General features: G+C 46.1%; 1 protein-coding gene, 1 long non-coding RNA gene and 1 pseudogene across 4 annotated transcripts; 1 reads left to right on the forward strand and 2 right to left on the reverse strand.

The window, feature by feature from the left end:
- Positions 1–35,375: 35,375 nt before the first annotated feature.
- LOC120943594 (lipopolysaccharide-induced tumor necrosis factor-alpha factor homolog) lies at positions 35,376–203,668 on the reverse strand. Of its 3 annotated transcripts, none has more exons than XM_040356969.1 (7): positions 203,595–203,668; positions 70,970–71,085; positions 69,504–69,611; positions 63,574–63,681; positions 50,510–50,578; positions 50,261–50,411; positions 35,376–35,651 (listed from the first exon to the last, which is right to left on the reverse strand). In XM_040356969.1, the coding sequence occupies exons 2-7, from the start codon at positions 71,064–71,066 to the stop codon at positions 35,543–35,545; spliced, it is 642 nt and encodes a 213-aa protein (XP_040212903.1). In that variant the 5' UTR covers positions 71,067–71,085; positions 203,595–203,668; the 3' UTR covers positions 35,376–35,542. The 3 variants fall into 3 exon arrangements, with proteins under 3 accessions (XP_040212903.1, XP_040212904.1, XP_040212905.1); XM_040356970.1 differs by lacking the exon at positions 203,595–203,668 and adding an exon at positions 182,475–182,546; XM_040356971.1 differs by lacking the exon at positions 63,574–63,681 and having other exon boundaries at positions 203,595–203,666.
- On the forward strand, positions 109,758–114,149 carry LOC120943595. Its single transcript, XR_005750313.1, has 3 exons — positions 109,758–109,849; positions 113,847–114,017; positions 114,107–114,149. It is a non-coding gene; the product is annotated as an uncharacterized LOC120943595 (long non-coding RNA).
- On the reverse strand, positions 203,295–203,404 carry LOC120944530 (annotated as a pseudogene).
- Positions 203,669–288,358: the final 84,690 nt, after the last annotated feature.

Genomic DNA, 288,358 nt, shown 5'->3' on the forward strand with positions numbered 1-288,358 from the left:
CGGCGTCTTCTCCTGTCTTCTTCTCCGTCCGTCAGCCTTCTCGTCCACATCTTTTTCTTCCCCGGACGCAGCACTTGAAATTAAATTAGCCGCCGTGTGCTGCTCCTGGGACCCGCCCCCCTCTAATGCCACAAGTAAACTCATTAGAAAGTCATGTGCGTCAGAGGGGGGCGGGGTCACAGAGCGTCACACGGCGGGGGAATTCAATTTCAAGCACGCCGTCCGGAGAAGAAGAACCTGCCGCACTATGCGGACGAGCTTCCAATTGAAGTTCCCGCCCCCCTCTGACGCACATATACCACACGCGGACTTTCATATGAGTTTACCTGTGGCGTCGGAGGGGGGCGGGTCCCAGGAGCGGCACACGGCGGGGTCTTCAATTTCAAGCGCAGCGCCCAGAAGAACAAGAAGATGTGGGACAAGAAGGCCGACGGACGGAGAAGAAGATGGAAGAAGACGTCGGGCAAGATGTGGACGAGAAGACCCAAGAAAGAAGCAGAGGAAGAAACCCGAATGAAAGAAGAAGGAACCACGGAAAGAAGATATTAATAAAAGATTTGTCAAAAACCGGCTACTGTCATTTTTCACACTTTTGTCACTTTTTTTGGTGAAATGGTAGGGGTATAATGTACCCCATTACCATTTCACACAGGGGGGGGCGGGATCTGGGGGTCCCCTTTGTTAAAGGGGTCTTCCAGATTCTGATAAGCCCCCCGCCCGCAGACCCACACCACCACCGGGCAAGGGTTGTGGGGATGAGACATCCTCCCCATGTTGAGGGCATGTGGCCTGGTGCGGATCAGGAGAGTGGGGGGGGAGCACTCTGTCCCCCCTCTTTTCTGCGGCCGGCCAGGTTAACGTGCTCGGATAAGGGTCTGGTGTGGATTTTTGGGGGGGACTCAACGCCATTTTTTTTAATTTGGGGTGGACTTCCCCTTAAAATCCACACCAGACCTATAGGGCCTGGTATGGATATTTGGGGGGACCCCACGTCATTTTTTTTTTACGGCGGGGTTCCCCTTAATATCCATTCCAGACCTGAAGGGCCTGGTAATTTAATTTGGGGGAACCCCCATACATTTTTTTTTTTTTTAGTTTTAATGAGCAATGACTATTCTTTATAGCCATGAGTACATTTAAATTACTTTTTTTTTCACTTCAGAAATGACATCTTGTACAGGGACAGTTCTAAGCACGGGAAACATGTACCCCCCCCCTGTATGAAATTTAAAGGAATATTTAACTTTTATTGTTTCACTTTAACCACTTCCATACCGCGCCTATTCTGGCACTTCTCTCCTCCATGTAAAAGTTATATTTAGTTCCTGGGAAATTACTCAGGACCCCCAAACATTATATATATAATTTTTTAGCAGACACCCTAGGGAATAAAGTGGCGGTCATTTTTTATTTGATTTCCAACGGTATTTGCGCAATCATTTTCTAACGCCTTTTTTTTTGGCCCAAAAAAAAAACGGTTCTTGAATTAAAAAATAACAAAACAGTAAAGTTAGCCCAATTTTTAGGATTAATGTGAAAGATGATGTTACACCGAGTAAATAGATACCTAACTTGTCACGCTTTAATATTGCACACACTCATGGAATGGTGCCAAACTTCGGGACTTAAAAATATCCATAGGCGATGCTTGATTTTTTTTTTACAGGTTACCAGTTCAGAGTTACAGAGGAGGTCTAGGGCTAGAATTATTGCTCTCGCTCTAACGCACGCGTCAATACCTCACATGTGTGGTTTGAATGGTGTTTACATATGTGGGCGGGACTTAAATGCATGCTTCTGAGTGCGAGCTACTAGGGACAGGGGCGTTTTTTTTACCTAATATTTTTCTTTTGGCCCTTTTTTGTCCCTTTTTTGTCCCTTTTTTTTATTTTGGATCACTTTTCTTCCTATTACAAGGAATGTAAACATCCCTTGTAATAGGACTACTGTGTGACAGGTCCTCTTTATGGAGAGAGGCGGGGTCAATAAGGCTGGAAAGCATGGTATTGGCAAAAAACAAACAAAAAAAAAGATCTCATGCTTTCAGCTGCAATCATGTTCGTTCAGCACAGTGGTGTAGTGTATAGCACTTTGACCTAGCAGCAAAAGGGTCGCTGGTTCGAATCCTGTTCGTGACACCATCTGCCTGGAGTTTGCATGTTCCCCCTGTGCGGGTTTCCTCCCACATTATAAAAACATGCTGTAAATCGGATCCTGTCTAAATAAGCCCTAATATGCAGTAGTATATTTAGATTTTGTGCTGCCCTAGGCCTGACTACATTTCTGCACCTCCTAATATAAAAATGACCCACCCCTTCCTGTCAAGGCCACACCCCATTTTTGTATGACCCGCCCAGGAATTTTCAGGGGACACACACACTAGTTCTGGAGGGGAGGGGGGGCACTGGATTCCCTTAATTTGCATAGTTTTTCTCTCACTTCCTTTTTGGCTATGGGGCAGGAAGTGAAGGCAAATCTCCCCAATTGGACACAGATAATACAAATTAAACTGACAGGGCCTATAACCCTCCCTCACTCTATCCCAAATTAAAGAAAATAGTGTTGATTATAGTTCTAGTTTAAGCACAAATTTCAGAGAGTTTTATTGAGAGGCCTAAGAAAATATAACCATGCCAATAGGCCAGGATACAGCGTTGCTAATATGTATGAATGTGTGTTAGGGCCCCCCACAAACACCACCCAATGTTAAATAAAAATTAATTCATTTGCATATAAGTATTATCTGCTAATTTTTTGGGGATGTCTGCACCCCTGATAGTGACAACATTTGTGAGGTGTCTTCACCCCTTTCTAATTCAAATTCATTCACTTCCTGTCACATAGCCAAACAGGAAGTGAGGGTAAATCCTTACTAATATATTTTCTTGGGGACACAGAGATCAATCTAAATAGTTTCCCATTATGTAAATTGCACTCTAGCATTTTGCTGTGTACACCCCAAATTATTAGGGATCTTGGACTTTGGGGTCCATTTACTAAAGGCAAATCCACTTTGCACTACAAGTGGACAAGCAAGGAAGAAAACAAAACAACTTTGCTTCTACAGGATTGGATGTTAAAACCATCAGTGCTTCCTCTCTGATTTTCAGCGACTACGCTTGTACTGCAGAGTGGCTTTGCCTTTACTAAACCCCAAACTAAATAATCATTTGGGGCAGGGATCCTCAAACTACGGCCCTCCAGCTGTTGTAGAACTACACATCCCATGAGGCCTTGTAATGCACTGACATTCACAGACATGACTAGGCATGATGGGAATTGTAGTTCCTGAACTGGAGGGCCCGTAGTTTGAAGACCCAAGATTTGGGGTGTACACAGCAGTGCTGGAGTGCAATTTGCTTAATGGGGACACTAGTTAGATTGACCTGTGTCCCCAAGAAAAGACACTGGTAGGGTTTTAACCTCACTTCCTGTTCAGCTGTGTGACAGGAAGTGAAGCCAATTTTAAGAAAAGGGACACAAAGCTCAACCCAAAAAAAACACAAGCAGGGGTTCTAACACTCACTTGGCTTCCCTCAAACACCCACAATTTGAATAGGATTGCCTTGCGCTAGATTTAAGCACAGTGCTGTAAATCAGCACTTCAAGCCTGTCTGCCAATACACCCCCCCCAACAGGCCATGTTTGCAGGTTTTCCTTCATCTTGCACATGTGCTTTAAAAGACAGTCTGGACAGCAATTCTTGATAAGATAAATCCACAAAACATGTCCTGTCGGGGGTACTTAAAGCGGTGGTTCCCCCTAAAACAAATTTCTAACAATAGATTCGTAAGACCCGTTACACTGCGGGTAGGCTGGCTTTTTTTTTTTTTTTTTTTCGTACATACCGAGATCTCCCCGTCTCGTCCCTTGGCGGTGGGCGTTCCTAGTTGATTGACGTTCCTCGGACGGGCGCATACGTGACGTCACGACTTTCCGACAGAAGCCGAACGTCATTGCGCAGGCGCCGTATAGAGTCGGCTCTATATGGCGCATGCGCAGCGACGTTCGGCTTCTTTCGGAAAGTCGTGACGTCACGTACGCGCCCGTCCGAAGAACGTCAATCAACTAGGAACGCCCACCGACAAGGGACGAGACGGGGAGATCTCGGTATGTACTAAAAAAAAAAAAAAAAAAAAAAAGCCAGCCTACCCGCAGTGTAACGGGTCTTACGAATCTATTGTTAGCAATGTGTTTTAGGGGGAACCACCCCTTTAAGGACAACTGCAGTAAAAAGGAAATACCGCTGTCTTTTTCATTTCCTGGTGAATAAACATGGCAGCAAACATTTCATGATTACACACCAGGAAAAAGAGCTTACAGACAAAAATCTGTTGTTTAGGCCCAAACTATTGCAGCTGCAGGCAGCTGACAAAATCTGTAGCATGAAAAAGTAACAAAAAACAAACAAACAAACGTCAAAATAATAAAAAAAGCAAAACAAAAAAATTAAACATAAAAACACAAACAAACAAATATAAAAAACTAAAAATATACATTTGAGACAGTAAACAGCATATGGTTTAGACAGGATTGGAACATTAGTCAAAACATCTTGAGAAAACTTTAGCAAAATAAGGCACCATAGACAAATAAATCAAAGTGAACATTATTAAAAAAACATACATTGCCAAATAAAAATTTGTTCCAAAACATATCTGTTTATCAAAGACATTCTTGCCAGCCATCCCCCACACACAACCTGCCCTCTCTCTGGGCAGCTGACAACTGCTACAAACACGCTTTATATAACGTGTGCTGATCAAGCAATTGAAAACACATGGAGAAAGTTCAGTCTCGTCATTGGGTGCATGCTCAGAGACATCCAAATTTTTTTCACCCACAAAAAGCAACTTCAAAATTTCTAAGTGTCTGAGCATGCTCAGATCAGCAGATATGCAGAAACATAAGGAAAGCTGCAATCGCGGCTGAAAGGATGAGATCTGTTTTTTTTCCCCTGAACTCATGCTTTCCAGCCTGAAGGGGAGGTCTTAGTGAATTATCACGTAAAAAAAAAATAATAATAATTAAAAGGCCCCTGTCCCTAGTAGCTCGCACTCAGAAGCAAACACGCATGTAAGTCCCGCCCACATATATAAACACCGTTCAAACCACACATGTGAGGTATTGACGCGTGCGTTTGAGCAATACTTTTAGCACTAGACCTCCTCTGTAACTCTAAACTGGTAACCTGTAAAAAAAAAAGTTTCGCCTATGGAGATTTTAAAGTCCTGAAGTTTGGCGCCATTCCATGAGTGTGTGCAATATTAAAGCGTGACAAGTTAGGTTTCTATTTACTCGGTGTAACATCATCTTTCACATTATCACAACAAATTGGGCTAACTTTACTGTTTTGTTATTTTTTAACCACTTGAGCCCCGGACCATATTGCTGGTCAATGACCGGGCCAGTTTTTGCGATTCGGCACGGTGTCGCTTTAACTGACAATTGCGCGGTCGTGCGACGTGGCTGCCAAACAAAATTGGCAACCTTTTTTTTCCCACAAAGAGAGCTTTCTTTTGGTGGTATTTGATCACCTCTGCGTTTTTAGTTTTTTGGAGCTATAACCAAAAATAGAGCGACAATTGTAAAAAATAAAAAATTATTTTGACTTTTTGCTATAATAAATATCCCCAAAAATATATATATAAAAAAATGTTTTCCCTCAGTTTAGGCCGATACGTATTCTTCTACATCTTTTTGGTTCCAAAAAATCGCAAATAGTGTTTATTGATTGGTTTGGGCAAAAGTTATAGCGTCTACAAAATAGGGGTTATTTTTATGGCATTTGTGTTAATTTTTTTTATTACTAGTAATGGCGTCGATCAGCGATTTTCATCGGTACTGCGACATTATGGCGGACACATTGGACACTTTTTTGGAACCATTGGCATTTTTAGATTAGTGCTATAAAAATGCATTGGATTACTATAAAAATGCCACTGGCAGGGAAGGGGTTAACACTAGGGGTGAGGGAGGGGTTAAATATGTTCCCTGGGTGTGTTCTAACTGAAGGGGGGTGGGACTGACATGGGTAAATGACAGATCGCTGAGCATGAAGGGGAACTCCAGACCAAACCGGTTCCAGCTCCTCCGACTTTTGTCATTCTACTTCCTGCTGGAGCAGTGAGAAGACCTGTTTCCTGAGCTCCTGTGTTCCAGAGATCCAGCCACCAGGACCAGCCTCCAGCCCCTGGCCCCGGAAGAGGGGAGGGATGGCCTCCCTCAGCCCAGGAGAGGGACCTGCCTCCGGCCTTCGGAAGAACCAGCAGCACCTGCCCTCCAGCCAGAGCACCACCACCATCAGCAGGGAGTACCGTCTCTTTCTAGGGACCCAGGAAGGACTGTCTGATTGGACCGCTCCCCAACCAGGTGAGACGGAGGCTAAATGTAGGAAGAGGCGAGATAAGATCAAATCCCTGCTGGTGAGGATATCCCAGGCCTGCGTGGAAAAAATGACAACTCTTGCAGGCCTGAGGAGCAAGAGGGACAGGTGCTCCAGTAACAAGAGGTCGGAGTACAGGGGGGCCATCAACACCTTGAGGCTAGTGGTGAAGGAGATATGGGGGTATTTGGAATTTTTTTTGAGCATGGGGCTGGAGAGGTGAGCTTCCTAGAGGAGCTCGGGAAGACCCTCCAGCAGGCAAGCAAGGAAGGAAGCCAGGCGGTGAGGAGGAGCGGGCGGTCAGGGTCCCAACCCTCCCAGAAGCTGGGGAAGCCAGAGGAGCCTGGGACTAGTGTGGAGGGGGGTATAAGCTCCGGTGGTGTGGGGCCCACTAAGACCATAAAACCTGGGGAGGGCCCCCGGGAGTCGGGCTCCCAGTCCATGGAAGGGACTGGGGGTGTGGCTAACCTCGAGGGGCCAAATGATCCAGGAGGTCGCCGGGCCGAAGCACCACTGGGTGGAACTCCCCCGGCGTTTGCAGGTCATCGTGCCCAGGCTCCCAGGTGACCATGCTGCGGTAGCCCCCCGCCATGTAGAGACCCCCATGACCCACCAACAAGCAGTCGAGCTTGCTCCTGCTACTATTAAACAACAAGGAGAGGGGTTGAAGCATGGTGGGAGTGTGCAAGTAAGACCAAAATCAGGGAAGACCATACAATGCAGCATGGTCAAGATGGCGCCAGCTGAGGGAGTGGCTGAGGCCACATTCCCCAGTAGGGACCAGCCCCTTTTCAGGGAAGGGGGATGTGGCCAGCCTCCATCCAGCACTCTGGGACCGGAAGTGAACCCCCCCCCCCCCCGCGAACCAGAAGTGAACCCCCATACCCCCCGACCCCCACCCCCCCGCGAACCGGAAGTGACCCCCCGCGAACCGGAAGTGGCCAACTTATTGTCTACCCTAAAGGGGGGTCACTCTTTCGCCCAGGTGGCGGGCTCTCGTGCCCCTCTGGACCACCTGTACAGCCGGTTTGGCGCCCAGAATTTACGCGCCCCCCCTGCTGACCAGGAGAGGACGTAGGGGTCTGCGTGGACGAGGGGTACAGGTGGTCCAGAGAGGAGTCGTAGGAATGTTGTCCAGCTTCGGTACGAGGGTCCAGACCCCTGCCCCGCCCGAGGTGAGGTGGGTGGGCCTGGTACTCTCCTTGGGTTTTGGGGTGGGTGACCTTTTTGCTGTCATCCATCCCACCAACACACGGGAGTTTGATATAAGTTTTGTCACTCCTGTGTGTATGGAACGCTTCATCACCAGCTTTGGGTTGGTGAGGGGCGTTGACCCTTGGAAGAGGTACAGGCTTATTCCCATCTCCAGGCAGGAGGAGGTTAAGAACATCACCATCCTGGTGAGGAATGAGTCGCTCCCTCCGGAGGACATTGCCACCTGCCTTGGGAGGTACGGGCAGTTGCAGACCCCCCTGAGGAAGAACCTTAATGAGCGCGGGGTCTGGACCGGGGCTTGGTTGACCAGGATCCGGCTTAAGAGGGAGGGCAACAGTGTTGCCCACCTCCCTGGCAGCGCCTTCCTAGGCGCAGAGAACGGATCCTGGCCTTCTACCCGGGACAGCCCCGTCGTTGCTTCAAGTGCGGCCCTCCCCTGTCTCTGGCCCCCCTCCTGCCTCTCCTATCCCCCCTTCTGGACCCAGGGCTATGGCCATGGAGACGGATGCTGCTCGGGCCTCACATAAGAGGGCTAATGAGGTCTCAAGCAGCGGGACCGAGGAGGGGGGTGGTGTTGTCACCTCAGAGAAATGGCAGGAGTGGGAGCAAATCAGACATAGGAGGAAGAAGGGGCAGGCTACTAAATCTGGGGGCGCGAAGCTCCGTGTGAAGGGTGGGGTTCCCCCAGGGGCACGAAGTGGGGTGTCCCTGGGGAACCCGTTCAGTGTCCTCTCCTCTTCGGATTCCGAGGAGGAGGAGGAAGTGTAAATATGTGTATAGGTTTATGTATTATGTAGTATGAAGGAGAACGTGACCCTTTCAATCATTTTGATGGCGGTACCCTCTCCAATACGGCTTGCGACCATTAATGAGTACCTTTGGCTGCTTCTGAGGAGATATGGTCTGCCTGATCAATTTGTTGATTGGCTATAGGTATTGTATAGGGGAGCTGAGAGCTTCCCTCTTGTCAACGGTTGGGTGGGTCGGGCCTTTTCTGTAGACTCTGGCGTCCGGCAGGGCTGCCCGTTGAGCCCCCTCCTGTACGTCTTTGCGGTTGACACCTTCGTAAGGAGGCTAGACTGCGAGCGTCTGGGGGGGGTTCCGGTGGGACCTGTCGGGGGACCGGTTTCGGCAGTGAGGGTCGTGGCCTACACGGATGACGTCTCGGTGGTGGTATCTGGTCGTGAGGAGGCCCATTATGTGGAATCCCAGATCGGGTGCTACTCTGAGGCGTCAGGTTCGCTGGTCAATTGGGACAAGAGAGAAGTTTTCTGGATGCAGTTCCCCCTTCCGGACGTGTTCCCCACGCCCGTACCAGAGATTCGAGGAATTGGCATTCATTTTGGCCCGGGTGATTATCCCAAGCTAAATTGGGAGCGCAGGATGGTGAGTGCCACTCGGAAGGTGAAGGCCTGGAGAGGTTGGAAACTTTCCCTGAGGGAAAGGGTATGCTTGGTCAAGACGTACTTATTGCCTGAGTTTCTCTTTGTGAGCTACGTGTGTCTTTTGCCAGCATCTCTCTATGCTCGGGTCTATGGTCTGTTCTTCCTGCTGTTGTGGGGAAACAGACTGAACCTGATCAAGAGGGAGGTCACATACCGCCAGCGAAGGCAAGGAGGGTTGGACATGGTCAACCCGGTGGTATTCTTCATCATCATTTTTGTAAAGTACAACTTGCAGTCCATCTTTGTGGACGCGCCTTCCTGGTGGGAATGTTCATGCAAGGACTGGCTCTTGCTGTTCTTGAGCGAGTGGGGGGAGGCCCGGCGATCTGAGGAGATCGCATGGGTATCTCCCGTCTTACATCCCCCTGGCATTGAAGGTACTGAGGCAGTGGCGGATAACTGCCCTTGAGGTGGGCTCTCTGGGTCGGCGTGAGCTGTACCTGAGGGTCATGGCCTCGGACATTTTGAAGCCCCTGTCTTTAAGGGACTGTCCTGAGAGGGTCCTCACGGAGGGGTTAACCCTCTTGAATTCCAACAGAATTCCAAATAAATTTTGGGATCTTGCATGGAGGTCGTTCCATGGACGACTGTACGTCCATGCAAATCTCAAGTATCTGAACCTAGGGGACAGGGGCTGTCCCCGATGGGAATGTGGAGGGACATTGGAGACCATGGACCATTTTCTGGTCCAATGTCCCTTCAACATGGAGGTTCTTACGGGGGTAGGGGGTGCCATTGGCTACCCCCGCCTTCCGGCCCTGACCTATGCTGAGCGAGTGTATGGTGACTTCGGGGTCCGCAGGGGTTTTGAGTTATCGTCACTTTATTTAGTCAGCATAGTTGTGCTTTACTACACTTGGCACGCTCTGTGTTTGGTGTCCACTAGGGACAAAATCCTGTTTGTGCATGAGGTGGTGGGCGATATCTTTCGGGAGTTGGTAAAGGTGCGGGATCTGGAACGGAGCAGGGTCGGGCCTGAGAGGTGTGCCCATTTATGGAGGGGGTTCCTCTTCCAGCCCCCTTAGGCCACGGCTCTGCCCCTCTCCACGGGTAGGAACAGCTATCCTTTTTCACCCCCTTAGATTTTGTTTATGGTATTTTTTTTTTTAAATAAGGCTACAGACATGTCTGACTATCATGTTCTCGCTCATACGTGGGTTGTAGGTATTTATGGTGGTGGGGTGTGTTGTGGGTTGGCGATGGACAGTAGTGGTTTCTATGGACTTTAATATTTCCCTACTGTACCAGTGAGCCGTTTTAAGTTGGTTTTGTTGGCAATGATCTGGACAAGCTTTTTTTGACGGACTATAAAGACTTTTTCTTGTACCAGTGAGCCTGTTGTAAATACCCGTTCTAATGTTGTTGTTTTTTTTTTTTTTTTTTTTTTTTTTTTTTTTTTTTTGCAGTTATTTTCTTGAAGGGTGGAGGTCGGTGGTATGATGATATTATGTTTGTTGTTTGTTTTATGTTACTTTGTTTATTTTGTCTATTGTTTAAATTTTTGGTTGAAGTTTAAATAAAAAAATCTCCAGACCAAAAAAAAAAAAAAAAAAGTGGGTTCCCCTCCAGGTGCATACCAGGCTCTTAGGCTTGGTCTGGAACGTAAGGGGTTAAACCCGCGCCGAAAACCAGCACGGGGTTCCCCCCCAGATCCAGACCAACCCCCCATCCCAGGCACGCAGTCTGGCCGGACAGGAATGGGGGTGGGGACGAGCGAGCGCCCCCCCCGTCCTGAGCCGTACCAGACCGCATGCCCTCAACATGGGGGAGTGTGTGCTTTGGGGGAGGGGGGCACTGCCCCCCCACCCCAAAGCACTCTTGTCTCCATGTCGATAGGGACAAGAGCCTCTTCCTGACAACCCTTGCCGTTGGTTGTCGGGGTATGCGGGCGGGGGCTTATCAGAATCTGGGAGCCCCCTCTACTAAGGGGGCCCCCAGATGCCGGCCCCCCACCCTATGTGAATGAGTATGGGGTACATCGTACCCCTACCCATTCACCTGGGGGGAAAATGTAAAGTAAAAAAAAAACACACCACACAGAATACAATAATTTATTAGTCAGCTCCGGGCCCCCCCTTTCTTCTTTTAAGCTCTTTTAGAAGGGGGTGTCTTCTCTCCCGATCTTCCGCCAGGACCCTGGGTTTCGCCGATTTCTGCCCGGGGAGGGCGCTATCCCTCGGTCCTCTCCGGTGCCTTCCGCCGGGGCCCCCCAAACCTTTTTAAGCTCTTTTACATTAGGGGGGGCATCCGGGCTTCGGCGACTTCTGCCGGGGGATGGCGCCTATCCCCCGGTCTTTCCGGTGCCTTCCGCCAGGGCTCCGGTCTTGTTCCTCGTCTTCTGCCGGGGGTGGGCCAAATCCCCGGTCTTTTCTCTGCTGTCTTGGCGTTCCCTCTTCTGCCTGGCTCCCCTGCAGAGCCAGGGCTTTCTTTCCGCTTTCTTCTCTGTTCTCTCTTCTGCCTGGCTCCCCCGCGGAGCCAGGGCTTTCTTTCCGCTTTCTTCTCTGTTCCCTCTTCTGCCTGGCTCCTCCGGGGAGCTCAGGGCTTCTCTCGTGCCTTCTTCCTTCTTCTCTTCCAGCGATGTTGACACGACGAGCTCTGCCGCTGTAATGGCGTCTGAGCGGACCGCGTCGTCTTATATAGGCATAGGGCGTGGTCACCGGGTGATGCCAACCTGCGACCTCAATCCATGTGACATCACATTCCCGGGGCATGATGGGAATGTGATGTCACAAAGGTCGCAGGTTGGCATCACCTGGTGACCACGCCCTATGCCTATGGCAGCATGACCTCCAATCTTGGCTGCAAGGAGTAGTTGACACCAATGGCAGCTACACAGTTTGGGTATGGAGGAATCCAGCCTCCTTCCCCAATGGTTAGCTGGAGCGGATGATGTGGAGTCCCCAGCAGAAGTGCTGCCAAAAGGGCAGAGTGCCGCTGGCCCCTGCCTAGCACCTACAGTGTCTCTACAGCTTCAGGAAGCTGGGGTGGTTGGCCCCTCTGCCCAGCAGCAGACCAAGCCCCGAAATGTTGAAAACCACCCAGCTGAAGCGCTGGCAGCCGGATGGAGAGTCAATGACCTCTGCCCCACACCTATTGGTGTCAACTACTCCTTGCAGCCAAGATTGGAGGTCATGCGGACAGACTATGTGAGTTCACTTTATCCGACTAACGCATGTCCAGACCAGGTGGAGGTCTGGGACCTTGTTGGTCGACTTTTGATGGGGGAGAAATGTCACAGACTCTGACCTTCTTATGTCTAAAATCATCCTATGACCACTAGGGGCATAGGATGCCTGAAGAATGATATCTTGGACTACCTGAGATGGGATTATTATGTATTTATTATCCACATTATATTCCAAGATCTGTAGGACTATTTTAAGTTGGTTGATTCTGAATTCAACGGGTTAATTGTAGATGTGACTCTTTCATACGGCTGGATGTTAATGTTAATATCCTCACCTCCAGCTATCTCTCTATTCTTTGTGCTAATTGCCTCTATTGTGTGTGTGAACGTGTGTGTGTTTACGATTAAGAGTTTGTGTATTGTACAGCAGATGAATGAAGAGCCGGGGCGTCTACTCCCCTCGTCTGGCTAAATGATTAGATAAATTGGCTCATGTTAATTATTGTTCTGGTCACCTCCTGTTTACTGTATAAGAGATTGTGTTTTTGATGCTATTAAAGATTAAATACTTAGCACACATACAATCTCGTCTCGTTGTGTGTTACAAGGCAGCTAAAATATCTGGTATCTATGTTGAGACTATGGGAAGCAGTATCTGACGGAAGCATTCGTTCTGAGTGCGGGGACCTTCCGTGACAGGTGCCATCCCCCGGCAGAAGTCGCCGAAGCCCGAATGCCCCCCTAATATAAAAGAGCTTAAAGGGGTTTGGGGGGCCCCCTGGTGGAAGGCACCGGAGAGGACCGAGGGATGGCGCCCTCCCCCGGCAGAAATCGACGAAGCCCAGGGTCCCGGCGGAAGATCGGGAGAGAAGACACCCCCCTTCTAAAAGAGCTTAAAGAAGAAAGGGGGGGGGCCCGGAGCTGACTAATAAATTATTTTATTCTGTGTGGTGTGTTTTTTTTTTTACTTTACATTTTTCCCCCAGGTGAATGGGTAGGGTGGGGGGCCTTAGTAGAGGGGGCTCCCAGATTCCGATAAGCCCCCGCCCGCATACCCCGACAACCAACGGCAAGGGTTGTCGGGAAGAGGCTCTTGTCCTTATCGACATGGGGACAAGAGTGCTTTGGGGTGGGGGGGCAGTGCCCCCCTCCCCCAAAGCACACACTCCCCCATGTTGAGGGCATGCGGTCTGGTACGGCTCAGGACGGGGGGGGGCGCTCGCTCGTCCCCACCCCCATTCCTGTCCGGCCAGACTGCGTGCCTGGGATGAGGGCTTGGTCTGGATCTGGTGGGAACCCCGCGCTGGTTTTCGGCGCGGGTTTAACCCCTTACGTTCCAGACCAAGCCTAGGAGCCTGGAATGCACCTGGAGGGGGACTCGCGCCGGTTTTTGCTTTGAAATTTGGCGCAGAGTTCCCCTTCATGGTCAGCGCAAGCTGAAAACAAGTCGGCCTTTCACGTGCGCCGACTCATGCAGCACACAGGCTGTTACGCTGCTTGGTATTTACCAAGATTTTCCCAGCGTAGTGAGTCGGCGTGCGTGAAAGGACGTATCAGCCCCGCACGCATGCGCAGTATGAGTCATGGAGCAAAGGCTTGGTAAATCAGCCCCATAGTTTCAATGTGCACACTGGTCTGTATTGCTTGACATGCTTTAAGAATTTATATAGACAGGGTGCCCTTCCGCCATGCACGCCACTCCTCCTGCTCACCGCATCATCATATAGCGGGAGCAGTGATGGGCAAGAGTGGCATCGTACAAACAGTGTGTGTCACTTCCGCCCTCACAGGGATCAGCCGCTAAGGTGGGGGCGGATGACACTGACGCGCTTACCACACCTACCGTGGGCGTGTCCGGGCTCTATATATCTGGTTGGTGCTATGTGGAGTCACGCCCTCAGAAGAAGTCTAACACAGACGAAACGTCAGGACGTTCCTCCACAGCACTGGAACCGGAAGTGACGCGTGCGCTCCAAAGAAGAGAACCAGAAGGACAATAGAAACCGGAATTAATACACGGCTGTCCTCAGGGTGAAATTTGTGAGCAAAACACCGCACTATTTTACTTTTTGCCTGATTGAAATGTATTTGGGGTACGGATATATGTATTAGTTTTTTTTTTTTATGGAATAAACCTTTTTAAAGCAATATTGCCCTATGTACATTTTCTCAATTCCCACATATGCACATGAGTTTGGGATACCACACACTGTGACAACATTGATGGGAGAGATCGGAGGAGAATTTGAATGTTTATGCTGATACACTCTCAGGCTCTGGTGAGTTTAATCCCCAAAGGGGATCAGATATCCCCCCACGTGGTGAACATCCCCTTCTGGTGAAAGGAGCACTCAGCACTACCATTTTTAATCATCTCACTAAACTGACTGTTTGATCCTCACAAACGCACTGTTTGCAGCGCTGCTGCAGGGCTTGCTATAGACTCTATTGGAGCCTGTTTCTTTTTCTGCTTTGTTTGTACATTAATATGCTTATTCAAAAATTATTATATCAGCATCCTGGTACATTTACAAGTATACTTTGATGGAAAAATGGCTATGAAGATAGCACCTCTCACACAAGATACTACATAAGCTTCTTGGTTTGAAGAAACTGCTAATACACCTGGTATTTTTAGCTTAGTGGTGCATAAGAAAGAATGAGGCAGATGGACACACGAGGGTATAGGGTAGAGATACTTTATTAACCCATTAATATTAACTTAGAAAATTGTTATTTCATATATTGAAAATTGGTATTGGTGCAACGGTTCAACATTGATAATAATAGTTTTTCACACAATAACATGAATGCATTTTTATTTGTGACTTCCCCTGGTAGTTCTAGACAACAATGCCTTACAGGTATTATTAGTTTATGTGCTACACAAAAGGAAACATTTATGGAGGTGTACCTGTTTGTGGGACTGTTCTAAAGAGAAGGGAATGGGTGTAGTGTGTTGGCTATTGTTTGAATGTTATACTTTAGCAAAACATTTCATAAAAAGCATCTGATTACAATTTTTTTTTGTTTTACTTGAAAAGGGCTATTTAAAAAAAAAATATCTATATTAGGGCTGCTGTATTATGGCTAATGTAGGGATGTAGTGATTTCATAAATTCTTTTTGCTATATATTGTGATCTGTAAAGCCCTGTACACACGATAGGTTAACCAGAGGACAACGGTCTGAAGGACCGTTGTCTTAGGTTAACCGATGAAGCTGACTGATGGTCCGTCACGCCTACACACCATCAGTTAAAAAAAACGATCGTGTCAGAACGCGGTGATGTAAAACACGACGACATGCTGAAAAAAACGAAGTTCAATGCTTCCAAGTATGCATCGACTTGATTCTGAGCATGTGTGGATTTTTAACCGATGGTCGTGCCTACTAACGACAGGTTTTGACCTATCGGTTAGGAGTCCATAGGTTAATTTTAAAGCAAGTTGGCTTTTTTTTAACATATGGTTAAACAACCTATGGGGCCCACACACGATTGGTTTTGACCGATGAAAACGGTCCATCAGACCGTTGTCCTCTGGTTAACCTATCGTGTGTACGAGGCCTTAGTGTAGTATTAGTCAGCGTAGCTGTATGCTGACTGTGCACTCTAAGTGCCGGATTCACAGACATCTGCGCACATTTATGCTGCCGTAGCGTATCTCCTTTACGCTACGCCAACGCAGCGCAGAGAGGCAAGCACTGGATTCACAAAGCCAGTGCTGCCAAAACTGCGCTGGGTTTCCTAGGCGTAAGCCGGCGTATGTGGAAGTGGGCGTGAGCCATGCAAATGAGGCGTGACCCCATGCAAATGATGGGCTGAGCACCAGACAGATACGTATAACGAACGGCACATGCGCCATCCCGTGGACGCATCCTGGTGCGCATGCTCAGAACTACTCCCTAAGATACCCCGGATCACTGCCTACGGCGTGAACGTAACTTTACGCCGGACGTATAACTTTACGCGCACTGCATCGGACGGACGTACGTTCGTGAATCGGCGTATCTCCCTCATTTGCATATTTGAATAGAAAATCAATGGGAGTGCCAAATACAGCCAGCGTAAATATGCGCTCACTCTACGCCGGCGTAGGCAAGTTACGTCGGTCGGATGAAGCTTGTTTTTAGGCGTATCTTAGTTTGTGGGCACGGCGCATAGATACGACGGCGCATATTTGCACTTACGCAGCATATCTAGAGATACGCCGACGTAAGTGCTTTGTGAATCCGGGCCTAAGTGTCCAGTGAATATTCTGAGTCACATGCTGTGTGAGTGTTCTCCAGCAGGGTGTGCTAGAGATATGACTGCACATTATAGATATTTAATACCTGGCCAATCAGCAGGCCTGGGGAGCTTGTTGTGCATGCTGGGAAAACTATTAAATATCTGAGTCACTTCCTACTCTTTCTCTTTCCCTCCAGGGATTTACCTTGAGAGGATGTCTGTGTAATCCACCTATCTAGGCCTTAGGGCCTAGAGGTATGGAGCGCTGAGGGATCTCCTGTCATGGGAGGTGTCCTTAAAGGAGTTGTAAAGCCAAAAATATTTTCCTCTTAAATTAAAGTCTGACAGTAGCTGATAAAGTAAAAAGTAATGTTTTGCATTATAACTAGTTTGATACCTGTTGAAATCGAGCTGTTTTATTCACCTCCGTCACTCCTGAATTGTTATTCTCACTGACTTCCTGGTTTGTGGTGCGCATTCATTCTTGCTACATCACGGCTTAATGGGAACTACAGTTCCCATTAGGCTTAGCCTCCATGCCTGTGAGGGATAAGAGAGCATCTTCACGCAGGGCTGTAGTCATAGGGAGGGGGTGAGCACATTCTGCTTTCCACCATGCAAAACAGCTCAGATGCTGGTGGAAAGCAAGAAGAGGAGAGACAGGAAATTGCATTTTCAAACCTGGATTACTGTATTTTGGAGGTCAAAAGGAAAAACGAGTTAAGTGATATTTAAATGCTCTAGCTTACAGCAGTCAATTGATCTAATAAAAAACGAACCTTTAGTGTTCCTTTAAGCTGCTGGATGAGATGAAGTGCTTCTGGTCGTTTGGGGAAGCAAAGCTGCATTTGTCCTACCACAGGGATGGTGAGTGACCGACTGAGCTGGAAAGCACCACATGAAATCTTCCCACTACTGTCCTGCCTTATATCCTAAGACTGAGCATACACAGGAACCTCAGTTGACAAGGTGCCACATTTATGAGATGTATTCCATCCAGCAGAGTTGTGTTACAGAAGGATTGCTATTAGTGAGAAGACTATGTATGAGATCAGAGACTGTGTATTGTGTAAACTTTGGGGGTCTTTAAGCTCCGCGAGACAAGTGCGTAAAACCGTGTCAGTAAAGCAAAGGGTCTTTATTGGTGACCAAACAAAACAAAATAAAGCTTTTCTTCAGCATCCAAAACGTCACAACAAAAGTCCTGCTTGTTTCCAGCATAAATTAGGAAAAAGTCTTTCTTCAGAAAAAACAACCAAAAGAAAGGCACATACGTTTTTACTAAGAAGTCCTCCAGACCTTCCCTGCAGACACAGCTTCACTTCCAAACTACTCAAAAGTCCTCTCTGAGCAGCTAGCAGACTTCCATCTTGTCCTCACAGGTGCACTCTCCCAACTCACTCACTCCCTCCAGCATCACTTCCTGCTTTAATGGGTGGTTGTCTGTGAGATTTTAACCCCTTGTGCGCTGGCTTCCAGGGTTTAGGAGTGGAGGCTCCATCCCACCCAAATAACACTTTGGAGCCTCCAAAATTCCAGGCCCCAAACTACTTTATTAAGATAGAGAAGACTGCGAGCCAGTCCTCTCTGAATTAGCGCCTGCCTGGAACTTTTCACCCACTTTTGGGTGACCCCCTGAACCTTCTACCTCTATTTAAATGGACCATAGTCCAAACAGTGGTGCCGTATAGCACCCGTCCAGGACCCACCCCCGGTGTCCTGTACAATTGTTAATGGAACCCCTTGGGTATCCTGTGTTCCCTCCACCCTCCTTCCCACTCTTCATGCATGTTCATTTTTAAAACATCTAAAACATATTCAAAGTCACTGGTGCCCTCAATTAATCCACCACCACCCGGAGAAAGGACTCTCACCCTGAAAAGGAATGTGCCTGGGACATTTATCACCAAGTAAGTGGGTCTGGGACATTCGCATGTACCTATTGGGCATCAGTAGAGCCAAATGTGCCAGGACTGGTTACCGATAGCGTTACACTAATATATAAAATCTGTATTAGGCTGATGGATTTGACCAGTTTAGATGGTGCTGAACACCTCCTATTGTAAAGTGTCATTCTCTGTATCACAATCAAGATTCAAGTTCCAAAGCTGTGACATCACTTTCAGTGAAGCTAAACAGGTGCAGTTTCAGTTCCCTAAATATTGATTTAGAGAATTTCATCCATCTAAAGCTGGAGTGGTCTACTTGTATATAAACATTAAAGTGGTATTAAACCCAAAACCAAAAATGTAATCTATTGCAGCTTACCCATCCTTAAATATGGTGGCACACACCTCCTGTATCAGAGTATTTTGAAAACACGGGAACTAATGCGCAAACCAAATGGGTAATCTGACAACCTAAATAAATGGCAGCCACAGCAAGGTGTTCACACACTATTAATAATATGAAAAGTAAGGGGAGATGTGGTGCTTGCTAAAAATTAATAACAACTCCTAAAAAGGTGATCAATGCTTTCAAATAATCAAGTGCAAATGGTAAATATGTAAACATCAACTGTGCAAATAACGCAATTCACAATTAACTGTGCAAAATATTAAGGGGTAGATCCACGTACATCGGCGCATATATGGACCGGCGTAGCGCATCTCATTTACGTTACGCCGGCTCAACTTAGAGAGGCAAGTGGCGTATCCTCAGAGTATTTGCGCCCGACGATGCGCCGGCGCAACGTAAATTACGAGGCGTAAGCCGGCGTAATTGAAAGTAGGAAGGAAGTGGGCGTGTTCCATTGAAATGAGCCATGATCCCATGCAAATGAAGGGCCGACCGGACGGCGCATGCGCAGTGACGCTGACTATGTTCAGCGCCTCTCTGCGCATGCTCAGAACTCGGCCCAGTGTAATCAGTGAGATACGAACTAGGCCCAGCGTAATTAGTGAGATACGCCCAGGGCATAAATGCGCCCAGACATGCGCCCGTCCAGTGCAAAAGTACATCCTCTTGTTTCCCCCCCCTGAAGTAAGGTGCTTTTGTTCTGTTGTTTGTAGGTGTGTGTTTTGGAGCAATGTCAGTAGCTGGGAAGAAGAGAAAGCTGAATTACTCCCCACAGGAGAGGGCTATCATTGTCAGGGCCATGGCCCAATATGATAGGTACCTCCATGGGCCAGAGAGTGCCAATACCACCGTGGCCAGGAGGAAGGAGATCCTGGCATTGATCGCAGATGATGTCAATGCGTTGAGGAGTGAGGCCAGGACCCCCAATGAGATCTTGAAAAAGATCAATGATCTGCGGCGCGTGGTTCGAGGTAAGCTGGCTAAGATGACCACTCATGCCAGGGGCACTGGAGGGGGACCAGCCACTACTGTGACGCTCAGTGCTGAGGAGCGGGTGGTTGCCCAGTGCCTCCACAGGCATCAAGTGGAGGGAGTTCCAGGCTTTGACTCCATTGAGGAGGTCTTGAGGACAGGTAAGTGTTTTTTTTCTATCTGGTGTGTAGCATGTGTGGGGGTTGAAGGGAACATGTGACAAGTGTGTGGATCCTCCAACCTGTGAATGTTTTGTGTCATACACATATGTGCAGGAGGGTGCTGGGCCATCTGGCCAGTCCACAGCCTCCCACGGACATCAGTCTGAGGCAGACCACCTGAGCCACGAGTCATCTGTGGAAGGGAGTGGAGGAGGTTGAGGAGGAGGAGGTGGTGATGAGTGGCAATGAGGTCCTTCTCCATTTGGAGGAGTCTTCCCCTATGGCTGGCACCAGTCAGGCCTCCATCAGGGGTAGCCCCTCCCGCTCCTCCCCCAACAGGGCTTCACCCCCAAGGGGCTCCCCTTCTCCTAGGCCCCAAGCCACATCAGGACCCAGGAAGACAAGGGGGGTGGAAGACGTTCTGCCAGAAAACCTGCGGAGGGACCAGGCCCACCAGACCCGCCATCTGGCTCAGGTTGCCATGAGTATGGAGCACATGGCAGACAGCATGGCCTCCATAAAGGAGTCTGTGCAGGATGTGGCATGCAACTCCTTAGCTGTGATCACCTGCATGTATGATCTGCAGACCACCACAGCAGGCGTGGGTCAGGAGGTGCGCGCCCTGACAGAGGCTGTCAGAGCCAACACGGCAGCCATCCAGGCGGGGGTGAGGCTGCAGGAGGACACCAATGTGGTCCTCACCCGCATCGCCCTGGCGTTGGAGGCAGGTGTGCAGAGGCCAGGGGATGCTCCTCCTCCTGATTTCCCCCCCCCCCATGAGTCGCTGTGGCTGCCGCAGGCGTGGGGCATGGCAGCGCCGGTAGTTTTTTTTTGTTGTTTTATTTTTACTCGGGTTATGAGTGTTTTATGTTTCTTTGTGATTTTACTCAGGTTATGAGTGTTTTATGTTTCTTTGTTATTTTACTCAGGTTATGAGTGTTTTATGTTATTTTGTAGCCCAAGCACACGGTTAGTAGTGCAGGCTACAGTGTGAATGATGTTTGAATGTGGGGGTGACATTCCTGCCGGAAAAGGGGTGTCACCCTCGGTTGTGGTGGAGAAGTGATCCCCAGGACCAGGGAGAAGTGATCCCCAGGTCCGTGTGAATGGTGTATGAATGTACAGCAACATAATTGGAGCCTTGGCATGGCGTTGCTGCTCACAAGTCCTGAATGGTGGACATGGGCTAATCCAATTTGATGAGGATGTGGGGTGTGTGTGTTAGGGACTACAGTGGTGTGCATGCGTGCATTCTGCTTGTGCCATGATGAATGTGTGTGTTTAATGTGCAAAGATGCCTACTGTGAGGCATCTCCTGACTGCTGTTCCCTCAGAAGATGGGGTAGCCTCGGTTAGGGGGGGATTGTGTGGTTGGGGGGTCAGGTCATCACGTATGTCAATCTCCAGGCCCATTCTCACGGCAAAGTTGTGCAGCATGCAACATGCACCGATGATCTGGCACACAAAGTTTGGGGTATAAAACAGGGTCCCCCCAGACTTATCCAGGCATCGGAAACGGGACTTCAGGAGGCCAAAGGTGCGTTCCACCACTGCACGGGTACGTGTGTGTGCATCATTGTATCTTTGCTCTCCTGGGGTTTCAGGATTCCGGAATGGAGTCATGAGATGGGGTCCAAGTGCATATGCAGAGTCACCTGGAAGGGAAAAGACAGGATGATGTTAGTCGTGCACGTGCCCCTCGTGATGTCTGCCTCATGGGTTTGGACAGTCATGCCTGACACCCATCTCACTCACCAACCAGCCAGCTGTCCCCATACACGTTCTGTTCGAATTCTGTTGGGATGGGGCTTTGATGGTATATGTAGCTGTCATGGCTGGACCCTGGGTGTTTGGCACAGACGTGCCATATGAGGCATTGGGCATCGGCTATCACCTGTACGTTGATGGAATGCCAGTGCTTCCGATTGCGGTATATGTTCTCTGTGTTACGGGGGGGGCCGTAGTGCCACATGTGTGCAATCAATGGCCCCCACGGTGTGTGGGAATCCTGCAATTCTGTAGAAATCACGCATTGCCTTCACCTGCAGGCGCTCCTGGGTGGGTCTGATGATTTGGTTGGCCATGCGTCTGAGGATTGCAGGGACAACCTGGTGCACACATCTGCTAATGGAGGATTGTGCCATCTCAGCCACAACTCCACTTGTACGCTGAAACGAGCCACTGGCAAGGAAATGGAGTGTTGCCAATACCTTGACCAGTGGCTTCACTGCATGTGAGCAGCGTGTCTGACTGGTGATGTCATCTTTCGCCGTATCTACCTCATTTGCATAGCAAAACAATGGTGCGTCCAGCGTATTTTTGCGCCCACGATGCGCCGGTGTAGAAAAATTACGTCGGTATTACGTTTGCATTCGTCAAATAAATCTTATCTGTAGTGAAAGTACGTGCAAATCACACTTAAAAAATAAAAAATGTGCAGATGCAAAAAATATATATCTGTGTTCAAATAATCCACATAAAAAATTTCCAAGTGCAAAGTGATGGATCCAATAGGAGTTCCTCAGATAATGCAAAAAACTTGACTTTTTCCCCTTTGAAAAAGTCACGTGGTCAGTGACGCAACACGTCGGTGAACAAGAGCCGTGGTGACGTCACTTCCGGCCGCGGCCGAGACCGAAAGTCTGCTTCTCATTGCTGTTTTTACCTTTTAAAGTTGGAATCTGATCAGGATCCTGAACAGACAGGGAATCACTTTATCTGGGATTGCTTGGCTATTGTGGATTTGTCACGGAAGCATGAATCAGACGTACAACAATAGATAAATGAAATAGGAAGGCTTTATTGAAAACCAAACAGCAAGGTAAAAGTCCAAACGGATGATCAAACAGTGCAGAGTCTTCCACCGGAGCCAGGGATCAGGAGCCAGAAGGATAGTCCGAACGAAGCCAGGGATCAGGAGCCAGAAGGGTAGTCCGAACGAAGCCAGGGATCAGGAGCCAGAAGGGTAGTCCGTGGAAGCCGGGTCGGTAATCAAAAGCAGCAGCACAATCTCAGGAGCATGTGAATACAAGAAGACCAAGCAGGGAACTGAAGCAACAGACCTCCTATATATATGCAAGGCATCCAGCTCCTCCCAGTGGGAAGGAGGAGCCGCAGGGTGTGGTAAGTTATAAGAAGCCCAGAAACCAACATGGCCGCCAGCACATGTCAGATGAAAGAAGCCAGCAAGAGGTAAGACCATGACAGGATTAATTTATGAGCCTGAGGTGAGAGGCTGGGGGAAACATGGGCACCCACACTGGAGGAAGTTTTTTGCACCTATTATCTGAGGAACTCCTATTGGATCCATCAATTTGCACTTGGAACTCTAATTTTTTTTTTGTTGAAAACTAAAATTTTATTGAATTTTCAACATTTTCCAGGCAAAGGAAAAACAAAAGAAAGGACAAAGAAAGAGAAAAAAAACCCCCATAAAAGGACACATAGCATTATAAAGGGGCAGCACTAGGAGGGACAAGCGAAGTTGCCGGTATAACAACTGGATCATAAGACAGATCAATGCAAGATCCAATCTAGTTAACATAGGGCCAAGTGTCTATATCATCACAGAGTCCAGCCTGCCACAATGTGTCTTAGCGATCAAAGGAATATAAAGTATAGTGAAGAAGTAAAGGACAGTCAGTGAAAGCGGAGAAAAGTATAGAAAGAGAGGTGAAGAGTGAGGGAAAAAAAGAGAGGAGAAAGGTCCACCATCCGCCCCAAACCCCCCCCAGCCCGGGACACCCAACCATGCCGCCCCCCCCCCCAAAACAAGGGTTATCACGCGTTTGGGGCCTCCAGCGCATTCCATAGTTCCCATACCTGGTTGTGGGTGTCAAGAGTGTTATTCAGGAAAGCTGTCATGTATTCCATCCTTTTAACGTCCCTGATTCTAGAGTGTAGTTCAAACAGGGAGGGAGGTTCCTTCTTTTTCCATTTCAAGGCCACTAAGCACCGTGCGGCCGTAAGGACCTGGGCCAGGAGTTTTTTAGAAAATTTAGAAAACGAGGGGGGTGGGAGGCCCAGAAGGAAAAGTTTAGGACAAAACGGCACCGATGAACCAAATATAGAGTGGATTAGGGAATGGACTGTCTGCCAATAGGGCGCAATCAAGGAGCAGGTCCAATAGGTATGATAAAGCGTCCCCACCGCGTCAAAGCAGCGCCAGCATCGGCGATCAGCTGAAGGGTAAATAGAGTGGAGCAGGTCTGGGGTTTGGTACCAATGAAACAGAATTTTATACTGGTTCTCTTTATAGAGCGTACAGATGGAGCTCTTAGAGGCCTGCGACCATATAAGCTGCCATGCCTGCATGGGTATATCCTCACCCAAGGCCCGCTCCCGGAACTCTAATTTTTTTAATGTGCATTATTTGAACACAGATATATATTTTTTGCATCTGCACATTTTTTATTTTACTTTTTAAGTGTGATTTACACGTACTTTCACTACAGAAGATTTATTTATTGACGAACACATTGTGTGTCCGTCATTCTTGGAACATTTTTTGCACTATTGCTTGCTTTCACAGTTGATGTCTATTTATTTGCCTATTTGCACATTTAATATTTTGCACAGTTGATGTTTACATATTTGCCATTTTAGGACCTTTTTAGGATGAGTTATTAATTTTTAGCAAGTGCCACATCTCCCCTTGCTTTTTATCCTGTATTAGAGTGCCCCTGCTCTGAAAGAAGGCACCTTTAGATAGCAGCTTTGTCAGTCTGGGAGAAAAAGGTTCCAAATGCCTTTAATGAAATCACTGCGATGACACCAAGGACACCAGAAAATCAGTCACGTAGACGCATTTCACACATGCATCTCATGCTTAATCATTAGCATTCTTCAAGTATCACACAAAGGCGGACCGGGGCTGGTACTCATTAGGTTTCAAATGGGTTATCCTATACACTGGGAGCAGCGGGTCCTTCTTGCTTTTGTCAGTCGGGGGGGGGGGGGGGGGGGCTATTGGAGTGTTATAGATATACTAGCAGCTTTAAACCCCATACACATGGTGGGACTTGTGTATGCTCCATCGGACAAACTTTTTCGGTTTTCATCAGACATAGGTTCGCTCTACAAACGTACAAACTTGTCGTGTCCTATCGTGTGTACAGAAATCCATCGGGCTTTTGTCCAAAGTACAAACACGCATGCCCAGAACCAATGTTAAAATCAACCAACAATAGCAGAAGTTGACCAAAGGGTAGCGGTAAAGAGCAGAAAAACCATGTGATGTTGGGAAAATTGGAAAAAAATCCTGTCATGGATATGCAATAGTCTGGCAGCTTACCTGTTTTTCCATCTGTTCATTAGAGGCCTGACCCTGTTCTGGTTCCCTTTTTTATAACTTCCTCTTCCTGTATGGCCCCACCCAGGCCATACCAGGAAGTCTATATTAACTGTTGCACTACATGTCTGCAGTGCTGTTCAACAGTGTAGTTTGCTAAGTTCCTGTCTGCAGTGTGCTACGATCATCTTCCTGTGTACCATTTTAGGCTTGTCCCTGACTTCTCCTGTTTGCCTGTGCCCCTGACCATTTGCCTGTCCCTCGGTTACCCTTGTCTGCCTGTTGCCCTGACCTCGGCCTACCCATCACCACCGTTTGTCCTGCTGGCTGCTTCCCCTCTCTCCCTGCGGAGTGTGACCTAGGGGATCCCGGTGGTCGCGATCTGGATCCAGCTGCGGCCAAGGCCATCCTCACCACTAAAGGCTCTGGTGAACACAAAGCTGGGTCTTAGACTCCGCGCCCTGGGTGATCTTGGGTTCATGCTTCCTCTCTGCTAGTTCACTACCCTGTGGTGCATCCCTGACCCCAACGGGTGCACTTGTCACCTGGCCACGGGAGACCTGACAAATCCTGCTGTGTGTATGCTATGGGTGTGCCTGGTCAACTCCCTTCAAACAAAAATCCACGGAAAAGTTTGTTTGAAGTCCGATCGTGTGTATGAGGCTTATGATGCATTAAGAAAGTGAAGCCAAACTCCAGTAAGTTTTTTTTTTTGTAATGGGATAAAGCTTTTAAATTAATAAATAAAAGCTGCCAGTGTAAAATTATTTGTCTCAATTCAAGAACTGCTACATCTGCGGTAGAGCTTGTTCTGTTAAAAAAAAACAGACTTCCTGGCTGAATCACCAGGTAAAAAATAAACAGAAGAAACTTAAAAAAAAAATGATGCATGCAGGTACAAATACGTATAGGTAAACTCTAATATAATAAAGATTTGATTCTGGGTTTAACACTGCTTTAAATACACTTTTGATTAACCTCTTGCCGCTGACTGTACACATATATGAGGCCTCACTGAAGTGGGTCTTATTCTGTAAGGCCGCATGTACGCGTACATGTCTGCATAGCATGCTCCCAGCATCTAGGCTGGGCTCTCCCTAAGAATCCCGGGACTCTGCGAACGATCAGGAACTGTGAGCCCCAATTCTTGATTACCTGATCACTGTGATGATTTTTTTTTTTTTTTTTTTTTTAATTAGTGTGTTTTAGTAGGATGAAAAAAAAAAAAGCAAAATGCACACTATTGTTGTTTTTTCTATTTTGGGTCAAAATCAGGAGAATTCAATTACTATTTACAAACCATTACAAGACCATTTTGTCCTGAAAAAAAAATATATAATCCACCTGGATACACTAAGTAGTTCTGATGCTACAGTATGTACATGCAGCACCCTCTAGTGTGCCAGAAGTTAAGTGCAGGTACATTTATTGACTCATGGTAAGTGTGAGTCTGGATTCTGGGTCAGGGTTATTGCAGGGCAGGCTGGATGACTCAGAGGCAGGTCTCTGGTTCCTCCCCCTGGTTATGGAAGTTTTGAGAAACTTCTAGAAGTTAGAGGGCAGAGGCCAGGAGGATCGATTTGCATACTTAGGGGAACTTGGCAAATCCCCGGGCAGTGGGCCTGGCAGGGTGGCTGAACCAGTCCTTAAATATGGATGAGTTATGCCAGTAGAGGAGTCGAGGTGGAAGATGTGGTGCTGAGGAGGCTGTTGGTGGCCTTGGAGTCTAAGGGAGACCCCAGATCTAGGATTGGCTCAGGGGGACCCATTCAGCAGAGCAGTTTGACATGGAATCCTGCCTGAAAAGCAGTGGGAGCAAGGAGGACAGTTTGACTACATCAGCACACCCAGGGGCATTCAAGGGGAGAGACTGCCACATGTAGCAAGCTTTCAAAAAAAACTGTGCTCAACCCTTTTTTTTACTTTGCCCTGCAAGGTCTTCAGAAGCAGCCAGGAAGGCTGGCAGTGCCTGCTAGCACTGTTACTGGGATCAATTCTACACAATGAGAAGATACACTACTTCATGCAGTTTGCCTCAAGTCTTTTTGCTATTTCCAGAGGGGCTGAAAGCTCCTAGTCTGTAATGGACTTTTGCTTCTAGGACTGTGTAAGGAAAGGAGAGTAAACAGTCTGGGATCTTTTTGTACAGAGAAAGGAAGTTGCCCCCTGTTGTTCTTGATTCACGTTGGGCATCCCATAAATCCCTTCTTACATCCAAGCTGTTAATAATAATAAAAAATAAAAACAAAGCCAGGGGACTGACGCGTTTGAATGCAAGTGGAGAATGTGTGTTGCCTGGTTGTGCAGGAGTAGGGGGGCCAGTTACCAGCAGCTCCTGAGGGGGGTAGTGTTACATACAGTTTTACTAACACATGTTAAAGTTGTAAAACTGGGTTCAGGCATTAATATTCAGTTCACACTACTGCAATGTGACTTTGATGCAATTTACAATGCGATTATGTGATGCGACTTTGCATATTCTATGGGGCCAAGTCTCACTGTAAATCACACCAAAGTAGTACAGGCACCTTTTCCAAAATTTCACCATTCTGAGTCGCATTGATTAGAACGAGCACTATTGAAAACAATGAGATTTCGGCAGTTTTATATAAAATGGGTATGCCACTTCGCCTTGTACGAATGATTCTAATGTTGTACTCGGATCCCACAGCTCGAGTTAGGGTTAATGGCCACCTGTCGAATGCCTTCCCCATAACCAATGGTACGCGTCAGGGTTGTCCCCTCTCCCCCCTTATTTTTATCCTTTCTATGGAACCCCTTCTCAGAAGGTTAAAAGAAAATTCTGCCATCAGAGGTGTCGAGGTCCGGGGAGAACAGTGCAAGATTGCCGCTTATGCGGATGACATTTTGATGTTTCTTTCTGACCCAATCACCACGATCCCCAACCTTCTTAAAGATTTTAAAATATTTAATAATCTATCTAACCTTCAAATTAATTTCGAGAAATCACTAGCATTGAACGTATCTCTCCCTTCCAAGGTGGTAGAACTATGTAAACTAAATTTTCCCTTTAAATGGGAATCTGAACATATTACATATTTGGGTATTAAAATCCCGAAAGATCTGAAAAACTTATACACCCTAAATTTCCTTCCAGCCATTCAGGCTATTAAAGCAGACCTGGCTGATTGGAACAAGGGAAGATTTTCATGGTTCGGTAGGGCAGCGATCCTCAAAATGAGTATCCTCCCACGGATTTTGTACCTCTTCCAAGCAGTGCCGATTTCCTTGCCACAATCCTTTTTCGCAACATTTAAGAAACATTGCAGGTTATTCCTCTGGGCGGGCCAAACACCTAGAATAAATTGGAACAAACTAGTCCAACCAAAATGTAAGGGAGGTTTGGGTATACCAGACATCACCCTATACCATAAAGCCTGTCACCTCACGAGGCTTGTCGATTGGCATCTCCATGGTCAGAATAAGGATTGGATTAGAATAGAAAATGCATTCCTTAGCTATCCCTTATCCCATTTACCATGGCTGGAACACCACTCGATTCCTAAGGCTTGCCTTGAACATCCTCTAATTGGCCCCACACTTAAAATATTTAAAACCGCATGCAAAACCCTCAAACTGGTCCCCTCCCCTGGACCTTTGACGCCTCTGTCCCAAAGTCCAGACTTTAAACCCGGTATCATTTTTAAACACACGACGACGGATCCCGACCTTAAAACGCTCCGAGCCCATCAATTCTTTCGGAATGGTAATCTGCTTACGTACACAGATCTGAATTCAGTGCTCCCACACATTGATCTGACGGTCTTTAGATACCTACAACTTAAACATTTTTTTGGGTCTACCCATATGCGATCACGGTGGTGTAGAGATCTTTCCCCTCTGGAAAAGATTTGTGTGACCAAAGAACCCCAAAGACACTTGATTTCCAAAATGTACTCCCTGCTGGTCCCAGATGCGGCCCTTAGCTCTAACATACGCACGGCTTGGGATACTGATCTATCTCTTGCCCTTTCTGACGGTGATTGGGACCGCATCTGGGACTACACTCACAAGGGCTCCATAAACGTCTCAGCACAGGAGAACAGATACAAACTTTGTACCAGATGGTACCGGACACCCGAAAAACTCCACAAAATTTATCCAGCGGTTTCTCCAGATTGCTGGAGATGTGACGGGAAGAAAGGCTCTTTATTACACATCTGGTGGGATTGCCCCTCGTTGGCTCAATTTTGGAAGGAGATATATGATAGTATAGTACAGATCACTACCATGCAGATCGCCTTCTCCCCAGCGCAATTCCTATTGCACCACACTCCTATACCAAAATCACAGTACCGGAATTCATTAACGCTCCATCTTGTGAATGCAGCAACCCAATGCATTCCCTTGCACTGGAAATCTAAAATCCCCCCAACGCTAGAAGAATGGCACTCACGGGTCAACAAAATAGAGGAGATGGAACGGCTGATACACCAAGCTAAGGACATACATGAGAAATATAGAATTACTTGGGACAGTTGGCTACATTACAAAGATTCCCTGAGGTCAGGCACTGCACCTACTTAGTCACCCATCTACTCTTCATTATTCTATCCCAGGCCCTGCACTTCCTTTTCCTCTCCGACCCATGCTTTACCCCCCCCCTTTTTTCACCGTTTAGGGTAAAAAGTTACTAAAGATATAAGATGAATATAGATTCCCCCGGGTTCTACAAGAGAATCCTTAGGGGGGGGGGTTAGATCATAATGGTTCAAAACTCTGGATGACTACCCTGGGCCATGTTATAGACCCGACTTATTTTCTCCCCCCATCGTCCCTCACAGAATGCTCCCTTTACGGGACGTGTGGGGTGGAGTGTACCCTTTTAGTATCCTTCCCTCCTCCCCCTTTTCCCCTTTTTTTTTTTTTTTTATATATACACACTTGAATGTTCTCTCTAAAGAGCTGTATGGATGCTCAATAAATTTAGCCTCAACTTTTTGTCTATGTTTAGACTGTTTAAGACTTGGCTGTTCATAATATAACATGGTCTATGTTGTAATTCACATAATCTTGATTTGCTTTTTCTTCATCGAAAATTTATTGTAATGTACTTGTATTACATTTCTGTATTGCTAAAATATTCAATAAAATATTTTGGAAAAAAAAAACAATGAGATTTCCTTTATCGTGATATTGTGTGGCTCAAGTTTCATCAGAAGTCACACTAGTATGAACCAGACCTAAGATTTGTTTTACCCTCCATTATGAAGGGGTAATATATAACAATGTGAATAATATTACTCCTATATGAATTTTAGAAGCCATGTTAATGTTCACTATCATTAAGTATTACAATCCCCTATTTTGCTTCTTAAGATCCTCCTGCTTACATTTTGATACACGTGCTTTTTGTATTTGGGTATAACACTGGCAAAGGCAGATCATCAGTGGAACCTCTGTGGCTCATAAGATTGAGTCTTTTTGGGAGGTGCTGCCTCTGGAGACCCTCTAGGTCAGTGATGGCACCCCATATGTTTTGGAACTACATTTCCCATGATGCTCACCTACACTGCAGAGTGCATGAGCATCATGGGAAATATAGTCCAGAGGCGGCTCTAGGCTTAGTGAGGCTTTAGGCAAAACTTAGACATGAGGCCCCACTTACTCCCATAAAGGGAATAAGAATTCAAGCAAGAAAAATGGCTGCAGAAAGATGCACGGATCCATAGCTCCTAACTGTCCCTGATTTCGAGGGACTGTCTCTGATTTGGAACAATGTCCCTCTGTCCCTCATTCCAGTGGCGTCTCCAGCTTTCATATTTAGGGGGGGCACATGGGGGGACAGGGACAAAAGTAGGGGGGCCAACTATAAAATGCAATTATATATATATATATATTATATATATCTATATCCTGGGGCCCTTTACTACGATCCCACTATGGGCCCTTTCACATGTTCTGCAGTGAGCTCCCTTCCTACTATACTGGGGCCCCCCAGGGTGGCAGAAAACAAGAGATATATGTCACCAGCACACCAAGAAAATATAAGGGTCCAAAGCAGTGGGAGAACTATCAGGGTTGCAAAGGTTGTCTTGCCACCGGGCCCTGGTGTTCTGCCACAGTGGGGATCCCCAGCTGTCCTGTCCCTGCTATTTACAGTGCTGGTCTGGCGTCTGTCTCCTTGGCAGCGGCGACAGTCTATTAGGACCTAGTGCTGGTGACATTATGGGTGCATGCAGGGGAAGGCTGGCACTATTGGTTATATAGAGCCGAGCCCCCAGCTGGTCACCTAGCAGCAGTAATGCTGTATAACCTTCTCTGTTGACATGCTGATCGGCATGTGATCCAGGTGATGCTCCCAGTCAGATCTAATAAACACAGTATTTATTAGCATCAAGAGTACAACCACATAAATATAATCACCCGTATGATCAGCAGCCATGTGGGCTCTATGCCTGTAAAGTGTGGGCTTTGATCAATAAAATTACTGATATTATTGACTAGGATTTGACTAAGAGCATCACCTGGATTGGATCCCGATCAGCATGTCAGAGAAGGGTCCAATGCTGCTAAGCAACCTGCAGGGAGCTCAACTGTCTACAACCAATAGAGATGGGCTCGGGTGTGTTTGAAATCCCACATGCCCGATCACGCCAGGAAGCCGACACTCCACAGTGCTAATCAATGTATGGGCTGCCTAAGAGCTAAGACCAGCCATAGACAGTTTAAATCTCAGCTGGTTCAGCAGAAACTGGCTGAGATTTGAACCATTAATGAGCAGATTCTCTTATAATTATCACTAGTGGTTGCTGTATAGCCACTGGTGATAATCACTGTTTGTCGGGAGAATATAATTGCTGGGCAGGAGGGATATTCCCCTGTCACCACTGTCTGTTGATGGGGGAATCATGCAAGTTTCTTTCCTGCAATCTGTGGATGCAGGAAAGAAATTTGCACTGTATATTATCTGCCTAACTGAAAGTGAAAGTAAATTGTGAATGTTTTGAAAGAACAGGAGAGGGGGAGGGATGGAGATAATGTAGTTCAGTGATTACAGTGTACTGCAGTCTGCAGTGCACACACTTAAACACGGCCCAGGCTAGAATATCTGGTTGTGTGAGCGCTCGCATTATGCAGTGTCGGCGAGCACAGGGAGGGGGATGAATCCCCCGCAGAGCTGACTGGGGACGCTCTCCCTCTCGGGGAGCAAAATACAAAAATTGCAAAAAAAAAAAAATTTTTTTTTTTGGGGGGGCACATGGTGGGGCACAGCATGATGTTGGGGGGGTCAGGGCCCCCTCTGCCCCCCCCCCCCGAGGGACGCCTCTGCCTCATTCCTCCTCATTTATCCCTCATTTTTGTCTGATCTATATAGTTGTATATAAAATACACTTTTATCTATCAAAAAGTGTTTTCCAGCCCTAAACCTTTCACCTGAATTATAAATTGCTGCATTTGTAAATTCCAAAAGCCAATATAAAGGAATAGTAGTGGTAAAAAATAAAAGCACTTGTGGGTTTAAACAAACTTTTTTTTGCACAATTCTCCTTTAAGGGGAGCGTGGCAAGGGTGTGTGTCCTATGCCTGCATACTTTTGCTGATAGTTGTCCCTCATTACCATCTCAAAAATTGGTAGGTATGCGGATCTAGCACACAGGTGATCAGCACCACTTCCAGGGCACCCTCCTCACCCATCAGACATATGCAACCAATGCCTGTCCCTGTCTGCAGCCACCCTCCTGTGCCCCCATGTCCCAGTCTGCAGTCCCTGTCTGTGGGAAGGTTTGTGTGATGCTTGGTACAGTACCTTCCATACCAGAAGGATGTTCATGACGGCCAGCAGCAGGCAGGGTCCATTCTTGTTCCGGGTGGGGACAGTGTTCTGCTCCTTCCAGAGGATTTGTTTGCTGTGAGATTGAGTGGTCCCTGGCCGCCAGCACCTTCTGCCCATCCTTGTTTTATGGGCCCCAGTCAGCCTGTCCTCCGATCCTGGGAGGTCTTCAGAGCTGTTTTGCCTCCAGGGCTATCAATCCTTGCTGCCGACGCTGCGCACCTTCCCCACCAAGCCCGGACTGGGACAAAAAAAAGGGGACCAGGCATTTTAGACTGATCAGTCCATGAGACTGGTCCCTTCCCTGCTCTCCATCCTGACAGATCCCCTGCAGCAGCCAGCGGGGGAGAAAGAAAACTGGAACCATGAAGAGCTGGGGGGGGGGGGCGCGTTAGGTGGCCAGGAAAGCACACAGGGGTGGCGGATAGCACGTGAGTGAGGCGGAGAGCACTGGGAGGGTAGAGAGCAGCCGGGCCGAGAGCACTGGGGGGTGTAGCACCCTGGGGGAGCAGAGAGCACTGGTGTGGGTGGGGGGGGGTAGAGAGCACAGGGCTGGGGAGCACGGTGGGGTGGAGAGCACTAGGGAGGGGAGCCAGGGAGCACATGGGGGCGGAGAGCACGGTGCGGCGGAAAGCACTAGGATAGAGCCACGGAGCACATGGGGGGCAGAGAGCACTGTGGGAGCTAAATGGTGTTATGGAGGGGCACTGGAGAGCACGTGGGGTGGAGAGCATAGGGGGGAGCCAGAGAGCACATGGGGGGCAGAGAGTCCTGCGGGGGGAACTGAAGAGCACATGGGGGACCGGAGAGCATGGTGTGGCGAAAAGCACTGGGGGGAGCCAGGGAGCACATGGGGGGCAGAGAGCACTGTGGGAGCTGAAGAGCACTTTTTGGGGAGCTGGAAAGCAATTTGAGGTGGAGAGTATGGAGGGCGGAGAGCAGATGGGGGGCAGAGAGCATGATGAGGTGGAGAGCACTGGGGGTAAAGAGCAGATGGGGGGCTGAGAGCATGGTGAGGTATAGAGCACCGGGGAGGGAGCCGGAGAGCACGGGGGGGGCCAGAGCAAGGGAGCACATTGGGGGACCCAAGAGCATGGTGGGGTGGAGAGCACGGGGGTGGAGGAGATCATGGGGGATGGAGCCAGGGAGCACATGGGTGGACCGAGAGCATTGTGGGGTGGAGAGCACAGGGGGGGCCTAGAGCCAGGGAACAGATAGGGGGGGCTGGAGAGCACGGTGAGGTGGAGAGCACATGGTGGGGCAGAGAGCACTGGGGGAGCTTAAGAGCACTGTTTGGGGAGCTGGAAAGCAAGGTGAGGTGGAGAGCCTGGGGGGACCTAGAGCGTGGGGTGGAGAGCACGGGGGGCCGGAGGAGATCATGGTGAGTGGAGCAAAGGAGCACATGGGGGATCGAGTGCATGGTGGGCTGGAGAGCACAGGGCTCAGGCCGGAGGAGATCATGGTGGGCAGAGCAAGGGAGCACATAGGGGGATCGAGCGCATGGTGGGGTGGAGAGCACAGGGGTCAACAAAAAACAAAAAAGCACAGGGGGCGGGCTGCATGGCCAAGCACTCACCTTCTTTCCGGATGGCCAGGCAGCATCAGAAGACCGGGTTGCATTGAAGCTCCTTCCCCTTCACAATCACTGGGCTGCACTGCTGGTTAGTTTCTGTCCCTGGCAGCGCGGGCTAAAGGAGCAGCCCAGCTACCTAAGCAGCTGTGTGCCCTATGGCTGCCCGCACGTCTTGCTGAGATTGCACCTGGAGTCGTGTGCCGTCCCGCTCCCCCCCCACACCTGCTGCCACCAGACCGGGATTCTTCATGATTGGCGCAGGGCCCTCAGGCAGTGCCTGATTGGTAAGTCCGCCCCTGGGCCACGGAGTCCCGACGGCAGGGAGGAGGCGGAGCCACCAGTGTCGACATGCACAGGCAAATTAGGCGGCCGCAAGGCACCTTTGAGTTCCAAAACATCTGGGGTGCCAAGGTTTGCCATCACTGCACTAGGTTCTTAAATAGCTGAAATTCAAAACAAACAAAAAAACGACCTGATATATTCTGTTTTGTACGATTGGTCTAAATGTGGGAAATTTTATTAGAGAAACAACAGAAGGGGTGTACAGCAAGTATGTCTTTAGCTGCCGTTGGTCAATCTTTCTGTCTAGGTTGTTATCCCCCCTATAATTAATGACAGTTGTATATCTGTTCTATTATTCTGTATTTTTGCACTAATTCCACATTGCCCATAAGGTTATACACCTGGGAAATCCTTATGACTTCCTTTCAATTTCTACATTATGAATTTTAGACAGTTAGAAATAATAGTGACATTTTAGATCATAGTGGGTTTGGTGCGTGGGTATAGTGCCCCCCGCTGTTGTTTCTCTATTTTTAAATAGCTGGATATACAGAATGTGCTCACCACTGCGAACTATCCCCATTTGGGCTCACAGATGGCACTTTGACTAAAGACCAGATTTTACTATAAAAATAATTAAGTAAACATAAACAATTAGGTCAATTTTAAATGAATCATCCATGTGCTTATTACATTAGTTTTACAAGTAAAGCCAGTGTATTTCTGTTAATGTATTTCTTCTAATCAATTGCAGAACAATGCATAATTCCTACAAACGTTTGTATTTGTGAATAAGGTGTTTGCAGTTGGGGCAGTAGTGGTTCACATCTTTGCAGCTGTTTACACAGCAAGGTATAAGGCAGCAACCTAGCAAACATCTGTAAAAAGAAAAAAAAGGAAAATAAAAAAGAAGGGAATTTGTTTTATGCAAACATTATATATCTTGTACTCATGCTAGCTTTAAGGGGTTGTCAAGGTTTGTTTATTTTCTAAATAGGTTACTTTAAGCTAGTGCATTGTTGGTTCACTTACCCTTTCCTTTGATTTCCCTTCTAAATGTTTTTTTTCTTTGTCTGAATTTCTCACTTCCTGTTTCTCCTCAGTAAGCTATTCTGGCTGACTAACCCCCAACCAGAAAGGCTCAGATGATGGGGGCAAGTTAACTGAGGAGAAACAGGAAATGAGAAATTCAGACAAAGGAAAAAAAAACATTTAGAAGGGAAATCGAAGGAAAAGGTAAGTGAACCAACAATGTACTAGCCTAAAGGAACCTATTTAGAAAATAAAAAACAAATCTTTACAACCACTTTAACAGCTCCCGTCTCAAATTGCTCCAAAACTTTCCATTCAAATAGCTAACAGGTACACCAAACACATATGAAATGGGATACTGAATTCAGTAAAATTGTAAAGAGCTGAATTAGGTCAGTTAAAGTGCATAATAGGTAAATGCTAACAATAATATTTTCTTATACGTTTCTTTTGCCTGTTAAATATATAATTGAAAGCTTTGTTATAGCTTCTTGAAAATCCCCCAAAAATGTTTTTGATCTTTCCAGACATTCATAGCTGACCTGCATGTTGCACACACTTCCTGTGTTATTGGAAAGGGGATTCTGCGCAAAACTACACGCTAACAATAATAAGTGACAGTATGAGTAATAAACTGTGCAAAAACCATACACATTAGTACATAAAGAGAGCAGAGCTCAAATGTATAAAGTGAATATAAGGTCAAAATTATTAAGGTAAAAAAGTGCACAATGTCCCATAAGCAGATAATGTGATGAGCTGCCAAATGAGAATAGTAATACAGCTGAATGTCCACAAGGCCAGGTATGAGTAGATGACTGACAAATGGGTGGTCATATCCATCAAAGGGCTCCCAGAACTCCTACCTCAATACTGAAGGTACAGGGCATCAAAGAGATCCTTAGTGTAAATCGCCTGCTTGCAGCCACAGCGTCTTCCCACCTGTCACACTCCAGTGGAATATCCCCTTGATCAATCCCTAATACCACTCAGAGCGGAGGGGGGAGAGAGAACAGACAAGGCCTTCAATAGTGTAGTATGAAAAACTCAGGGGGAAGTTTATTAAAAATAACCTGCCCTTACATTTAAAACATGAAAATCGTGCAGTACATAAAACAACCAGCAGCGTCCTCTGCGCCTGCTTACGTCACTCCAGGTGTACGCCCGTCCAATCCCTACGCGTTACGACACAGTCACGTGTCTTCATTGTCCCCATTGTGACACGTAAGGTTATTCTTAATAAACTTCCCCCTGAGTTTTTTGCATAAGAGGGATGGGTTGAGTAATTTAACAAAAGTCAAGTAGGTAGGGCTGACACCATTTGGTGCACCAAAATGTTGTGTGCTCTCAGAGCGCTACAGGAATTACACCCCTTTCACACTGGAGCGCCTGTGCTGTTCGTGCTAAAGCACCACTAGTTTTTGCGGTGCTTTTAGGCTGCTAGCGGGGCAGTTTTTACCTTAAAAACAAGGTAAAATGTCCCATTTGTGGCACTTTCAAAACGCTTTTCAGGCGTTTTGGAAGTGCTGCCCATTCATTGCAATGGGCAGGGGCATTTTGGGAGCACTATTTACATCGCTCCCAAGCCGTACCAAAGATGCTGCTTGTAAGACTTTTTGTAACGTCCCGCAATGGCACCGCCCCAGTGTGAAAAGACACTGCAGCGAATTTTCAGTGGCTATTTCTAGCGCTAAAGCACCTCAGTGTGAAAGGGGTCTAAAGGCCCACACACGATCAGACTTTTTGACAACAAATGTCTGACGGACCTGTTTGATCGGACAATCTGACCGCATCATGCGTAGGGCTTGAAGACCAGTTGCTATAGCAGTTGCAGGACAGGTATACAGGCAGTCGCTTCTGGCAGATGACACAGGCTCATCTGAGGTGCGAAGTCTAAGTACTAGCTTGTGTTCACCAGAGCTCCTGATGGTGGAGATGGATTTAGCTGCGAGTTAGTACCAGGTCGCGGTCCTCAGGTTTGCCCCACCAGGGTGTAAGCAGACCGGGGTCCAGTAGCGGATAAGCAGATAAGGATTAAACAGCAGCGTGGTCAGTAAACAAGCCAAAAGGTTAATCACGAGTGGTTGCAGGTTGGGATCAGGCAGTAGAGTAGTCAAAGAACAAGCCAAGGGTCGATCACGAGTGGTTACAAAATACAGATGGCAGCAGGGAGGTCAAGAGCAAGGCACTGGCTGAGAAGATACAATAACCTAGGAAGTTCATGGGAGGAGCAAGGAGTTCAAGGTTCAACAGCAATAAAGACACAAGGCAGGGTTGTCCAGCAGATCAGGCAGGTTTGTCCAGCAGATCAGGCAGGGAGCTGTCCAGCATCCTAGATAGCTCAGTGGGAAGAGTCAACGCCAGACACAGAAGAGGTCCCAGGTTTAAGCCCAGGTTTGCGGTGCAAACAGACATACTTTCTGGCAACAGATGTCCGATGAAAGGTAATCCGATCGTGTGTACACAAGTTCATCAGACTAAAGTACAAAGTACAAACATGCATGCTCAGAACCAATGCTAAAGATCAGACAACTGTAGCAAACCCCAGAGGGAGCTGTTTTTGTTTGTTCAGTCCACCTTTCAATCCCAATGAACTGTCCCAGCCCCTCTGGCACACCTAGCAGTGTGATTGATGGAATAACTCAACAGGAATACTGAACACAGTTACTTGAAGAAACGTAAAATTCAGGTTAACTTTAGTCAGCTAGGACCTGTGTAAGTACCCAGGACTTAGTTGAAACAGTTGTTTAAAGAAAACAGTCAGGAACACTATGCAAACAACAAAAGCAATAGGTAATAATATGTACAGATTAGACTCCCCAAAACTTTTGGTGTGTGTGGGATGCTGTGGCTAAAGTGGGACACCAGGCTGGCCTACGATACCTCCAGTACCCACCCAGTGAAATTATATCAATACCCGTGGTGTGTCCCCTTTAAGAGCAACCGCAGTAATGTCCTGGAGGCAAAGCTTTGTGTTTTATTATCTTCACCGGCAATGTAGGAGCTCTGTGGACAATACTTGGATGTGGTATTCTATGAAAAGCATTAAAGGTTTCTGGGCAAAGCCCCTTCACACAGTCAGCGGTCCTCCCCCGATCGATCTTAGATGCAGGTGTGTCGCAGTGGCATTCAGCCCTTGAGCTGTTGCAGGGTGTCCTTCTTTAGCATGGGCAGTCTGTTCCTCTGGGCTGGAGCTGCATGAACAATCTGTTCCTCTGGGCTGGAGTTGCATGAACAATCTGTTCCTCTGGGCTGGAGTTGCATGAACAATCTGTTACTCTGGGCTGGAGTTGCAGACTGTGTGTCCCTTGGTAGGCCGAGATTCCACACACACATAGAATGCAGATGCTCTCCTGATGGGGTGCAGGCAAAAAAAGAGGCTCAGGCCTAGTTCCTCTGGCTTTTTATCTCCTTCCCCACAGTCCTTTGCTGCTGTCTCATGATTGGCTCAGGCTCTTCCAATAGGGAGTTTACAGACAACCTCCAATAGGGAGTTTCCAAACAAGCAGTTCTGAGTGTCTGTGTAAAGAGAGAAAAGGGGTGGGGGGTGAAAAAGCCCAAGCTGCTGCAGCAGACAGCTGCCCCCTAATAGATTAGATCAGTTTGAAGAAGTATCTGCTACACAACAATAGCAGAAGTTGCTCACAGGGTGGTGGTAAAGAGCTGAAAGACCACATGATTTGGTGAAAGTTGGCTGAAAAAGTCCTACCGTGTGTATGCATACCAAGTTCAGGGCAGGGCTGTCTTTTCCATTGGGCACGCTGGGAAGTTGCCCGGGGGCCCCACTTGCCTGGGGGGGCCCCCATCGGCTGCCCAGAAACCCCAGTAAAAAATGGTGGAGAGCAGCGGGTCAGAACTGTATCGCGTCTACAGTCTCTGAGGAAGAGTCTGAAGAGGAGTCAAGAGTGGGAGCGCCTCCGGGATGGGGGTCACGGGAGAAGTCAGACATGAGACAGTAGGATAAAACCAGAGCAGCCAAGCTGGAGCCATCTGACTGAGTCGTGCATGTTGCACATGAGAGGAGGTCAGTAATAGCGCCGCCAGGCCAGTCTAAGGGGCAGGTGGTTGTTGATGTAAGGGGGGAGTGAATACAAAAATATTAGTGACCCCCCCTTACCTTAGTGTATTTACTCTACGGAAGGTGGTCTCTGGTCACCAGAGTGCCCCACACATCAGAGTTCCTGGTGTTCCCCTTTACATCAGAGTCTGCAGGATTCCCCCTTACAGTGCAAGGACCCTGATGTAAGTGGGAACTCTGGTGTAAAGAGAAAGCAGTGAACTCTGATATAAGGTAGTCTCCACATCAGAGTTCCCCCTTACATCATGATCTGCAGCGTTCCCCTTTACATAGGAGTTCCCTTTCACTGTAAGGGGGAATCCTGCAGACTCTAATGTAAGAGGAAACTCTGAGAAGGCTGGGTTATAGTAACCTAACCTTCATGTCAATGAAGAAATTTGTAAAACTGTAATTTTAGGTAATTTTTTTTGCAGTGCCAGTAAAATAAATGTGGTTCTGCCAGTAAATTTCATGATTTATGTCAGTAAATTATCGTGCACGATTGTGTAGACAGGGCCCCAGTGCACTGTATTGCCCGGGGGGCTATAATGCTCTTAAGATGCCACTGGTTCAGGGACAACGCCCTTCGGACCAAAATCCACAGAAAAGTCAGTTGAAAGTCCGATCGTGTGTATGAGGCTTAAGAAGTTCCGTTCAGGCTGATTAACTAGAATTTTTCTGAACGTGCAGAGTCTTTAACCATTTCGCTGTGAAACCAAAAAAGTGTAGCGCTAATCAAGTGATATAGTGCACCAATGGACAACTAAATGTCTGTATAATAGTAGGTGAAAGTTCAAAATTGATGATATTTTCAAATATAAAATTAATAAGGTGAAGGCATGATGAAGTGAAGAAAACCGCCACCAGTAGGTAGAAGGCTTACCGGAATGTTTGAACCCGAAAAAAAACATACGTTCAGTGGGTCAAACAGGTTTTGTGTGGAATTACCACTAACAACTGGATCATCGATTGCGCTCCAAACATTGACAGATACAGTGAGGAAAATAAGTATTTGAACACCCTGCTATTTTGCAAGTTCTCCCACTTGGAAATCATGGAGGGGTCTGAAATTGTCATCGTAGGTGCATGTCCACGGTGAGAGACATAATCAAAAAAAAAAATTCCAGAAATCACAATTTATGATTTTTTAACTATTTATTTGTATGATACAGCTGCAAATAAGTATTTGAACACCTGAGAAAAAAAACCTAACCTAAATAAAAGTTAATATTTGGTACAGTAGCCTTTGTTTGCAATTACAGAGGTCAAACGTTTCTTGTAGTTTTTCACCAGGTTTGCACACACTGGAGGAGGGATTTTGGCCCACTCCTCCACACAGATCTTCTCTAGATCAGTCAGGTTTCTGGGCTGTCGCTGAGAAACACGGAGTTTGAGCTCCCTCCAAAGATTCTCTATTGGGTTTAGGTCTGGAGACTGGCTAGGCCACGCCAGAACCTTGATATGCTTCTTACAGAGCCACTCCTTGGTTATCCTGGCTGTGTGCTTCGGGTCATTGTCATGTTGGAAGACCCAGCCTCGACCCATCTTCAAAGCTCTAACTGAGGGAAGGAGGTTGTTGCCCAAAATCTCGCAATACATGGCCCCGGTCATCCTCTCCTTAATACAGTGCAGTCGCCCTGTCCCATGTGCAGAAAAACACCCCCAAAGCATGATGTTACCACCCCCATGCTTCACAGTAGGGATGGTGTTCTTGGGATGATACTCATCATTCTTCTTCCTCCAAACACGGTTAGTGGAATTATGACCAAAACGTTCTATTTTGGTCTCATCTGACCACATGACTTTCTTCCATGACTCCTCTGGATCATCCAAATGGTCATTGGCAAACTTAAGACGGGCCTTGACATGTGCTGGTTTAAGCAGGGGAACCTTCCGTGCCATGCATGATTTCAAACCATGACGTCTTAGTGTATTACCAACAGTAACCTTGGAAACGGTGGTCCCAGCTCTTTTCAAGTCATTGACCAGCTCCTCCCGTGTAGTCCTGGGCTGATTTCTCACCTTTCTTAGGATCATTGAGACCCCACGAGGTGAGATTTTGCATGGAGCCCCAGTCCGAGGGAGATTGACAGTCATGTTTAGCTTCTTCCATTTTCTAATGATTGCTCCAACAGTGGACCTTTTTTCACCAAGCTGCTTGGCAATTTCCCTGTAGCCCTTTCCAGCCTTGTGGAGGTGTACAATTTTGTCTCTAGTGTCTTTGGACAGCTCTTTGGTCTTGGCCATGTTAGTAGTTGGATTCTTACTGATTGTATGGGGTGGACAGGTGTCTTTATGCAGCTAATGACCTCAAACAGGTGCATCTAATTTAGGATAATAAATGGAGTGGAGGTGGACATTTTAAAGGCAGACTAACAGGTCTTTGAGGGTCAGAATTCTAGCTGATAGACAGGTGTTCAAATACTTATTTGCAGCTGTATCATACAAATAAATAGTTAAAAATCATAAATTTTGATTTCTGGTTTTTTCTTTTTTTGATTATGTCTCTCACAGTGGACATGCACCTACGATGACAATTTCAGACCCCTCCATGATTTCCAAGTGGGAGAACTTGCAAAATAGCAGGGTGTTCAAATACTTATTTTCCTCACTGTAGATCAAACCACTGAGGGGGGGCAGGATGTGAATCAAAAGATGGAAGGAAAGAAAGGGCACATAGCATAATACTGTATAAATTAGGGTTTTATAATGTAGTAGGAACACTTACATTGTGGAAGACAAATAGTGCTTTTCAAAGTACTTGTGGCAACAGTGGAGTCCTCCCGACACGTTTCGTAGAATAGTACATCGTCTGGGGTGTCCCTCCACTGTTGCCCTCCAGAAATGGCCTTTTGTCATTTTTAGAGTAATTTTATGGACCTACATTTTCCCAACATGGTATAGACTTTTATTATTCATCCATTTGTGGCTATAGGTCTCTTGTATAACTATTAAGTTTTAGATTCATATTAAAATTTTCCCATTTCCATGGGTATTTTAGATTTGTGTGGTGTTGTTTACTTTCATTGTGGCAATGTTACTGTATATATAGACCCTTTTATGATTTCTCCCCCCACCATTCCTGTTTTTTCCTGTTAGATTGGCATGGTTTCCATGTCTGTTTGGAGCTGACCTGCGTTGTGAGGGCTCCCAATGAATTGGAACACAATTGTTCCTCTGACAGTCAGACCTGTAGCGCATTGGTATGTTGCTTGCCGTGCCACGTGAATGGCCCCATAGGAGTTGAAACGTAATCGCTCCTCTGACAGCGCGGCTTGGAGCGCACATAGTGTGTCACATGCTGTGTCATGTGTCACGTCCTGGGCGGAGCCGAGTCATGAGTGAGGTCTCGCATCCGCATATTCGTCCACATAGAGGCATGGAGCTCCAGCGGCCCTGCCCTATTCACGTTCACAATGAGGTCCAATATTGACATATACATCCAGATGGAGGCTTGGAACGCACCCAGGGCCGCCATCTTTGTTCTACAGGAAACAGGATTTTGACAATGCTAACACGCAAGGGGTTGATCTCTCATAATTGGGGTCATATTGTTTATATATTTCTGGAGGGAAACAGTGGAGGGACACCCCAGACGATGTACTATGCTACGAAACGCGTCGGGATGACTCCACTGTTGCCACAAGTACTTTGAAAAGTGCCATTTGTCTTCCACAATGTAAGTGTTCCTACTACATAAAAAAAAACTCATTTATACAGTATTACACTATGTGCCCTTTCTTTCCTTCCATTGTTTGATTCACATCCTGCCATACCATCTTGGGATCATCTGGACCACCTTTTTTTATGAGAATATTCCACAAGGATAGCCCCTCCTCAGTGGTTTGATCTATCGGTCAATGTTTGGAGCGCAATCGATGATTCAGTTCTTAGTGGTCATTCCACACAAAGCCTGTTTGACCCACTGAACGTATGTTCTTTCGGGTTCAAACATTCCAGTAAGCCTTCTACCAACTGGTGACGGTTTTCTTCACTTCATTGTGCCTTCACCTTATTAATTTTATATTTGAAAATATCATCAATTTTGAACCTTCACCTACTATTATACAGATATTTAGTTGTCCATTGGTGCACTCCTGGCTTATTTACAGACAATTATTTGTTTTTGCTCAATTTGTGCACCATTATATATACCATTATTGTTTATTCATGATCATGTGTACCACATCAGTTGATTAGCGCTACACTTTTTTGGTTTCACTTGTTTTTGCTATTTGTCTATTTGTTGTGTTAGCTGCTTACCGAAAGACGGAATTATTTCCCATACCATTCTTTAACCCTTTTGCTGCCAGAGCCATTTTTTGCACACATTTTTTAAATGAATTTTAGGCCTGGAGATTAAATAAAAACCCCAAACATATATTTTCTGAAAGCAGAGACCCTGGAGAATAAAATTGTGGTAGTTTCAATTTTTATGTCACATTCATATTTGCACAATGGGTTATCGAGCACACATTTTCAGTAAAAAAATACAATAACGTTTAGGGCACAATGGAATTTTTTGATGGTATAATATAAAAGATGAAGTTGTGATAAGTAAATATATACCCAATATGTCAAGCTATAAAATTGCACATGCCCACAAGGTGACAAAGAACTTCAATACCCTATGTTCCATAAGCGATGCTTTAAAAGCCTCATCACTTTAGATCTAAAGGGGTTGTAAAGGTAAATGTTTTTTCACCTTAATGCATCCTATGCATTAAGGTGAAAAAACATCCGACGGTACCCCCCCGCCCGAACCCCCGTTTTACTTACCTCACCCCTCGAAAAGTCTCGCGCGCGTCCTCGTGATGCTCTTCGGTTCCCAGCCTGGCCGTTGATTGGCTAGGCTGGACGGATTGATAGCAGCGCAGCCATTGGCTGGCGCTGCTGTCAATCACATCCAATGACGCGGCGCGCCGGGGGCGGGGCCGAGTGATACAGTCGGCGACTATGCCCGCCGCTGTATCACGGGAGCGCGCCCGCAAAAGCTTTCCACCATGCTCGCTCGCTCGCATGAAGGTGGAAAGCTTTTGCGAGGAGGAGCCGAGACAGCTGCCGAGGGACCCCAGAAGACAGGATTCGGGGACACTCTGTGCAAAACGAGCTGCACAGTGGAGGTAAGTAATAACATGTTTGTTATTTATTTATTTTTTTTATGTTTTTTTGCCTTTATTGTTCCTTTTAAAGGGTTACTAAAGGAAAAAAATGTTTTGCTTAAAATTAATGTCTGCAAGGTAGACAGACAGAATAGTGTAATGATTCTGTTAAAAAACGAGTAAATACCTATTAAATTCCTTCATCTATATCACCTCCGGCATTCTGGTTTCTGTTCTCTCATTCACTTCCTGGTTTGCATCGCTCGTTCATGTAAGAACTACATTTCCCAGTATGAATTCACACCTCCTTGAAGTCTCTAACACGTAGAGAGCGTCCTGCCACACAGATGTAGTTCCCAGGAGGGGGTGAGCACGTTACTGACCACCGCAGTAAAGCCTCCCTTCACGGTGGTCAGTAAAATCAAACAAGCAGGAAGTGAACAGAACAGAGAAGAAATAGAGAAACTTCTGAGCATAAAACGAACAATGAGGAAGTGAAAAGAGGAATGTCTGCAGGTAAAGGATGCTTATTATGAAAAAAAAATATTTCCTTTACAACCCCTTTAAAGTGGAGGTTCACCCTAAAAAAAATGTCTAACAATACATTGAGAAGACTGATTACACTGCAGGTATGCTGGGGTTTTTTTTTTCCGTACATACCTTGTTTCATCCCTCGGCTTCCGGGTATGATTCTTGCGGGTCTGGGCGTTCCTAGTTGATTGACGTTCCTCCGACCGACGCATACTATGCGTCACGACTTTCCGAAAGAAGCCGAACGTCGCTGCGCAGGCGCCGTATAGAGCCGACTCTATACGGCGCCTGCGCAATGACGTTCGGCTTCTGTCTGAATGTCGTGCCTCGCAGTATGCGCCGGTCGGAGGAACGTCAATCAACTAGGAATGCCCAGTCCAGCAAGAATCATACCCGGAAGCCGAGGGATGAAACGGCGATAACGAGGTATGTACGAAAAAAAAAGAAAACCCCAGCATACCCGCAGTGTAATCAGTCTTCTCAATGTATTGTTAGACATTTTTTTAGGGTGAACCTCCACTTTAAGTTATTATTAATCGCAGCGTCAATTGCTGGTACTTTCCATCTTTTGGAGAATTTTTCCTCCAGAGGATAGCGAGTTGCAAAACTCTTAAGCCCCATACACACCATCAGATTATCTGCAGATTTTTTTCTGCAGATTTACCAAAACCATCTAATAGGAGGTCAAACCTTAAGAGTTTCAATTTGTATGCAATCAGGCAGGCCCTTGTACTACATGGTTTTGGTAAATCTGAAGACAAAAATCTGCAGATAATCTGATGGTGTGTATGGGGCTTTAAGGTTCGTACACACGGTCGGACATCCAACAAAATTTCCCTTGAATTTTTGACTTAATTGATTTGTCCGATCACACCCATAGCATACACACGCTCGGACTTTTCTGCAAACTTTTCTAACACTTTCCCAACATCACGTGGTTTTACTTGCTCTTTACCGCCACCCTTTGGTTAACTTCTGCTATTGTTGGTTGAGTTTAACATTGGTTCTGAGCATGCGCATTTGTACTTTGTTCAAAAAGTCCGATGGTTTGCTGTACACACGGTCGCACTTTGCACAATCGGACTTTTCGGAACAGAAAGTTGGTCCGATCACAGACCCAACTTTTTGTCCGATTGAAGCCAAAAAAGTTGGTCCGATGGAACGTACACACGGTCGGACAAATACGAAAAGTGCCGGATTTTGAAGTTGGTTGGGCAAAAGTCCGACCGTGTGTACGGGGCTTTAGGGAGAAAGTGCTTATCCAGATGATCCCATGCTGGAAAAATAAGCTGTTCTAGCAATGCATGTGTTGAAAACGCATGCAAAGCATGGGAAGGTTTTAAAGAACCTAAGGAAGAGGCCGGGTTTTCATGAGCCTCTGTTAGAGGCAGCATGAAGGTGGAACAAACCATTTCTGTAAGAGATTGTATCAGCAATTTCTCAGTTTGGGAAGCTGACACCAACCACTGCCCCATCCCCCCACCCCCTTTCCCAAAAGCACTGTGAAAAAAATATATTTAAAAAATAAAACCCCACCCTCCCATCACTGTTTAAATAGTACAAAAATAAATTGTAAAAAAAATGTAATTGTAAAAACTTTGAAAAAATAAAAAAAATCCACTGGTCCCAAAAAAAAAACTTTGAAAAAAAAATGTAATTGTAAAATAAAAAAATAATCTGACACTGTCCACTATCCTGACACCATCCTGCACGTACTACCCACCACTGTACACTCCGCATTCCTGTGATTCGCACCACATTGCTGTTCAGATCACATGCGATGTCTGTGCGATCCGATTTCAGCCATACAAACTGTATGGCTGAAATCGCATCACATTCGGACCAAACATACACAGGACCCTTTTTTTGGTCCACACCAGAATCGCATGGGTGTTCACACCTATGCAATCCGATTTATGTCCAAACTGTTAGTTCGCAGTGCGATATGCGAGCTGAAATGGGGGTGTCGTTAACATTGTATGACACTCCCCAGCAGTTCGCATATGGCAGTGTGAACTGCCATGCGAGTTGGGTGTGATGTGGGAACCCGCAGTGGATTTGCAGGGTTTCCGAATCGCACCAGTGTGAACCGAGCCTTGGTGGGAGCAGTCAGGTGACATTTGTAGGCTGTATGCTTTGAGGCTGGGTTCACACTGGTGGGATGCGGGAACACTGCAAATCCACTGCGGGTTCCCACATCGCACCCAACTCGCACGGCAGTTCACACTGCCATATGCAAACTGCTGGGGAGTGTCATACAATGTTAATGACACCCTCATTTCAGCTCGCATATCACACTGCAATCGTATAGGTGTGAACACCCATGCCATTCTAGTTAAGGGACCAAAAAAAGGGTCCTGTGCGGGTTTGTCCAAATGCGGTGCGATATCAGCCATATCTGTATGGCTGAAATTGCACTGCACAGACATCGCATGTGATTCGCACTGCGGTGCGAATCACATGCGATCTCGCACAGCGCACTAATGTGAACCAGCCTTAAGCTCATTCAGCCTTACTTGGTGTAATTATAAAAAGTGAGAAATCCACCCCTCCCCCACATAACACATCCTGGTGATGGAAAGGAATGTTGCAACTGTGATCAGGTGACCTCACACACACACACACACACACAGCACTATAATAATAATTAGATGACTGGACTCCTCTGCCCAGCTCTGACTAGATACATCTCCCCTAATCACTTGTCTGCAGGGCTTTTTTTCAGGGGGAACTTAGTTCCCCCACCTTTGGCTCAGACCCTTTGGTGCCTGCTCACCACAATCACTTGTAAACACAGAAGTCTGGTTTCTGTGTTTACAAGTGACAGCTCTGCATTCTGTGTGTAACCCCCCCCCTGAACTCTGCATTCTGTATGTAATACAATCCTGGTATTTAATGCCCCTTTAAGACCCTTCTACTGTTTGTGAAATCTGAACGGGTCGTGGTTGAGTTCCTGCACCTATTTTCGGAGAAAAAAAGCTCTGCTTGTCTGTGTATATTCTGATGGCTGTTCACTGCAGCATACATTTCCTCGTCACGCTGAACTGTGAATAACACCCCATGATGAGAAATTTCCAGTCAAAACACAGTAAATGCAGCCAGGGCCGCCATCAGGGGGGTACAGGCAGTACACCTGTAAGGGGCCCGGAGGTCCCCAGGGGCCCAGATGGCAACCCCCCTTTTTTTTATATATATATATATATATATATATATATATATATATATATATATATATATAATATTATTATTATTAAAGGGCCCAGAGGTCCCCAGGGCCCCAGATGGCAACCCTTCTTTTTTTTTTATAAACAAATTAAATTTTTTATATTTTATTTTATTTTTTATTTTTTCTATTTTTATATAGAAAAAAAAAGAAATGAAATATAAAAAATTAAATATATATATATTTTTATTAAAGGGTCCAGAGGTCCCCAGGGTCCTGGATGGCAACCCCCCCTTTTTTTTTATTAAAGGGCCCAGAGGTTTTTTTTTATTTTTATTTTAATTGCCCAGAGATCCCGAATGGCAACCCCCTTTTTTGTAATTTATTTATATATATATATATATATATATATATATATATATATATATATATATTTATACCCACATGTGTAAGGGGGCCCCATAATTCCTGAATGCAGCCAATCCTGGGAAATCTGGAGGGGAGAGGAGGGGGATGTCAATTGTGAACTTTTTAACCACTTCCCGACCTCCTCATGTACATATACGTCGGCAGAATGGCACGGACAGGCACAATCACGTACCTGTACGTCCTCTGCTAGACGTGGGTGGGGGGTCCGATCGGGACCCCCCCCGGTACATGCGGAGGTCGGGTCCCCTATTTTGTAAACGCTATAAATTTTGCGCAAACCAACCGATAAACGATTATTGCGATTTTTTTTACCAAAAATAGGTAGAAGAATACGTATCGGCCTAAACTGAGGAAAAAAATAATTATATATGTTTTTGGGGGATATTTATTACAGCAAAAAGTAAAAAATATTGCATTTTTTTCAAAATTGTCGCTCTATTTTTGTTTATAGCTCAAAAAATAAAAACCGCAGAGGTGATCAAATACCACCAAAAGAAAGCTCTATTTGTGGGGAAAAAAAGACGCCAATTTTGTTTGGGAGCCACGTCGCACGACCGCGCAATTGTCTGTTAAAGCGACGCAGTCCCGAACTGTAAAAACCCCTTGGGTCTTTAGGCAGCATTTTGGTCCGGGGCTTAAGTGGTTAAACAGAATTGCCTGTCTCAGGCTAGAGCATGAGATGTGTAAATCACCTGTCACTGAAAGTAGGGGGGAGGATTTGACAAAAGTTTTCTCTGTTTGTCAAGATTTATCTCATTGAACAATAAAAGAGGATTGCTCAGAGATGGATTAACTCTGTGTGTCAAGACTGGGCACAGATGATAGTAAATCTTATTCTCTACATTGTGACATCCACTTTAAGATTTTATTATAATAGTAGAATAGTTTTTTTTATATGTTCTGAATATTTGGTATAGTAGGAACTGAAAGTGTTTGGAAAAGATACCACAATGATGCAAAACTGAGAAGAATACAGCAAATGAACGCAAAGTTGAATTAGCCTCCCGGAAGTGATTGCTGATGTAGTCATTAAAAAAAAATGAAAAAAATCAGATAGCAAATCATTTTCAATCTCTCTTGAAACATTTTGCATACACTTATCAGAAAATAAGTCTGCTGATTTTAGGTGTATTGCTGAAAGTCAAACCTTGCAAATATAGCTGTATAACTTACCCAAAGAAAAAAAGCAGGCAACATAAAAGCGTTGTTAAGCAACCTGACGTATATTCAGTTGTTGTGACACATGGCAGATTGCAGGATGGACATACAGTCTGGCCAGGGATATCTCTCAGTTCAGTTTTCAAAATGATATTCGGCATAAGCACTATTTAAAATGTAATAACAAAAGAATTAGTAACATATTTCAGTTGTACATATATACATACTCATTACACACAATCTGATGTTCAAAAGCAAACTTACCTGTGTGGGTCTGAAATGCAGATTCACTATAGGGCGGTGGTGGTGGTGGATAGACTGATGAATTCCAGCCTTGATTAATGAAACAGAAAGCCAATTACAAGCTATCTTTTCTATTCTATCTATCTTTGACGTACAGAGTTTAATTAAAAAACATCCTTTCCTATACATGGGATTACAGGATGAACGAAAACAAATGTGTTTTTTTTTCCAATAATTTCAATATATAAAAATAATTACCGGTAATTCTTCATATTTATATGACAATTTAGTAAACGGCCCCTTTTTTGTTTTACTGGCCTAGTACAGATGATTTACCTGCTTTGACTCATTAATTGTATCTTTGACAAAGTGAAATGTTCATGTCTCTGGAACATTGGTGATATTCATTATGTAACTGTGTGAAAGTGACATTATTGGGTAGAGTTATACATCGCTACCCCCATAGGAGCCGCTGGTTAAGGATGGCTCCTCCATTATATGCTTCAGCCTCCAAAGGAACGGTTGAGTGTACAAAGCATGTAATATCACAGAAAATCACTGAAAGTAATATCTGGTAACAAGTAACATTGTCACCAGATATAGTGGGTAAAGAGGTAAGTATGAAAATGGATAAAAAGGCAATTACACAATTTAGCATACAGAGTGATTAGTAATAAGGACTAGGCATAAGATGACGTGTAGGGGAGATTTACTAAAACTAGTGCACACAGAAACTGGTGCAGCTGTGCTTAGGAACCAGTCAGCTCCTACGTTTTCGTTTCAAATTTTTATTTAACAAGCTGAAATCAGAAGCTCCAATTCTTAAAGCGGTAGTAAATTCGGCAAAATAAAAACGATGTAACCGATATTACAATCGACATTGTGTGGCCCCCATCAGACTTTTTTCCGTGGGTGTTTAGAAATAGAACATGTTTTATTTTTTTCCGATTGATAAATGACCGATAGGAAATTCCTATTGTCTGTGTGCAACTCCGACTGAGAAAAAACCCACACATGCTCAGAATCAATCAACGCATGCTCGGAAGCATTGAACTTAAAGGGGTTGTAAAGGAAAAAATGTTTTTCATAATAAGCATCCTTTACCTGCAGACATTCCTCTTTTCACTTCCTCATTGTTAATTTTTGCTCAGAAGTTGCTCTATTTTTTCTCTGTTCTGTTCACTTCCTGCTTGTCTGATTTTAGCTTTACTGCGGTGGTCCGTAACGTGCTCACCCCCTCCTGGGAACTACATCTGTGCGACAGGACGCTCTCTACGTGTTAGATACTTCAAGGAGGTGTGAATTACTAGGCGTGCCACAAATCATACTGGGAAATGTAGTTCTTACATGAACGAGCGCCGCAAACCAGGAAGTGAATGAGAGAACAGAAACTAGAATGTCGAAGGTGATATATAAATGAAGGAATTTAATAGGTATTTACTTGTTTTTTAATAGAATTATTACACTATTCTGTCTGTCTACCTTGCAGACATTGATTTTAAGCAAAACATTTTTTTCCTTTAGTGACCCTTTAATTTTTCTCGGCTCATTGTAGTGTTTTACATCAGCTTGACGAAAAATTCCATCGGGTTTTAGGCCATCGGAAATTCCGATCGTGTGTAAGTGTAAGCCCAAAAATCGTTCTTACTGTAAAAAGACTATGTTTGAAACGCTGTTGCTCTGTCATAGCTGTGGTCTTCCGTGTCTGTATTCTGATTTACTTTCGCTTGCATTACATTTTCCTCTCTGTAATCCAGCGCATGCGCACTAATTGCAGTATCCAAGCCTCTTCTTCATTTCCGGTTACCATGGAAACGAACGTCGAGCGAATCCTGTTGCTGGCATCGTGGGATGTTGGGGGTGACGTCGACAATAGGAAATGACCCAGCCCCATCATACACACTGCTTTTTTTCTGGCAGGGTCTCTGCTTGCCAGAAAATTTGGACAAACGGTGCATGCGCGGGCTACATCATTAGCCACAATTATACAGATATCTCCCAAGGAAGGCAGGTAAGGAGACATTCTTCTAAAGCAAATGATTATAAAACTTGTAATTGTCCACATAAAGAAAAAGTCATCAGAATGGGTATACAACCGCTTTAATATGCATAGCTTCACCAGATTCTGTGTGCACCAGTTTTAGTAGATCTCCCCCTTGATGTTCAGATCAGCATAAGCAGGAACAAGGTCACCTAAAGTGCAACAGTGGGCAGTAATAAAGCTTGATTTACTGAATACAGGAGACCATACTGCCAAAGTACCTTAATGGTGACTATGCTAGGTCTAGACCGACAAAATAAAAAAAAAGGATAAAGGATCAAAAATGGCTTGCAGAATGGTTTTGCTGGAAGGGCAGTCTTTTCTATTGTTCTTCTGCCAGTTATTTTTTTTAAAGATGCAGTCAAGGCGTGGTGTACAGGTTCATTGTAGATGTGGGTCAAATGCAGTGACAATTCGGTATAACTGCAGTATAGGTTTGGTATGGGTGCACTATCGGGCTGGTGGTATATGTGCAGTATGAGTTGGATGCACTTGGTGTCCTGCTCTCAGTTGCTCAGTCTCTGCTAGCAGAGTCAATAATGGGAAGCTGTAGACACTCACTTTCCCTGAACAAAATCTGGTAATCAGCAGTCGGAAGAAAATGGTGAGTGGGCGGTGCTGCATTGCCCCTGGGTATCCTCAGTCTCAGGCTTACATCCAGGCTAGCAGGTGAATACTTGGACAGATGTGCTCTCTCTACTTGGCGCCATGAGACAGAACTTTCCTGGGCAGTTTAAATAAATCCTCTCTCCACCTCTCCTAATGCGAAATGTCTATTGGAATCTGTAGTCCAAAGATTCTATGGGTCCCATTTTATGGTTGTTGTCCCAAATGGGGAACGAGTGACAATGTCTATCTGAGAAGAAACGGACATGGGGAGGTTAACGCACTGACGTCATCACAGGTGGACGGGCGCTTGCATGCCGGCCTTCTTTCTTTTACTATATGGACGCCCTTTATATGGATGCCGTTTTTTACCTTTTTATGTGTAAGTGCACATCTTTGATATTAATAAAACTGTGCAATACTGTGTTACACTATTGAGTGTTCTTGCTTTTTGGGTATATGGTTGAAAAAAAAAACCTCTAGTGTTTTGGAGTGTATCGAGTCTTTACATCCCTCCTGACCGTTGGAGTGTGGCTGATACCTGCAACTAACCTACAGGCTGGCTTTCTAGCTTTCCTTCGGTAAGCAGGAAATTTATGTGGTGGTGGATCACGATTGTATTGTGGTGAATTTCCTCACTAGCACCCCCAAGTGTGTGACCCATTTCACTCTTGGATCACTTTATGGACTTTTAGATTTCTTTTTAAAGATTTAACATTATATGTTTGAGCATTTTTTACATATACCAATATGTTGTTAAGATCACATGTTTGTTTCACTCATACTGCAGTCTCTGCACATTTATAATAAATTTTTAGCGCAGCTTTCTTATTTTTATTTTTATTCTGGCTAATACGGGGTATCTTACGTTTTAAGCTGCAGCTGATTACTATTTTTGTTATATATTTTATTTGTTAGCGCTGTATTACATATCAGGCCCTTAAGGTCTGGTATGGATATTAAGGGGAACCCCGCGCCATTTTAAAAAAATGGCGTGGGGTTCCCCCCAAAAATCCATACCAGACCCTTATCCAAGCACACAACCTGGCAGGCCGCAGGACAAGAGGGGGGGACGAGAGAGCGCCCCCCTCATGAACCGTACCAGGCCACATGCCCTCAACATGGGGAGGATGTCCCCATGTTGATGGGGACAAGGGCCTCATTCCCACAACCCTTGCCATGGTTCTGGGGGTCTGCGGGCGGGGGGCTTATCAAAATATTTCCCTGGTGCCTCCACCAACCATATCATTGTCTTCCACGTGAACTGACCCTGGCCTGTTTCTCGACTATGCCTCTGCCTACCGTCTATTTCTGCCTTTAACCTGCACTGACCTCAGCCTGTTGACCATGTTTTTGCCTGCCCCTTGGACTGATCTTTCACAATGCTACACAGGGGTCTCACATATGTGAGGGGCTCCAGAATAGTGTTCTGAGTTGAGAAAAACAGTTTTTGGTTTTCTGTGTTCGCAGAACAGGGTCTGGTTGTCTGGAGGCTTTAAAGCTATTTGGGTGGGAGAAGCCTCTACCCCTGTCCCCATTTTTTCCTAACCGATGCCCTAAACTTGATGGTCCTGCCTCCTCCCTGGACAAATATTCTGGCTGTACTGACCATACCTCTGCCTGCTGCATGTACTAACTATGGACAGTATTCCTGCCTGCTGCATTGACAATCCTTTGATCCTTTTGCTGCTGCTGACCACATCCCTGCCTGCTATCTGGACCAATGCTTTGGCTGTGCTGACAACATCTCTACCTATACTGACTATTCCTGCCTGCTGCCTGTTTTGCTGTCCATGTTCCTGCCTGCTGCCTGGACCGATGCTCTCCTCTGTGGACCACTGCACTACTAAAACCGCAGGTAATCTTTTCTTTACCCTTTGCTCAGCAGAATGTATTTTGGTTTGTAATTGGTATGTACAGTACATGCTATGTGTTAGAAATATAAAGGGCCTTCAACAATTTGATAGGTTGGCAGGAGTTTATGTGTGTAATTTATGCTCCTAGAACACCTGACAGTGCTACTTGGATGTTGGGCCTCTGTATGTGGCCAGGCTATGTAAAAGTCTCACACATGTGGTATTGCCATACTCAGGAGGAGTAGCAGAATGTATTTTGGGGTGTCCTTTTTGCTATGTACATGCTGTGTGTTGTAAATATCTTATAAATGGACAACATTGTGTAAAAAAATGCGTTTTCATTTTTTTTCCAAATTTTTCAAAAACTTCTGGAAAAATTATTTTTTTCAAAAGACTCATTATGCCTCATAGATTACATAGGGGTTTCAAACAACTTCAATTTGACATGGAAAAACAAATTAGGCACTTTTGGGACATTGCATCATTTGAAATGTATATAGGTAAAAACCTTACACCAAGGAGACTCAGGTGGGATGTCAGTCCCAATGATGGGATTGATAATTTACAACTCATTGATAAATGGTACCAGTTTTTTAATGCCTGCGAGCAAAAACTGATGCAAATGATGATCAGAAGACGCAGAGCAAAAAATGTAATCTTGGAATCCAAGATTGCAGATTTTAAAGAAAAAATTGAACCATTCAAAACAAATAATTAATATATGGAAAAGTCTAAGCTTCTGCAAACTCATTTATTTAAGTATGACGGGGAAATAAAAAATGTAAAATTAAAGAAGTACCAAAGGGATATTAAAGGCTTTGAAGACAACAGAGTCAATAAATGGCAAGACACCCTTAGTATAGCAACATATCCTGAATCTACCATTGATGGAGGACACGCCAATCCTCCTATTGGCAACCAAGTTAAAAAAAACTCCCCAAGTATCTAGTACCCCAAAAAACTACTATCAAGCCCAGTTCCAAATCCCACACTGCCCAATCTAAACCTCCTGGATATCCTCCACCTAATGCTTACCCATATCCACCCCCTCAGCAAGTGGATATGTATAATAGGTATGCCCCAATAGACAATAGAGCATCAGATTACCAATAGTATGAACCCTATTGTCACCAGTACCCACCTAGACCCCCTAGAGGGGGGTTTAGGGGTAATTTTCAAGGAAGACCAGCTCCATATTACAATCAATACTGGGGGGGGGAGGGAGGGGATGGAAGGAGGCATATCGTATCCCTCTGAAGTCTCCCCAATACCTGAAAGAACCTTCAGAAAGAGAGGTAGACGAGGAAGAGGTGGAAAGAAAAAGAAAGAGTTAAAAGAGGGAATATATAATGTAGCAGGAGTGGAATTTTCCAACCAAGAATTAGAGGTACTACAACAAGGTTTAAATTTTGCCCCCAATAAAGATGTGGATAAGTTTGAATTATTTATCGACATTGAGAAACGCATTAGAAAATTAAATATCAAAAAATATTTTGAGGGACGTACCATTGATACAGCACTAAGTGCAACAGATCCATATGTGCATAGTGGGTTGAAAAAATCAGTCGGTGTTCAATCCTCAAAAGGGAATGAATCACCATATCAAGGTGTTTCGTAACATTGTACAAGATGAGGTACGGGAGTTGCAAATCACCCAATCTACCTCAAATATACAGTTTAGGCAAGGAATAAAATCTATTGAAAATAATAAATAGTGCTCAGACCAGCCGACAAAGGGGGGGGGGGGGACTAGTTATACTCACAAGAGAATACTTTTATAGTGAAATGCAAAAACAACTTAAAGACTCTAGTACTTACCAACATATGAGTGGTGACCCCACCACATGACTGAAAGGTGTATTAAAAAATTGGGTGAATGAAGGTTTGGATAGAAAAATTCTCAATCCTAAAGAGGCGGAATATCTAGTCCTCCATGCACCCAATGTCCCGGTACTTTACACAGTGCCCAAGATACATAAAAACAGAGAATGTCTACCTGGGCGACCCATTATCAGTGGAATTGGATCACTCTTTTCCAGACTGGGGGAATATTTAGATCAGGGATATGCAATTAGCGGACCTCCAGCTGTTGCAGAACTACAAGTCCCATGAGGCATTGCAAGACTCTGTCAGCCACAAGCATGACACCTAAAGGCAGTGGCATGATGGGACTTGTAGTTTTGCAACAGCTGGAGGTCCGCTAATTGCATATCCCTGATTTAGATGTTTTTTTTAAACCCCTAGTGTCCCAAAGCCCATCCTACCTGAAAGACAGTAGAGACCTTATAGTAGCAATACAACATTTTAAGGCTACAGAAATTACCATTATGGCAACAGTGGATATAGAATCACTCTACACTAATATACGCCATAAAGACGCATTGGAGGCACTTCGGTGGGCCCTAACAAAAGAATCTGAACTAAAAAAAAAACTAATTGGTTACCTAATTAAAGGCCTTGAAATGGCCATGGGTAATAACTATTTTTGGGCCAACAACCAATTTTACAATCAAATAGGAGGTGTAGCTATGGGGGCACGTTATGCCCCCAGTGTAGCTAATATCGTTTTGAATAAGTGGGAGCAGGAGACCATTTTTTTTAATAAGCACAAATCACTCATGTTCTACAAATGCTACATTGATGACTTGATTTTGTTTTGGGAAGGGACAGAGACTAGTCTTCAAATGTATCTGGCACAAATGAACAACAATAAATATGGTCTGAAGTTTTTGGCAGAGACAAGTATTGTCTCTGTCAATTATTTACATTTGACTATCAGGAAAAATGGGATGAGGTTTGAAACCCTTACGTTTTTTTAAAACAACTGATAGAAATGGGTTTGTGCCCACGCACAGTTGCCACCAGTCCCAGTGGATAGAGGCAGTACCTAAGGGACAATACATGCGATTGAAACGCAACTGTGCCACGGAAGAAGATTTTGTGGCACAAGCGAATCATCTCACAAATACGTTTTTGGAAAAGGGATATCCAGCGGAGACACTTGGGAAAGTGTGTTCACAGGTGTCCTTGATGGATAGGTAATCGTTATTGGTTGCCAAACCTAAAAAAGAGTTTCAAGGAGAAATAGCATTCATCTCTGGGTTTCATAGGCAATATAGGCAGATAGAAGCAATATACAAAAAATATTGGCCTATTCTTATGAAAGACAAGATCTACAAACCTCCATTTCTACCACCCCCAGGTTTATTTATAGGAGGGCCCCAGGCCTAAGAAACCAAATAGCCCCCGCAATGTACCGGATCCTCCAAAGAGATCTTTGACTTTCCTAGATGGATCAGGATTCCATCACTGCACTAGGTGCAAAGCCTGTAGGACCACTAGACAAGCTGGAGATCCTAAGAAAGTCATACAATTTAAATCTAATGTAACTGGGGAAACATTTAAAATCAAACCTCTAATAACATGTTACTCCGACCATGTCACCTATGTCTTGAAGTGCCCATGTTAACTCCAATACGTAGGTAGAACTACACGTCAACTCAAAACCAGGATCAATGAACATTTGGCCAATATTAAAAAAAGCTTCCCAAACCATAGTGTGTCCAGACACTTTATGAGTCACCATGCCAGTGATCCCAGATTATGCACGATTTATGGGATCGATAAAATTTCTAGGCATTGGAGAGGGACCCAGATGACCAGGAGTGTTTCTCAAAATGAGACTGTGGGTGCATAGATTGAGGACAATGCAGCCACTTGGCCTCAATATAGAATTAGATCTCAATTGTTTCTTAGCAAACGATTGAGAGCTACCAAATCTAGGAGGGTAAGACCCCCTTGTTTTAATAATTTTTCTTTCTACTTTAATTGGGCTTAATTAGGGTGGGTGGCATTAAGCCATCTATGGGATGAGTATGATATATTATTAATAGGATATAAGATACTTAATGGGGGTATAATATGCATGGAGGGGGTCATCTGTCCTCTCCCAAGTGAGAGGTGGTGGGAATTTGTGCATACAGGACGTATAACATCTAGATATTAATAAGCAAAAAGAGTATAGGGGGGAGAGAGCTTAGTGCTTCGTAGAGTACCTCAGACCTCTGTTAAGGAAAACTGGTAATATTTATAAGCATAAATAATGATCTAAGGGTTAATGCAGCAATATGGCTTCCATTAAGTTTAGCGCTTGTGGGAGTGTATATATTAATCAGTGCGATGTGATTTTGTGATGTTGGGATCTATTAGAGATTCTCAATTATCATGATACATAAGTCATTTTATTATTACAATATGCCGGAAATGTAATTGTACAGCCGATCGGCACTGTGGCTGCTAAATAATTGTCTTTTTCTTCCCCGTTTGAAGTCCAATGAGACTCTAAGACAGACTACAAATACCGTGATCCTCAGTGACCAGGCACGCCCCCTGAAGACATAAACTTACGAAACGTACGTCGGCCGCGGCACCTGGTCACGCGTCTGCCTACGCCATCTCCGGCGCTTGAGGAGCCAGCAGAACTTGGTGGAACGCACGCCGCCACGGGAGTGAGAGCGCAGCGGGACTCTAAGATTATTTTTAACATATCTGCAGCCCCAGTGCTGGGAGGCACATTTTAATGTAAGAGGCCATTTGGCACTTTCTTTTATATATTAATTTTAAATAAAATAGTATTATGCTATGGGCTTTTCTGTTTTTTCATTCATCTAACCTGAACTCCGGGAGTGAGGCATTAACTAATTCCAGTCAATTCAGCATGTGTGCAGGCACAATCCTGTCAACGCTATATCTGACTCTCTTTTTCAATAAAGAAGTCAGGCATTTTTGGCAAGCGCATTTTAATTCTGAGCACTTCGGGTGAAGACAAATTAGAATGTTTGGTGGAGGACAACTAACATCACCTTAAGCAAGATTACACATATAGGGCCAGATCCACGTAGCGTGGTGCATTGTTCCGTCCAGCGTAGCGTATCTCTGATACACTACGCCACCGTAACTTACAGTGTATTTTCCTTATCCTGAAAGAATTTGCGGCGTAAGTTACGGTGGCGTAGTGTAACTTTGTCGGCGTAAGGGCGTGCAATTCAAATGGATGAGATCGGGGCGTGTTTTATGTTAATACGTCTTGACCCGACGTAAATTACGTTTTTTTTTAACGGCGCATGCGCCGTCCGTGGGGGTATCCCAGTGCGCATGCTCCAAATTAACCCGCAACAAGCCAATGCTTTCGACGTGAACGTAATTCTATGCAAAGCCCTATTCGCAAACGACTTACGCAAACAACGTAAAATTTTCAAAATTCGACGCGGGAACAACGTCCATACTTAACATTAAGTACGCATCATATAGCAGGGGTAACTTTACGCCGAAAAAAGCCTTACGGAAACGACGTAAAAAAATGCGCCGGACGTACGTTTGTGGATTCGCGTATCTAGCTAATTTGCATACTCGACGCGGCCAGCGTAAATATGCACCAGTCGGATCTAAACCAGCTTCAGGCGTATCTTGTTTTGTGGATACAAAACAAAGAAATGCCGGAGCAACCTAGCAGTTACGCGGCGTATCAATAGATACGCCAGCGTTACTGCTTCGTGGATCTGGCCCATAGTTGATAAAGAAGATCTGTCATTGGATTTATCACAATTCTACTATTGGGACATTTAATTAATTAGTCACTATTGTTTATTATACACTAGTGTTTGGTGCACTACTGTCACTTGATTTGCAATAATACTTTTTGTATTTTTTATTGGTATGTATTACCTATGCTAATATGTATCACAATTATAGGTTGGTATTTGGTAGTTATACCCTATAGTTGAACGCCCTCTACCTTTACGTTTACACAACTCATAGATTATATTTTTGGGTGTTAGCTTTCCAAAATGGGGTCATTTTGTGGGCATTTCGATTGTCCTGGTGCTCCAAGGTCTTCAAAATTGTTATAGGTGGTTGAGAAATGAGATGTGTAATTTATGCTTGTAGAACACCTGACGGTGCTACTTCAATGTTGGACCTCTGTATCTGGACAGGCTGTGTAAAAGTCTCACACATGTGGTATCGCCATACTTGAGAGGAGTAGCAGAATGTATTTTGGGGTGTCATTGCAAGTATGCATGTGCTGTGTGAGAGAAATAACTTGTTATTATGACAATTTTTTGCAAAAAATTCATAATAATATTTCCAAGAATTGTGGGAAAAAATTACTAAATACCTTGGAATGTTTGCTTTCCAAAAATTGGTAATTTGGGGGGTATTTGTACTTTTCTGGCTTGTTAGGGTCTCAAGAAATGAGATAGGCCTTCAGTACATCAGGTGTGATCATTTTTCAATGATTTGCACCATAGCTTGTAGACTCTATGGGCCAGATCCACAAAGCACTTACGCCGGCGTATCTCGAGATGCGCGGCGTAAGTGTAAATATGCGCCGGCGTATCTATGCGCCGTATCCCCAAAACGAGATACGCCTGAAAACCAGATTTTTTCGACCGGCGTAAAAAGATTACACCGGCGCATCGTGGGTGCAAAAATACGCTAGACACACCATTGTTTTGCTATGCAAATGAGGGAGATACGGAGATCCACAAAAGTACGTTTGACCGGCGCATGCTACGCGCTGTGCGCATCAGCTGTACGTCCAGTCTAAAGTTACCCCTCATAAAAGCAGCTTTAACTTTGCACCAGACGTGTGCAGGTCAGCTAAAGCAACACCGTTAGGGACGAGCTGAGCAGCCACACTTGCAGGACAACAATCTGTATGCCAACATGCCAGGGGCATCCATGGTCATAGCTATACTACTGGCTTTAGATGCGCACAGAAGGAGGAGGGAACGAAGGAGGAGGAGGAGGGCATGGGAGAGGATATACCGCACACGCATAGACGTCTTTGGCATGTGTGATTCCAAGGTGTATCGCATCTTCAGATTCACCCCTACTGCCATCATGGAATTAACCACAACCCTGCAGGATGACATCACCAGCCCAACACACCGCTCATATGCAGTGCAGCCAATGGTCAAGGTACTGGCAACACTCCATTTCCTTGCCAGTGGCTCTTTTCAGCGTACAAGTGGAGTGGTGGCTGGGATGGCACAATCCTCCATTAGCAGATGTGTGCACCAGGTTATCCCTGCAATCCTCAGACTCATGTCCGGTGGAGGCTGCGGACTGGCCAGATGGCCCAGCACCCTCCTGCACATCTGTGGATGACACAAAACATACACAGGTTGGAGGATGCACACACTTGTCACATATTCCCTTCCCCCCCCACACATGCTACTCACCAGATAGAAAAAAAAATTTTACCTGTCCTCACGGCCTCCTCAATGGAGTCAAAGCCAGGCAGCCCCTCCACTTGCTGCCTGTGGAAGCACTGGGCCACCGCACGCTCCTCAGCAGTCAGCCTAATAGTGCATGGTGGTCCCCCTCCAGTGCCCCTGGCATGAGCGACCATCTTTGCCAGCTTCCCACGGACCACACGCCTGAGATCATTTATCTTTTTTTGGATCCCATTGCGGGTCCGGGTCTCACCCCCCAACGCATTGACATCGTCTGTGATGTCCTGCAGTATCTGCCTCCTCCTGGCCGGGGTGGTGTTGGCACTCTCAGGGCCATGCAGCAAACTACCAAAGCGGGTAATGGCCCTCACAATGATCTCCTTCTCCCGCAAGGAGTAGTTTAGCTTCCTCTTCCTCTCAGTCATCTTTACAAAACACATGATCCAAAACACTCTCCAAAAACCACAACGACACGACACAAACCAACAAACAGCCACAGACAAAGGAAACAAAAGCACCTTGCTTCAGGAAGGGAAACAAATGGATGTACTTTTGCAATGGAAGGGCGTATGTCTGGGCCTGTTTATGCACTGGGCGTATCTCACTAAGTACGCCGGGCCTAGTTCCTATCTCACTGATTGCGCCGGGCCGAGTTCTGAGCATGCGCAGAGAGGCTCTGACCATAGTCGCCGTCATGCGCAGTCCGGCCGGCCCTTCATTTGCATGGGGTCACAGGTCATTTCAATGGAACACGCCCACGTCCTTTCCACTTTCAATTACGCCGGCTTACGCCTCGGAATTTACGTCACGCCGCCGCAAATACTATGAGGATACGGTACTTGCGTCTCTAAGTTGAGCCGGCGTAACGTAAATGAGATGCGCTACGCCGGTCTATATATGCGCCGATGTATGTGGATCTGGCCCTATATTTTTTACAGAGACCAAATAATATACACTAATTTGGGTTATTTTTGCTAAAGATATATAGCAGTAGACATTTTGGCCCAAATTTATTTAGAACATTTTTACAATAGAAACTAAAAAAAAGTTTTTTTGTTTTTTTAAATGTCTCTCTTTTTTCAATTATATTGGAAAAAAAAATCCAGCGGTGATTACCACCAAAAGAAAGCTCTGTTTGTGAGAAAAAAATTATAAAAATGTTGTTTGGGTGCAGTGTTGTATGACTGAGTAATTGTCATTCAAAGCTTGAGAGTGCTGAAAGCTAAAAATTGGCCTGGGAAGGAAGCCCTGTATTGAAGTGGTTAAAGAAAAAAAATTCACATTTTCTCATTCATTGTAGATTAACAGTAAAACTCATTTTAACTAGTTCTTATTGAAACGTACCTGTTGCTGGCATTTGGGATGGGTCCTGTACATTGACTGGATATACTGGGGCTGAAGCAGGAATATTAAACCCTGCGGCAGGATATCCTGGGCTTATTGCCTGTTTTCCTAAGAGCCAAAAAGTAACCATCCATTAGAAATGTATAGCTAATTTGTTTAGATGTTTAGAGGATATTACAGTATGTACAGATAAGACAGTATGGCCAGGAAAGGATTGTGGAGGGCATGACAATACCAGCAACTGTTCCAGAAGGCAAAGTAACGGGTATTGCAAACACTGCTGAGGAAGAAAGTTTTTCTATACAAACAATTAAGGGCTTTATGCATTTAGTGATGAAGGTTTGGTTTTCTGTGTTCTAGACCTTGTCCAATGTAGGCAGATGCAGTCTACTTTCTGCACTGTAGGGGGTGCTCATCTGCAGCAGCATTGTAGTTAACGTCAATAGGAATATGGTTCCTCTATAGTGTCCTGGGTCACTTCGGAAGCTATCTGATTCAATGTTCCTGCCCCATGTGACTCCAGCAGTCATCTTGGGTCAAACAGAGTCTATTTAAGGCCCTGGCTTCCAGGCTTGGCACGCATTTGCATGTGGGTAGCGCAGAGACAGGTACCCCATTTCAGGGACAGTACTAGTGGCAGGGAAAGGTTCCACACGAGAAGGGAAATCATAGGGGTCTCATTCTGCCCCGCCGAAAAGGTGCTGTCATTTTGGCTGAAATCTGCTCTCTACATGCTGTTGTAATTTGTGAGTGTTCCCAGTTGGGCTGTCTTCCCACGGGGTTTATTGTGAACTGGCTTTGTCTTTTTTTAATACAAATTCTTTACACTGCACCTGGACTGTGTGTGTTATTGCCACGGCACCACGCTGCACCCACCTATACTTGGCGCCAATCAGCAGGATATCTCCCTTGCAGCGGGTGCGGATGGATTGAGCTCCAGCATGGCTCTGCTAGGATTGGCCTTAGCCTTATTACCAAAGTTTAGTGGCTCTAACATTACCCCTGGCAGAGCGGGAGGAGAGACTGGAGAGTGCTGCGCACCTGTACCAGGTTCTGGCCTGGTTGGTGGCAGAGCTGGCTATTAATGACTTAGGATGATGCCCGCCACGCGATGATGGCTCTGCCAGAAGAGGAGCATGCTATGCTAGAACCGATTGTGTCACACTTGGAAGGCCTGTTTGGGGAGAAGATACTGCTTCCGAAGCTTCTTCAAAGGTTCTTCACTTAACCTTAGGTGGACGTCATATGACGTCCTTAGGTTGAAGATATCTGAATGATGCCTGCAGCTCACATGGAAAAGCAATCATATCAGTTGTTCAGTCCTCTCCCACCGCCCTCCGGTGCTTCTCCCAGTTTGCCTGTGTGATTGGGGAGCCAGAGAAAATTGTCTGGTGGCGAGCGTTCCCGTCTCATAACTTGATTCTGACCATGCACATTTTTTCACATCGTTCAGGCACACACACGACCATTTCTTACAACGTTAAAAACGCAACGTTAAAAACAACGTGAAAAATTAGAGCATGTTCTAAATTTTTAATGCCCATTTTTTACATCTTGAAAAATGCTCTAGAGCCCACACACGATTGTTTTTAACCTCTTCCCTACCGGCGCATTGTAAAATGACGCCGGCAGGAACCCTCCCTCGATCCGGGTCATATGACGTCCTTTGTTCCAGGCGATCTAGGGCGCGCGCCCGCGGCACCGCTCAAGACCCGGCGCAGGTGCCCGGCGGCCGCGATTGCCGCCGGGCACCCGCGATTGCCGGTAAACACGGCAGGAGTGTGGATCTGTGTGTGTAAACACACAGATCCACCTCCTGTCAGAGGTGAAGAGACCAATGCTGTGTTCCCAGTACAGAGGAACACACATGGGTCTCCTCCCCTTGTGAGTCCACTCCCCCCTACAGTTAGAACACACATTAGGGAACATATTAACCCCTTCAGCGCCCCCTAGTGGTTAACCCCTTCCCTGCCAGTCACATTTACACAGTAATCAATGCATATTTACAGCACTAACCGCTGTATAAATGTGAATGGTCCCAAAAACGTGTCAAAAGTGTCCGATGTGTTCCCTGCAATGCCACGGTCACAATAAAAAATCGCAAATCGCCGCCAATACTAGTAAAAAAATGTATAAAATAAAAATGCCATAAATCTATCACCTATTTTGTAGACGCTATAACTTTTGCGCAAACCAATCAATATACGATTATTGTGATTTTTTTTTACCAAAAATATGTAGAAGAATACATATCGGCCTAAACTGAGGAAAATATATATATATTTTTTAAATTGTGATATTTATTAAATAAAAAAGTAAAAACTATTGTGTTTTTTTTTTTTAATTGTCGCTCTTTTGTTTATAGCGCAAAAAATAAAAAACCACAGAGATGATCAAATACCACCAAACAAAAACTCTATTTGTGGGGGGAAAAAACATAAAGATTTCATTTGGGTACAGTGTTGCATGACTGCACAATTGTCATTCAAAGTGCAACAGTGCTGAAAACTAAAAATTGGTCTGGGCAGGAAGGGGGTGAAAATGCCCTGTATGAAAGGGGTTAAAGACATTAAAAAACGTCATTTTTTACAACCCGAAAAACGGTCGTGTGTACACGGCATTAGACTTGAACATTGGCTGCTCGCCCGTTCCCAGAACAGCGTACAATTTGGGGTGTTCGCGGCAAATTCGAAAAGCTGCGGAACACCCATTAAAAGTCTATGGGAGAAATCTAAAGTGCTAATTTTAAAGCCGGATTCACACCTATGCGAATTGAGTGTGGCTTAAACCGCATCCAATACGCAGAACATTTCTAAATACATTGTTTTCAATGAGGCTGGTTCACATATGTGCGATGCATTCGCACAGCGCATTGCAGAAAAAACGTGTGCGTATTTTAGGCATTGCGGTGCGGCTCAGGTGCGAATTCAGGCCCATTATCTTCTATGGGTACGCAGCTGATTCGCAGATGTGTTAATTTCTCTTCAGGATTTGTCTCATTCAGCTCAATACACTTACCCCCTCCCCTCTCCCAGGTCTCCAAATTCGCAGCTAGTCTGCAGCTAAAACGCAATGGATCTGCTGAACACTTCTCTTATCTCTCTGCAGAGATAAGAGAGCTGAAATCTGTACCGCGCTAGTGTGAATCCGGCCTTAAGGTTAATATGCAAGTTATTGTCATAAAAAGTGTTTGGGGACCTGGGTCCTGCCTCAGAGGACATGTATCAATGCAAAAAAAAGTTTTAAAACCGACAGTTTTTTCGGGAGCAGTGATTTTAATAATGCTTAAAGTGAAACAATAAAAGTGAAATATTCCTTTAAATTTCGTACCTGGGGGTGTCTATAGTATGCCTGCAAAGTAGCACATGTTTCCCGTGTTTATAACAGTCTCTGCACAAAATTAATTTTCTAAAGGAAAAAAAGAGAGGGGCAACCCGGACACCTCTTCAGTTCTTCTCTCCTAGTCCTACTTCCCCCTTTCATCGGCTCCAATACAGCCCTGGCGAGGCTTCCTCCCAGGCGCGACCCTCCTCTTCCCCTCTGCTTACCAGTCAGGTGCCGGATGACTCCTCTGGGTGTGCGGGGATCACTCAGTGGAGCACTTCAGTCGGGGGGAGAAGGGGGGCTATCTGTGGCTCTGGAGCAGAGGGAATATTTATTTGTGTTGTCATTTTGCTCCAGCTGCTGTAATGAGTCGCCTCCTCTTCCCCCCTGGCAACACAGTGCTGGGCCCTGCCTTCTCCCCAAGACACAGCCACAGCCCCGTCTTCTCTCTCCACTGAGCTCAGTGCTCACAGGCAGCTCTGCTGGCCGAGTGGCCGGAGCGCAGCGCAACCGCAGCGGCATTGTTGGCAGAGGTGGCTTTGCAATTAGACAAATTAGTGTGAGGCATTAGGCCACTGCCTAATCTGCCTAATTAGAGAGCCACCTCTGCCCAGTAGAGGAGGATCAGGTAAGTATACCATGTTCAATTTTTTTTATAAATAATAAATAAAAATGGTTTAATATCACTTTAAAAGATACATTTACCTTTAAAAATAAAGAAAAATAAAATAATCTTTTTGCAGGTAAAAAAAATGTGCATATTTTTATTGGGAGCCTGGAAAGCATTGTACCCACTCTGGCCCAGGTTCACAAAGCACTTGTGCCGACGTATCTCCAGATACACCGCGTAAGTGCAAATATGCGCCGTCATATCTATGTGCCGGACTCAGAAACTAAGATACACCTGAAAATAGGCTTCATCCGACCAAAGTAACTTGCCTACGCCGACGTAGAGTGTGCACATATTTACGCTGGACGTATTTGGCGCTCTCATTGATTTTCTATTCACATAAATGTGCGCCAATGTCTGTGAATCCGGGCCTCTGTGTGTAAGCTGTCTGTCTATACACCATACGGCCAAGCACTTACACGCTAACAGGAAACATCGGTGAACTACCACAGCACTCAACAGCCATGGTAGTTTATTGAGAACTACAAGCCGACAGCTGCAAAGGCTGCCGGACCTTGTAGTTTACTTTTCACGGAACTCTGTTAATAAATTATGTGGTTGTGTAGGCGTAGCCCCGCATGGCCATGTTTGCAGACTGTGCCAGAGAGCGGGGGGAGAAGATCTTCCGCTCTGTCACAACAGGAAATTGGGAGTCGCGGGGGCCGCTGGATTTGTAACATGTTACACCCTGAATATAATAACATGTTAGAAAAGGTGAACTTATCATGTAAGATAAAAAAAAAAAAAAAAGAAAACCTTCAGCCTTTAGAACCACTTTAACTTCTGATGCAAGAATGTTTATAAGTAACTAAAGAATTTATAGACAAATTGATTCGCTCACTCTTTCTATTTATTATAGATTTACAGTAAGACTCATTTCAACTTATTTAAGTGTAGCAGGTACTTCTCCAGACTGATCTAATCTATGATGGGAGAACTGTCTGCTGCAGCAGCGAGGGCTTTTTCACCCCCTTTCTCCCTTTAACACACAGACACTCAGAACTGCTTGTTTGGAAACTCCCTATTGGAAGTTGTCTGTAAATTCCTTATTGGAAGAGCCTAAGCCAATCATCAGGCAGCAGCAAAGGACTGTGGGGGAGGAGATAAAAGGACAGATAAATTAGGTCAGAGCCTCTTTTTGCCTGCACCCCATCAGGAGAGCATCTCCTGCACTCTGTGTGTTAAATCGCGGCCTACCAAGGGGCACACAGCCTGCAACTCCAGCCCAGAGGAACAGATTGTTCATGCAGCTCCAACCCCAGAGGACACCCTGCAACAGCTCAAGGACTAAATGCCACTGCGAAACACCTGCATCTAAGATCGATCGATCGCAGAGGGGAGGGCCGCTGACTGTGTACAAGATTTGGTGAGGGGGCATTGCCCAGGAACCTTTAATGCTTTTCATAGAATACCACATCCAAATATTGTCCACAGAGCTCCTATATTGCCGGTGAAGATAATAAAATGCAAAGCTTTGCCTCAAGGACATTACCGCGGTTGCTCTTAAAGGGGACACACCACGGGTATTGATATAATTTCACTGGGTGTGTACTAGAAGCATCGTAGGCCGGCCTGGGGTTCCCCTTTAGCCACAGCATCCCCCACACACCAAAAGTTATTGGGGAGTCTATTTAATCTGTACATATTGTTACCTATTGCTTTCATTGTTTACATAGTGTTCCTGACTGTTTTCTTTAAACTGTTTCAACCAAGTCCTGGGTACTTACACAGGTCCTGACTGACTAATGTTAACCTGAATTTTACTTTTCTTCAAGTAAACTACAAGAAGAACTGTGTTGTGTATTCCTGATGAGTTATTCCATTAATAACATTGTTAGGTGTGCCAGAGGGGCTGGGACAATTCATTGGGGTTGAAAGGCAGAGTAACGGACTTAAATAAAAGCAGCTCTCTCGGGGGTTTGCTACAGAAGCTTACCTGCTGCTGGCATTTGGGATGGGTCCTGTACGTTGACTGGGTATACTGGGGCTGAAACAGGAATATTAAACCCTGCTGCAGGATATCCTGAGCTTATTGCCTGATTTCCTAAGAGACAAAAAGTAACCATCCATTAGAAATGTACAGCAATTTTTTTAGTGTGGAAGGCATGTCAGCAGGCAGATTGTTCATAAGAGAAATGCAAAACATATGACAGTGAACAGTTTGTGCAATAGAGATGTTTGGAGGATATTACAGTATGTACAGATAAGACAGTATTGCCAGGAAAGGATTGTGGAGGACATGACAATAGCAACAACTTTTCCAGAAGGCAAAGTAAGGGGTATTGAAAACACTGTTGAAGAAGAAATATTTTCTATACAAACAAGGCGTTTAGGGCTTTATGCATTCATTGATAAAAGTCTGGTCTTCTGTGTTTTAGATCTTTGTCCCATCTAGGCAGGTTCAGTCTACTTTCTCCACTGTAGATGGTGCTCATCTGCAACGGCATTGCAGTTGGATAGGAAGTCAAGAGGAACATGGTTCCTCCATGGTGTCCTGGGTCATTAGGGAAGCTATCCGATTTGATACTGCTGCCCCATGTGATTCTAGCAGCCATCTTGGGTCAGGCAGAGCCTTTTTGGGCCCTGGCTCCCAGGCTTTTATCACATTTGTGAGTGGATAGTGAAGGGACAGTACTAGTGGCAGGGAAAGGTTCCACACAAGGAAGGAAAGTGTTGGGTTTACAACTCTCTGGACATCTGGGCACTGGACAGCCAAACCGCATTATGTTCCTGCTAAATGGCACTGACAGTTTGGTTGAAGCCTGCATCTCTACATGCTGTTTGAATTTGTGAGTGTTTCACAGTACTTCAATACCAGTTCTTTATATTTCACCTGGACTGATCGTGTTATTGCTCCCTCCAGCCCCAGCTTGACATAGACTTGTTCAGGCTGCAGGCTATCCCTCCTGGGTGCATTAAAACATTAAAATGGCCAGAACAAATGCAAACCCCCAGGTGACTGATGATCTCATCTCACTGTGACTGTTCTCTCTCCTTCTATCAGCATGTTCTCCTAAAACTCAATTTGATGATGAAGTCATGAATACAGAGCTTAAAGTGACATTAAAGGTTATTTTATTAATAATAAACTTGTCATACTTACCTACTCTGTGCAGTGGTTTTGCACTTGATCAAAGGGGAGTTTAGGTGAGTATTGGGGGGGGGGGGGGCAGCACAGTAGTTTTTTTTTTACCTTCATGCATATAATGAAGGACTGTAATACTTTCAGTGTCACTGAATTGCATCCAGCCAACATTCACAAACATGCAATTTCCAAATTAAACTTTTTAGAGGAAGATGACATTTTGGTATTTGAGGTATAATGACAGATCCCCTGTAATGTTTTGATTTTCTGTATGGAAAATATATGTACTATTTAATGAAAAACAAGTTTAAAATTACCTTGAAATTCACCATTCATGCTGACCATGTATGGGGGAGGTTCAAGAGATATATTTGTGGCAGGATATTCTGGGGTTGTGTGTTGCTGTGAAGTCATAGTTACAGGGCTGTAGATTCTGTTAAAAATAATTGATAATTAGTCAATTAGAGCATGTTACACAACATTGGAACAAAACAGCTTAAGTCCTTGTTCACACTGAGCATGGCTTTGAAATTGTGTAAGTTCATTTGAACCCTCACGATTTCAAAGCCGCATTTCAGTCCAACTTTCGGGGGGTGACTTGAAAGAAATCTGTGCAGATTCATGCACAGGTGTCTATTGAAACCGCCCCTGAAGTTGCCAAAAGTAGTGCAGGAGTAGTCCACTACTTGAAAATCGGTGCGGTGTCGCAGCGATTGGTACCCTCCTATTGCTGGCAAAAGGCCCTGATATGACATTTGACCTGATCCAGAGGAAGACAAAAAAAATACGTAAAAAGCATGCTCCATTTAGCCCCAACAGGAGCAATCAGATATTCTCTATGTGATATTTAGTGGGGTTTGCTTGAGATACAGTATATATATATATATATATATATATATATATATATATATATATAGATATATATCTATATATATATAGATATCTCTCTCTCTCTCTCTATATATATATATATATATATATATATATATATATATTAGTGCTGTCAGTTAAACGCGCTATTAACAGCGTTAACACAAACCCATGTTAACGCCGTCAATTTTTTTATCGCGCGATTAACGAGGCGGCATTCGGGGGTTATACCGGGATGATGCCTGCAGCCGCAGGCATCATCCCGGTACCGTTGTTTAGAGCGGGCGATCGGCTATCCAAACATAACAACCGATGCGGCTAAAAGCCGCTCGGTTGTTATGCCGGAGGAGCGGGAGGGGACATCCCCCCCCTCCCGCCGCCTTTCGCCGCTCTGACCGGGCCTCCCGTCCCACCGGGAGACCCGATCCTAGATCCGCCGCCTTCTGTGTCCAGGTTGGAGACTGACACTAAGCCGTAAGCGGCTTTGATTCAGTCTCCGCATTGAAACCACGGAAGCGGCGTCATGACGTCACTTCCGGGTTTCTCGGCTGCCAATGGCGCCGGATTTAAAAAAGTACACAGTATTCAGAATCGCCGTTTTCGGCGATCTGAATACTTTGAAGTGCAAAGGAGGGCTCGGAGGTCTTTTAGACCCCCGATCCCTCCATAAAGAGTACCTGTCACCACCTATTGCTGTCACAAGGGATGTTTACATTCCTTGTGACAGCAATAAAAGTGATCAAAATGTAAAAAAATTAAAAAACACAATTTAATATTATAAAAATAAATAAAAATAAATAAGAAAACAAAAAAAAAATGTTTTAAAGGGTGAACCTCCTTAATCGCGCGATTAATCGTGAGTTAACTATAACATTAATGCGATTAATCGCGATTAGAAATTTTAATCGCTTGACAGCACTAATATATATATATATATATATATATATATATATATATATATATATATACTGTATGTATGTCTGTAGTGTGCAGGGGACACTGTGATGGGGGGTGTGATTGCCCTGTAGAAAGGGACTGCACTGTAATCTTTGCTGTTCCCCAAAAGAGAAAAATGAACACGCTTTGCACATTACCTTTGCAACATTTTAATCAATAAAATATGTGTAAAAAATGCATACTCACAAACGAGTTACATATTCAAATAAAGATAAACTAAAGCGCTGGCTAACAGTGAATTAAATGACTGGTGTAAAAACAAATTGCTGCTCAAATCTAGTATGTGCTAACAACAAAACAAAGATATGAAAAATAAAGTGATGAGCGCAAATTGAAACACTAAAAGTAAACAGTAGGACAGTAAATACTGATGAAATTACAATCTATAAAGTGAAATCATATAAGTTATAAAAATTGTTCACAACACCAAAATACTAAACTGTGAAATGTGTAAATGTTCTTTAAGTAAGATGAAACAAAAATAAAATCCAAGGTAAAGTGGGTGCATAAACTGATTCAAAAGCTCCTGCCCATGGATGACAATGAAACAATCTGGATGGATCTTCACAGGAATTGAGCTCACAGAGCGCTTACCTCCCAATAGCAGTAAATGCGCCTGGACAAATCCTCAAACCACTGGTGTGGAAACTGGGGCGTCCTCTGTATTTAGAAGCGGTCCAGGTCCAGAAACGGTAGGCCCAGCTCACCACGACAACCATGAGTATTAACATGAATAGAGTAAAGAAATGCAAACTCCCATCGTGAAATATGTAAAAACGCAAACGGTTTAATGATGCTAAAAACTTGCTTACAAGCAAAAACAAGTAAAAACGCCAAACACAGACACTTCCCGGACGGACGGGGTAGCACGTCACTTCCGGTCACGTCTAGAACTTTACGCGTTGCGTCACGTGACTTCATCAGAGGACCTCTGATGAAGTCACGTGACGCAACGCGTAAGGTTCTAGATGTGACCGGAAGTGACCTGCTACCCCGTCCGTCCGACCGGAAGTGTCTGTGTTTGGCGTTTTTACTTGTAAGCAAGTTTTTAGCTTCATTAAACCATTTGAGTTTTTACATATTTCACGATGGGAGTTTCCATTTCTTTACTATTCATGTTAATACTCATGGTTGTCGTGGTGAGCTGAGTCTACCGTTTCTGGACCTGGACCGCTTCTACATACAGAGGACGCCCCAGTTTCCACACCAGTGGTTTGAGGATTTGTCCAGGCGCATTTACTGCTATTGGGAGGTAAGCGCTCTGTGAGCTCAATTCCTATGAAGATCCATCCAGATTGTTTCATTGTCATCCATGGGCAGGAGCTTTTGAATCAGTTTATGCACCCACTTTACCTTCGATTTTATTTTTGTTTCATCCTACTTAAAGAACATTTACACGTTTCACAGTTTAGTGTTTTGGTGTTCTGTGAACAATTTTTATAACTTATATGATTTCACTTTATAGATTGTAATTTCATCAGTATTTACAGTCCTACTGTTTACTTTTAGTGTTTCAATTTGCGCTCATCACTTTAATTTTCGAGTTACATATTCAGACATATATAGTCCATAGGATGCACCATCCAGCAAGGTCAGCTGGTAAGCAACAGTAGTGGGATGTGGAGCCCAAAAAAACAGCTGATGCTTTTCGATGGTGTCCACTCTTCCTCAGAGTTAGATTTGGTATGCAGGTTAATGGTCTTTATAGAAGAGTCTGGGATCAGGGGAATAGCCCATGTGATTGAAGGCCCTTCCTCTTGTGGGAAGGTTAATATGACAGATTATTCAAATACAAACATCATTCATAGTTAGGAACAGATCACCAGCTGCAGAATACGTATTCTTACATTTATGTATACACTATTAAATAAACTGACACTTGCTACTCAATTCTATTGTACCAAGCACTATGCATTTGATTTATGACTAAGCAATACGTATATGTACAAGTGTACAATGTATAAGTGCCCCTGGAAGAAGTACGTTTTTTACAAAACGGACGTAGGGCGAGCGGCGCGCTGTTGTCACCCAAGAAGCTCCTAACGTTCCCCCAGTGGACGGGTGCCTGAGAGTTTTGTGTACCGGCTGGCACATTAGATTCAAGGCAAATTTTAAACTGCATAACTGTAAGTGCAATTTTAACTTTTTAAATACATTTCTACACATTTAACCACTTAAGGACCACCTCCTGCACATATACGTCAGCAGAATGGCACAGCTGGGCACATGTACGTACAGGTATGTCCTGTACTAGTACCCAGCCGAAGCTCCGTGACCGCGGGACCCGCGATCGTTCCCGGAGCTGAAGAACGGGGAGAGCCGTGTGTAAACAAGGCTTCCCCGTTCTTCACTGTGGCGGCAGCATCGATCGTGTCATCCCTTTTATAGGGGGACACAATCAATGACGTCACACCTACAGCCACACCCCCTTACAGTTGTAAACACACGTCAGGGAACACATAAACCCATCAGCGCCCCCTAGTGGTTAACTCCCAAACTGCAATTGTCATTTTCACAATAAACAATGCATTTTAAATGCATTTTTTACTGTGAAAAGGACAATGGTCCCAAAAATGTGTCAAAATTGTCCGAAGTGTCCGCCATAATGTCGCAGTCATGAAAAAAATCGCTGATCGTCGCCATTAGTAGTAAAAAAAAAGAATTAATAAAAATGCAATAAAACTATCTCCTATTTTGTAAACGCTATAAATTTTGCGCAAACCAACCGATAAACGCTTAATGTGTTTTTTTTTTTACCAAAAATAGGTAGAAGAATACGTATCGGCCTAAACTGAGGAAAACATATTAAATATTGCATTTTTTCAAAATTGTCGCTTTATTTTTGTTTATAGCGCAAAAAATTAAAACCGCAGAGGTTATTAAATACCACCAAAAGAAAGCTCTATATGTGGGAAAAAAAGGACGCCAATTTTGTTTGGGAGCCATGTCGCACGACCGCGCAATTGTCAGTTAAAGCAACGCAGTGCTGAATCGCAAAAAGGGGCAAGGTCCTTTAGCTGCATTTTGGTCCGGGTCTTAAGTGGTTAATGCACTATGTGGAGCTGTCACTGTTTCTTACATGGTTGGCATTGATACTGCTGAAATTTCTTGGGAAACAAGATGCATCAGGACTGCATATCTGAAACTGCGAGATTAGGACTTATTATATGCTGTTTCTGATCCCCTGTCATAAGGGATCGTGGGAATTCGGTAAGAAGCCAATCTATAAGTCTGGTGGAGGACATGTCACTCTTTTCTTTTGGACAAGTTTACAACCAATCTGTAATGTGGCACAGATGCACGGGTGTTTGACATCTTACCTGCTATTTAATGGACTCTCTACTGTCAACATTTTGGACTGTTTATTAACCTATTCAGAGACAAAATTCATATTTAGTTGATGGTTTATGATCCAAGTGTCTTTTGTTTTTGTTTTTTGTTTGTTTTTCTTTTAAATCACCATGACCAGTGTAATTCGGATAGCCCAATTACCCCCCAACACCAACCTCATTTGTTACCATTACCTTACCCCCCTTCTATATTAACGAGAGACACAAGTTGTTGGAGTAAAAATGGCCACGACAGCCAATTTTTATTTTTACCATAAATAATTTTTAAATAAAATAATTAAATCACACCAAACTTTTCCTTTAACAATTTAATAACCACTTTTAATAATAACCCAGCTTATTGGTCTTTGACGGTACCCGGCTTAAACTTCCTTTATTTAACCTTACACTGCGGAACCATTAACCATAACCGGCCCCCAGCCGACCCAGCTCGGAGACGAATCTTTTTCCACCGCAGTGCAACCATACCCGTATTCCAGCGGACACCGTTCCAGTGGAATAATCCCCCATAAGGGTCCCATCCCACCGATGAGCCCACCACCATTTCCATCACATCTGTAACTGCCACCATCAAAGACCAACGAACACCGCCGACTACTCTGCCACCGCTGTCATGACGAACATATCCCTCAGACCTGAAATAGAGAAAACACACAAGCGACACCAAACACAACACAAATAGGGAGGGTGGGTGGGAAAAACCTGCCTCCTCTGGTCATTCCTTCCCGCACTTTCCTCCTGAGTCCACGCCTCCCCCTTTTATAATACTCCTCCCCTCTCTGCAAACCATTACATTTTCCTTCCACCAACCAGCTTCCTTCTTTCCTTAACCCTTCCTTGTCCTACCTCCCCACAGTCATTCCCGGCCCTACGTTATTTGCTTTTCTGGCTTTTCACTTCGGGCCTCACTTGACCAGTGTAATTCGGATAGCCCAATTACCCCCCCAACACAACCTCATTTGTTACCATTACCTTACCCCCCTTCTATATTAATGAGAGACACAAGTTGTTGGAGTAAAAATGGCCACGACAGCCAATTTTTATTTTTACCATAAATAATTTTTAAATAAAATAATTAAATCACACCAAACTTTTCCTTTAACAATTTAATAACCACTTTTAATAATAACCCAGCTTATTGGTCTTTGACGGTACCCGGCTTAAACTTTCTTTATTTAACCTTACACTGCGGAACCATTAACCATAACCGGCCCCCAGCCGACCCAGCTCGGAGACGAACCTTTTTTCACCGCAGTGCATCCATACCCGTATTCCAGCGGACACCGTTCCACTGGAATAATCCCCCATAAGGGTCCCATCCCACCGATGAGCCCACCACCATTTCCATCACATCTGTAACTGCCACCATCAAAGACCAACGAACACCGCCACAGCCCGAAAGGGTAACACCTTGCCCTTACGGGCCCCTCCACACCCGCAGGGCCCCCTGTATCCCCTCCTGTAAATGTAAAAACCACAGCTCCATACCCACATCGGATAAGTGAATACCATCTCTACTGAGGTATAGGCCGACGTTCTCCTCCAACTCCAAGTGTCTTACCACTAGCCCACCATGTTTCGCCACAAACCTCCCAATCACCTTGTTAACCTTGATCCGCCCCTTGTTCAGCCTCACTACCGATCTTGCCATGCGCCAAGTGGTCCGAGCGATTATGTCGGACCAAACCAGTAGCATTCCAGGATAAGCCGCGCGAAAGGTCAATAGATCCGCCTTAACGGCCGTGATCAAGTCCCCGATAGGCCTAATTCCTAGATCATTCCCCCCTACATGGAGGACTAACACATCAGGAGGACGGTCCAGTCTGGCATAATGCTGCACCTCTGGCAGCACCCTGCCCCACCCCATTCCCCTAATACCCAACCACCGTATCCTGGCCACTCCCCTAGGGAAACCCAGCTGCCTGCCCTCCAGCCTAGCTTCCGCCCTTCTGGCCCCCAAGTACACATATGAGTGCCCCAAAATCCAAACGAGCCGCTCCTGACCACCATCTGAAAAACAAATAACAAAATTGAGTGACCAGTAACATGCACCACATTCCACATGAACCACCTTCCACCTTCCTTGACATTTTACTCCATCAACATATGTGGTCTAACGTATGACCTGAACCTCTTGGATTCCCACCTGCCAATACGTTTTACTGCCGCCTCATCCAACCCTCACAGAGCCGCCTCAGTAGCCGCCCCGATGCGGAAGGAGTGTGAAGCAAATTGCTTTCCATCGAACCCCGCCGCCCGTAAGCATTTCCTAAACACTGCCGTGAACTGAAACTTGGATACGAACACACCATCCGCATGCATTAGCAGGGGCCCTTCCAACCCCGGGCGTATGGCCAAAAACTCCCCCACCACCTTCACCGGGCAAACTCCCGACCCTTGTAGCACATATAAAAACACGTCAACCCCTTTTCCGACCTGATCTGTTTTGGACCTGTGCAACCTAAACACCACTCTACCTTCCCCCACGCGCACGTCTGTGACTAACAACCCCCCCCAACCGTTTTTGAGGGGCTAACCAATTCTCCCACCTGGAACACCCGGAACACCCCAAAAAACGCGATAGTAAAAACCACCCTAAACAAAATAACTTCATACTCACCAGAGCATACCTCCGTCAGCACCCCACAGATCGCCTGCAAGATTCCAAAGGACACCCTGCTCATATTCCCCTTCCTGTACCTCTTCACCGCTTGTTTCACCCAAAATGATTTTGTAAAATCCATCCTGCCCTGAAGCTTAAATAAAAAGGCCAGTGCCGCCAACTTTTTGTCCAGCGCAGAAACAGACCCCCCCCCTCCATATGTCTAGCCGCAAAGTACAGTACCAACCAACCCACCTCAGCATCACCTGGCTTGTCCTCCATGACACGCATGAAACTGGCCCACTCCTTCCAGACCTTGACATATGCCGCCCATGTAGGCCCACTCACCGAGCGCCTGATCCATGTTGCAGCGATTCCGAAACAATCCCCCACATCCACCCCGGGCAGGGCACCCCTTCTCTGTCCGCGTGCGGGGCCAACTCTCTGAACTTGTCCCACTGAAAGCGAGACAGCGCATCAGCCAGCCTGTTGTCCACCCCCGGAATATGCACCGCATACATAAATATGTTCCACTGCAGGCATCTCAACACCAGATGGCGCAGCAACCTAACCACCGGCAAAGAAGAAGCGGTGATCCGATTGATGACTTGGACCACCCCCATGTTGTCACAGTTCAGCCTGATCTTCATATTCCTGCAAGACTCCCCCCACAACTCCATCGCCACCACCACAGGGAACAATTCCAGCAATACCAGGTTCTTCACCAACCCCGCCGTGACCCACTCCACCGGCCACCCTTCCGCACTCCATTTCCCTTTAAAGAAAGACCCGTAACCCGTAGATCCAGCCGCGTCCTTGACCAGATCCAAATCAAAGTTACTCACCGGGCCTTCCATCCACAAGGACCGACCATTGTAGTCCTCTAGAAACGAATGCCACACCCGCAAGTCCGCATGTAGCTCTTTTGTCAATCGTACAAAGTGTGTCGGTACTTTAACCCCTGCCGTAGCCACCGACAGCCGTCGGCTAAACACCCGTCCCATAGGGATGATGCGGCAGGCAAAATTCAATTTGCCCAGCAGGGATTGCAGGGCCCTCAACTGCACTTTTTGCCGCCCCAACATACCTTTTATCTCCAGCCGGAGATTGTCCACCTTCTCCATAGGTAACCTACACTCCATGGCCACCGAGTCTATCACGATCCCCAGAAAACTCAATTCTGTAGTCGGGCCCTCCGTCTTATCTGCCGCCAACGGCACTCCAAACCTTTCCGCCACATGCTGCAATGTTGCCAGCAATGTCGCGCAAACCCTGGAAGACGGGGGGCCCACGCACAGAAAATCATCAAGGTAGTGGATGACAGAATTTACTCCTGCCACGTCCCTAACTACCCATTCCAGAAAAGAACTGAACTTCTCAAATAAGGCGCACTAGATGGAGCACCCCATGGGCAAACACTGGTCCACATAATACTTCCCCTGCCACCGGCAACCCAACAGCCAAAAACTGTCCGGGTGTACCGGCAGCAAACTAAATGCAGCCTCGATGTCTGACTTTGCCATGAGCGCCCCCTGCCCATACCGCCTGACCCACTGCACCGCCGCGTCGAACGATGTGTACGACACCGTACAAGCCTCCGGGTCAATCACGTCATTCACCGATCCCCCCTTTGGGAAGGACAAGTGGTGAATGAGGCGGAACTTGTTCGGCTCTTTTTTGGGCACCACTCCCAGGGGCGACACCACCAGCCTGGGCACCTCCTCAAACGGCCCCCCCCATCCTACCCAATTCCACCTCCTTGGCCAACTTGTCTGACACTACCCCCGGGTTCTCAAGAGCCGACCGCAAGTTCTTTGCCAAAGGTGGCACCTCTGACAAAGCACACGGAATGGTAAAACCCACCGAGAAACCGGAGGCGAGCAGAGCAGCCGCCGCCTTATCCGGATACCTATTTAGGAAAGGACGCATCCTTTCCCCCTTCACCGGAGTCATCCCTCTTGTTCCCAGCCTCCCCTGTTCGCTTCCCTTTTTTAAAACATCGCGACAATGGATGACTGCCCCCACACCCTGAACATTTGTGACGGAAACGACAGGTTCCTCCATATGTGCAGGAACCCTCGTTAAACTTCCAGCATACCCCCACTTTTTTCCGGCCGGCGGTCCCGAGGTGGATGTACCTCCGGCCCCCACCCCGAAAAAAACTGGTTCGGCGTCCGTAGCGCCGACATCATGCGCATCCACAGGCTGATGTCCTTATGGTCCCATCTAAGAGAGGGGCGAACCGCCCTGCGCTGACGAAATTGCTCGTCATAACGCAACCAACCTGTCCCCCCATACACCCGATGGGCCTCCCCAATCGCGTCCATATAGCAGAACAACCCGGAGCAATGCTCCGGATTCTTCTCCCCTATAACGCTGGCCATAATGGCAAAGGCCTGTAACCAGTTCACTAAAGTGCGCGGGATAAGCCTGTACCTCCTCTTCTCCTCATCCTCCTTTTTGGAGTCATCCGGCTTCACTCTATCCAGATTGAACTTTTTCAAAGGGAGGAGGGAGAAGATTTCTACATACTCACCTTTGACTATCTTGTCCCTCACCTCCTGTTTCAGATGAACCCCTAGCGGACCCTCATAACAAACGTAAACTTCGCCTTTTGCAGCGTCAGCTATGCGCACCACATCAGATCTGACCACCGCTGGCTTGTCCCCCCCGATTTGTCACCCGATGTGCTGCTATCCGGGACTGGACCTGACCCCCCGGTGAGGGGGACGTCCACCACCCCGCAGGGGGTGCCGCAACTGCAGCCCCCGCCCCTCCCCCCACCCACGGCGCCACCTGTGGATGTGGTTGTAACCCCCCAGAAATCCTCTGTACCAGGTCCCGTAACCCCCTAAAAAATTCCCCCAGGCCCGCCGGTGTCCCCGGAGCAGCCGGCGGGATGCCCGCCACCCCCCCGGGCCAGCAGCGGGGGGGGGAACCTTGGGCACGCGCCCCCCCCCCCACAGAAACATCAGGTGCCCCCCCCCCACAGAAACATCAGGTGCCCCCCCCCCCACCCCCAACCCCCAACAATCTACACAAAACAGCAGCTACATCCCCCTCCATAGTTAGTGTGCTTACCGTGTCGGCTGGATGCGTCTCCCACAGCCCTTGCAGGCCCGTCCACCGCCGGCGACACCACCGCGGGCTCCTCTCCGTCCGACTCTGAGACTTCCCCCTCCGACCTGTCTTCCGAAGCCGGCGTCCGTGAAGATGTCAACCCCCCAGGCGGACCATGCCTGGAGGTCGCAGACCCTGGCCTAGACGCCGGGCGACCTCTGGAGTGCGACCCGGCTGTCGTCGGGGCGAACCGCCCATCTGCTCTCCCTGGGCCCCGACTAGGCCCCGGCGCTCCATCTACCTGGTTGAGGGAATCTGACCCCCCTCCCCTCCTGGAACCGGCGGCCGCATCAGAATCCAACCCACCGGTCGAATCCCGGCTTCTCCCTCGGCGAGTCCCCCCCTCGCGATCCCCGGACTAGAGGGGAAGACCGAACGATCCCTGTGTCCCCGACGGGCAGGCGAGGTACAGGCGCCATTGTGACCCGTAGCCCCGCCCACCGAGCTCCGCCGACGGCGAGGATTCCGGTCCGCCTCACCCCCCGCAGAAGCATTGGCGCGCTTAGCCGGGGGGGGGGGGCGCCGGGTCCACGTGGGCAGGGCCGTTTGAAGGAATTTGGGGGCCCCAAGCAAAATGGACATAGAGGCCCCCCCCTGCACGCAAATCGATGAGAAGCACTGCAGCCCTGGACAACGGGTGGGACTTTTAACGTTAAAAGTGAGTGATTGATTGCTGGGACCGCCCCGCTGCATAGCAACCAATCACCCACTTCTTAACTTAAACAGTCCGGTGCTTTGTCCAGAGCGGCCGGGGCTCTCATCTTGTGTGAATAAGACAGGCAGGGGGGATGAGCCAGGTGGATGGATAAGTCAGGTGGATGAATGAGCCAGGTGGATGAATGAGCCAGGTGGATGAATGAGCCAGGTGGATGGATGAGTCAGGTGGATGGATGAGCAAGATGGGGGGATGAGTCAGGTGGATGGATGAGCAAGATGGGGGGATGAGTCAGGTGGGGGGAATGAGCCAGGTGGGGGGGTGAGTCAGGTGGGGGGGGTGAGCCAGGTGGGGGATGAGCCAGGTGGTGGGGGATGAGCCAGGTGGGGTGGGAGGATAAGTCAGGTGGTGGGGGATGAGCCAGGTGGTGGGGGGATAAGCCAGGTGGGGTGGGGGGATGAGCCAAGTGGGGGGGTGAGCCAGGTGGGGGGGATGAGCCAGGTGGTGGGGGGATGAGCCAGGTGGTGGGGGGATGAGCCAGGTGGATGAATGAGTCAGATGGATGGATGAGCCAGGTGGATGGATGAGCCAGGTGGATGAATGAGTCAGGTGGATGGATGAGCCAGGTGGGGGGGATGAGCCAGGTGAGGGGGGTGAGCCAGGTGGGGGGGTGAGCCAGGTGGGGGGGGTGAGCCAGGTGGGAGGATAAGTCAGGTGGTGGGGGATGATCCAGGTGGTGGGGGATGAGCCAGGTGGGAGGATAAGTCAGGTGGTGGGGGATGAGCCAGGTGGGGGGGATGAGCGTAGTGGGGGATGAGCCAGGTGGGAGGATAAGTCAGGTGGTGGGGGATGAGCCAGGTGGGGGGATGAGCCAGGTGGGAGGATAAGTCAGGTGGGAGGATAAGTCAGGTGGTGGGGGATAAGTCAGGTGGGGAGGATGAGCCAGGTGGGGGGGATGAGCCAGGTGGGAGGATAAGTCAGGTGGTGGGGGATGAGCCAGGTGGGATGATAAGTCAGGTGGTGGGGGATAAGCCAGGTAGGGGGGGTGAGTCAGGTGGTGGGGGATGAGCCAGGTGGGGGGGGGGGTGAGCCAGGTGGGAGGATAAATCAGGTGGATGGATGAGCCAGGTGGGGGGGCAGCCAAGTGGAGGGGGTCACACACCAGTAAAAAGGTCTGACTGGAAGCCCCCCCCTGACAAGTTCTTACCTTGTGGCACTTTTTTCCAGCTCCCTCCACATGTCAGGCAGTGGGCGTCAGTCGTTGTCACCAGTCCCAGGATAACGAGAGACTTCTTCCAGCTCCTCCCCTGTTCAGATCAGCTGATCATTCGGTTCCACCCCCGGGCTTCGGCTGCTGGCCGCGGAGATGGCTTGTTTTAACGGGGGTGGGCTGCAGCAGCATCTTTACTTGACTCATCCAGCTTCAGAAGTGCCAGGCTGGGTGGATCCCTCCCGCTCTGTTCACAATGCCGCCCGCCCTGCTCCTCCAATGGCTGCACATCACCAAGGGAGGGGGGCGGGCAGAGAGCTGACACCCATAGCTGCTGCTGGACATCGGCATGGTCGCCCCTGGCTCTGGAGAAGGGGGGGATCTGACTGCACATTCTCCCCGCCCAGCGACTCTGCAGCTAGCCATCTGAAGCTGCCTCCCGCTACACAGCACTCGCGGCTGCCTAGTACATATAGTGGGAGCACCGGCCCTGCCTGTAATGAACATAGCAGCAGGCAGACAGACAAGCTAGCTTGGGGGCCCCTTTCTAGCTCGGGGCCCCAAGCAATTGCTTGGTTTGCCTGTCCTGTTGCGACGGGCCTGCACGTGGGGGCTCCTAACTGAGCACTGAGCTCTAACCGCTGGGCTGGGCGAGTAACGCTCCGGGGCCCTGGACCTCCGAGCACGAGGCAACCACGCTTCTGTCTCTTGGGACCCCCCTGCTTCTTCCCTCAGCAGACCACCGACCTGTTCTTCCAGCCATCCGGGGTCCCGAGACGCGGCCGCCGCCGCCCTTAGCCTGGCAAATATGAGATCTATGTCCATTTTTGCTACTAAAAGACCAGGAGCAGAGAAAAACCTGCCTCCTCTGGTCGTTCCTTCCCGCACTTTCCTCCTGAGTCCACGCCTCCCCCTTTTATAATACTCCTCCCCTCTCTGCAAACCATTACATTTTCCTTCCACCAACCAGCTTCCTTCTTTCCTTAACCCTTCCTTGTCCTACCTCCCCACAGTCATGCCCGGCCCTACGTTATTTGCTTTTCTGGCTTTTCACTCCGGGCCTCACTTCACTATGACTGCTGAGGGATTTTGAGGTGGCTGCATGTTGCACCCTAGTGGCCATTATAGGTCACTTTTTGATATAGCAGCCAGCCTTTCACATATATCACTATAGATCACTCACTTGCATACGTTTGTGTTTGTCAAGAAGGGTGGTTGAGGTAGCGCGATTTATATTTTTCTTCTGTATACTCACTCTCCTTGGGTGGCAGTGGGAGGGGGAGATCTGAGAGTGGAATAGTGTCACATAGCTGGATGATATTTGTGATGACCCGATGTAACGGAGATGACTCAAAAAGAGAGGAGCCCTGGCATGTGGACATCTTGCTGTCGCTACCCAGAGAAATTGTCACACTGTATGCGTCATAGACCAACATGTGGCCTGCAAACTTTGCCACCGACGTCGCGCTTTGACGTCACTTCCGGTAGTCACAAGTTAGTAGTTACAAGCTTAAACATGCTCTTGAAAAAGAGATGATCCAATGGTGGGATATGCTGCTATTACAAACAGATTTAAGTATACAGAGGATCCCCAGAGGCCTTAGGATCACTAAACTATGTAATTTCTTAGATGAAGACCTTAATACGGAATGGGTTGATGAATTGAGAAAATGCAATCAGATATGGTTGAATCTCGTCATCAAGCAAAGAGATAGAAATCTCGAGCAAATCAGACGATTTCTAACATACAGGATGAGCTTAGTTTCTTCACTGACATTAGCAGGCCCGGACTGGCCATAGGGCTGGGGCCGCCCGTTCCTGTTGATGTCCAGGCAGCCGTGACCGCAGCCTGGACAGGGTTAACATGGGCCGCGGCTGCCGCTCACCTACCGCTATGCGGCCGTGCCTGTGTCACTGTCTTCTCCGGCACATGGGAGAGCCGACAGGAACAGTTCCACTCTCTGCTCTCGGATGGACTGCTCATCCTCTTCCCGCCCCTCTTCTGTGTCTGCCACGCCCACACTCTCGGGGGAGATGTGAAGGAAGCAGACAGCCTGTGCCTGAGCCTCCATTCCTGGGGTGAGTAAGATCACCCTCTCTCTCCTGCCTCCCAGTGTGTAAAACAGATTTAAGGAGTGCTCTGTGGACTCTGATGCAAGAGGGGGGCTTTGATGACCAGAGACCCCCTTACATAAGAGTTCCCCTTTGCACACATTCCCCCTATAGGCCTGGTTCACACTTGTGCGATGTGGGAACCCTGCGAATCCACTGCGGGTTCCCGCATCGCACCTGACTTGCACGGCAGCTCACACTGCCATATGCGAACTGCTGGGGAGTGTCATACAATTTTAACGACAGCCCCATTTCAGCTTGCATATCGCACTGCGAATTGACGGTTCGGACATGAATCGAATCGCATGGGTGTGAACACCCATGCGATCTGATTCTGGTGTGGACCAAAAAAAGGGTCCTGTGTGCGTTTGGTTCGAATGCGATGCAATATCAGCCATACTATCTGTATGGCTGAAATCGAATTGCACGGACATCACATGTGATTTGCAGTGCAGTGTGAATCACATGCGATATCGCACAGCGCACTAGTGTGAACCTGGCCTAAATCAGGGTTCTCAGAACACCACTTTACAGGTTCACACTAGTGCTCTGCACTGCAAATCACATGTGATGTCCGTGAAATGCGATTTCAGCCATATAGATAGTATGGCTGATATTGCATCGCATTCAGACCAAACAGCACAGGACCCTTTTTTTGGTCCACACCGGAATCGGATGATGGCTTGGGTGTTCACACCCATGCCATCCGATTCATGTCCGAACTGTCAGTTTGCAGTGCGATATGCGAGCTGGATTAACAGGGTTCCCACATCGCACAAGTTTTAACCCAGCCTAAATAAGGGTTCCCATTTACATTAGTCCACAGAGCTCCCCCTTACAGTAAGTGGAAATTCTACAGACTCTAAGGGGGGTCTGTGCAGACTTCTGATGTAAGGGTGGGTCTGTGTGGACGCTAAAGTAAGGGGGCTCTGATGTAAGGGGGGTCTGTGTGGACTCTGATGTAAGAGGACTCTGATGTAAAGGGGGCCTGTGTGGACTCTGATGTAAGGGGGGGTCTGTGCAGAATCTGATGTAGGGGGGGTCTGTGCGGACTCTCATGTAAGGGGGCTCTGATGTAAGGGGGGTCTGTGCAGACTCTGAGATAAGGGGGTCTGTGTGGACTCTGATGTAAGGGGGGGTCTGTGCGGACTCTGATGTAAGGGTCAGGAGGAGCTGGAGAACTGCACAGTGAGCAGAGAGTAAAAGGGGCACTGTGATTACAGAGAAAAGGGGGGATAATTGCAGGGGCACTGTAATATAAAAGGGGCCTACCTGTAAAGGGGCACTGTAATCATTATAGTGCCACTTTACAGTGCTGTCCCCATTATATCACAGTGTCCCCGCACATTACAGTGTGGAGGACACCGACATCAGCCACCCCCGCGAATACCTACCGAAACCAACACCCCCCTCAGTCTTAAATGCCTGGGCCTATTTTTTGCCACCAGTCCTGGCCTGGACATTAGGAATTTTGATGATATTGTGGGACAATGTCAATGAACAAATTATATCATTTGAAGCAGATTTAATCGAAAATAAGTCAGACAAATTTGAAAGAGAAAGACTAAATTATCTACAGGAAAGGGAATTTAACTGGGGAAAAATGGCACAGAACCATAAGCATGCCAACATACACCATCCTCATAGGGAATCTGGTAGGGGCAAGGCCCCATGTGCATCCACTATTGATGGGATACAACAACAATGAAAGTTGGCCCAGACGGTTTTACCACGCACTACTACAAAGCCTTCACATCACTTTTGATAACACACCTCCTGAAAGCCCTGAACTACCTTAAAGATCCCAGAGATATTCCAGAAGACTTCCTGAGAACTCATGTCACGGTGTTACCCAAGCCAAATAAAGACCCACATGCTCCAACTATAGACAAATCTTGCTTCTTAACATAGATTTAAAACTCTTTACAAAGGTCCTAGCGAATCGCCAACGACCATTATTACACCTACAGATCGCTCCCTACTAGGCTTCATGCCTGGTAGGGAGGCTAGAGATAATGTGACAGAAGCCTTAAATCTAATTCTCAGGGCACACTCCGACGGCTTTGAAGGCATACTTCTCTCCACTGATGCGGAAAAAGCCTTCGACCACGTATCGTGGGACTATCTGCATGCGATATGTGACCATATTGGTCTGAAACCTCACATGTTGTCATGGATTTCGACTCTATATCACAACCCAATGGCGAGAATTAAGATCAATGGTACGTTATCGGATACTGTGTTAATTAAACACAGAACACGACAAGGGTGTCCTCTGTCCCCTCTATTTTTCATCCTTACCCTTGAACCATTAATTTGATCGGTAAATAATTCACTGTCAATACATGGCTTTCAAGTAGGAACTGAATTATATAAATCTGCAGTATAAGTCGATGATCTACTGTTTTTTATCACTCAACCACATATCTCATTACCTAACTTCGCACATTACAACTATCTCTCTAACTTCAAAGTCAAAAATCGGAAGCATTGAACTTAACACTATCAGGAAATAACTACTACATGGGACAACTGCCCCTTTAAATGGGAAGACAAAGCCATTAAATACATTGGCGCTTGTGATGCATTTGCCTATAAGTCTCAGTTTAATGCTCCCTGCTAGCCATGTGTGTAGAGGTAGAAAGGAATTTCATGTGTGATTCATTCCTCTAACAGGTTATTGAAGTGCTAATGTCCCCTCACTATTCTAAACGTTAATTGGTCTATTGTGTTGTGTGAAGAAGATCTGTGTTTACCCTTAAAAGATGTGTATTGTATCATCAGGCTAAATGATTAGAGAAGTGGTATGTTAATTATTCTGATTGCTTCAGTGTAGTAATTAACTCCACTGATGTCTTTATCTAAAGAAATGTGTCTGCATGGTCGGCTCCGACTTGTCTCCTATAATCTGTATGGGAAACCCCACTGTGTGAGGGGGGGGCGGAGATTTCATTGTTCCTAACAGGTTGTAACCACATATAAGCTGAGTTTTTGTGTCATTAAAGTATGTTGTTCCAGCATTAAGCCTTGGCATGTGTGGCGTATTATGGCGATTCCAGGAGGGGATGTTCTTGTATGGGGAGAAGGGAATGCTTGACGGGGATATCATTCTAATACCGTCACAATTGGTTGGCAGCAGCGGGATTTTCCCTTCTACTCTCCTTTACACCCGGATTCCAAGCAGACACTGGAAGAACTACTGGAAGTTTGTGGAAGGATTGCTAGCAACAAAACCAAGCGGGTCATCATAGCGGAATTAATGGAGCGAGACCAGGAGAACTTGGTTGCAGCAATGCCAGCAGTACAAGAGATGGAGACACCAGTGATTCAGGAAGAGGAATCGCCAGCCAACAAGCTAATGAGAGAGAAGCTAACATGGTTCGGCCCGAACCCAACGGCGGATGTGGTGCTGAAAGTGATGGACCTGTTAGCGGAGGAGGCTAAACACATAAGAGACGCAGAACTACAGAAGGATAAACAAATAAGAGACACAGAACTACAGTTAAAACTGGCAGCAGTCCAACAAGCAGCTGCACATTCTCCGAACAGTGAGTACAGCACAGCAGACACAAGGAAGATTCCGTTTAGCGCTTTTAAAGCTTTTGATGAAAAGGACTGTGAAATTGATAACTACCTGGCAGATTTTGAGCGACAATGTAACCTGCACCGAATAGCTAGAGGAGAGTGGGTTGCAATATTGTCAGGCAAACTGTCAGGCAAAGCTTCTGATGCTTTCCGGACCGTGCCAGATCAGGATATCCATAGCTACGCCCGGGTTAAAAAAGTGCTCCTGGCTCGTTATGCAGTAACCCCAGAGTCCCACCGACAGAAGTTCAGGGACTCACACAAAACCACGGAAGACTCTTACGCGGAATGGGCATGCCAGTTATCCCTGTCGGCCTCTAACTGGGTTAACAGCAGCCAGGCCACCACCGCAGAGGACATTTTGCAACTAATGCTCCTGGAGCAATTTTACAATCACATCCAGACGGATGTCAAAGACTGGGTGAGAGATCGCAGGCCCATGACTCTACCAGAGGCCGCTAAGTTGGCGGATGAATATGCGGAAACTCGCAAGACGAACCAGGTCACACCACAGGTACAACCTCCACGACCAACGGTGCCCTCACACCCACCAGCCGCTAGATACCAACCTCCTAACAGACCGGTGACATCTAGCCCTCGCTATCCACGCCAGGAGGACAACGAACAACGCTGCTTCCGGTGCAAACAGCTGGGTCACTTCAAGCAGAATTGCCCCATGAATGACAACACCAGGTCAAATTGGTCTCAACCTGGGTACCGCCCACCAGCAGCAGCCCATTGTGTAGACTCGGCTTGGGATCTCCAGGAGCTGGGTCAGGAAGAACCATTGGACACCATTTACGAAGTCCTCACGGTACAATCTGTTATTACGGACAACAGGGAACACCATTGTCAGCCGGTCATGGGCGACAGCCATGAGCCGGAGGGGCCTTGGAGGGAGCTGGGCAGAAAGAGGCACCGCCGGCTACCCCCCAAGAAGAAGAGGTCCTGGAAGCCGTATAACAAGCTGACCTGGGAGGAGAAGAAGCAACTGGAGGAGAGGGAGTCGCAGCGGGCGTCCCAGATGCGGGCCGAGATGTTCGCCAAGGGCCCACCGGTGGCCCCTTACACCACCGCCCAGTTCCTGATGATGAAGGACCACGTGGAGAGCCTGCAGGACATGAGCAAGCAGGACATGAGCAAGTGAGTACATAGAGCTGGAGGAGTGCATAAGCCGCATGGAGGAGGAGAACAACCACCTGAGGTCACAGCGGGCTGACCCCCCTAGGCTCCATGAACTGGAGTTGGAGCTGGAGAAGCTCAAAGAGGAGAACCGGCGGCTGCGGAGGGAGCAGAGGGTGGCTGACCCTATGGGGCACTGATCCCCCCCCCCCGGACTCTGAGCACCAGTGCTACAGCATTTCAAAAAATATAACTTTTTCTTTTTATGAATCTCCTGTGATTGTCACTTCAGAGCCATAACCTGCCCCCTCCCATAGCGGGACACCTAGATGGCGGCGCACAGACCCATTCGCCGTCTTCTTCACACTGACTTCTGGTGACTCTGCAGATCGCACAAAGTCTTGGGGACTGACCGGCGTGTGATCTGATGACCCGGTGGCATACCTGAGTCTGAAGCAGTTGCCAAGGGAGGTCAGTCACGCCAAACAGAGTTAACCTCGGACTAAAAGCTCTGAACCCGTCAACCCTACTGGACCAGGAAAGGTCCAACCGGGTTTGCCGGAGCAGGGAGAAAAAGGGGGGGCATTGTGATGCATTTGCCTATATGTCTCAGTTTAATGCTCCCTGCTAGCCATGTGTGTAGAGGTAGAAAGGAATTTCATGTGTGATTCATTCCTCTAACAGGTTATTGAAGTGCTAATGTCCCCTCACTATTCTAAACGTTAATTGGTCTATTGTGTTGTGTGAAGAAGATCTGTGTTTACCCTTAAAATATGTGTATTGTATCATCAGGCTAAATGATTAGAGAAGTGGTATGTTAATTATTCTGATTGCTTCAGTGTAGTAATTAACTCCACTGATGTCTTTATCTAAAGAAATGTGTCTGCATGGTCGGCTCCGACTTGTCTCCTATAATCTGTATGGGAAACCCCACTGTGTGAGGGGGGGCGGAGATTTCATTGTTCCTAACAGGTTGTAACCACATATAAGCTGAGTTTTTGTCATTAAAGTATCTTGTTCCAGCATTAAGCCTTGGCATGTGTGGCGTATTATGGCGATTCCAGGAGGGGATGTTCTTGTATGGGGAGAAGGGAATTCTTTGACGGGGATATCATTCTAATACCGTCACAACGCTTGGCTCACCTCGAAAATTGAATCAATATACACGACAAATTTTAAGCCACTTCTACAAAACATTAATAAGGATTTGGAGAAATGGTCCCTAAAATATTTTTTCTGGTTTGGCAGGGCAGCCATAATAAAAATGACAATTCTGCCTAGAATTCTGTACTTCTTCCAGACTCTACCGGTCCTGCTACCAGCAAGCTTTTTTCATGCATTGAACTCCATGACTAGGAGGTTCCTTTGGGTGACCAAAAACCCACGTATCAACCTCATGCTACTCACCAAAGCAAAACACATGGATGATATTTGTGATGACCCGATGTAACGGAGATGACTCAAAAAGAAAGGAGCCCTGCCATGTGGACATCTTGCTGTCGCTACCCAGAGAAATCGTCACACTGTACGCGTCATAGACCAACATGTGGCCTGCAAACATCGCCACCGACGTCGCGCTTTGACGTCACTTCCGGTAGTCACAAGTTAGTAGTTACAAGCTTAAATATGCTCTTAAAAAAGAGATGATCCAATGGTGGGATATCCTGCTATTACAAACAGATTTAAGTATACAGAGGATCCCCAGAGGCCTTAGGATCACTGAATTCTGTACTTCTTCCAGACTCTACCGGTCCTGCTACCAGCAAGCTTTTTTCATGCATTGAACTCCATGACTAGGAGGTTCCTTTGGGCGACCAAAAACCCACGTATCAACCTCATGCTACTCACCAAAGCAAAACACATTGGAGCCAAATTTTAGAAATTATCTAGCCTCACATGTGAATTGCATAATCGATTGGAACTGTCATGCTGACAATAAGGACTGGGTGAGTCTGGAGGATGGCACAGGGCCTATCCCGATCAAATATACGCCCCGGATCACGTGGAATGCATGCCCTAAACAAATTAAAAATCACCCAACGGTAGGAGCCACACTAAAAATTGTGCAGAAAAATATTAAAAATACAGGCCTGATCTCATCACCGGGCCCATTGACTTCAAAAAGTAATAACCCTGAATTCCCATCAGGTCTAAAAACACGAACAGAGAAGTTAGGAGGCGAGACAAAACCTTTGCTAACAATACACTGTTTTGAGAAAGACAGAGTGAAAACATTAAAATAATTTAACCAGGCAGCCGGACAAGAAACATTATCTCATTGGGAATATCGCCAAATTTATAGCTTTATCTCAAACCCCAACAAACGCAAACATTGTATTAGGCCCTTATCACCACATGAAGAGGTATGTTTTAAGGCTGAAAAAAATATTTCTTTGGCATATACATGGCTACAATCATCAGGATCCACAGAAATAAACAGACACAAAAGGCTATGGGAAGAGGCACTAAAAACGACTTTTCAATGGCAATGACGATCAAAGGCTTCATGCATGTGTGTTTGCACACACATGCTCAATTAGCACACAACGCCAAGAAACTTCCAATAAACTTTTGACAAATTGGTACAATACACCATCTAAAATTCATAAGAGAATTGCAAAGGGAGATGCAAAGGGGCAAAAGGAACTGCATACCACATATGGTGGGAATGCAATCTGAGGCCCCGTACACACGACAGAGTTTCTCGGCAGAATTCACCGAGAAACTCGGTCAAAACCCGGATTCTGCCGAGAAACTCTGTCGTCTGTACAGTTTTGGCTCGATGGAGCCGCCGAGGAGCTCGACGAGAAAATAGAGAACATGTTCTCTATTTTCTCGTTGTTCTATGGGAGAAGGCGGCCCGCCGAGCTCCTCGGCGGCTTCATCCCAGAACTCGACGAGGAACTCGACGTGCTTGGCACGTCGAGTTCCTCGGCCGTGTGTACGGGGCCTGATACGTCCATTTTGGCAAAAGGTTTGTGACATAATTAAATGCATTACAGAAACTTAAATTTCACTAATGGCAGCTTGCTGCCTATTAAATATTTCTAAAGGCCCAATGAAAAGATATAAACAATCTTTAACAAGATTTCTACTTACAGCTGCAAAAGCCCTAATTCCCATATATTGTCAAACCACAAAAACACCCACTATTAAAGAATGGCTCTTTAACGTACATTATATGTATGGCATGGGGGAAACAAGGGCCATAGCCCACAAAAATACAGAAATGTAACACTATATGGAGAGTTTGGGTGGTGTACAAATATTCTGAAGCGTTTAAGGCCCTTATGAATACATGAAATGTAGACAAACACCTAGTAATCTCATGGTATATCTAAACTATCTCTTTCTCTTTTCACTTACCTTCTCTTTCATCTTACATATATTATATCTATTTTACATCTATTCTAGTAACCCTACATGGTTAAAACATAAAAAATAGTTATAACAAGATGGCACCAGACAGCAGCTGAACGCTGAATGCTCCAACGCTCCAGACCCATCCCCGAGTGGGTGAGTGAAACCATGCCCCAGATCTAAGAGCCTGATGATAAGCCTGTGATAAACCTGTGAATGACCGCGAGTAAACCTGAGGACAGCATCTCTCTGGCCGGTATTCCTGTTATACCCGATGTCAGTCTAAACTTGTAACCAGCGGCTTTGATCTCCCTATCGCATCTCCTTTATAGCAGTAAGCTGTATTCAGAGGCGTTGCTAGGGGGTGCGGGGGGTGCGGTCCGCACCCAGGTAACACCCGCTAGAGGAGTGACACCATCCTGACATTGAGGATTTAAAAAAAATAGTTTTTTTTTATTTTTTTAAGCTGACACGCCCATCACCGCCACGTGTGTGTTTGTCTATCCGACTGGACTCCTTCTTCCTCCGCTTCCCTACTGTGCCAGCCACCAGCGAGCACCGAGGTGAGCGGCTGCCTCAGCAGAGCTCAGCCTGTGCCTGCCTGTCACACTGCACTGTGATGATGTGACGTCAGTCACGTCACACACAGTACTTTCAGTTTCTTCGCCCGGGTGGCGTGGTGGCTGCTCAACGGCTGCACCTGCTGTGACCTGCTGTGATGATTGCTGCCCACACCAGTCCTCTGTCTCCAGACTTCGGCTGGTACTGGCTGCGGCATAATAGGTACACAGGTGCAGGGGGGGGGTGTTCAGAGTCCACTGCCGGCCGCGTCATAATAGGAACACAGGTGCGGGGGGGTGTTCACCGAGTCCACTGCCGGCCACGGTGGCAGAAGGCATAATAGGAACAGGTCGGGGGGGTTGTGTCCACAGAGTCCACCGCCGGCCGCGGCAGGCATAATAGGAACAGGTGCGGGGGGGGTGTTGTGTACACAGAGTCCACCCCCGGCCGCGGCAGGCATAATAGGAACAGGCGGGGGGGGGTGTTGTGTACACAGAGTCCACCCCCGACCGCGGCAGGCATAATAGGAACAGGTGGGGGGTGTCCACAGAGTCCACCGCCGGCCGCGGCAGGCATAGTAGGAACAGGTGGGGGGGTGTTCACAGAGTCCACCGCCAGCCGGTTTGATCCAAAAATATGAAATTAATGTATTACTTAATGAACAAGGTACCAAACAAAGCCAATGTGTTTCAGGGCAAATGCCTCCTCCTACTTCCTCCATGTTAAAATCATGGGTATAAATGGACTCCCGATGAGGTACAAATAGGAAACTTATTTCCTAATAATTAATTGCTTGTTTAAAACTGTCAAATCTGGAGATATTGCAAGCTGTCAAGCATTTTACAGGGCACAGTGACAACATTTTACAGGGCACAGTGGTGACAATTGCTGGGCACAGTGGCTGCGTTTGGCATGGCACAGTGGTGACAATTGATGGGCACAGTGGTGACAATTCATGGCACAGTGGCTGCATTTGATGGCATGGCATAGTGGTGGCAATTGCTGGGCACAGTGGTAACAATTGATGACACAGTGGCTGCATTTGATGGCATGGCATAGTGGTGGAAATTGCTGGGCACAGTGGTAAGAATTGATGGCACAGTGGCTGCGTTTGATGGCACAGTGGCTGCGTTCGATGGCACAGTGGCTGGGTTTGGCATGGCACAGTGGTGACAATTGATGGGCACAGTGGCGACAATTGATGGCACAGTGGCTGATGGCATAGTGGTGACAATTGATGGCACAGTGGTAACAATTGATGGCACAGTGGCTGCATTTCATGGCACAGTGGCTGCTTTTAATGGCATAGTGGCTGCATTTGAGGGTACAGTGGTTGCGTTTGAAGGGCACAGTGGCTGCTTTTGAAGGGCACAGTGGCTGCTTTTGAAGGGCACAGTGGCTGCGTTTGAAGGGCACAGTGGCTGCATTTAATGGCACAGTGGCAGTGTTTCATGGGCACAGTGGCTGCGTTTGATGGCACAGTGGCTGCGTTTGATGGCACAGTGGCTGCTTTTAATGGCATAGATAGTGGCAGTGTTTCATGGGCACAGTGGCTGCATTTAATGGCACAGTGGCAGCGTTTCATGGACACAGTGACTGCGTTTGATGGCACAGTGACTGCGTTTGATGGCACAGTGGCTGCGTTTGATGGCACAGTGGCTGCGTTTGATGGCACAGTAGCTGCGTTTGATGGCACAGTGGCTGTGTTTGATGGGCACAGTGGCTGCGTTTGATGGGCACAGTGACTGCGTTTGATGGGCACAGTATGGCCCAGATTCACGTAGATGGGCGCAAAAATGTGCGGGCATAACGTATCTCATTTACGTTACGCCGCCGCAAGTTTTTCAGGCAAGTGCTTTATTCACAAAGCACTTGCCTGTAAAGTTGCGGTGGCGTAGCGTAAATCACCTGGCGGAATTCAAATTCGGCGGGTATGGGATGTGTTTCATTTAAAATTTTCGACGCGGGAACGACGGCATTACTTAACATTGGCTGCGCCTTATAGACCCAGGGGCAACTTTACGCCGGGAAAAGCCTAACATAAACATCGTAACTTTACTGCGTCGGCCACGCGTACGTTCGGGAATTTGCGTATCTAGCTAATTTGCATACTCGACGGGGAAATCTACGGAAGCGCCACCTAGCAGGCAAAAAAAATTACAGTTAAGATCCGACGGCGTAAGAGACTTACGCCTGTCTGATCTAATGAATATTGCGTAACTGATTCTAAGATTCAGTCGCAGATACGACAGCGCTAGGCAGAGATACAACGGCGTATCTGGAGATGCGCCATCGTATCTCTTTTGAGAATCTGGGCCTAAGGCTGCAATTGATGTGTTTTTATTTATTTTTTGCCTGCCACCAAAAATTTTGAGCACCAGCCACCCGCCACTGAGCAGGACAAAACACTAGTGTGTGTGTGTGTGGGGGGGAGCGGGGTGACACCAATTTTTTCCGCACCAGGTGACTTCAACCCTAGTGACGCCACTGGCTGTATTGCTGTATCTGAATTGCACACAGCCCACTCTCTGCCCGATACCTGCAGACGACTGGGATTAGGTGCGCTTCAGCGGCGGTGGTCCGGGACAAGGAGCGGTACGGAGTGGAGATGTGGAGTGGCGGGATCCGAAGGGATCTGGTCGAGCTGTGCGGGAGGTCTGGAGGCTTGGGCTCCTGGGCTCATATCTTCTGTGAGCGACCCGTGTTGAGTCTGAGTCTGAGTCGATGGCGGTGTCTCAGGATACGCACCGCACAGAAGCACAAGGCAGCATAAGACCATCTAGCTGAAAACGCAGGAGCCTGGGGATACTATCAGACACGATCAGCCCGTTCGGGGAAGTGTTTTCTTTTTTGAAATTGGCGCCTAGTGAAAGCAGCAGAGAGGCAGCCGCATTGGGTGGGCCGGTGTAGGAGAAGGAGGAAGATTCATAGAGGGGGAAGGTTGGTAATACCCCTATTTTCCATCTGGAACCGCATATCCTCATATACCCTCCAGCACCGAACAGCCCCTTATCCTCCATCTGGGGGGACCCAGGAATCCTCGGAGGGGGACGCGCAGGAGACTGTAAGGAGAAAGCAGACCCTCACCTGCCCGAAACACACCACGGTGCATGACCAAGGATCTGGTAGGAATAACTGTGCAGAACTGTAAACCTGTGAAATCGATGAAAAGTGTTTTTTTTTTCCTACTCCCTAGCCTCTTTAAAACCTAAGAATTTAACATCTACCCGTTTGCTTTGGAGGCACCTGCTGTATATATATTATACACCTGACTGTTGAATTGAAGAAATACATTTTTTTTTTGTAGGGGGTCAAATCTTTACTTGAGTATATATTGTGTAGCTACTCATATATGGTGACTGTAATAATCAAATCAGGTTTTTTTTGATAAGGTGACATCTGGAAAACAAAAAGTACTGGCATTTAATACCTGAACAGCAATAGAGGCAGCATAGGCATTGGAGAGATCTGGGATATATAAAAATAGCTAAAAATAAAAATAGCTATTGGGACACATAGCGGCTTGATACTGTCTGAGATATCCCATGCCTCCCACAAAGTCTTAACTGGACATATAAGTTGAAATTGACCCCCACACCCTTGCTTTTCTTCTGTGTCTTCTTTTTCCTGACCCCCCCCCCCCCCCCCTTTTTTTTTAGTTTTTTTTTTTTTTTTTGATAACCACTTTTTTTTTTGATAACCACTTATATATTGGTATTTGTATAGTTTTTATTTATTTTTTTACGGAATTATTGGTATTTGATTTAGCCACATAAAGAAAGATTTAAGATACAAGTGGAGTAATATAAAATGGATTATTAGGGTAAAAGATAGCGGAAGGTTAAGGGGTTATTATTATTCTACTAATTAGAAGGCACTAAGGTAATGCACTAATTAAAAACTGATATATTTATAAATACCCCCTGGATGAATACTTAAGAGGGACTGCTCATATACTCAGCCAGACACTGATAAAGGGATTTGTGTACGTATTTTTTGATTTATAAATTAAGATTACTTTGAATATAAGCAGGATTAATATAGATTAATATAGAGGTGAAGGAAGGGGAGGGGGTGGGGCGGAGGGGGGAGGGAAGAGGAGGAGTGGGGAGGGAGGAGGAACATCAGTAAAGGACAGAGTGAGAAACATCTATATACACCTAATAAAATAAGCAGGATTAAAAGATAAAGAGGAGGGAAAGAGAGAGAGAGAGAGAGAGAGAGAGAGAGGAAGGGAAGGAAGGTGAAAGGGAAGAGAAAAGGAAGGGCAGAGAAGATAAATAGAGGTAGAGGTTGAGGAATAGAGAAATTGAGAATATTTAAACATTAAACTACGGAAGAAAACAATGGTGAGGAAAGGACTGAAAGTCACAGAAAGTGGGAAAGGAAACTCCATAAAAACGTACATGGTGCAGGATAAAGTAGAACAAGGGGTAGAACAGGAGGTTGAAAGGACGGAAGAATTGGAACTCTCTTCAGAGAAATCAGCAACTGTAAATTCTACTATGGAGACAAGAACCACAGGAGAATCAAAGAGAATCAAGAAGAACAGCAAAAAAAGGACAAGGATACACGGAAAGAAATAGATAATTCCCAATTACCGTCTACTAAACAGGACATGGCAGAGCTGATGACATATCTAGAAAGTACAATTAAAGGCAAATTGAATGCAACTAGAGCAGATATTAAAAATGTATTAATGAGAGTTGAAGAATTGGAAGCACAACTAGATGAACATAAAAAAGCTATCATGGAACTACGTGAAAGGGCGGACAGGGACTGGATAGAAATGAGGAACCTCCGATACAAACTTGAGGACCAAGAAAACAAACAGACAAAACAACTTAAGGGTTCAAGGATTGTCAGAGTCGGTGGAAAATAAAGATCTAGAAAATGTGATTTGTGAAATATTTAATAAAATAAGGAAAAAAGAACCGCAGACCCTGCTAGCCTTTGATAGAGTACACAGAGTGCAGAAAATGGTGAAAGCTGCACCTGAGATGGCAAGAGATGTAATAGTGAGATTCTCCCAATATAAAGAAAAACAACAAGTTCAACTGGGTATGAGAAACTCCGAAGCTATTGAATGTGAAGGGTCCACGGTGCTTCTCTTTACTGACCTGTCGCAGGAAACACTCTCACGTAGAAGAGCTTTGAAACCCCTGATTAATCAACTACAGGAAAAAAAGATCTTTTATAGATGGGGATTTCCAGCCTGTTTGATAGCTAAAAACCAAGAAATATCAGCTACTTTACGATTCCCAGAAGATCTAGAGGAATTCTGCAGTAAACTAGATTTGCCAAGTATTAATCTAGAGAACTGGGAAAAGAAACCCCCAGAATGGAAACAATTAAAAAATCAGTTATGGAATAGGGTATAGCGATCTTAAAGTAGTAAATAAGCAGCAGGCTAATAGAAAGGGAAAGGTAAGGGTAATGGGGTGCAATTTTGCTTGAGGGTGGGAGGAGGCGGGGAGGATGCGGCGGTGCCCGCCCACGCCCACGGGACCACCCCTGAACAGGGGGTGAGGCCCGTGGGCGTGGGCGGGCATTTACAGCCCCTTTAGGAAGGTTCGGCCAGGTCTGGAATCTAGCAATAGGCCCCAGCCAGGCTGATCATAACATTGATATTCAATGAGGGGAGGGGGAGGGGGGAGGAGGGAGGGGATTTTATGTCATGTTTATGTTATATTTGTTATTGTTTGGGTACATTGAACGGTCCACCCTTAAGAAAATATGCTATACAATATGGGCAGATGCTCTGTGATATGTATACATAGCCCTCTGGAAAATTATGCCTCTAAAGATAGTTACATATAACGTTAGAGGGTTAAATAGTCCTAATAAGAGACATCAAATACTACAGGAACTGAAAAACTGGTCATCAAATATTGTTTTCTTACAGGAACCTCATTTTAAGTGGTCATCTAGGGTCAGGTTGAATTCTAAATATTTCCCACTATGATTTCATGGATATTCCCCTAATAAGAGATCCAAAGGTATAGCAATAGGATTTGATAGGAATACCCCTTTTGTTTAAAAAAAAAGGGGTCGGATTTTGAAGGGAGATATTTATTTATCAAAGGCTCCCTGTTCAATAAAACTTATACACTGGTTAACATTTACTGCCCTAACACCCACTCCTGTTCTTTCTTTGGGAAAATATTGAATAAATAAGAAAAGTTTAGAGAAGGGGGGGTGATTGTGGCAGGGGATCTTAACTTTGTATTTGACCCAGCTCTAGATACCCAACCCATATCTCTACACTCAGAAGGAAAGCATTTCAAAGCAATAAAATAAAAACTTTTTCAGCAACAACTAGTGGAGGTCTGGAGGATTTTTCACCCTAAGGGAAGGGATTTTACATACTACTCCCAGACACACTCCACCTATTCGAGAATTGATTATATCTTCCTAGACCACCAGCTTATGGAGGGTCTAGTGAAGGTAGAGGTGAAATCAATAACTCTCTCGGATCATGCCCCGGTCATGGCCAGTTTGGATCTGGGGGACATACCAGAGAGGCAGAGAACCTGGAGCATAGATTAATCCCTTGTATATGATCATAATGTTTTTGGTGCTTTAGAAAGGGAATTAAATGTTTTTTTTGAAGAAAATAATGTAGAAAATATAGCACCATCTACATTATGGGAAACTCATAAAGTATTTATGAGATCGAGATTAATAGCAGAGGGGGCAAAGAGAAGGAAAATATGGGCAGCACAAAAATAACTGATTGTACAGGAAATTCAGGAGCTGGAGCAGCTACACAAAGCGTCAATCAACGGTAAAATAATGGAAGAATTAACAGGAAAGCGGGAAGCACTGAGGAATTTACTGGAAAAAGATACAAAAGGGGTATTTCTAAAATCAGCCAAAAGACAATCTGAATATGGTAATAAACCTGGGAGACTGTTGGCAGGGGCAATCAAACCTAGACGAAACCGGAATTATATCGCAAAAATAAAGGATAAAAGGGGACTGCTGAAACACTCAACTAGAGATATCAGTAAACAAAATTAGAATACTATCAATCATTATATAAAGTAAGTGACAGTCAAGATAGTGATGAGAAACAAAATAAGAAAAATAAAATTGAACAGTACCTCCGGAAGATAGAGTTGGCAGCTATATCAAAAGAAGATTCAAGTAAAATGGAGTGTGAGATTACGAAAGATGAGATCCAGCAGGCAATTAAAAATAGTAAGAGCGGGAAAAGTCCGGGGCCAGAAGGGTACACATCTCTATATTATAAAAAAATTCTAGGAATACTGACGCCTTATTTCCATCTCTATATGAAGTCTATCGGGGGAGGAATGAAGATACGCAAGGAAGCCCTAGGGGCTTATATAACAATATTGCCAAAGGAAGGGAAGGACCCAACACTATGCTCCAGCTTTAGGCCAATTTCCTTACTTAACGAAGATATAAAAATCTACGCAAGGATCCTGGCCAAAAGATTGAGGCTACATATGCCAGACTACCAATCAAATTTTTAAGTGTCAGGCTCCTTAATACAGTGGACTCATGGAAAAGAGCCTCCAATAGGATTTATGAGGTCCCCTAGTTAATGAAATCTGTGAAAAATTACCCACTGGCGGGTTTTACAAGTGGTGTGAAAGTGCTTAACCAGTGGTAACCTGGAGGTATGTGTGCGGCGTAATTCAACCCGCTAGACGTTCCTCCTGCACCTTCACTGAGGTGTAAGGTGGGTTTGAATAAATGATATAAACAATATTAAAAAATGATGATGGAAACATAAGCAAATATTATATAAGTGAGTAAATACTAAGTGGTGTGAAAGGTCCTTCCTTTTAATCAAAATTGTAGCAATAATATGAAATGATTTAAAGCAAAGTCCATGGGTGGTAGACCACCGTGGTGATCCGTACTTATCTAATAAAGTGCAGTGAGCAACAAGATGAACAATATATAGTGCACTAAATAAAAATGCATGTGACTGGTTGGCTGGTCACAAAGGATCCCCCTGGGCTCCCCAATAGCACTACTAATCACAGTCCAATATATTTTTTCATTTATAGGTTTTTATTGTCAAGTTTCACATTAGACAAAGCAAAGTATACATTTAACAGCATTTGGAATTTTTCATATAGTAAGCATCATTAACTACCCTTCAGTTGTCACCATAAACGGGTAAAACCTTAGGGTGGGCGCAAAATTGCCTATTACTGCGTAACCATTGGAGGGTGTAGGAGGGACGGAACCACCCGAGCACCCCCTAGGGGTGCAAGACTGTGCTCGGGTAGGCCACCCCGCCGGACCACTCTGTCGGGGGACCCCAGGCAAGTCACTAAACATAGTGAAAGAAAACAAAGTTATCAACATCAGAGATTAAACATTTTGACAAAGGAGGGGGATGCCGTCCATGTCTTCCAGTGGATCCACAACTGCGATTGTGTCAGGGTGTTCCCCTGTTTCAGAGCTAGGGTTGATTCATATGTGAAATGTTCGTGTGTGGTGCGTACTACATCCATAACTGTGGGGGGGTCAGGGTCTTTCCATTTCCTTGTGATATTGAGGCAAGCTGCCAGGAGTATATGTACTATGGTATGTCGAATCGGGTTGGGGAACCGATCAATGTCTAGAGACAGAAGAGCTAAAGATGGGCATTCTTCAAGTGGAGTGTCAGTTACCGCATTTATCAGGTTAAAGACAGAGCTCCAGTATTGTTTGAGCTTGGGGCATTTCCAAAGTGTGTGGAGTAGGTCGCCACTATGCCCGCAATTCCTCCAGCAGGCGGTGGATAAGGCAGTGCTAAATTTGGACATCTTAGTGGGGGTCATATACCACCGGTGGGTTATTTTAAATGCCAGTTCCCACAGGGAGGAGCAACATGTGGCTTTGTATGTGGATAGGCAAGCCTTCTCCCATTTGATGTGCGAGAAGGTCTGTCCTAGGTCTGTTTCCCAGCGGGCAAGGGCTGTTGAGTTGGAAAAGGTCTTTTTTTGGTGTAGAATGTTATAAAATAGGGATATACCCTTTTGCTTATTTGTGGGGGAGGTAATGAAGATCCAGGCCAACTGAGGTATTTTCCATGAGAAGGACTTAAGTGTAGCAAGGCAATGTTGGGTGCGGACATGCAAGAATCTATCCGTTTGTGGGATGAAATATTCTTTTTGGAGGACGGGGAATGATTTCATTTTTCCCTTTTCTATAAGATCTGAGATGTATGTAATACCCTTACGTTGCCATCCTACATATGAGGAGAAGTCAATGAGATGCCGTAAGCTGCCAATGGGGATGGGTAGGGTAGCTTGGTTGGAATAGGTGCTTGTAAGTTTAGAGAATTTGGACCAAGTTTTGATGGTCGCCACCATGGGGGGTGGGAGTTGGGCAGAACTAACCTTGCCTAATAACGACGCGAACAACCAGGTCTGTAGGTTGTTCCCAGGTATGAGGGATGCTTCTATCTGTCCCCAGATTGATGTCGGGGGGGAGGGTGTAAACCAGTCCTTTGATTGCACTAGGATAGATGCCATATAGTAGTCCTGGAAATCGACGTACCCCAACCCTCCAGCTAGGCGATGTTTAATTAACTGGGAGTGTCTGCATCTAGCTTTTTTGCCCTGCCAAACATATTTGGACAGAATCGTTTGTAGGGACCTGAAGTAGCTAAGTGGTAGAGGGATGGGGATAGTTCTAAAGAGATATAATATTTGGGGCAGGTGGAACATTTTGAATGCCGCTAGTCGGCCCATCCAGGAGAATTCAAAGGACGCCAGCCTGGCAAGGTCAGTCTGCATTTTCGATCTGACCGGTAGGTAGTTAGCAGCGAACATCGATTTGGTAGATTTAGTCAGCTGGATACCCAGGTAGGACAAGCTTTGATCCGCCCAGATATACGGGAAAAGGAGTTTGAGTCGTTGACTGGTGGATGGATCCAAGCCTAGATCTAGAATGTAAGATTTGGTTTCATTGACCTTGTAATACGAAACGTCACCGAACCAGGCTAACGTCCTCTGGATCTTGGGGATGGAGCGGACGGGGTCGGTGACCATAAGGATCACGTCATCCGCGAATAAGCTTATTTTGTGTTCCTGTCCTGCTAGGGGTATACCTGAAATGGAAGAGTTCGATCTTATGCTTTCTGCAAGGGGTTCCATGACTAGATTAAAAATGATAGGCGAAAGTGGGCAACCTTGTCTGGTCCCATTCGAGATTTGTAGGGGTGCGGAGAGTGCATCCGCAGAGTATACCTGCGCGGTGGGGTTGGAGTATAGGGCCATTATAGCATCGCGTATTGTTCCTGTGATACCAAATTTTGACAGGACCGCTGATATGTAGTCCCAGTGGACCCTGTCAAAAGCCTTTTCGGCGTCTAGAGATAGTAGTAGTGCTGGGGTTTTAGTATGTTCTACCTGGTGTATAATATCAATCATCCTCCTTGTGGCGTCAGAGGCTTGACGACCTTTGGTAAACCCTGATTGATTTGGGGAAATAAGGGTTGGGAGTAAGTTAACTAACCTATTGGCTATGAGTTTCGCGAAGATTTTTACGTCAAGATTGAGTAGCGAAATGGGACGAAAGTTTTTTGGGGTGTTGGGTTCCTTACCCGGTTTGGGCAAAGTCACCACTAAAGCCTTAAGCATTTCGGGTGGAAATGACGAGGAGGCGGCCGCTGAGTTGAAGACTTGGCACAGTGTGGGTGCCAGTACTTCTTTAAATTTCTTGTAATATTCCCCAGTGAATCCGTCGGGTCCCGGGGATTTGGCGTTGGGTAGTGCATCTATCGTTGATATGATTTCATTAACTGTGAAGGGGGAATTTAGGTCTGCTAGCTGTTGGGGAGTTAAAGAAGGTAGTGTTAGAGGGTCTAAGAAGGCATGGATCTTCTCAGATGTGGGTTGGGCTGTGTTCGTGTCCATATGTAGATTGTACAGATCTGCATAATATGTGCCAAAGGCGTTCGCTATCTCCTGGGGTTTGAGGAGTTTGTCGTTTGTGTGAGGATTATATATGAAGGGGATTTTTGTTTTAGCTCTATGGCCTTTGACTCTTTGGGCCATTGCTTTGCCTGCCTTATTGCCCGTTGAATATAAGGTAGATTTAAATATTTTATATGCGGTATTCTGTTTGTCAAGCAGGAGGGCTCTCAGTTCGTGACGGAGGGAAAATATTTTAGATTGCAAAAGTGGGGAGGGTGTCAGTTTGTTTAGGGATTCAAATGCGGTTATGTCTTTAGTTATCTTGTCTAGTTGTTGTGTTTTCTTTCTCTTTGCCCTGGCCCCCACTTGGAGAAATGTACCTCGTATGACTGCCTTGTGTGCATTCCATACCACCAGCGGGTCGGACACCGAGCCCTGATTGAGTGAAAAGTATTCTTCTACGTGTTGCTTAATGGAGGTGTAGTAATCTGGTGAGTTAAGGAGATGCGCGTTAAGTCTTCACATATAGGAGTTAGGTTGGCAAGCGTCGTCAGTAATAGTAATGCTAATAGGAGCGTGGTCCGACCAGGTGGTGGCATGTATAGAGGAGTCTAGAATTTTGTGCAGCAGCCGCTTATCGGCTAAAAACAGATCAATGCGCGAGTAGGTGTTGTGACGCGGTGAGAGGAACGTGTAATCCCTCTCAGACGCATGACAACACCTCCATACATCATACAATTCATTGGCATTAATGAAGGTATCTAGAGATGAAGAACAGCGTTTGTTTCCAGCAGTGGAGTCCATGGTTGTGTTCGGAACCATATTAAAGTCGCCACAGAGCAGTAAAAGTCCTTGTTGAATTTTGCGAGCTGCCCGCAAGGTTCTCCTGATAAAGGGCATTTGGCCGTGGTTCGGGGCGTAGACTGAGACTAGGGTGTAGGTGACGTTATTTATAACACATACTAGAATAATGTATCGCCCGTCCGGGTCGGTAACAGATGTCAGCAGCTGGAAGGCTACGGTGTCCCTGACGGCTATCAAAACCCCTCGCTGTTTTTTAGAGAAAGATGACTTAAAAACATGGGGGAATTGTTTATGTTGGCAATTGGGAGATGCTTTCGAGGCAAAGTGCGTCTCCTGGACGCAGAGTACATCACATTTGTAGTCTATTGCGGATTTCCAAAGGGAGGAACGCTTCACCGGGTGATTTAGTCCTTTAGCATTAAGGGAGAGAATGGTGAACCCCATTGTGGAGGGTGATGGTGTGGTGTGGATGTAGTTACTCACAGTTGTAGGCCGTTGGTGCAATGTTCCAGAAGGCAGATAGTGGTAGTGGATGCACTGGAGGCAGTAGAACGAGGAGAGAGTCTGGGATGCAAGCTGCTAGGAAACAAATATGTTAACACAGAGCCTCAATGAGATCACTAAGCAAAGTAAATAGGAAAAACGAACATGCAAAAAGGCCCTATAGCTGTTCAAGGCAGTGTGCTGCGCCAATGAGACGTGGTCTCGTGTGCCCCCGAGGGAGCAAAAAGAGTATTAAAGAATAAAACAAAACAAGAAATAAAAATAAAGAACAAGTACAGGTGTGTCAGCGTAAACCGCTTCTGAAAGCAGCTGACTAGTAACGGGGAAAGTTCAGCAAGCAGGTGTAAAGCGCACATCCAGACCGGACCGGGTCTAACGCTGTATTCCGTAGCAGTGCAGGGTCATCAGATCAGCGGCGGGAGGCCTTCTTCCCCCCCCGAGCAGCCCCAAATGTGAATGGGTTGGGGGGAACATTAGGGTCCGGGCGGTTGGGAGGAGGGTCAGGTAGCATGCCCCAGGAATGCAACAGCTTCAGTCCTCCTTCCAGGGTGGAGATAGTGTGGGGGACTCCATTGTGAGTGACCAGGATTGTTGCTGGGTGGCGCCATTTGTAGACAATTTTGTGGTTATACATGGCTTTGGTTATGGTTTTCAGTTGTCTTCTCATTTGCAGCGTGTATTGTGATAGATCAGCATACAGCTGGATGTCAGAGTATGGAGCTGGGAGCGGAGATACTTCTCTGGCTTTCATAAGGATCTGGTCTTTTGCCTGGTAGAAGTGCACGCGCAGCAGCACATTGCGGGGTATGTCCGCCTCAAGATGGCGCGGTTTGGGGAGCCTATGAATGCGGTCGATCGTAAGTTCGATCGGGGAGAGCTCCGGCAGCATAGTAGCAAAAAGTGTAGTAGCGAAGCCGTGCAGGTCTTTGGGCTGGACAGATTCAGGGACCCCACGCATTTTAAGGTTATTGCGCCTGGACCTGTCTTCTAAATCTGCGAGTTTTGCCTTGATCCATAGGGAGTCCTCCCTCTGATCATTGCAGGCATCTACCAGGTCATTGACAGTCTCTGTGCACTCCTCCATTTTGTGTTCCATGAACTGCATTCTATTGTCCATGTGTTTCATTTCCAATGAGAAACTGTTAATCAGTGAGGATAGATTTGACATAAGTGAGGATTGCAGTGACATGAGCATGTCCTTCATAGTGGTGTCTAGCACCGGTTGGCCTGATGTTGGAAATTGAGCTATGGATGACTGCAGTGAGGAGATAGCAGAGGGATTATGTAGGCCCATACTCACAGTGTCTGAGGCCTGGTCTGAGGGATCCAGCCGGATCTTCGATTTTGCCGGGCTTTGTGTCATCGGGGTGGTAGGTGAGTCATCCTGGGACATGAGAGGGTGGATTCCCGAAATCATGTGTTGTGGATGGGTCCCCAGGGAATCGCTGTATGCGAGTTCTTGTCTGCTCGCCGCTCCGTCGGCGCCATCTTGGCCACGGCGGCGCGGCTGGAAGGAGAAGGCCTCCAGCCGCCTCAAGCCTCTTTCCTGGGCTCTTTTGCGGGACATCGATGCGGCAGAGTAGCGGGGGGATGTTCGGGCAGATGATGGTAGTAGGTGTAGCGATTTTCGCCCTGTATCGTTGCTTAGGTCCGGTCCTTCAAGCGGAGCTCACAGCTCAGGCGTCCATCTCTGTCCGCGCGCAAGCCACGCCCCCACAGTCCAATATATTAACAACAAGTTGTACAGTGCATAATGATGTGAGAAATGGATGAGCAATTGATGGCAGCCTTAAATCCTAAGTTTGGATCATCAAGCGAACTTCCGTAATCCCCCCTTTTGGGTCCCCACCCACCGAATAGTAGTCCCCTCGAGGGGGTGTTGAGCCTTATGGGACCACTGAGGTGTGTTAATCGCTTACCAGCTGATACCGGATGAGCTCCTTGCCGAGCCACGGGAACCTTGTGCAAATGATAATGATAGTAGTGGACGTGAAAGAAAAAATGAAAATGTCCACATAGAGTAGTAGGTCAAGGTACTCTGGGTGTATTTATTGATATAAAACTTCAGCGTTTTCCAGTGAACAGAATTGTTTGATATTTAAAAAATGAAAAAATAAAATAAAAATAAAAATAATAATAAAAAATCACATGCAGGGTCAAGTTTGTTCGCAAGCAAGAAGTGACCGAGATCTAGAAAACGTTTGTAAAAACAATGTGGCAGGCCGCAATCACGTCACACGTCTGACGTCAGAGCTAGTTCCGGGTAAGAGCTACATCGCGGTGGAACGCAAACATACTCCACGCTACAAGCTCCCCATTATAGCTTGGTCTCAGTACTACCCAGGAACTACCTGACGCCCTGCCACATTGTTTTTACAAACGTTTTCTGGATCTCGGTCACTTATTGCTTGCGAGCAAACTTGACCCTGCATGTGATTTTTTATTATTATTTTTATTTTATTTTTTCATTTTTTAAATATCAAATAATTCTGTTCGCTGGAAAACGCTGAAGTTTTATATCAATAAATACACCCAGAGTACCTGGACCTACTACTCTATGTGGACTTTTCCATTTTGTCTTTCACGCCCACTACTATCATCATCATTTGCACAAGGTTCCCGTGGCTCGGCAAGGAGCTCATCCGGTATCAGCTGGTAAAGCGATCAACACACCTCAGTGGTCCCGTAAGGCTCAACACCCAATCGAAGGGACTACTATTCGGTGAGTGGGGACCCAAAAGGGGGGATTAGCGCATCGAGGCCTGCTGGTAATGACTGCGCTCTCAATAAGCATTTTAAATAAATAAATAAATTACGGAAGTTCGCAAACATCCAAACTTAGGATTTAAGGCTGCCATCATTTGCTCATCCATTTCTCACATCATTATGCACTGTACAACTTGTTGTTAATATATTGGACTGTGATTAGTAGTGCTATTGGGGAGCCCAAGGGGATTCTTTGTGACCAGCCAACCAGTCACATCCATTTTTATTTAGTGCACTATATATTGTTCATCTTGTTGCTCACTGCACTTTATTAGATAAGTACGGATCACCATGGTGGTCTACCACCCATGGACTTTGCTTTATATCATTTCATATTATTGCCACGTTTTTGATTAGAAGGAAGGACCTTTCACACCGACTTAGTATTTACTCACTTATATAATTTTTGCTTATGTTTCCATCATCATTTTTTAATATTGTTTATATCATTTATTCACACCCACCTTACACCTCAGTGAAGGTGCAGGAGGAACATCTAGTGGGTTGCATTACCCCGCACACATACCTCCAGGTTACCACTGGTTAAGCACTTTCACACCACTTGTAAAACCCGTCAGTGGGTAACAGCACGGGGCTGTGGTTGATGAGGGGGAGGGAAAGGACGACACCTGGCACTAATTGGCTTAGACCCTATTTAATGTGCCTTATTTTCCTGGGTTTGGTAATGATCCCAGAAGAGCTCCCTCCACACACTGACAGGATGTGAGCCCATGTGAGTACTTGATCCAGCATACTACATATATTCATATTATTTTTGCACACTATACTACACTTTGTAGTTATTTAGCAATATCATTACTGCCTTAAAATGCATACATCTACACTTATTTACAACTACCAGCACTGGGACATACTATCACACTCAGGGCCGGCCTTAGGCCTTTAGGCGCCCTGTGCGAGAAAGATTTACAGCGCCCCCTAGTGACCACGCCCCTTAGTAACCACACCCCTCCATAACCACGCCCCTCCATAACCACGCCCTTTCAGTGTCCACACCTTTCTCCATTTAAAGCCTTCCATTCCCAAAAAACAGATTACAAGCTATGATAAAAATACAACTTTTTTTCACATAATAACGCCACCTATACTGTATATCACACGCTATAATAACACTGCCTATACTATAAATCACACGCTATAATAACGCCACATATAAAATAAATCACATGGTATAATAACACTACCTGTAAATTTACTATCAAATATCAAACATAATTACAATAAAGTATTTTTTAACTTTTGTATTTACTGTTCCTTTAAGAAACACCCTATTTAAATAGGAAAATACAAAAACAGACAATAAGCAGTACACTGCATTTATAAAAAAAGAATTTACTTACAGAAAAAAGTTTTTACATCTGCCACCTGCTTCTGTGGATTCTTGCGCTCCTTTGTCTTCTCAGTGCGCATGGCACATGAGCTCCTCATTCCTGCTCCTCATAGCAAGGCAAGGACAGCCGCCCACGCCTGTGGCCTGCCAGTACTTTGTCCGGTTTTAAAGATGGCCGCCGCACTGTTGCCGAGCGGCGGCAATCTTAATGAGTAACCCACAGACTGCCAGTGACAGTGATCTCCGACTCCTAACAAGGCAGGGACAGCCGCCCACGCTTTCATTCCTGCAGAATCCGCCTGTGGCCTGGCTGTACCTAGAGCATTTGGCACCCGGGACGGATCCTATATCTGCCCCCCCCCACGGTAAAATTTAAAATCCCACTGTGCCCCCTGCATCCTTCAATATCTCTGTCACTACTGTGTACCCCCTCTCCACAACTGCACCTCTGGACCCCTTTACATTATACAACACCCTGCATCACTTTACACCACACAATACAGACCCCCCACAATGCAGAACCCCCCCCACACAATACAGACCCCCCCACAATGCAGAACCCCCCCCCCCCACACACACACAATACAGACCCCCCCACAATGCAGAACCCCCCACACACACAATACAGACCCCCCCACAATGCAGAACCACCCCCACACACAATACAGACCCCCCCCCCACACAATACAGACCCCCCCACAATGCAGAACCCCCCCCACACAATACAGACCCCCCCACAATGCAGAACCCCCCCACACAATACAGACCCCCCCACAATGCAGAACCCCCCCCACACACACAATACAGACCCCCCCACAATGCAGAACCCCCCCACACACAATACAGACCCCCCCACAATGCAGAACCACACACAATACAGACCCCCCCACAATGCAGAACCCCCCCCCCCACACACACACAATACAGACCCCCCACAATGCAGAACCACACGCAATACAGACCCCCCCACAATGCAGAACCCCCCCACACAATACAGACCCCCACAATGCAGAACCCCCCCACACAATACAGACCCCCCCACAATGCAGAACCCCCCCCCCCACACACACAATACAGACCCCCCACAATGCAGAACCCCCCACACACACAATACAGACCCCCCCCCACACAATACAGACCCCCCACAATGCAGAACCCCCCCCACACAATACAGACCCCCCACAATGCAGAACCCCCCCATACAATACAGACCCCCCCACAATGCAGAACCCCCCCCCCCCCACACACACAATACAGACCCCCCCACAATGCAGAACCCCCCCACACACAATACAGACCCCCCCCACACAATACAGACCCCCCCACAATGCAGAACCCCCCCCACACAATACAGACCCCCCCCACAATGCAGAACCCCCCCCACACACACAATACAGACCCCCCCACAATGCAGAACCCCCCCCCCCCACACACACAATACAGACCCCCCACAATGCAGAACCCCCCCCCCACACACAATACAGACCCCCCCCACACACACAATACAGACCCCCCCACAAGGCAGAACCACACACAATACAGACCCCCCCACAATGCAGAACCCCCCCACACACACAATACAGACCCCCCACAATGCAGAACCCCCCCCCACACACACACAATACAGAACCCCCCCCCCACACACACACACAATACAGACCCCCCACAATGCAGAACCCCCCCCACAATACAGACCCCCCCACAATGCAGAACCCCCCCCCCCCCACACACACACAATACAGACCCCCCCACAATGCAGAACCCCCCACACACACAATACAGACCCCCCCACACACAATACAGACCCCCCACAATGCAGAACCCCCCCCACACAATACAGACCCCCCACAATGCAGAACCCCCCCATACAATACAGACCCCCCCACAATGCAGAACCCCCCCCCCCCACACACACAATACAGACCCCCCCACAATGCAGAACCCCCCCCACACACAATACAGACCCCCCCCCACACAATACAGACCCCCCCACAATGCAGAACCCCCCCCACACAATACAGACCCCCCCCACAATGCAGAACCCCCCCCCACACACACAATACAGACCCCCCCACAATGCAGAACCCCCCCCCCCACACACACACAATACAGACCCCCCACAATGCAGAACCCCCCCCCCACACACAATACAGACCCCCCCCACACACACAATACAGACCCCCCCACAAGGCAGAACCACACACAATACAGACCCCCCCACAATGCAGAACCCCCCCACACACACAATACAGACCCCCCACAATGCAGAACCCCCCCCCACACACACACAATACAGAACCCCCCCCCCCACACACACACACAATACAGACCCCCCACAATGCAGAACCCCCCCCACAATACAGACCCCCCCACACACAATACAGACCCCCCCACACACAATACAGACCCCCCCCACAATCGCACACAATACAGATCATTTGAGCCACGTGCTACACACACACAGCACAGGAAAAGGGGGAGGCGGCTGCACTCAGTGCACTGTGCTGGGCTGCCTGTGACTGAGACAGACAGTCACAGGCAGCTGAGACTCATCAGACCCGCGGCGCTGCAAAGGGGGGGATTATTGCTGACGGCTCGCTCGGGTGCGACTTGCACCCTCCATGCCTGCTGTGTGTCTGCCGCTGCCTCCCGGCTGTCACCAAGCATGCCACCCGGCGCCCGCTAACGGCGCTAAGTCTTATTCAGTCACGCAGGGGGGGGGGGCGCCGCGCTGCGCCGCCGAATCTGACTGTGACCATCGGAATCTGTGCAGGTCGCCAGGCGCCCATGTTGCTATGGCGCCCTGAGCGACCGCACAATCCGCACACCGCAAAGGCCGGCCCTGATCACACTGACCTTCACCATTCACACATACTTTCTTTTACTTCCTACATTTTTTACTTTCTGCTCATGTCACCTGATTCGCTAGATTTTTCTTGTTTTTTCAATTTTCACTACACATATTGCCGCTTTTTTTATTTAAATTTTTTTATCTTTTTTTTTTTTTTTTTCTTTGCACATCATTGCACACACTAGTATTTCCAAACCCATACACAGTGCATTAACATGCACTCTGTACCTATACACCCTACACACACACATACACATTACTTTTGCACCACACATTTTTCTGTCATTTTTTCAATCACTTCATCCACCAGCAGCATGTTCACTCTGCATTCACTTGTATATTATACCTACCATGTCAATGGTTCTGGTATATTTAATAATAATAACATGATATTCTGATTTGAGTATCAACAATACCTTCATATTCTTTTATACATATTTATGCCAAGATCTTGTTAGTACACAATGACTTTATACTCTTATTACAAATACATATTGAATCATTATGGGTGTCGTCTGTTTTTCCTAGCCCCCCTCCCCCCCTTCTCGCAGGTTCACACCCGAGACTCCCTGCAAGCCTGTGTTTGGTTGACTCCCGCCTGGAGTGATGGGGGACGTTCATCATGGGGATATTGGGATCCTTTGTCTGCACCACGGCCATCATCTCTGGTTACATGTCACCTTCTATATGCTTCGAGCGGTAAATATATCCTCACTATCTGTACTATGGGTGCCAGCATTTTACTTGAATGTTAGTATCCCAACATACTTTTTTTGACATCTTTCCAGAATACAAATCCCCCTGAAGAAGACCAAATTGTGGTCGAAACGCGTCGGGGTATTCTTATGGAAGCTACTTTATCAATGGCACTATATATTATTCCATTGTATCATTTAACATTTAATTGTTGTTGAGATAGGTCTCCAACTGTCTGTAACCTGAATGTATTTTATATTACAACTATCTGCATCTTCATTACTCGTGATACAGAAACCTAGTAAAGAATTTTTTTATATATTTCCATGTCTTTGAATTTAATATACCTTACACAATATGTCGCTTAAAAGCCCCCGGGGGGAATTTCTCCATTTTTGTCTCTACAAAATTTTGGGGTGTGCGGCCCTTGGACTCTCAATATATGCGTTTTTCCTTGTCTCAGTCAGTGGGTAATTTTTCACAAATTTCATTAACTAGGGGACCTCATAAATCCTATTGGAGGCTCTTTTCCATGAGTCCACCATATTAAGGTGCCCGACACTTCAAAATTTGATTGGTACACTGAAGACAAGGACACATATACCACCACACTTTAGCAGCGCCACCACCCTAAATTCTATTTTACATTTCTACTTTCACTCTCCCTCTGGGGGATCAAATAGGGGGCAGCAGCTCATCCACCCAATCCTTAGCGCAGAATTTCAGCCCTTCTTACATATGCCAGACTGTATAGAGAAGGACAAAGCAGGTTTTGTCCCTGGAAGGGAAACAAGAGACAATATATTAAGAACAATCTTATTAATACACAAAGTAAAAAAGAGGAGGAAACCTATCAGTAGATGCCGAAAAGGCCTTTGATAGAGTTGATTGGGAATATATGATGCAGATATTACACAAATTTGGCCTGGGAACACGAATATTGAGGTGGATAGAGGCTCTTTACTCTCACCCTACTGCCCAAATACAGGTTAATGGAACACTATCGGAGGCATTTAAGCTCTACAATGGGACACGGCAGGGAAGTCCACTTTCTCCCCTACTGTTTGTGATATCTTTAGAACCCCTCTTAGCTTCTATAAGAATGAATCAAGAAATAGGGGGAATTGAAGTTGCCGGGCAAGAACATAAGATATCTGCATATGCAGATGATATTATGTTATTTATATCAAACCCTAGGCAATCACTCCCCAAGATCATGGAAGAAATGGAGGAATACGGAGGGGTCTCGAATTTTCAATATGGGAAAAACAGAGATACTAAATATTAATACCCCTTTAAAGGAGAAAAGATAACTCAGAGCCCTCTTTCCCTCTGTATGGAGAGAGAGGGGACTGAAGTACTTAGGAGTAGTCCTTTCATCGACACTTACAGATCTATATCAGGACAACTATATACCTCTTTTGAATAAAATTAAACAGGATCTGAAAAGATATCAAATACATAGACTGTCATGGCTAGGAAAGATAAATGTTATTAAAATGATGACCCTCCCAAAAGCCTTGTATATCTTCCAGAGCCTCCCAATCTGTATTCCAGGGGCGTATTTTAGAACCATAAGAACTTTAAAGCGGGGGTTCACCCAAAAATAAACATTCTGACATTAGCTATATGCCTCCAGCATACTGCTAACATCTGCAGTATGCTGTTTCTTTTTTTTTGTACTTATCGTTATACGAGCCCTTGTTATCCGGCTCCGAGCGGGGGATTACTTCCAGGTATAGGCGTTCCTAAGCAAAGAGGAGTTGATTGACAGGCCCATTATCCGCAGGATTTCCCGCTCGGAGCCGGTAAACAAGGGCTCATATAAGGATAATTACAAAAAAAAAAAACGGCATACTGCAGATGTTAGCAGTATGCTGGAGCTAATGTGAAAAAGTGGATTTTTGGGTGAACCTCCGCTTTAATAGAGAAGGAATGGGAAAGGAAGCCGCGTCTCGTATAAAGTATTGAGTAGATCCAGAGATAATGGAGGGGTGTTTCTTCCTGATTTCCAGAAATATCACGAAGCGGTAGTTATAAAGAGTTATAGACTGGGACCATAGTGCAACACATAAGAAATGGATATCATTAGAAGACAGTTTGAGTAAAACTAATCTAGGTCAGACTATCTGGATACCAAAAAAATACAGAGATCTTCCAGGGGCTCTAGCACCAATTACATTAGAAACATTGAGGATATGGGATCAAAAGTACGACAGGACAATATAATAGCCCATTGATGTCCCTGACTGGGAATACCTATTTCCCCCCAGGGAAAGATAATAAAATGTACCTAAAATGGACTAATACGGACAGATTGAGACTAAAAGATGTTCTAAAAAAGAACACGTTATGCTCATTAGGAGAAATTAGAAAAATACGGAGTAACACCATGGGACAGGTGGAGATACGGGCAGCTTCAACATTTTGTTGAGTCCCTTCCAAAACCCCTTCATTCAGCTGAAGGGCTAAACTCATGAGAAAGGTTAGTAGACCAGGGGGGAGTAAATGGAAAAGGGACTATATCCAAGATATGTGGACAAAAGAGTGCAGCGCTCTGATACAATCAAAATAAATGTTACAATGAAGTCAGGAAAATTATTGTTGCATAAACAAAATAAATGAAAATGCACATGGAAAGGAAAAAAATCACCCTGGAAAGAAACTGCTGTGCGGTCCAAACCTCTCTATGGACGCCGTTATGCGTTCCACAGGGGCTAACAGGTGCACATGACTACACTGTAGTGTGAGTGTCAGAGGAGGTGGGGGCGGTCTGGAAAGAAACTGCTGTGCGGTCCAAACCTCTCTATGGACGCCGTTATGCGCTCCACAGGGGCTAACTGCAGAATAAGGATCTGCTACAGTGAAAAAAACAGCTTAATAGACCATAACAGATAATAAGGCTGTATAGATAACGCCCACTAAGACCCCATTCATTCTGGTAAGCCTGCATCTATACCGGTGGTGGGATTTCTTTCTCTATTTGGAATTCTAACTCCATTCACATTTGCTTCTTCACTGAAAGTTATCGTATTAAACCACTCAATTCCGGTTTGAGTTGGTTGTTCTTTGGACTTTATAATATTCACTTATCACTTGGCACCATTTGGACTTTATATGTATATTGTTTGACATATTTTTTTCCTTTCCATGTGCATTTTCATTTATTTTGTTTATGCAACAATAATTTTCCTGACTTCATTGTAACATTTATTTTGATTGTATCAGAGTACTGCGTCGCTTTAACTGACTTTTGTCCACATTGTTTGTTTGCTTCTCACTTTTCAGTTGCCGTGTCCAGCAGCTTGATACTTATATGCTTTAGCAGCGCAGTAATTCATACCACACTATATATCCAAGATATATAGGCTGCTGATAACCTCCATGGATGATGGGTTAACAAATCCCCTGCAAAGATGGGAGATAGAACTGAATCAAGAAGTGCCAGAGATGGTGAGGAAGAAGGCCATGAATTATGTGTATTCTACCTCAAGGGACACAAGGATAAAAGAAAATGAATTATAAATTATTAACTAAGTGGTACTATGTCCCTAGTAAATTGCATAAAATTAACCATGACACCTCACCTATGTGTTGGAGAGAATGTGGGGAGGTAGGGACCCATGCCCACATCTGGTGGCAATGCAGGGTGATACAAAAGTTCTGGGTGAAAATACTGGACCTAATTAAGCAGATAGAAGGGAAGGAGATAGAATTAGACACATGAAAATGTTTGTTTCATGCAGTGGGAGGATCTAGGAAGAAGTATAGAATGTCACTCACCCCATTCTTGTTAAACACAGCAAAAGCACTAATACCAAAACACTGGAAAGGGAAGGAGGCGCCAAGGATAATAGAATGGTTCAAGGAGATAGATAGAACGAGGGTAATGGAGGAGTTAATAAGCTTCCAAGAGGATGCAGAAATAAGATTTCAGAGCACATGGCAATCCCTGGTTTACTTAGAAATTATGGGGAATGAGGAGAGTATATAGATGCCCTGTGGGGTTTTCTTGTATGATACTCCTGTCTTGGTGGGCGCAGGAACGGGCCCTGCTGTGAAATATTAGATCAAGAATTGTAATTACATGCCCCTGTTGAACAGGGGCAGAAATATTGGGCCTTAGGCACTGATGCCACAACACTGCAACCCCTCACAGATACTCTAGTTGGAGCACAGGAATGAGCCCTGCTGCAAAATATTTCAGCAAAAATTGTAATTACACACTTCTGTTAAACAGGAGCAGAAAAATTGGACCTTAGGCACTGGTGCTGGTGTCACAACACTGCAACCCCTCACAGATACTCTGGTTGAAGCACAGGAATGAGCCCCGCTGCAAAGTATTACAGCAAAAATTGTAATTACACGCCCCTGTTAAACAGGGGCAGAAAAATTTGGCCTTAGCCACTGGTGGCGGTGTCCAGAACCAAAAATGTTCTTACAAGATTTCAATATGAACATTGAGGAGGAAAGGGATAGTCACTCAGCATAACAGGAAAGGCACTCGGCATCAGCATAGGCAATCTTGAAGGGATCTCACATTCATAAAAAAATGATTTGGTTACATCAGCATCAGGTGCTTGGTAGCTGGTGATCCAAGACTGATTCATTTTTATGAGGGTCAGCCAATCGAACGATCGACCCTGTGATCAGTTGCAAAGCCTCCAGCAGCACTGAATGTGTGTTCCGAAAGAACGCTGGATGCAGGACAGGCCAGTAGCTCAATTGCATACTGTGCAAGCTCTGGCCAGAGATCCATCCTCAACCCAGTAACCCAGAGGATTTTTGGTGGAAAAGGTGTCCAAGTCTGATCTTGCCCCTAGGTATTCCTGCACCATGCAATTCAAATGCTGGCGATGTTGCTGGAACCAATCATACCTTGGGGCTGCGGACTAAAACATTGTCTGAACACATCGGTTAGACGGACACCTTCTCCACTGCTCCTTCTGTGACTGATTGAAGCCTCAACAACACGTTGTCCAGGATCAGGAATTTGTAACCTCCCAGGCTCTGGGAACGCGTTGCACAAACCTTTCTGCAAGGCCTCCCAAAGATGTTTCATCCTCTGCTCCCTCTGCGACAACTGGATAAGGTCTGCAACCTTAACCTTTTAACGTGGATCAAGGAGGGTTGCCAGCCGGTAATGATCCCTCTCCTTGATACCACAAATCTGAGGATCCTTTCGCAGGCTTTGCAGGATCAGGGAGTCCATGCAGCGTAGGTTTGCTGAGGCATTCGGTCCAGAGTCCTCTGGGTCACTAAGGACTACATGATCCGTAGCCACCTACTCCCAGCCACGTACAAGTCCATGGGTTTCTGGGGACTGTAAATGATCCCTTGAAGACTGCTGCTGATGCTGAGTGCTAGGCTCCACCTCCATGCTGACACAATCCTACTCCTCCTCCTCGTCCTTTTCCTGTGTGATTGGCGGGCCCACAGGAACACTGTCTGGATAAAGGGGGCCCTCAGATGTAAGGTAGTCCTCCTCTTTCTCCCTCTGTCCTGCCTCAAGTGCCCTGTCCATTATTCCATGCAGTGAGTGCTCCAACAGGTGGACAAGAGGGACAGTGTCACTGATGCATGCACTGTCACTGCTCACTATCCTTGTGGCCTCCTCAAATGGTGACAGGACAGTGCATGCATCCCTCATCATGACAACTGGCGTGGCGAAAACAAAAACAAGCTCCCCTGACCCTGTCCTGGTGCCATAGTCACACAGGTACTCATTGATGGCACTCTGCTGCGTGTGCAGCCACTGCAGCATGGCCAACATTTAGTTCCATCTGGTGGGCATGTCACAGATTAGGCGGTTCTTGGGCAGGTTAAATTCCTTTTGGAGGTCAGCCAGCCGAGCACTGGCATTATATGACCGGCGGAAATGCCTCAGGAGATCCTGTAAGCCCAGGTACCTGCCCAAGAACCACTGCACCACCAAGTTAAGGACATGAGCCAAACAGGGCACATGGGTCAGGTGTCCCTGTTGGAGGGCGCAGAGGAGGTTGGTGCCATTGTCGCAAACCCCCATTCCTGGCTAAAGCTGGCGTGGCGTCAACCACATCTGAACCTGCCCCTGCAGAGCTCACAGAATCTCTGCCCCAGTGTGGCTCCTGTCTCCCAAGCCTACCAGCTCAAGCACTGCATGGCATCTCTTTGCCTGCATGCTTGAGTAGCCCCTTGAACGCCTATGGAGCACTGCTGGTTCTGAGGACAAATCAGCAGAGGAAGAGGACATAGAGGAAGAAGAAGAGGAGGGGGTGTGGCAGAATAACCACTAGTAGCATTTTGGAGGCGTGGTGGCGGAACAACCTCCAACAATACTGCACCCTGTCCTGCATCCTTCCCATCTGCCAGCAGAGTCACCCAGTGCCCGGTGAAAGATAGGTAACATCCCTGTCCATGCCTGCTGGACCATGAGACAGTGGTAATTTGCACCTTACTCCTTTCCAGCGAGGCCAAGACATTACCTTCCACATGCCGGTAGAGAGCCGGAATCGCCTTCTGTGAAAAAAAGTGGCGTTTGGGAACCTGCCACTGAGGTACTGCACATTCCACAAATTAACGGAAGGGGGCAGAGTCTACCAACTGAAAAAGCAGCAGTTGATGTGCTAGCAATTTAGCCAAGCTAGCATTCAACCGCTGGGCATGTGGATGGCTGGGAGTGAATTTCTTTTGCTGGTGTAGCAACTGGGGCAGGGAAATTTGCCTTCTACAATCGAACGTTGGCGTATCGATAGCAGATTGCCCTCAAGTACTTGTCAGTGGCACACCTAATTCTACAATTTCATTCCTCTCAGTGCAGGTTCCTGAGAGGACTGAAGGTATAGTGGGGTTGGAGATCCCAGCTGATGAGGAGCAAGGAGAGGTCCGCCTTTTTCTTTGGTGTGGGTCTTTTGAGTACGCTTGCCAATGGACTGCATGGAACTTCGACACATGTCTGGTCAAGCATATGGTACCCAAGCGGCTGGTATTTTGGCCACGCTTGATACGCTTCAGAAATATGTTGCAAATAGCAACAGTGCGATCTGCTGCACACGTATCATAAAAAGTCCCACACCAAAAATTAGTCAGTAGCGACCTGCACATGCGGAGCTCTGCGGCGTGATGCAGTCGGTTGGCTGCCCTTAAGCTGGCCCCTGGAGGGAATCCTGCCTCATTGGGGATGTGCCTCCTCCTCCTCCTCTCTCCTATCAGGCACCCACGTAGAGTCAGTGACCTCATCATCCCCTCCCTTCTCGTCACTGGAGCAAACCTGGCAGTATGCTGCAGCTGGGGGAACATGACTGCCAGTTTGTTGTCCTTCTTGGCTCACGTTACTGCCTTCCTCAAGCTGGGTACCATCATCAGAGCCTTCAAAACGCTGCGCATCCTCCTGCTGCATGTACCTGACACTGTGGTCGAACAGTTAGGGGGACTCCTCCGTGCATGATGGTGGGGCTAGGGAAGGAGTAACTGATGATGACCTCAAGCCGATGGAATAGGCCGCTTTGTCACCTGCATTGGTAGCCAAGGTAGCCTGGGTGACAGAGGATGAGGAGGGTGAGGACGGCTTGGTCATCCACTCTACCAACTCTTCTGCATGTTGTGGCTCAACACGGCCAGCTGCCGGAAAAAATGACAAATGTGCCCCGCGGCCACATGATGATGAGGATGCCCATGACCAGCACTGTTGCCCCTAGACACAGAGCCTGCTTGCCCTCTTTTATTGGCCTGTGAGTGTCTGCCTCTCCTTGTTGGCCCACCAGACATACTGTATTTGATGTATTGGAATAGGTACACAAGGAATGGCCTGCAGTGAGATGTAGCTGCACAAAGCTGGGATGTATATATATATATACTGAAGCTAACTGAATCAACTGCCTGCCTGTAGTATATTAGGAAGAGAACAACAGGAATTGTCTGCAGTGAGGTATAGCTGCACACTGTGCCCAGTATACAGTACACTGACTTAATATACTGCAGCTACCTGAATCAACTGCCTGCCTATAGTATTATTAGGAAGAGAATAACAGAAATTGTCTGCAGTGAGGTTTAGCTGCACACTGTGCCCAGGACACAGTACACTGACTGAATATACTGCAGCTACCTGAATCAACTACCTGCCTGTAGAATTTTTAGGAAAAGAAAAACAGGAACGCTCTGCAGTGAGTTTTAGCTGCTTACTGTGCCCAGTATACAGTACACTGACTTAATATACTGCAGCTACCTGAATCAACTACCTGCATGCAGTATAATTAGGACAAGAACAACAGGAATTCTTGGCAGTGAGGTTTAGCTGCACACTGTGCCCAGGATACAGTAACCTGACTGAATATACTACAGCTACCTGAATCAACTGCCTGCCTGTAGTATTATTAGGAAGAGAACAACATGAATTTTCTGCAGTGAGGTTTAGCTGCACACTGTGCTCAGGATACAGTACACTGACTGAATATACTGCAGCTACCTGAATCAACTGCCTGCCTGTAGTATTATTAGGAAGAGAATAACAGGAATTGTCTGAAGTGAGGTTTAGCTTCACACTGTACCTAGGATACAGTACACTGACTTAATATACTGCAGCTACCTGAATCAACTACCTGCCTGTAGTATTATTAGGAAAAGAAAAACAGGAACGCTCTGCAGTGAGTTTTAGCTGCTTACTGTGCCCAGTATACAGTACACTGACTTAATATACTGCAACTACCTGCCTGCAGTATTATTAGGACAAGAACAACAGGAATTGTCTGCAGTGAGGTTTAGCTGCACACTGTGCCCAGGATACAGTACCCTGACTGAATATACTACAGCTACCTGAATCAACTGCCTGCCTGTAGTATTATTAGGAAGAGAACAACATGAATTTTCTGCAGTGAGGTTTAGCTGCACACTGTGCTCAGGATACAGTACACTGACTGAATATACTGCAGCTACCTGAATCAACTGCCTGCCTGTAGTATTATTAGGAAGAGAATAACAGGAATTGTCTGAAGTGAGGTTTAGCTGCACACTGTGCTCAGGATACAGTACACTGACTGAATATACTGCAGCTACCTGAATCAACTGCCTTCCTGTAGTATTAGGAAGAGAATAACAGGAATTGTCTGAAGTGAGGTTTAGCTTCACACTGTGCCTAGGATACAGTACACTGACTGAATATACTGCAGCTACCTGAATCAATTGCATGCCTGTAGTATTATTAGTAAGAGGATAACAGGAATTGTCTGCAGTGAGATTTAGCTGCACACTGTGCACACTGTGTCCAGGATACAGTACACAGACTGAATATACTGCAGCTACCTGAATCAACTGTCTGTCTGCCTGTAGTATTATTAGTAAGAGAATAACAGGAATTGTCTGCAGTGAGTTTTAGCTGCACACTGTGCCCAGTATACAGTACACTGACTTAAAATTCTGCAGATACCTGAAACAACTGCCTGCCTTTAGTATTAGTATAACGAAGAACAACCAAATATAAAGAAATATATGTTTATTTCTTTTTTTCTCGGATCATTTTATTTATCATGTTTTACTTTTCATTTTTTGTTTAGGGTCATTGAGCCAGCACTGTCTCCGCACGGACATATCATTCCATATAGATCACACAATATTAATACATTGCATACATTTGGGCTCTGGTATGTGCGTTTGTACATTGGCAGTCTCAATGAGTAAAAATAAGTGTAATTAAGTCTTTTTTTTTCTGTTTTTCTTTTCTTTTTCAATTATAGTTTTCACATTCTCCATAATGGAACAGAAAAGACTAGCCACATTGGATATTATATACATATGTCGGGATATTTATATCATATAGCCAGATCATTGAGCATCTTGACTTGTATCCATACGACTATGAGGCTATTACACTAAACACAATATGTTGTTTCTCTATGCACTTTTATCCATATGTGCAGCAATATGCATTATGCTATAAACATTGAGATAATGAATATATATTTATTTTTATGTATTTTCTTTCAACTGATGGGATTGATGTGTATATACTATTGATATATATGTGTATATATTATTGATATTTGGCTAATATCGTTTGGTGGATATTTGGCTCCCGGTGGGTGCGCTATGCGAGGTAAGCCTGCGCTTAGTACGCCCACCCCCCTCCCACAAAAACCACCACACTTACACGCACTCGAAATTGGGTTAACATGCACGCACTTTGACCACGCGGTCTCTAAAAAGAGAGGCGAAGGACTAACAGGGCTGGTTGAGCGGGCAAATCCTCTCACTCCCTTATAGGGAGTCCCTCTGTCCTGTTGGGCTTCAAAGCGGAGCAGGTAGGGTGGGCTGTGTGAAAGGACCCCCTCACACACCTGCCATTGCCACCCGGGGCATGGAGAAAGGTGGCAGATTGCCTCTGGGGGAGGCCTGCCTACTCCCAACTCCTGCAGTCCGGCTCCTCTCTCGAGTACACGCACAAAATACACTTAAAAAAAAAAACAGACACTTTGAAATTTTGATTGGAGAACTTTACTTCCATCGGAGAACTGCCAGCTCCTACTGACACACTAAAACATTGCACTAATCTATACAACCTGAATATCACAGATAAAGAATTGCCTGCAGAAGAGTCGTATATATTGGATACACACCGAAAAAATTGATTAAGGGGTGCTTTACACCAGGAAGGACGGGTGTGTGGACTGTGTGGTTTGCCTTCTCCTTTTGGTATCTATGAGGGGTGAACTTGCCTCACATTAGTTGCTTGTTCTATTGAGAAGACAGCCTTGGGGAGGATTAGACCTTCAGGAAATTCCCTTTATTGGGGTTTCCTTTCTGGTCTAAATATAGGGGATCAAGGGTTTTGTGTTTATAACTTTTTTTGTATATTGCTTTTATGCAATACAATGCTATTGTAGTTAACTCTTTAGGGTGTGTACAAATCTTCCTATTTTTTTTTTTTTTAATGTTGGTCCAGTATATTATTGATTATACCCCCCGACATTCAGTCGGTGAGTACTACACATATATGGACTAGGCGGGATTCCAATGTTTTTTCAATTTTTGTACTTACACACTATGTCAACCATTCAGATGATAGACCCTACCAGTAAGAAACATAAAAATAAAAATAAAAACACTACACATAAAGTATTACATCAGCAATACAATCCCAAATCAGGTAAAGGCTGAAAGTATCCCTATAGTAATCCTAGTCTACCTAGACCCACTCCTCCTACCAGAAGACCTGGCAGTGCTCCCTAAAATATGTCACATAAGCCTGAGTTGAATACTGGCAACACAGCTCAACAAGTAAGAAATGGCCCTCCATCACAGGGCAATACGTTGGCCCTTCCAGTCTTAATACGATATCATCTAGTGTAATATTCACATCTACTAGCCATAACGAGAAAGCCACTATTTTTTTTATTCCAGGAGGCTGTGGATGCCGATACACCCACAGCCTCACACAAAGTTGTCAAGGGCTCAAATAACAACATTGTCCCCAAAAAAAGAGAAAGCACATGAGACGAGGAAGGAGAGGAGGAACAAAGAAATACAAAAATAGGGAGAATATAACACCTGCTCTTAATACTATTAAAATGTACAACTAGGGATGAGCTTTATGTTCGAGTCAAACATGAGTTTGAGTCGAACCAAGTCGCTGGATAGCGAACAATTTGGGGTGTTTGCGGAAAATTTGAAAGCCGTGGAACACCCTTTAAAAGTCTACGGGAGAAATCAAAAGTGCTTATTTTAAAGGTTAATATGCAAGGTATTGTCATAAAAAGTGTTTGGGGACCAAATTCAGTACATTGGCCATACTAAACGACCAATGTGGAAAAGAATCCGAGAACGCGTACAAAATATTATCAATGGGTATCCTAAACATGATGGGCCAGATTCAGAAAGAATGGCTTAAGTTTAGAAGGGCGTAGCGTATCTCATATACGCTACGCCGCCGTAACTTAGAGAGGCGAGTACCGTATTCACAAAGAACTTGCGCCCTAAGTTACGGTGGCGTAGCGTAAATGGGCCGGCGAAAGCCCGCGTAATTCAAAGTAGGCTGGTAGGGGGCGTGTTGTATGGAAATGAATCCTGACGTGAACGGCGCATGCGCGCGCATGCTCAGTATCACGTTGAATTTTCTCCCTAAGTTATGCCGGCTCAATGCTTAGTCGACGTGAATGTAACCTACGCCCATCCCCATTCACGTACGACTTAGGCAAACGACGTAAAATACGACGCTGTTCCGACGTTTCCAACGTTTATACCTTAACATGACTTACCCCTGCTTTATGAGGGGTAAAGTTACGCCAGTCGTATGCCTTATGGAAACCGCATATTTTAATAGGCCGGGCGCAAGTACGTTCGTGAATCGGCGTATCTAGCTCATTTGCATATTCAACGTGGAAATATACGGAAGCGCCCCTAGCGGCCAGCGTAAATATGCACCTAAGATACGACGGCGTAAGAGACTTACGTCAGTCGTATCTTAGACAAATTCTGCCTCATCTGATTCTTTGAATATGGATCTGGAGATACGCCGTTGTAAATCCTTTCTGAATCTGGCCCAGTATTTCTAAACATTACGCCACACACCATAACAAAGACCCCTCCTCTCTTTTGTTTTGGGGATAGAAAAATACCATCCCCAATGGAGGGACACCAATAAGGTTAATATTTTGAGCCAGCGTGAATCCTTCTGGATATATGAAATGCAAATTTTACACCCGTCAGGACATAATATTGAGTTTGACATTAATAGTTTCATAAATGATTTTTAACTTCTTTAACGTCATACTTCTTACTGTTTCATTCCCTTATCTTAATACTCCTACTATTAGATTATATTCTAAATACCATGTCATTCCCTCATCATATCTAATTAATTATTACGATTATTTTCTTAGTTGAGCTATATGGCACTCAATAAATATTTATAATGGGTGACTCTTTAATTAACTCACTTAGTCATAGTGAAATCATCTTACGTTTTCTATTTAAACTTTATTTTATTGCTTTATATCCTTGATGTAAATCACTTATAGATGTGTTTTATTTATGTAGCGCCTGTGTACTTTATTGTACCGGTGCTAGTAAAATTTAAGGATAGATCAGAGTATAGTTAGACTCTGATCCAGATTGTTAAGTGCAAAACAGGGTCTCTGTCTCAGCTTGGCTGTGCTGTGGGCTTATTCTGTTGTACTGGGGTGTTCTTCCAGCCCGGTGCTGCAGATGACAGCAGTGGAGTCAAGGTTTGGGTGCTCTTTCCCAGCAGCCAATCAGGAGGGTTTGACCTCGCTGTGCATGCTGGGGAGGGATATTTATGAGGCAGATGCCATTAGTTCTGGGGTCTTCTTCGTCCAGTGTGGCACCCACCTTTAGTGTGGCCACATCACAGTGCCCCGGCGCTATGGCCTACCTGGCCAGGGCGTGCATGCCATGCAGTGTTCCTGGTCCGGGGCCATGCTGACCCGGAGCATCTGAACAGCGACGGGGACCCAGTGAGTGACTGGGTTCCCACATTTGAGGATCCCAAGCTGTACTGCTGTTCGTGGGGAGTCAGTCTAAGGAGCCATATGGACAGGCTGGCGGTCCAAAAGGGCCTGGACAAACCCCCGGGGATCAAGGTAGCCGGACACTGAGGGATTGATCACCTGTCAGTCGGTACCTGGGCGACAAGTTGAAGGAGATCCAGGCGTAACTCATCTAAGGAGAGATATCTCCAAGAATTCAATCCAGAGAGGGCCTGTGGCAGAGGTATCTTTCTGAGGCTCACCGAGGGGGTCTGTGGCAGAGACTTTATCCTACAATTGTCTGAGTGATACTCCAGCTGCCAGGTCAGTGAGAGAGGCCTGTTCGGGTACACTAAACACACTCCGGCGGGAGTGGCGCAGAGAAGTGTTACGCTTGGGAGCAGGACTGTTTCCCTATCATCACGCCTGAATCTGCTATTCTCCTTTCTTCTTCAACTTTACTTTCCTCACCACAAGTTTACTGTTTTTACCCGCCTGGGTAATAAAGAGCACAGCAAAGAGCACCTGTCGTGGACATTCCTTTACTTCTACTATATGCAATACGCATCACTCACCCCTAGGAATTCGGAGGAGCCATGAGGTAATGTGCCGCCCAAAAATTCAGCAGCTCCTTTGGGGTTAATGCTACATTTAATATTGATAATTCTTAGTGATTTTTTCCAGTATTTATATGCTGTATACTAGATATCTGGCAAGATTTTGCTTCCACTTTGGGTTTTCCTCTGCATTATGATAATATGTCTCTGTTTTTTGGCCATTTTATTGAAGCCCTCTGTTTACTTAGGCCTTGACGGGAAGTTATCATAAAACATCGACTTCCGGTTTTATCCCAAAAGTCTGTCATCATAGCGCGCCATTTGTACACAGTGTCTTGTTGATACGATGCATTGCAACTGCGCATTCGTCCCGGGAATGCCGCAGCTGAACATACACATGGTAACAAATGTTTTCATTATGTATACTATAAATTGACCACGCCAAAGCTGCTTGGCTCATTCCTCCAGATGAAGCCATGTGTGAGGTGGTGAAACTAGTAAAGGTGGAGCCTGGTGGTGGAACCTTGTCGCAATTGAGTGAGACCTTTCTGATTTATTATTAATGCTTTTAAAACTTTTTATTAAATGTGAGTTGTATAATAGCTGGGGTGGAGAGGTTCATTTTTAATCCCTCAGATACTGCACTATTGGCGGCACTTTCTGTTTTTTTCATGTATTTTTGAAACTACCGGCATCTAATGTGGATTATACTGGATTCAAGTCTAAAGTAGCACAGTGGAAGGAACCCTTATTAGTAGGGATGAGCTTCGAGTTCAAGTCGAACCTATGTTCGACTCGAACATCGTATGTTTGATTGTTCGTCGAATTTCGAACGTTATGGGCCGTTCGCGCCAAATTCGAGTGGCGCGCCACGGCCCATAATTCACTGCAGCATCGCAGTGCATTGCTGGCTGATGATTGGCCAATCACAGTGCGGAAAAAAAACGGAGAGCCATAATTGGCCAAAGCCAGGGTGGCTTTGGCCAATTATGCCTCAGGGTATTTAGTACACGCCCCACACTATATAAGACCGCCTGTAAATTGGCCTTGTGTAGTGTGTTTCAGCATGCTGAGAGATAGAGAGAGAGAGAGATAGTGTCATTTCATTTGAGTTAGATAGAATAGGCAGGCAGGCGAGTCAGTTAGCTGCAGTTATAGTGTGTAGAGGATATATATGCATCCCAGGTGTTGTATATATATTTAAACACTGTATTCAGTTTAGCTAGAACCGTTCCTTTTATTCTCTTCATAATATACTGACAGGCAGGCAGGTGATTGTGCTAGCTGCAGTATTTTCACTTAGTGTACTGTGTCCTTTGCACAGTGTGCACCTAAAGCTACCTGAATACAATTGCTGGTGTTCTCATACTAATATCACAGGCAGGAATCTGCAAGTATTTTCACTTAGTGTACTGTTTCCTTTGCACAGTGTGCACCTAAAGCTACCTGACTACAATTGCTAGTGTTCTCATACTAATACCACAGGCAGGGATCTGCAAGTATTGTCAGTGTACTGTGTCTTTGCACAGTGTGCACCTAAAGCTACAAGAAAACAATTGCTGATGTTCTCATACTAATACCACAGGCAGGGATCTGCAAGTATTTTCACTTGGTGTACTGTGTTCTCTGCACAGTGTGCACCTAAAGCTACCTGACTACAATTGCTAGTGTTCTCATACTAATACCACAGGCAGGGATCTGCAAGTATTGTCAGTTAGTGTACTGTGTCCTTTGCACAGTGTGCAACTAAAGCTAACTATAGACAATTGCTGGTGTTCTCTTACTAATAATACTACAGGCAGGCAGTTGATTCTGCTATCTGCAGTATAATCAGTATATTTATATACATCCCAGCTTTGTGCAGCTACATCTCTCTGCAAGCCATTAATATGCCTGGAAGGACAACAAGGAGAAGCAGACAGTCACGAGCCGATAAAAGAGGGCAAGCAGGCTCTGCGTCTAGAGGCAACAGTGCTGGTCGTGGACACGGTGCATCCTCATCAGCACGTGGCCGTGTGACACACTTGTCCTTTTTTTCGTCAGCTGGCTGTGTTGAGCGGCAATATTCCGAAGACTTGGTAGAGTGGATGACCAACTGTCCTCATCCTCCTCATTCTCTCTCAACCAGGCTCAGGGTACTTTGTCTGGAAAAGCAGTCAGAGCCTAATTTGCAGGAGGAGGCCTCTCTTGGAGCCCTGGCTCAGGAGCCAGTGCCACTGGAATGGGGACAGCGAGCTCGGGAGCACAGTAAGGTAGGAGTGCCTGGGTGATGGCAGCAGTCAGGCACAGGACAGTGATCCTTCAGGGATGGCTGGCACGAGAGACGGCTGTTGCAGAAGTGGAGGGTCAGCGATTCTGGAGCTGGCAGGTACTGGAACAGCGGCAGCAGGAGCTGGGTGAGGCAAGCTGGGTTAGATACAGAGCAATCAGACAGTAGCGGAGTCAGACAGGCCGGGTCAAGCAGGTAATCAGACAGAAGATCTTGAAGGCTATAAGCATGGTCAAAGTTCAGGCAAGGGGTATGGCAACGGTTAGGCAGAAGAGCAGAGCAGGGTCAGAACAAGCCAAGGGTCGGATTGGAGAAGTTCAGGTGGTCAGTTGGAGCCGGGTCGGTACTGGTAGCAGGTACAACAGGGGTACAGATTACTGGTGCAATGCTGGTGATCAGACAGCAAAGTGCCACTGCAGCTGCTGACTTTTAAAGGCAAAATGGCGCCAGTCCCTTATTAGCGCGCACGGCGCACAGACGGCTGCTGCTGTTCATCTTGCGCAGCAATGCGCGAACGCCTGAATCTATTAGCAGGTCCCTGACAGCACCACATGCTTGACCAGACATATGTCGACCTGCAATGCAGTTCGTTGACGAGCGTACCTCAAAGACCCACACCAAAGAACAGAGCGGACCTCTCCTTGCTCCTCATCAGCTGGGATCTCCAACCCCGCTATACCTTCAGTCCTCTCTGCAGCCTGCACTGATAGGACTGAAGGTGTAGAATTAGGTGTGTCATAGCCAAGTACTTTTGGGCAATCTACTATCGAAACACTGACATCAGATTGTACATGGCAAATTTCCCTTCCCCAGCTGCTGCAGCGCCAAAAGAATTTCTCTTCCAGCCATCCACATGCCCAGCGGTTGAATGCTAGCTTAGCTATATTGAAGTAAAAAAAGTGGGTAACTAAAGCGCTAGCCAACAGTGAAAATGATAAGTGACCAAAAACTCAAAATGCTGCTCAAATCTAAAATGTGCTAACAACAAATATAGGGTATAAAGTGGAAGTGATGAGCGCAAACAGAGTGAATATAAAGACAGTCAAAAGACTGATAGCATCTATAGATCAACAAAAATTGACAAAACATAAACCATAAATAAAGTCCAAAACTTGGAACCAAAAAACTATTAATGTGTCAAACGTATGAATAAAGTCCAGTGTATATAAATCAATTGAATCAACTAGTAAAAAGCTTCTGCCCTTGGACATCAATGTGGACAATCTGTATGGAACTTCACAATGATTGAGCTCACAGAGCGCTTACCTCCAATTAGAGGATAATGCGTGTCAACGAAATCCTCGAGATATTGGGATGGTTTCCCAGGGGAATCCCCTCCAGTCAAAGGATGATGCCTGTCCCCGAAATCCTCCTATTGCTGGGTTAAACTCCAGGAGCGTTCTCTGTGTACACTGTTGGTGTAGGTCTCGATGAGGTGGAATCAGCTCACAGGTGGCCACAAGTATTAGCGGGAGCAAAATGAAGATAAAAAAACTCTCATCGTGAAGTAAGCATTTAAAGAAATTTTATGTAGATAAAATGTGCTTACATCAAAGAAAACGAATAAAACGCCAAAGACAGCGGCACTTCCGGTGGACGGTCAGGGTATCGCGTCACTTCCGGTCACGTCTACCTTACGCATTGCGTCACGTCACGTGACTTCATCAGAGGTTACTGAATGGCTGCTGGATACTGCCTTATAAAGATACAAAGCGGAAATGGGTCCGCGGCCATTTTGTATTCAAAAACGGCATTCAAACTAAACTACCTTGCGGCCATTTTACAAAAGGGCAAAGAAGAGGGAAATAACATAAACCAGTAACCATAATTCTATATGCGGACTGGAATATGTAACGTGAAAGAACAGATAATTAAGTATAGTTGCTCACTTTACAGATAAAATTCTCAAAAATGCATTCTAGACTAAACTGGAGTGAGTGATACCCCTTGCGTTTACATATTAAATCTGTCATAAATCTACATCACATAATTAAAAATTACTCAAAAAACAATTTAGGTCGAACTCTACATTTAACCCATTGGGAACTAAAGTATTTAAGGAATGAATCCACTGAGATTCCTTCTGACTAATTATTTATGACAAATTTAATATGTAAACGCAAGGGGTATCACTCACTCCAGTTTAGTCTAGAATGTTTGTCATTTTATCCATCATTGAACTTTTCATGTTCTGATTTTATTAAATTTTAAATTTAATCTTGAAAGGTTATTATATACAGCCAACATAATCTTTAAGCACACTTATGACATCATTCTGATAAATGTATTAATTTGTCGTAGATGCTGTTGGCTTTTTATCTTGTCATCTTTATTTTTGACAAGTTTTTTATTATTTTATCCCTTTTTTAGGGCATTTTTGAGAATTTTATCTGTAAAGTGAGCAACTATACTTAATTATCTGTTCTTTCACGTTACATATTCCAGTCCGCATATAGAATTATGGTTACTGGTTTATGTTATTTCCCTCTTCTTTGCCCTTTTGTAAAATGGCCGCAAGGTAGTTTAGTTTGAATGCCGTTTTTGAATACAAAATGGCCGCGGACCCATTTCCGCTTTGTATCTTTATAAGGCAGTATCCAGCAGCCATTCAGTAACCTCTGATGAAGTCACGTGACGTGACCGGAAGTGACGCGATACCCTGACCGTCCACCGGAAGTGCCGCTGTTTTTGGCGTTTTATTCGTTTTCTTTGATGTAAGCACATTTTATCTACATTAAATTTCTTTAAGTGCTTACTTACTTCACGATGAGAGTTTTTTTATCTTCATTTTGCTCCCGCTAATACTTGTGGCCACCTGTGAGCTGATTCCACCTCATCGAGACCTACACCAACAGTGTACACAGAGAACGCTCCTGGAGTTCAACCCAGCAATAGGAGGATTTCGGGGACAGGCATCATCCTTTGACTGGAGGGGATTCCCCTGGGAAACCATCCCAATATCTCGAGGATTTCGTTGACACGCATTATCCTCTTATTGGAGGTAAGCGCTCTGTGAGCTCAATCATTGTGAAGTTCCATACAGATTGTCCACATTGATGTCCAAGGGCAGAAGCTTTTTACTAGTTGATTCAATTGATTTATATACACTGGACTTTATTCATACGTTTGACACATTAATCGTTTTTTGGTTCCAAGTTTTGGACTTTATTTATGGTTTATGTTTTGTCAATTTTTGTTGATCTATAGATGCTATCAGTCTTTTGACTGTCTTTATATTCACTCTGTTTGCGCTCATCACTTCCACTTTATACCCTATATTTGTTGTTAGCACATTTTTGATTTGAGCAGCATTTTGAGTTTTTGGTCACTTATCATTTTCACTGTTGGCTAGCGCTTTAGTTACCCACTTTTTTTTACTTCACTATACACTAACATCACTAAAGCTTGCTGCCATGGAAGTGTTCTCTTATATGGAACATCGCAATGTGAATCTTGATGAAGTGTTTAATGATACCCATATCACTAGGAAAACTGACCTCAATAGCCAATTTAGAGTTTTGGCACACACTATGGAGAGGAAGGTCAATCTGTGGTGGGATATTCATACATTTGACCGATATATAAAAGAAAAAAATGTTCCGAGAAGACTTAGGTGGGATATTTCCCCCAATGATGGCCTTCTGGACAAACAATCTATAGATGAATGGTTCCACTTTTATAATGATAAAAGTTTGGAGGCCATCCATTTTCTTCTCAAACGAAAACAAAAGAAAATGCGGGCCATGGACAACATAATAGAAGAAACCAAACGTCTTTTGGAACCATATAAAGACTCAAATGATTTAAAAAAATTATCCACCCAATTAAACAAAACATTAGCCACTAAGGACCGTGAAGTCCAGCAAAGAAAAACGAAGAAATGCCAACGAGATACATCAGATTACAAAGCAGACCAGGTGTTCAAATGGCAGGCTAAACATACGCCTCCATTACCTACTTCAACATATTCAACACCTGAGAAAGAAGAGTACATTGAAGATGTAGGGACAAGTAGACCTGACAAGCATCTAGGATGGCAGGATCAAGTCCCTCCACCTCCGAGAGGAGGTCAAGAACAGAATAATGGTGAAGGACAACGTCACCAAACACCTCAAAATATACGCCCAAAAAAACCTTTTAAGAAACCTTTCAAGAAACCGTATTGGAATCGTCGAAACTCTGAGAGGGATTATAGGGACAATAGGGGTTCTATGTATCATCAACCACCCCCTAACCCTCACTATCCCCAATATTATAATTACCCGCAACGGAGCCCTATATCTACATATAACCGATTTGAACCTTTACGCCAATATCAAGACCACCACCCTTACCATGCACCCTATTATGGGTACAATTCTCATGGGTCTTTTTTAGACAGGGACCGGAGAGATTACTCTCCGAGACGATACCCACAAGATCCCTATCCATCCCCAAGGAGGCAAACATGGGAGGATCAATCTCCAATAAGATCAAGGGAACATCAAAGATCCCCAAGAAGACCTCACAACGAAAAGGAAACCCGAATTCAAAAAGAAAACGGGGTTGCAGAGGAGGAAAGAGATCCAAAAAGGAAAAGAGTGGAAAACGGGAGGGAGTCTTCAACCTAAGTGGCAAAGTTCTCACTCAAGAAGAATTAATGGTATTAGAAGGTGGACTTAAGCATGCACCTGTGAAGAACTTAAATAAATTTGAAACCTTTATTGGCATACAAAAATACATCAGGAAGATGAATATCAAAAAGTACTTTCTAGGTAATCCTATCAAACATGGATTTTCCACATCGTTATCCACAGATCCCATTCAACATAGTACACTCCGCAATAATTCTGTGTTTAATCCACAGGTCAGCAATAATCCAAATATTGAAGTTTTTAAAAAACTAGTTTTGCAGGACCTGGATGGGTTAAAATTGAAAAAAGCGAGTGATCCCATACATCTAAAAAAGGGGATTTATTCCCTGAAAAAACGTAAAGACATTGTAATCAGACCTGCCGATAAGGGAGGAGGTGTTGTGGTTCAATCTAAAGAACAATACAATACGGAACTCCTGAGACAACTGGAAGACCTATACTAAATTAGCAGGAAATCCTACTTCCAAATATAAAGAACAACTGAAACAACTCATTCATTTGGGAGTTAAAAGGGATATCTTAAATAAAAAGGAATCTGTTTTTCTATTACCTGAAGTGTGTAGAATACTGGTTATATACACCATTCCGAAAATACACAAGGACAAAGACAACCCACCAGGTAGACCCATAGTCAATGGTATTGACTCGCTCACAGCGAGGATGGGCCAATACCTTGACCATTTTTTGCAACCAGCCATTCAACAAACCAAGGCATATTTAAGAGACACAAAACATGTTTTGCAGCTATTAGAAGAGGTACCTGTTGTGGAAGGACAGACTTGGATCGCCACGGCAGATGTATCCTCTCTATATACAATAGTTCAACATCATCAAGCTTGCAGTGCCACTAAGTGGCTTTTAAGAAACTATACTATGCTCATTTGTAAGCAGCGTAAGTTTCTTATTAAATGTTTGGAATTCTGTTTAAAATCAAATTATTTCTGGTACAATCAAATATACTATAACCAGAGTACCGGCATTGCCATGGGTGCAAAATTTGCGCCCTCCGTTGCTAATGCCTTTATGGCACAGTGGGAAGAGAGTGTTATTTACTCAGACACCCCCACCCAATTAGTATTCTACAAAAGATACATCGACGATGTACTCATGGTTTGGAAAGGTACCAAGGAAACATTTGAGAATTTCTGTACAGAATTGAACACTAATGACCAAAATATAAAATTAGTGTTTAATATTAGTGACAAATCGGTCAATTTCCTTGACCTTGATATCACTATATCACTCAACAAGCTTATTACCAAAACACACTTTAAAAGTGTGGATACAAATAGCTATTTGTCATTAAATAGCTGTCATCATAAATCATGGTTGTTAAATATACCTAAGGGTCAGTTAGTTCGCATTAAACGAAATTGTACGAATAACACAGATTTTCTGACTCAGGCAGAGTTTATAGGTGAAAGATTCAAAACTAAAGGATACCCAGATGATTTTATTCATGAACAAATCCAATCAGTTGCAGGTCTAGATAGAAATATAATGTTACGGGGAAACTTGAAGAAACAGCGGGATATGAAGGCTCCGGCTATCATTTTGGACTACAATATTCAGCACAAAGACGTGGAAAAATTAATTAAAAGACATTGGCATGTTTTGAAAGGAGATAGGCATCTGAAATCTATATTACCTGAAAAACCCAATATTGTGTATAAAAGAGCACCCACCATAAGAGATATTTTGGTGAAAAGTGTTGTTGACCCTCCACCCAAGAGTGGTTATACATTTTTTAACACAAAGGGTTTCGTTCCCTGTAAGTATTGTTATGCCTGTAAACACTCTAAAGGTCCACAAAAGAAGAGGACTGATTTTGTTTCAACACATACAAATGAACGACATACCATTAAGGATTTTAACAGTTGCCATACTGAAGGGGTGGTCAATGTGTTACAATGCTCCTGCAATCTACAATATGTAGGAAGAACAAAGAGAGCATTAATGGTTAGAATCGAGGAACACATTGTTAATATAGAAAATGGCTTCCCCAAGCATAACGTTAGTAGGCATTTTGCGGAGAAACACAATCAGGATCCCAAACAGCTATCCTTTTGGGGGATAGATAAATTCAATAAGCCATGGAGAGGAGCCCATTTGGTCAGGACTATTAGTCAGAAGGAATCTCAGTGGATTCATTCCTTAAATACTTTAGTTCCCAATGGGTTAAATGTAGAGTTCGACCTAAATAGTTTTTTGAGTAATTTTTAATTATGTGATGTAGATTTATGACAGATTTAATATGTAAACGCAAGGGGTATCACTCACTCCAGTTTAGTCTAGAATGTTTGTCATTTTATCCATCATTGAACTTTTCATGTTCTGATTTTATTAAATTTTAAATTTAATCTTGAAAGGTTATTATATACAGCCAACATAATCTTTAAGCACACTTTTGACATCATTCTGATAAATTTATTAATTTGTCGTAGATGCTGTTGGCTTTTTATCTTGTCATCTTTATTTTTGACAAGTTTTTTATTATTTTATCCCTTTTTTAAGGCATTTTTGAGAATTTTATCTGTAAAGTGAGCAACTATACAGGGAGTGCAGATGTCATGGACTTGGTAGACCACTAGGTGGCGCTAATCGCGCACCGGCGCGCAATAGCGCATTAGCACGCACGGGAGAGCGCGTTCGCGGCACGTCGGCGCGCACGGGTGCGCGCAATAGCGGCGCGCGCGGGCACGCGCAATAGCGGCGCGCGCGGGCACGTGCTGACGCCATTTTGGCGCCACTTAGGCTATTTAATGGGGCTCTCCCCATAGCCCCCTGCTGCTCAGTCAACAGCGTTCCTGTTTACCCTACCTGATACCTGTTACCTGATTGGCTCCTGTTTCCTGTGACCTTGGCTTACCATTGACCCTGCTGTTCTCCGCCTGCCCTGACCCTTGGCTTGTCTGACTTCGCTTCTGCCTCCTCCTTCCAAACGGTCTGCTGCCCGCCTGTTACTGATCCGGCTTGAACTACGACTCTGCTTTGGCTTCCCCCTGTACCTGATCCGCCCGCCTGTGTTTGACCCGGCCTGCCTGACTCTGCCAGCATCTGTACTACAGCACACCTCCCACCTGCTGCCTGTTCCAGCCATCTGCACCAAGCTCCTGTTGTCTGCTGTCTTACCTCCAGCATCTCTGCAGTTCCTGCACAGCATCTGTGGAGTCTTCAGGAGACCACCGCAGACCTGCACGGCACCTTCCTGGCGCTTGTGCGACTCTGAACTCTAGCGCTCCCTGTCTGCTCTACCAGGGGTTCCGGAGTCAGAGGAGCAAGAGTTGCCATTCCCTGCACGCCAGGCTCTGCTCTGTACCAGGTACGTGACAGTACTGAGCAGCCATGTCTGAGCCTGCGCAGGGAATGGACCCTATGACGGAACTTTGTCGCCATCTGGATGGCCTTACCCAAGCAGTCAGGGCCCTGCAGGAATGGCCTCCTCTTCGGATACAAATTTGCAACTCAGAGATGGCTTGTTGTGGCATGAGGACAGGATTTTTGTGCCGGAAGACTTACGGGTCAGTGTCCTGAGTCTCTGTCATGACCATGAGCTGGCTGGCCATTTTGGGGTACAGAAGACCTCGGAACTCTTGCAGCGCACGTTTTGGTGGCCCCAGCTTATGAAAGACTGTAAGGCCGGGTACACACGGACAAACATGTATGGTGAAAGCGGTCCGTCGGACCGTTTTCACCATACATGTCTGCCAGAGGGCTTCTGTACGATGGTTGTACACACCATCGTACAGAAGTCCGCGCGTAAACAATACGCGGGGCGTGTCCGCGGTGTCGCCGCGTCGATGACGCGGTGTCGCCGCGACAATGACGCGGCGACGTGGGCGGCCCGCCTTTAAAATGCTTCCACGCATGCGTCGAAGTCATTCGACGCATGCGAGGGACGGCGGGCGCCTGGACATGTACGGTAGGTCTGTACTGACGACCGTACATGTCCGAGCGGGCTGAATTCCAGCGGACTGTTTTAAAACAAGTCCAGGAATATTTGTCTGCTGGGAAAAGGCCCGGCGGGCAAATGTTTGCTGGAATTCAGCCCGCTCGCGCCCACACACGACCAAACATGTCTGCTGAAACTGGCCTGCGGGCCAGTTTCAGCAGACATGTTTGGTCGTGAGTATGGGGCCTAAGAGTTATGTGGAGTCGTGCACCACGTGCATCCGAAGTAAAGGGAGCAAATCCAGAGCCTGGGGACTGTTGAAGCCTTTGCCCGTACCAGAGAGACCATGGAGAATGATCTCCATGGATTTTATTGTTGAGCTCCCTCCTTCTGAGGGTTTCACCACCATTTTTGTGACAGTGGACAGACTATCCAAGATGGCACACTTTCTGCCCATGAGGGGTACACCTTCTGCTCCCGAAACTGCTAAAATCTTCATTAAGGAAATTGTGCGGTTACACGGCATCCCCGCAAATATCGTGTCAGATCGTGGAGTACAGTTTACTTCCAGGTTCTGGAGAGCGCTCTGCGAGTCCCTCAAGATTGAGCTGTCGTTCTCATCTGCTTATCACCCACAATCAAATGGCCAAACTGAGAGGACAAACCAAACTTTAGAACAATACCTACGTTGTTTCTCTTCGTTCTCCCAGGAAGATTGGGTCTCTCTACTTCCACTGGCTGAATTCGCATATAATAATTCAATTCACTCTGCTACCAAACAATCCCCTTTCTTTGCGAATTACGGCTACCACCCGCTATTTTTGTCTAATCGTGTCCTGGAATGTACGGTGCCCACCGTCCAAGAGACATTAGACTTCTTCAGCGCTAACAACAGGCTTCTCCAGGAAACTATGGCAAAGACTCAGGAGCATAATAAGGAGGTATTTGATAAAAGGCGAAGAGGAGAACTCAACCTGGAACCTGGGGATCTGGTATGGTTGTCTACTGTGAACTTGAGACTTGCCTGTCCGTCTAAGAAACTGGGGCCTAAGTTTATGGGGCCATTTCCAATCAGAAGGAAGATCAACAGTGTAGCCTATGAACTCGAATTACCAGAGTCCTTCCGCATCCATCCGGTCTTTCATGTCACCCTCCTGAAGCCTGACGTCACCAACCCCTTTCCTGGGCGAAGCACTGATCCACCCGAACCGGTCTTGGTTAACGGTGAGGAGGAATTCGAGATTGAGTCTATCCTTGACTGCAGAAAAAGGCGCAATCAGGTTCAGTTCCTGGTGAAATGGAAGGGCTATGGCCCTGAGGAAAACTCCTGGGAACCTGAACGTAACATCCACGCTAAGAGCTTGATTCGGTCCTTCAAGAACGCTCATCCACTCAAGATGTCTCAGTTGGGCATCCGGAGGCTGCCCATTGGAGGGGGGCAATGTCATGGACTTGGTAGACCACTAGGTGGCGCTAATCGCGCACCGGCGCGCAATAGCGGCAATAGCGCATTAGCACGCACGGGAGCGCGCGTTCGCGGCACGTCGGCGCGCACGGGTGCGCGCAATAGTGGCGCGCGCGGGCACGCACAATAGCGGCGCGCGCGGGCACGTGCTGACGCCATTTTGGCGCCACTTAGGCTATTTAATGGGGCTCTCCCCATAGCCCCCTGCTGCTCAGTCAACAGCGTTCCTGTTTACCCTACCTGATACCTGTTACCTGATTGGCTCCTGTTTCCTGTGACCTTGGCTTACCATTGACCCTGCTGTTCTCCGCCTGCCCTGACCCTTGGCTTGTCTGACTTCGCTTCTGCCTCCTCCTTCCAAACAGTCTGCTGCCCGCCTGTTACTGATCCGGCTTGAACTACGACTCTGCTTTGGCTTCCCCCTGTACCTGATCCGCCCGCCTGTGTTTGACCCGGCCTGCCTGACTCTGCCAGCATCTGTACTACAGCACACCTCCCACCTGCTGCCTGTTCCAGCCATCTGCACCAAGCTCCTGTTGTCTGCTGTCTTACCTCCAGCATCTCTGCAGTTCCTGCACAGCATCTGTGGAGTCTTCAGGAGACCACCGCAGACCTGCACGGCACCTTCCTGGCGCTTGTGCGACTCTGAACTCTAGCGCTCCCTGTCTGCTCTACCAGGGGTTCCGGAGTCAGAGGAGCAAGAGTTGCCATTCCCTGCACGCCAGGCTCTGCTCTGTACCAGGTACGTGACAGCAGAATTATTAGGCAAATGAGTATTTTGACCACATCATCCTCTTTATGCATGTTGTCTTACTCCAAGCTGTATAGGCTCGAAAGCCTACTACCAATTAAGCATATTAGGTGATGTGCATCTCTGTAATGAGAAGGGGTGTGGTCTAATGACATCAACACCCTATATCAGGTGTGCATAATTATTAGGCAACTTCCTTTCCTTTGGCAAAATGGGTCAAAAAAAGGACTTGACAGGCTCAGAAAAGTCAAAAATAGTGAGATATCTTGCAGAGGGATGCAGCACTCTTAAAATTGCAAAGCTTCTGAAGCGTGATCATCGAACAATCAAGCGTTTCATTCAAAATAGTCAACAGGGTCGCAAGAAGCGTGTGGGAAAACCAAGGCGCAAAATAACTGCCCATGAACTGAGAAAAGTCAAGTGTGCAGCTGCCAAGATGCCACTTGTCACCAGTTTGGCCATATTTCAGAGCTGCAACATCACTGGAGTGCCCAAAAGCACAAGGTGTGCAATACTCAGAGACATGGCCAAGGTAAGAAAGGCTGAAAGACGACCACCACTGAACAAGACACACAAGCTGAAACGTCAAGACTGGGCCAAGAAATATCTCAAGACTGATTTTTCTAAGGTTTTATGGACTGATGAAATGAGAGTGAGTCTTGATGGGCCAGATGGATGGGCCCGTGGCTGGATTGGTAAAGGGCAGAGAGCTCCAGTCCGACTCAGACGCCAGCAAGGTGGAGGTGGAGTACTGGTTTGGGCTGGTATCATCAAAGATGAGCTTGTGGGGCCTTTTCGGGTTGAGGATGGAGTCAAGCTCAACTCCCAGTCCTACTGCCAGTTTCTGGAAGACACCTTCTTCAAGCAGTGGTACAGGAAGAAGTCTGCATCCTTCAAGAAAAACATGATTTTCATGCAGGACAATGCTCCATCACACGCGTCCAAGTACTCCACAGCGTGGCTGGCAAGAAAGGGTATAAAAGAAGAAAAACTAATGACATGGCCTCCTTGTTCACCTGATCTGAACCCCATTGAGAACCTGTGGTCCATCATCAAATGTGAGATTTACAAGGAGGGAAAACAGTACACCTCTCTGAACAGTGTCTGGGAGGCTGTGGTTGCTGCTGCACGCAATGTTGATGGTGAACAGATCAAAACACTGACAGAATCCATGGATGGCAGGCTTTTGAGTGTCCTTGCAAAGAAAGGTGGCTATATTGGTCACTGATTTGTTTTTGTTTTGTTTTTGAATGTCAGAAATGTATATTTGTGAATGTTGAGATGTTATATTGGTTTCACTGGTAAAAATAAATAATTTAAATGGGTATATATTTATTTTTTGTTAAGTTGCCTAATAATTATGCACAGTAATAGTCACCTGCACACACAGATATCCCCCTAAAATAGCTAAAACTAAAAACAAACTAAAAACTACTTCCAAAAATATTCAGCTTTGATATTAATGAGTTTTTTTGGGTTCATTGAGAACATGGTTGTTCAATAATAAAATTAATCCTCAAAAATACAACTTGCCTAATAATTCTGCACTGCCTGTACTTAATTATCTGTTCTTTCACGTTACATTTTCCAGTCCGCATATAGAATTATGGTTACTGGTTTATGTTATTTCCCTCTTCTTTGCCCTTTTGTAAAATGGCCGCAAGGTAGTTTAGTTTGAATGCCGTTTTTGAATACAAAATGGCCGCGGACCCATTTCCGCTTTGTATCTTTATAAGGCAGTATCCAGCAGCCATTCAGTAACCTCTGATGAAGTCACGTGACGTGACGCAACGCGTAAGGTAGACGTGACCGGAAGTGACGCGATACCCTGACCGTCCACCGGAAGTGCCGCTGTTTTTGGCGTTTTATTCGTTTTCTTTGATGTAAGCACATTTTATCTACATAAAATTTCTTTAAATGCTTACTTCACGATGAGAGTTTTTTTATCTTCATTTTGCTCCCGCTAATACTTGTGGCCACCTGTGAGCTGATTCCACCTCATCGAGACCTACACCAACAGTGTACACAGAGAACGCTCCTGGAGTTTAACCCAGCAATAGGAGGATTTCGGGGACAGGCATCATCCTTTGACTGGAGGGGATTCCCCTGGGAAACCATCCCAATATCTCGAGGATTTCGTTGACACGCATTATCCTCTAATTGGAGGTAAGCGCTCTGTGAGCTCAATCATTGTGAAGTTCCATACAGATTGTCCACATTGATGTCCAAGGGCAGAAGCTTTTTACTAGTTGATTCAATTGATTTATATACACTGGACTTTATTCATACGTTTGACACATTAATAGTTTTTTGGTTCCAAGTTTTGGACTTTATTTATGGTTTATGTTTTGTCAATTTTTGTTGATCTATAGATGCTATCAGTCTTTTGACTGTCTTTATATTCACTCTGTTTGCGCTCATCACTTCCACTTTATAGCTTAGCTATATTGCTAGCACTTCAACTGCTGCCTTTTCAATTGGTAGACTCTGCCCCCTTCCGTGAGTTTGTGGAATGTGCAGTACCTCAGTGGCAGGTTCCCAAACTCAACTTTTTCTCACGGAAGGCGATTCCGGGTCTCTTCCGGCATGTGGAAGTACAGTAGTGTTGGAGGTTGTTCCGCCACCATGCCTCCAAAATGCTACTACTGGTCATTGTGACACACCTCCCCCTCCACCCCTCCTCTTCTTCCTCTGTGGCCTCTTCCTGTGCTGATTTGTCCTGTGGCGTTCAAGGGGCTAAGCAGGTACGCAGGCAAAAAGATGCCATACGGTGCTTGAGCTGGTGTGGTTGGGGGACAGGAGCCACACTGGGGCAGAGGTTCTGTCAGCTCTGCAGGGGCAGGCTCAGAGGTGGTTGACGCCATGCCAGCTTAAGCCAGAAATGGTGGTTTGCGAAAATGACACCAAGCTCCTCTCCACCCTCCGACAGGGACAACTGACCCATGTGCCCTGTTTTTCTCATGTCCTTAACTTGGTGGTGCAGCGGTTCTTGGGCAGGTACCCGGGCTTACAGGATGTCCTGAAGCAGGCCAGGAAACTCTGTGTGCATTTCCGATGGTCATATAATGCCAGTGCTTGGTCGGCTGACCTCCAAAAGCAATACAACCTGCCCAAGAACCGCCTAATCTGTGACATGTCCAACAGGTGGAACTCTACGTTGGCCATGCTGCAGCAGCTGCACACGCAGCAGAGGGCCATCAATGAGTATCTGTTCCAATATGGCACCAGGACAGGGTCAGGGGAGCTTGTTTTTTTTCTCCACGTCAGTGGGCCATGATCAGGGATGCATGCACTGTCCTGTCACCATTTGAGGAGGCCACGAGGATGCTGAGCAGTGACAGTGCATGCATCAGTGACACTGTCCCTCTTATCCACCTGTTGGAGCACACACCGTGTGGAATAATGGACAGGGCACTTGAGGCAGAACAGAGGGAGGAAGAGGAGGACTTCCTTACCTCTCAAGGCCCCCTTTATCCAGACAGTGTTCCTGCTTGCCCGCCTATCACACAGGAAGAGGACGAGGAGGAGAAGGATTGTGTCAGCATAAAGGTGGAGCCTAGCACCCAGCAGCAGTCTTCAAGGGATCAATTACAGTCCCAAGAAACCCATGGACTTGTACGTGGCTGGGACGAGGTGGCTGCAGATCATGTTGTCCTCAGTGACCCAGAGGACTCCGCACCAAATTCCTCAGCAAACCTAGGCTGTATGGCCTCCCTGATCCTGCAAAGCCTGTGGAAGGTTTCTCGTATTCGTGGTATCAAGGAGAGGGATCATTACTGGCTGGAAACCCTCCTTGATCCACGTTACAAGGGTAAGGTTGCGGACCTTTATCTTGCCGGCGCAGAGGAAGCAGAAGATGAAAAATCTTCAGGAGGCCTTGCAGAAAGGTCTGTGCAACGCATTCCCAGAGACTGGGAGGTTACAAAATCCTGGTCCTGGACAACGTGTTGCTGAGGCTTCGGTCAGTCAAAGAAAGAGCAGTGGAGAAGGTGGCTGTCTGGCCGATGTGTTCAGACAATTTTTTTGGTCCGCAGCCCCAGCAACCATCGCCAGCGTCTGTTTTACATGGTGCGGGAATACCTAGGGGCAAGATCAGACTTGGACACCTTTTCCACCGAAAATCCTCTGGGTTACTGGGTCTTGAGGATGGATCACTGGCCAGAGCTTGCACAGTATGCAATTGAGCTACTGGCCTGTCCTGCATCCAGCGTTCTTTCAGAATGCACATTCAGTGCTGCTGGAGGCTTTGTAACCGATCACAGTGTGCGCCTCTCCACCGACATGGTCGATCGACTGACCTTCATAAAAACGAATCAGGCTTGGATCACCACCAGCTACCAAACACCTGATGGTAATGTAACTGAATAATTTTTTTTAAATGTCAGATCCCTTCAAGACTGCCTATGCTGATGCTGAGTGACTATCCTGTCATGCTGAGTGACTATCCTGTCATGCTGAGTGACTATCCTGTCATGCTGAGTGACTATCCTGTTATGCTGAGTGACTATCCTTTTCCTCCTCAATGATCATGCTGATAGCTTGTAAGATCATTTTTGGTTCTGGACACCGCCACCAGTGGCTAAGGCCCAATTTTTCTGCCCCTTTTCGGCGTGTAATTACAATTTTTGATGAAATACTTTGCAGCAGGGCTCATTCCTGCGCTCCAACTATTAGTATCTGTGAAGGGTTGCAGTGTTGTGGCACCAACTCCAGTGCCTAAGGCCTAATTTTTCTACCCCTGTTTACCAGGGGCATGTAATTACAATTTTTGATGCAATACTTTGCAGCAGGGCTCATTCCTGCGCTCCAACTAGAGTATCTGTGAGGGGTTGCAGTGTTGTGGCACCAGCACCAGTGCCTAAGGCCCAATTTTTCTGCCCCTGCTTAACAGGGGCATGTAATTACAATTCTTGATCTATTATTTCACAGCAGGGCCCATTCGTGTGTTCACCAAGAGTAACTGTGAGGACTTAGTGTTTTAGCACCAGCACCACCACCACCACCACCAACAAATGCCCAATTTTTCTGCCCCTGTTCAACAGGGGCATGTAATTACAATTCTTGATCTAATATTTAACAGCAGGGACAATTCCGGCGCCCACCAAGAGTAACTGTGAGGACTTTCAGTGTTGTGGCACCAGCGCCAGCACCAAAGGCCCAATTTTTCTACCACTGTTCAACAATGGCATGTAATTACAATTCTTGATATAATAGTTCACAGCAGGCGTTCCAGCGACCACCAAGACTAACTGTGAGGGCTTACAGTGTTGTGGCAACACCAACACCTAGGGCCCAAATTTCTGCAGAGTATATACGGCAGGCCCCTACTTTCAAACATCCAACTTACAAATGACTCCTACTTGCAAACGGAAGGAGACAACAGGAAGTGAAAGGAAATCTACCCCTAGGAAGGGAAATTCTCTCCTGTAAGAGTTAATATGGGGAAAAGGTGTCTCCTCTCCACTGATGCTTTATCACCAATCCTTGTTTCACAAAAAAAAAAAAAAACTTTCAAAAAAAACATTTGTCATTGGGACAGAAAGTGAGGTTAAATCTTCTGAACAGATGCGCATACACAGCAAAACAAATGTTACAGGGATGATAACCCTTTTCTATGTTTTCCAAAAAGCTTAAAAATAGATTTTTTGGGCTGGAGCTACACTTTAAAAATGTAACAGTTCAAAATTACAGATTCTACTTAACAACAAACCTACAGTCCCTGGCCCGGATTCAGATACATTGGCGCATATTTATTCCGGCGTAACGTATCTTTTTTACACTACCCCGGAGCAGCGCGGAGAGGCATGTACTGTATTCAGAAAGCTATTACTCACCAAGATGCGCCAGCATAACGTATTTTCGACAACGTAGGGCAGCGTAAGTGTAAGTGGGCGTCACCCCATGCAAATGATGGTCCGACTGTGTCGCAGTGGTTTACGTCGGGCGTATCTTAAACGGTGCATGCGCTGTGACGTGGACGAATTGACTGCACCCATCTACGCATGCTCACAACTACGCCCGGCGTAACCCCTAAGATACGCCGGCCCACCGCCTACGCCCAGTGCATTAATACGCCCAGACATGTGCCCGTCAAGTGCAAAAGTACACAAGCATTTTTTTTGTGCTAGTACTTTTGTTTCTTGAGGCATGTCTGTGCCAGTGGTGACTGCTAAGGGTCGTAGGAAGCAAATTTTCACCTCTGAGGAGAAGGCACTTATTATCGAGGGCCTCAATAAGTATGGCGAGTGCCTCTATGGGGCACTGAGTGGCACTACCAGCAAGGTGCAGAAAGATCAGATCCTGCTGGAGTTAATGACGCAGGTGAATGCCCTTGGCGTGGAGGCTAGGACCCCCAGGGATATAATGAAAAAGATCAATGATCTGCGGCGTCTTGTGAACGAAAAGCTGGCAAAGATCCGGAGAAATGCCAGTGGCACAGGAGGTGGACCAGCCACCAACATCACCCTCACTTCTGAGGAGCAGGTGATTGCCCGATGCCTGGAGAGGGAGCAGGTTGAGGGCCTGGAGGGATATGATTCGGTTGATCAGCCCTTGAGGACAGGTAAGTGTGTTTTATCTTCTCTCCGGTGTGTAGCATGTGAGGGGGTGCAAAGGAACATGTGTGTGGGTCCACCAACGTGTGAATGTTTTGTGTCATCCACAAATGTGATGGAGGGAGCTGGGCCGTCGTCGGCTGCTGGGTGACCGACGCCATCCCTGGAGGAGAGTGCCCCCACCTCACCTGTAGAGGAAATAGAGGAGGAGCAGGTCACTATGGAGGAAGGTTTCTTCATAGTGGAGGAGACCCCCATACCAGTACCTCCCAAACCTCCTCCCCATCAGGGATAGCCCCTCAAGGGCCACCCCATCCAGCCAGCCACAAGCCTCTCCTGCCCCAAGGAAGGCTACATGCAAAACAAGGGGCAATGGAGGAGAATTTGGCGAGGGACTAGGCCCGGCAAACCAGCCATATGGGTGCCTTAGTGGGGGACCTGCACCGTGTGGTAGAGAGCCTGGCCTCCTCGGCCCAGACCCAGGCTGCCTGTACCCTAGCTGTGCAGCAGGCCCTCACCCAGCAGGCGGATCAGAATTTCGCCATCAATGACAGCCTGCAGGATGTGGTTGGAAACGGCACAGCAATTGTGACCTGTCTGGGGGAACTGCAGGCCACCACATCTAGCATTGTGACGGAGGTCCGAAGCCTGGCAGAGGCAGTCCAGGCCAATACGGCTGCCATGCAGGTGGAGGGGAGGAGCCTGGCAGCTGCCGTAAAAGAGGATGGGATGCAGACAAGGCGCCACCTGCGCAACACCACCACCCGCCAGCTGCGGATGCAGGCGGTGACAAATAATTTCCTCCAACGCATAGCCCTGGCATTGGAGGGAAGGCAGGCAGCCAGCCAGGGAGAGACCGAGGGATGTCCCTCCACCAGACAACCCCCCCTACCTGAGGCTCCCCCCAGGCAACTGCGGCCCAGGAGCCTAGGCACCAGGCGCAGCCCACAACAGGGCAGATGATTTATTTTTTGGTTTTCTTTTATGCTCAAGTGATGAGTTTTTTGTTTTATTTGTATACTCAGGTGATGAGTGTTTATTTTTATTTAAACTCAGGTTAGGAGTTGTCTTTTTTTTTCTAATTCCTGCACACCGGGAGTAGTGCAGGCTACAGTGTGACTGGTGTGTGAATGTGGGGGTGGCATTCCTGCCGGCAAAGGGGTGTCACCCTGGGTCATTGGGGTGAAGTGATCCCCACGACCAGGCCCGGACTGGGACAAAAAATAGGCCCGGGCATTTTAGACTGAGCAGCCCGGGGGGGGGGGGGTGCGGCGGGGGTTAATGATGGTTAATAACTGGTCCTGTGGGCAGCAAGGGGAGGGTAGAAATCGCCCTGCTCATCTCTATCTGGCGCTGTGTTGGTGGCGGGGGGTAGGGGATCTCTGCTATCAGGTGTTTACTAGTTTGGGCGTCCCCTCTTGGTACAAGGCCATCTTAATAGCTTCATGGGCCCCTGGGCAAAGTAATGCGCTGGGGCCCCTACAAACCTTCCCCAATTTGGTTATCCACCTCAAAAAATATATAAGTAACCGCCCGACTGACTCCCGAAGCAGGCAGCCCCAGCGCTCCACTGCAGAGACCAGACCACACTGCTGTGCTCTGTCTTTTCAGCTCTGCTGCATCCTGCAGGGTTGTGACAGAACCGGCCCTAATCGGGCCCTAGGACCACTTGGGGCCCCTGGGCTGTGCCCACCAGTGCTGGGACAAGGTCATTTGGTGCCCAGGGCGAAGATGGCAAACTGTGCCCCCCCTACAAAACTTGTAGTTTCTACATTCAAACATATCACCCCACACAGTATTGCCCCTTCACATATCACCTCACACAGTATTTTCCCCTTTACATACAGTGGTGTCTCCAGCTTTCAAATTTAGGGGAGCTCAACTGTCTACAACTATAAGAGACGTGCTCGGGTGTGTTTGAAACCCCACATGCCCGATCCCACCAGGAAGCTGGCACTTCACACGGCTAATCACATGCAGGGAGACATTTCCTGATCTGTGCAGCTGCGGACTGGGAAATGTCTCCCTGCTTGTGATTAGCGCTGTGCAATGTGGGCTTCCTGGTGGGATCAGCCAAGTGGGATTTCAAACACGCCTGAGCCCATCTCTAACAAACAATTGTACTGGCCCTCCTGTGCATGAGCCCATCAGTCCCATAAAGTAATCAGCACTGGGTCATAATGTCCTGCTGCCATGGAGACAGAGACCAGCGCTGTCAATAGCTGGGACAGGAGTCACAGGACAGCAACCCTGATAGTTCTGCTGCAGGTCCACAGTGGGAGGATTCCCCCATCCACCTGGAATGTGTAGATGGGGGAATTGGAACATTTCTTTTTTTTATTCAACGTAATAGTTGAATGAAAAAAGTGATCACTGTATGGTCTGCCCAAGAGCTAAGACCAGTCATAGACAGTTTATATCTCAGCTGGTTCAGCAGGAACTGGCTGAGATTTAAACCATTAATGGCAGGCTGAATGTACCAAGTTGATCGATCACGTTGTGTACAACCAGCCTGCCGGATTATCTTATGATTATCGCTAGCGGTTGCTATAGCTGCTAGTGATAATCATTGTTTGTTGGGAGAATACAATTGCTCAGTGGAAGGGATTCCCCTGTCACCACTGACTGTACTGACAGGGGAATCATGCAAGTTTCTTCCCTGCAATCTGTGTTTGCTGGAAAGAAATGTGTACCATCTATTAACAGCCTAACTGAAAGTGAAAGTGAACGTCTTGAAAGAACATGGGGGGAGGGAGACAGGTGGGTGAGAGAAGGCAGAGGGATAGAGATAAGGACAATGATCACAGTGTACTGCAGTGTGAGTGTACACTCACCCACATTTCCAGGCTAAAAGATCAGGTCATCTTTGGCACACAGAGGAATCTGCTGTTTTCATATTTCCCGCCCACAAACACATCTTCTTCTCTCCACATACAGCTGCACACACGCAGGGGATAGTGTGGGCGGGGCTGGAAGTCACTGGAGGAGCAGAGGTGGGAGGAGCTGTATTCCTCTCTGATCTCTCTCCTCAGTGAAGGGGAGGGGGGGGCTGATGTTTCGCTGGGCTGTGCAAGTGTCACAGTCACTCAGAGCTGCAGCCAGTCTGATTCTCCTGTCCTACGGACGGACGGGAGGAATCAGTCTGTTTGTTCATGGTTACTGAGAGCAAATCCCCCCCCCCGCTGTTGGAGTCCTTTCTAAAGTGCTCTCCTCCCTGCCAATGAGGATGCAGGGGGAGGGAGCAGATTGGGCAGCCGTGACTATGCGAACGGCTATGTATGGTATTATGCTCAGTAAGTAAGCAGATGGAGGGAGAGAAATCTGCCCCCTCTCACACTCAGCCCTGGGCTCCCGCCCACCCCTTGTACCAGCCCTGGTGCCCACCCAATAAGACAGCCCTGCCTTGGTACACCCCTTGGAAGATGTAACATGCGGCCCGCCGAGGGCCATTCGCGGGCCGCAACCGGCCCGCGGGCCGTCGAGGGCCGCGACCGGCCCGCGGGCCGCCGTGGCCCACCGGGCATATGCCCGGTATGCCCTATGGCCAGTCCGGGCCTGCCCACGACCGTGTGAATGTGGTATGAATGGACAGCGACATAATTGGGGCCTTGGCGTGGCATTGCTGCTCCCAAGTCCTGCATGGTGGACTTGGGCTAATCAAATGTGATGTGGATGTGGTCTATGTGAGCTAGGGACCACAGTGGTGTGCATGCGTGCATTCTCCTTGTGCCATGATGAATGTGTGTGTTTAACGTGCAAAGAAGCCTACCACGAGGCATCTCCTGACTGCTCTTCCCTCAGCAGATGGGGTAGCCTCGGTTAGGGGGGGACTGTGTGGCTCGGGGGTCAGGTCATCACGTATGTCAATCTCCAGGCCCTTTCTCATGGCGTAGTTGTGCAGCACGCAACATGCAGCGATGATCTGGCACACAAAGTTTGGGGAATACAACAGGGTCCCCCCGGACTTATCCAGGCATCAGAAAAGGGACTTCAGGATGCCAAATGTGCGTTCCACTACTGCATGGGTATGTATGTGTGCAGCATTGTAGTTTCTCTCTCCTCTGATTTGGGGATTCCGGAATGGAGTCATGAGATGGGGTCCAAGTGCATATGCAGAGTCACCTGGAAGGGAAAAGACAGGAGGATGTTAGTCGTGCATGTGCCCCTCCTGATGTCTGCATCATGGGGTCGAACAGTCATGCCTGACTCCCATGTCACTCACCAACCAGCCAGCTGTTCCCGTACACGTTCTGTTCGAATTCTGTTGGGATGTTGCTTTGACGGTATATGTAGCTGTCGTGGCTGGCCCCTGGGTGTTTGGCACGGACGTGCCATATGAGGCATTGGGCATCGGCTATCACCTGTACGTTAATGGAATGCCAATGCTTCCGATTGTGGTATATGTGCTCTGTGGCTTGGGGGGGGCCGTAGTGCAAAATGTGTGCAATCAATGGCCCCCACGGTGCGTGGAAATCCGGCAATTCTGAAGAAATCCTCCATTGCCTTCTGCCGCAGATGCTCATGGGTGGGTTTGATGAAGTGGTGGGACATGCGTCTGAGGATTGCGGGGACAACCTGGTGCAAGCATCTGCTCATGGTGGATTGTGACATCCCAGACACTACTCCACTTGTACGCTGAAAAGATCCACTAGCAAGGAAATGCAGTGTTGCCAGTACCTTGACCAGTGGCTGCACTGCATGTACGTGTTGTGTCTTGCTGGTGATGTCATCATGCAGGGTTGTGGCTATTTCCAGGATGGCATCAGGGCTGAATCTGAAGATGCGATCCACCTCCTAATCACCCATGCCAAAGACGTCTATGCGCGTGCGGTATATCCTCTCCCGTGCCCTCCTACGTGCCCGTAGACGCAGTAGTGCTATGACCACGGCTGCCCCTGGCATGTTGGCATACAGATGTGTTGTCCTGCAAGTGTGGTTGCTCAGCTCGTCCGTAACGGTGCTGCTGTAGCTGCTCTCCAGCTGACCTGTGCAACTCTGGTGCAAAGTTACCCCTGCTTTATGAGGGGCAACTTTACGCCGGACGATGCACTTACGCGCACCGCGTGTAGCCTGCGCCGGCCAAACGTACGTTTCTGAATCGCCGTATTTCACTCATTTGCATATTTAGATAGGAAATCAATGGGAGCGCCAGATGCGTCCAGTGTAAATATGCGCCTACGATACGCCGGCGTAGGAAATTTACGTTGGTCGGAAGAAGCCTGTTTTCAGGCGTATCTTGTGTTCTGGGTACGGGGCACAGATACGACGGTGCTAATTTACACTTACGCGGCGCATATCGAGATACGTCGGCGTAAGTGCTTTCTGAATCCGGGCCCCTGTCTTTTTTGCACCGCCTGTATACTGCTGTTTAGAGTATATAGGGCCTGGGGACCCAACGCCTTCCCTTTTTTTAAGGGGTTCCCTTTAATATCCATACAAGACCCAAAGGGGCTGGTAATGGCCTGGGGGGGGGGGACCCATGATATTTTTCTCAATGATTTTCATCCATATTGCCGGGACCAGACATTACATTAAAGCCGCAAGCAGTTTTAAGCGACTTTTTTCCTATAGAAATGTCATTTCGTGCAGGGACAGTTCTAAACACGGAAAACACGTGCCACTTCACAGGCATACTTTAGACACACAGCAGGCATGGTATTTAAAGGAATATTTCACTTTTTTCACTTTAAGCATCATTAAAATTAGGGTTGTCCTGATACCGATACTAGTATTGGTATCGGGACCGATACTAGTATCGGTATCAGGACCGATACTGAGCATTTGCGCGAGTACTTGTTTCACCCGATACTTTTTTGGGGAGTGACGAGCGGGCTGCGAGTGGGGCGGAGAGCGGGCTGAGAGGGGGCGGAGAGCCTTTATGACTCTGTTAGGCAAAGCATTTAAATACTGTATGTAGATCTGTTTTGGCAAACGTCAGATGACTTCTGGTGAACCGCTATTCATGTCAGAGCTAAACAGCATTCCTGACTTTCGAGACATCTGTGGGCACTTTTCAAGGCATTCTTTGAGAGGGGACGTAGAGTGGGCTGAGAGTGGGCGGAGAGTGGGCCGAGAGGGATGGAGAGTGGGCGGAGAGGGGCAGGGAGCGGGCGGAAAGCAGGACAGCTTTCATTTCAATAGCTGTGTGTTCCCCACCGTGCATCGTCATATAGAGCCCCTTGTCCGGGCACTTTGATAGACAGATCACCCGTCCCAGGATTGGATGGGTGATCTGTCTATCACAGTGCCTGGATAAGGGGAAGGGGCTATATATGACGACTCGCGGCGGGGAACACACAGCTATTGAAATGAAAGCTGTTATTTTCCCTGCGTGCTGATCAACTAGACGGCGGTGGCAGTGGCACTCTCTCTTTGCCTACACAGGTAGGCCACTGGGGACCTACACATGGCTGCATTTGGGGACACAAGGCTGCAATTGGGGACAAAAGGCTCCATTGGGAACACAAGGCTGCTATTGAGGACACATGGCTGCATTGGGGACACAAGGCTGCTATTGGGGACACAAGGCTGCTATTGAGGACACATGGCTGCATTGGAGACACAAGACTGCAATTGGGGACACAAGGCTGCATTTGGGGACACAAGGCTGCATTGGGGACACAAGGCTACACATGGCTGCATTTGGGGACACAAGGCTGAATTGGGGATACAAGGCTGCATTGGGGACACAAGGCTACACAAGGCTGCATTTGGAGATACATGGCTGCATTTGGGAAAACAGGGCTGCATTTGGGGACACATGGACACATTTTTTAAAAAAAGTATCTGTAATCGGTATTGGCGAGTCCTTGAAAAAAGAATCGGTACTTGTACTCGGTCCTAAAAAAGTGGTATTGGGACAACCCTAATTAAAATCACTGCTCCCGAAAAAATGGCCGTTTTTAAAACATTTTTTACATTGATACGTGTTCCCTGGGGCAGGACCTGGGTCCCCAAACCCTTTTTAGGACAATAACTTGCATATTAGCCTTTAAAATTAGCACTTTTGATTTCAAACGTTCAAACCCCATAGACTTTAACGGGGTTCTAAAGTTCGCGCAAACTTTCGGTACGTTCGAAGGTTCTGATGCGAACCGAACCGGGGGGTGTTCGGGTCATCCATACTTATTAGACAAGATCATTACCTTTTTCTTAAGAGTTCAACAGCGGTTACCAAGGACCAGTAAGGATTTCCTGAAGTGAGAGTTGCAAGGCGTGTTTGACCCCTAGCAGTTTTGATTTGATTTTAATTTTTTTGTGTTTTTATACCTATGCAGCGCTGTCTCATTTACATTTTATTTACTGTTTTCTGTGGGAGCACAAAAGTGACAGCAGAAGCAATCTTAGGTTTAATTATTCTCTCTACATAATAGCGTGCAACTATCCTACTTCTAATGCTCCAATTGTGATATCTGAAAGGTTTTGCTAACTTTGTTTTTTTTTACAGGTAAGTAACAAGTAAGTGATGCAGTATTTCAGTAGTTAAAAGCAGTATTTTAACGCCGCCACCTACTGGCATCCTTAAAGCGGTTGTAAACCCCAAAATTTTTTATAAAAAACCCTGCAAGGCAAGGGCATAATGAGCTAGTATGACTAGCATACTAGCTCATTATGAATTCCTTACCTTAGATCGAAGCCCCCAAAGCTGTCCTCGTCTCCCCCTCCGGCTGCAGACATCTCTCCGGAAGGTTACTTCCGGGTATCACCGCTTCGGTGCTGTGATTGGCTGGAGCAGCGAAGCCAGCATTAGCCACTGAGAAAATCGGCATTCTCAGTGCGCCTGCGCCGTAGACAACGGTGTATTCCTTTTGGCAAATATCTCCTAAACCGTGTAGGTTTAGGAGATATTGCAAACACCTACAGGTAAGCCTTAATCTAGGCTTACCTGTAGGTGTAACTTACCACAGAGGGTTTACAACCACTTTAACAACCAGGGAATAGCTGGTTGTTAAGGAGCTGACACCCGCCATATACTTAACAACTATGACTCATCTGGTCTCAGTGGGACATCTGGCAGTAGAATGTAAACAACATTTTTTTCCCAATCCATACCAGGCCCTTCAGGTTTGGTATCGATTTTTGGGGGGACTCCACACCAAAATTACAGAATAAATGGTGTGTGGGGGGTCCCCCCTAAAATTCATACCAGACTCTTATCTGAGCTTGCAGCCCAGCAGGCCAGGTAAGGGGGGGGGGGAAAATGGTCCCCCCCTTCAACCAAACGAAGCCAAATGTCCTCAACACGGAAAGTGGATGCTTTGGGGGGAGTACTCCAAAAACACCTTGTGTTATGTCTCCAGTATACCTTTCAGGTTCAAAAAGGACAATTCACTGTGTGTACAATGTATTATTGCATTAGTAAGCCAGAATTGTGGTTTGTCTCAGGTTAGCTGTTACGCTTGCGCCATCCACTGGCCAAACATTAATATAGTCGTAAATATTCTTATCTAGCTTCTATAGGACGTGACATCAAAATAGTCATATCCTCTTTAGCCAGGAAGTGAAGGTCTTTTAGTATCTCCATGTTTTAAGATCAAGGCAGCAAGGCCTGCATGCAATCTGTCCCCATCCATGGCATCGGAAGTAAGCAATCTCCTTCTTCTTCCTCCACAGGCTTTTAGGGAGGTAGTTGGCCATCTCTGATAATGTTTATATGATGTGTTTATTATCGTATAGTAATGTTATACCATTCTTGTTATTTCTAGTTTTACCGCATATCACGTGTGTCATCCACATGTATATTGAAATCTGCAACGTGCCAATAAAGACACAAGATAAGAAACAGCAGTCTATTATTGTGTGCGCAGAGAAAGGTCATCTGCCTAGATAGCTAGGTGAGAAAGCCGCCGCTCCAGGTGAGCACCTCCAGGTAATCACTGTCTGCTCAGGAACCAAATAGGTGCTGGCAATGCACAGGACATGCGGATAGAGAAATAGATGGACAGCCGCACTCCAAAAAGTCTTAAAAAAGACGTGCTCTTTATTAATGGGAAAAATGCACAGCATACAATCAGCATACAGTGGGGAAAATAGCTGACGCATTTCGCATTGACTTTCAATGCTTAATCATAGCTCAAAAGTCAATGCATTGAAAGTCAATGCGAAACGCGTCAGCTATTTTCCCCACTGTATGCTGATTGTATGCTGTACATTTTTCCCATTAATAAAGAGCACGTCTTTTTTAAGACTTTTTGGAGTGCGGCTGTCCATCTATTTCTCTATCCGCATGCCTAGATAGCTACCCATAGACTCCGGGAGTACGGGAAGCGAGTCCAGGACAGTAAAACTCCGAGCCAGTAAAACTCCGTCCAGTAACACTACAGATAGTGCAGAGGGGAAGAGGTTTAGCCGCACGGAAGAGCTACAGTCTGCAACCGACTATACAGCCACTTCCATACAGCCAAGCAGCATACAGAGACTGCAGCCTTATACGCTTACTGCTCCCACAGGCCGCTACTCAGTCAAACGGCCATGTCAAGCAGTAGCTCATCCTCGCTCAAAGCCCTGGAAGCAGCCGTGAGCCTCAGTGGTGAACGCATCAATGTGCTTGGCTCAGAACAAGGAGAGCTGAATCCCTCGCAACGCACGTCAGAGTACTTGCACCAACACTTCAAATCAACCTATGATACCTCTCCTCTACAGGGAATAGACAGTGTCCTAGAAGAAACAAACCAAACACAGCAGGTAACAGAGCATGAGAGCAACCAAACTCATCAGAGCTGCAAGCAGCAGAACCCTGGTCAGCACGCTACAGATCAACCTCCAAACCAACATCAGGATAACCCCTTTACTACACAACGGTACGAGACAAGAAGGACAAAGTCGGAGACCCTAGCAAGCAATGCCCTCTACACAGGAAACCGCACCCTCTACTAAAATGCAGGACCTTCGGGGAGAAGTCTCTGGAAGATCGCAAAGCTTTCCTAAGAGAGGACCGCATAAACATTTTTTTTTTAAAGCGCCCCGTCCCGAAGACCTCGCGCACAGAAGCGAACGCATACGCGAGTAGCGCCCGCATATTAAAACTGTGTCCACACAAGTGAGGTATCACCGCGATCATTATAGCGAGAGCAATAATTCTAGACCTCCTCTGTAACTCAAAAAATGCAACCTGTAGAATTTTTTAAACGTCGCCTATCGAGATTTTTAAGGGTAAAAGTTTGACGCCATGCCACGAGCGGGCGCAATTTTTAAGCGTGACATGTTGGGTATCATTTTACTCGGCGTAACATTATCGTTCACAATATTGGGCACAATTTACTGTTGTCTTATTTTTTAATTAAAAAAAGTATTTTTTTCCAAAAAAAGTGCGCTTGTAAGACCGCTGCGCAAATACCGCGTGACAAAAAGTATTGCAATGACTGCCATTTTATTCCCTAGGATGTCTGCTAAAAAAATATATATAATGTTTGGGGGTTCTGATAAATTTTCTAGCAAAAAAATTTTGATTTTTACATGAAGGAGAGAAGTGCCAGAATAGGCCCGGTGGGCAAGTGGTTAAAGATAACAACCCTTCTAAAGAAATCGTAGAGTATCGCATGAAGGTCCACATATTTGGGAACAGCCCTTCCCCCACAGTTGCCATTTACGGGCTTAGACGCTCGGCTCGTGAAGGTGATTCATCTACGGGCCTGATGTGAAACACTTGGTAGAAAAGGACTTTTATGTAGACGATTGCTTAAAATCCCTACCCACCGCTGAAGTAGCTATCAGTCTCCTCAAGGGGGCGCAGGAGATGCTAGCCTGTTCTAACTTGAAGCTCCACAAGATCGCCTCTAACAGCGCAGAACTGATGAAGGCCTTCCCCTCTCAAGACCACTCTGGTGAGTTCAGAGACTAAGGCCCCATACTCACGAGCAAACATGTCTGCTGAAACTGGCCCGCAGGCCAGTTTCAGCAGACATGTTTGGTCGTGTGTGGGCGCGAGCGGGCCGAATTCCAGCAAACATTTGCCCGCCGGGCCTTTTCCCAGCAGACAAATATTCCTGGACTTGTTTTAAAACAGTCCGCTGGAATTCTGCCCGCTCGGACATGTACGGTCGTCAGTACAGACCTACCGTACATGTCCAGGCGCCCGCCGTCCCTCGCATGCGTCGAATGACTTCGACGCATGCGTGGAAGCATTTTAAAGGCGGGCCGCCCACGTCGCCGCGTCATTGTCGCAGCGACACCGCGTCATCGACGCGGCTACACCGCGGACACGCCCCGCGTATTGTTTACGCGCGGACTTCTGTACGATGGTGTGTACAACCATCGTACAGAAGCCCTCTGGCAGACATGTATGGTGGAAACGGTCCGACGGACCGCTTTCACCATACATGTTTGGTCGTGAGTACCCGGCCTTAGACTTAGGTTCTGACTCTCTGCCAACGCAACATAGCCTTGCACTACTTTGGGACTTAAGGTCAGACACTAGAGAGATGAACCTAGAAATCAAAGACACTGAGTTCTACACTGACAGTAAAGTAGTCCAGACAACCCCCCCTACCTGAGGCTCCCCCCAGGCAACTGCGGCCCAGGAGCCTAGGCACCAGGCGCAGCCCACAACAGGGCAGATGATTTATTTTTTGGTTTTCTTTTATGCTCAAGTGATGAGTTTTTTGTTTTATTTGTATACTCAGGTGATGAGTGTTTATTTTTATTTAAACTCAGGTTAGGAGTTGTCTTTTTTTTTTCTAATTCCTGCACACCGGGAGTAGTGCAGGCTACAGTGTGACTGGTGTGTGAATGTGGGGGTGGCATTCCTGCCGGCAAAGGGGTGTCACCCTGGGTCATTGGGGTGAAGTGATCCCCACGACCGTGTGAATGTGGTATGAATGGACAGCGACATAATTGGGGCCTTGGCGTGGCGTTGCTGCTCCCAAGTCCTGCATGGTGGACTTGGGCTAATCAAATGTGATGTGGATGTGGTCTATGTGAGCTAGGGACCACAGTGGTGTGCATGCGTGCATTCTCCTTGTGCCATGATGAATGTGTGTGTTTAACGTGCAAAGAAGCCTACCACGAGGCATCTCCTGACTGCTCTTCCCTCAGCAGATGGGGTAGCCTCGGTTAGGGGGGGACTGTGTGGCTCGGGGGTCAGGTCATCACGTATGTCAATCTCCAGGCCCTTTCTCATGGCGTAGTTGTGCAGCACGCAACATGCAGCGATGATCTGGCACACAAAGTTTGGGGAATACAACAGGGTCCCCCCGGACTTATCCAGGCATCAGAAAAGGGACTTCAGGATGCCAAATGTGCGTTCCACTACTGCATGGGTATGTATGTGTGCAGCATTGTAGTTTCTCTCTCCTCTGATTTGGGGATTCCGGAATGGAGTCATGAGATGGGGTCCAAGTGCATATGCAGAGTCACCTGGAAGGGAAAAGACAGGAGGATGTTAGTCGTGCATGTGCCCCTCCTGATGTCTGCATCATGGGGTCGAACAGTCATGCCTGACTCCCATGTCACTCACCAACCAGCCAGCTGTTCCCGTACACGTTCTGTTCGAATTCTGTTGGGATGTTGCTTTGACGGTATATGTAGCTGTCGTGGCTGGCCCCTGGGTGTTTGGCACGGACGTGCCATATGAGGCATTGGGCATCGGCTATCACCTGTACGTTAATGGAATGCCAATGCTTCCGATTGTGGTATATGTGCTCTGTGGCTTGGGGGGGGCCGTAGTGCAAAATGTGTGCAATCAATGGCCCCCACGGTGCGTGGAAATCCGGCAATTCTGAAGAAATCCTCCATTGCCTTCTGCCGCAGATGCTCATGGGTGGGTTTGATGAAGTGGTGGGACATGCGTCTGAGGATTGCGGGGACAACCTGGTGCAAGCATCTGCTCATGGTGGATTGTGACATCCCAGACACTACTCCACTTGTACACTGAAAAGATCCACTAGCAAGGAAATGCAGTGTTGCCAGTACCTTGACCAGTGGCTGCACTGCATGTACGCGTTGTGTCTTGCTGGTGATGTCATCATGCAGGGTTGTGGCTATTTCCAGGATGGCATCAGGGCTGAATCTGAAGATGCGATCCACCTCCTAATCACCCATGCCAAAGACGTCTATGCGCGTGCGGTATATCCTCTCCCGTGCCCTCCTACGTGCCCGTAGACGCAGTAGTGCTATGACCACGGCTGCCCCTGGCATGTTGGCATACAGATGTGTTGTCCTGCAAGTGTGGTTGCTCAGCTCGTCCGTAACGGTGCTGCTGTAGCTGCTCTCCAGCTGACCTGTGCAACTCTGGTGCAAAGTTACCCCTGCTTTATGAGGGGTAACTTTACGCCGGACGATGCACTTACGCGCACCGCGTGTAGCCTGCGCCGGCCAAACGTACGTTTCTGAATCGCCGTATTTCACTCATTTGCATATTTAGATAGGAAATCAATGGGAGCGCCAGATGCGTCCAGTGTAAATATGCGCCTACGATACGCCGGCGTAGGAAATTTACGTTGGTCGGAAGAAGCCTGTTTTCAGGCGTATCTTGTGTTCTGGGTACGGGGCACAGATACGACGGTGCTAATTTACACTTACGCGGCGCATATCGAGATACGTCGGCGTAAGTGCTTTCTGAATCCGGGCCCCTGTCTTTTTTGCACCGCCTGTATACTGCTGTTTAGAGTATATAGGGCCTGGGGACCCAACGCCTTCCCTTTTTTTAAGGGGTTCCCTTTAATATCCATACAAGACCCAAAGGGGCTGGTAATGGCCTGGGGGGGGGGGACCCATGATATTTTTCTCAATGATTTTCATCCATATTGCCGGGACCAGACATTACATTAAAGCCGCAAGCAGTTTTAAGCGACTTTTTTCCTATAGAAATGTCATTTCGTGCAGGGACAGTTCTAAACACGGAAAACACGTGCCACTTCACAGGCATACTTTAGACACACAGCAGGCATGGTATTTAAAGGAATATTTCACTTTTTTCACTTTAAGCATCATTAAAATTAGGGTTGTCCTGATACCGATACTAGTATTGGTATCGGGACCGATACTAGTATCGGTATCAGGACCGATACTGAGCATTTGCGCGAGTACTTGTTTCACCCGATACTTTTTTGGGGAGTGACGAGCGGGCTGCGAGTGGGGCGGAGAGCGGGCTGAAAGGGGGCGGAGAGCCTTTATGACTCTGTTAGGCAAAGCATTTAAATACTGTATGTAGATCTGTTTTGGCAAACGTCAGATGACTTCTGGTGAACCGCTATTCATGTCAGAGCTAAACAGCATTCCTGACTTTCGAGACATCTGTGGGCACTTTTCAAGGCATTCTTTGAGAGGGGACGTAGAGTGGGCTGAGAGTGGGCGGAGAGTGGGCCGAGAGGGATGGAGAGTGGGCGGAGAGGGGCAGGGAGCGGGCGGAAAGCAGGACAGCTTTCATTTCAATAGCTGTGTGTTCCCCACCGTGCATCGTCATATAGAGCCCCTTGTCCGGGCACTTTGATAGACAGATCACCCGTCCCAGGATTGGATGGGTGATCTGTCTATCACAGTGCCTGGATAAGGGGAAGGGGCTATATATGACGACTCGCGGCGGGGAACACACAGCTATTGAAATGAAAGCTGTTATTTTCCCTGCGTGCTGATCAACTAGACGGCGGTGGCAGTGGCACTCTCTCTTTGCCTACACAGGTAGGCCACTGGGGACCTACACATGGCTGCATTTGGGGACACAAGGCTGCAATTGGGGACAAAAGGCTCCATTGGGAACACAAGGCTGCTATTGAGGACACATGGCTGCATTGGGGACACAAGGCTGCTATTGGGGACACAAGGCTGCTATTGAGGACACATGGCTGCATTGGAGACACAAGACTGCAATTGGGGACACAAGGCTGCATTTGGGGACACAAGGCTGCATTGGGGACACAAGGCTACACATGGCTGCATTTGGGGACACAAGGCTGAATTGGGGATACAAGGCTGCATTGGGGACACAAGGCTACACAAGGCTGCATTTGGAGATACATGGCTGCATTTGGGAAAACAGGGCTGCATTTGGGGACACATGGACACATTTTTTAAAAAAAGTATCTGTAATCGGTATTGGCGAGTCCTTGAAAAAAGAATCGGTACTTGTACTCGGTCCTAAAAAAGTGGTATTGGGACAACCCTAATTAAAATCACTGCTCCCGAAAAAATGGCCGTTTTTAAAACATTTTTTACATTGATACGTGTTCCCTGGGGCAGGACCTGGGTCCCCAAACCCTTTTTAGGACAATAACTTGCATATTAGCCTTTAAAATTAGCACTTTTGATTTCAAACGTTCAAACCCCATAGACTTTAACGGGGGTTCTAAAGTTCGCGCAAACTTTCGGTACGTTCGAAGGTTCTGATGCGAACCGAACCGGGGGGTGTTCGGGTCATCCATACTTATTAGACAAGATCATTACCTTTTTCTTAAGAGTTCAACAGCGGTTACCAAGGACCAGTAAGGATTTCCTGAAGTGAGAGTTGCAAGGCGTGTTTGACCCCTAGCAGTTTTGATTTGATTTTAATTTTTTTGTGTTTTTATACCTATGCAGCGCTGTCTCATTTACATTTTATTTACTGTTTTCTGTGGGAGCACAAAAGTGACAGCAGAAGCAATCTTAGGTTTAATTATTCTCTCTACATAATAGCGTGCAACTATCCTACTTCTAATGCTCCAATTGTGATATCTGAAAGGTTTTGCTAACTTTGTTTTTTTTTACAGGTAAGTAACAAGTAAGTGATGCAGTATTTCAGTAGTTAAAAGCAGTATTTTAACGCCGCCACCTACTGGCATCCTTAAAGCGGTTGTAAACCCCAAATTTTTTTATAAAAAACCCTGCAAGGCAAGGGCATAATGAGCTAGTATGACTAGCATACTAGCTCATTATGAATTCCTTACCTTAGATCGAAGCCCCCAAAGCTGTCCTCGTCTCCCCCTCCGGCTGCAGACATCTCTCCGGAAGGTTACTTCCGGGTATCACCGCTTCGGTGCTGTGATTGGCTGGAGCAGCGAAGCCAGCATTAGCCATTGAGAAAATCGGCATTCTCAGTGCGCCTGCGCCGTAGACAACGGTGTATTCCTTTTGGCAAATATCTCCTAAACCGTGTAGGTTTAGGAGATATTGCAAACACCTACAGGTAAGCCTTAATCTAGGCTTACCTGTAGGTGTAACTTACCACAGAGGGTTTACAACCACTTTAACAACCAGGGAATAGCTGGTTGTTAAGGAGCTGACACCCGCCATATACTTAACAACTATGACTCATCTGGTCTCAGTGGGACATCTGGCAGTAGAATGTAAACAACATTTTTTTCCCAATCCATACCAGGCCCTTCAGGTTTGGTATCGATTTTTGGGGGGACTCCACACCAAAATTACAGAATAAATGGTGTGTGGGGGGTCCCCCCTAAAATTCATACCAGACTCTTATCTGAGCTTGCAGCCCAGCAGGCCAGGTAAGGGGGGGGGGCAAATGGTCCCCCCCTTCAACCAAACGAAGCCAAATGTCCTCAACACGGAAAGTGGATGCTTTGGGGGGAGTACTCCAAAAACACCTTGTGTTATGTCTCCAGTATACCTTTCAGGTTCAAAAAGGACAATTCACTGTGTGTACAATGTATTATTGCATTAGTAAGCCAGAATTGTGGTTTGTCTCAGGTTAGCTGTTACGCTTGCGCCATCCACTGGCCAAACATTAATATAGTCGTAAATATTCTTATCTAGCTTCTATAGGACGTGACATCAAAATAGTCATATCCTCTTTAGCCAGGAAGTGAAGGTCTTTTAGTATCTCCATGTTTTAAGATCAAGGCAGCAAGGCCTGCATGCAATCTGTCCCCATCCATGGCATCGGAAGTAAGCAATCTCCTTCTTCTTCCTCCACAGGCTTTTAGGGAGGTAGTTGGCCATCTCTGATAATGTTTATATGATGTGTTTATTATCGTATAGTAATGTTATACCATTCTTGTTATTTCTAGTTTTACCGCATATCACGTGTGTCATCCACATATATATTGTATATTGAAATCTGCAACGTGCCAATAAAGACACAAGATAAGAAACAGCAGTCTATTATTGTGTGCGCAGAGAAAGGTCATCTGCCTAGATAGCTAGGTGAGAAAGCCGCCGCTCCAGGTGAGCACCTCCAGGTAATCACTGTCTGCTCAGGAACCAAATAGGTGCTGGCAATGCACAGGACATGCGGATAGAGAAATAGATGGACAGCCGCACTCCAAAAAGTCTTAAAAAAGACGTGCTCTTTATTAATGGGAAAAATGCACAGCATACAATCAGCATACAGTGGGGAAAATAGCTGACGCATTTCGCATTGACTTTCAATGCTTAATCATAGCTCAAAAGTCAATGCATTGAAAGTCAATGCGAAACGCGTCAGCTATTTTCCCCACTGTATGCTGATTGTATGCTGTACATTTTTCCCATTAATAAAGAGCACGTCTTTTTTAAGACTTTTTGGAGTGCGGCTGTCCATCTATTTCTCTATCCGCATGCCTAGATAGCTACCCATAGACTCCGGGAGTACGGGAAGCGAGTCCAGGACAGTAAAACTCCGAGCCAGTAAAACTCCGTCCAGTAACACTACAGATAGTGCAGAGGGGAAGAGGTTTAGCCGCACGGAAGAGCTACAGTCTGCAACCGACTATACAGCCACTTCCATACAGCCAAGCAGCATACAGAGACTGCAGCCTTATACGCTTACTGCTCCCACAGGCCGCTACTCAGTCAAACGGCCATGTCAAGCAGTAGCTCATCCTCGCTCAAAGCCCTGGAAGCAGCCGTGAGCCTCAGTGGTGAACGCATCAATGTGCTTGGCTCAGAACAAGGAGAGCTGAATCCCTCGCAACGCACGTCAGAGTACTTGCACCAACACTTCAAATCAACCTATGATACCTCTCCTCTACAGGGAATAGACAGTGTCCTAGAAGAAACAAACCAAACACAGCAGGTAACAGAGCATGAGAGCAACCAAACTCATCAGAGCTGCAAGCAGCAGAACCCTGGTCAGCACGCTACAGATCAACCTCCAAACCAACATCAGGATAACCCCTTTACTACACAACGGTACGAGACAAGAAGGCCCAAAGCAGAAGCTTCTGACAGGTATGGTTGCACACCACACTCCCACTACAGTAGTACATCCCCAACATGCTCTGAAACCAACCAAGTTATAACAGACTTTGCCAAGTTCCTCGCCAGCCGCGATCTAATCATAAAGGGACTTGTAAAGTTCAACGATCAGCCAGAAAATTACAGAGCCTGGCGGTCATCCTTTCAAAACACCATAAAAGGTCTAAACCTGTCTCATGACAATGAAATAAACCTCCTAGTCCAATGGCTTGGGAAAGACTCTGCCAAACATGCCAGTAGAATCAGGAACATTAACATAAAACAACCAGAGATTGGTCTCAAAAAGATTTGGAGCACATTAGAAGAGTGCTATGGTTCAACAGAGGCTATAGAGCATGCACGTTTTAAAAGGATTGAGGACTTTCCCAGAATACCTAGCAAAGGTTATCACAAACTACGAGAATTAGCCGACTTGCTAGAAGAACTACTTCTTGCTAAAGAAGAGGGAGACCTGCTGGGTCTCGCCTCCCTGGATGCAGCCAGAGGGATTAAACCTTTGATTCTGAAGCTTCCTTACGACCTACAACAAAGGTGGGTCACATATGGTTCTAAACACAAGGAAAGGTTCCAGGTACCATTTTCACCATTCAACGTTTTTGTAGACTTTGTTTCAAAGCAAGCCAAGTTCTTGAATGATCCCAGCTTTGACTTTATACTGCCATCAGCCACGCCCCCTAGCTTCAAACAGCATAGGATGCCAGTGACAGTGAACAAGTCTCATGTTTCCTCTACAGATTTCTCCTATAGGTCTTCCAACATCGTTCACCCAGAGGACAAAGTCGGAGACCCTAGCAAGCAATGCCCTCTACACAGGAAACCGCACCCTCTACTAAAATGCAGGACCTTCGGGGAGAAGTCTCTGGAAGATCGCAAAGCTTTCCTAAGAGAGGACCGCATAAACATTTTTTTTTAAAGCGCCCCGTCCCGAAGACCTCGCGCACAGAAGCGAACGCATACGCGAGTAGCGCCCGCATATTAAAACTGTGTCCACACAAGTGAGGTATCACCGCGATCGTTATAGCGAGAGCAATAATTCTAGACCTCCTCTGTAACTCAAAAAATGCAACCTGTAGAATTTTTTAAACGTCGCCTATCGAGATTTTTAAGGGTAAAAGTTTGACGCCATGCCACGAGCGGGCGCAATTTTTAAGCGTGACATGTTGGGTATCATTTTACTCGGCGTAACATTATCGTTCACAATATTGGGCACAATTTACTGTTGTCTTATTTTTTAATTAAAAAAAGTATTTTTTTCCAAAAAAAGTGCGCTTGTAAGACCGCTGCGCAAATACCGCGTGACAAAAAGTATTGCAATGACTGCCATTTTATTCCCTAGGATGTCTGCTAAAAAAATATATATAATGTTTGGGGGTTCTGATAAATTTTCTAGCAAAAAAATTTTGATTTTTACATGAAGGAGAGAAGTGCCAGAATAGGCCCGGTGGGCAAGTGGTTAAAGATAACAACCCTTCTAAAGAAATCGTAGAGTATCGCATGAAGGTCCACATATTTGGGAACAGCCCTTCCCCCACAGTTGCCATTTACGGGCTTAGACGCTCGGCTCGTGAAGGTGATTCATCTACGGGCCTGATGTGAAACACTTGGTAGAAAAGGACTTTTATGTAGACGATTGCTTAAAATCCCTACCCACCGCTGAAGTAGCTATCAGTCTCCTCAAGGGGGCGCAGGAGATGCTAGCCTGTTCTAACTTGAAGCTCCACAAGATCGCCTCTAACAGCGCAGAACTGATGAAGGCCTTCCCCTCTCAAGACCACTCTGGTGAGTTCAGAGACTAAGGCCCCATACTCACGAGCAAACATGTCTGCTGAAACTGGCCCGCAGGCCAGTTTCAGCAGACATGTTTGGTCGTGTGTGGGCGCGAGCGGGCCGAATTCCAGCAAACATTTGCCCGCCGGGCCTTTTCCCAGCAGACAAATATTCCTGGACTTGTTTTAAAACAGTCCGCTGGAATTCTGCCCGCTCGGACATGTACGGTCGTCAGTACAGACCTACCGTACATGTCCAGGCGCCCGCCGTCCCTCGCATGCGTCGAATGACTTCGACGCATGCGTGGAAGCATTTTAAAGGCGGGCCGCCCACGTCGCCGCGTCATTGTCGCAGCGACACCGCGTCATCGACGCGGCGACACCGCGGACACGCCCCGCGTATTGTTTACGCGCGGACTTCTGTACGATGGTGTGTACAACCATCGTACAGAAGCCCTCTGGCAGACATGTATGGTGGAAACGGTCCGACGGACCGCTTTCACCATACATGTTTGGTCGTGAGTACCCGGCCTTAGACTTAGGTTCTGACTCTCTGCCAACGCAACATAGCCTTGCACTACTTTGGGACTTAAGGTCAGACACTAGAGAGATGAACCTAGAAATCAAAGACACTGAGTTCTACACTGACAGTAAAGTAGTCCTGGGCAACATCTACAACGAAACCAGATGCTTCTACGTCTATGTCAGTAATCAAGTGTTGAGGATTAGGAGATCCACACACCCAAAACAGTGGCACTTCGTTCCAACTAAACACAATCCCACAGACCTAGCGACCAGAGCTGTCCCAGCCAACTGTCTTCTTATGGACACAACATGGTTTACAGGCCCTGCATTCCTGTACAATTCAGAACAGAGCACTTCTGAATCAGAGACTTTCAGCTTGATAGACGCAGTCAAGGATGCTGAAGTTCGTCCACAAGTGTCTGCATGGTGGCTACACAAAACCGACTCAAATCTCTTCGGTTCTCCAGGTTTTTCACATGGAAATCACTCATTAGAGCTATTACTACCTTATCCCACATAGCCCGTTCCTTTGGGAAAAAGACTAATTGCAAAGGCTGGCACCACTGTGAAAATACCTACTCAGTGACTGACCTAGAGCAATCAAAACATCTGATCATCTATACTGTGCAACAAGAGACCTTTGCTAGAGAAATTGACTGTATTTGCAACAAAGAAACAATCCCTAAAGACAGTGTCCTAAGGAAACTCTATCCATTCCTCGACAGCAGTGACCTGTTGAGAATAGGAGGTCGCCTTAAAGAAGCTACATTGGAGCACCACGAGAAGAATCCTCTCATTCTCCCAGCTCAGCACCATGTCACTGCCCTGCTTGTACAGCACTATCACAGTCAAGTCAAACACCAAGGCCGGCTATTCACTGAAGGAGATTTGAGGACTGCTGGACTGCATAATAGGAGCAAAAAGATGTGTGAGCAAGTGTACCTTCAATTGTGTCACCTGTCACAAACTCCGGGGACTCTTACAATCCCAAAAGATGGCTGACCTTCCATCTGACAGACTCAACTCGGACCCTCCCTTCACAAGTGTGGGCCTTGATGTATTCGGTCCTTGGTCCGTTACTACTCGCCAAACCAGAGGAGGTCACGCCAGCAGCAAACGCTGGGCAGTTATATTTACTTGTATGACTGTTTGAGCTGTTCACATAGAGTTGATTGAATCAATGGACACTTCCAGCTTTATCAACGCTCTCAGGCGCTTCATTGTCATTAGAGGTCCTGTTAAGCACATCCGCTCTGATAGGGGCACCAACTTTGTTGTAGCGGTCAAGGAACTTCAAATCCTTTCCAATCTAGACAACAACAATGTAGAAAGGTATCTCAACCAACAGGGATGTACCTGAACATTTAACCCTTCTCACTCTTCTCATATGGGTGGTGTGTGGGAAAGAATGATAGGCGTAGCCCGCAAGATCTTGGACTCCATTTTCCTTCAAATGGGGAATGCCAGACTCACGCATGAGTGCCTGTCCACCTTTATGGCTGAAGTCTCAGCCATCATAAATGCTAGACCTCTGGTCCCACTTACCAACGATCCAGAGGAACCCATGCTGCTGACACCTGCAACTCTACTCACTCAAAAAAACAATACGGTCAGTGCTCCGAGTGGAGAGTTTACAGATAAAGACCTTTTCAGATGCCAAACCCTACAACCCAGGAATAAGTGGCAAGTTAACAAACCAGACCTGAAGTCAGGAGATGTGGTGCTCGTTAAAGATTGTCAAGCACACAGGAATGACTGGCCTTTGGGTCTTATCACACAGACATTTCCAAGCAAAGATGGACATGTCAGAAAGGTCGAAGTTAAGACTTCCAAACAGGGTAAAGTAAAGTCATTTTTCAGACCCATATCGGATTTGATTTTACTTGTGTCTAATGACGCTGGTAGTGGCGTTGGTTTACGCCAGAAGGTGGAGTGTTATGTCTCCAGGATTCCTTTCAGGTTCAAAAAGGACAATTCACTGTGTGTACAATGTATTATTGCATTAGTAAGCCAGAATTGTGGTTTGTCTCAGGTTAGCTGTTACGCTTGAGCCATCTACTGGCCAAACATTAATATAGTCGTAAATATTCTTATCTAGCTTCTATAGGACGTGACATCAAAATCGTCATATCCTCTTTTATCCAGGAAGTGAAGGTCTTTTAGTATCTCCATGTTTAAGATCAAGGCAGCAAGGCCTGCATGCAATCTGTCCCCATCCATAGCATCGGAGGTAAGCAATCTCCTTCTTCTTCCTCCACAGGCTTTTAGGGAGGTAGTTAGCCATCTCTGATAATGTTTATATGATGTGTTTATTATCGTATATTAATGTTATACCATTCTTGTTATTTCTAGTTTTACCGCATATCACGTGTGTCATCCACATGTATATTGAAATCTGCAACGTGCCAATAACGACACAAGATAAGAAACAGCAGTCTATTATTGTGTGCGCAGAGAAAGGTCATCTGCCTAGATAGCTACCCATAGACTCCGGGAGTACGGGAAGCAAGTCCAGGACACCTTGTCCAAATATTGATGAGGACAAGGGTCTCTTCCCCACAACCCTGGCCCTGTGATTGTGGGGTGCAGGGGGTGACTTATTGGAAACTGGAAGCCCCTAAATAGGGGGGCCCTAGATCACAGCCCCCTCATGTGAACATAGTACCCGTACTCATTCACGGAAAAGCGAGACCATTCTTGACCTATCCTTTATTAAAAATGCCTTCCAAAAAAATAATGTCCCCTGAAGTACAGTTAATTCAGTGTCAATCATGATGAACGCTGGCTGCCGACCTACATAAAGAAAAAAAAGCCGAACCGCACCCAAAGCTCGGCTTCCGCCGAATGACAGCTCCGCTGCCTACCCGCCTCTAAATAAACTCCCGTGACCCCATCCCTTACATAATTACATAGTAGGCGAGGTTGAAAAAATACACAAATCCATCAAGTCCAACGTGTGTGTGATTTTATGTCAGTATTACATTGTATATCCCTGTATGTTGTGGTCTTCAGGTGCCTATCTAATGTTTTTTTTTAAATGATCGATTCTCCCCACTGAAACCACTGCCTATGGAAGAGAATCCTCTACACAGTTTGGGCCAGATTCACAAAGAGTTATGCCGGCGTATCAGTAGATACACCGACGTAACTCGCAATCTAAGCCCGTCGCATGTTTAAGTGTATGCTCAAACTGAGATACACTTAAACCTGCCTAAGATACGACGGCCTGCGCCGTCGTATCTTAGTGTGCAATATTTCCGCTGGCCGCTAGGTGGCGCTTCCATTGAGTTCGGCGTAGAATATGCAAATTAGTAGATACGCCGATTCTACGAGCGTACGCTTGCCCGTCGCAGTAAAGATATGCCGTTTCCGTAAGAGGTATGCCGGCATAAAGATAAAGCTGCCCCCTAGGTGGCGTATCCAATGTTCAGTATGGCCGTCGTTCCCGCGTCGCAATTTGAAAATTTTACTTTGTTTGCGTAACTCGTCCGTGAATGGGGCTGGACATCAATTACGTTCACGTCGAAACCAATGACGTCCTTGCAACGTCATTTGGAGCAATGCACCCTGGGATATTTTACGGACGGCGCATGCGCAGTTCGTTCGGCGTGGGGACGCGCATCATTTAAATGATACACGCCCCCAACCTGCCGAATTTGAATTCCGCCGGGTGATTTACGCTACGCCGCTGCAACTTTACAGGCAAGTGCTTTGTGAATAAAGCACTTGCATGAAATACTTGCAGCGGCGTAACTTAAATGAGATACATTACGCCAGCAGAAAGACCCGCTGATCTTTCTGAATCTGGCCCTTTAAGTTTAAACCGCTTTTCTTCCCTTAGTTTATTTGGTGGCGGTTTGGGAAAAATGTGTCACATGACCCAAATACCGCATGCAATATGCTTTAGTGGATTGGAGGAGCCCACCGTTATTTTCCTTATCCCATCTTTTGTTATTGTGGGATAATTTGCTGCATTTTTTTTTTGTTATGGCCCATGAGGACAGGGCCTATTTTTTAAGTCGCCGGTGTAAATGTAGCACATTCCTAGTTAGGCTGCTAGGAAAAAAAAATTTGGGCTGATGCTGTAACAAGAGGAGCAGTGATTGTATGGTCAGGTATGTTCAGGGCATCACAGACTGGGAGTTTGATTTCTTCCCTTTCCCCTAGAAGACATTTCTAGAGCTTAGGGAGGGAGATTTAAATTGACAAGCCTGAAAATTGAGAAAGGGCTAGCCAACCCCTGGAGGTTGTGCCCAGTTGGTGACTGTAAGAAGGAGGAGATGGTCTCCTTTTCTCTGCTCAAGGATATGGATCAGTGAGATGAGGGGAGGGGGGGTTGCTTGCCCCCTTTAGACTGGATGCTGGCTTTCATTACAAGAGGCTGCACCTATGAACTGAGATTGTTACAGAATTCTGGGCCTAGAGCCCTCTGTCTGTGCTGCACCTTAATGCTACTTCATGGTCCCCAGCCGTGTGCCAATCTAGCTGTACCTGTACTAAAGCTACTTCACTCCCCAGCCATGAATCTATCTAGCTTTTTCTGTGCCAAAACAACTTCATGGTCACTGTAGACCAGGGGTGGGCAATTATTTTTTCGATGGGGCCACATGAGAAACTAAAAATATTTTGGAGGGCCGGGCCAAAAGGCTAAACTCAATACTGCATAAAATCAATTGTATTTCTTTATAAAAAGCAGTAAATATCATTGTTGGAAAACTGGTACGAGTACTTGTTATAGACATGGCACAGGAGGGGGACAGAGGCTGGGGACATGGCACAGGAGGGGGACAGAGGCTGGGGACATGGCACAGGAGGGGGGACAGAGGCTGGGGACTTGACACAGGAGGGGGACAGAGGCTGGGGACATGACACAGGAGGGGGACAGAGGCTGGGGACATGGCACAGGAGGGGGACAGAGGCTGGGGACATGACACAGGAGGGGGACAGAGGCTGGGGACATGACACAGGAGGGGGACAGAGTCTGGGGACATGACACAAGAGGGGGACAGAGGCTGGGGACATGACACAAGAGGGGGACAGAGGCTGGGGACATGGCACAGGAGGGGGACAGAGGCTGGGGAAATGACACAGGAGGGGGACAGAGGCTGGGGACATGGCACAGGAGGGGGACAGAGGCTGGGGACATGACACAGGAGGGGGACAGAGGCTGGGGACATGACACAAGAGGGGGACAGAGGCTGGGGACATGACAAAAGAGGGGGACAGAGGCTGGGGACATGTCACAGGAGGGGGACAGAGGCTGGGGACATGACACAGGAGGGGGACAGACGCTGGGGACATGACACAGGAGGGGGACAGAGGCTGGGGACAGGCAGCCACTGTTTAATCAATAACAATTGATTAAACAGTGGCTGCATGTGATGGCACAGTGGCTGCGTGTGATGGCACAGTGGTTGCGTTTGATGGGCACAGTGGCGACAATTGATGGCACAGTGGCTGCGTGTGATGGGCACAGTGGCAACAATTGATGGCACAGTGACTGCGTGTGTTGGCACAGTGGCTGCGTGTGTTGGCACAGTGGCTGCATGTGATGGCACAGTGGCTGCGTTTGATGGGCACAGTGGCTGCGTGTGATTGGCACAGTGGCTGCGTTTGATGGGCAGAGTGGCTGCGTGTTATTGGCACAGTGGCTGCGTGTGATGGGCACAGTGGCTGCATGTGATGGGCACAGTGGCTGCGTGTGATTGGCACAGTGGCTGCGTGTGATTGGCACAGTGGCTGCATGTGATTGGCACAGTGGCAACAATTGATTGCACAGTGGCTGCGTGTGATTGGCACAGTGGCTGTGTTTGATGGGAACAGTGGCTGCGTGTGATTGGCACAGTGGCTGCGTGTGATTGGCACAGTGGCTGCGTGTGATTGGCACAGTGGCTGCGTGTGATTGGCACAGTGGCTGCATGTGATTGGCACAGTGGCTGTGTGTGATGGGCAGAGTGGCTGCGTTTGGGCAGAGTGGCTGCGTGTTATTGGCACAGTGGCTGCGTTTGATGGGCACAGTGGCTGCATGTGATTGGCACAGTGGCTGCGTGTGATTGGCACAGTGGCTGCGTGTGATTGGCACAGTGGCTGTGTTTGGGAACAGTGGCTGCGTGTGATTGGCACAGTGGCTGTGTTTGGGAACAGTGGCTGCGTGTGATTGGCACAGTGGCGACAATTTATGGTGGCACAGTGGCTGCGTGTGTTGGCACAAGTGGCTGTATGTGTTGGCACAAGTGGCTGCATGTGTTGGCACAAGTGGCTGCGTGTGTTGGCACAAGTGGCTGCGTGTGACCCCTCCCGGCCCTGCCTACTGTTATCACCGCGGCGGGGAACATTAGACAGCGTTCGTTTGAACAGCTGTTTTCCCCGCTGCGCATAGACACTCCCCCTTGGACGGATCTGTCCAATCGCGAGCAAGGGGGAGTGTCTATGTGACTCCCCCTTGCTCGCGATTGGACAGATCCGTCCAAGGGGGAGTGTCTATGCGCGGCGGGGAAAACAGCTGTTCAAACGAACGCTGTCTAATGTTCCCCGCCGCGGTGATTAACGTGGCAGCGGCGGCGGTTTCGGCGGCGGGGGTGGGCCGGATTAAAAGGTCCGCCGGGCCGTAGTTTGCCCAGGTCTGCTGTAGACTATCCCAGTCTAGCTGTACCTGTTCTGCAAACTATCTCATGGTTCCCAGCTCTGAGTGAAATATTGTACTACTGCTGTTTAGAGAGAAAGAAACAGAGTTGTCCTCTGCAGAATTGTGCTCAAGCATTTTGAAGTATTCCACAGCACCCCAAATCCCCTCCCAAGTTTTTACAAGCAATAAAATGCAAATGGACAAACCCCCTATGTAGGCAGGTGCAGTCTGTATCTCCCACAGTAGGCGGTGCCCGACCAAATTGGTAATGCAGAAGGGGAAGGAAGTTGTGTGTAACTTTCTGCGGTCACAGAGAGACAGCTATCCGACTGGACGCTGGCACCACTCGTGACCTTGGTGGCCATCTTGGGTGAGGCAGTGTCTCTTTAAAGCATTTATTACCCAACACTTCATATTCCTGAAATGTGCCTGCTGTACCATGTACTTTTATGAGAAAGAATCCTGTTCTCTTTGTGTTGCTCCTTTTATGCAAACATTCTCGTGTGCCTGCCAGTCCCCTTGCTTTCCTATTAAAAACTGACCATACTAAGCAGGAGAGCACAATGGGCTAGATTCACAGAACACTTACGCTGGCATATCTACAGATACGCAACGTAAGTGAACAAATGCGCCGTCGTATCTATGCGCCCTATTCTCTTAACTAGATACGCCTGAATTTGGCCTCCATCCGACCAGCGTAAGTCTCCTACGCCGTCGGATCTTGGGTGCATATTTACGCTGGCCGCTAGGGGCGCTTCCGTTGTTTTACGTGCCGAATATGTATATTACCTACATACGCCTATTCACGAACGTACTTGCGCCCGTCGCTGTAATCTACGCCGTTTACGTAAGGCGTACGTCCGTCGTAAATTTATCCCTGCTATAGGTGGTGCAACCCATGCTAAGATATGGACGTCGGAACAGCCGTCGAATTTTACGTTGTTTACGTAAGTCGTACGTGAATGGGGATGGGCGTAGGTGACGTTCACGTCGAAAGCATTGAGCCGACGTATCATAGGGAGTATATGCAACGTGATTCTGAGCATGCGCGCGCATGCGCCGTTCGATCGGCCCTTCATTTACATGGGGTCACGGTTAATTTAAATGTAGCACACCCACTACCTGCCTACTTTGAATTAGGCGGGCTTACGCCGACCATATTACGCTACGCCGCCGCAACGTACGGGGCGAGTGCTTTGTGGATACTGGTCTGGGCTTTCTGCACGCCGTCGCGTATATTTGATACGCTACGCCGACAAAACTATGCGCTGAGCTACCTGAATCTAGCTCAATGTGGTCAGCTCTCTAGCTGTGCTGGGAACTCAGTATGCTCTCCTCCAATGATCAGACTTGTCCTGACATGCTACTGCTTTACAGCCATTCACTGTGAAGTACTGATTCTCCACCCCCCAGCTCTTTTGCAGACGAGAACAGAGAGAATGTGATCACTTATAAAAAAGGGAAAAAAAAGGATTTATCGTGTTTTTTTTTTTTAGTATATCTATACAACACTGTTTTACCTTTCATTTCTATTTTAAACTGAATTGGTTGTTTTACAAGGTGATCATTTACACTAATTTTAAGCCTCCGCCTCCTGTGTTTGGCGCACTTTGAGTGGTTAGTGTAGGGACAGGTTATAGTGCTTTGTCATAGGGAAAGTGCAGGGACTACACCATCTCCTTGTAGGAAGCCTCCTGCTTGGTTGTGGACTAGCTAGGCTCCTCCCTGCAGCTGTCGATATCATTCTAGGATCTTGATCCTTGCTGCTGTTTGTATGTGGCTCTGGTCAGTTGTGTCTTCCCGCCTGGCCTGTTTGTACATTGTTGGAACTTTCACAATATACTGTTTTCATCCTCCTCGTCCTCTGAGGCCTTGTACTCACGGCAGGACATGTCCGATGAAAACGGTCTGCAGACCGTTTCCATCGGACATGTCTGGCCGGGGACTGCCCGGGGACTTCTGTTCGATGGCTATACACACCATCGAACAGAAGCCCGCGCGTAAACATTACGCGGGGCGTGTCCGCGGTGTCGCCGCGTCGATGACGCGGTGTCGCCGCGACAATGACGCGGCGACGTGGGCGGGCCGCCTTAAAAATGCTTCCACGCATGCGTCGAAGTCATTCGACGCATGCGAGGGATGCGGGCGGCAGGACATGTACGGTAGGTCTGTACAGACGACCGTACATGTCCGGGCGGACAGGTTTCCAGCGGACTGTTTTAAAACAAGTCCGGGAAACAGTTGTCCGCTGGAAACCTGTCCGATCCGTCCCAAAATGGTCCGCTCGGGCCAACACACGGCCAAACATGTCTGCTGAAACTGGTCTGCGGACCAGTTTCAGCAGACATGTTTGGTCGTGAGTACGGGGCCTGAGTGTTTTTTCTTTGCAGCTGGCATCATGGTTCACCCTACCCAAACATAGAGGGCCAGATTCATGAAGACTTACGACGGGCGTATCAGTAGATACGCCGTCGTAAGTCCGAATCCCCGCCGTCGTATATTTAAGCGTATTCTCAAACTGATATACGCTTAAATGTTGCTAAGGTACGACCGGCGTAAGTCTCCTACGCCGTCGTATCTTAGCTGCATATTTACGCTGGCCGCTAGGGGCGTGTACGCTGATTTACGCCTAGAATATGTAAATGAACTAGATACGCCTATTCACGAACGTATGCCCGGCCGTCGCAGTAAAGATACGCCTTTTATGTAAGGTGTTTTCAGGCGTAAAGATAAACCACCAAAAAGATGGCGCAGCCAATGTTAAGTATGGACGTCGGAACCGCGTCAAATTTTTCACGTTTTACGTCGTTTGCATAAGTCGTCCGTGAATGGGGCTGGGTGTAAGTTACGTTCACGTCAAAACCAATGAGTATACAGTTCCACACACACGGCTCATGTGTAAGGTAAAGTCTACAGGAATGGAAATATCAGTTTGTAAATGGATAGAAAACTGGCTAAAAGACAGAATTCAGAGAGTAGTGGTTAATGACTCTTACTATGAATGGTCGAAGGTTATCAGTGGTGTACCCCAAGGTTCAGGGTTGGGACCCTTACTTTTTAATATCTTTATAAATGATATTGGGTCTGAGATCAAAAGTAACATTTCTGTCTTTGCAGATGATACCAAGCTATGCAGTGGATAACGTCTTTACAGGATGTCGCCAATTTACAAGCCGACCTCAATGCTCTGTCTAATTGGGCGACTACGTGGCAGATGAGGCTTAATGTTGATAAATGTAAAGTTATGCATTTCAGGGCTAAGAATATGCATGCATCATACATACTAGGGGGAGTACAACTGGAGGGATCCGTAGTGGAGAAGGATCTGGGGGTTTTGGTAGATCATAAGCTCAATAATGGCATGCAATGCCAAGCTGTGGTTTCCAAAGCGAGCAAAGTCCTTTCTTGTATTAAGAGAGGTATGGACTCCAGAGAGGGAGATATCATTTTGCCCCTGTACAAATCATTAGCAAGACCTCATCTGGAATATGCAGTTCAGTTTTGGGCTCCAGTTCTCAAGAAGGATATTGGGGAACTGGAGAAAGTGCAGAGAAGGGCAACCAAACTGATCAAAGGCCTGGAGAATCAAGCTCAGCTATGAGGAAAGATTAGAGGAACTGAATTTATTCACTCTTGAGAAGAGAAGATTAAGGGGAGATATAATCAACATGTACAAATATATAAGGGGTCCATATAGTGAACTTGGTGTTGAGTTATTCACTTTACGGTCAACAGCGAGGACAGGGGGGCACTCTTTACATCTAGAGGAAAAGAGATTTCACCTCCAAATACGAAAAGGTTTCTTCACAGTAAGAGATGTGGAATAGACTCCCTGCAGAGGTAGTTCTGGCCAACTCCATAAAGTGCTTTAAGAAAGGCCTGGATACTTTCCTAAATGTACATAATATAACTGGGTACTAACATTTATAGGTAAAGTTGATCCGGGGAATATCCGATTGCCTCATGGGGGATCAGGAAGGAATTTTTTCCCCTGCTGTAGCAAATTGAATCATGCTTTGCTGTTTTTTTTTGCCTTTCTCTCGATCAACTGTGGGTATAGAATTGGGTATATGTGATTGTATGATATTGTATGGTGTCCAGAGCTTCTCTTGTCTCCCAGGCTACTCCACTCTGCAATTGCTGCACCTTCTGAGCTGAGCTGTTGAGCTGAGCTGAGTCAGACTTTTTTTGACATATTATAAGAATGTCTAATCTGTAATTTGATGCCTTTTGGAGATTTTTCCATCTTACGTTGACTTTGTTATGCACATTAATACACATTTTTACCTGGGGTGCCCAAACTTTCCATCCCCACTGTAGTGTTACATGACCACGCTATTGTGTTACAAGTGTTACAGCATTAAAGGCTGAAAATGGGCCTGGGAAGGAAGTTGGTAATAGTGTTCGATATTGAAGTGGTTAAATCATAGCTCCCAACTGTCCCTGTTTTCGAGAACGGTCCCTGATTTGGAACAAAGTCCCTCTGTCCCTTTTTCCTCCTCATTTGTCCCTCATTTGGGTCTGATCTATATACACTGCTCCAAAAAATTAAAGGAACACCTTTTAATCAGAACTCCTGGGATTAACAACAGGTGCACTAGATGGGCAACAATGAGACAACCTCCAAAACAGGAATGTTTTTTCAGGTGGATGTGTCTGACATTTTTATTCCCTACTCATCTTTTCTGACCGTTTTTCACTAGTTTTGCATTTGGCTAGGGTCAGTGTCACTACTGGTAGCACGAGGCGATACTTGGACCCTATAAAGGTTGCACAGGCAGTCCAACTTCTCCAGGATGGCGTATCAATACGTGTCATTGCCAGAAGGTTTGCCGTGTATTCCAGCACAGTCTCAATAGCATGGAGGAGATTCAAGGAGACAGGCAGTTACTCTAGGAGAGATGGACAGAGCCGCAAAAGGTCCTTAAACCATCAGCAGGACTGGTATCTGCTCCTTTGTGCAAGGAGGAACAGGATGAGCACTGCCAGAGCCCTACAAAATTACCTGCAGCAGGCCACTGGTGTGAATGTCTCTAACCAAACAATCAGAAACAGACTTCATGGTTGTGGCCTGAGGGTCCGACGTCCTTTAGTGTGCTCTGTGCTCACTTCCGGACACTGTGGAGCTCGATTGGCATTTTCCATTGAACACCAGAATTGGCAGGTCCGCCACTGATGCCCCATGCTTTTCACAGATGAGAGCAGGTTTACCCTGAGCATATGTGACAGATGTGAGAGGGTCTGGAGAAGCTGCGGAGAACTTTATGCTGCCTGTAACATCGTTCAGCATGACCGGTTTGGTGGTGGGTCAGTGATGGTCTGGGGAGGCATATCCATGAAGACCTCTACAGGCTACACAATGGCACCCTGACTGCCATTAGGTATCAGGATGAAATCCTTGGACCCATTGTCAGACCCTACGCTGGTGCAGTGGATCCTGGGTTCCTCCTGGTGCACGACAATGCACGGCCTCATGTGGCAAGAACATGCAGCCAGTTACTGGGGGGTGAAGAAATTGATACCATTGAATGGCCCCCATGCTCACCTGACCTAAATCCAATAGAACACCTCTGGGACATTATGTTTCAATCCATCCGGTGCCGCCAGGTTGCACCTCAGTCTGTTCTGGAGCTCAGTGATGCCCTGGTCCAGATCTGGGAGGAAATACCCCAGGACCCCATCCGTCGTCTCATTTCGAGCATGCCCTGATGTTGTCAGGCATGCATACAAGCACTTGGGGGCCATACAAACTACTGAGGTCCATTTTGAGTTGTTGCAATGAAATTTCAGCAAAATGGACTAGCTTGCTGCATAAGTTTTTCACTTTGATTTTTGGGGTGTCTTTGAATTCAGCCCTCTGTAGGTGGATAATTTTCATTTCCATCAAATGATGTGCCGTCCTTTCATTCCTAACACATTACCCAGTCCACATCAGTATAGATATCCAGCATGAGATTTTTGCCTGTTGACATCTGATATGTTTTCAAAGTGTTCCTTTAATTTTTTTGAGCAGTGTAGTTGTAAATAAAATGCACTATTTATCTTTCAAAAAGTGTTCCCAGTGCTAAACCTTCCATCCAATTTCTAAATTGCTGCATTTTTAAATTTCAAAACCCAGTATAAAGGAATAGTAGTGGTATAAAAAAAGCACTAACTACATTTTTTTAACCACTTGAGACCCACGCTGTAGACGAAAGACGTCCACAGCGTGGCTCTCAACTGCCGGGTGGACGTCCCTGGACTTCCTTTTATTTGCATTCCCCCGTGCGCGCCGCTGGGGGTGCGCGGCGGGAGAAAAACTGCTGAGATGCTGATGCACGTGTGTGGCGGCCGCGATGTCCGCCAGATACCTGCGATCGGCAGTGACAGAGTAGGGACGTGGAGCTCTGTGTGTAAACACAGAGCTCCACGTCCTGTCAGGGAGAGAGGAGACCGATGCTGTGACCCTTGTACTTAGGGACACAGATCGGTCACCTCCCCCAGTCACCCCTCTCCCCCCACAGTAAGAATCACTCCCAGTGAATACATTTAACCCCTTTCTCGCCCCCTAGTGTTAACCCCTTCCCTGCCAGTCACATTTATACAATAATCAGTGCTTTACTATAGCACTGTTCGCTGTGTAAATGTGAATGGTTCCAAAATAGTGTCAAAAGTGTCCAATGTGTCCGCCGCAATATCACAGGCCTGACAAAAATCGCAGATCACCGCCATTACTAGTAAAAAATAAAAATAAAAACATAAATTTATCCCCTATTTTGTAGGCGCTATAACTTTTGCGCAAACCAATCAATAAACGCTTATTGCTTTTTTTTTTTTACCAAAAATATGTAGAAGAATACGTGTCGGCCTAAACTGATTAAAACATATTTTTTTTTTTTAAATTGGGATATTATAACAAAAAGTTAAAAATATTGTGTTTTTTTATAAAATTTTCTGCGTTTTTTGTTTATAGCGCAAAAAATAAAAACCTAAGAAGTGACCAAATACCACCAAAAGAAATCTCTATTTGTGGGGAAAAATAATAAAAATATAATTTGGGTACAGTGTTGTATGACCGCGCAATTGTCATTCAAAATGCGTCAGCGCTGAAAGCTGAAAATTGGTCTGGCCAGGAAGGGGTTTTAAGTGCCCAGTAATGAAGTGGTTAATATAATTCCCCTTTAGGGGGCTTGGTGTCCTATTCCTACATACATTTGCTAAAAGGTGACCTCATGCCCATTTCAAAAAGTTAAGAGGTTTGGTTAAATAATTGTTCTATAGTGACCATCACTAGTAACAAACCAGTCTGAGAACTAACGTTTGGAAATGACTTGTTGTTACAGTGAGCACAGAATATTTATTTTGTTGTAAACAAAGAAGTTCATTAAATAAACTGCTGCATAGAAAACTACCCCTACTTGTTCACAGCCATGCATTATCTCTATCTGACATACACTCCCACATTCCACAAATGGGCCCCATCGGGAATACATTATTATTGAACATCCATAGCAATGTCCACTCCCAACCACAGCCGCCTATGTTAGTTACCTCCACCTTCACTTAGTTAGATGAGCCAAAACCAGACAGTCACTGTCCCCGTCGTCTTCAACTGAACTGGTGGTTGTGTTCCAATCTAAGCAGACATTGCATAGAAAATTATTCTGATAGCTGGAGGAAGGCCATACAGCTAATCCAGGGCAGACATAATTATTTTGCAGCATAGGGAGAGCCTTCTGTCTCTGAGAAAAGAGGATGGCTTGATGCACTTCACCCCAACAAATTTAGACCATTTAATTTACATATATTAAAAAAATAGGCAGTAAAGGTTGGACCGTCTTTGCAAATTTTTTCATATTAGAAAAGGAAAATAACATTTCTGACCTGATCAAGAATCAGATTTCCGCAGGTTTATTAAACTTCCACAGGCAGCTGGTTTATGAGTGATCAGCAAAGCTGAAACACATTGCACCATAAAGAAAGGGTGAGGCCGGTTCAAAGTTTAACCAACTAATCAAATGCCCTTCATGACATTAGAAAGGAAACAATGACAAACATTTCTAATAATTGTTCCTCCAGGAAGGTAAAAAGATTTTTTTGTGAACTTTGCATTTGGTATTTTATGTAGCCTTCTGCTACCGGAAGAGAATTTGGTCCAGTACAGTCATGTACACTGGGGCGAATTTCCTGGATATACATGTTCAGTGTGTTTAGTATTCCCAGCCATACTGTTGTCTTTTATTGCTCAAATACCATGGATGAACTTTATTGTTTAAATTACATAATTGATCCTGAAGTGATATACTGCACTAATTAAATATACTCTTGTGTTGCTACAAGGGACTTTGTTCAAAGTTATTATCTTCTTGAAAACATATACACAATGATAACTTCATCTGATGATGTGTTCATTCTTATTGTTTATGGTAATATAGGTTGATAAATGTAGTCTTGATTCAGCTATAGCGGTCATAGGAAGCCCTGGCCAGTGTTAATGTTTTGTTTTTTGAATATTTTTACGTGTGTGTGTGAGTGTGTGTGTGTGTGTGTGTGTGTGGTTAATAAATTATTTTCTAGAGTTCAGTCACTTAATAAAGTAATTTTTCTGATATATTTAAGTCGTGTTAAAATTCATTTTTTTTGTGTACTACCAAAGTTATCATTTAAGAAATGTATTGTTCTTTAGAAAGGGTTTGGCTCTAGTGGCCATTAAAACGTTATCAGGATATTTCCTTCTTGTTAAGAAAAACAGTTATGCATTGTGGGATATTTAGGGCAATGAGGAAGTACTCATGTTGTTAAAGCGGTTGTAAAGCGCATATATAATTTTTTTTTTTTTAAACCTGCAAGGCAAAAGGCATAATCAGCTAGTATGCACCGCATAATAGCTGATTATGAAATACTTACCTCGGAACGAGGTGAAAAACACTTATCTGGTTCACGCCGAGCGAGATGTCATCTTGCTCCGGCGTGTCTTCCGGGTATCGCCGCTCCAGCGCTGTGATTGGCTGGAGCGGCGATGACGTCACTCCCGCGCGTGCGCGCAGGAGATTTAAAATCGGCAAGGTCCGGCGGCTGCCGGATCTTTCGCCGTGGATTCCCCCTGCGCATGCGCCGCTGCAATCAGCGATGCATTGCGAGGGGAATATCTCCTAAACCGTACAGGTTTAGAGATATTCTTTATACCTACAGGTAAGCCTTATTATAGGCTTACCTGTAGGTAAAAGTGAAAAATAAGGGTTTACAACCGCTTTAAATCAGGCTGGGAACTACAAACCCACAGTGCCAAGCTACAAACCCACAATGCCAAGTCACAGCACAGCCTGCTGGGTAAGCAGATAAAAGGACAGGCATGGCCTGCTTTCTCTCTCTCTGGACGCCATTCAACATTCAGCAAGAGGCCTGTGTATGTGCTCAGGGCTGAAAGAGCCTGTGACCTATAGCAGAGAGCAGATCGCCTGCCCCAAAAGGATCCTTGTGAGCACCCCTGCTGATCGAACAGGAGAACAAGCCAGCGCTTCAGAGTTTTTGAAGCCACCTGCCTTCCAGCACACCGGGAGGAGCAGCACGGCGCAGAGGTGCCATCTACACAGATGCAGTCCACAGCCAGCTGGGATCCAGAGTGGTGAGAAGGCATTTGCCTATCCATGTAGTGACTGTACTATTGCTAAGTGATTGCCTGCTATACAGACCGCCGCTGTGGATCTATTGCACCTGAGTATTCTATAGCTGGATCCTTGGGTTTTCTGTTTCCTTTTCCCCCATGCTGCAAGGTCAGTACTGTACTGTTCACTCACAGAAGGAATTACAAGTGGGGATAGTTTGCTGCTAAGTAAGATGATAATAATTTAAGACGATAATAACTTTGCCAGGGACAGTGCCAAACGGAGAGGAAGAATTTTAAGTATGGATGGAGCAGTCTATGCAGGCCATAGACGAGTGGGATCTGCCAGATGCCCAAAAGAAGCAACGCATCAGTGAGAGTTTGCGAGGAGCTGCTGCTGAGGCTATCAGGAACTTGAGATTTAGTAACACAACATGTTACAGGAGGAGTTCGGGCGGACAGAGAAAGCAGCTGACCTGATCTATCAGTTTGAACATACCCTTCGACGTCAAGGTGAATGCTTGTCTGAATACATCAGAGGGCTGAATAAGATGCTATACCAGATTGTGCTAAAAAAAGGGATGATGCCCTCCGCCATACACCAGGCCAGAATACAGAAAATTCTAAACGGGGCTCTATGCTCTGACCCAGTCTGAAGACCTCTGTGGGTGTTATGACCCTGAAATACCCTGACCTCATCAGAGTTGTGAGAGATGAAGAAGCCATGTTCGATGACAAGCAAGTAGCTGTTCGTCCAGCCTCCACATCCTTTTTTTTTTCTCAAAAAAGGATGTTTATTGAATAATATGGCAATAAAAATACATGGTTACATACATTTTGTTTTTGTCATTATTCATCCATCCTTACACATTCTCATAAAACAAAAAAGGAAATAACAGAAAATCCACACAAAACTTCTGGAATGCTACCTCTTCCTCCTATAAAAGTCACCACAGTTTGTAGTACCACAAAATACGGGTTCTGGCAGGACCTCACACCCCGTAACCCGCACCAGTATGTGTCAGGATTCCATCCCCTGGACCATTCCGCCTCCCCTCTCTACTGTGTGTCATTGGCCCCATAGTGAGTCCTCACCTCCATCCTCTTATATGAGCAGCCTGTCCAGTACCAACTCAAGTGGGGCCAGCCCTGGGGAATTTAACCAGGGAGCCCACAGCAACTCAAACCTTCCCCCCCTTTTCCTGTGCTGATATATATATTTCTCTGCTCGGAGAGTACAACCCATCTGAGCTATCCACTACCCCAATCTTGGGGGTTCTACATCCTTCCAATGTCTGAGGATAAGTTTGCGAGCCTGGAAAAGGGCCCTACCAATGGCCTTCTTCGGGTTGTCCTCTAGTGGGAGATCTTCTATAATACCCAAGATGCACACCTTGGGGGTCTGTGGTATTTGAATCAGAAATACCTTGTTTAAAGTTTTGAGAACCCCCGCCCAATATAGATGTAATTTGGGGCACCTCCACATCAGGTGGATGAGGTCTCCATGATCTCTAGCGCATCTAGGACAGCTGTTATCAGCAACCAGGCCCATCCTGTGCAATCTGGCTGGAGTATAATGTACCCAGAGAACAATGTACAATTGTGACAGGCGTTGTGCTACGTTAAGTGAGGCTCCCTGTATAGCTAGCAATGACTCCTCCCACTGCTCCTCCTCGAAAACGCCCACATCACTTTCCCAGGAGGTCACCACCCTGGAGGGGATGCCGACAGCAGCATGGCGTATGAGCTCGAGATGAAACCCCTGAAGCTAGTTGTCCCAGTCATAAAGTGGAAGATCGGGGCAGGGGATAATATCCAAGGGTTGCTCCCAGCCTGGGCCCTAACGGCATGACTCAATTGTAAATAATAAAAATGCATTGCCTGAGGAAGGTCAAACTTCTCCTGGAGCTCCGCAAAGGAAAGCAGACGGCCCCCGGAGAAGATATGTACCAAGTGAGTTACCCCATACCTCCTCCAGCGCTCCCCACATGTCAGCGTCATCAACTCCTCGTAATAGCGATTGTTCCAGATTGGGCTGTGCCCTGTAAAGCCCTCTATGTTCTGCAATTGGCGGGTTTTATTCCAAATCTTCTGCATTAATACATATGTGGGAAATAGTTTGTTCGATTTAGCGTATTGCAAAGATTCGAGACCCGTTACCAAATTATCCATGCCCGCCGTGCGATTTACTATATCTACCACCGGGTCACCCCGTCCCTTACTCATGGCTCGAGCAATGTGTTGTAATTGGGCAGCTAAGTAGTATACCCAGGGATTTGGGAGAGCAAGCCCTCCCGTCTCCTTCGGTTTTTGTAATTGTTCCAGTTTAATCCTGGGGGTCTTATTAAGCCAGAGAAATGCACGGAATAGGGAATTAATAATTCTAAAGATCCTGAGTGGGACAACCATGGGAGTGTTATGCAACATATACAATAACTGAGGCATAAACACCATTTTTGTGAGATTAACTCTACCGACTAGGGACATTTTTAATTTCGACCACACTTTAATTTTGTCTCTGATCCTGCCTATTAAGGGGGTGAGATTAAGTGAAACATAATCAAGCAGTTGAGGGGTCACCCACACCCCCAGATATTTAAATTTAGTCGCCACCGGAATTTCCATCAGCGTACAATCCTGCGAGTTCAACGAATCCAGGAACATAAGCGCGGATTTAGACCAGTTAATCAATAGCCCCGAAAAGGACCCGAACGTCTGAACCACCGACATCGCCTCCCGAAGCGAGCCCGACGTATCACCCAGTAGAAGCATAGTATCGTCCGCATAGAGCATAATTTTTTCGTGTGCCAATCCGTACTGAAATCCTGTAATTGAGGGGTTGGAACGCACCAGAGCCGCTAACGGTTCTATGGCAACCGCAAACAGCAAGGGTGAGAGGGGGCACCCCTGTCGGGTCCCCCTATGGAGCGGGAAGGGAGAAGACACACTGCCCTCCTCCCTAATAACCGCCACGGGGGAGTCGTACAGGAGCCGCACCCATGACTGGAACACAGGCCCAAATCCAAATCTGGTCAAAGTAGCCCACAAGTACTGCCATTCAATGCTGTCGAAAGCCTTGTGGGCATCTAAAGACAACAGAGCTCTATCTCCCACATTGTCCGCCGTTGACTGCATATTTACAAACAATCTCCTAAGATTAATGGCAGTGGATCTTTCCGGTATAAAACCCGATTGATCAGTATGTATAATTTCCGTGATTACCTTATTTAGCCGCATTGCCAAGACCTTTGCTAATATTTTTATATCACTTTGAAGGAGCGATATCGGCCTATAAGTGCCAGGATCCAATGGGTCCTTTCCAGGTTTAAGCAGTAGGACTATGCTAGCCTGTCGCATGGATTCCGGGAGCCGTCGCGACTACCTAGCTGCATTCAGCGTTCGAAGCAGCTTCGGGAGCACTACCCCTCCATACTGTTTATAGACCTCCATCGGAATGCCATCATCACCCGGTGCCTTAGTATTGGGGAAAGAGTTGGTCGCCTCCGTCATCTCTTCAATGGTGATGGGAGTCTCAAGGGACTCCGCTTGGGACTCCGTTAAACACGGTAGCTCTATCCCTTGCAGAAAGTCCAGAGTCTCCTCTCCAGTATGTGTTTGTTTTGATTCGTATAGGCTAGAATAAAACCTGACCAGCTCCTTCATTACCATATCAGGGGTGTTCACCAATCTACCTCCTTCTGTCCTTAGAGCTCCAATGGACGGGGATGTCTGTTGTGACTGTACTATTTTAGCTAAGAGTTTGCCTGTCTGCTCCCCCTCCTCATAGAACGCCATCTTCGAAAAAAAATGTTTTCTGTCAGCCCTAGAGGTGTCAAGTCTAGTCAGTGCGTCCTGTGCCGCTATCCACACCTCCCGGGGACCCTCCCCCGAATTAGCTATATATTCTGCCTCTAAGCGTTTTACCATCAGTGCTATCTGTCCCCTCTGTTCGGTCGTGTTGTGTTTTATGGCATTCACCTCTGCAATAAAAACTCCTCTCAAGAAGGCCTTAAAAGCATCCCATGCCATGTCTGTTCCAGGATAATCTGCATGCCTCTGCCAGTAGGCCACTATGTCCCTCTCAATGTTTTCATGAGAGGGGAAGAAGTTAAGCCAAAAGGCATTAAGCTTCCACGGTGCTCTGGGAAGAGTGGGAAGAGGCCTCACCCTCAGAGATAGCAGAACGGGGGAATGATCCGAGACACACCGGGGAAGGTATTGTATATCCTCGATATTACGGTGTAGCCGAGGCTGAGCACAGGCACAAGTCTATCCTAGACAAAGACATATGCGTCTTGGAGAAGCAGGAGAATTGCTTCTCAAGGGGATTTTTCAGTCTCCAGGGATCCACCCAACCCACCTCTTCCATAAACTTAGCCATGGCTGACCTTGTGGACCCCGGGGGTCCCCCCGGGGCTGGGTGTCTATCCAGGTATGGGTTCACAATCCCATTAAAGTCCCCTACTGCCACTAGTGGGGTTCCCGGATTTGATAGCTGAAAGGCTAGAAGGGACCGCAATACCTGTGGACTGAACGGGGGAGGTACATACACTGCAGCCAGAATGAATGTCAATTGGTATACTTTGCACAGCAGAAACACATATCTCCCTTCCTGGTCAATCTTAGAGTCTATACACTGAAAATCTAGGGATCTGTGTATCAATACACTCACACCCCTCGAATACGAGGTGTGAGTGGAGTGATAAGTCCAACCTGCCCATGCAAATCCCAGCCACGACCTAGTATCCGGGGTCAAATGGGTCTCCTGCAAAACGCAGATGGCTGGAAAGTGCTTTCTAAGGGAGGTGGATACCATAGTCCGCTTAAGCGGATCTCCCAAGCCCCTGACATTCCATGAAATTACAGCAATTCCCGCCATCATTCCTCAATTACAGTATCATCATATGACATATTAAACCTCCTCCCGTCCGCAATATCGCTATGTCTCCCCATCTTAACTAACAGCAGCATATCATATAGCATTGTCAAGCAATTGTCAAATTTGGCCCTGCGCCTTTGTACTTCCGCAGAGAAGTCGGGATAAAATGACACCCTCACCCCATTAAATTGAACATTGCGACGTTCTCTGGCTAGTCTCAGAATGATTTCCTTGTCCTTAAAGTTAAGCAGTTTGGCCAGGATGGTGCGCGGCGGGTTGCCAGGAGGGAGAGGCCTAGGCGGTACTCTATGCGCCCTCTCCACCGAATAGAAGGGTGTGAAGGCCTCCTTGCCAAAAACCTCTTGCAGCCAGGTCTCTATAAATGCAGTGGGGTCACGGCCCTCCGTTTTTTCCGGTAGGCCCACAATGCGAACATTGCTCCTCCTCAATCGGTTCTCGATATCCTCATTACGGTTCTCATTAGCTGTCGCGGTTCTGGCCGTGACCTGCAGTTCCCTAATAAGGGGGCCATCCTGTCTTCCACCTCGCTCACGCAGCTCTCCACCGCCGTGGTGCGCTCTCTAATTTTCTGAAAGTCCTGTCGGATCAATCCCACCTCCTCCTTCAGCCCCCCAAAGTGTTGTTGCAGTGTCTGCACCGTGGCTGTGCACTTATTTACTGCCTGCAGTATCTGGGCCAGTGTGGGTTGTTCAGCTCCCTCGTCCTCCTCCTCCTCCCCTATATTCTCTGCGTGCGTGTCTTGTACTGAGGCCTGTGAGGTCCGGGCAGAGCAGGGCCCCGGCGCCAATGCATTAAAGATGTCAGGTGTAGCATCCAGCTCCTCATCCGAGGGACGGTCTGCTAGGCCATTCAGCTTCTGCACATAATATACCATGTCTTTAGGGGCCTCTTTTCCCAGGGCTTTAGGTGTCTTAGGGGGGTGCTTACCGGGTTCACGTTTGTCTCCTCGTGTCTTCCAGGCCGCTGCGGCGCCATTTTGTATGTCAGGGAGCTCATCTCCTTTGAGCTGTTTGCGGGTCATCATGCCGGTAATCGGGCAGGAGGGCGGATCGCTGTGTGCACCGAGTGCTGATGTACCTCTGGGTGGTGTTCGTTACCGAGAACGAGCGGTATTTCAGCCGGGAGAAGGATCGCTGCAATGTGCTGGTCGGGAGCTCTGTGAGACACGTCCGCTCACATGCCGCTCTTGGCCACGCCCCCCCACATCCTTAGCTGAAGTCGGGTCCCTAGGAACAGTGGAGTGAGATGCTGAAATAGCCACCCCGAAGTCTCAAATGGCACAGATGATGGAGATGATGACCTTGTTGATAGCGAAAGTCACCAAGACAACTAATTAAGGTAACACCATGACAAGAGTGCCTCAGACATCATCTACTACCTTCGGCCAGAGGCCAATGAGTAACAAAGTTTGCTTCATCTGCGGAGAAACTGGACATTATCGATGAGTGCAAGCCCAGGAAAACCTGAGGCACAGCGCCAAAAGCCGGCAGGAAACAAGGAGTCAACCGGGTGCCCTGTTTCATCAGCTAGCTTGGCGCAAAGAGACCGCAGCGGAAGTCAAAACCCTCACAGAGGGTTCCTGTTGTTGCCTCTGATCGACTCATTGTCCCACTCCCTTTGACCCGGGCTTCCCCGGGGGCGGGGAGTCAGTGCACACCAGATGCCCAGTGCTCAACAGAGACTAAGCCGAATCAGAATTTCCACAAGAAAGGGGTGCAGATACAGGCCACCGAACAGGCCCAACCTGCCACCTCTCACGAATTCCCTCCCACGTTAGTGGGACCTTCCCCCGTTGTCTCCATCCAAGTGGAAGGAATATACACCAAAGCCCTCCTGGATACTGAAGCGCAACTGACTCTCCTCTATAGAGACTTTTATGACAAGCACCTCAAACACCTGCCCCTACAGAAGCTAGAAGAGCTAGAGATATGGTGTATTGGGACTCGGAATTACCCTTATGATGACTATCTACCAGTCAAACTGACCTTTGACCCCTCTGTACCTGGGAAGGCTGAGACTTTTGATACTTTGGCAGTGGTCTGTCCTCGTCCTCCAGAGGCTAATAAAAGCTCCCTCATCATCGGAACTAATACTGACCTTGTCAGAAGACTGTTAACACCTCTTGTCCAAGAGCACGGCACTTCAACTACAAGTGTGTACCCCATGTTGAGACAAGCCTATCAGCGCCTTGTGCAAGAACAGAAGGCTTCAGCTGAAGGAGTGGGGAAGATCTGCCGCTTGGACCGGAGTGAGAAGGTGTTACAGCCCGGAGTGGTAGCTTGTTTGAGAGCAACCGTCAAGCTGAATCGGAAGCAACCAGGCCCTTTCATTGCCCTTGAAGCGGACGGTCAGAAAGAAGACATAGGTGTGGAGATAATCCCTGAAGTGGTCCCAACAAAGGCGTTACAGAGAATTCACGGAAGGACACAGTTAGTGTTCGCAACATAAGAACCTTGCCTGTGAAGATGCCGGCTCGGACATTGTTAGGACAAGTTAATGCAGTAAGTCTCACCATCTGATTTCGTGGGAGACACAAAAATGAAATCCCTGTAGAGGAGTTCTATCTGAAGAATACTCCTCTCTCACCTGCCTGGAGGGAGCGATTTTCATGTCGGATGTGCAAAAAGTGCCCAACACCGGATCCACCTCCAAAGGATAAGCCATTCCAAGAAAGAGTCAGACGGATTCCTTTAGGGGACTTGGAAGACCTGCGCAAACAGCTGTTGAAGAGAGCAGGAGTCATCGGAGAGTCTCGGAGTCCATATGCTTCCCCAATAGTGGTGGTACGGAAGAAGAATGGGTTGCTGCGGTTGTGTATCGACTACAGGATGCTAAACCGAAGGACCATTCCTGACCAATATACCACCGGAGGATAGAAGACGCCTTACAGAGCCTGTCAGAGGCGAAGTGGTTTAGCATGCTAGATATGAAGAGCGGGTACTACCAAATCCCCATGCACCCAGACGACCGGGAAAAGACCGCTTTCATTACCCCAGTGGCATTCTTCAAATTTCACTGCATGCCTCAAGGCCTGTCCGGCACCCCGGCCACTTTCCAGAGTCTGATGGAGAAGACTGTGGGTGACATGAACAAACTGTGATATCAAAAATGAATGTGTAACCAGAAAAGACACGCCAGATGTACAATCTTCCTCAGATAATTCCACTGGACAGATGACAAGCAGTTAGGGATATATAAAGTGGCCGCTTACCAGATAAGTTGGATCTCTATCACAGAGATCAAAACAAGCTCAGCATACAAGAATCACTCCAACAGCGGCAGCTGGGCTCACTCCTCCACTAACAATACACAGGCTGCATCAGGGATCTCCCTCCAAATCTTTCAGATGAATGGGATCACTCACAGGGCATAATGTAGAGAAATAAAGGAAGGATACTTCATGGTGCAGTATAGCTTTAAAAGCAAATCCCTTTATTCACAGATAGCTGGGACACTGACATCATAAAAGTATATTGAAAGCAGGGAAAGTTATTCACACGAGGCTGCAATGAAGCCAGCTGCGGCTTGAGCCAGCCAGCTGGAGCGTGGTGACGTCAAATTCTATCGCTCCACCCGACGCTGCGTTTCTCCGTATGAGGCATCTACAGGGTAAGGAGTCTAGAACCGGACGTCACACACCACGCTTAAATAACAGCAGGAGAGAGACACCGGAAACCTAATTGGACTAGAATGCCACCAGGTCACTCAGTGTACAGCACTGCAACCCTGTCGGCAAACCCTGCAGCAATAAAATTACATGCAAGGATGCCCAAAGGGAAATATCCTATTAACAATACTAAGAACACCGTGCTGATGGCAAGAAAACTTATGAATGATGATTGCTACATACACATTATGATCAAAGCTTAGAACACATTAAAATATTAAAAACAATACAGTCCTGTATACTAATGTCATAGCAATACATCATATATTTATACCATAAAAATCCTGCATAGCCCTGTGTGTCAGTAAATAAAAATGGGCACCATAGGGGCATCTTGAAAAACAAAATATATACATATGTCACTGTAAAAAGATTATACAAAATACATATATAACCATAAAAAGAAATAGTGATATTATCCCTAACAGGTCCACCTATAACATTGGCAGCCTGGTCAATGGCCTGCAGGACATGATACACTATGAATATAATTTCTTACTGGTAAAAATTAAAATTATTTCATAAAAATTCAAATTATAAAAATTATTAAGATATGTGAAAAAATATATATCGAACACTCCTATGACTTGGAAAATGAAGAAGGAACAGAAAGGAAGAGAAAATCTGCTGGATAACACCTCCAATAATCATAACAAACACCCCAAACTACCAACAATCCAGAGGGGAGGGGGTGAAGTGCTAATACCCCTAGAGGGGAAAGGGAGAAGGGGCGAAGGGCAGAGGAGGCAAACGAAACAACTCCGAAAAAAAGAAGGAGGTAATATGTTAAGGAGTTTTTAACCTGAGTGGAGAGGAACTGAATCAAAGGCTTAAAGGGTCACTAAAGGATTTTTTTTTTTAGCTAAATAGCTTCCTCTACCTTACTGCAGTCCTGGTTTCCTGTCCTCATTGTTCGTTTTTGCTCTGATGTTGCTGTATTTCTGCTCTGTTCTGGACACTTCCTGGTTGTCTGTTTCCTTTGGACCACAGTACTGGGAGCATCTAGTTTCGTTTTCCAAACCCTCACTTCTCTATGGCTCTATACAGCACAGAGGCAGGATAACATGCAAAAACGAAACTGAAACTAAAGTTACATTATATGATTGTTTTTTATCTATTTTTAATCGTTTTGTTTTCCTATTATGGCCCGGATTCACAAAGCACTTACGCCGATGTATCTCAAGATACGCCGACGTAAGTGCTAATGTGCGCCGTCATATCTGTGCGCCGAACCCACAAACTAAGATACGCCTACAAAAAGGCTTCAGCCTTCCGACGTAACTTGCTCACGCCGGCGTAGGGTGGTCGTACATTTACGCTGGGCGCATATTTACGCTCCCATTGATTAGCCATTCAAATATGCAAATGAGGAAAATACGCCGATTTACGAACGTAAGTGCGTCCGACGCAGTGCGCGTAAGTTATACGTCCGGCGTAAAGTTATGCCCCATAAAGGAGGTGTAACTCAGCAGCATCCATGCAAAGGACTGCACCAGGGAACCCAAGTCTATGTAGTTCACGTTGGACGTTTGTCTGGCTGGGCGTAGGTTACGTTCACGCCGTAGGCAGTGATCCAACGTATCTTAGGCAGTTGTTCCGACGTGATTCTGAGCATGTGCATGAGGATGCGTCCATGGGACGGCGCATGCGCCGTTCTTTATAAGTATCTGTCTGGCGCTCGGCCCATCATTTGCATGGGGTCACGCCTCATTTGCATGGCTCACGCCCACTTCCACCTACGCCGGCTTACGCCTTAGAAACCCAGCGCAGTTTAGGGAGCAATTGCTTTGTGAATTCCATGCTTGCCTCTCTGCGCTGCGTTGGCATAGCGTATCTTATTTGCGATACGGCAGCGTAATGTGCGCCTGCTCTCTGTAAAACCGGCCCTTTTGTCTCTATACCCTGTAAACAGTCAATTGAGTAAAAAAATGTTTTCCTTTACAACTCCTTTAAATACGCCCCTAGGAAGCCCCTCAATAAATTCCAAATGTTTTTAGATGTGCAGAAATATGCCAGGAAACTGAGTATAAAACTTCATTTTTTGTCCAATTCCATTATCAAGAATAGTATTCCAGTGGGAGGAGATGTAAGAGGGGGACTGGACTTAGGAATGCATCGTGGTTTAATCCTCCGAGCATAACAGTGTTTAAGGAACTAGTTTTACAGGATCTATTACAAGTTAAATCTAAAAAGGAAAGACAGAAGAGTACAGAGGAAGGAATAGAGAGAAAGGATCTTATCCAGGGGCGTCGTTAGGCCCGGGCTTAGGGGGCTGGAGCCCCGAATGGGTCCCCGTAAAGCCCCGAGTCCCGGGCATTTAGCATGCCATTGTTAGCCCCGATCCCTGCCGAGTGCCGCTGAGTCCTGCCAAGTGCGATAGCAGGCTGGTCCCGCCTTCTGGAGCCCAATGCCTATGATGGACGTCCCACTGATCCAATGCCGAGACCGCAGGACCTGTGACGTCCATCATAGGCGCCGCAAGCTTAGAAGGTGGGAATTACAATGCCGCCCAGTGCGCCATGCGACATGCCCGCTCCCTGCTTGGTTTGGCGGCTCTCCACGTCGGCACGGCTCCTGAGCCTCCTATGGCTGATGGCACACTGGGCGCTCCCGCGCCACACACCATGGCTGCCTGCCGCATCCCCACTCCCTGCTCGGCAGCTCTCCTCCTCGGGTCCTAAGCCTCCCTGGCTGCACTATGACGGGCACACCACGGCTGAGGTAGGTCAGTGATTGTGTATGCCTACCAGCTAGATCAGGTCAGTGTTAGTTGGTCAGGTCAGTGCTAGTGTATGTTGGTCAGGACAGGTCAGTGTATGTTGGTCAGGACAGATCAGTGTATGTTGGTCAGGTCAGTGTATGTTGGACAGGACAGGTCAGTGTATGTTGGTCAGGTCAGTGTATGTTGGTCAGGACAGATCAGTGTATGTTTGTCAGGTCAGTGTATGTTGGTCAGGACAGATCAGTGAATGTTGGTCAGGTCAGTGTATGTTGGACAGGACAGGTCATTGTATGTTGGACAGGACAGGTCAGTGTATGTAGGACAGGACAGGTCAGTGTATGTAGGACAGGTCAGTGTATGTAGGACAGGACAGGTCAGTGTATGTTGGACAGGTCGGTGTATGTAGGACAGGACAGGTCAGTGTATGTTGGACAGGTCAGTGTATGTTGGACAGGTCAGTGTATGTAGGACAGGACAGGTCAGTGTATGTTGGACAGGTCGGTGTATGTAGGACAGGACAGGTCAGTGTATGTTGGACAGGTCAGTGTATGTTGGACAGGTCAGTGTATGTTGGACAGGTCAGTGTATGTATGTTGGACAGGTCAGTGTATGTTGGACAGGTCAGTGTATGTTGGACAGGTCAGTGTATGTTGGACAGGTCAGTGTATGTTGGACAGGTCAGTGTATGTTGGACAGGACAGGTCAGTGTATGTAGGACAGGTCAGTGTATGTAAGACAGGACAGGTCAGTGTATGTAGGACAGGACAGGACAGGTCAGTGTATGTAGGACAGGACAGGTCCAATTCGCATAGCAGGAAATTGTGACCGGCTCTCTATGGAGCCTTTTCACACATCTCTGCATTTTGGTCTTTTTCAGGTCCAAATTCAGCAAAAAAATTGGGCTGAAGTCAGACCTGAAACGGAGAATAGAGACGCAATGGACTCCTGCTGGTAGTAGGAGCATGCTGCAGTGTGAACTAGACATGTGCACTTGGGAAATTAGAAAAATTTGTTTTTATTTCATTCTTTTTTTTTTGTAAATTCGGGAAATTCGAAAAATTTGTTTTATTCGTTTGCTTTTTTTGTAAATTCGGGAAATTCGGAAATTCGAAAATTCGGAACTCCAGATTTCCGAATTCCGAATTTTCAGAATTTCCTTAAAAAGACGAATGAAACAAAAAAAAAGGAATTTTTGGAAATTCGGAAATTTACCATTTTCTAATTTTAGAATTTTAGATGTTCGATTTTTTAAAATTTTCGAATTTTTCAATTTTTGAAATTCCGAATTTTAGAATTTTTCTATTTTCGAAATTTCGAATTATTCGAAAATTAAAAAAATGTAAAAATTAAAAAATTCGAAAATTAAAAAATCGTTTTCAATTTTTAAATTTTCGAATTTTCGAATTTTCGAAATTTCAAATTTTCGAATTTCGAAATTCCGAATTTTCGAATTTCGAAATTTCGAATTATTTAATTTTCGAGTTTTGCAATTTCGAAACTCCGAATTTTTTAATTATCAAATGAAATTTTTTTAAAGAGCAAAAAACGATTAAAACGGAAAAAATAATTTTCCGAATTTTTGGAAAAAATATATAAAAAAAAAATAATAAAACGAAAACGAACTTTCGAATTTTAGATTTTCGAACTATAGATTTTCGAATTCGAAAATTAAGAAATTCGAAAATTCCACAATTTCGAAAATTCAGATTTTCGATTTTTTTAATTTTCGAATTTTCGAATTTTTCAATTTTCGGAAATACAAAATGTTTTCGAATTTTAGATTTTAGAATTTTGCAATTTTGAAATTTTGAATTTTTTAATTTTCGAATTTTTGAAATTCCGAATGTTCATTTTCGTATTTCCGAATTATTAAAAAATTCGAAAATTCGAATTTCCGAAATTCGGAAATACGAATTGTGGGGGTCACAGACAGGAATACAAATTGGACAGGGGTTTGTGCATCTGTCTTTGTGTTGGAGACCTGAAGACATATCTGCTGTGATGAGGAAACCCACCAACTAATTTTTAAATTTCGGAATTTAAAAATGTCAAAACTCAAAAATTAAATAAATAAGAATTTCGAATTTCGAAAATTCGAAAATTAAATAATTCGAATTTAATTTTCAAATTTTCGAAATTCGAAATTCCTAATTATTTAATTTTCGAGTTTTGAAATTTCGAAATTCCAAATTTTTTAATTTTCGAATGAAAATTTTTTAAAGAGCAGAAAACGAATAAAACGGAAAAAAATAATTTTCCGAATTTTTGAAAAAAAAACAATAAAAAAAACGAATAAAATGAAAACGAACTTTCGAAATTTAGAAAATTCCACAATTTCGAAAATTCGAAAAATAAAAAAATCGAAAATTCCACACTTTCGAAAATTCGGAATTCTCAAAATTCGAAAATTCAGATTTTAGTTTTTTTTCAAAATTTTCGGAAATACAAAATGTTTTTCGAATTTTCGATTTTAGAATTTTCGATTTTAGAATTTTGCAATTTTGAAATTCTGAATTTTTTAATTTTTTAATTTTTGAAATTCCGAATTTTAGAATTTCAGAATGTTTTCATTTTCATATTTCCGAATTATTAAAAAATTCGAAAATTCGAATTTCCGAAATTCAGAAATACGAAATGTGGGGGGTCACAGACAGGAATACAAATTGGACAGGGGTTTGTGCATCTGTCTTTGTGTTGGAGATCTGAAGACAAATCTGCTGTGATGAGGAAACCCACCAACTAATTTTTAAATTTTCAAAATTTCGAATTATTTAATTTTCGAATTTTCGAAATTCCAAATTTTCGAATTATTTAATTTTCGCATTTTCAAAATTCCGAATTCTCCTTAATGGGTGAATAGTGCAGAGGAGTCACAAACTTTTCTCACTACGTTTCCTTCCAGTGGTGTTGCAGATTCTGCAATGAGTATTTTTATGCGCTGTCATGTTAGTGTTTCTAGAAATCACATGTATTGGGTGATGTGATTACAAGCGTGGTTTTATGTTTTTTTTGTGTGCATGTTTTTTAAACTCCTGTGTGAACACATTTAACCACTTCCTTACTGGGCACTTAAACCCCCTTCCTGCCCAGAGGACTTTTTGCGATTCGGCACTGCGTCAATTTAACTGACAATTGCGCGGTTGTGCGACTTTGCTCCCAAACAAAATTGACGTCCTTTTTCCCCCACAAATAGAGCTTTCTTTTGGTGGTATTTAATCACCTCTGCGGTTTTTATTTTTTGCGCTATAAACAAAAATAGAGCGACAATTTTGAAAAAAAAAAAACATTTTTTACTTGTTATAATAAATAGCTCAATTTTTTTTTTATCCTCAGTCTAGGCCGATACGTATTCTACATATTTTTAGTAAAAAAAAATAAAAAATCGCAATAAGCGACTGGTTTGCGCAAAAGTTATAGCGCCTACAAAATAAGGGACAGAAATATTATTATTATTATTTTTTAAAACATATGAGATCATCTCTCATTGGCCGCACAGATCGCCTAGCAAACGTCCACTCCGATTGGCCGTTCACGGCGATCTGTGATTGGCTGTGTCCAAGGGACACGGCCAGCACAGAAGTTCCCCGCTGTGCGCTCAGGAGCGCGCGCGGGGAACGCGGAAAGGGGCGGACGTCAATTGACGGCGCCTCAGAGAAGTAGAACCACCCTGCGGCCGTCAATAGTCGTACGGCCGTCGGGAAGTGGTTAAAGTGATTGTAAGGACTAAAAAAACAACAAAAAACAGGTTCACACTTACCGACTTTGGTGCAACAGAATTGCACAGAGTGGTACCGATCCTCCACTTCTGGGTGTGCCACTATAGGAAGCTACTTTACCTGCAGGCTCGCTCCCCAGCCAGGCTGCCTGTGTCTATTGACACAAAATGTGGCCCCACCCCCTGCTCCCTCATCACAGGATTTGAATGACTTCTGCGGAACCAAGAGGGAGCCACTACAGATGGACACAGCTCTGGATTCGCTTGAATTTTGAAAATTCGACACAAAATCCAAATCCGAATTTTCGAAATTCCAAATTTTCGAAATTCATAATTTTCTAAATTCATAATTTTCTAAATTCATAATTTTCGAAATTCATAATTTTCGAATTTTAAAATTTTCTGAATTTCAAAAATCGAAAATTCGGAATTTCAAAAATCGAAAATTCGGAATTTCAAAAATCGAAAATTCGGAATTTCAAAAATCGAAAATTCGGAATTTCAAAAATCGAAAATTTGGAATTTCAAAAATCGAAAATTCGGAATTTCAAAAATCGAAAATTCGGAATTTCAAAAAGTCTAAATTTCGAAAATTTGATTTCGAAACGGCAAAATTCGAAAATTCAAATTTCCGAAAATCCGAATTTCTGAAATTCGGAAATTAAAAAATTCGGAATTACGACAATTCGGAAATTCGAAATCTCGGAAATCCGAAAATTCGCAAATTAGAAATCTCGGAAATACGAAAATTCGGAAATTAAAAAATTCGGAAATAACGAATTTCTCAAAATTCGTTAAAAACGAATTCGAAACTAAACATATTGCACATGTCTAGTGTGAACCCAGCCTCAAGAAAGGAAAGAGGCCCATCAGTCCATTAGGATTGATTTTCAGATCAATATACCATAGTTTGTGGACTTTACTACAGACTAAATAATATACACAGATTTGGGGGTATTTTCACCAAAGAAATGTAGCAGAATACATTTTGGTCCAAATTTATGAAGAAAGATTATTTATTTGCAAAATTTTATAACCGAAACAAAAAGAAACACATTTTTAAAAAAAATCTTATTTTTTCGTTTATTTACCAAAAAATAAAAACCCAATGGTGAATAAATACCACCAAAAGAAAGCTCTTTTTGTGTGAAAAACTGATAAAAATCTCATATGGGTATAGTGTTACATGACCACGCTATTGTGTTACAGCATTAAAAGCTGAAAATTGGCCTGGGAAGGAAGTTGGTAATAGTGTTCGATATTGAAGTGGTTAAATCATAGCTCCCAACTGTCCCTGTTTTCTAGAACTCTCCCTGATTTGGAACAAAGTCCCTCTGTCCCTTTTTCCTCCTCATTTGTCCCTTATTTTGGTCTGATCTATATACACTGCTCCAAAAAATTAAAGGAACACTTTTGAATCAGAACTCCTGGGATATTGATCTGGTCAGTTAAGTAGCAGAGGGGGAGGGGTGTATACAGAGGGGGTTGTTAATCAGTTTCAGCTGCTTTGCTGTTAATTGAAATTAACAACAGGTGCACTAGATGGGCAACAATGAGACGACCTCCAAAACAGGAATGTTATTTCAGGTGGAGGTGTCTGACATTTTTATTCCCTACTCATCTTTTCTGACTGTTTTTCACTAGTTTTGCATTTGGCTAGGGTCAGTGTCACTACTGGTAGCACGAGGCGATACTTGGACCCTATAAAGGTTGCACAGGCAGTCCAACTCCTCCAGGATGGCGTATCAATATGTGTCATTGCCAGAAGGTTTGCTGTGTCTCCCAGCACAGTCTCAAGAGCATGGAGGAGATTCCAGGAGACAGGCAGTTACTCTAGGAGAGCTGGACAGAACCGTAGAAGGTCCTTAACCCATCAGCAGGACCAGTATCTGCTCCTTTGTGCAAGGAAGAACAGGATGAGCACTGCCAGAGCCCTACAAAATGACCTCCAGCAGGCCACTGGTGTGAATGTCTCTGACCAAACAATCAGAAACAGATTTCATGGGGGTGACCTGAGGGCCCGACGTCCTCTAGTGTGCTCTGTGCTCACTGCCAGACACTGTGGAGCTCGATTGGCATTTTAGATTGAACAGCAGAATTGGCAGATCTGCCACTGGTGCCCCATGCTTTTCACAGATGAGATCAGGTTCACCCTTAGCATATATGACAGAAGTGAAAGGGTCTGGAGAAGCCGCGGAGAACTTTATGCTGCCTGTAACAGTTCAGCATGACCGGTTTGGTGGTGGGTCAGTGATGGGCTGGGGAGGCATATCCATGGAGGGATGCACAGACCTCTACAGGCTACACAATAGAAATCCTTGTACCCATTGTCAGACCCTACGCTGGTGCAGCAGTGGGTCCTGGGTTCCTCCTGGTGCACGACAATGCCCGGCCTCATGTAGTGAGAGCATGCAGCCAGTTCCTGGAGGATGAAGAATTTGATACCATTGAATGGCCCCCACACTCACCTGACCTAAATCCAATAGAACACCTCTGGGTCCATACAGTGCCGCCAGGTTGCACCTCAGTCTGTTCAGGAGCTCAGTGATGCTCTGGTCCAGATCTGGGAGGAAATACCCCAGGAAATCATTCGTCGTCTCATTAGGAGCATGTCCTGATGTTGTCAGACATGCATACAAACACTTGGGGGCCATACAAACTGGGGACCATTTTGAGTTGTTGCAATGAAATTTCAGCAAAATGGACTAGCTTGCTGCATAATTTTTTCACTTTGATTTTCGGGGTGTCTTTGAATTCAGCCCTCTGTAGGTGGATAATTTTAATTTCCATCAAAAGGTGTGCCATCCTTTCATTCCTAACACATTACCCAGTCCATATCAGTATAGATATCCAGCATGAGATTTTTGCCTGTTGAGATCTGATATGTTTTCAAAGTGTACCTTTAATGTTTTTGAGCAGTGTAGTTGTATATAAAATGCACTATTTCCTGGATATACATGCTCAGTGTGTTTAGTATTCTCAGCCATACTGTTGTCTTTTATTGCACACATTTTTTTTAAAAAAGCCTATGGCGTGTGAATACACCCAGAAAAAAATGTGCACACACATAAAGAGTGTTCACAAAACATACAGACGGGTGGAACGTCAAGTGGTCCTCCTGTAAAAAGGACCCAAACCCTGATCCCTAGGGGCATTAGGCTCCAGACGGGGACTGAGGTACTGTGGTCCGAGCAACCGAAGGCGACACGGACCCAACTTCCTTGGAGGGACTGCCGAAACAGAACCCTCCCAGTACTAGGTGGGGCTCCCCCGAAGGGAGACCCCATGAGAGCAAGTGAACTAAGCCAGAAGGCCATGTCCACCCACTCCCAAGACGTTCAGGGCTGGCCTGAGGACCCCCACCCTACTAGTCACACAGTGAACAAAAAACGTGCACAAATAAAAAAAAGACAAAAACGTGACAAACATAGGCTATGAATAAAATAAAGTGAGGGAAAGGGATAGTGGAGAGGAGAGTGAAAGCGTGGTCATTGTGTTCTACAATGACCAGGCCCTCCGGCCAGGAATAAAAAATTCCTCCGGTCCTAGCCAAAAGGCCCGGCCCAGGAGGCAGGTGCTAAAAAAAGCGTGTTGCTGGTGCAGTGACTGTGGTATCACTCACAGTGATTACTCACAGTGATTCTCAGATACTCCTGGACTGCCACTCCAAAGGCACATGCACCATAGGCTTTTCCGTTCCAAATCCAACCCCCCGACCGGCTATGGCAGCCCTCCACCACTGCCAACTAGAGAGCCCTTCAAGGTTTTCTTAGGGAGAACTGCCGCTCCAGTTAGCAGCCTCCACCAATACTAGCCCTTCCAGACCCCCCCGTCAACCCGGTGGATTTGCATGGTCCTACCCCGTTGCATACCTGGGCATTACCAGCTCCTCCAACCGTATCGATGACAGAGATAGCACTTACACCAGCCAGCCAGAAGGCCGGACTAGAACTTGGCAAAAAGACAAGACCAAGTGCAGCCACCCATCCTCACCAGGAGAACCCTTCCAGATGGCTCAGACGCAACCATAGGCTGGCCCCCAGTATCTGTCGGGCAGCTCGGCATAGTCCCTGCTGAAACCATCCTTCCAGGTGCAATGACGTCATTGGATTGCACCCACCCCATTAGGAGATGCTTCTGCGCTCCTCTGACAACTGATAAGAACAGAAACTACACTTGATCTTAGCCAAAAGGCTGAGAAGCTAATCCAGGGCAGGCATAATTATTTTGCAGCATAGGGAGAGCTTTCTGTCTCTGAGAAAAGAGGATGGCTTGATGCACTTCACCCCAACAAATTTAGACCATTTAATTTACACATGTTAAAAAAATAGGTAGTAAAGGTTGGACCGTCTTTGCACATTTTTTCATATTAGAAAAGGAAAATAAAATTTCTGACCTGATCAAGAATCGGATTTCCGCAGGTTTATTAAACTTCCACAGGCAGCTGGTTTATGAGTGATCAGCAAAGCTGAAACACATTGTACCATAAAGAAAGGGTGAGGCCGGTTCAAAGTTTAACCAACTAATCAAATGCCCTTCATGACATTAGAATGGAAACAATGACAAACATTTCTAATAATTGTTTCTCCAGGAAGGTAAAAAGATTTTTTTGTGAACTTTGCATTTGGTATTTTATGTAGCCTTCTGCTACCGGAAGAGAATTTGGTCCACTACAGTCATGTACATTGGGGCGAATTTCCTGGATATACATGTTCAGTGTGTTTAGTATTCTCAGCCATACTGTTGTCTTTTATTGCACAAATACCATGGATGGACTTTATAGTTTAAATTACATAATTGATCCTGAAGTGATATACTGCACTAATTAAATATACTCTTGCGTTGCTACAAGGGACTTTGTTCAAAGTTATTATCTTCTTAAAAACATATACACAATGATAACTTCATCTGATGATGTGTTCATTCTTATTGTTTATGGTAATATACAGTAGGTTGACAAAAGTAGTCTTGATTCAGCAATTGCGGTCATAGGAAGCCCTGGCCAGTGTTAATGTTTTTGTTTTTTGAATATTTTTACATGTGGGGGGGGGGGGGGGTTCGGGGGTTAATAAATCATTTTCAAGGGTTCAGTCAGTTAATAAAGTAATTTTTCTGATATATTTAAGTCGGTTTGAAATTCAATTTTTTTTGTGTAGCAGAGGTCTACTACCAAAGTTATCATTTAAGAAATGTATTGTTCTTTAGAAAGGGTTTGGCTCCCTCTAGTGGCCATTGAAACTTTATCAGGATATTTCCTTCTGGTTAAGAAAAACAGTTATGCATTATGGGATATTTAGGACAATGAGGAAGTACTCATGTTGTTAAATCAGGCTGGGAACTACAAACCTACAATGCCAAGCTACAAACCCACAATGCCAAGTCACAGCACAGCCTGCTGGGTAAGCAGATAAAAGGACAGGCGTGGCATGCTTTCTCTCTCTCTGGACGCCATTCAACAACCAGCAAGAGGCCTGTGTGTGTGCCCAGGGCTGGGAGAGCCTGTGATCTATAGCAGAGAGCAGATCGCCTGCCCCAGAAGGATCCTTGTAAGCAGCCATGCTGATCGATCAGGAGAACAAGCCAGCGTTTCAGAGTTTTTGAAGCCAATTGCCTTCCAGCACACCGGGAGGAGCAGCACGACGCGGAGGTGCCATCTACACAGATGCAGTCCACATCCAGCTGGGATCTAGAGTGGTGAGAAGGCATTTGCCTATCCATGTAGTGACTGTACTATTGCTAAGTGATTGCCTGCTATACAGACTGCCGCTGAGACCTGTAGTTCCACGGCGGTGGATCTATTGCACCTGAGTATTCTATAGCTGGATCCTGGGGTTTTCTGTTTCATTTTACCCCATGCTGCAAGGTCAGTACTGTACAGTGCCAAATGGAGAGGAAGAATTTGAAGTATGGATGGAGCAGGCTATGCAGGCCATAGAAGAGTGGGATCTGCCAGATGCCCAAAGAAGCAACGCATCAGTGAGAGTTTGCGAGGAGCTGCTGCTGAGGCTATCAGGAACTTGAGATTTAGTAACACAACATGTTATAGGAGGAAAGAAGAAGTGTATTGTGGGCCTATAATACACCTCCCGGCGCCGCAAATGGACAGAGACTGCACAATAATCAATAACAAATAGCTTTCAATAACATGAACATCTGTGTATCACAGTATACAATTAAATTAAAAAAAGCAGCCGTTTAAATAAATACAAACATATAAAAAGAGATTTAAATACTATAAAAACAAGTAATTGTAAAAATAGAGAAAATCAGCGCTGTTTGTGATTTTCTCTATTTTTACAATTACTTGTTTTTATAGTATTTAAATCTCTTTTTATATGTTATAGGAGGAGTTCGGACAGACAGAGAAAGCAGCTGACCTGACCTCATCAGGGTTGTGAGAGATGAAGAAGCCATGTTCGATGACAAGCAAGCAGCTGTTCGTCCAGCCTCCACATCTTTAGCTGAAGTCGGGTCCCTAGGAACAGTGGAGTGAGATGCTGAAATAGCCACCCTGAAGTCTCAAATGGCACAGATGATGGAGATGATGACCTTGTTGATAGCAAAAGTCACCAAGACAACTAATGAAGGTAACACCATGACAAGAGTGCCTCAGACATCATCTACTACATTCAGCCAGAGGCTAATGAGTAACAAAGTTTGCTTCAACTGCGGAGGAACTGGACATTATCGATGAGTGTACCCAAGCCCAGGAAAACCTGAGGCACAGCGCCAAAAGCCTGCAGGAAACTCCAGAGGGCCCCGGTGAAGGAGTCAACCGGGTGCCCTGTTTCATCAGCTAGCTCGACGCAAAGAGACCGCAGCGGAAGTCCAAACCCTCACAGAGGGTTCCCGTTGTTGTCTCTGAGCGACCCATTGTCCTGCTCCCTTTGACCCGGGCTTCCCCAGGGACGGGGAGTCGGTGCACACCAGATGCCCAGAGCTCAACAGAGACTAAGCCATATCAGAATTTCCACAAGAAAGGGGTGCAGATACAGGCCACTGAACAGGCCCAACCTGCCACCTCTCACAAATTCCCTCCCACGTTAGTGGGACCTTCCCCCATTGTCTCCATCCAAGTGGAAGGAATATACACCAAGGACCTCCTGGATACTGGAGGGCAAGTGACCCTCCTCTATAGAGACTTTTATGACAAGCACCTCAAACACCTGCCCCTACAGAAGCTAGAAGAGCTAGAAATATGGTGTATTGGGACTCATGCCACGTACACACGATTATTTTTCGGCATGTAAAAAACAAAGTTTAAAAAAAATGCAATTTAAAACGAACGTGTGTGGGCTTCACATCATTTTTCGGGTTCTGAAAAACAAAAACAAGAAATCAAACATGCTGCATTTTTTAACAACGTTTTCAACAAAGTTGTTTTTCGGGTTGTAAAAAATTATCGTGTGTGAGCTTAAACGACGTGAAATAAACCCTGGTCACTTGACCGCTTATTAAACACATCGGTGTCCCTAACTAACGCCTGGGTACAGCCTAGTGCTGCCCCAGTCCCTAACTCCCTGCTGGTAAGAGTTTTGGTAATAGTAGCCACACAGGCTTTGTCTCACCGCACAATGATCACTCCCCAGACTATTCACACAGGTCTGGTTCCAGGTTGGAGCATATCTCTTTGCATGCTGGGTGTTTTTGTAGAGGACCTAACGAGCCCACCTGATACAGCTGGGCTCATCAAGTCCTGCCAGCAGGACTCCCAGCACTCCCCCTAGAGGTACAAACTGGCATAAAGCCTGAACCTAGGAGAAATACATACAGCATCTTGGATGCAACCAGGGGATTTAACCTGCCTACTGTCACAATATTAAAAACAATACAGTCCTGTTTACTAATGTCATGGCAATACATCATATAACATTATACCATAAAAATCCTGCATACTCTGTGTATCAGTAAATAAAAATGGGCACCATAGGGGCATCTTTAAAAACAAAATATACATATGTCACCATAAAAAGATTATACAAAATACATATATAACCATAAAAATAAATAGTGGCATTATCCCTATGACATTGCCAACCTGTTCAGTGGCCGGCATTACATGATACACTATGAATATAATTTCTTACTGGTAAAAATTAAAATTATTTCATAAAAATTCATAATTATAAAAATTATTAAGATATGTGAAAAAGGGAATTTTTTTAATATAAAAATCGAACACTCCTATGACTTGGAAAATGAAGAAGGAACAGAAAGGAAGGGAAAATCTGCTGGATAACACCTCCAATAATCATAACAAACACCCCAAACTACCAACAATCCAGAGGGGAGGGGGTGAAGTGCTAATACCCCTAGAGGGGAAAGGGAGAAGGGGCGAAGGGCAGAGGAGGCAAACGGAGCAACTCCGAAAAAAATGAAGGAGGTAATATGTCAAGGAGTTTTTAACCTGAGTGGAGAGGAACTAACTAGAGCTGAAAAGTTAACCCTGAATCAAAGGCTTAAATACGCCCCTAGGAAGCCCCTCAATAAATTCCAAATGTTTTTAGATGTGCAGAAATATGCCAGGAAGTATAAAACGTAATTTTTTGTCCAATTCCATTATCAGGAATAGTATTCCAGCGGGAGGAGATGTAAGAGGGGGGACTGGACTTATGAATGCATCGTGGTTTAATCCTCCGGGAAAACCAGCCCCGAGCATAACAGTGTTTAAGGAACTAGTTTTACAGGATCTATCACAAGTTACATTTAAAAAGGAAAGACAGAAGAGTACAGAGGAAGGAATAGCATCCCTGTGTGAGAGAAAGGACCTACACTGTGCTTAATAAGGACCCGATTGATAAATATAAAAAATCTCTCAATAGCATTGTCCGAGATGGTCATAGGAAAGGGGTTATTAATAGGGTTGAGCGAACCCGAACTGTAAAGTTCGGGTTCGGTACGGACTTTGTTTTTTTTTTGCTCCCGAACCCGAATAATTGGAAAAAGTTCGGGTTCGGAGTTTGGCTATTTTATGGTGCGCTGCACGGCAGCCAATCGCCATTTGTTTTACTTGTGTGACTAGGAAGCCATCACAGCCATGCCTACTAATGGCATGGCTGTGATTGGCCAGTGCAGCATGTGACCCAGCATGTTACCAGCCTCTATATCAGATAGAGGCACACAGCACAGTCGTCACTCTGCTTTAGCTAGGGTAGGGAGAGGCTGCTGCTGATTGAGGGACAGTGTCAGAGAGGTGTATTCTGCTTCAGAAATCTACACAAGCACTGTTTATTTCTGTGAGATCTGCATCTTATCGTTTTACTGCTCGTCACTCTGCTTTAGCTAGGGTAGGGACAGGCTGCTGTTGATTGAGGGACAGTGTCAGAGAGGAGTATTCTGCTTCAGAAATCTACACAAGCACTGTTTATTTCTGTGAGATCTGCATCTTATAGTTTGGAGTTTGGGAGAGGTTCCAGCTATTCGCTATAGGGACAGCAATATATAGGTGACTCTCTGTATATTTCACCAGCACTGCACCTGTCACCTGTGATATAATGGGGATGATTTACTATTGTCAGTGCGCTGCGCTGGTTCATGCCTTAATTAGTGCGCCGGGTGAAGCCTTAATTAAGCGCATGAACCAGCGTAGCAGCCGCCGCATTGCAAGTAATATGTAAAGCCGTGCCAAACTCCCTATAGAAGTCTATGGGAGAAATCAAAGGTGTTCATTTTAAAGGCTAATCTGCAAGTTTTGTCCTAAAAAGTGTTTGGGGACCTCAGTCCTGCCCCAGGGGACATGTATCAATGCTTTTTTTATTTTTTAAAACGGCCGTTTTTTCGGGAGCAGTGAAATTAATAATGCTTAAAGTGAAACAATAAAAGTGAAATATTCCTTTAAATTTTGTACCTAGGGGGGGTGTAATGTCAGCATGTGAAATAGCGCATTTTTCCCGCACTAATGCCGCGTACACACCATCACTTTATGTGATGAAAAAAAACGACACTTTCTGTGAAGTAAAAAATTACGTTTTTGAAACTTCAATTTTCAAAGACGAAGTTGCCTACACACCATCGTTTTCTCACAATGATCTTGCAAAGTGAGGTTACGTTCCACCACGTTTTACCATTGAAGCTCGCTTCATAAGTAGCTTCTGGGCATGCGTGGATGAAAAAACGTCTTAGAAAACGACGTTTTTTGCTACACACGGTCAATTTCTGTGAAGTAAAACGTGCACTTTTGAAAAACGACACATAAAATTGAAATATGCTTCAATTTTTTTTGGTCGTTTTTTACAAGACATAAAACGACGTTTTCCCCCACACACAGTCAATTAAAGTGACGTTTTTAAAAACGTCATTTTTTTTCATCACATAAAGTGATGGTGTGTACGCGGCATTAGAACTGTCTCTGCAAAAAATGACATTCTGAAGGAAAAAAGCCATTTAAAATTCACACGCGGCAATAATGAATTGTCGGCTCCCGGCAATTCTAAAGGGATTCATTCATAAAGGAAAAAAAATGTATGGGGGTCCCCCCAAATTAAAGTACCAGGCCCTTCAGGTCTGGAATGGATATTAAGGGGAACCCCGCCGTAAAAAATAAAAAAAAAATGGCGTGGGTTCCCCGCAAATATCCATACCAGGCCCTTCAGGTCTGGTGTGGATTTTAAGGGGAACTCCACCCCAAATTAAAAAAAAAATGGCGTGGAGTCCTCCTAAAAATCCACACCAGACCCTTATCCAAGCACGTTGACCTGGCCGGCCGCAGAAAAGAGGGGGGGACAGAGTGCGGCCCCCCTCTCCTGAACCGCACCAGGCCACATGCCCTCAACATGGGGAGGATGTCCCCATGTTGATGGGGACAAGGGCCTCATCCCCACAACCCTTGCCCGGTGGTTGTGGGGGTCTGCGGGCGGGGGGCTTATCAGAATCTGGAAGACCCCTTTAACAAAGGGGACCCCCAGATCCTGCCCCTCCCCTATGTGAAATGGTAATGGGGTACACTGTACCTCTACCATTTCACCCCCAAAAAATTCAAAAGTGTTAAAAATGACAGTAGCCGGTTTTTGACAAATCTTTTAATAAAATCTTCTTTTCTTCTTTCATTCGGGTTTCTTCCACTGCTTCTTTCTTGGGTCTTCTTGTCCACATCTTGCCCGACGTGTTCTTCTATCTACTCCGTCCGTCCTTCAGCCTTCTCGTCCACATCTTGCCCGGTGTCTTCTCCTGTCTTCTCTGTCCTTCAGCCCCCTCGTCCGCATCTTGCCCGGTGTCTTCTCCTGTCATCTTCTCCGTCCGCCAGCCTTCTCGTCCACCTCTTTTTCTTCCCCGGACGCAGCGCTTGAAATTTAATTAGCCGCTCCTGGGACCGCTCCTGGGACCCGCCCCCCTCTGACGCCACAAGTAAACTCCTTAGAAAGTCATGTGCGTCAGAGGGGGGTGGGGTCACAGAGCGTCATACGGCGGGGGAATTCAATTTCAAGCGCGCCGTCCGGAGAAGAAGAAGCCGCCGCAGCTTCCAATTGAAGTTCCCGCCGTGTCACACTCATGTGACCCCGCCCCCCTCTGACGCACATATGCCACACGCGGACTTTCATATGAGTTAACCTGTGGCGTCAGAGGGGGGCGGGAACACGGCAGGATCTTCAATTTCAAGCGCAGCACCCAGAAGATCAAGAAGATGCGGGACGAGAAGGTCGACGGACAGAGAAGAAGATGGGAGAAGACGGCAAGACGTGGACGAGAAGACCCAAGAAAGAAGCAGAGGAAGAAACCCGAATGAAAGAAGAAGGAACCGCAGAAAGAAGATTTTATTAAAGGAATTGTCAAAAAACGGCTACTGTCATTTTTCACACTTTTGTCACTTTTTTTTGGTAAAATGGTAGGGGTACAATGTACCCCATTACCATTTCACACATGGGGGGGCTGGGATCTGGGGGTCCCCTTTGTTAAAGGGGTCTTCCAGATTCTGATAAGCCCCCCGCCCGCAGACCCCCACAACCACCGGGCAAGGGTTGTGGGGATGAGGCCCTTGTCCTCATCAACATGGGGACATCCTCCCCATGTTGAGGGCATGTGGCCTGGTGCGGTTCAGGAGAGGGGGGGGCCCGCACTCTGTCCCCCCCTCTTTTCTGCGGCCGGCCAGGTTAACGTGCTCGGATAAGGGTCTGGTGTGGATTTTTAGGGGGACTCCACGCCATTTTTTTTTTATTCGGGGTGGAGTTCCCCTTAAAATCCACACCAGACCTGAAGGGCCTGGTATGGATATTTGGGGGGACCCCACGCCATTTTTTTTTGTTTTTTACGGCGGGGTTCCCCTTAATATCCATTCCAGACCTGAAGGGCCTGGTAATTTAATTTGGGGGGACCCCCATACATTTTTTTAATTTTTTTTAGTTTTAATGAGCAATGACTATTCTTTATAGCCATGAGTACTTTAAACTTTCTTTTTTTCACTTCAGAAATGACATCTTGTACAGGGACAGTTCTAAGCATGGGAAACATGCGTGTAAACCCCCTCCCCCTTGTATGAAATTTAAAGGAATATTTCACTTTTATTATTTCACTTTTACCACTTCCATACCGCGCCTATTCTGGCACTTCTCTCCTTCATGTAAAAATTATATTTTGTTCCTGGGAAATTACTCAGGACCCCCAAACATTATATATAATTTTTTAGCAGACACCCTAGGGAATAAAGTGGCGGTAATTTTTTATGTGATTTCCAACGGTATTTGCGCAATCATTTTTGGCCCAAAAAAAACACGGTCCATGAATTAAAAAATAACAGAACAGTAAAGTTAGCCCAATTTTTATGGATAATGTGAAAGATGATGTTACACCGAGTAAATAGATACCAACTTGTCACGCTTTAATATTGCACACACTCATGGAATGGCGCCAAACTTCGGGACATAAAGATATCCATAGGCGATGCTTGATTTTTTTTTACAGGTGACCAGTTCAGAGTTACAGAGGAGGTCTAGGGCTAGAATTATTTCTCTCGCTCTAACGCACGTGTCAATACCTCACATGTGTGGTTTGAATGGTGTTACATGCATATTCGCTTCTGAGTGCGAGCTTCTAGGGACATGGGCGTTTTTTTGTTTTTTTTTATATATTTTTTTACCTCATATTTTTCTTCTTGCACTTTTTTGTCACTTTTTTTTATTTTGGATCACTTTTCTTCCTATTACAAGGAATGTAAACATCCCTTGTAATAGGACTAGTGTGTGACAGGTCCTCTTTATGGAGAGAGGCGGGGTCAATAAGGCTGGAAAGCATGGTATTGAAAAAAAAAAAAAAGATCTCATGCTTTCAGCTGCAATCATGTTCGTTCAGCACAGTGGCGTAGTGTATAGCACTTTGACCTAGCAGCAAAAGGGTCGCTGGTTCGAATCCCGCCCGTGACACCATCTGCATGGAGTTTGCATGTTCTCCCTGTGCCTGCGTGGGTTTCCTCCCACAATATAAAAACATGCTGTAAATCGGATCCGGTCTAAATAAGCCCTAATATGCAGTAGTATATTTAGGTTTTGTGCTGCCCTAGGCCTGACTACATTTCTGCACCTCCTAATAGAAAAATGACCCACCCCTTCCTGTTAAAGCCACACCCTGTTTTTGTATGACCCGCCCAGGAATTTTCAGGGCACACACACACTAGCTCTGGGGGGGGGTTACTGGACTCCCTTAATTCGCATAGTTTTTCTCTCACTTCCTGTTTGGCTATGGGGCAGGAAGTGAAGGCAAATCTCCCCAATTGGACACAGATAATACTAAATAAACTGACAGGGCCTATAACCCTCCCTCACTCTATCCAAAATTAAAGAAAAAAAAGTGTTGATTATAGTTCTAGTTTAAGCACAAATTTCAGAGAGTTTTATTGAGAGGCCTAAGAAAATATAACCATGCCAATAGGCCAGGATACAGCGTTGCTAATATGTAGGAATGTGTGTGTTAGGGCCACCCACAAACACCACCCAATGTTAACTAAAAAATTAGTAATTTGCAAATAAGTAGTATCTGCTCATTTTTTGGGGATGTCTGCACCCCTGATAGTGACAACATTTGTGAGGTGTCTTCACCCTTTCTAATTCAAATTCATTCACTTCCTGTCACATAGCCAAACAGGAAGTGAGGGTAAAATCTAAATAGTTTCCCATTATGTAAATTGCACTCTAGCATGTTGCTGTGTACACCCCAAATTATTAGGGATCTTGGACTTTGGGGTCCATTTACTAAAGGCAAATCCACTTTGCACTACAAGTGGACAAGCAAGGAAGAAAACAAAACAACTTTGCTTCTACAGGATTGGATGTTAAAACCGTGAGTGCTTCCTCTCTGATTTTCAGCAACTACGCTTGTACTGCAGAGTGGCTTTGCCTTTACTAAACCCCAAACTAAATAATCATTTAGGGCAGGGATTCTAAAAATACGGCCCTCCAGCTGTTGTAGAACTACACATCCCATGAGGCCTTGTAATGCACTGACATTCACAGACATGACTAGGCATGATGGGAATTGTAGTTCCTGAACAACTGGAGGGCCGTAGTTTGAAGACCCATGATTTGGGGTGTACACAGCACTGCTGGAGTGCAATTTGCTTAATGGGGACACTAGTTAGATTGACCTGTGTCCCCAAGAAAAGACACTGGTAGGGTTTTAACCTCACTTCCTGTTCAGCTGTGTGACAGGAAGTGAAGCCAATTTTAAGAAAAGGGACACAAAGCTCAACCCAAAAAAAACAAGCAGGGGTTCTAACACTCACTTGGCTTCCCTCAAACACCCACAATTAGAATAGGATTGCCTTGCGCTAGATTTAAGCACAGTGCTGTAAATCAGCACTTCAAGCCTGTCCACCAATAGCCCCCCCCCCCCCCCCACAGGCCATGTTTGCAGGTGTTCCTTCATCTTGCACATGTGCTTTAAAAGACAGTCTGGACAGCAATTCTTAATAAGAGAAATCCACAAAACATGTCCTGTTGGGGGTACTTGAGGGCTGAGGACCACTGCAGTAAAAAGAAAATACTTACCACTTTGTCTTTAAAGTCATGGAGAATAAACATGGCAAACATTTCATGATTACACACCAGGAAAGAAGCTTAGACAAAAATCACACATAATTTGTTAGGCCCAAACCTATTTCAGCTGCAGCTGTCAAAATATGTAGCATGAAAAAGTAACAAAAAACAAAACTTCAACATTTTAAAGTAATTTTTATTGGTCAACAAAACAAGGAAAGCAAAAAAAGACAAAAAAACAAACAAACACACAAACAAAAATACATTTCAAAAATCAAAATAAACATAGGTTTAACGTCGCAACATCTTCACAAATTTTTCATAAAATAAGGCAGCAGAGACAAATACATCAAAGTGAACATCATTTAAAAATAAACAAAAACCATTGGCAAAATAAAAAACCATGCAACAAACCACATTTCTGTTTAGCAACAGCATTCCTGCCTGCCTGCCCCTATGAGGGCAGCTGAGGACTGATCGATCCACGCTTTTTATAACATGTGCTAGTAATGAAGCAATTGAAATCACATGAACAAATTTCAGTCTCTAGTTTGGGTGAGCTTGTAAGTGCTTACACCTGGTATTAACCCAACCAAGCTTCTATGAGCATCCAAGTGATTTTCACCTTTTAAAAAGAAAGGATAATTTTTTCTAAGTGTCTGAGCAGACTCAGTTCATCACACATGTAGGAACAAAGCTGCAATGGCATGAGAGCTTTTTTTTTTTTCCCCCGAACTCATGCTTTCCAGCCTTAGGTCTTAGTGAATTATTACGTAACAAAACTAAATAATAATAATTAAAATGCCCCTGTCCTTACAGTCAGAAGTGAACACGCACATTTAATAATCTATTTGTGGGAATAAAAAGGACGACAATTTTGATTGGGAACCAGTTAAAACGACGCAGTGCCGAATCACAAAAACTGGCCTGGTCATTGACCAGTAATATGGTCTGGGGCTCAAGTGGTTAAAAATTAACAAAACACTAAGTCCCGCCCACATATGTAAACACCGTTCAAACCACACATGTGAGGTATTGACGCGTGCGTTAGAGCGAGAGTAATACTTTTAGCACTAGACTTTCTCTGTAGCTATAAACTGGTAACCTGAAAAATAAAAAAAAAGGTCGCCTATGGGGAGTTTAAAGTACTGAATTTTGGCCCCATTCCATGAGTGTTTGCAATAGTAAAGCGTGACATGTAAGGTATCTATTTACTCGGTGTAACATCATCTTTCACATTATCACCAAAAATTGGGCTAACTTTAGTGTTTTATTAATTTTTAACCACTTGAGCCCCAGACCATATTACTGGTCAATGACCGGGCCAGTTTTTGTGATTCGGCACTGCGTCGTTTTAACTGACAATTGCGCGGTCGTGCGACGTGGTTCCCAATCAAAATTGTCGTCCTTTTTTTCCCCACAAATAGATTTTTTTTTTGGTGGTATTTGATCACCTCTGCCTTTTTTATTTTTTTTTGCTATAAACCAAAATAGAGCGACATTTTTTTTAACCCAAAAAAATAATTTTTACTGTTTGCTATAATAAATATCCCCAAAATTATCTAAAAATAATCTTTTTTTTCCCTCAGTTTAGGCCGATACATATTCTTCGACATATTTTTGGTTCCAAAAAATCACAATAAGCGTTTGATTGGTTTGCGCAAAAGTTATAGCGTCTACAAAATAGTGTTTAGTTTTATGGCTTTTTTATTATATTTTTTTTACTAGTAATGGCGGCGATCAGCGATTTTTATCGGTACTGCGACATTATGGCGAACACATTTTTGGGACCATTGGCATTTTTCTAGCGACCAATGTTCTAAAAATGCATTTCTTACTATGAAAATGTCACTGGCAAGGAAAGGGGTTAACACTAGGGGCGAGGGAGGGGTTAATTATGTTCCCTGGGTGTGTTCTAACTGTAAGGGGGTGGGACTGACTAGGGGAAATGACAGATCGCTGTTCATACATTGTATGAACAGACGATCAGGCATTTCCCCCCCTGACAGGACCGGGATAAAGGGGAACTCCGCGCCAAATTTCAAATAAGAAACCGGCGTGGGTCCCCCTCCAGGGGTACATTAGGCTCTTCGGCTTGGTCCGGAACGTGAGGGGTTAAACCCACGCCAAAAACCAGTGTGGGGTCCCCCCCCAGATCCAGACCAAGCCCTCATCCCAGGCAAGCAGTCTGGCCCGGACAGGAATGGGGGTGGGGACGAGCGAGCGCCCCCCCTCCTGAGCCGTACCAGACCGCATGCCCTCAACATGGGGGAGTGTGTGCTGTGGGGGAGGGGGCACTGCCCCCCCACCCAAAAAGCACTCTTGTCCCCATGTCGATAGGGACAAGGGCCTCTTCCCGACAACCCTGGCCGTTGGTTGTCGGGGTATGCGGGCGGGGGGCTTATCAGAATCTGAGAGCCCCCTTTAACCACTTCCCGACCCCCGCATGTACATATACGTCCACAATATGGCACGTACAGGCACATGGGCGTACACGTACGTCCTCGCCTATTAGCGGGTGGGGGGTCCGATCGGGACCCCCCCGCTACATGCGGAGGTCGGGTCCGCTCGGGGAGCGATCCGGGACCACGGCGCGGCTATTTGTTTATAGCCGCTCCGTCGCGATCGCTCCCCGGAGCTGAAGAACGAGGAGAGCCGTGTGTAAACACGGCTTCCCCGTCCTTCACTATGGCGGCGCATCGATCGCGTCATTCCCTTTATAGGGAAGACACGATCGATGACGTCATTCCTACAGCCACACCCCCAAACAGTTGTAAACACATACTAGGTGCACCCTAACTCCTACAGCGCCACCTGTGGTTAACTCCCAAACTGCAACTGTCATTTTCACAATAAAGAATGCAATTTAAATGCATTTTTTGCTGTGAAAATGACAATGGTCCCAAAAATGTGTCAAAATTGTCCGAAGTGTCCGCCATAATGGCGCAGTCACGAAAAAAATTGCTGATCGCCGCCATTAGTAGTAAAAAAAAAATAAAAAATAAAAATGCAATAAAACTATCCCCTATTTTGTAAACACTATAAATTTTGCGCAAACCAATCAATAAACGCTTATTGCGATTTTTTTTACTAAAAATAGGTAGAAGAATACGTATCGGCCTAAACTGAGGAAAAAAAATGTTTTTATATATGTTTTTGGGGGATATTTATTACAGCAAAAAGTAAAAAATATTGCTTTTTTTTCAAAATTGTCGCTCTATTTTTGTTTATAGCGCAAAAACTAAAAACCGCAGATGTGATCAAATACCACCAAAAGAAAGCTCTATTTGTGGGGAAAAAAGGACGCCAATTTTGTTTGGGAGCCACGTCGCACGACCGCGCAATTGTCTGTTAAAGCGACGCAGTCCCGAACTGTAAAAACACCTTGGGTCTTTAGGCTGCATATTGGTCCGGGGCTTAAGTGGTTAATAAGGGGGCCCCCAGATTCCGGTCCCCCACCCTATGTGAATGAGTATGGGGTACATTGTACCCCTACCCATTCACCTGGGGAAAAAAATGTAAAAAAATAATACACAACACACATTTAAAAATTTATTTATTAGTCAGCTGGGGGTCTTCTGCCGGGGCCCCCCACCACCACCACCCCATTAGGCCCCGGGCTTCGCCGTCTTTTGCCAGGACCCCCTTCACCATGAAGCTCCTTGCTTATGGGGGAGGGTCCCGGGCTTCGTCGTTTTCTGCCGGGGGGGTGCTGCTGTAGCCCCCCCCGGGCTGTTTTCTGCCGGAGCCCCCTTCGCCATGAGGCTCCTTGCCTATGTGGGAGGGCTCCGGGCTTCGTCGTTTTCTGCTGGGGGGGTGCTGCTCTAGCCCCCCCCCGGGCTGTTTTCTGCCGGAGCCCCCTTTGCCATGAGGCTCCTTGCCTATGTGGGAGGGCTCCGGGCTTCGACGTTTTCTGCCGGGGGGGGTGCTGCTGTAGCCCCCCCGGGCTGTTTTCTGCCGGAGCCCCCTTCGCCATGAGGCTCCTTGCCTATGTGGGAGGGCTCCGGGCTTCATCGTTTTCCGCCGGAGGGCGCCACTCTCCGGGCTTCTGCGGTGCCTTCTGCTTCTGCCTGGCTCCTCCGGGAGCTCAGGGCGTGTCTCCGCTGTCTTCTCCCTTCTCTTCCATTCGATGTTGACACGACGAGGTCCGGCGCTGGAATGCCGTGTGAGCGGTGGGCATTGACTTATATAGGGCAATGCCACCATGTGACCTGAACCCATGTGACACCATCATGCCCAGGGAATGTGATGTCACATGGGTTGAGGTCACATGGTGGCATTGCCCTATATAAGTTGATGCCCGCCGCTCACACGGCATGTCAGCGCGGAACCTCGTTGTGTCAACAGCGAATGGAAGAGAAGGGAGAAGACAGCGGAGACAAGCCCTGAGCTCCCGGAGGAGCCAGGCAGAAGAGGGAACAGAGAAGAAAGAAGCGGAAAGAAAGCCCTGGCTCCGCGGGGGAGCCAGGCAGAAGAGGGAACAGAGAAGAAAGCAGAGAAAAGACCGGGGAGTTGGCGCACCCCCGGCAGAAGACGAGGAAGACCGCAGCCCTGGCGGAAGGCCCCCGGAGAGGACCGAGGGATGGCGCCCTCCCCCGGCAGAAATCGGCGAAGCCCAGGGCTCCCGGCGGAAGATCTGGAGAGAAGAAACCCCCCCTTGTGAAAGAGCTAAAGAAGAAAGGGGGGGCCCGGAGCTGACTAATAAATTATTTTATTCTGTGTGGTGTGTTTTTTTACTTTACATTTTCCCCCAGGTGAATGGGTAGAGGTACGATGTACCCCATACTCATTCACATAGGGTGGGGGCCGGCATCTGGGGGCCCCCTTATTAAAGGGGGCTCGCAGATTCCGATTAGCCCCCGCCCGCATACCCCGACAACCAATGGCCAGGGTTGTCGGGAAGAGGCTCTTGTCCCTATCGACATGGGGACAAGAGTGCTGTGGGGTGGGGGGGCAGTGCCCCCCTCCCCCACAGCACACACTCCCCCATGTTGAGGGCATGCGGTCTGGTACGGCTCAGGGGGGGGGGGCGCTCGCTCGTCCCCACCCCCATTCCTGTCCGGGCCAGACTGCGTGCTTGGGATGAGGGCTTGGTTTGGATCTGGGGGGGAACCCCGCGCCCATTTTTGGTGCGGGTTTAACCCCTCACGTTCCAGACCAAGCCTAAGAGCCTAATGTAACCCTGGAGGGGGACCCGCGCCGATTTCAAGTTTGAAATTTGGCGCGGAGTTCCCCTTCATGGTCAGCGCAGGCTGAAAACCGCTCGGAGATTCCCGTGCGCCGCGTCACGCAGCACAATCACGGGTACGCCGCTTGGTATTTACCAAGATTTTCTCGGCGTACTGACAAGGCGCACGGGAATCCCTGAAATTTCCCTGTACGCATGCCCAGTATGAAAATTAACCTCCCGAGGTTCAGGTGCACTGTGCAAGCGTACGGGGATCGGTTTCCAAAAAACACTTTCACTTTCAATTCGGCCCGCCAAACACATATCACTTCATTTCCCCTGCATCACCCCACCTCCCCCCTAATAAACTCCCGCCCGAATCCCCGCAATTTACATTTCAATGTGCCGTGCGCCAAGCCTATCAGGCGCACCATGCGCCCTCTCCTGGGCGCACTGAGCACTTTAGTAACTACTGAAATACACTGCACTAGCAGCGTATTTCAATAGTAAATGTCAAAACGGCTGCTACTCCTGCTTTTACTCCATGAGTCATGGAGTAAAGTTTTGGTAAATCAGCCCCACTGTGTGTGTCCAGTACATAGTTTAGGGAGAGGTTCCAGCTATTTCCTATAGGGACAGCCATATATAGGTGACTCTCTGTATATTTCACCAGCACTGCACCTGTCACTTGTGATATACTGTGTGTGTCCAGTACATTGTTTAGGGAGAGGTTCCAGCTATTTACTATAGGGACAGAAATTTATAGGTGACTCTCTGTATATTTCACCAGCGCTGCACCTGTCACCTGTGATATACTGTGTGTGTCCAGTACATAGTTTAGGGAGAGGTTCCAGCTTTTTTCTATAGGGACAGAAATATATAGGTGACTCTCTGTATATTTCACCAGCACTGCACCTGTCACCTGTGATATACTGTGTGTGTCCAGTACATAGTTTAGGGAGAGGTTCCAGCTATTTCCTATAGGGACAGCAATATATAGGTGACTCTCTGTATATTTCACCAGCTATTTCCTATAGGAACAGAAATATATAGGTGACTCTGTATATTTCACCAGCACTGCACCTGTCACCTGTGATATACTGTGTGTGTCCAGTACATAGTTTAGGGAGAGGTTCCAGCTTTTTTCTATAGGGACAGAAATATATAGGTGACTCTCTGTATATTTCACCAGCACTGCACCTGTCACCTGTGATATACTGTGTGTGTCCAGTACATAGTTTAGGGAGAGGTTCCAGCTATTTCCTATAGGGACAGCAATATAAAGGTGACTCTCTGTATATTTCACCAGCTATTTCCTATAGGAACAGAAATATATAGGTAACTCTCTGTATATTTCACCAGCACTGCACCTGTCACCTGTGATACACTGTGTGTTTCCAGTACATAGTTTAGGGAGAGGTTCCAGCTATTTCCTATAGGGACAGAAATATATAGGTGACTCTCTGTATATTTCACCAGCACTACACCTGTCACCTGTGATATAGTTACATAGTTAGTCAGGTTGAAAAAAGACACAAGTCCATCCAGTTCAACCACAAAAAATAAACAAACAAAATAAAAAACACAGTACAATCCCATACACCCAACTCCATACCCACAGTTGATCCAGAGGAAGGCAAAAAACCCCAGCAGAGCATGATCCAATTTGCTACAGCAGGGGAAAAAATTCCTTCCTGATCCCCGAGAGGCAATCGGATTTACCCTGGATCAACTTTACCTACAAATCTTAGTACTCAATTATTTTATGTACATTTAGGAAAGTATCCAGGCCTTTCTTAAAGCAATCTACTGAGCTGTGTGTGTCCAGTACATAGTTTAGGGAGAGGTTCCAGCTATTTGCTATAGGGACAGAAATATATAGGTGACTCTCCGCATATTTCACCAGCACTCCACCTGTCCCCTGTGATATACTGTCTGTGCAGTACATTGTTTAGGGCTAGGTTCCTGCTTCTTGCTATAGGGAAAGAATTATATAGGTGAATCTCTGCATATTTCACCAGCACTCCACCTGTCCCCTGTGATATACTGTCTGTCCAGTACATTGTTTAGGGCTAGGTTCCTGCTTCTTGCTATAGGTAGAGAAATATATAGGTGACTCTCCGCATATTTCACCAGCACTCCACCTGTCCCCTGTGATATACTGTCTGTGCAGTACATTGTTTAGGGCTAGGTTCCTACTTCTTGCTATAGGGAGAGAAATATATAGGTGAATCTCTGCCTATTTCACCAGCACTCCACCTGTCCCATGTAATATACTGTCTGTGCAGTACATTGTTTAGGGCTAGGTTCCTGCTTCTTGCTATAGGGAGAGAAATATATAGGTGAATCTCTGCCTATTTCACCAGCACTCCACCTGTCCCCTGTGATATACTGTCTGTGCAGTACATTGTTTAGGGCTAGGTTCCTGCTTCTTGCTATAGGGAGAGAAATATATAGGTGAATCTCTGCCTATTTCACCAGCACTCTACCTGTCCCCTGTGATAAACTGTCTGTGCAGTACATTGTTTAGGGCTAGGTTCCTGCTTCTTGCTATAGGGAGAGAAATATATAGGTGAATCTCTGCCTATTTCACCAGCACTCTACCTGTCCCCTGTGATAAACTGTCTGTGCAGTACATTGTTTAGGGCTAGGTTCCTGCTTCTTGCTATAGGGAGAGAAATATATAGGTGAATCTCTGCCTATTTCACCAGCACTCCACCTGTCCCCTGTGATATACTGTCTCTGCAGTACATTGTTAAGGGCTAGGTTCCTGCTTCTTGCTATAAGGAAAGCATTATATAGGTGAATCTCTGCATATTACACCATATTACACTATTGTTGTATTTAAAAAAAAAACATTTAGGGCAAGATCCTACATTTGAGAAATATGAGGAAAATGTCAAATAAGGGACGTGGCCGTGGTCGTGGTGCTGCTGGTGGAGCTCCTGTTACAGGGAGAGGACATGGTTGATCTGTGCCAGCTACACGCACAAGTGAAACACCTTTCTCAGGTGCGAGTAGGCGACAGAGCCTGCAGCGGTATTTGGTCAGGCCTAATCCAGTTGAGGCCAGGAGCAGAACAGGCGGTAGTAGATTGGGTTGCTGACAGTGCCTCCAGTTCCTTCACATTGTTTTCCAACCAGTCTTGTGCTGAAAGTTCAGAGTTGGCGCCTGCAGCCGATGTCCACCATTAGTCTTTCACCTCAACCCCTTGCAAATCAGCCAAGCAGTCTGAGCCCCAAATCATGCAGCAGTCTCTTCTTCTTTTTGATGAGTCTGTTAGCATGTGTTCCCAGGGCCATCCACCTAGCCCAGCCCCATAAGTGGAAGAGATTGAGTGCACCGATGCCCAACCACTTATATTTCAAGATGAGTACATGGGGGGACCATCACAGCACGTCTTGGATGATGATGAAACACAGTTGCCAACTGCTGGTGCTTTTGCAATTGTGCAGACCGACAAGGAGGGCAGTGGTGAAGACTGGGTGGAAGATGATGTGGGGGACGATGAGGTCCTCGACCCGACATGGAATCAACCTCATGCAGGTGACCCATGTAGTTCGGAGGAAGAGGCGGTGGTCGCACAGAGCCACAGCAGAAGAGGGAGCAGGGTGTCAAAGCAGAGCGTCCGACCCCTAGACAGTACGCCTGCTACTGCCCAACGCAGCAAGGGACCGAGCACACCAAAGCCAGGTCCAAGGAGTTCCCTAGCGTGGCAGTTCTTCACACAATGTGCTGATGACAAGACACTTGTGGTTTGCACGTTGTGCAATCAGAGCCTGAAGCGAGGCATAAACGTTCTCAACCTGCATGACCAGGCATCTAAGTGCAAAGCACGAGCTGCAGTGGAGTAGACACCTCAAAAACCAAGAAAGGTCTCTGGCTCCTCCTGCTTCCTCTTCTGCATCAGCATCAGATATACCAGCAGGTTACACAGATCGAATCATCTACTGCTCCAAAACTTCAGATATAATGAGGATGCGCTCATACATTCAAAGAAAAAGAACAAGAAATAGCTCCATGGTGAAGTACTGTATGTAAGGATTTATTAATGAGGAAAAAATAACAACAAGGTACGCTTAGGCCTAAGCGTACCTTGTCATCGCTCACACGGAGAGAGCTATACACACTGAGCACAGCCACCAGGATTCGATTGTCAGCACGCGCTGCATGCGCTGGGATCCATGACAGGCCTTTTTTTATCAACTGAATTGTAAGTGCAATTTTTTCCTCATTAATAAATCCTTACATACAGTACTTCACCATGGAGCTATTTCTTGTTCTTTTTCTTTGAATGTATGAGCGCATCCTCATTATATCTGAAGTTTTGGAGCAGTAGATGATTTGATCTGTGTAACCTGCTGGTATATAGTCCACTTGAGAGGACTTTAAAACATCTCTGGGCTCTATCTGACCGCACAAACGGTCAGTGAATCTGGTAAGCAGATTGGAATACCATCACACGGGTGTTTTCTCTTGGTGGAAGACTAGGAATCTCGTTTGTTTTACCATTGGACTTTTTTCACTGACTTATATCATTATTGCTATTTATCACCTACATTCAATCATTAATTGGTGGAGGATCAGCATATTAACTTTCTCACTTTTGGACATTATAAGGAATTTTTCACCAATACAATTAATTTGTTTTGTTTATTAAGTCACAGATTATTTTTTAATTCACAATTTATCTGGTTCATTCACAATTTATTTCATTTACATTAGCGCTGTACCTTCTTTTGTATTTTCCTTTTTTTTTGCTTTGGGTATTATGAGCAATAGGTACTAGCTGCTTTTGTCACTTATCATCATTTTTTATTATCACCTATTAGCGCAGTGTTTTCCTTTGGTTTTTTCCTTAGGAATTTTTACAATTAAAAACCAAAACCTGCTGTGTTGGCTACCTCCTCCTCCACCGCCGCTTCCACCTACACCGCCACATCCACCTCAACCTCCTACTACATATGGACTTCGTCCTCCTAGGTCAAAATGATTTTATTTTTTATTTTTATTTTTTGTATGTTATTTTAAGTTATTTCCCTATCCACATTTATTTTCAGAGTACTTGCCATGTTCTTCCCGGCATTTTGCTGCCATTTGCAGCCCTCCAGCCCTTTCCCTTAGTTTTTTAGAGACATTTTAGTTGTCAAAAGTCTGGGTCCCCATTGACTTCAATGGGGTTCGGGTCAAAGTTCGGGTCGAACCCGAACTTTTTTTTCAAAGTCCGGGTTCGGGTCCGAACCCGAACATCCAGGTGTCCGCTCAACTGTAGTTATTGATGACAAGGAGTTGGATTTTATTGTACCCCTGGCCCCACATACCCCTATTATTTACTATATCCCCAAAGTCCACAAAAATCCCCTGCAACCCCCGGTCGCCCCATAGTAAGCAGCATCGATTCGCTTACATAACGGGTGGGTAAATTTGTGGACTGTTTCCTACTGCCGGTAGTGGTAAAAACACCAGCCTTCCTGAAGGATTCTATGCAAATCATTAGGGAAGTGTCTGAAATTACGGTAGAGGAAGACATCTTACTGGTAACAGCTGACGTTGCCTCCCTATATACTATCATACCCCACCATCTAGGATATAAGGCAGCTGAATTATTTCTTCGGAAGGAACTCTCACTGAAATCTTTCATGTTGGATTTTGTTATGAAATTACTTTGCTTCGCAATGGAGCACAACTACTTTTATTATGGTGGTCAATTTTATTTACAAAGCACAGTAGTAGCGATAGGGGCCAAATTTGCGGGAAAACGATAAACTCTTATCCCTGGAAGAGCCCCGCCTCTTACTATGGCGTTGTTACATTGATGACGCCTTCTTCTTATGAAAGGGTGATGAGGGGTCCTTGTGTGCTTTTATGAACAATTGGGGGATAAAGTTCACATATGAATATAGTGCTACTTCTGTCAATTTTCTTGATTTAGTGATTTTTAAGGAACAGGGTGCCCTATTGACTAAAACCTTTTTTAAAAGTACGGATCGAAATGGGTATATCCAAACTGATAGTGGACATCATCCTAATTGGCTCAAGGCTATCCCTAGGGGCCAGTTTCAGCGTATTAGATGCAATTGCTCACGGCCAGAGGATCTGTTTTTTGGAAAAGGGGTATAAACCACTTACCTTGGACAAGGATTTACAAGATGTGGCACTATTGGATAGACAAAGCCTTTTAGTTTCTAAAAGTAAAGATAAAGATGGTACTCGGAGTGACCTACAATGGTCGTTCTTGACCATCTTTACGTCCCACTTTAGGTGGGTTAACAAAATTATATGTAAACACTGGCAGGTTCTGAGATATGACAAGGTTTTGGGACTTAATCTCCCTGACAAACCGAAGGTCTTATACAGGAGAAATCAGAACCTCAAAGACCTTGTGGCACCTAGTGCTGTAGATCCCCCTCCTAGAATTCAATTATTTGGTAATCTAAAGGCTTTCTTCTCTTGTAAGAGATGTAAAGTATGTGCATCATCCCAAACTCTCAAAACCTCTATTTTCTTCACATACCACCTCAAGAACATACTCCATACCTGATTTCATTACATATGGTACCATAGGGGTGATTTACCTGTTTTGTTGTCCTTGTGGTTACCAACACGTGGGAGGACCACCCGTGTGCTAAAGATCAGGGTAGGAGAGCATCTCTCCAATATACACAGGGGGTTTGTGGATCACAGCGTTTCACAGCATTTTCGCCAATACCATAATCGAGATCCATCACTTGGAGGTTATAGGTATAGAGAGATATATCCCTCATTGGAGAGGGAGTGATTTTGCACATCAAATATCACTTAGGGAAACGAGATGGATATTTGATTTACAGTGTTTTAGCCCATAGGGGCTCAACATTAAGTGGGACATAAACTGTTATATAAATAATAGCTAAGGATTTGTACCATCAGTGATATCTATCCTTTGCATATCCTTCCTTTCCCCTCTAGGGGTATTAGCACTTCACCCCTCCCCTACCCTCTGGATTGTTGGGAGTTTGGGGTGTCTGTTATGATTATTGGGGGTGTTATCCAGCAGTTTTTCCCTTCCTTTCTGTTCCTTCTTCATTTTCCAAGTCATAGCAGTGTTGGATATATATTTTTTATATAAAAAATAATTCCCTTTTTCACATATCTTAATCATTTTTATAATTATGAATTTCTATGAAATAATTGTAATTTTTACCAGTAAGAAATTATATTCATAGTGTATAATGTCATGCAGGCCACTGACCAGGCTGCCAATGTCATAGGTGGACCTTGTAGTGATAATTCCACTATTTATTTTTATGGTTATATATGTATTTTGTATAATCTTTTTATGGTGACATATGTATATTTTGTTTTTTCAAGATGCCCCTATGGTGCCCATTTTTATTTACTGACACACAGGGGTATGCAGGATTGTTATGGTATAAATATATGATGTATTGCCATGACATAAGTATACAGGACTGTATTGTTTTTAATATTTTAATGTGTTCTAAGCTTTGATCATGTGTATGCAGCAATCACCATTCATAAGTTTTCTTGCCATCAGTACGGTTTTCTTAGTATTGTTAATAGGATATTTCCCTTTGGGCATCCTTGCATGTAATTTTATTGCTGCAGGGTTTGCCGACAGGGTTGTAGTGCCGTACACTGAGTGACCTGGTAGCATTCTAGTCCAATTAGGTTTCTGGTGTCTCTCTCCTGCTGTTATTTAAGCGTGGCGTGTGACGTCCGGTTCTAGACTCCTTTCCCTGTCGACGCTTCATACGGAGAAATGCAGCGTCGGGTGGAGCGATAGAATTTGACATCACCACGCTCCAGCTGGCTGGCTCAAGCCGCTGCTGGTTTCATTGCAGCTTTGTGTGAATAACTTTCCCTGCTCGCAATATACTTTTACGAAGTCAGTGTCCCAGCCATCTGTGAATAAAGGGATTTGCTTTTTAGAGAAATAAAGGAAGGGTGGTGCAGTATGCACCACCCTTCCTTTATTTCTCTACATTATGCCCTGTGAGTGATCCCATTCATCTGAAAGATTTGGAGGGAGATTCCCTGGTGCAGCCTGTGGATTGTTAGTGGAGGAGTGAGCCCAGCTGCCGCTGTTGGAGTGATTCTTGTATACTGAGCTAGTTTTGAGCTCCGTGATAGAGATCCAACTTATCCTGTAAGCGGCCACTTTATATATACCTAACTGCTTGTCATCTGTCCAGTGGAAGTATCTGAGGAAGATTGTACATCTGGCATGTCTTTTCTGGTTACAGTGAAATGTTTACTTTTTCATGGACACCTGTGCAATATGGACATTTTTGTAGCTTTGTTGTATCGCATTCATTTTTGATATCACAGTTTGTTCACTTTACAGCTGATTTTTATTTATTTTTATTACATTTTTATTTGCACTTTGTTCTTGCATTTATATTTGGATGCGCACTATTTTTTACTTGTAGCACTTTGCACTTTGGGGGAAGCGCGGATTGTCCAAGCTATACAGGACTTTGGAGGAGCATGAAGAGCATCTGGAGAAGGTCCTGAAGAGATTCCATGATGAAGGCTTGAAGCTCTCCATAGAGAAGTGCCAGTTTTACCAGCCTTCGGGTCAACTACCTTGGCCACATCGTGTCTGCTGATGGAGTGGCCACAGACCCTAAGAAGCTGGAAGCCGTCAGCCGTGACCGAGCTTTGGTAATTTCTGGGATTCTGCTCATATTATTGGAGATTCGTTGAGGGATTTGCTAAAATAGCTTGCCCACTCAATGAGCTACTGAAAAGTGAAGAGGAAGACGATGATCCAGATTCAGTAGGTCTGTAAGACCAGTTGGAGGACCCAGGAAGCCCAAAGAGTCCATTTAAGAACAGTGGACCACCCAGTCTGAAGAAGCTTTTAAAAAGTTGAAGCAGGGCCTTACAACTGCTCCAGTCTTGGCAGACCCAGCTAAGCCATACAAACTACATGTGAATGCCAGCAGAGAAGGGCTGGGCAGAGTGCTGTATCAAGAACATGATGGGCTCCTACGGCCTGTCGCATACGTGAGTCAAAGTTTGGCACCTGCCGAGAAGAACTACCCCACACACGTAGTGGCCATATTTAAAAAGGGAACAAAGTCGTTACCAAGTTTAACTTCTTTTTTTTTTACCACTTCAGACTTCACCAAAAGGAGGAACACGAGACTTGCTCACATTTTGCTTGCTTATAGCGTCTCTACTATGGTTTTGCATCATTTGTGGTTCACATTTATTTCCCTTTAGCTTTCCTTTTTTGTTTTGTTTTCTTTATTTTATATATATATATATATATATATATATATATATATATATATATATATATATATATATATATATATATATATTAAGCTTTCTCCTTTTTTTCTCGCTCTTATTTTTTATTTTCCTTACTTCTCTTCTTCCAGTTGAAAATTTTCCAGTACGAGGGAGTCAAAATTATATCCATTTACAGACATTTAAAAAAAGACAAAGAAAAAATCCCAGAAGGCTACTCTCTATTTTATCCTCCAACCCCGCCCCCTCCCCCTGCTACCTCACCGTTGCATCTCTTATGACCGTATTATATTTTCCCTTCCTACATTGGCCCCAATCAGATCTTCACCCTTAAATTTTTCGCATAGCTCCATGATTTCTTGAATTCCTTCCAATGGTCCCATTTCTCTTTTTGAGTCAATCCACTCCCATATAGATGGGCTTTCCACCTCCTGCCATTTTTTAGGTATCAGCCTTTTGGCTGCATTTAGATGTGGTACTAGAGATTCCTTATAAGGTTTTACCGCTTCCTCCCCTCCATGGAAAAGTAAAGTCCAAGGGTCATTATTTATTTCCTTCCTGGTGATATCTTTAATAAAACCTAAAAAAAAATCCCAATATTTTTTAATTTTTGGATAATTCCACCATAGGTGGGCCATTATACCCGGGGACTTACAGCCCCACCAGCAGTCAGCTGACTGGCCCTCTTTAAATTTACTCAATTTGTCTGGCGTTATATACCAGCCCGTTATACACTTATAGTTCATTTCTGCGGTCCTATTATCTATGGCCGAGGAGTGGGCCAGTTTCAACATTTTTCCTATTGTGATCTTATCCTTCTGTGTTCCTAACTCCCGTTTCCATTTTTTGATGAATGGAGGCATCTCCAGTTCATCCACTGATAGTAGTATCTTGTAAAGCCTAGGTATAATTCCTTTAGGTTTTCCTGTAATATATACTCTTTCCAATGCTGTAAGCTGTTCCCCAGACCTTAATGATTGGGGTAGCTTTTGAACAAAGTGGCTTAGCTGTCGGTATCTCCATTCATCTATTACCATTAAATCTTCATTGTGTTTTAGTTCCTGTAGTGTTATTAATTTCCCTTTTTTAATTATATCCCTTAACTGTGCTTTATCTTTTTTGATCCTATTCCCACCTACTATGTTTTTTCCTGGTGCAAAATATAAATTTTCCTTTAAATGAGAGGTGAATTATTTTCCTTATCAATTTGTTTATGTAATGTGTCCCAAATTTTTTGTGTGTTCCGTGTTACCCCGTGAGTGTTCTCGTCTAGTGCTCGAAACTGAGGGGGGTTCCAAATAATACTTTCTTAGTTTAACCTTAGACATTGCATTTTCTAACTTTACCCATCTTTTTTCCTGGTTGTCTCTGGCCCACTCCACGACCCTAGACAGCACCGCTGCTTCATAGTATTTTCTGATGTCCGGGACCGCAAGTCCCCCATATTTTTTTCTTGTTTTAAAACCAGGAAGGACATTCTATGTTTTTTATTCTTCCAAATATAATTCATAATCAAGTTTTTAAGTATTGTAAAGTAGGGTTTCGGCAAAGCGATTGGTATCATCTGAAATTTATAAAGGATTTTTGGGAGGAGGACCATTTTCAGGATATAAATTCGACCTATCCAAGAAATTGGTCTGTTCAATACCCTTTTTATTTCTGTTTTAATTTTCATCCAGTAGGGGAATAAAGTTTATTTCATAAACTTTCTTGATTGGACTGGTTGGGGGTGTGACCGGAAGATGGTGGAGTAGGAACAGACAGGCTCCGCTCCACGCGCCACGCTCATCCACCCGACTGTGAGCGTATGAGTGAATGAATTTTCTCATGTAAAATCCCCGGATAGGACCTGCAGTGAAGCGGTACTTTTGGCCTGCCTGGCTGGGAAGAGTAGCAGTAACAGTATAGTACTGCGGGAGAGATCGCAACAGACATTTGGATTGAGGTGGAAGGATCCGGGGTATGAGGAAGGAAAAAGTAGACGAAAAAAAAGTTATTAACCCACCTGTAAAGGAGCCGCGGAAGGAGCCATTGCAGGCACGGCTGTCCGGGCCGTCAGGACCACCTAGGACGTCCAAAAAGGCCAAACAGACTTACCCATCTCAGCCGGAGATTCAGCGGTACTTTCCTTTGATGAGATCGGTTGCAAGTAAACACCGCAAGACCGGGTCACATGGTAGTGTGACGTGCGGGGAGACGCCGGCAATCGCTCTCTCTCCCTTCTCAACTGTGTCAGCAGGGACGGACACGCTGAGTACAGGAGGAAGGGAAGTTGGAGAGAGGGGAGGTCAGGAAAGTCAGATGGAGCAGAAGGGAAAAGAAATGTCTCAGACACAGCTCCCACAGCTCCCGCAGGAGACCGAATTGAGTGTATTAAAAGCCATGGTACAAGCTCTCCCTACCAAAGCAGATATGGAGGCATTGGTGAATCGCATGGAGGAATCCCACCGCAAGGACGTGGAGGCTGAACAAAGAGAAGTCCAGCAGATAGCAGATAAGTTGGAAAGAGATGATCTATTGTTGACAAATTTGGATGCACGGGTCACTGCAATAGAGCAGACATATAGTGTTAAAATATCCCAAGTAGACTATATCCAGCTTAGGCTGGAAGAAATGGAGGACCGTAGCAGACGCAGGAACTTAAGGTTCAGGGGGGTCCCCGAAACGGTGGAAAAAGAGAACCTGCAGGCAACTATAAATGAGATATGTAGTCAATTGGTGGGCTCACCACCCCCCCAGGGGTTTGAATTTGAAAGGTTACATAGAGCATTGGGCCCCCGTTCAACGAACATGGACAGACCGAGGGATATAATTGGGTGCTTCCATAGGTATGCCCATAAAGAGATGGTCAGTAGAGCTGCATGGGAGGCGGGGGAGGTGGTGCTTGAAGGGGGCACAAATAAAAATCCTCCCGGACTTATCGAGGGCTACGCTACAAAGAAGGGCAATGTTGCGCCCACTGCTGGACAAAGTAAAGGGGGCGGGGGGGAATTATAGATGGGGGTATCCAATATCTGTGACAGTAAGAAGGGGAGCGGAGTCTTTTCTCCTGCAGCAGTATGAGGACCTTCCCGGTTTGTTTGAAATGATGGGAATAGAGCCAATAGAAGTCCCAGATTGGCTACAGCAGTTATCGAAGTTAAGAAGATAAGGCCAAGTAGAAGCAGAGGAGAGGCTGAAGAGGGAAGGACCCTGAAGAGGACTAGGGTGTTTAGGGGGGGTTCCCTGCGCTTTGCCCTGCTGTGATTTGGCTCCCTCCCCCTCTCCCTCCTGCCCCCCTACTTTTGGGAGGAGTGGAAGGTTTTTGTTTTTCCTCTCTCCCGACTTTCCACCCGACCCCTTCACTGAATTATAATTGCACATATTCACAAAAGGATATAGGCGATAAGAAGAGAAACTTAAGAAATCTAAGGAAACTGAGACACAAGACACAAATCACACAGGATTAGGAGGATGGAGGATTATTTTTCATTTTTTTTTCATTTTTTTTGGGGGGGGGAGGGTATTTGGGGGTGAGTGGAGGGGGATTTTTCCCCCCTTGTTTGAATATATATACATTTAATTTTTTATATGGAGCTCCAGAAATATGGAGTATAGGGGAAAAAATTTTTTTTTTTTTTTTTTTTTTTTTTTTGTGTATTATGTCACAGATTCACAGCCTCACAGATTCACATAATTCACAGATAACACCGGACTGTATCTGCTAAAGTTAAAAAGTAGATAAAATAGTCAGGGAAAAAGAGAAATAATGAGAGATGATGTTTGGAAATAATGTAGGCTCATTTATGCAAATATGCAGATACCCTAAAATTTTTTTTTTTTTTTTTAAGTCACAGACTCACAGATTTATAGAATTCACAGATATTACTGGACTGTATCTGGACTGTACCTGCTAAAGTTAAGAAATAATGTAGATAAGATAGACAAGATAGTTATAAAAAAAAAAGAAATAATGAGATGTGATGTGTAGAAATGTGTAGTAGGTTCATTTATGCAGATACGTATACACTTTTTTTTTATATTTAGCACAATAAGGGGTATGGGGGGTAAGGGGTATGTGGAGGGTTGGGGGTGGAGGAAGGGGAGGGGGAACCCCACGGAAGAATTAGGGGTCTTATCTCCTTTTCAGGCCTCCTGTGTTATATAAGGCTCGGAAAGGGGGAGGTCAAAATAAACGGTTTAGCCCCCCTATTATTATTTTTTTCTTCTTTTTTCTCCCCCTTTTTTTTTATGTTTTTTTTCTCCCTTTGTTAGAGATGAGGTTATTTCTACAAAGATAGAGGTTTTTTGAGTGTGAGCTCAACCTGTTTTCCGGCTCTCTCCCCCCGTATATTGAGTTTTATCTAGTTCACCTATTAAATTAAAGAAGGTGGGGAAACTAAATACAATAAATGAATAGATAGGGGAGCTAGAGGGGAGGAGGGGGGGGTTGAGATAAGGAGGAGGAGGGAGGGAAGGAGTAGAAAAGGAAGGGAAGAAATAATAAGGAAGGGAAACATAAAGTAATAAAAAAGGGGAATAGGAGAGGGAAGGGGAAAAGGGGGGGGGAGACGCAAGAGAGTAAGAGACAGGGGGGGTTGAAAGGAGGGAAAAAAGGGAAATGGGAAGGGGATGGAAGAGAATAAAGAAAGAAGGTCGGGGGAGGAGTGGAGTGGAGCTGGATGGAGCTACTCGACCGCTCCGTTATTCCCCCCAGAGTAGGTACACACCCACGGTGATTACTGGAGAAGGATCCAGTCTTGGGTGTTTTTTTTCCTTAGGGCTATAGAAGAGGGATTGGGGTTGATTTAAGGGAGGGAGGGGGGTAGGTTAGGGGTCTTTTTTTTTTTCCTCTCTCTCTCCTCTCTCTGATTTTCGAGATGGGGACAATAAAAGTAACTTCATTGAATGCTAGAGGACTGAATATTCCAGAAAAACGAAAAATGCTTTTGAAAGATTTAAGGAACTGGGGGACAGATGTGGCCTTTGTCCAGGAGACTCATTTCAGGGGAGGGAGCCTGCCATTTCTCCAGAATAGATTTTAAGTCACAGACTCACAGATTTATAGAATTCACAGATATTACTGGACTGTATCTGGACTGTACCTGCTAAAGTTAAGAAATAATGTAGATAAGATAGACAAGATAGTTATAAAAAAAAAAGAAATAATGAGATGTGATGTGTAGAAATGTGTAGTAGGTTCATTTATGCAGATACGTATACACTTTTTTTTTATATTTAGCACAATAAGGGGTATGGGGGGTAAGGGGTATGTGGAGGGTTGGGGGTGGAGGGGGGGTGGAGGAAGGGGAGGGGGAACCCCACGGAAGAATTAGGGGTCTTATCTCCTTTTCAGGCCTCCTGTGTTATATAAGGCTCGGAAAGGGGGAGGTCAAAATAAACGGTTTAGCCCCCCTATTATTATTTTTTTCTTCTTTTTTCTCCCCCTTTTTTTTTTATGTTTTTTTTCTCCCTTTGTTAGAGATGAGGTTATTTCTACAAAGATAGAGGTTTTTCGAGTGTGAGCTCAACCTGTTTTCCGGCTCTCTCCCCCCGTATATTGAGTTTTATCTAGTTCACCTATTAAATTAAAGAAGGTGGGGAAACTAAATACAATAAATGAATAGATAGGGGAGCTAGAGGGGAGGAGGGGGGGTTGAGATAAGGAGGAGGAGGGAGGGAAGGAGTAGAAAAGGAAGGGAAGAAATAATAAGGAAGGGAAACATAAAAACATTTCAGGGGAGGGAGCCTGCCATTTCTCCAGAATAGATTTTTTCCATGTGTGTATCACGCAATTAACCAGGAGGCGAAAACAAAGGGAGTATCAATCTTGATTTCAAATCGAGTGGCTTGGACCTTACAAGATAAACGCCTGGACTCTAGTGACAGGTTCCTTTTCCTGAAAGGTAATATAGGAGGGGTTAAGGTGACCTTGGCTTCGCTGTATGCACCAAATACTAAACAAGACATATTTATAAAAAAAGCTCTTACAGAATTGGATGAATTTTCAGAGGGTAAATTAATTTTGGGAGGGGATTTCAATATTACGCTGGACCCAAGAATGGATGCATCTTCAGGGACCTCGTCGATATCAGGGAGTATCAGAAGGGAGATAATAAAGAAACTACACAAGGTACAACTAGTGGATGTGTGGAGGATTTTACATGTAGATGAAAAGGACTACACTTTTTTTTCTAATCCACATCAAGTATATACTTGTGTAGATATGTTTCTTATCCCTCATTATCTGATTACCTCGGTAACGGAGACAACAATCGGGAATATAACATGGTCAGATCATGCGCCGATTAGCTTAGGCCTCTCCCTCTCCGACAATGTATTTGCCCAAGATAGAACCTGGCGTTTAAACGAGAGTCTGTTGCAAAATTCAGAAGTAAGAGACGATGTCGCTAGGGAGATTGTGGCATACTTTCAGGTCAATGATACGCCAGGGAGCAATCCTAGTATGGTGTGGGAAGCCCATAAAACAGTAATCAGGGGAATTCTGATAAAACACGGATCGTATTTAAAAAAAAAAACGGGAAAAACAGATTAGGGAGATATTAGATAACTCCAACACAAAAAAAACAGACACCCGAGGTGGGGAGAGAGCTAGGACAACTAAGGAGGCAGATTTCAGAGATTATGCGGTTTAAAGCCAAAGCGATCATACAGAGAGGAAGGAAGGTTAACTACGAGTTGGGTGATAAATGCAGTAAACTATTGTCAGGGAAACTCAAGGAAAAGAGCAGGTCGATATATGTTCCGCAGATTAAAGGGAAAGAGGGACAGCTTATAAAAAAACCTAGAGAGATAGCCCAAACATTTGGGGAATATTACTCGGTGTTATATAATCTACCATCAGAAGTAGATACAAAGTTGGAGATGGAGGAGTATCTATTTGCTGCAGGATTATCTAGATTGCCATCACCTGTTCGGAAGAAATTAGAGAGTCCTATAACTATTGAAGAGGTAGGGGAAACCCTAAAGAAAGTGAAGTTAGGGAAATCTCCAGGTCCTGATGGATTTTCGGTAAGTTACTACAGGGAATTCTCCAGAATATTAAATGAGCAGATGACAAAAAATTTTAATGCAGTGGGGGGTACGGCGGCTTTTCTCCGGAGGCACTGTTGGCCCATATTACTGTTATTCCTAAAGAGGGGAAGGATCCGGCGGAGTGTGGTAGCTATAGGCCTATATCACTGTTAAACGCAGATCTTAAACTTTTCTCCAAAATAATAGCGTCTAGATTGCAACCATTGATAGCACAGCTAGTGGACATGGACCAGGTGGGATTTCTGCCAGGGAGGGAAGCAAAAGACAATACGATTAAAATCCTTAACCTGGTGCATTATGTTGGAGAGAAAAAAATTCCCTGTGTATTTTTGAACACTGACGCAGAAAAAGCGTTTGACAGGGTGAGTTGGCGTTTTTTAGAGGAAGTGCTGAGACAAGTGGGCCTGGGTGAACGGATGGTCAGATGGATCATGAGCATGTACACAAGCCCACGTGCCTCAGTAAGGGTTAATGGAGTAATATCACCCCCTTTTAAAATTACGAACGGAACAAGACAGGGATGCCCTCTATCGCCCCTGTTGTTTGCTCTTACATTAGAGCCCCTGTTAAATAGAATTCGACAAAATGTGGATATCCAGGGAATTCAGATGGGAGATCAGGTACATAAAGTAGCTGCATATGCGGACGACCTGCTCTTTTCAGTGAATAACCCTCATGTATCACTCCCTAACCTGGTAAGAGAAATAGAGAAATATGGGAGAATATCTAACCTGAAAATAAATAATACAAAATCTGAGGCAATGAAGGTGGCGATCCCAGAACCTATGGGCGACATAATAAAACAGAATTTTAAGTTTAAATGGGGGAGGGTATTAAAATACTTAGGCACATATATATCATCAGAGATCAAAAATATATATGCATTGAATTTTCCCCCACTGTACAATGCAATACGAATTTTGCTAGATAAATGGAGAAACGGAATGCATTCTTGGTTTGGGAGAGGAAGTATAGTTAAAATGTGCATTTTGCCAAAGGTTCTGTATTTATTTCAGGCACTGCCAATCTCTATACCAATAACCTTTCTTCGACAGGTGAATACCTTGTTTATGAAATTTATTTGGGCAGGGAAAAAAGCCAGAATTAAAAGAGATTTGTTGAGAATGCCTAAAAGTGCAGGAGGGATGGCAGTCCCAAATATAATAAAATACTACAGAGCAACACACTTGACCAGGTTGGTAGATTGGTGCAGACAGGGGGAGTTTAAACGTTGGGTAAATATAGAGCAGTACATAAGTCAGATACCTTTAGGTAGAGCACCTTGGTGCTATGCGGCTCTCCCTAGACATCTTAAGAGACACCCTATAATAGGCCCCACACTGTTAATTTCAGCAAAAGTATGTGGCGATAAGAAATATACACCAAGTAAATCACCACTGTTACCCATAATTGGTAATCCTAATTTTATCCCAGGGATGGAGAAGCACATAGTTGAAAAGTTTAAAGAAAAGAACCACCGACAGGTCTCGGATTTTTTAAAGCCAAATGCTTGGCCATCAATCGGAGACCTGACGGAGGTAGGAGGTTTATTTGAACTCTCAATGTGGCAGGCGCTTCAGGTAAGCCATTTTTTAAGATCTCTGGGCTCGGTAACAGAATTTCAAAGGCAGCTGACAATAATGGAGAAATGTTGTAATGGGGTGGAACCAGTATCAAGAGTATTATCTAAAATGTATGAGTTTTTGAACATGCCAGCTGTGATGCCGGGTATGCGGAAATGGGAGAAGGACTTGGGGAGAAATTTCACCCCAAGTCAGCATAAACAAATAATATACCTGGCATTCAACTCTTCGGTATGTTCAAAGATACAAGAAGCTAATTACAAACTCCTTATACAATGGTATTACACCCCAGAAAGATTACATCAATTTGATAAAGAAGCAGATGAAAGGTGCTGGAGGTGTGGCAGAGAGCAAGGAACTTTGATCCATATCTTTTGGTCCTGACAAAAAATTAGACACTATTGGGAGGAGGTGAGAAGAATTTCACAAAAATTTGAGGAAGAGTTGATCCCGGATGATCCTGCCTTTTGTCTGTTACATAGCTCACAGATACCGGTGCAGAAGTACAGGAGGTCGGTAGTGCCCCATATGGTTAATGCAGCAAGGGCAGGAATAACGTTGAGGTGGAGGGACTTGTGCCCCCCCTCTATTGCAGGTTGGCTTAAAAGGATTCAAGAGGTTGGTGCAATGGAAGATTTGGTGCATTCAGCGCAGAATAGGAGGACACAGTATGAAGAAACATGGTCAGGATTGAATGTATTTATTAGATCGGAGGAAGGGAAGAAGTTATTAGAGGAGAATTAAGAATTCTAGGGAGATGGAGTAAAGGCATAGGTGAAGAGAAGGAATTTAAGAGTATTAGTCCTATGTCTTGTAAGAGGAGAGAGGGGGGGGAGGGGGGGGTTTCTATAGGAATTTTTTTTTTTTTTTGGGGGGGGGGGGGGAGGTTGGTTGTTTGGGGGTATTAAATAAACATGGTAATAGGAATGATGATTGTTAAGGGAAAAAGTACTGATGGAGAATGTATTGAACTTGTATTTACATTTTGTCAGTTGTAGTATTTTCGGTTATTTGTTGGAAAAAACATAAATAAAAGATAAGTAAAAAAAAAACTTTCTTGATTGATTTAGCTAGTTCAATTCCCAAATATTTAAGTTCCTTCAGCCAGGGAAACCTAAACTCCATCCTCAGGAGCCGTTCTTCTGACTTACTGATATTTACATTTAGGATCTTAGTTTTAGTAACGTTAATTTTAAAATTAGAAATATCCCTGTACTGTTTAAGGATTTTTAATAGATTCAGGATTGAAGTTCTGGGGTTGACAACATAGAACAATACGTCATCCGCAAACGCGGATAGCTTATGCTCTTCTTCATCTACTTTGATCCCTTTCACGTCGGGGCTATTACGAATACTGGCCAAGAGGGGCTCTAAGGACAACACAAATAAAATCGGCGAAAGAGGGCATCCCTGTCTCGTGCCGTTTTTCATCAAAAATGTTTGGGATAGTCCACCGTTTATTTTTATCCTTGCCATTGGAAGGTGGTACAGTGTCTTAATCCAATTTAACATCCTGGGTCCTAGGCCCATAGTTTACAATGTTTGGGTCAGGAGTCCCCAGTCTACCCTGTCGAACGCCTTTTCCGCGTCAATCGACAGGAATAGCCCTGGAACTCATTCTCTTTCATCTTTTTAAGGAGTAACAATGCTCTCACCCCATTGTCCCTCCCATCTCTTCCTGGGATAAATCCCACCTGGTCCGGATGGACCAGTGTGGTCATCAGCCGTTTCAGGCGTTCTGCTAACACCTTTGCAAACAGCTTGGTATCGGCATTAAGCAACAAAATCAGCCTATACCCGGAGCAAAGCTTTTCGTCTTTCCCTTCCTTCAGGATTACTATGATTGTGGCGGCGAGGGCTTCCCTACTTATTTCATATTCCTTCCCTAGACCGTTAAAGTATTGACACATTCTTGGAATCAGTATCTCCTTGCACTTTTTAAAGTAGAGTGTTGTAAACCCATCTGGGCCAGGGCATTTGCCCGAGTCTGAGTCCGCCAATGCTCCTCTAATGTCTTCCTCCGTTATTGGTTTATCCAGGGTTTCTCCTTCACTCTGTCCAATGTTAGGCAGTTTTCCCTCTTCTTTTGTTTTAATCTTTTTTTCCCCTATCCGCCAGTTCTTCTGCTCTACTGAGTACAGCCGCTCTTAGAAATTTTTGAAGGTTTCTGCTATGTCCTTTGTTGAATGTACCACCTCTCCCTTTTTATTTTTAATTTTTTCTATGTAGTTTCTCGCCCTTCTTTTTCTGCACCATTCTTGCTAGATGTTTACTGGATGTATTACCCCACATATACCTTTCTTTTGCAATGATATTTAATTTCCTTCTAGTGTCTTGTTCCATGAGTTCTTTAAGTTCGTCTCTTTTTCTAACTAATTTGTGGTAGAGCTCCCTTACTTCCCCTGTTTTTTATGTTCTTGTTCAATTTTATATATTTCGGCAATCAGGTTATTAATTTTTCTACTCCTTTCTTTTTTCTTCCTAGCCCCCTCTGAAATCAGAATCCCTCTAATAAAAGCTTTATGGGCTTCCCGCAGAGTTGCTTTTGAAACTCCTTCGTTATCGTTTGTCTTAAAATAATAATCCAACTCACTTTTCATCTAGGCTAGGCTAACTTCATCCAGAATGAGTTCTTCATTCAATCTCCAGGTATGAGATGACCTTTGGTGGTCAGGAATGGTCATTGTCATACTCAGGGGGGCATGGTCTGACAGTGAAGCGATTTCTATACTCGAGTCCACTATCATTTCCAACATACTATGTTGATGTTCTACTATGTGTACAGGACGCCGTGGCTGGGTCCTGGAAGGACGTTATATTTCCCCTCTGTTTGTACTGTGGTCCCTTTAAGGGAACAGAAAGGGTTAACACACCTGTCTAAGGAAGTGGTTTAAAGTAGACAGGAAGTTGTAGGTGAGAGTGGAGGAGTGTAGTAGAGTCTATGCATGGTGAATGGTGGACAAGGAAAAGCTGTAAATGCTATGAAAAGCTGTGAAAGGACTTGGCAGTGTCCTGCCTGGAAGCCTGCTACCTGAGAACTTACCTGCAAGGACTGTTTAACTGCGATAGCAGTTCTGAGCTCTACAAGTCGGTGAGACTGTTATTTCTTTTGTTTTGCTGCTGTGAAGCTATGTCAGTTTAATAAACCTTGATTTAAAAGCCTGTGTCCTGCGATGTAGCTGGTTCCCCAAACTTTGCACTGGTGCTCGAATGTGGGCAGGACAGAATAACAGGCATAAGAAGATAAAAAAAAAAGTTTTGTTTTTTTCCATTGGACTTTATATTGAACTGACATTTAAAGGGACAGTGCATTGAATTTATGTCCTGGGTTAAAGCTGCACAAACATTGAAAGCTGAAGCAATGGAGGAGCTAATTAAACAGCTGACCCTGGCTAACATGCAAGCGCAGACTCGCCATGAGGAAGCTAATCAGCACTTAGCAACCCAGCTGGAGGCACAACAAACTTACCACAAAGAGGCTCTGGCTCTGCAGCAAGAAAATACTCGCCTGTTGGCAGCCCAGCAAGTGACGCAGCAAGGGGTTATGCAGGCTCATAAGGAAGGAAGGAAGCAGTACAGCAGCTGTCTCAGGTTCGGGAACAAGCGGCTGCTGCCCCTGGCAACCAGGTGACTGTGAGGGCAAGCCATTTTCTGCAGAAATTGTCCCCGAGCGATGATGTAGAGGCATGTCTTGCTACATTTGAGAGGACAGCAGAGAGAGAAGGGTGGCCTCAGGACCAGTGGGCCGGCCTCATTGCTCCTTTTCTCACCGGAGATCCTCAAAAAGTCTACTTTGACCTGCCACCAGATGATGCAAAAGATTATCAAAAGCTAAAGGCAGAAATTCTGGCTCGTCTACGGCCGTTCGGGCCCAGCTTGTACACCAATGGAAATATTGTCCAGATCGGCCACCCCGGTCTCAAATGCATGACCTGGTGCAACTAGTAAAAAAATGGCTGCAGCCTGAGGTGTTGTCTGGCCCCCAAATCGTGAAGCGGGTCGTGCTGGACCGATACCTTAGGGTCCCTGCCAGATGACCTTCAACGGTGGGTCAGCCATGGAGACCCCAAAACAGCAAACCTCCTTTTCGAGATGGTGGAACGATATACAGTGGTGGAGGACCTGCTCTGACCCATAGGGCCCAGTCTGCCACGGCCATGTTCGTCCAACTGCTTTGAAAGGATGTTTCAAGAAGCCCTGGAACAAACACCCCGGAAGGCCAAGAGTCACTCCCGGTACCTCCTCAGCATTCTGTTCCTGTTCGGAGAGGAGGGGGTGTACAATGTTGGCGATGTCATTCCTGGGGTCATACCCCGGGACACTGCCCACTGCAAGAGGAGCCAATGGAATGCAGGGTTCTTCGGAGGGGGTCTTTTTATGCCCATAATGTGTGCACCACACACCTCGACCTGGGTGAGGAAAAGTTTGAGTGTGAAGTCCAAGTGAACCACCTCCCTGCCCGGGCTTTGTTGGACTCTGGAGGCATGGTAACCCTTGTTCATCCTAGAGTGATTGGGAAGATCGGTCCGGTAAGAAAAACTTTACGGGTGGTGTGCATTCAAGGGGACACTAGAGAGTACCCTCTCATCACGGTGTCTGTCTCCTCAGCATGTGGCACTGGTACTCAAGAGGTGGGGGTGGTAAAGAACTTGGTGCATGATGTTATAATAGGACGAGACTGTCCATTGTTTACAAAACTGTGGGAACAAGGATAACGGTTCAGAGACTGGGGAGAAACTAGCCCCCCCTGTTCCTGCTGCTAAGAGGGAAAACCCTGAACTGCCAAATGTTCTTAATGTGGATCCAGATGAGGAAAATGCTAATGATTGGGTTAATGGTGATGAAAGTAATGTTGATACTATTGAGGATGTCAAGATATGTGGTCCACCGACCTACCAAAACACTAAGGGGGAGGAGCCTTCCCCACTTCAGGTAATGCTGGGGGAAGAGGATGAGGAAGTGGCCTCTACCCCTGCCAGATTTAGGTGTTCCCCAGGGGGCATTTGGTACTGCTCAGATGCAGGACCCCACTTTGGCACGGGAACAAGTTGTGGTAGTAAATGGGGTTCCCCAAGAGCCAGGTGCAAATGAGAGATGGCCACACTTTGCAATATATAATGAATTACTGTATCGGGTTACCAAGGAGAGAGAAAATGTGGTAGAGCAATTGTTGGTACCCCAACACAATATAGACAAAAGGTTCTGGACCTGGCCCATGACGATGTGTTAGGGGGACACCTGGGAGTTGAGAAGACGGAGGCACGGATCACTAACCTGTTTTACTGGCCAGGTCTGAAAGCAGAGGTAAAGAGATACTTTACCTCTTGTCCCTCCTGTCAGTTGACCGCTCCGGTGACTCATTTTCGGAGCCCTTTGGTCCCTCTGCCCATAATTGAGGTCCCGTTCGAGAGGATAGCCATGGATATAGTGGGTCCCTTGGTAAAGTCAGCTCGAGGTCACTCCTACATATTGGTGATTCTTGACTATGCCACCCTATATCCTGAGGCGCTAACCCTGCGGAATACCTCCTCAAAGGCCATTGCCCGGGAATTATTCCAGTTGTTTACACGGACTGGTTTCCCCAAGGAAATACTCACAGACCAGGGCACCCCGTTTATGTCGAGGGTTATGGCCGATGTGTGCAAGCTGTTCCGGATTAAACAGCTGTGCACATCGGTCTACCATCCCCAAACGGACGGGTTGGTGGAACGCTTTAATAAGACCCTTAAGTCTATGCTCAAGAAAGTGGTACAAAGGGATGGGAAAGATTGGGACTGCCTGTTACCAGCTCTCCTGTTTGCTATCCGGGAAGTGCCCCAGGCCTCCACGGGGTTTTCGCCCTTTGAGTTGGTATATGGGTGGAGACCTCGCAGACTTCTTGACTTGGTTAAAGAGGAATGGGAAAATGAACCGGTTCAGCATAAGAGTGTCCTGGAATATGTCTCCCAAATGCAGGATAGGATCCAAACCGTGATGCCACTAGTCAAAGAGCATTTGCAAAAGGCCCAGGAGGCCCAGCGACGCTGCTAAAATAAGGCACTTCCAAGTGGGGGATCGAGTATCGGTGCTAATTCCCACTGTGGAAAGTAAATTCTTAGCCAGATGGTGAGGTCTCTTTGATGTTGTGGAAAAAGTGGGAGAGGTAAATTATAGAGTCCACCAGCCAGGCAAGAGGAAACTATATCAGATATATCATGTCAACTTGTTAAAGCCTTGGACAGACAGGGAACTGGTGACCTCCCTGGCTAGTGCAAGACTTGAGCCTCAAGTCTTGCACTAGAGTGTTCAAGTAGCAAATACCCTATCTAAAGTCCAAAGTCAGCAGGCAAAGGAGTCCTTGCAGAGAAATAAAGAAAAGTTTTCAGACTTGCCAGGGCTAACTAGTGTCATAGAGCATGATATTATCACAGAACCTGGAGTCAAAGTTTTTGTCCGGCCCTACCGCATCCCAGAGGCTCAAAGGAAGGCCGTTTCAGAGGAAGTAAAGAAGATGCTAGACCTGGAGATCATTGAGGAATCGCAGAGTGAGTGGTCGAGCCCGATTGTGTTGGTACCAAAGCCCAACGGGACTCTGCGATTCTGCAATGATTTCTGGAAACTTAATGAGGTTTCACGGTTTGATGCCTACCCCATGCCCCGGGTAGATGAACTTATTGAGAGGCTAGGTCCAGCCAGGTATATCACAACATTGGACCTTACCAAGGGGTATTGGCAAATCCCATTAACTAAGGCTGCTAGAGAGAAAACTGCTTTTTCTACCCCAGAGGGGAGTTTTCAGTACAAACGAATGCCTTTTGGACTGCAAACTGCTCCAGCCACATTCCAGCGAGCAATGGATAGGATTTTACGACCTCATCGGGAGTATGCCTCAGTGTACTTGGACGACATAGTCATTTTTAGCAGAGACTGGGAATCACACTTGCCCAAAGTCCAGGCAGTACTGGACTCTCTCTGGAAGGAGGGCTTTACAATAAACCCTGAAAAATGTGCTTTGGGAATGGAGGAGGTGAAATACCTGGGCTATATCGTGGGTAGAGGGGTGGTGAAACCTCAGGTCAGCAAGGTAGAGGCTATAAAGAATTGGCCCCGCCCCCTCACAAAAAAGTAGGTACGTGCTGTAACGGCTACCCATGTAGTGAGAGGGTATCAGCCGTTGGAGAAGTCCTTTTCCCTGGCAAGCTGCGATATGCAGGTACCGCCGGTATATCCCATCGAACGCCCTTTCAAGAAACGAGACGGGCTACGTTTGCAGGACTGATTTTTAATGGTTCACTCTGAGATTTTATACAGTATTCAAGGCACATGAACAATCAAACTGTCCTCACCCACACATCACACCGTGGGGAAGCTTCAATCACCTTCTTTGAGCTAATTATAAACATTTCTTCATTACCAGAACTCAAACACAATGATCTCCTTGAATCAATCAGTCTCTAGACGTTCCGGCACCGAAATCTACTTAACATGACCTGGCCGGGCACATTCCTTTCTCAATAGAATTCAATTAACCTTTAGAACAATACACACTCACACATCATCACGTTAGCATACACCTGGCAAGAGGCTGTTAACTGGTAATACACAACAGAGCGTCAATTAGCATTTAGCAGTGAAAAAGTCCCTCTACAATTAACCCTTTGAGCTCAGTAACCAGTCATGCAGTCCTCTGTAGGCAGAATAGTTCATAGGTCCGTTACACTACTCCCCTTTTGTGGAACACTCCGGCAGACCCGGATTGATCCTTTTCGGGTCAACTTGGGGATGTCCGGTCTGCTGTTAAGGTAAAAGTTCCGTTTGCCTGGACAGTCCGTCGGCATTCCCATTGGCTTACCAGGTCGGTAGCTGGTGGTGAAGGTGAATAATGGAATTCAGTTCTGGAACAGTCACTTGCTTTGCTCTCTCAATGGCTCCCAAAACCTGTTGCTGATGCTCTTGGGACAGATACGGCACCACCTGGATGCAAATCCCATTTAATCTTTTGACAAGTTCCGCCTGTTTGTGCATTTCAATGTTCAAGCCACGGGACATCTCATAATACATGACATAGTGTCGTTGCATCTCTGATTTCTCACTGGCCAACTTGTCACATTCCCATTTTAGACTGTGATATTGTTCCGGATCTACAGTACATGTCGGGGAAGGTGGTCTTACCCGGGTCTCAGCAGCAAGCGAGTTGATTCCAGCAACGCGGGTGGTCACGGGACAAGCAGCAGCAGGTGTAGGTAAATAAGCCGAAGTCAGAGGGCCAATGTCGTTGCCCAGCACCACCTCGGCAGGTAGGTTGTCCATGATACCAACTGTGGTCTTTCCTGACCCGGCTCCCCAGTCTAAGTGCACCCGGGCCGTGGGTACGCGAAATACAGCACCCCCTGCAACCCGGACGGCAACTGTGCGAGTGGACACGTTCTCTGGCTTTACCAGATGTTTTTGAATCAGAGTGATAGTAGTCCCGGAATCTCTTAGGCCTTGTGCTACTTGTCCATTCACCCGTACCTCCTGACGGTGATGCTGACGGTTATCCGGAGAGGCCGCTTGTATTGGGTCTGCCTCATACCAAATTCCCAGACATTCCTCAGGGCCCCCCTCGGTCTCCAGGCAGTGGGCCGCAGAGGGACGTGATGGAGTGACCTCTGTGTTGGGTGTTGTGCGTCTCCAGTTGTTATTTGTAGCTCTCAAAGGGCAATAACAAGCAATATGTCCCGTGTCGCTGCAGTGATGGCACGTCACCCTAGGCGAATCCCGGGGGTAGTTGCTAGGCCCCTGAGGACGTGGTGGGGCTGGAGCCCGAAACTCTGGGCGTGGGGTGACGGTTGGAGTACGCGGTTCTACCTTCTGAGCCAGCCGCATAGTACCCTGGCTTACTTTCCTTGTCCCTGCGTACTCATCTGCTAGCCGAGCCGCCTCGTTTAAGTTAGCGGGACGGCGATCTCGTACCCAGTCTTGTATGTCTGCGGCCAGGTCTTGGAGAAAATTTTCCATTAGGAACAGCTGCAATACTTCCTCCCCGGTGTTGGCCTTGCACCCTTGGACCCAAAGGGATGCCACCCTTTGTAACTGGTTGGCCCATTCCATGTGGGAGTCCACAGCCTTCTTCTTGGACTCCCGGAAGCGCCGGCGGTAGGCTTCTGGCGTTACGGCATATCGGGTTAGCAGCGCCTTTTTAACTTGCTGATATTGTAAAATATCCTTCATTGGCTTTGCCCGACAATTTCCCCGACAAAATAGTGACCCATTGGTCTGGTGGTACCTGGTGTAGTGAGCACTGCCTCTCAAAGTCCGCCAAATATCCATCGATTTCCTCCTCACTTTCTACAAAAGCTTTAAATGCAGTGAACGGTATTTTCTTTCCTGTAGCCACGGGTGGGGGAGTAGTAACTGCATGTGTAATGGGCTGTCTCGCTCTTACCAGTTCCAGTTCTTGTCCCCTCTTCGTTTGTATCTCCTCCCTTGCTTCCCGGAACAGCTGGTTGATTAGTTCCACGGACGTTTCTGGATACAAGGATAATCTCCGCTGTACAATCCCAGTAATTACATCTTCCTCGCTGACCGGTGCAAGGGGCTCAGTTCCTTCAATAGATCCATCCATTTCGTCCAGCTCCAGCAGGTCAGCTATCAGCTCCCTCCGTGGTCTGTTGCTGGCGCTCCTACCACGACTCTCTAATAAATCTTTTAGTGTGGATCTTTTCAGCCTGGCGTACTGCGACTCCATACTGCGACTCCATTCAGCACTTGCTCTTTGGATAAAAGGACCATCCCACTGCTGCCAACCAATGTAATGGCTACCCATGTAGTGAGAGGGTATCAGCCGTTGGAGAAGTGCTTTTCCCTGGCAAGCTGCGATATGCAGGTACCGCCGGTATATCCCATCGAACGCCCTTTCAAGAAACGAGACGGGCTACGTTTGCAGAGTCAAGCAGGACTGATTTTTAATGGTTCACTCTGAGATTTTATACAGTATTCAAGGCACATGAACAATCAAACTGTCCCCACCCACACATCACACCGTGGGGAAGCTTCAATCACCTTCTTTGAGCTAATTATAAACATTTCTTCATTACCAGAACTCAAACACAATGATCTCCTTGAATCAATCAGTCTCTAGACGTTCCGGCACCGAGATCTACTTAACATGACCTGGCCGGGCACATTCCTTTCTTAATAGAATTCAATTAACCTTTAGAACAATACACACTCACACATCATCACGTTAGTATACACCTGGCAAGAGGCTGTTAACTGGTAATACACAACAGAGCGTCAATTAGCATTTAGCAGTGAAAAAGTCCCTCTACAATTAACCCTTTGAGCTCAGTAACCAGTCATGCAGTCCTCTGTAGGCAGAATAGTTCATAGGTCCGTTACACGTGCATTCCTGGGCATGGTGGGATATTATAGGAGATTCGTACCCAACTTTGCCACATTGGCGGCTCCATTGACCGATCTGACTAAGGGTTGGAAATCGGTCATGGTGGAGTGGAATGCAGACGCTGAGAAGTCAGCACTCTGCCAACACCCTGATCCTGATAGCACCCAATTTTTCAAGAGAGTTTATTGTCCAAACTGATGCTTCCGATGTAGGATTGGCAGCTGTGTTGTCACAGGTTGTTCATGGTGAGGAGCACCCAGTAGTCTTTCTCAGTAGGAAGTTGACACCAGCGGAGAAAAACTACGCTATAATTGAAAGAGAGTGTCTGGCCATTAAGTGGGCTCTGGAGTCCCTCAGATATTACCTCTTGGGGAGGAAGTTTAGGTTGATTTCTGATCATGCCCCTTAAACGTGGATGAGGCAAGGTAAAGGGACTAATGCCAGGATTACCCATTGGTTCCTCACGCTCCAGGAATTTAAGTTTGTAGTGGAGCATAGGCCCTGGAGACTGCATCAAAACGCAGATGCCCTCTCCCAAGTCCATTGTCTGAGCTCCACAGTTGCCTCCACTTCCTTGGCGTTGGGACACGGGGGGGGGGGATATGTATAGGACGCCGTGGCTGGGTCCTGGAAGGACGTTATATTTCCCCTGTGTTTGGACTGTGGTCCCTTTAAGGGAACAGAAAGGGTTAACACACCTGTCTAAGGAAGTGGTTTAAAGTAGACAGGAAGTTGTAGGTGAGAGTGGAGGAGTGTAGTAGAGTCTATGCATGGTGAATGGTGGACAAGGAAAAGCTGTGAAAGCTATGAAAAGCTGTGAAAGGACTTGGCAGTGTCCTGCCTGGAAGCCTGCTACCTGAGAACTTACCTGCAAGGACTGTTTAACTGCGATAGCAGTTCTGAGCTCTACAAGTCGGTGAGACTGTTATTTCTTTTGTTTTGCTGCTGTGAAGCTATTTCAGTTTAATAAACCTCAGTGTCCTGCGATGTAGCTGGTTCCCTGAACTTTACACATGATATAGTCTATTCGGGAGTACGTTCCGTGTACAGGGGAGTAGAACGTATAGTCCCCCTGCTTTGCGTGTAATATTCTCCAGATATCTATCATCTGGCTTCTATGCATTATATTTTTTATGTTTTTGAGCTGAGCGGTGTTTGTCCCCTGTACCCGGGACGTACTGTCTGGCTCCATACAGAAGTTCAAGTCCCCCATCAAGATTACCTTTCCTGCCTTGAAATCCTTCAGCTTCCCTAATATTTCGCTGAAATATTTAGTTGGGTTCGCATTGGGGGCGTATACATTCGCCATTGTACACTCCATCTCCCCTAGCTTCCCTTTTAAGAACATAAAACTTCCCTCTGCATCCATCATCCTGTCCTCCAGTGTAAAATGCACCCCTTTTGCAAATCCTATTGCCACCCCCCTTGCTCGTTTTGAAAATGGTATCCCCATAGTACCATGTCGGGAAGTCTGGAGAATATAATTTAACGTTCGATTCCAGGGTCAGGTGTGTTTCCTGCAGGAATACTACGTCCGGGCTATACCTTTTAAGCTCTCTTAATATTGTTGTGGAAATTTAAAGATGTATTTATTATGTATTGTCATAGTGTCACCCATGGTTGCTTCTCCCTCAGCCCGCTCTAGAAAGCTGACTGGGGCAGACAGACTGGTCGAGATACACTTCCTGATTTGGAGAAGGGTGTTTGTGGAGGGGGGTATCGGCCGGCGAAAGGGCCCCTGTGTGATGCACAGATATTCGCCTTCTTGGTGCGTCCGCTCTGCAAGCGCATTGTCAATTTAGCTGGTGTGCGCTCCTGTCATCTCTCAGTACCTGATCAATACTGTTTTGAGATGTGAGCTTACACCTGCAGATATGCTCCTCTCATCAGGAACTGTATCCTATTATTATATTGCTGTATTATTATTGATTATTACTGTATTGTGGTGTTGTTGTATTATTTTGTTATTGTTATATTACTGTATTGAATCCCTGTTGGAAGGGCTTCCGTATGTGGGCATCTGCTGGGTGAAGCTGACACCCTGTGAGCTCACTTCCTATGGAGGTGGTCACATGTTGTGAGCTCACTTCCTACTGGACTTTTAATTAAACTGCCTGCAGCCGTTTGACTAAGCATTGTTCCAATCACATGTCTGTGATTGGTTCTTTTGAAAGCATACAACATGTCTGATTGGCTGTTTTGTGAAGCCACATCTTTTGTTACTGATGTTGATGCTATATAATAAAGGGGACAAGCTGCAGGAGGCGAGTGATGGCTGGAGCGAGGATGATATGAGAACAAGCTGGTGCTGGTGTCTTTTTGTATGGATGGTGAGTGAATCTATTTAGCTTAAATATGGATTATTTCATTAAGACTGGGTTCTGTGCTTGATAGCACAGGGCAAAATGGCGCTGTGCTCTGCGTACGGCCTATTTTGCTACAACAGGTGGCGAGCCAGGTAGGAGTAGACTGGGCCCCTTTGGGTATCGGTTATGTTCCGATGCGTGTGGGGGCTCTGCTCTGCGAAAGATCAAATTTCTTGTCTTTTTGAAATAATGCTTGTGTGTCCGATTGTGTGTGTGTCCGATTGTGTGTGTGTGTCCGATTGTGTGTGTGTGTGTGCGCGATTGTGTGTGTCCGATTGTGTGTGTGTGTGTCTGATTGTGTGTGTGTTCGCGATTGGATATGTGTGTGTACGCCTGAATGCTGTATGATTGAACAGATTAAAGTTGTGTGCCCATAGTTTACAGTAAAGCTGTTTGGAAAAGCTATTGTGTAAGATGGCAGCATTTGGACCATGCGGCTTGGGGGAGGGGCGGACAGTGTTCCGATTCTGTGTTTCTTGACTTTGCAACTTGCAGAACAAACTTAGATATAACATTTTTATGATGCATATGGAAACTGTATATTGTGGATGATTTGTCTGTATAGAAGTGGCATTATTCAGCCTGCAATGTGTGCGGCTGAGACTTTGTTTGAACCTGAATGTCTTGTTCCTGTGTATGGAATGTTCATGTGAATGAGAAATGGAGACTGTGTGTATTTACATCATTTTATGTTGGACGGGTTGCCTTTGTATAGTTCAGCCAGGCAAGGCATGTTCCATGGTGTAAGATGGCTTCTCTGGCCATGTGGCTTGGGGGAGGGGCGACTAGTGTTGGATCTCTGTGTTTCTTGAGTGTACAATTTTTAGAGCAAAGTCATGTGTAATATGTTCATGATCTATGTGAGGAATAGAAATTAATAAATTGTGATTTTTACCTTTGTATGGGACCAAAAGACATGTCCCCGTGAGTGTGTGCTTTAGTGGGGGGATGGGCAACCAGCATGGCTGTCCCATCGTTTTGCAGAGTTGGTAACCCTCTGTGGACAATAGCATACAGGCATTTTATGTTGGAAGGTTTTAAATGATGTGACCTCACTGTGTATATTTCTTAAATGGCTTGTTATAAAGGGTTTGTACTTTGAGAAAAAGTGTTTTTGTTTTAATGTTGCGCATGTAACTAACATTTTTTGAATGTGCCGCGTTGGCAAAAGGTCCGATTTGAAGGAGCCTAAAGTGTGTGCCTTGTTGGTTGGTTGTTTTTAGAAAATGTTTTTGGTGTTCGTTTTTGATGTTCCATGTTTTGTTTTTGTGGAGAAAGATTCTAGGCAGGTTTTTGAAAACTGCATCTGGCGGCCATTTTGGCGGGAACAATTTGTTTGGTCTGTGGGTCGTCCTATAGGAGAAGGTGCAGCCACCTTTCTTTGGGGTGTCATACCATGTGACCGCAGTGGAATTTCGCAGCCTTTGGGGCAGATTTCGATGTTTAGTGCGAATTGAGTAGCGCGGTCTTTTCTGTGTTGGGATCTGGTGGACAACATTTTTGTTTTTCTTTGTGTAGTACGGTCTGTCCTGGTAAAAAAAAAAAAAAGGTGATTTTGAGGCGCAGTTAAATTGTTTTTTGCAAGCGTAAATGGCGCCATTGTTTGCTTGGCTTGTTGGCCATTTTGAGATGCAGTTTAAGCGCTATCTTTTGAATAGTGCTTGCGTGCTAGGGCTAATTTATATACAGGATCTGACTAACCTACCGGCTGACTTTGCAGTGTAAGAGTGGAGGCTTTTGTGCAGAATTTTGTTTTTGGGTGAAAAGACTCTGCTTTGCATGCACTGAATTTTGATGGATTGTGGAACTGGTTTGAATGCATTTTTGTGCACAGCGATGTGCGTTGCTTTTGGATTTGAATATTTGGGAATTTCCCTGCAGATGGGAGGAGATTGTTTTACCTTTCCTGAACCAAAAGAATTTTGTTTTAAAAGGAGAGAGACAGAGGAGATAACGTTTTGGCTTTGTTTACTACTGGATAATACTCCCAGGGGATATATGTGGTCCATGGAGTTTTTTGATGTGTTGTGACGAGGCAATGAAGATAGAATTCCCCCTCCCCTCCCTCTTCCTGTCATTATGTAAATAAACCAGATTTGGGGTTTACGAGCTGAGCATACAACAGGAAGTCTTTTTTCAGCATTTATATATAAGCAGGAAGTCAGTGGGAGGAGTTTTTGAAGTCTTCTGAAAGATTAGCAATGAGATTTGTGTCCTGAAAGGACAACGGAAAATATTTTGGCGTTTTTAAAGGTTTTTGTGAAGTGTTATACTGTAAATACAGTTTTGGGTATTTTAGAGCAACAAGGGGGGCTTCACCATTATTGTATTATCTAGACGCAGGTAGAAAGAAGCCATAATATTGTTTTGAAAAGTGGAGGATTTCATGGTGCGTTGTAGTTTGCCTGGCGAACACATTTTTGGAGGAAATGTGAGGAGTAGTACGCTAATTGCCCTGCTAAGGCCGTGTAGAATAATCGGAATGCAGGGATCGGTTATGATTATAAAGGCGCAAGCCATAACCGCTCCGAAAATAAGCGCAGGCTGTTCTGGACGCAGAGCTCGCCGAAAAAAGCGATTTGAATCGTCATGGGATGTGCCGCCCATGCAGTGCACCAGTCAGACAGCTGCACGCAAATGAAGTCTGGGTTCGGGGCTCCGGACATGAGACCCCTTAAAGAATGACATAGGTGGTCAGAGGGTACAGTAAGGTGTACTCCTTTGGAAGGTACTCTGGCTGGAGGTACAAGACCTCAGAATAAAGATACCTTGGATGTAGTTCAGATGTGGCTTCAGAAATCTGTAATGATGAGTGTGGATGGAGGCGTGGTACACGCTTTGGTGACCCTCAAAGGAGAACATTGTATAGCTGGACTATGCAAGGCTCTCACGCTATTCTCATATTTTCCCATTGTATTTTCTTCTATTGCTGAAAGTGAAGGCAGATTTCCAGCTGGTTTTTGTTTTTTCATTTTTGTTTTGGATACTATGAATATCTCCCCCACATATGTATATGAATGTTTGTATGTAGTAACGTGAATATGTTCGAATTTCCTGCGGCGATCCGCCGATGCGTCACGGCTGTAGTATTTTTGTAGGAACGGTAAAAGTAAGGCCCCATACTCACGAGCAAACATGTCTGCTGAAACTGGCCCGCAGGCCAGTTTCAGCAGACATGTTTGGTCGTGTGTGGGCGCGAGCGGGCCGAATTCCAGCAAACATTTGCCCGCCGGGCCTTTTCCCAGCAGACAAATATTCCTGGACTTGTTTTAAAACAGTCCGCTGGAATTCTGCCCGCTCGGACATGTACGGTCGTCAGTACAGACCTACCGTACATGTCCAGGCGCCCGCCGTCCCTCGCATGCGTCGAATGACTTCGACGCATGCGTGGAAGCATTTTAAAGGCGGGCCGCCCACGTCGCCGCGTCATTGTCGCGGCGACACCGCGTCATCGACGCGGCGACACCGCGGACACGCCCCGCGTATTGTTTACGCGCGGACTTCTGTACGATGGTGTGTACAACCATCGTACAGAAGCCCTCTGGCAGACATGTATGGTGGAAACGGTCCGACGGACCGCTTTCACCATACATGTTTGGTCGTGAGTACCCGGCCTAAGAGTTACACAGAGTTTCGTTTGAATCGGTTTTGAAGGAATGTCATTGAAAATTTACAGGAATGTCATTTTTGTTTGCCATTCTCTGCAGGATAAATATGAGGGATGAAGTAATGATTTCTGCTTATAAGTATTTTTCAGGTCCAAGAAGCTTCTGGAAGTTTCTGTACATAGAGAGCAGGTGTATGTAGACAGCTGTACGCATGGATAAATACGAGTCTAAGGAGGTTAAAGTATCATAGGCTATTTCATTATTTTCTTCTTCCTCCAGTCTGTAATGAAGAAGAAAAGGGGGGATAAATAAATGTAAAAGTGACAGTTTTTCGAACTAATAACACTAATCTTTCTAATTCTAAATCAAGTTTGTGCCAAGACTGTCTTTCTTTGATAGAATTTGAATCGGCAAGCAGCAGTCTGGTGAAGTAGGTTCCCATTTTAGATGCTAAGAACCTCACAATGGTTCCAGGTATTACAGGAGATGGTAAGCGATTACAGGCGACGGGGAGGCATGCACAGATTGTGCAGTGAACAGTCCCGAGGTCGGGGTTATTGTCATAAGATTTGTTTGGAGGTCAACCGAAACCAGGGTCGTACTCCCCTCATCAGCTGTCACGTCTATTTTCAGGTGGTGGGGTGGGTGCGATCACTGTAACATGAACTTCAAAAGGGTTCAGGAGTCTCTCCTGGACCCTGACACGGTAATTGGTTTTCATTTTTCCCAACCAGGTGACTGGGTCGTTTGTAAAGAAGCTTGATGGATGAGACCACGCCAGCCACTGCAAGAAGCGGCTCCTCCACATCAAAGAAATTAGTAGTATCTTCGTTTATTTTGTATTTGTTTGTTTAGTAAATTTTAGCAGAGGTAACGACGAAAAGCATCCCAAGTTATTATTTAAAGTCTATTTTATGACTAATATGAGATGTCTTTAGAGGGTAGAATTGGTTTTCGTTTTTATGGCTCTGCGTCTTGGGTATCTACAGCTTATAAGGTAATTCAAGAGGTTCATGCGTGGTGGTGAAGCTGTCCCAGCATCCTATATCGCGGCCGATCGCAAGGATCTGATGGCACAAGAGAAATTAGGAATGTCAGGGACAGCTAGAGGGGAATTGTTCACCAACCCCGACCAGGTCTGGGCATGGTTTCCTGCATGTACAAGGTGGGGGGTTTGAGCTTATGATACGATTGAACAATTCACACCTATTGAGGATGGAATGTTTCATGTGACTGTTGAAGCTACAAGGAAGTTCTCACGGTCCAAGGGCGATTTCTGGGAATTTACAAGTAAAGATTGTTATACCTGGATCGGGGATACTGGGAATTGGAGTTCAGGCCCCTATGGATAAGGTTTGGGTCCCTGCAAGGCAGAGCCAGAGCTGTAGCTAAGTGAAGGTGTGAAGGATGCTTCAGTTTAATTCTCCCTGCTCGTTATGCTGTGTGTGTGTTAGAGGATTTCATGTGTGACTCATCTCTCGGTTAATATGTTAAATAAGGCTAGCTTTTGAAAGGCCTTTAATTGTGTGATAACACTGTCTAAAACCTATTGATGCTCAGAGGTGTGAAGAGGTGTCAAGCGGCATGCGGAGACGAAACGTCTGCCTAGGAAACTCAGTGTGTGAAGGTGGTTTGTTTGATGCCATTAATTAAGGAATGTGCAGTGATTAGACATGATAATTATAGGCCGGTGCCGACCTGTCTAGAATGTTGTAGTAATTAGCCTTAGTGTGTGATTAGGGAGGTGGAGATCTAATGGTTGCTTTAATGCCTGGTACTGTATATAAAGCTGAGAAGAAACCATTAAAGTCTCTCTTGTTCCAGCATTAAGCCTTGGCTCATGTGTGGATGATTCTGTGATTTTCTTTTATGGGAGGAAGGGACGGCTTGACAGGGATATCATTCTACTACCGTCACAAACTGGTTGGCAGCAGCAGGATTTTCCCTTCTACTCTCCTTTACACCAGGATTCCAAGCAGACACTGGGAACAGTGAATGGAAGGCTGGTACACCCTGCTTAAAAGAAATACACTGAAAGAACTACTGGAAGTTCGTGGAAGGATTGCTAGCAACAAAACCAAGCGAGTCATCATAGCAGAATTAATGGAGCTAGACCAGGAGAACTTGGTTGCAGCAACGCCAGCAGTACAAGACATGGAGACACCAGTGATTCAGGAAGAGGAATCACCAGCCAACAAGCTAATGAGAGAGAAGCTAGCATGGTTCGGTCCGAACCCAACGGCGGATGTGGTGCTGAAAGTGATGGACCTGTTAGTAAACGCAGAGCTACAGAAGGCTAAACAAATAAGAGACACAGAACTACAGAAGGATAAACAAATAAGAGGGGGGGCGCGCTTTCTTCTTTAGCTCTTTTACAGCGGCCCCTCTCCCGGGCTTCTTCAATGTCTTCAGCGGGCGGTTCCCGGGCTTCTGTCGCCTTCTGCCTTCTTCTTCGATGTTGACACGTCGCTTCCTCCCGCTGTAATGCCGTGTGCGCGGCTCGCACCAATTTATATAGGCCTCTTATGACGTCAACGTTTCAGCATGCTCTGGGTGGTACCGGAGCATTCTGGGACTGTGACGTCATAAGAGGCCTGACTAATAAATTACTTTAAAAACCCTGTGTAGTGTTTTTTTTTTACATTTTTTTTCCGCCAGGTGAATGGCTAGGGGTACGATGTACCCTATATTCATTCACCTAGGGTGGGGGGCCGGCATCTTGGGGCCCCCATCTTAAAGGAGGCTCCCGGATTTCGATAAGCTCCCCTCCCGCAGACCCCGACAACCAACGGCAAGGGTTGTCGGGAAGAGGCCCTGTCCTCATCAACATGGGGACAGGTGCTTTGGGGTGAGGGGGCCACAGGGCGCCCCCCTGCCCCAAAGCACCTACCCCCCATGTTGAGGGCATGCAGCCTGGCGCGGTTAAGGGGGGGGGGGCGGTCGCTCGCTCGTCCCCACCCCCTTCCTGACCGGCCGGACTGCTGCTCGGACACGGGTCTGGTATGAATTTTGGGGGCAACCCCATGCCGTTTTTTCGGCGTACGGGGTGTCTCCTTAAAATCCATAGCAGATCCAAGGCCCTGGTATACTCCTGTAGGGGGAACTCATGCCGTTTTTTTATTTGAAATTTGGCATGGAGTTCCCCCTTAAGATTCATACCAAACGCAGTGCTTGGTATTGGCAGGGATCCAAGTCGTATCCCTTTTTAATATCGTGCCATGGCTAAACGCAACCGCAGCTAAAAGTACTGTACAAATGAGCTGTCATTTTTTTCCACGCAGGCCTGGGCTATCCTAACCAGCAGGGACTTGATCTTATCACACCTCTTTCTGGCTTTGGCCTCAGTCTCACCTGGTAGTGTGGTGGTCCAGTCTAAGAGACCCTCCTGGGTGCCCAGGAAGAGGCGGTCATCCCTGCTGATCATCGTTTGGCTGGAGGAGGGCAGGTGCTGCTGGTTCCTCCGGAGGCCGGATGCTGGTCCTTCACCTGGGCTGAGGGAGGCCATCCCTCCCCTCTTCCGGGGCCAGGGGCTGGGGGCTGGGGCTAGAGGCTGGTCTTGGGTGGCTGGATCCTCTGGAACTCAGGAGCTCTGGAAGACAGGTCTTCTTACTGCTCCAGCAGGAAGCAGAATGATCTCAAAGTGGGAGGAGCTGGAACCGGTTTGGTCTGGAGATTTTTTATTAAAACTTCAACCAAAAATTTAAACAATAGACAAAATAAACAAAGTAACATAAAACAAACAACAAACATAATACCATCATACCACCGACCTCCACCCTCCAAGAAAATAACTGCAAAAAAAAAATAAAAAATCACACAACATCATTAGAAGGGGTATTTACAACAGGCTCACTGGTACAAGAAAAAGTCTTTATAGTCCATCAAAAAAAATAAAAACTTGTCCAGTTCATTGCCAATAAAAAGAACAAACCAACTTAAAACGGCTCACTGGTACAGTAGGGAAATATTAAAGTCCATAGAAACCACTACTGTCCAGATCATCGCCAACCCACAACACACCCCACCACCATAACAACAAATACCTACAACTCACGTATGAGCGAGAACATGATAATCAGGTATGTCTGTAGCCTTATTTCAAAAATAAGCTATAAAAAAAATCTAAGGGGGGTCAGAAAGGAAAGTTGCCCCTACCCATGGAGAGGGGCAGGGTCATGGCCTAAGGGGGCTGGAAGAGGAACCCCCTCCATAAATGGGCGCTCCTCTCAGGCCCGACCCTACCCCTCTCCAGATCCCGCACCTTCACCAATTCCCGAAAGATGTCACCCACCACCTCATGCACAGACAGGATTTAGTCCCTAGTGGACACCAAACACCGAGCGTGCCAAGTGTAGTAAAGCACAACTACGCTGACTAAATAAAGTGACGATAACTCAAAACCCCTGCGGACCCCGAAGTCACCATACACTCGCTCAGCATAGGTCAGGGCCGGAAGACGGGGGTAGCCAATGGCACCCCCTACCCCCGTAAGAACCTCCATGTTGAAGGGACATTGGACCAGAAAATGGTCCATGGTGTCCAATGTCCCTCCACATTCCCGTCGGGGACAGCCCCTGTCCCCTAGGTTCAGATACTTGAGATTTGCACGGACGTACAGTCGTCAATGGAACGACCTCCATGCAAGATCCCAAAATTTATTCGGAATTCTGGAAGAATTCAAGAGGGCTAACCCCTCCGTGAGGACCCTCTCAGGACAGTCCCTTAAAGACAGGGGCTTCAAAATGTCTGAGGCCATGACCCTCAGGTACAGCTCACGCCGACCCAGAGAGCCCACCTCAAGGGCAGTTATCCGCCACTGCCTCAGTACCTTCAATGCCAGGGGGACGTAAGACGGGAGATACCCATGCGATCTCCTCAGATCGCCGGGGCCTCCCCCCCTCCCCCCACTCCCTCAAGAACAGCAAGAGCCAGTCCTTGCATGAACATTCCCACCAGGAAGGCGCGTCCACAAAGATGGACTGCAAGTTGTACTTTACAAAAATGATGATGAAGAACACCACCGGGTTGACCATGTCCAACCCTCCTTGCCTTCGCTGGCGGTATGTGACCTCCCTCTTGATCAGGTTCAGTCTGTTTCCCCACAACAGCAGGAACAACAGACCATAGATTCGAGCATAGAGAGATGCTGGCAAAAGACACACGTAGCTCACAAAGAGAAACTCAGGCAATAAGTATGTCTTGACCAAGCATACCCTTTCCCTCAGGGAAAGTTTCCAACCTCTCCAGGCCTTCACCTTCCGAGTGGCACTCACCAGCCTGCGCTACCAATTTAGCTTGGGATAATCACCCGGGCCGAAATTAATGCCAAGTACTCGAATCTCTGGTACGGGCGTGGGGAACACGTCCGGAAGGGGGAACTGCTCCCCCTCCTTCCCCATCCAGAAAACTTCACTCTTGTCCCAATTGACCAGCGAACCTGACGCCTCAGAGTAGCACCCGATCTGGGATTCCACATAATGGGCCTCCTCACGACCAGATACCACCACCGAGACGTCATCCGCGTAGGCCACGACCCTCACTGCCGAAATCGGACCCCCGACAGGTCCCACCGGAACCCCCCCAGACATTCGCAGTCTAGCCTCCTTACGAAGGGGTCAACCGCAAAGACGTACAGGAGGAGGCTCAACGGGCAGCCCTGCCGGACGCCAGAGTCTACAGCAAAGGCCCGACCCACCCAACCGTTGACAAGAGGGAAGCTCTCAGCTCCCCTATACAATACCTGTAGCCAATCAACAAATTGATCAGGCAGACCGTATCTCCTCAGAAGCAGCCAAAGGTACTCATTGTTCTCCCGATCAAACGCCTTAGCCTGATCCAGTGCAAGCAGATACCGCTCGCTGCCATCAGCCCTGCACCTTTCCACAGCCTCCCGGACGTTCAGGACGGCACCAAAAGTGCCCCGGCCAGGAATTGTGCAGTGCTGAGAGGGAGACAGCATCCTGCCTGCCAAAGCAGACAGACGTGTAAACAAGATCTTTGCCAGTATCTTCCTATCTGTGGTAAGAAGGGCGATCGGACACCAATTCTCCACCACAGACGGGTCTTTCCCCTTTGACAGAAGGATCAGACCTGACCTTCTCATTGAGGGAGGCAGCAGGCCATAGGCCAAACATCCACTAAACACGTCCCTCAGATGAGGAGCCAAGAGGCTCTTAAAGGTTTTGTAGAACTCGGCCGTGAGCCCATCGGGCCCAGGCGACTTTTTAGAAGCTAGAGAGCTGATAGCCTGCTCGACTTCAGCTACCGAGATCTCATCTGTCAGAGAGTCAGGAAGGTCAGATCCCACTTCCAGCGGGGTCTCATCAAGGAACACCCTGACTTTCTCCATGTCTAGAGGCCGCTTCTTCAGGAGGTCCGAAAAGTGGTCTCTGACGACACCCAGGATCCCCGATCTGGACCGGACCAGAGATCCCAAGGCATCCTTCAGGCCGTGTACGACCTTCGAACTCGCCGCCTCACCACAGCTCCTGTAGGGATCAGGAGAGATAAACTTCCCATAATCCCTCTCAAAAACCAGGGAGGCGAGACGGTCATACTGACACTCCTTCATCTGCGCCTTCAGACCGGATATCTGTTCCCGAGAGCCCCCAGAGGATACCAGGCGGTCAAGCTGCCTGCGTAGTCTCTGGTAGGCCCTGTACCCAGAGATTTCCCGGAAAAAGTTGCCAGACCTATTTTTAACTACTTCCCACCACTCAAGGCGGGAGCAGTTGCCCTCAAGGAGCGAGGTCTGGTCCAGGAAGAAAACCTCATAGTCTTCCCTAACCTCAGGATCCTCCAGTAGCGACCCATTCAGGCGCCACAAACCCCTCCCTTTCTGAGGAGTGTCGGCGACATTCAGTGCCACAGATACCATACAGTGATCGGAGAACTCCACCGACTGCAGCTCGGGAGCCGAGCAGGCAGAGTCCTCCTTTAAAAAAAAACGATCTAATCTACTCTTAGAACTACCTCGGGCAAATGTGAAACCAGTGAGGTTGGGGAGGTGACGAACGTGCACATCCACCAACCTGGCCTCCCTCACTACACTATTCAAAAAAGTACTATCATATCCCAGAGGGTTGGCGGCACCTGCCCGGTCTTTGGGCCTAGTGATCATATTGAAGTCACCACCAAAGATCACCTGCTGGGATGTAAAAAGATAAGGCTTAACCGCCGTAAGGAGGCTCTTCCTCTCCCTCTTATTTTGAGGCCCGTAAAAATTAATGAGCCGGAGGAATTGCCCCCTCACGACAGCGTCCACCACCTTAAAAAGGATTGCAACACCACTGCAGGGCTCGGCCGCAAGAGACCAGAGGGAGGGCCCACATCTCCACTCCCTCTTTGCTAGATGCATCTCTGCCACAGATGCCAGCCAGGTCTCCTGCAAAAACAAAATGTCAGCTTCAACACGGCTGAGAAAATCAAAGGCCATAAAACGAGCTCCTGCAGAACGAATACTTGCGACATTAATGGTCGCAAGCCGTATTGGAGAGGGTACCGCCATCAAAATGATTGAAAGGGTCACGTTCTCCTTCATACTACATAATACATAAACCTATACACATATTTACTAGTGTTGCTCACGAATATTCGCAATATAGCGCGATTATTTTCTTCGCCCCTATCTTCCGCATCAGAGCGATTTTTACAGTTTCATTTTTAAAACAGATTACATCCTAGTGATCTCCATAGACGTCTAAAAGCATTGCTGGTATGATTAGAGACCTTGGGCCGAGTAGCTGAAGCGATCATTTTATATTGCCGAATATTCGCAATGCGAATATTCGGCAATAGGAATATTGCGCGATTATTTTCTCCGCCCTTCTTTTGCATCAGAGCCAATCAGAGTTCTCCTACCACAGTTGTCATAGGTTTGCAACCAATAGGAACCTGCCTGCACGGACATTATATAAGGTCACTCCCAGCACCATTTCATTGCAGATTCAGAAGGTGGCTAGAGAGTGTGGAGACTGTTTCTGTGTTCCTGTGTCTGTGTTCCTGATTGATTGATCTAGCATCATCAGCATTGTGCTGCATTGCTACTTAGTGATTCCAGTGCATATTTTCAAAGCAATAGACCCAAGAGCTTTTTTCAAAGCTAAGTTTTGTGCTGTGTTGTTCATCTTGTGTTACTGTTTGATCCTGCAGCTCCCCTTTTTCAGTGATATTTGCTAGTGATTTCAGTGCACATTTTGCTGAGCTTTCTAAAAGAGCTTTTCTAAAAGCTAAGTTTTGTGCTGTGTTGTTCATCTTGTGTTACTGTTTGATCTTGCAGCTTCGCTTTTCAGTGATATTTTCTAGTGATTTCAGTGCACATTTTGCTTAGCTTTTCTTAAAGAGCTTTTCTAAAAGCTAAGTTTTGTGTTGTTCAGGTTAGTTAGATTTCTGTGTAGTAAGTGTACATACTGTTAGTGTACATTTATTTCAGCTAGCTTAGCTTAGTGTGTGTTTAGTGTCTGTGTTTTGTGTTAAAAAAAAAAAAAAAAAAAACTTATTAGTTAGTGTTTGTTTAGTGAATTTTTTTTTTTGTAGTCCTTGTCTTTGGTGTACTAGTTTTATTATAGTTTAGTAGCTGTCTGTGTACGTCTTTGTCTGCGTGCCTTTCTTGTAAAAAAACACACAAAAAATCATTTTCCTCACATTTCCCCCCCCCCCCAATAAAGTTTACCCCCCCACACACATCAGCAATCATGAGCGGCATCCGTGGCCGTGGCAGCAGGGGTAGGGGAGTTACTCCCAGTGCTGGGTCGCTGCCAGCACGGGGTACCTCTCGTGCCCCTACTAGTGGTAGAGGATCGGGTGCAAGGGGAGTCCGCCTGATCCGGGAGTTCTTTCCATCGGGCAGCCGCCCGATATTGCCATCTCAGGCTCAAGTAGTGGTGGACTACATGGGGTACAGCAGTGCCACTGAGTCGTCGGTCCCGACTCCCAGTAGTACCACCATTACACCGGTGCCTGTAGTACCCCCCCCCCCCAGCCCCCAAGAGTCCAGCATCTTACTGTTCGACAGCGACAGTGAGAGGGATCTCTTGGGGGAGGCCATGCATCAGGCAGACCTCCAGCTCTGTCCTGATGGTCAGGACCTTTTTGAAGGGATGGATGAGGAGGATGGGATACCTGCTGGCAGTATCCCAGAGACATCCCTTCAAACTGGTGCTGCTGTTTTGGTGCAGGAAACAGCAGCACCTAGTCAGACCCAGGCGTGGGTGAGGGGACAGCGGAGCCAGGCTAGAGGCTCCATGTCAGTTGGTTCCCTCAGACCAACACATCTCAGCCCTTGGTCTGACATCTCTGGGGGCGAAGAGGGTGACCCATCATGGTTGCCATCTGACGCGTCGGCTCACTGCGTCAGTGACGACGGGGAAGGTAGGCACCCTGGGGAAACGGTGCGCCAGGTCACCACCAGGGAGACCATCGTCAGGGTCTCCACTGGTGATGGCAGCAGGAGGTGTCAGGAGCAGCAGCAGCAGCAGCAGCAGGCAGCTCCACCTGTGCGCACCGAGTCCCAGCAGGTGCAAGTCAGTGTCACCCCATCTGACAGGAGGGCGGCGCTGAAGTCACCTGTCTGGAACTACTTCACCCTGGTGGCAGACAACCCTACCGTGACCGTCTGCCGGATCTGTAAAGTGAGGGTGAAGAGAGGGAAGTGTTTGGCTCGGGTGGGTACCACAGCCCTGAACCAGCACCTGAGGATAAACCACTGGGGGGTGTTTGACGAGATGAAGCGTGGTGGTGGTAGGAGCGCCACCACCACAAGTGAGCAGGGTACAGCAGCCCCTGCCACAGCTTCATCTCTTTCCAGCAGGTCATGCCCCCCCGCTCCCTCTAGTAGAGGTACTGGTACCGGCAGCCAGACCTCTACTTTGACAGCACCCTCCGCGTCTGTGTCCCGCACTGCCGTCCGGCGCCAGGCGTCGATTTCAGACGCCTTTGACCGCACCACTCCCTTCCCCCCTGGAGACCGACGTGTGCGTTCCCTCAATGGGCTCCTGGCAAGGGTTATTGCCCAACATCTGCTGCCCTTCAACATAGTTGACAGCAACCCCTTCAGGCAGATGTTGGAGCAGGCCCAACCCCAATGGCGTGTCCCCAGCCGCCATTTCTTTGCCAGGACTGGTGTCCCTGTCCTACACCAGCACATTGTGCAGAATGTAACCCTGTCGCTGGATCATGCTGTCAGCGACAGGATTCATCTGACAATGGATGGCTGGACCAGCAGGCATGGGCAGGGGCGCTACATCAGCTTCACGGCCCATTGGGTTTCCCTCCGAGGCGTCGGTGAGGGATCGGCGGCAACCGATCTTGTGGTGCCGCCCCGGGGTGTCCAGGGGAGAACTGCTGGTCTCCCTCAAGCCACTGTCTCCGCAGCTGCTGAGCCTCCCAGCAAGCGCCCCCGTAGCTACTCAAGTGTGGGGCACGTGCGCTGTCAGGCCGTGCTCCAGCTTGTTAGTTTAGGGGACCGGAGACACACTGGACAAGAAGTGCTGAAAGCACTTCAGGCTCAGGTCCAGAAGTGGCTGACACCCCGAAGGCTCCAGGCAGGTATGGTTGTCTGCGATAACGGCAGCAACCTACTCGCCGCCCTCAGTGCTGGCAGTCTGACCCACGTGCCCTGTCTGGCACATGTCCTCAACCTGGTGGTGCAGAAGTTCCTGCGCACTTATCCCGGGTTGAGTGACATTGTGCCAAAGGCGCGTAGGATTGCCAGCCACTTCAGGTGCTCCCCAACCGCTACCGCGTCCCTGTCCGAGTTGCAGCGGATCAACAGGCTGCCCCTTCACAGGCTGATTGTGGACAGTGTGACGCGGTGGAACTCCACCCTCCACATGCTGAAGAGGTTGTGGGAGCAGCGAAGGGCGGTGAAGGAGTACCTGATGGACCTAGGCACTGAGAGGGCTTCACTACAACTCTCTTTCATCGCCTGTGCGGAGTGGGGGCAGATACAGCAGGTCTGCTAAGTGTTGTCCTCCTTCGAGCAGGCGACCAAGATGGTCAGCAGTGAGCATGTCGGCCTCAATAACGTGCTGCCAATAGTGTTCATGCTGGAGAGGACACTAGATCGCCTGCTCGAAGCTGGGGAGAGTGCCTTGGTGGAGCAGGAGGAGTCAGCAATGCTCCACCGAGACCAGGGCCAGGACGAGGAGGAGGATGATGATGATGAGGAGGTGGTTGCTGGTGTCGTCCCGGAGTCAGGGCCTGGTCAGGAGGGAGAGCCGGTGTTGGGGGCACCGATAGTCCGGGGGTTGGGCATCTCTGAGCGTGACCAGGAGCGCCTCAGGGATGAAGAGTCGGACCTCATTGACCTGGGCAGCAGTGAGGAGTCACAGCGGGCTGTGCTCTTCCCCATGGCTGCCCACATGCTGAGATGCCTCAGGAGGGACCCCCGGGTTAAGACCATCAAGGCGAGGGATGATTTCTGGATGGCCACCCTTTTGGATCCCAGGTGCAAGGGGAAACTGGAGCAGTTCATCCCAGCCAGCCGGAGGCAGCACCGGATGGAGGAACTGCAGGCAGGCATTGTCAGCCGGTTGGAGCAGGCAACTCCCCGGCCTCCAGTTGTCCCCCCTCATCTCACCCAGCAGGTGTATAAAGTGACAGTGCTTTTGCGCTAATATAGACCCTCAATAAATAAACCCTAAACAAAATGTATCAATAAGTTGCTGCAAAACCTAGAGTGTTTACAATACACACAAATATATAAATGAAAAGGGTAAGGGGTTCCGCGCATCCTAGCACGCAGACATGGTGAAAGTAATAAGTATAAATAAATAAATAAATTAATATAAATACTAATCAGTGATATCACAGAAAAGAGCAAATACCAGCTCAATCAAATCCAGTGAGAGAGTGAGAATATCCAAACATCAAAATATAAATAATATATAAAAAATATATATAAAATTATATAATATAATGTATAGTAATAATATACAGTAGATGTATAATTAATATAGTGGAGTCTATAACCGTGAAAAAGTGTCCATTAATAGGATGAGAAATAAATAAATGAATAAATAAATCTGGTGGTCCAGTGCTAGTAGTGATTCTTCAAATAAGCATAGGCTGCCAAAGGAATGTAGCTGATGTGATCACAGAGCAATCCAGTAAAAAGTGTTGACAGACGGGTGCAATAATCCCTCCCTGAGCTCCCGGGACTCTTACCTCCGCGCAGATAATACAGTGCATCCACTATAGGTATCTCAACCAGACCTCCGTATGTATGTTCCACTAATCCTCCTTAGATATCCATGACTGGGTCCTCTTATCCGTCCAGACAGTCAGTGTGCCCAAGAGAAGAAGCAGGGGAAACACAAAAACAAAGGAGGGGACTCCAATCGTGAAGTAGTAAGCACAAGCCGATATTTATTAAAAGAGGAAAAAGCTGCGCTTACATGTGATCTAAAAAATATACAGCAAGGAACTATTTCAAATGAGCGGCGTTTCAAGCGCCTGTATACGTCACTCCAGGTGTACGTCCTCCCGTCCAATCCATACGCGTTACGACACGTGTCACGTGTCTTCATCTGGGGAATCTAATTGGCGGTTGTGGTGTTGTTTAAGTATCCAAGCGACAGGAAGTAATGGCGCGGCCATTTTGTTGGAGTCCAACACATAACACATAGACTGCCCGTTCATTGCAATGCATAGCAGAAGGTGTCACTCAGTATGACGCCGCGGCTTGGAAATAGCTACAATGTAGGATCTCGTCTACTAATAATAGTTAGGTAATGGGTCATATTCTTCCCAAAGGGAGGAAGTAGAAAGAACATACATATAAATATAAAAAATAGGTATGGTGTAAGGAAATAGCATTGTTATTATCGGTCAAGAGGTTGAAAGCCATAATAACCTCAGGCTAGGACGAGCAGAGCGTCGTCCTGCTGGTCATACCGTGGTAACGCTTTTCATTAATGTATCAAAAATAACACCAATATTACGAATAGCATCTTGAATATATGTATATCCAAGAACATACATATACTATACAATAAAATAGTTTAATAAAATATAAAATATATATACAGAGGCCGGGAACAAGTGGAGAATAAACAACCTTATAAACGCCTCTAAATTGTTAAAATAGATATATATATATACAACACAGTATCATATATATATATACATAAAAATATTATCTTAAGATAATATATAAAAATATATAGTTAAAAGACTATATATAAAAAATGTGATAAAAGTATATTATAATATAAGGAGGTCGCACACCTAGTTTGTCGCATGATTGTCAACATCTATGCATCTTATAACATCAATATGAATAGTCATCATGGTAAATATGAATAAAAATATAAAAGTTAAATACTTCAGAATACAGTAAAATATATGGAGTCAAAAGTTACTTAAGAAGCAGTTGCATAGATGTTGACAATCATGCGACATACTAGGTGTGCGACCTCCTTATATTATAATATACTTTTATCACATTTTTTATATATAGTCTTTTAACTATATATTTTTATATATTATCTTAAGATAATATTTTTATGTATATATATATATGATACTGTGTTGTATATATATATATCTATTTTAACAATTTAGAGGCGTTTATAAGGTTGTTTATTCTCCACTTGTTCCCGGCCTCTGTATATATATTTTATATTTTATTAAACTATTTTATTGTATAGTATATGTATGTTCTTGGATATACATATATTCAAGATGCTATTCGTAATATTGGTGTTATTTTTGATACATTAATGAAAAGCGTTACCACGGTATGACCAGCAGGACGACGCTCTGCTCGTCCTAGCCTGAGGTTATTATGGCTTTCAACCTCTTGACCGATAATAACAATGCTATTTCCTTACACCATACCTATTTTTTATATTTATATGTATGTTCTTTCTACTTCCTCCCTTTGGGAAGAATATGACCCATTACCTAACTATTATTAGTAGACGAGATCCTACATTGTAGCTATTTCCAAGCCGCGGCGTCATACTGAGTGACACCTTCTGCTATGCATTGCAATGAACGGGCAGTCTATGTGTTATGTGTTGGACTCCAACAAAATGGCCGCGCCATTACTTCCTGTCGCTTGGATACTTAAACAACACCACAACCGCCAATTAGATTCCCCAGATGAAGACACGTGACACGTGTCGTAACGCGTAGGGATTGGACGGGAGGACGTACACCTGGAGTGACGTATACAGGCGCTTGAAACGCCGCTCGTTTTGAAATAGTTCCTTGCTGTATATTTTTTAGATCACATGTAAGCGCAGCTTTTTCCTCTTTTAATAAATATCGGCTTGTGCTTACTACTTCACGATTGGAGTCCCCTCCTTTGTTTTTGTGTTTCCCCTGCTTCTGCTCTTGGGCACACTGACTGTCTGGACGGATAAGAGGACCCAGTCATGGATATCTAAGGAGGATTAGTGGAACATACATACGGAGGTCTGGTTGAGATACCTATAGTGGATGCACTGTATTATCTGCGCGGAGGTAAGAGTCCCGGGAGCTCAGGGAGGGATTATTGCACCCGTCTGTCAACACTTTTTACTGGATTGCTTTGTGATCACATCAGCTACATTCCTTTGGCAGCCTATGCTTATTTGAAGAATCACTACTAGCACTGGACCACCAGATTTATTTATTCATTTATTTATTTCTCATCCTATTAATGGACACTTTTTCACGGTTATAGACTCCACTATATTAATTATACATCTACTGTATATTATTACTATACATTATATTATATAATTTTATATATATTTTTTATATATTATTTATATTTTGATGTTTGGATATTCTCACTCTCTCACTGGATTTGATTGAGCTGGTATTTGCTCTTTTCTGTGATATCACTGATTAGTATTTATATTTATTTATTTATTTATTTATTTATACTTACATTATTTATTTATACTTACTTATACTAGGATGCGCGGAACCCCTTACCCTTTTCACCCAGCAGGTGGCTGCATCCAGCAGCAGCCGAGCAGGGGACCTAATGGATGAGATGAGGATGTTCTTCCAAACCGAGCGACCCAGTACCAGCACCAGCAGCAGCAGTCACCACCAGCGGCTGGCCCACATGGTGGCAGACTACATGGCGTCCGTCGGTGCTTCTGACAGTATGAGCACCGACGACCCCATGGAGTACTGGGTTGCCAGATTGGACACCTGCCGCGAGCTCGCTCAGTATGCGCTGGAGTTATTGTCTTGCCCCCCTCCAGCGTACTATCTGAGCGGACATTCAGCGTGGCAGGTGGGGTGGTCACGGACAAGAGGACCCGTCTGTCCACAGACTCCGTGGACAGACTCACATTCATAAAGATGAATGAGTCCTGGATCGGCGGTGACTTTCTGGCACCCGTCGTCGGTTCAGGGCGCTGAAGGGTCCCTTGTCATGCATTCCCTGATGGAGCCCCGGACCTGATGTATTTACAGTGCTGAATATAACTATTTTAACACCTGAGAAAATCAATTAATATTTGGTACAGTAGGCTTTCTTTGCAATTACAGCAGTCAAACCTTTCTTGTAGTTTTACACCAGCTTTGCACACACTGGAGGAGGGATTTTGGCCCACTCCTCCACACAGATCTTCTCTACATCAGTCAGGTTTCTGGGCTCTCGCTGAGAAACACGGAGTTTGAGCTCCCTCCAAAGATTCTCTATTGGGTTTAGGTCTGGAGACTGGCTAGGCCACGCCAGAACCTTGATATGATCCTTACAGAGCCACCCCTTGGTTATCCTGGCTGTGTGCTTTGGGTCATTGTCATGTTGGAAGACCCAGCCTCGACCCATCTTCAAAGCTCTAACTCAGGGAAGGAGGTTGTTGCCCAAAATCTCGCAATACATGGCCCCGGTCATCCTCTCCTTAATACAGTGCAGTCACCCTGTCCCATGTGCAGAAAAACACCCCCAAAGCATGATGCTACCACCCCCATGCTTCACAGTAGGGATGGCATTCTTGGCATGGTACTCATCATTATTCTTCCTCCGAACACGGTTAGTGAAATTATGACCAAAAAGTTATATTATGGTCTCATCTGACCACATGACTTTCTCCCATGACTCCTCTGGATCAGTCAAGACACCTATGTCAAAAGTTATTACCCACTCTATATACTTCTATTACCACTGCTGTTCATCATGGCACCTCCTGCCCAAGTGATATGACTCTGTATCTACTACTACTACTAATACTACTACTGCTGCTGCTGCTGCTGCTGCTCAGTCAAGACACCTATGTCAGAAGTTATTTCCCACTCTATATACTCCTATTACCACTGCTGTTCATCATGGCACCTCCTGCCCAAGTGATATGACTCTGTATCTACTACTAATCCTGCTGCTGCTGCTGCTCAGTCAAGACAACTATGTCAAAAGTAATTTCCCACTCTATATACTCCTATTACCACTGCTGTTCATCATGGCACCTCCTGCCCAAGTGATATGACTCTGTATCTACTACTACTACTAATACTGCTACTGCTGCTGCTGCTGCTGCTGCTCAGTCAAGACACCTATGTCAGAAGTTATTTCCCACTCTATATACTCCTATTACCACTGCTGTTCATCATGGCACCTCCTGCCCAAGTGATATGACTCTGTATCTACTACTACTACTGCTGCTGCTGCTGCTCAGTCAAGACAACTATGTCAGAAGTTATTTCCCACTCTATATACTCCTATTACCACTGCTGTTCATCATGGCACCTCCTGCCCAAGTGATATGACTCTGTATCTACTACTACTACTACTGCTGCTGCTGCTCAGTCAAGACACCTATGTAAAAAGTTATTTCCCACTCTATATACTCCTATTACCACTACTGTTCACTGATACCACTGATAGTTAATTTATCCCTTAACTACCCCCATTTGTGAGGGTCGGGGTTTTTCTTTAAAGTCCCATGCAAATCAATGGGAAATGTATGTTCCCACATAACTTCTGTACGCCTAGAGATATTTCAATAATACCTGCTATACATATTACTTATATGCCAAATAAAAATATATAACAGTTAAATTAACCCTTACCAACACCCTTATATAAAAGATGGGTATATTTATATTACTATGATTTTCCTCCCCAAAAGGTTAAGATAGGAAGACCGGGCAACGCCGGGTATTCAGCTAGTAATAGTATAAAATGTTTTCGGTTATTATTAAGCTAGATGTGTTGATGTTGATGTTGATGTTGATGTGTTAGATGTGAAGTTAGATGTGTTTAAAAAACTAACAATCTCAATAAGAAATTAAACCTTTGCAAAATATAACATTTTTTATTAAAAAAAAATAAAATAAAAATTAAGACATGAACTTCTGAAGCTCTGCCACCTCATCTATGGTTTTCGCCATTTGTTGCGCCAGCTGCTGATTTTGGCGCGTAAAAAAAAGAATCTGCTGCTCATTTGACAGTATTCTCTGCGTCATATTTTTCAGGGCAGATTGTTTCCTCTTGAGCTTTTTTATAACTGTTAGGATATAAGAAAAAAACATTTGGATTTCAAAGACCGTTACGAAAGATTATTTTCAGCCCTAAAAATAATAAAGTCGGACTTAAGAGACTCTATGAAAGAGGATCTGGCAGAGGCAATTCTCTTCCTTAGAACTCTACATTGCATTTGCTAAGCCTAGAACTACATTTCAAGATTAATATAAACCATTTCTAGGTTTTTCAGATTTTGTTTTTGGTTCATTATAGATAAGCTTTGTTTTTGTTCTAAAACAGCCAAATAATGTGGTCTGTATTTTTGAACTGGTAAAGATCCTGTTCCTGATGTTTATGCCTGCTGCTACTATCCAGTCACTTGATTGTTTTCATTGTGTTTGTCTTTTGCTTAAACTGTGCAATACAGTAGACTGTTGGCTTCCCAGCCAGTAGTCCTGTGGTAGGTTGCGTTTCTTTCCCTCAAGGAATCTATAAAATACATTTGCATATTAATACAGAGGAGGGGGAGTCGGGGAGTCGGAGTCTGAAGTACATAAAACTGAGGAGTCGGAACATTTATCTACCGACTCCACAGCCCTGCTTTAAATGCTGTCCATTTTTAGAGCTACATTTTATTGTTGAAATTTTATTAATCCCTCTGTCCCTCTGCCCCGTTGGGCTTCGAAGCGGAGCAGGTAGGACGGTCTGTGTGGGAGGACCCCCTCACACCCGCCATTGCCACCCGGGGCATGGAGAAAGGTGGCAGATTACCTCTGGGGGAGGCCTGCCTACTCCAAACTCCTGCAGTCCGGCTCCTCTCTCGAGTACACGCACAAAATACACTTTAGAAAAAAAAAACATAACTGTGACCAATAACTTACCTGGATGATATTGCTCCCGGATACGCCTGACCCGGTTCATCTGGCGCCTCTTCAGGTCGGACCATTTCTTGTGGATCGCCATGCGACTTGGTGCTTCGCCGTTTTGGGCGCGTAGTTCCTCAATTAGGGAGCTGACAACAGCCTGTTTTTCTTGCTGCCTCCGCAGCTCATCATACCCTGTTTCCAGGAACTTCTGCAAGATGAAGAAAAAAGTATATTGTAATACTTTTGTTTAAAGCCTTATGGATATATGACGTAAATGTATGGTATTCAACAATTGGAAGCATTCTCGCCTTATTAATCAATGACAGGGGTAACATGACAGATTTTATATCCTGCCATTTCGGTCGCCACCTTTTTTGCATAAATATAGCAGCCATTATCATTTGCATAATAATGTATATATGATTAACAACACAGGATACACGTATAGGGGAGATATGCGTTGCTATTCATCTGACCGCTATAATTTTTTTTGGACACTGATAATGGGCCTGTACAATAGATTATTTTTTTTCATCCCTATCTTTATATAGGAACAATAATATGTTTGTTTCTTTTGACTTTTTGATGAATTAATTTTGAATAAATAATGGAGTTGATGTTATTTAACAACTACAACTACCAGCATGCTCTGATACACCATGTAGCTCATCCGTCACCAGCTGTACAACAATTATACTTTAACTCCCAGCATGCCTGGACAGTTAATGGCTGTCCGGTAATAACGGGGAGGCATGGGGTTCACAGTAGTTTCCCACTGAGGGTTTGAGCTGCAGCGCCGAATTTGCTTCAGCTAGAAGCACACTGTAAGCCACAGCCCATGTGAATTTACCCTGTACATTCACATTGGGGGAGGGGGGGGGGGGTAATTGCAGCCAGTTGCATGCAGGGAGTTGTAGTTTTGCAACAGCTGGAGGCAGAATTATTTCACATTGGTCACTTTCCTCACTCTCCCATCTTCCTTTTCCCCACTTTCTTTTATTATTTTTCCCCGTGTTCTGTTTTGTTTGTCACTCTTTTTGTTTTGGTGCTTGCACTTTATGTGTGGCGAGTAGGGTGCTGGTCCTCGGGCCGGTCTCTGAAAGTCTTGGGAGTTGGTAGACTCGGCCTTCTGGTTAGGTTCACCGGCTCTCATGGGGTCTCCCTTCGGGGGAGCCTCACCGAGGAGGGTTCTGTTTCGGCAGTCCCTCCGAGGATGTTGGGTCTTTGTGGCTTCGGCTGCTTGGACCGAGATGGGTCCATATGGCTTCGGCTGTATGGACCACAGTAACTCTTTTCCCTGTCAGGAGCCTAACGCCCCGGGGGATCAGAGACGGGACCTTTTCGGAGGACCACTGACGTATGCACCCGTCGCAGTTTTTTGTGATGTCACTCTTTAGGTGTGTGCACATTTTTCCCTGCACCGGGTGGAGTTTTTGGGTTGTGTTTTGCACGCCACAGGCTTTTCAACAGAAAAAAAACAGCTGGAGGCAGAATGGTTGCAAAACACTACGGTTTGTTACCTAACTCAGGGTTTCAAGACCAGTCCACCTCCAGCTGTTGCAAAACTACTACTCCCATCAGCCACGGTCTGTCAGTGCATGCTAAGAATTTTACTTTTGCTGCATCTAGGGTGCCACAGTTTAGAGACCCGTGCATAAAGGCCTGAAAAATGTGGGCCTGCAGAACTTACAATACTAGAAGTGCCAGCATTCCCAGGCATGCTGGAAGTTGTAGTTCTGCAACATCTAAAGGGCAATATGTATTCGAACGTCCTTGGGCCTTGAGGACCCTGAAGTCAGGACGTTCGCATACGTCCTATGTCCAAATTTTTTTTTAATTCATTATGCTAAATAACAAGGAAAAGTGCCTAAATACACATTTACCAACCAGGGTGTCTGCAGCTGTCCAGGCATGCTGGGAGTTGTAGTTTTGTAAAAGCAGGAGACACATTGTTTGTGAAATACTAATATCTGATCATATATACTAACTTTTAAACTAGACTAAAATGCAGTTAAAGATAATGAAATAACAGTGGTCAAAATACTTACACAAATCAGCATCTTTTCCTCAGATAGAGTGAAATTACTTCCAACCATTCTGCTCTGCGATGCGATCATAAAGTTGGAAACTGGCAAGGGTCCAGGAAATGGTCGCGTGTTGTTCGCGCGATTGCGCATGCGCGATCGAAAAATCGCAATCGCAATATTTTTTTGCTAAAATATCACAAATATTCGATTTCAGAGTGCTCCTACAGCAGTTTTCGAAATATCTGCAAACAATTTCGCATTCGCATTTTATGAAATTGCGCTAAAATATCTCGAATATTCGATTTCAGAATGAGCCAATCAGAGCGCTCCTACAGCATTTGGGGAAATTCCGCAATAAGCATCGCATTCGCAATATTGCGAAATTTCGATAAAATATAACGAATATTCTGAGCCAATCAGAGTGCTCCTACAGCATTTGTCGAAATTGCGCAATAAATATCGCATTCGCATTTTGCGAAATTTCGATAAAATATCACAAATATTCTGAGCCAATCAGAGCGCTCCTACAGCATTTGTCGAAATTGCGCAATAAATATCGCATTCGCATTTTGCGAAATTTCGAAAAAATATCAAGAATATTCTGAGCCAATCAGAGTGCTCCTTCCGCATTTGCCGAATATTCACAATTATTTTGTATTGTAAAATATCACGAATATTCTGAGCAATCATTTAATTTCGATAAAATATCACGAATATTCGAATTTAGCGAATATATCTCGAATATTCGAATATATATTCGTGATATATCGCGAAATCGAATATGGCATATTCTGCTCAACACTAATATTTACACTTCCTCCTCCTCCTCGGAATCCGAGGAGGAGAGGACACTGAACAGGTTCCCCAGGGACACCCCACTTCGTGCCCCTGGGGGAACCCCACCCTTCACAGGGAGCTTCCTGCCCCCAGATTTATTAGCCTGCCCCTTCTTCCTCCTATGTCTGACTTGCTCCCACTCCTGCCATTTCTCAGAGGTGACAACACCACCTCCCTCCTCAGACCCGCTGCTCGAGACCTCCTTAGCCCTCTTATGTGAGGCCCGAGAAGCATCCGTCTCCATGGCCATGGGTCCAGAGGGGGGGGTAGGAGAGGCAGGAGGGGGGCCAGAGACAGGGGAGGGGACGGGGGGAACCAGAACTTACTGTATGGGAGGAAGAAGGGGGAGGGGGGGACGGGACTTGGGAGGGGGGGGCGAGGGGGGGTATGAGGAGGGGGGGTACGAGGAGGGGAAGATAAGGGGGAGGGTTAGGAGGTGGGGGGGAAGGGGGATGGGGATCAGCCCTGCAACAAAAGGAGGGGAAAGCCGGGGCCCCGGATCTTCAGACCCAGGACCTCCAGGCCCTCCTGACTCCTCCCCACCGGCTCTGCCTTCCGGAGGATCGGGAGCCTCCTGGCCAACTGAGCCCGTGTCTCCCGAGGGGGAGCCCCTCGCCCACGCCTGCTCCGCCTTCTTTGAGGCTGTGGGCCTGTTGGTCCCTTCAAAGGGGCATTAGGGGCTCCAGGATCCCCACCCCCCCCCGGCCATCAATCACCAGGGAAGCTTCGACCGCTCCCGGCCCGGGAGGTCCCCTCCCTGAGAAAGAACCCTGATATGCTTTGGGGCACCTACTGAATGGGTGCCCCATCTCACCGCAAAGATTACAACAGATCTTCCCACATGAGTCGGACTGGTGGCCAAACTCAAGGCACCGGCCACATCTGACCACCGTACAGTCCGAACTCATGTGGGTCGGGCTGCCACATTTAAAGCAGCGGTGGGACTGGCCCGGGTAGAAGGCCAGGATCCGGTCTCTGCCAAGGAAGGCGCTGCCAGGGAGGTGGGCAACACTGTTGCCCTCCCTCATGAGCCGGATCCTGGTCAACCAAGCCCCGGTCCAAACCCCGCGCTCATCGAGGTTCTTTCTCAGGGGGGTTTGCAATTGCCCGTACCTCCCGAGCCAAGTGGCAATGTCCTCCGGAGGGAGCGACTCATTCCTCACCAGCATGGTGATGTTCTTTACCTCCTCCTGCCTGGAGATGGGAATGAGCCGGTACTTCTTCCAAGGGTCAACGCCCCTCACCAGCCCAAAGCTGGTGATGAAGCGTTCCATAAACACGGGAGTGACAAAACTGATGTCAAACTCCCGCGCGTTGGTGGGGTGGATGACCGCAAAGAGGTCACCCACCCCAAAACCCAAGGAGAGCACCAGGCCCACAACCTCACCTCGGGCGGGGCAGGGGTCCGGACCCTCGTACCTGAGCTGGATAACATTCCTACGCCTCCTCTCTGGGCCACCTGTACCCCTCGTCCACGCCGACCCCTGCGTCCTTTCCTGGTCAGCAGGGGGGGCGCGCAAATTCTGGGCGCCAAACCGGCTGTACAGGTGGTCCAGAGGGGCACGAGAGCCCGCCACCTGGGCGAAAGAGCGACCCCCCTTTAGGGCAGACAATAGGTTGGCCTCCGGAGACCCCCAAAAGATGTTCTCCGGAAGTGGGGCACCCCCCCCCAGCACCCCCAGAAGTGGGGGGGGGGGCGGCCCCCATCCCTGCCGGCAGTGTTGCACCCACCCCCGCTGACCTACCCTGACCACCCACCACCTTTGGCCTGACTACAGGCTCCTCCCCCCAGGGCCACAGCAGAGGGGGGTACCTCCCCCACCAAACTCCCCCACCCAGACCCCTCTGCGACCTCACCAGCCCCTTGGGACTCAACCTGTACTGGGGGGGAGCCCCCCTGGGACCCCTCCAACTGCCGGATAAAATCATAGGCTGCACAGTCCACCGGGAGGGGTCCCACCTGACATTCCCCCCACCCCGCCTGTGCTGCAGGGAGCCCCTCGGGGCTTGTGGTAGTGTCCATGGGGACCTGGGGGGTAGGCAGCTTACCGTCCATGTTACCGTCCATATTACCGTCCTTGCTGTCCATTACTTGCCGGGGGTGCCTGGAGGTGCTTGCTACAGCATCCGGAACTGGGCACCCCTGCACCCCCGGCCTCTCATCCCCCAGGTCCTCCAAGCCGGTGACACCAGCCGCAAATTCGCGGGAGGGGCACTTACGGTCGCGCGCGGGGGGGGGGGGTTAGGTTCACTTCCGGTTCGCGGGTGGTCACTTCCGGGTCCCGAGCACTGGATGGGAGCTGGCCACATCCCCCTTCCCTGAAAAGGGGTTGGTTCTCACTGGGGAATGTGGCCTCAGCTGCTCCTCCCCCAGCAGCCGGCGCCATCTTGGCCACACTACACACATGCACCTGCCCCTCTCCCGGTGACATAACAGCCGCAAGAGCAGTCCCTGGCGCTTTCACTGCCAGATCCTCCCGCTCCTCTGCAAGCTGAGGGGTCATGGGGGCTGGCACATGGTGGGCCTCAGCTGTGGCAGCGTGGCCTCCCTGTGAGAGCCTGGGTATGCTGACCTTGAGACACTGGGGGTGTACCTCCGGCGGCGCTTGGGCCCTGCGACCTCCTGGATCACTGGGCTCCCCTGTCCTAGCCAACCCCCCAGCCCCCTTTTTCACGGACCGAGGGATCGGCTCCCGGGAGCCCTCCCCAGGTTTTATGGCCTTACTGGGCCCTGCACCACCAGAGCTTCCACCCCCCCACTACACCCAGGCTCTCCTGACTTCCCCGGCTGCTTGGAGGTTTGGGACCCCGACCGCCCGCTGCTCCTCCTTGCCGTCTGACTTCCTTCCTGGTTGGCCTGCTGGAGGGTCTTCCGGAGCTCCTCAAGAAAGCTCACCTCTCCAGCCCCACGTTCAAAAAAGCCTCCCAGGTAACTCCAGATTTCATTTACTTCCAGCCTGAGGGTATTGATGGCCCCCCTAAACTCCGACTTCTTACTGCTAGAGCACCTGTCCCTCTTGTCCCTCAGGCCTGCGAGAGCTGTCATTTTTTCCACGCAGCCTGGGCTATCCTAACCAGCAGGGACTTGATCTTATCACACCTCTTCCTGGCTTTGGCCTCAGTCTCACCTGGTAGAATGGTGGTCCAGTCCGAGAGACCCTCCTGGTGCCCAGGAAGAGGCGGTCATCCCTGCTGATCTTTGTCTGGCTGGAGGAGGGCAGGTGCTGCTGGTTACTCCGGAGGCCGGATGCTGGTCCTTCACCTGGGCTGAGGAAGGCCATCTCTCCCCTCTTCCGGGGCCAGGGGCTGGGGCTGGAGGCTGGTACAGATGTCTGGATCCTCTGGAACACAGGAGCTCTGGAAGACAGGTCTTCTCACTGCTCCAGCAGGAAGTGGGAGGAGCTGGAACCGGTTTAGTCTGGAGATTTTTTATTAAAACTTCGACCAAAAATGTAAACAATAGACAAAATAACAAAGTAACATAAAACAAACAACAAACATAATACCATCATACCACCGACCTCCACCCTCCAAGAAAATAACTGCAAAAAAAAAACACACAACAACATTAGATCGGGTATTTACAACAGGCTCACTGGTACAAGAAAAAGTTTTTATAGTCCATCAAAAAAAAAACTAAAAAAAAAAAAAAACTTGTCCAGATCACTATCAATAAAAAGAACAACCCAACTTAAAACGGCTCACTGGTACAGTAGGGAAATATTAAAGTCCATAGAAACCACTACTGTCCAGATCATCGCCAACCCACAACACACCCCACCACCATAACAACAAATACCTACAACTCACGTATGAGCGAGAACATGATAATCAGATATGTCTGTAGCCTTATTTCAAAAATAAGCTATAAACAAAATCTAAGGGGGGTGAGAAAGGAAAGTTGCCCCTACCCATGGAGAGGGGCAGGGTCATGGCCTAAGGGGGCTGGAAGAGGAACCCCCTCCATAAATGGGCGCTCCTCTCAGGCCCGACCCTACCCCTCTCCAGATCCCGCACCTTCACCAATTCCCGAAAGATATCACCCACCACCTCATGCACAGACAGGATTTTGTCCCTAGTGGACACCAAACACAGAGTGTGCCAAGTGTAGTAAAGCACAACTACGCTGACTAAATAAAGTGACGATAACTCAAAACCCCTGCGGACCCCGAAGTCACCATACACTCGCTCAGCAAAGGTCAGGGCCGGAAGACGGGGGTAGCCAATGGCACCCCCTACCCCAGTAAGAACCTCCATGTTGAAGGGACATTGGACCAGAAAATGGTCCATGGTCTCCAATGTCCCTCCACTTTCCCGTCGGGGACAGCCCCTGTATTGGGTCTGCCTCATACCAAATTCCCAGACATTCCTCAGGGCCCCCCTCGGTCTCCAGGCAGTGGGCCACAGAGGGACGTGATGGAGTGACCTCTGTGTTGGGTGTTGTGCGTCTCCAGTTGTTATTTGTAGCTCTCAAAGGGCAATAACGAGCAATATGTCCCGTGTCGCTGCAGTGATGGCACGTCACCCTAGACGAATCCCGGGGGTAGTTGCTAGGCCCCTGAGGACGTGGTGGGACTGGAGCCCGAAACTCTGGGCGTGGGGTGACGGTTGGAGTACGCAGTTCTACCTTCTTTTTTTTTATAAATTCTTTATTTTTCACATTGCAGTAGTATTATACAACAACTCATCCGTATACATTCATAGTTCTCTTCTACCTATACAGAAGATCTTCCTTCAACATTGCCAATTAATTCCTTCTCCCCTCCGCTCATTTACACCCTTCTTAACATCGCATATTTTATATACATATTTGTCTCATTTTTCTGATACGATTATGTTATACAACACCACTGCAGTATCTTTTTCTTAACTGGGGAAATACCCCAGCACCCTCCACATCCAGTCAACCTAGATTCACCAAGCATACTACAACCCCACATAAAACACTGATAATTCACAAAAAATAAAATAAAATCTATAAATAACAGAAACATAAACAATACCAAAAAAAAAGAAGGAAAAACTTATATATTAACATTTTGGACACCGGGCCCCCCGCTTCCCCCCCAGTCCCCTGCATATCTACCTACAAGCTTTGTTCCCTGTATTTAATATATGGCGCCCAGGTCTCCCGATATTTCTCTTCTTGTTCTCTCAGTATCATGGTTAAACTTTCCATTTGCTGAATGTCTGTTTTTCGCCCCATCCATTGTATTTTAGTTGGTGCGGTCGTACTTTTCCATAGGGCCGGGATACACGCTTTTGCTGCCGTAATCAAGTGCCTTATAAGAGAGTTTTTATATTTTTCATTAGATAAAGGGATATCATGAAGTAAAAAAACTGATGGATTATTTCCCAAATGTACATCTGTAATTTCTAAGACCGTTTCTGACACCATTATCCAAAACTCTTTCCATTTGGGACATTCCCAAAAAATATGAAATATGGTACCCTCCGCATTCTGACATCGCCAGCATTGATTGGCCACTTGCGGATATATCCTATTCAGTACTGCCGGGGTTCTATACCACCTGGTCAAAATTTTGTATCCTCCTTCCTGATACTTAGTTGCCATAGATGCTTTGTGTGCAAATAACAGTATCTTTTTTTTCTGTATCTCTGTGAAGGAAATACCCAGGTCCCTTTCCCACGCCCGTAGGAAACCCAGTTCCTGGGGGGCTTCTAAATCTATCAGCAAAGCATAAATAACTGAGAGTGAGTGTCTAAGTGGCTCTCTTTTTAAGCACATCTGTTCAAACCCAGAAGGTTTACGTATTCCTGTTATGCGTTGTCTAACTGATTGTAGAAAGGCATTGAGCTGTATTCTACTAAAAGGGTCAAGAGCCTCCGAAAATGCTCCATCTATCTCTTCCCTATTCATTACCAGGTTTTCTCTAGAAAAGTGTATCAGCCTACTAATTCCCTGCCGCTTTAATTCTCTAAATCTCTGATCTATCATCCCCGGCTCAAAACCTGGGTTTCCCAAGATTGGGATCATAGGGCCTGGATCTGTCGACATCTTTGTTTTCTTGAATATTTTTCTCGTCGTCTGAATTGTTGCCCCAATCGTAGGGTGTCCCTTCACCTCCTGTGGTATCTCTGCTTCTATGAGCCACACTATTCCTTCTAAGGGTATAGTAGTTATAGTTTGTTCCAGCTGTATCCATGGTTTTGCCTCTTGTACTGTGCACCAGTCCACTACCCGTGCTAAGTGCGCTGCTTCGTAGTAGCTCACCGGATCCGGGAGACCCACTCCACCTCGTTCTTTGGGTAGAGTCAGAATGGCTCTACGTACCCTCGGGGGTTTTCCTGCCCAGATAAATCTTACAAATCTTGCCCTTAATTCTTTTAAAAAGCCAGCTGATAACTTCATGGGTAGGGTCTGGAACAAATACAATATTCTCGGCATTATGTTCATTTTAATGATATTAATTTTTCCAAACCATGTGAAAATTTATTTCTCCCATCTCTGGAAGTCCAATTTAATTTGCCTAATCAGGGGTACATAATTCAGTTCGAATACACGATTAAGCCTACTTGGTATTTTAGTCCCCAAATAACTTATATGTGAATCTGTCCATTTAAAACTAAAGTTGTCCGCTAGCTGTTGTTTTAACATTCCATTCGTTTCCACTCCCATTGCTTCGGACTTACTGTAATTTATTTTGAAGTTGGATATCTCCCCATACCTCCGTAACTCCAACAGCAATGGTGGTAAGGATATCACTGGGGACGTTATAAAGAACAGTAAGTCGTCTGCATAGGCTGCCACCTTGTGCTCCCTCCCTTTAGTTCGGATTCCCCTAATGTCTGTATTTGCCCTTATTATTCTTAGAAAGGGTTCAACTGTAAGGATAAATATGAGGGGTGAGAGTGGACATCCCTGACGCGTTCCATTACTTATCGGGAATGATTCGGACATGACATCATTCACCTTCACTCTCGCTCTTGGGCATGAATATAAGCTTGTAATCCAATTCAACATCCCTTTTTTTATTCCTATCTTTTGTAAAACTGCTCTCAGGAATGTCCACTCTACCCTATCAAATGCTTTCTCCGCATCTGCAGAGACGATCACTAACGGTTTCTGCTGGGAATGGGATAGTTGTATGGCACTAAGGACCCTTTGTGTGTTTTCCCTCCCCTCTCTGCCTGGTATGAATCCTACCTGATCTGGGTGTATGAGGCCTGGGATAAATCCCAATAACCTATTTGCCAGTATTTTCGTTAAGATCTTAAGATCAACATTTAACGGCGAAATTGGGCGGTAACTAGCACATTGAGTTGGATCTTTACCTGTCTTTGGAATTAGTGTTATATGAGCCATCAGTGTCTCTCCTCTCATCTCCTGTCCATCTCGTATAGAATTAAATGCGGCAAGGAATTTTGGCGCCAGCCTCTCAGAGAAGGTTTTGTAGTATATCAACGTATAACCATCGGGACCTGGTGATCTTCCTGGTTTTAATACTTTCAGCGCTTCTAAGAATTCTTCTATTTTAATTGGCCCGTCGATATTGTCTGCCTCCTCTTCTGACAGCCCCGGCATCCCTGATATTACTATGTAGTCATTTACCTGTTGTTCTCTGCGTACGGCAGATTGTTGGCCTTTTATATTATATAGCTTCAGATAGTATTCCCTGAACGTCTTTGCAATTTCCTGTGAAGATTTCACTAAAGTGTCATCCTGTTTTTTTATATGCTCAATATGGTTCCTCGCCCTTGTCTCTCTTTATTTCCAAATTCATAGTATGCACGCTTACATCGAGTTAATTTTGCCCTCGCTTTCTCCGTTAGTAAAACATTTAATTCTTCCCGTAAACTCATACGTTTTTCCTCGTTCCGTATAGTTTGGAGTTTCTTATGCGACCGCTCCGCAACTTTAATCTGTTCGATCAACGCATCTAACTTTGCCCCATAAATTCGTTTCCTACGCGCGCCAAGTGAAATAAGTATTCCTCTTATATAACACTTGTGTGCTTCCCATACGCAAAGAGGAGTTATTTCTTCCGATTTGTTAATTTCAAAGTAGGATTCAATTTCCTGTGCTATTTGATTTTCATACTCTGGATCCTTCAGGAGCATCTCATTTATTCTCCAATGCCATTCCCGGGGGCTTAACTCTCCCCATTCCAAGATGCAGCTGGTGGGCGCGTGATCTGATATCGTAAATGAACCTATGGAGGCCCCCACTACGCACGACAGAGCATTCTGGTATTCTGGTATACGTCTTATGTCTCGATGAAAAAAAAGTATAATCTCTGTCGCGTGCATGGAGGACCCTCCATGTGTCCATCATCTGCAGGTCCTGTAACAGTCCCTTCACTCTCCGTATTTTTCCATATGATAAATGAGATACTCCCTTAGAGACATCCAGAGTTGGATCCAATACCAAATTCAGGTCCCCACCCATTATCACTATCCCCTCCTTATTCTGATGGACTATATTCAAATATGTTTCCAATGCACTGACTTGGTTTTCATTTGGCAAATACAAGTTTACCAATGTGACCTTTTGGTCACATAACAGTCCTATCACAATAAGGAGGCGACCCGTCTCGTCTTTAACTGTCTTACATTCTTTCCATGGCACTTGGTTAGACATCAAAATGGATACCCCATTAGTCTTTGTGGACTGGGATGTACTATGGTAACCCGTTGGAAATTTACGGTTTCCCAACTTCGGAATTTTATCATTTTTAAAATGTGTCTCCTGTAAAAATATTATTTGGGATTTCAATCTACTTAATTCCGCCAAGAATTTTGAACGTTTCTCGGGGTTATTTAACCCCTTTACATTATATGAGGTAAAGTTTAATTTGGTCATCTTGCTCTTCTACTACTTGCTAATCGCAGCTTATTGGGGGCTGGGTAAACTCACCAACGGGGGAGCCCAGTGTCCAAAAAAAAAAAAAAAAAAAAAAAACCCTCTACACTCTTACTCCGGGTCTGGTAAAGACTCTTCCCCCCGGATACTGTATAGTATTTTCCAAATAGTCACAGGTTTTGTGCACCCGCAGATTAACCTGTAACCCACAATTTCACTAACAAATCCAAAAAAATTAAATAAATAAATAAATAAAAAAACACAAGATAAAATAAAAAATATAAAACAAAACAAAAACACAAAAATCCAACGTCTCTGACTTCCCCCCCACTTGGAGGAGAGACGTTGATATTGGGAGAAGTGAACAAGCACAGCCGTGATCTGAGCCTTTTTGTCTACACTCCCGTGCACCCTATATTTAATCCTGCATATCTGAAACATCACCTTTCAATACCCCTCTCTCCGCCCTTCTAAGTTAGACATTACTCCTCTAATATTATACCCTTACTTCATACCTTCCCTGGACTCCCCTTTCCCTCCTTTCCCCATCGCCTCCTTATATATTCCATAGTTACTCTGTGATCTGTCTGCTGCGATAGGGGAAAGATACCAACAGACAAAAAAAAAAAAAAAAGGGCAACAAAACCTCCGTGCTTCTTCCACCTTCGATCCGGGGGCCTACCCTCTTATCCCTCCCATCCTCCCTCCCTCCCTCTCCCCCCAAAAAAACAAAAATAGTTCCCCCCCATATAGCTTGTCCCCACTATTTTATTAGGTTATAGTCTATTAATTGGTGCCTAAGTGAAATAAATTAGTAACTTGTTACCAGTGCTTCGTCGATACATAAATATATCTCCTTATAGTGAAGTATATAGTGTCCATTATTTGCATATTCTGTTGCATCAGAGGTATCATTCCTCTGCAGACTCCCCTCCACTCATCAATCCGTACTACCCCAGTGAGATGGAACAAATAGCAGTATCCTTCCACTATTCCTGTGATTCTTGTGCATCCCCTTTTCCTCCCCCCCTCCCCCACCCCTACCCCCCCCATACCCATCTCTAATTTTAGAATTTCTAGTGCCACACAACAATCAGCAAACAGGAAAAAAAAAAACATAAATATGCCCATAAACCAAAAAAAAAAAAAAAAAAAACACCCCCCCAGGTGTTAGTAAGCCCCTTCTAATATCTTAGCCTTCCCTCCCCCTCCCCTCCCTCCCCTTCCATGTTTGTATATCGGGGTGATCTGAGGGACCACGTTGACACCCCTCCTCTCAACCCCTATGCCTCTCTGAGTTCCTCAGTAGGAAGGGCGAGCGAGAAGGGGAAAAAAAAGGGGTGTCAGTAAGGTTAGGTTTACCCCAATACACAAAAAAAAAAACAAAAAAAAAAACGGGTGGGAGATATCCCATATTTCGCCGGGTTCTACCGTATTCCCCAACTTTTACTTTCCTTGACATGCCCACTTCATTTACATGCATATAAATCTGCCTGAGTCTCTTACCCCCCCCCCCCATAAAAAAATAAAAAAATTAGGGAAAGTCCTCCAGGAATAGGTTTAAAGAGAGAAAAAAAAATGTTTATATTATTTTTCTGTCCCGCCAGCTATCCTCCGGTGTTCCTGCTTATTCAGTCCTTACTAGCTGGCATACTCAGTCGTTGTTGACAGCTCTGTCCAGTTGGGAACCTCTATCGGCTCAGAATCCAAGAAATTAAAAAGATCTGGAAGTTGAGACGGTTCTTTCAAAATGAGGGTGCGCCCCCCCTTTTTTATGATTACAGCAAATGGGTATCCCCATTTGTATGTGGCCCTTCTCGATAATATGTGTTCCAGCAATGGTTTCAACATACGTCGCCGGCTTTTAGTTTGCCTGCTGAGATCTGGATAGAGTTGTAACTCTCCTCCCAGATACTTCACTGCACCCTCCTTCCATGCCGCCCTGAGAATGTCTTCTTTTACACAGAAAAAATGAACTCTGCACAGAGTGTCTCTTGGGTTACTCTGCCCAGGGTGTCGAGTAACCGGTACCCTGTGCACCCTGTCTAATTCAATGGGAGTATCTAGGGGATTTTTTAATAATTGGTTGAAAATATTAATAACAGCTTCTCTAAGCGCAGGCCCCTCCATTTCTTCTGAGATTCCCTTAATCCGGATATTGTTTCTCCTAGTCTTATTTTCAAACTCTTCTGATTGCAATTGTAGGGCAATTATCTGCTGTTGCTGTTTATTCAATTTTTTTCTCTGCGTTTTCAAGGCGCTTTTCCATTAAATTTTGCGTTTGCTCCATAGTCGCCGTTTTAACTTCTACCGCTTCCACTTTGTTATTTACTGCTGCAATCTCCTCTCTTAAAGGGCCAGTTATACTGATAATCAACTGTTGAATGTCTTTCTTAGTGGGGAGAGCTTGGATAAGATATTTAAGCTGACTGATATCCTGCTCTATCCCCTTCTCTTTTGTTTGCAATTCAGATATATTATGAGAGCAGACAGATATATCTTCCGAGACTCCTGCAGACATTTTGGGGTCCCTTTCTACCGCTCCCTTCACTGATCCATTGCCTATTTGTTGTGCTTCCACCGCTGGTATCATTGCCTGCTGACCACTCTGTAATGATGCCTCCGGGAATGGCTCCTGTGTCAAAGCCATATTCATATTCATACCTGTGTCTGCCCCCTGTTTCATATCTCTCCTTACCGTCAGGTATCTAGTGATATATGAATGAGTCGGTGTGATTGGCACTCCTGTGTTCTTCCCCCGTCTAGACATATATATTTAAGGTTGCAGGGCAGCTCGGACACAAGGATACCTTCCCAGTTCCCGCCTGGGTCTTCACCCGTGTATTACCAATATACTCTGCGGGTCACCTTCCCAGGGAGTTTTTATCTCTGTTTTAGAACCCGGTGAGCAATAATATACAGTCTCAATCACCACCGTCTATTAAATAGATTAGATAGATTTGTAGATTTGCAGTCTTGAATCCTGAGTAGCGCTGATTAGATTTAGTTTTTACACAGATTGCTTCAGGTAATATACTCTGCAGGTAACTTTACCAGGGGGATGTGTCTCTATTTTAAGACCCAGTCAGCGATAAAACGCAGTCTTAATAATGATCAGCACCTCTTAATTAGTTTTGTAGTATAACACACATATGGTATAGCTTGGTTTTTTACAGCAGTTGTTTCAGGCAGTGATTTTACGCAGCCATAGACTATGCTGCTTCACTGACCTTGCAGTCATCCGACCAGCCGACGAATCCGCTCCAGCTCATACAGACCTGCTTGTCCCGAGGCTCCAAGCTCCCACTTGTGTTCTATGCTGCCACCAGCTGGTCTGTCACGTGTCGCTCCGTGTTGTGAAGCCGGCCAACACACCCAGTACTTGTCCCGCTGACGCACCGCGTCAGTTCTACCTTCTGAGCCCGCCGCGTCGTACCCTGGCTTACTTTCCTTGTCTCCGCTGTGAGGGATTAGCTCGTGGGGATCACCTTTTCTGAAATCACAGTCTGTAAGCAGGCACTTTCTTTTAAGTCTGGCGGATGCCAGATTTTATTTATAAACGGTTTGCAGATTAAAATAAACAAAACAATAAATTAAATCCTTGCCGTCCGGCGCTAAACTAAACAAACAGGATCTCCTCTCTATACAGTGTGGGGCTAGTCCCTGACACCCACAAAACATGCAGTAAAGCAAACCTTTTAGTCCAGCACTCAGCGCTCCCCTCACTCAGGTCCCTTCCTGAGTTTCAAGCCAGAGCCCTGTTGTGCTCTCTTCCTGGACATTTAAAGTCCAGCTGATTGTGGACTCCAGTGGACCCAAACATCCGGACCGGAATCCTAGCCAGGCACAGAGGCTGCAAAACCCGGAATGGATTCCGGTTCAGTCTCTCATGATAGAACGTATGCGAGGTGAAATGTACCTATGATCATGTATCGCACCTCGCATAGCATCACACCGCGTACTCATCTGCTAGCCGAGCCGCCTCGTTTAAGTTAGCGGGACGGCGATCTCGTACCCAGTCTTGTATGTCTGCGGCCAGGTCTTGGAAGAAATATTCCATTAGGAACAGCTGCAATACTTCCTCCCCGGTGTTGGTCTTGCACCCTTGGACCCAAAGGGATGCCACCCTTTGTAACTGGTTGGCCCATTCCATGTGGGAGTCCACAGCCTTCTTCTTGGACTCCCGGAAGCGCCGGCGGTAGGCTTCTGGCGTTACGGAATATTGGGTTAGCAGCGCCTTTTTAACTTGCTGATATTGTAAAATATCCTCTGGAGCGAGAGTCCGAAAGGCTTCATTGGCTTTGCCCGACAATTTCCCCGACAAAATAGTAACCCATTGGTCTGGTGGTACCTGGTGTAGTGAGCACTGCCTCTCAAAGTCCGCCAAATATCCATCGATTTCCTCCTCACTTTCTACAAAAGCTTTAAATGCAGTGAACTGTATTTTCTTTCCTGTAGCCACAGGTGGGGGGGTAGGAACTGCATGTGTAATGGGCTGTCTCGCTCTTACCAGTTCCAGTTCTTGTCCCCTCTTCGTTTGTATCTCTTCCCTTGCTTCCCGGAACAGCTGGTTGATTAGTTCCATGGACGTTTCTGGATACAAGGATAATCTCCGCTGTACAATCCCAGTAATTACATCTTCTTCGCTGACCGGTGCAAGGGGCTCAGTTCCTTCCATGGATCCATCCATTTTGTCCAGCTCCAGCAGGTCAGCTATCAGCTCCCTCCGTGGTCTGTTGCTGGCGCTCCTACCACGACTCTTTAACAAATCTTTTAGTGTGGATCTTTTCAGCCTGGCGTACTGCGACTCCATTCAGAACTTGCTCTTTGGATAAAAGGACCATCCCACC

Source organism: Rana temporaria, chromosome 6 (genome assembly GCF_905171775.1).
Source record: "Rana temporaria chromosome 6, aRanTem1.1, whole genome shotgun sequence".
Lineage (NCBI taxonomy): Eukaryota > Metazoa > Chordata > Amphibia > Anura > Ranidae > Rana > Rana temporaria.

Bases quoted from the DNA above. Each gene is read 5' to 3' on its own strand.
- LOC120943594 (XM_040356969.1), bottom strand. From the start codon at position 71,066: ATGACTTCACAGCAACACACAACCCCAGAATATCCTGCCACAAATATA. The intron at 69,612-70,969 runs GTAATTTTAAAC...TTTGTCTCTTAG, and splicing joins CATGAATGGTGAATTTCAAG to GAAATCAGGCAATAAGCTCA. The intron at 50,412-50,509 runs GTAAGTTTGCTT...CATTTTAAATAG, and splicing joins TGCATTTCAGACCCACACAG to TGCTTATGCCGAATATCATT.